The sequence below is a fragment of the Pelodiscus sinensis genome, chromosome 5 (genome assembly GCF_052426305.1).
Source record: "Pelodiscus sinensis isolate ZL-2025 chromosome 5, ASM5242630v1, whole genome shotgun sequence".
NCBI lineage: Eukaryota > Metazoa > Chordata > Testudines > Trionychidae > Pelodiscus > Pelodiscus sinensis.
The window spans coordinates 130,637,237-130,891,573 of NC_143056.1; the positions used below are offsets into that span (position 1 = coordinate 130,637,237).

The 254,337-nt window shown below is 50.4% G+C and overlaps 9 protein-coding genes, 2 long non-coding RNA genes and 1 pseudogene across 27 annotated transcripts; 7 read left to right on the top strand and 5 right to left on the bottom strand.

Moving 5' to 3' along the window:
- Window positions 1-2,660: 2,660 nt before the first annotated feature.
- LOC142829359 (uncharacterized) lies at window positions 2,661-16,894 on the bottom strand. 3 transcript variants are annotated; one of them, XM_089778921.1, is made up of 4 exons: window positions 16,583-16,894; window positions 11,049-11,131; window positions 7,145-7,242; window positions 2,661-6,352 (listed from the first exon to the last, which is right to left on the bottom strand). In XM_089778921.1, the coding sequence occupies exons 1-4, from the start codon at window positions 16,892-16,894 to the stop codon at window positions 4,647-4,649; spliced, it is 2,199 nt and encodes a 732-aa protein (XP_089635047.1). In that variant the 3' UTR covers window positions 2,661-4,646. The 3 variants fall into 3 exon arrangements, with proteins under 3 accessions (XP_089635047.1, XP_075785085.1, XP_089635048.1); XM_075928970.2 differs by lacking the exon at window positions 16,583-16,894 and adding an exon at window positions 12,907-13,043; XM_089778922.1 differs by lacking the exon at window positions 16,583-16,894 and adding an exon at window positions 11,868-11,984.
- A 1,106-nt stretch (window positions 16,895-18,000) lies between these two features.
- LOC102449119 (uncharacterized) lies at window positions 18,001-29,075 on the bottom strand. Of its 4 annotated transcripts, none has more exons than XM_075928983.2 (5): window positions 28,738-29,075; window positions 26,513-28,220; window positions 25,335-25,557; window positions 22,502-22,549; window positions 18,001-18,659 (listed from the first exon to the last, which is right to left on the bottom strand). In XM_075928983.2, exons 2-5 carry the CDS (start codon window positions 27,335-27,337, stop codon window positions 18,001-18,003), a joined length of 1,755 nt encoding a protein of 584 aa, XP_075785098.2. In that variant the 5' UTR covers window positions 27,338-28,220; window positions 28,738-29,075. The 4 variants fall into 4 exon arrangements, with proteins under 4 accessions (XP_075785098.2, XP_075785097.2, XP_075785096.2 ...); XM_075928982.2 differs by having other exon boundaries at window positions 18,001-18,662; window positions 26,513-27,445; window positions 28,738-29,072; XM_075928981.2 differs by having other exon boundaries at window positions 18,001-18,662; window positions 26,513-27,598; window positions 28,738-29,072.
- On the top strand, window positions 18,281-22,936 carry LOC142829381 (uncharacterized). The gene is made up of 3 exons (XR_016349760.1): window positions 18,281-18,408; window positions 18,592-18,690; window positions 20,801-22,936. It is a non-coding gene; the product is annotated as an uncharacterized LOC142829381 (long non-coding RNA).
- A 4,856-nt stretch (window positions 29,076-33,931) lies between the features above and the next one.
- On the top strand, window positions 33,932-42,258 carry LOC106731849 (uncharacterized). Its single transcript, XM_075928940.2, has 2 exons — window positions 33,932-34,036; window positions 34,775-42,258. The coding sequence occupies exon 2, from the start codon at window positions 34,778-34,780 to the stop codon at window positions 37,160-37,162; it is 2,385 nt and encodes a 794-aa protein (XP_075785055.2). The 5' UTR covers window positions 33,932-34,036; window positions 34,775-34,777; the 3' UTR covers window positions 37,163-42,258.
- Window positions 42,259-49,959: 7,701 nt separating this feature from the next.
- LOC149524389 (platelet glycoprotein Ib alpha chain-like) lies at window positions 49,960-64,244 on the top strand. Of its 2 annotated transcripts, XM_089778963.1 has the most exons (3): window positions 49,963-50,292; window positions 50,386-50,574; window positions 58,405-64,243. In XM_089778963.1, the coding sequence occupies exon 3, from the start codon at window positions 58,408-58,410 to the stop codon at window positions 59,425-59,427; it is 1,020 nt and encodes a 339-aa protein (XP_089635089.1). In that variant the 5' UTR covers window positions 49,963-50,292; window positions 50,386-50,574; window positions 58,405-58,407; the 3' UTR covers window positions 59,428-64,243. The 2 variants fall into 2 exon arrangements, with proteins under 2 accessions (XP_089635090.1, XP_089635089.1); XM_089778964.1 differs by lacking the exon at window positions 50,386-50,574 and having other exon boundaries at window positions 49,960-50,292; window positions 58,405-64,244.
- Window positions 64,245-76,548: 12,304 nt separating this feature from the next.
- Window positions 76,549-77,645, top strand: LOC149524390 (uncharacterized; annotated as a pseudogene).
- Window positions 77,646-78,168: 523 nt separating this feature from the next.
- LOC142829368 (uncharacterized) lies at window positions 78,169-138,043 on the top strand. Of its 6 annotated transcripts, XR_016349744.1 has the most exons (15): window positions 95,973-97,210; window positions 100,450-100,531; window positions 101,180-101,206; window positions 103,321-103,356; window positions 104,955-105,005; window positions 106,745-106,834; window positions 108,597-108,680; window positions 110,535-110,597; window positions 126,147-126,233; window positions 126,550-127,417; window positions 127,551-127,622; window positions 128,095-128,327; window positions 128,705-128,811; window positions 129,714-129,882; window positions 129,972-131,969. XR_016349744.1 is itself a non-coding variant. In XM_089778972.1 (10 exons), the coding sequence occupies exons 1-10, from the start codon at window positions 97,050-97,052 to the stop codon at window positions 115,555-115,557; spliced, it is 825 nt and encodes a 274-aa protein (XP_089635098.1). In that variant the 5' UTR covers window positions 95,973-97,049; the 3' UTR covers window positions 115,558-124,111. The 6 variants fall into 6 exon arrangements, 5 of the variants coding, with proteins under 5 accessions (XP_075785204.2, XP_089635097.1, XP_089635098.1 ...); XM_089778972.1 differs by lacking the exons at window positions 126,147-126,233; window positions 126,550-127,417; window positions 127,551-127,622; ... (2 more) ...; window positions 129,714-129,882; window positions 129,972-131,969 and adding exons at window positions 113,914-114,141; window positions 115,555-124,111; XM_075929089.2 differs by lacking the exons at window positions 95,973-97,210; window positions 126,147-126,233; window positions 126,550-127,417; ... (3 more) ...; window positions 129,714-129,882; window positions 129,972-131,969 and adding exons at window positions 78,169-78,307; window positions 113,914-124,100.
- An 18,710-nt stretch (window positions 138,044-156,753) lies between these two features.
- Window positions 156,754-166,522, top strand: LOC102448600 (uncharacterized). Of its 4 annotated transcripts, none has more exons than XM_075929078.2 (2): window positions 156,754-156,949; window positions 164,159-166,522. In XM_075929078.2, the coding sequence occupies exon 2, from the start codon at window positions 164,250-164,252 to the stop codon at window positions 165,282-165,284; it is 1,035 nt and encodes a 344-aa protein (XP_075785193.1). In that variant the 5' UTR covers window positions 156,754-156,949; window positions 164,159-164,249; the 3' UTR covers window positions 165,285-166,522. The 4 variants fall into 4 exon arrangements, with proteins under 4 accessions (XP_075785193.1, XP_075785192.1, XP_075785194.1 ...); XM_075929077.2 differs by lacking the exon at window positions 156,754-156,949 and adding an exon at window positions 159,863-160,349; XM_075929079.2 differs by lacking the exon at window positions 156,754-156,949 and adding an exon at window positions 160,412-160,846.
- A 355-nt stretch (window positions 166,523-166,877) lies between these two features.
- On the top strand, window positions 166,878-198,675 carry LOC102448841 (integrin alpha-L). Of its 3 annotated transcripts, none has more exons than XM_075928896.2 (30): window positions 166,881-167,599; window positions 180,712-180,820; window positions 181,399-181,493; window positions 181,579-181,643; window positions 181,775-181,889; window positions 182,009-182,139; window positions 183,399-183,544; window positions 183,732-183,870; window positions 183,995-184,142; window positions 185,012-185,079; window positions 185,409-185,541; window positions 185,852-186,000; window positions 186,515-186,652; window positions 186,855-187,058; window positions 188,112-188,242; window positions 188,412-188,572; window positions 188,728-188,879; window positions 189,306-189,425; window positions 189,554-189,627; window positions 190,845-190,986; window positions 191,872-191,979; window positions 192,926-193,005; window positions 193,402-193,488; window positions 193,729-193,804; window positions 194,043-194,153; window positions 194,945-195,007; window positions 195,614-195,721; window positions 196,155-196,247; window positions 196,529-196,639; window positions 197,194-198,675. In XM_075928896.2, the coding sequence occupies exons 1-30, from the start codon at window positions 167,542-167,544 to the stop codon at window positions 197,332-197,334; spliced, it is 3,456 nt and encodes a 1,151-aa protein (XP_075785011.2). In that variant the 5' UTR covers window positions 166,881-167,541; the 3' UTR covers window positions 197,335-198,675. The 3 variants fall into 3 exon arrangements, with proteins under 3 accessions (XP_075785012.2, XP_075785011.2, XP_089635033.1); XM_089778907.1 differs by lacking the exon at window positions 166,881-167,599 and adding an exon at window positions 169,156-172,018; XM_075928897.2 differs by lacking the exon at window positions 195,614-195,721 and having other exon boundaries at window positions 166,878-167,599.
- Window positions 198,676-198,949: 274 nt separating this feature from the next.
- LOC102443689 (uncharacterized) lies at window positions 198,950-220,936 on the bottom strand. Its single transcript, XM_089778981.1, has 8 exons — window positions 220,336-220,936; window positions 219,632-219,771; window positions 219,359-219,450; window positions 218,706-218,832; window positions 218,289-218,402; window positions 217,782-218,017; window positions 216,485-217,130; window positions 198,950-200,473 (listed from the first exon to the last, which is right to left on the bottom strand). Exons 1-8 carry the CDS (start codon window positions 220,392-220,394, stop codon window positions 199,410-199,412), a joined length of 2,478 nt encoding a protein of 825 aa, XP_089635107.1. The 5' UTR covers window positions 220,395-220,936; the 3' UTR covers window positions 198,950-199,409.
- A 242-nt stretch (window positions 220,937-221,178) lies between these two features.
- Window positions 221,179-224,213, bottom strand: LOC149524391 (uncharacterized). The gene is made up of 3 exons (XR_016349761.1): window positions 224,083-224,213; window positions 222,189-222,336; window positions 221,179-221,367 (listed from the first exon to the last, which is right to left on the bottom strand). It is a non-coding gene; the product is annotated as an uncharacterized LOC149524391 (long non-coding RNA).
- A 5,109-nt stretch (window positions 224,214-229,322) lies between these two features.
- On the bottom strand, window positions 229,323-251,801 carry LOC102447774 (uncharacterized). Its single transcript, XM_075928906.2, has 7 exons — window positions 251,743-251,801; window positions 239,641-239,733; window positions 236,532-236,672; window positions 236,223-236,314; window positions 235,539-235,665; window positions 234,500-234,613; window positions 229,323-234,126 (listed from the first exon to the last, which is right to left on the bottom strand). Exons 3-7 carry the CDS (start codon window positions 236,632-236,634, stop codon window positions 231,530-231,532), a joined length of 3,033 nt encoding a protein of 1,010 aa, XP_075785021.2. The 5' UTR covers window positions 236,635-236,672; window positions 239,641-239,733; window positions 251,743-251,801; the 3' UTR covers window positions 229,323-231,529.
- Window positions 251,802-254,337: the final 2,536 nt, after the last annotated feature.

Consider the following 254,337-nt stretch of genomic DNA (forward strand, 5'->3'; position numbering starts at 1 on the left):
AATGCTTTTAACGGAAAACTTTTCAGTTAAAAGCATTTTCGGAAAATCATGCCAGTCTAGACGTAGCCAGTGTGTCTGTGTTACCCTACTGAGGGCAGTGATTCCAACTCTGTGCCATACCTGGTGGAGTCCAGAGGTTCTGCCTCAGCAGGTCAGGGTGGCGGGGTGCCCCAGACAGCAGGCAGGTGGCCTCCATGGTATCTGTAGCACATCAAGTGACACACTCAAGAGGATCTTTGACTGAACCCATTACAATATGAGTGGTTGACAAAAGCCATGACCGAGGGGTATTAGTCACCCTTCACACAGCAGAAGCACCGCGGGGACTAGTCCTACATCACTTAATGATACTGTGTTATCGTCAGCCGGCTTGCTGCTGAAACTTAACCAACAAAATTTAGTTCAGCGAGCGAAAGCAACCTCCCCAGTTGTGCCCCCTGCTGGTGACATTGCAGGATTACAAGTCAGGGGCTATAGAAGACACAGGCAAATTGGGCTGGTTGAAAAGGACCCACTGCAATGTTTATTCTGAAGGCAAACGGGTTTCAGCGTAAAGAAAAAGATCTACTCTCCTTACAAAATCTGCCTGTCCTTTCACCTGAAAAGTTACTATTTTGGTGGCCAGAAAGATTCTTGGCTTCTGGCAAAATTTTCAGTTTCTGTCTGGAAAAAAAAATTGTTTATATCAAACCATCATGGGCTGTGCACCCTGGGTGAGAGATGGGACCGTCTCCTCGTCACCTTCCAGAACGGACAGACCCTAACAGGAGGGGCTTCTGCTGACCCCAGTGTGAGCTGGCTACGGAGCACAAGCACTACTTGGAGCAGAACTGCAACGTGGTTCCCCTACTGCCATGGGGCCCTTTTGGGGAGGGGGGGGTTCCTCTGGGTGCTCCCTTTCTCTGCACTGGGAGGGGTCTCCCCCACCACACCAAAAAGACTGAATCCTGCTACTCCCCAGGGCTACGGCTGAACTCCACTTCCCCTACTGAGAGCATTAAGGGTTAAACCCACAGATGTTAGAGTCCTGGGGGATCTAGACCAGCAATTACTAAGAGATGGGGTTAAGACAACAAAAGGTCTAGCCTGTGCCAGGGTCCTTAGCTCACCTGGGTCCTTAGCTCAGCCCTGCGCACTACAAAGGGGATAACGCTGGCTCAGTCATTGGGCTCAACGCTGGTGATCAAGGAAGGTCTCAATGTCTAGTTGGCAGCAGGTATACAGAGGTCAGCGCTGGGGCCGAGTTTGTTGAACATCCTCACTGACCATCTGGCAGAGGGACTGGACTGTGGCCTCAGCAGGTTTGCAGCCAACACTAAGCTGAGGGGACGAGGAAGATCCCTCCAATGTGTGTAGGTCACTCTGGACCCTCTCCCTACCCTGCAGCGTATCTACCTCGCCTCCCAGCTTAGGCGCATCCTGAGGCAGGTGCTGGCAGAAGAGAGAACTGAGGCCTGCCAGCCTGAGCTGGGTCCTTCTGGGGTTTCAATGATGCTGGGAATGAACTTTTAGGACTCCAAAGACCAGTTCACCAGGGAGTGCCTGGGCCCAGCAACTTTGCCTCAGTGTCTCCTTCCCAAGTTGGAGACCACAGGACCCAGCATTCCAGAGACGCGCTATGGCAGCTGGGGGTTGCTACCAGTGTCCTCCAAAGAGCGCCAACCAGATTTACCAGTGAGCCCTGCTCTCCTCAGCAGAGAGGAGCCGAGTGAGGGGTAAGAGGAGGTAACATTTTCAAATGCAGCAGAAACCCAAGCCTGGGGCGCAGGAACGCTGGGGTCCTTGGTCTTGTTATCTTTTCCTGGCCCGTCAGGCAGGAAGCCCTCGGATTTGGATACAGCATAAAACTTTCCTCCTCAAACCCTTTTCTTTTGTAAACGACCACTGTCACTGTGGGCATGAGCCTCTGCATCTTAGAGCACAAGCCTCTTTGCCCTGAGTTAACACTTCCGTTAACCCAGGCTGCTGCAGGTTTTAGCAGCCACCATGTGGGCCAATTGCCACTCGAAGGGGACAGTGCACTGCCCTCAGCAGCTGTGTGCGCGCGCGCAGGGTCACACTGATTCAAAAATCTGAACATCAGTGCAGATGGGGAGTGTCTCCCTCAAAGCTCCACTCCAGTCCCGCCAGGTTTTGAGCTGGAAGCAGGAATTACTGGGGGTAGAGTGTCTGGCCTTGAGATGGTTTTTTTTTTAATGTTTGGGTTTGGCTCTGATCTTCAAGGCAATTAATGCCCCAGCTACATGGGAGACCGAATTTCAAACTGGCACAGCAGGGTAATGCAGACCCCACAACCAGGACACAGGCGGCGAGAAGGAAGGCGTGGCCAGAGGGGACTGACTGAATGCACTTTGACATACTGTCAGACTTTCCTTTGTGAACAGTCCTTTACAGCACAACTGATACTTGCAATCCTGACCCAGCTCAATAAACCCTATGTCTGATCTCCCCATCTTGTCCCCAACCCTTTTCTACCCACTAATTCCAGAACCATGTGACATCTGCCTCTGGCCTTTTTCGCAGCATTAAAAAAAGACCATTTCCCCCTCTTGTTTGTTGCTGTTCCACGACTGCTCCTCCCATGCTCTGTGAGAGCCCCTCACGCAATACCTGAGCCAAAGCCTGTGGGCTGTTCAAAGAAACAACATGCACACTGCTGCGCCTTTAGTCACTATTGTATTTATTTTACACTCAAAGAATTCTAACAGGTTAGTGAGGCGCGGCGTCCCGGTTAGACACTAGCAAATATCACTATCTCCTAGCTGTTTGGTAATTCTATTTGTGTTTAGCATTTCCACCAGATATATCCGATACGGAGAGGTAGGGCTCACTGGTCTGTCATTCCCGAGAGCACCCCGAACGGCTTTGGTAAAATCACTTGCAAGACACACACGAGAGAGTCTGTCGCCATCACGCTCTGCATTAATGCAGGGATTGCTCGCCGAGCTCAAAAACTCTTTATCCATAGAGGAGTCCCTGCTAGCCCAGATGGACATGGAGAGGGGATGGGCTAGGGAGGGAACCCACGAGTCCTGGGTGCCAAGTTTCTGGTCTGATCGCAAAGATGATCATGTTAGAAAAGAGCTTTTCCTGGAAAGTGGGTCACGTTTACAGTGAAGTTTTCTGCGTGCCTGGCTGAGAGCAGAAGGAGCAAATACCATCCCCACACGTAGCTGTTCTGTTGTTCTGTCGAGCCAGGATGCTCTCATTGTAACTGCGCATTAGTGATGGGAGTGCTTTCCAAATGGGGACTGTCTCAAACCTGGGATTCATTTAGCTCAGGGTCCTGCCTCAGGCACTGGCTAGCACCAGATGCTGCAGAAGGTGGTGTGAAACCCCCCTAGGTGAGGTAATTATGCTTATGAATGTCTCATTCTAATAGCTAGAGATGATCTTAAACCCTGGAACGTGAGGTTTAATATCCCGTCTAAACCCGCTTCTTTATCATTCACTAGCATACTGGTCTTGTTAGCCACATAGACACTGGCTAAGTTCTCAGCGTGAGCAGCAGCTTGCGACAGGTTGTTCCACGATTTGACGACATGTTGCATGGGAGAGTCCTGAGGAATCGGTGGAGGCTACAAGCCAGTTTTGCAAAAAGAAAAAGATGGACAGTCAGGTGGCCAAAAACAGCAAGGGGCCAGGAGGGCACATAGATCAGGAATGTGATGGGTTTCCAAAAAGAAATAAATCTCCCTCCTCTGAGCTTAAAGGGCTCATGTCCTTCTACAACCTTCTGAATACAGGGAGACGCTCTCAGTCTTTGCTGCTTTCCCGAGCCCATCGTGGGTTGGAATTTGTGGAAAGTGTCCATTTCTCCCCACCCCTACTTTCCTGTCTCTCTGCTCCTTTCTGACCAACAGCCCCACCTCACCTTCCACCCTGTGGTTAACAAAATTATTGAAGAGTTGCCTCTCATCTTAGTCACATCAGACCGCAGAGTAGTTTCTCCTCTCCCCCTCCCCCTCAATAACAAAACTGCAGCAGAGTCAGCAAAACAAGTTTAGTTTCAGTGTCATCAGAGATCTGCTAAATATAAGGGTTGCACAATGATCACCCAACAGAGACAGTGAAATCTCAGCTCGCTGGGGTGTGCAAACAGGACTGGGCCAATACCCCACGAGCGGCCGTCCTGCATTGGATGGACAGGCAGTGGACAGCAGTACATGTAAATCAGGGAGGGTCACTGACTGTTCAGTAACAGGCATGAAAGGGGCCTGAACTCACTGTCTGCCTGTGCAACACCCGGCCCAACGGGCCTTGATCTCGGTCACGGTCTGTCTATGCAGCACCCAGTACAATGGGGCCTAGATCTCAATCTGCCTCCATGTGCCATGGCTGGATCCTGCATCCCCCATGAGTGGGACCAGCCAGGGCCACCCTGATGCAAGACAGGGTGGGCTCTCCAACATGCCCATGGGATGTCCTGATGGTCCCCATACTGGGCCCCCTAGCTTGGGAGTAGGAGGGGGAAGCAGGGAGGGGTCCCAGTGTTGCCCTGGCTCCTGGGAGTCCCCATAGGGGGTCCATATCTGGAGATGGGGCTTACTGTTCCCATATGTGGGGGGTCTTCCAGCTCAGGCAGGCCCAGAGCGTCCCAACACAGGGTCCCCCCCACAGCTCAGGTAGGTCCCAGCACAGCTCCCCTAGCTGAGATGCGTCCTCTGGTGCTTGCTGAAGGCCGAGCTCCAGCAGAAGCTCTTGCCGCACTGGCCGCACTGGTAGGGGCGCTCGCCGGTGTGGGTGTTCTGGTGCTCCAGCAGGTTGGCGCTCTGGCGGAAGCTCTTGCCGCACTGGGGGCAGCGGTAGGGGCGCTCCCCGGTGTGGGTGCGCCGGTGTTTGATGAGGTGGGAGTTCTGGCAGAAGCTCTTGCCGCACTGCGGGCAGGTGTAGGGGCGCTCGCCCGTGTGGGTGCGCTGGTGCTGGATCAGGTTGGAGCTCTGGCGGAAGCCCTTGCCGCACTCGGTGCAGCGGTAGGGCCGCTCCCCGGTGTGGGTGATCTGGTGCTTGGCCAGGTAGGAGCCCAGGGCGAAGCTCTTGCCGCAGATGCTGCAGCGGTGCAGCTTCTGGCCGGCATGGGTGCGCCGGTGCTCTGCCAGGTTGGAGCTCTGGCTGAAGATCTTGCCGCACTCGGGGCACTTGTAGGGCTTCTCGCCGGTGTGGGTCACCTGGTGCCGCAGCAGCTTGGAGCTCTGGCCGAAACTCTTGCCGCACTCAGGGCACTTGTAGGGCTTCTCCGCCAAGCGGCAGCTGCGGCGGTGCTCGGCCAGCCGGCAGCTCCACAGGAAGCTCTGGCCGCACTGCGGGCAGCGGAAGGGCTGCTCCCGCTGGTGGTGCCGCAGGCCGGCACTCTGGGCATAGCCCTTGCCGCACGCCGAGCACTTGAAAGGCTTCTCCTCCCCGTCGGCACAGTGCCGGGTGCGCCGGTGCCGGGCCAGCTTGGCGCTCTCCAGGAAGCACTCCCCGCAGTCGGAGCAGGTGAAGGCCTCGTCGCCGGCGTGGGTGCGCTGGTGCACCAGCAGCGTGGCGTTCTGGTGGAAAGCCTCCCCGCACTCGGCACACCGGTAGGGCTTCTCGGCGCCGTGTTGGCTGGCTCGGTGGGCAGCCAGGGCCGCGCTCCAGCCAAACCCCTCCCCGCATTCCCCGCAGCGGTAGGGGCCCTGGCCGCCGGTGTGGGTGCGCTGGTGCTTGGCCAGGTCGGAGCTGACCACGAAGCTGCGCCCGCACTCCAGGCAGTGGTAGGGCTTCTCCCCGGTGTGGGTCCGCCGGTGGGTCACCAGGGTGGACTTGCGGCCGAAGCTGCGCCCGCACTCATCGCAGCGGTAGGGCCGCTCCCCGGTGTGGGTGCGCTGGTGGTGCACCAGGGTGGAGCTCTGGCTGAAGCGGGCGCCGCACTGGTGGCAGCGGAAGGGCTTCTCGCCGGTGTGGATGCGCTGGTGCTCCAGCAGGGTGGAGCCGCGACTGAACTTCTTCCCGCACTCGGGGCAGCTGTGGGGCTTTTCGCCCGCATGGGATTTCTGGTGCTCCAGCAGCGACGAGCTCCAGGTGAAGGCCTTGCCGCACTGGTGGCAGCGGTAGGGCCGCTCCCCAGTGTGCACCCGCTGGTGTTTGATCAGGTTGGAGCTCTGGGCGAACCCCTTGCCGCACTCGGAGCACCGGAACGGCTTGTCCTCCGCACCGCAGGCCTGCTCGCCCGCCCCCGCACCACCCCACCGCCCCTGGGGCCTCTCGGAGCTCCCGCAGGAGTCGTCCCCTTCGGAGCGGGCTGAGAACGGCCCTTCTGCATCCCCATCTTCGTCCTCCTGCTCTGGCACATCGTCAGCCTCCTCGTCCTCACTCAGGACCCCGTCATCTGGCGGAAGGCAAAGGGAGAGAGGCAACCAGACACACGTCAGTCACACCCAGGGGAGGAGGGGTCCCATGGGGAGGGAGGGCTCTGTACTGGGAGTCACAGCGGTCAAGGCCAGAACAGCCCCCTGCCTAGCCCCCTAGCGATTCCCGCCTCTGGCCTAGTAACCCCTGGCTGAGCTGGCGCGGAGCTGGAGGAAGAGACGTCTAGGACGGGTCAGGAGTAGTCTGCCACAATGATTTTTCTGACGGAAAATAACCGTTTCTGCAAACTTGCCATCTGCCCCAGGCAAACTTCCATTTTCTGTTATGAAAATTGAAATGAAAGCCCCAGCTCAGCAGATTTTTGATGCTCAGGAGATGCAGACCCCGGGCTCGCTGGCTCCCTGGGGGCTGGCAGCTACTGCCAAACACTCAGTGAAGAACAAGGGGCTGTGCAGTGGAAGTGGAAATCACAAAGGCTGAACGTTCTCCACGTGGTGTATCGATAGCTCGTGGAACTCTGCTACCAGACGTAGCCCAGGCCGAGAGCTTAGCAGGATGGGCTGTCTGGGAGCTGCACAGGAACAACCACAGCTACTTAATGCTGATGCCATGAGCCGATCTTTGTCAGAAACCAAGATGGGATCTAACGTGGCAGCAGATTAGCCCCAATCTGCAACTGCAGGTTCTCCCAGCTTCCCTGCAAGATCCGCTGGAGACGGAAGACTGGGCTAGACAGATCCGGGCACTGATCCAGTCTGGCAACTCCCTACTGTCCTACTCCCCCTGAAAGTTCCCTTCCAGGATTCCTCACCTGTCAGGACAACTCTCAGCTCCTCCCGCTCATCGGAGTCACACAGATCCTCCTCTCGCTCCATCCACGAGAACTCCGCCGAGTGCGCCAACGGGAAGCTTGTGGGTGGGGAGAGACGACAGGAGACGGCCATTAGCACGGGCAAGGTACCAGATCCCAGGTCCACGCTGCTCCCCACTGGGACCCCAGGAGTCAGCTGACAAAGCTGAGACATTTTTATTGCGAGCCATAAACGGAGCCAGCTCAGGCCTGGAAACCCCCGTCACAGGGCTAGGGATGTTAAATATCGGTTAACTGAATAGTCAATTAACCTCATGAATTCCTATTGGTTAGTCGACTATTCTATAGCCCCGGAGGGTGGGTCTGGAAGCTGGTCCCACCCTTCAGAACCCCCATCCCACTACACAGGGATGAGGGTCAGATCACATGACCAGGGCCTACACATGTAGATTAGAACCTTTCCACCGCGTCTCGGACTTTAGCTACATTGGGAATGAAGCAGCAATTCCAGCCCGGTGCAAATCTCCCATGTAAACTACCAAGATTCCGTCAACTACCAAGATTTGCATCAGTTGAATGCTGATGCTGAGGGGCTCCATCAGCACAAATAGAAGGCTTCGGTCTACACAGGATGGGGGGGCAGAGAGCAGACTATCACACAAAGCACTTAGCAGCGAGTGCCTTACGACGAGCATTTGACCCCTCAGGTGGGAGGCCGCTTTGGCCTGGCCCTGAAGTTAAAAATGATTGAAGAGAATATGGCTCTTCCAATGCACACTCCAAACCAGGCGACATTAACTCGCCTCTCTGCATGGTACCCACACAGCCTGCGGCGCTGGAACAAGGAACAAATTGCAGAGAGCGGGACAGGGAAAATGGGGAGGAACAAGCTGTTGGCGCCAAATAATTTTGCCAACCCAAAGAGTTAAAAAATGCTAAGCCAGGCCCCTCTCGTGTCAGAGCATCTTAAAAATTAAATTATTTTCAAGCACTTATGGGATTTACTCCTCCTTCCCCAACCACAAGGGCTGGAAATATCCTCTCGCCAACATAAAAGTATGAGTCTCCCACCGACACAGTTGCAGGGGTTTTTAGGGAGAATAAAACAGTTAAAAATCACAAAGCTTGTGGTTAAAAAAAAAAAAATCACCAGTCCTGGCAACAATGGTGAGTGAATGCAAATAAACTGGCCCCGCTACAGCCCATGGGGATTACCGGATTGGCTCAGCACCATGGTCTGGCTAGCCCAGTCTCTCCTGGCAGAAGGTGATGCAAGAAGCGCCACTGTTTAGAGATTCGTAAATTTAGCAGGGCCCATTGTGCCCATCCAACCTGGCCACCTGCCTAAAGCAGGCCAGAGAATCTCCCCCCAAGATTCCTACCTCTGGCCCAGTAACTCCTGGCTGAGCTAGAGTGGAGCTTTGGGAAAGAGACACCCCATCTCCACTGACAAGGCTCCTGGTGAGGGAGAATTCAGCCCATCCCTAGCAGAGCTCTTCCAACAGTTAATTCTCCTCACTGGTAAATATGGGCTCTTTATTTCCAGCCTGGATTGGTCTCCTTTCAGCCCCCAGCCAGTGGATCTGGCTCAGCCTTTTCCTGGAGATTAAAGACCCCTCTGCTCTCAGCAATCCCCTACTCATGTTGGTGCTCACAGACTGGGATCATGTCACCTCTTAACCTTCTCTGAGTAAACTGAAAACATCAAGCGCCGTCAGTCTCTTCATCGGCAACAGATATTCTGGTGAATCACTCTTGTGGCTCTTTTCTGAGCCACAGTTTCTCAGCTTCGGAAGTGTGGGTCCCATATCCAATAGGTGTCTCACCAATAATGTTCCCTCTAATTTTTTTCCATCCACTTGTGGAATAAATTTTATGATGTGCACTGAGAAACACAAGCTGGCGGCTGTGGGCACTCTACTGATCAGCTGAGTGGCACTGGAATCTCACCCAAGCGCTCATCTTACAGGGAATACTGCTCACCAATGCCATAGGCAGGAAGTCTTCATACCCCCCTGCCTACATAGCCAAAGATCAAGTTTGCCTTCCCAGTATCGCACCGGGATCGCCGAGTCCAGATGTTTTGACCTATCCTTTCTAGAGCCACTGCTCTCCAGGATAATGGCTCCCAGCCTGGATGTAAGACCCACATCCTTCCTGCCCAGCTGTGGGACCCTGCACTTGGCTGGTGTAGTAAGTTAAGGGTCAGTAACATGGAGGCAGCAGGCCTGAATAGAGGCCTGTAACATGAAAACAGAAATAGGCCTGCAATCCAGTGAGCAAGATTTTGGTTCAGTAACACACAGGAGCCAAGAAAGAGACCCTATTGATAATTGTGTACGTTAGATTGAGCATGGAAGGACACAGGGAGGCACTGGGTACAAACTGTAAGCCAAAGGGGAGTAACGGAACATCTTAATAAGAAATGTCTTGGTACAAGACTCCCCAAAAACTAATGCACATACCGACCTAGGTTCAGGACCGGGTCAAGACTGACAGCATGAAGGATAGTAAACAAGCCCCCCTTCCGTAAGGTGAGGGGTAGTATCTAGGCAAGAGGGTGGCAACCTGGTATGTAAAGAAATGATGTAAGTTGTTTGTACCTGTCTATAAAAGGACACCGCAGAGGGTGCTCTCCGGCCGACCTTGGGGAGGGGGGCACACTAGGCGCCTGAACGGCAGGTGTCATTGCCTAAACTTACAGAATGCAGAGTAGCTTAACTTTGACTAACTGCTGCTAATATCTGATATATGGCAATAGGCCTGCCCGGTGTTGGTACCTTGTCAACGCAGGCCATAGCGCCCAGTGGTGTAACATTGTACTGATCTCTGTTACCAACTGGTAGAGATTCGCATTTGACAATAAACCTGCTCGACTGATTTCAAACCTTGCCTGCATCTGTCGTTTCCGGGGCCTCTCAGAGATCTCCTGTGTTGACCCAAGTGCACGGGGTCTAACACTCTAGATAAAGGGAGTACCGATTGTTACGCACGCAGCCGAAAGTTTATCATCACCGACAGAGTAGAGGTCCTGCCAGGAGCGTGCCAGGACGACCCTGACCGGACGACGCTGACACTGACAGTCCAGACCACCGAAGGTACAGAAGTAGGAAGGCATCGAGGTACGACAGCTGGGTTCCAACATACACTATTCAAATGAGCCCAGATTACCAAGCAACTCAGGTGGCTCTGTGTCCCCACTGTGTCTCTACCACTCCCACCCATCCTTGTGCCGGCTACCGCAGCGATTTTTGTGTTTAGTTTATGATTCATGTTGCAATTGTATTTTCCGTCAGAGGATCATCTCCTGCAGGGACAGACGCCTCTGTTCCCTGCTAATAATGGAGCACAAGCAGGTTGTGTGAAGAGGCCTGTATTACATTGTGGGTGCATAAGTCAGTGGTTAAATTTCCAAGCAGCTCCCATTGAGAACAATTAACAGAGTCCCCCTGGCCCTAGCATTTTGCTTGCATGTCACTGTACGTCACTATGTGCCTGGTGTCTCCATTTAGACTGTAAGTGCTTGAGCGTAGGGACTTTCACTGCCTGTCGGTGTAGCACCCAGGTATTACTGCTGATACCACCATGATACCAAGAGACCCTAAGCGAGATCAGGGTTCTGTTGCTGCTAGCACGGCACAGACTTTGAATCACTGCTCCAATATGGACTTACCATGCCCCTGCTGAATCCATTCCCCCGTTTCACTGCTAGAGACACTGTCCAGCCCAGACAGAGTCCATGAGGTCACCCAGAAAGCATGCGGCAGCAGGAACTGAATCCAAATCGCTACAGCCCCAGGCCTATATCTCAGCTCTCCCCCCCCCCCACGCCAGCTTGGCAGCACCGTAAGTACATCACGTGCTTAATCCTGTAAGGGCACATGACCTGGGCTTGGGCCATTACCTCTCCTCGCTGGGGTCCTCCAGTGGAAAGGGGCCATTGCTTTCAGCATCAACCAGAAACTCAGGGTACGTCACAGACTCCACCTAGGACAGGAGAGAGGCAGGAGTGTAGAGGTATTCACAACAGCCTACTGGAAGGGGACAGCCGGGCAGAGCCATCCCACTGAGCCAGCTCCTCAGAGCAAGAAAGGAGTTGTTCCCAGCTCCCAAGAGCCTCTGTGCTGGAAAAGGCCACACACTGCAGGTGCCTGTCCCACAGCGAACACGCACACACAGGGACCACGGTAAATATCACAATCTTTTTCTTTCGAATGTCATGTTCAATGCTATATTTCTTCATCAAAATTAATATTACAATCACACACATACACACAGACCCTTCCTCCAATATGGAAGGAACACACACACATTCTGGGATAACCTACACGCACGCTGGGGTTCAGAGTACATCACAGGTGCATGGATATAGACACACACAGAGGTCCCAGGGTAAATCACACACACACTGAAGTCCTGGGGATAAGTGACACAGGCCTGCGTACAAACACACAATATTTCACACACGTGCGTGCACACCCACATCCCTTTAGTAAATTCCACATATACACAAGGATCCCGAGGTAAATCACACTGACATCCCAAACACTCTCACGCACACACTGAATCCAGTGTGGGGTGTGTGCGTGAAGCACGCATGCACGGACACATGCTCACACAGGCATATGTGCACACGCATCCCAGGGGTCTGTCACAGAAACATGCTGGGTCCAGGGCATAAATCACAAACACGTCTTGGGGCACAGCATAGACAGATACTCACTGGGATCCAGGAGGTACATCACCCTCTCTTACACACACGGGCCTTGAGGGCACAGCGCACACACCCCCCCACGGGTCCTTAGGGCACAGCACGCGTGCGCACACACACACGGGTAACACATATGGGCCTTTAGGGCACCACACACACACACAAACGGGGAGAGGGGGCACAGCACACACACACAGGGAGGGGGGCACAGCACACACACACAGGGAGGGGGGCACAGCACACACACACACACACACACGGGGGGGCACAGCTCACACACACACACACACACACACACGGGTGTAACACACACACACACACGGGGGGGCACAGCACACACACACGGGGGGGCACAGCTCACACACACACACACACGGGGGGGCACAGCTCACACACACACACACGGGGGGCACAGCTCACACACACACACACACACGGGGGGGCACAGCACACACACACACGGGGGGGGGCACAGCTCACACACACCCGGGGGGGGGGGGGGCACACACACACACACACACACACACACGGGGGGCACAGCTCACACACACACACACACGGGGAGGGGGGGCACAGCTCTCACACACACACACACGGGGAGGGGGGGCACAGCTCACACACAGGGGGAGGGGGACACACACACACACACACACACACAGGGGGAGGGGGACACACACACACACCCCCACGGGTGTAACACCGCAGCAGGCCCGGGGGGGGGGCTCCAGGGCCCATCTCGCCGGCTGCGCGCAGACGCCGCTGCGGGGCGGGGAGAAGGGCCCCGGGACGCCCCCGCAGGCCGCACGGCCCGGCCCGGCCCCTTTGTCCGCCTGCGCCCGGCCCCGCGCGCCCGCCCCGGCCCCGCGGCCCCCCGAGCGCCCCGCCCGCCCGCCGAGCCGCGGGGCAGCCCCAGAGACGGGGGCGGCCTGGAGCAGCCCCCCCCCCGGGCCGCCCCTTGCTGCGGGGGGGGGTCCCCGCTGCGCCGGGCGCTGCCGTCCGGGTGCGAGTCCCCGGCCCGTCCCCCCCCCGGCCCGGAGCGCGCGGGACCCACCTTCTCCATGGCCCCCCCGGGCTCGCGGCGCTGCAGCCCGCGAGGGGTTAAACGCCCCGGACAATGCGGGGAGGCAGGAAGGGGCCGCGGGGGGAGGCTCCTCCCCCCGGCTCACGCCATTGGCCCGCCCGCCGGCCCCCGGGGAGCAGGCAGCGCGGGGCTGCCCCGGCCCGGGCCCGCACGCGACGGGCTCCCAGCACCCCTGTGCGAGGCGGGCCCCTCCCGCTCAGCCCCTGGGCTGCAGCCCCGCCGTGTGACTCTGGACGTGTCACTTCCCCTCTTTGTGCCTCCGCTTCCCTCCCGCTCCTTTGTGTCTGCCCTACGCGCCGTGTAAACGCCGCCGGGCAGGGATTGTCCCGCACAACAGGAGCGAGAGCCGCTCGGCATTTCTGCCCTACAAGCAGCCAGTGCCTTCTGCACGCAGTCCCCAGGCTGAATCGCTGCAGTGGCTTCTCTGTGAGCCCTTGCAGGCAGCTTGTTAGTCTTGCTGTCTGGCTGAATTTAATGAACACCTGCCAAAACAAAGCAAGCCTAATTAGACTGAGCTCAGTCATTCCCTGTGTCATTGCACCTTCAAAAGCAAAGTCTCAAAACCTCTACATCTCGCCTCTGGGACACAGTTTCTCTATTCCAAAATATTATCTTGGCTGGTCATTAACCGAGGTAGGGACCTGCCTGTTTTTAGTTTCTAGATGCACATGCTATGTAGTTAACCACTAGCCTAAGACCTAGAGAGATCTTGGTTCAAATCTCTACTGTGTTATAGAAAAAAACCAACAAAGAGTCTGGGTAGCACTTTATAGACAAAACATGTAGATGGGATCATGAGCTTTTGTGGGCACAGCCCATTTCTTCAGATGGACTCCCTACCAGACCTTGTACAAGTAACTTAGACCTAGTCTATGATAAAAAAAAGTGTTCACTGATATAACTGTTGCATTGGTTTTATGAGTGAAATGAGCTTAATTGACACACATTTTTATGTCAGTATAATTGTGCCTAGACAAGGCCTTTTGCGAGTATAGATTTTTTTTTAAGTGCACTATAACTGGTGTTACTATACCAGCAAAAGTTTATGCTGTATATTTGACCTCCATCTGGAAAAATGAGAATAGCTCCCTACTTCAAAAGAGTGTTGTGTAGATAAATACATTAAAGATTTACTTTGGTGAAATGGGACCATATCAAATGTCTCGGATAACACACATTAAAACTATGGTCTTAAGACTGCAAAGTCATATACAGAAAAATTAGGAAATGCCAGAGTTAAGGTTCCCGGAATGTTAACTCTGCCCTTTTCTGCGTATGCATTAAAATGCAATCTCTCCAAGGCGCTCTCGTCTCATTTATATTTCCTGGACATGGAACGTCATTTATCATCTGCCTTTACAGCACCTAGTGCAAATGCAACTAATAAATAATCATTATAACGGAGTCCAATGTGATCGAGAGTTTTAGGAATTACCACAATATAAACGTTAAATAAAACCAATAATAATAGTTCAGATGTTTTTAAGTAAAAGCCTTTTTTTGTTAGAAATTGCCTTGGGAAATACTAAATATTTTATGAAAAACTGATGCTACCAAAATAATTATTTTTGGTGAAAAACACAATTTTATGTGTTTTTCAATTCCATGTATTTAATTTTTAAATTATTTCAATATTTTTATCAAAACCACTTTATTAAAAAAAACCAGGCATTTAATAAACAAATGAATTCAGTAATAATAATGAGTCCTAAGGCACCTTAAAGACTAACAGGTTTATTTGGGCATAAGCTTTCATGGGCTTTTAAAAACCCACTAACCCTTATACCCAAATAAATCTGTTAAAGTTGTTGTTCTTGTGGGTACACGCTAACACAGTTACTCCTCTGATACTAATTTCAGTAATTTTTTTAAAAGGTAAAGAATTTGTAATAAATTGCAAAAAAAATCCAATTAAATTAGAGCAGTTTCAAATATGAAACCAAAAAATTGACATCATTCCTTAAAACATATTTTTATCAGACCTACTTGTTAATCAACATTCATTTTTATATTAATAACATACTAATTGCATCACATACTTTTTCCCTTATTGGAGCAGAGTTAAGGTTGCATGGACAACCTTAATTCTCATATTTCTCAATTTCTGAATGCTTGACTTTGCAACTTTAAGAAAATACATTTAATACAGTTTTGAAGAGTAGCTGGAGGATACAAAGTTTCCTAGATTTTTTTAGAAAGTTGAAATAAAAAACCCAGAAATTCTAACATGTGGAGTAGTGACAACTCCAACATATCTCAAGTGGAATTTGAACCCATGCTTTGAAATAAATATCTAGGTATCAGTTGAATGTTTTGCTTTTGTGTGTCCCTAATACTGATCTGCTGGTTTCTTTTTCCTTGTCTAAGGGTGTGTCCACAAAGCAGGGCTTAACTTGAAATAAGCTATGCAAATTGAGCTACGTCAATTGCATAGCTTATTTTGAAATAGCTTATTTTGAAATTGGGAGCATCTACACAGCACTTATTTTGAAATAGAGCATTCTTCCTCTGACTTTCCCTACTCCTCATACAATGGGGCTATGTCTACACTGGCACCCTTTTCCGGAAATGCTTAAAACGGAACAGTTTTCGGTTACAAGTATTTCCGGAAATAGCGCGTCTACATTGGCAGGATGCTTTTCCAGAAAAGCACTTTTTCTGGAAAAGCGTCCGTGCCAATGTAGACGCACTTTTCCACAAAAAAGCCCCGATCGTCATTTTTGCGATCAGGGCTTTTTTTGCAGAAAACACTACTGTGCTGTCTACACTGGCCCTTTTCCGGAACAGTTTTCCGGAAAAGGACTTTTGCACGAACGGGAGCAGCATAGTTTTTCCGGAAAAGCACTGATGATTTTACAGTAGATCATCAGTGCTTTTCCGGAAATTCAAGGGGCCAGTGTAGACAGCTGACAAGTTATTCCGGAAAAGCGGCTGATTTTCTGGAATAAGTGGCCAGTGTAGACACAGCCTGAGGGTTACAGGAGTTGGAGTAAGAAGGCCTCTAGCTTGGCAGCATTTCGACATTATTTTGAAATAACTGCCTGCTGTGTAGATGCGGACTAAGTTATTTCAAAATAACACTAGTTATTTCAAAATAATGTTGCTGTGTAGACATACCCCAAGTGAGTTAGGACTCCTAGTTTCTACTTAAGCGGCGAGGAGTCCTGTGGCACCTTATAGACCACAAGTAGTTTCTACTTGTGGCTCAAGGCAGGCAGCAGAATCTAGTGGGTGAGAACAGAGGAAGAAGGGGCAAGCTAGGATAGCTGGGTTCCATCCCTGCTCTAAGAAGAGGTAAGTCCCAGAGCACTGGACTAGGACTCAGGATTATTGGCATCGATCACTGACTTGAGATAGGCAGTGTGTTCTAGTAGGATCAGGGAGTCCTAGCTTTTGACCATGAGCTTGTGCAAGTCATTTCCCTTTCAGAAGAACAAGGACAACAAAACTCCTTGTAAAGTGCTATGAGGCTCACAGATGGTAACTGCAGTTATTACATTTGAGTTTGCCACAGATATCAGTAACTGCTGGATATTTTGAGTAAGAAAAACAAGACAGCTTGGAGGCCATCACTTCGTGACTCCTATGCAGCAGGTATTCCAACATGGTCTGTCTGGGGAAGGATACCTCTAGGGTTTGTACTAACCTTGCTTTCCTTGCACAGGAAGTGAAAATACAGCTGTGTAAAGCTCAGCCCTCCTCCTCGGAGTCTGCATTCAGGTTTGTTTATGTCCTTGTTATAGATTGTCACAGTTTTTATGCAGCCAATCAGGAGTGTTGGGGGCATTGACCAAACCATCAGACAAGTGGGATTTCCCAGGAGGGGTGTCTGTGAGTATTCCGAACTATTACATTTATTTTCCCAATGTATGAACGTTGTTTTCCTTGTCTCTTCCTGACAGCTAGACTCTACCCACCCCGCCAGCTTTTTCCACACCAACCTGCTGATAAATATCATCCAAAGTGAAAGGCCTAGTGGCCTAGAAGATCAGGCACTAGGTGGGATACTGGAGACCTGAGTTCTGTTCTTGGCTCAGCCAAGGAACTGCTAAATAACCTTGGGCGAATGCTCTCTATGGCCCACTCTGTTTATTGAGGCAGTGAGCTCTGTTGAGCAGGAACTGCGTCTCACTGTGGGTCTATGCAGCAAGGGGGCTCAACTCAGTTGCTGTGTGTCATTACAGCATCAGGAACAATGAGGCCTTCGTCTTGGCCACAGTATGTCTCAGGAGCAACAGAACCAAGAGCTCATTCACTGTGTACTTTGCAGCCCTTGGTTGTTATGTGCTTGTGCACTGCTCAGCATGGCCAAGCCCTGATATCTTGCACCACACAAAGCACTCAGTGGGGGCAGTGGGGGCGGAAGGGGCCATATGTCCCTTAGATAGATATGCCTTCGCAGGACCTCACATGACAGGTTCCCAGTCTCCATGGGGCCTTTCAAGCACGACTGTACTATAAATAACTGCAGTCATAAAGTAAGTCTGCCACCAGTCAACCTCCAGAAACCTACTCAGTTGTAGAAGCCCTTAGCAAACCAAAGCTCTTACAAATCCCACCACAGTCCCTTTGGTGCACTGGGCTAGACTCTTATCCAGCTGGGATCTTATCCAAGTTTGTAGTCTGCTTCATCTACACATGTGGCAGAATGACCAGAAGGAGACTCAGGGCAGGAGAATGCCTGCAGTTTGTTAGGGGTTGGATAGTCAGACAAGTAAAGAGGAGAGATGTATGGGGAGAGATGGTTAGATTGATAGAGGGATGGTTTGTATAAGGAGCAGTGGGTGGGGGGAGAGAGGGAGTGGGCAGTGCATATGATTAGAAAGACGGGTCTGGAGTTGGATAGAAGAAAAATGCTCTGGTGAAACAGACAGAGTAGTTTTTGGAGATGGGTAATGTTTCTCCTTCCCTATCAGGGAGAACAATGCCATAGTGCCATCATCTCTGCATTGCAATACTGATGTTAAGTTGTGGAGCTGGGGCCATCCCCATCTGACATGTACTGGGAACCCCCAGCTGTATCACAACCCATAGTTATAGCAAACCCTGCCCTTTTGTCTCCAACTAAGCCGGCACTGTGCGCTTTCTGCAAGCTTCTGGTCTCTCCTTCTTGCTGCATCGCTGGTGAGAAATGAGCAGCCCCCTGCTGTGGAAGGCTTCCCCGCATCCCGCACACCGGTAAACCCTCTCGGCCTCATGGAGTCTCTGGTGCCTTGTCAGGTTGGAATTGCGCCCGAAGCTTTTGCCACACTGGTGGCAGCGGTGGGGTTTTTCGCCTGTGTGGATCTGCTGGTGTCTTGTTAGGGTGGAGCTCTGACTGAAGCTCTTTCCGCACTCGCTGCATGTGAAGGGCCGTTCACCACGGTGGATCACCTGATGGATCAGGAGGTGGGAGTTCCGGACAAAGCTTTTCCCGCATTCAGTACAGTGGTGGGGACGGTCCCCCCGGTGGATTCGCTTGTGTCTCAGCAGGTCAGAGCTGCGGCAAAAAGTTTTCCCACACTCAGCACATTTGAAAGGCCTGGGCTGAGCTTCTGGCTTTCCCAAGTCTGGCAGAAGAGGGGCTGGCTCCACCTGCCTCTTCCCCATGGAGCTCCCATTCTGCCTCCCCACCCTGCGCTGAGTCCGGAATGCCTTTCCTTTGTATCTTCCCAGGGGCACCCTGCGTAGCTCTGCCATCTCTGTCTCTTCCAGCCGGGGACTTGTGCTCAGCACCATGTCATCTGCTGGAATGAGAGAAGAGAGAATCCAGAGGTGAGTTGGGGAGGACAGGTGTTGCCAACTTTCATGATATTTGCTCTCAAAACAGTTTCTGTAATTATGTGATTATTGGGAAATCTTCATTTTTAAGTGAGCCAATTTCTAGCCCTACTGTTTGAGGAGAAAAGCTGGAAAATATGAACCCCCTAATAGCTCTAAATCCAGAAGGTGAACAAACAGAACCCAGAAGGTATTAGTAATTTCTAAAAAACATGTTCTTAAGCAGCTCGCTTGATTTGGGGAAGGGGCGGAGGTTAACCCATGATTTTTAAACACTTGAGGTTAGCGATTTTGTGAAGGGGACTGCAACTGCTAACAAGATCTGACAATTAGAGCCAAACTCTCAGTCTCATTCATTCCCTTCTTTGTACTGCACACATATGGACCCTTTTCCAAAGAGAAGGGGGTGATTCAGCTATTCAAAAACTCAGTGGGTGATTGACTTCCTCTGAGGACTAACTTGGAAATAGAGGGGAAAGTATGCTTATAAAATTGGCAGATGGCACCAAGTTGGGAGGGGTTACAAGCACTTTGGTGAACAGACTTAAAATTGAAACAACCTTAATAAATTGGAGAATTGGTCTGAATTCAACAAGATGAAATTCAATAAAGATAAGTACAAAATACTTTGTTAGGGAAGCAATAATCAGATGCATAACTACAAAACAGGGAATAACTGGCTAGGTAGTAGCACTGCTGAAAGGAATGTGGGGGTTATAAAGGATGACAAATTGAACACAAATGAACAATGCAGTGAAATTGCAAAAAAGCTAGTGTTATTCTGGACTGCATCAACAGGAGTTTTGTATGTAAGACACTGAAAGTAACTGTCCTGCTCTACTCAGCACTGGGAGGCCTTAGCGGGATACTGTGTCCATTTCTAGGCACCACACATTAGAAATGATGTGGACAAATTGAAAAGAGTCCAGAAAAGTGCAAAGAACATGATAAAGAGGTTAGAAAACCAGACCTTTGAGGAAAGGTTAAAGAACTGGTCATGTTTACTTTTGAGAAAAGAAGAAAGAGCGGAATTAGATGACATATAAAGAGAACTGTGATCAATTCTTGTGCTACCTTCAGTGGACATGGAAAACAAGTAACGGGCTTAATCTGCATGAAGGAGAATTTAGGTTAGCTATTCAGAAACTCTTTAACTATAAAGGTGGTTAAGTTCTAGAATATATTTCCAAGGGACTTTGGCTGGCACCCCATGAGCCTAAATATTTCCCTCACTTCCAAGATAATTGGATTCCACTCCCTTCGTCCATTATTCTTTAATATAGCTGGAGTCGAAGTACCTTACGTCGAGTTGCTGAAGGGTTTACACCATGGTGGAGTTAAGAGGAGAAACTCTCCCATTGACTTTCTTTACTCTTCTTAAAAAACAACAAAAAGTCTAGTAGCACCTGAAAGACTTACAAACATGTAGATGATATCATGCGCTTTCGTGGCTACAACTCACTTCTTCAGATGACAGGAGTGTAAACAGGAGAGTGATCTGCAGTCAATTTGGCAGGTCTTCACGAGATCCATTGGATTGACTGCTGGTGGATCAATCTCAGAGTGTATAGGGCTATAGTATAGATGTAACCCAAGAGGCAGAATCAGCTGCTTCAGAACAAACCCTGTGAGAAGAAACCCTACTCATCTGGCCCCATTACTATAATATCAGAGCACCTCAGTTTTTTTATTGTATAATATTAATGTAGGTGTCCAAAAAGCCCATTCTGATTATGACTTTGCCTTATTTGCTAGAGTAGAATCTCTGTCAGAAATTTCCTCCCCATGTAGGCACACATGGACTATGTTTACTTATTATGCTTCTCATGGATTAAGAAAGGCCCAGTATTGCCTAATGTTAAGATTGCCCGACTATTCCCATTATAATACCCTGTTTTAGTTTCTCAGAACTTTTGCCAAATAACTGTTTCTGAAAATTTCCATCTCAGGCTGATTGATTGATTGATTTTATGTTTTGCCAGATGAGTTCAACCATTTCTGAGCATGAATTTAGGGGAAAATACAGTGTTCTATTCACGATTTAAAATGTTCTTCCCTCCATATTGTTGAGAAGGTCTAGATTAGCTTTTCTTAATCTTTTCAGGGTTGTGACCCCTTACGTGAAGTCAAAAAATTCTGCAGACTGACTGAATACTTGACCTTGAAGATAAAGGGTATGCAGGGAGTGGGGAAGCAAGATTTACCTCCTTACATTGACAAGATGGTTCACCCCTGGAATCAAGAATGTATCTTTTATTATTGCTATGAAATCCACACAGAACTGGTGAAGTCACAGACCTTTGAAAAATCTCAGCATGCTTGGTAGAGAGCTGTTAAAGAGTTTGGCAGATAAATTCTCCCAAGGTTCTGTCTGCTCTTACCCCAGCTCCTCCAAGTGACCCTACTGCTCATGTGCCACCCCCACAGAGTAACTCAACACACTTTGTTCTGTGACTCAAAGGACCATACAAGATTTTCCTGCAATTGCGTCACCTGGCTGTCAAAGTCTGGATTAGGGAAGGCTCCAGAATTTAGATCAGGGACCTGTTCTCTCCTGTTCACTCAGTGACTCCCTGCTGCACTCAGCCAACACAAATGAAAAGGAGGAAACATCCTGACTCAAATTCAGAGGGGCGAAGAAGGGAAAAGTACAAGGGTAGGGGTAGGAAAAGGCCCTAGGGACGAGACAAAATGAGGTTGGTGATGTACATAAGCAGAAGATTTTGTAACCACTAGAACACACTCCCCTTCAGAATCTAGAATTGAGCCTGTTTTTCTAGAGTCTCAACATTCTTGTACAGTCAGGACACAGTTGTAAAATCCATTGGAAAAGTGTATGTCTCCTTCCACCTCTAATGGTGTGTCCACATAAAAGAAAACATTGTTCTAATATACCAGTTACTCCATTAGCTTATGTGATAAAGAACAGCACTGTGGATCTAAGGATCACAATACTTCTGACAACCTGGGGGGGGGGGGGGGAGTTTTAATATAGTTCCATATGAAAGCATTTCAATTTTTAAGTTTCTAAAAAAGCATAAGAAATTGCATCCCAAAAACTATCTTTAAAGAACATTAAGATTGTAGAATCCAACACTCTGATGTTTGGAAATGCCAGAATAAAGATTGGTTGTACAAGTTTAAACGGGTTACCCTGTGTGTTTGCATTATGATTAAGCTTGCAACTATTACATTTTTATTGGTAAATGTCGGTAAAGGTTGATTTCATCATACATACATTAACCACCTAAAATATATATTCATCAATGAATAACCAAAATGTACAGGTAGACAGAAAAATGCTGCTTGAGAACTTACTAGAGATTGGTTTAAGAATATTTACTTTGTATATTATGATACATGTTGATGATTAGTGTTCTAACTGTTTTAAAGCTTTAATTTTTAGAATCTTTGTGTTTATTGTCAGTTAGTAATTATTGCCTGCTGTCACTGTCATCTGCAACTGAGGTCAACAGCTACTCTTGCATCACAGCAAGTGCGATAAAAATGCTAAATACTCTGGGCCTGGGAATCTCAGATTGGAAATCCAAAATTGGTAGAGACTTTTTGACAACTTTGGCCTTCATTCCATAGATGTAAAGTAAGGGTAATGCCATGTCACCTCAGAAGGGTGTAGAGAAGAGAACTTAATTCATGTTTGTAAAGAACCAAGATGTATGATAAAAGCAGCATAGAAACGACCATGCTGAAATTAATAATTCTCTATTCAGTACAGGGCTTTGATGACAGGCAGTGATGCCACATTCTGAAGGAAGAGTTTAAAAAGAAATATTAAATAGCCTACCTATCCTGTGAGCTCCATCCATCAAGTGCTCTGAATGGAGCAGGGAACCTGTGGGAAAAAACAGTATGTAATAATATAATTAAAGAATGTATCATAATGTCCATGCATGAGGACAAATTATAGCTTAATTGATTTTAAGGCTGGGAGGGACTGTTATGATTATCTAGTAGTCTGTCATCTTGCATAACCCAGGCCAGAGGCTTTCACCCAATGATTCCTGCATTGAGTCTTTTTGCTTGTAAATCTCTGGTCAGCATGTTGGAGGCTTAGCTTCCAATGTCAGAAGCTGTGGTCACCTCTGGGAGTTTGGTTTGAGCAATTGCTTCTCCCTCAGGATTTAACCTTTTCCTCTCTCAATTTTGAATAGTGATATAAAGCTCCCAGGCTTTTGATGTTTTTTCCTTAATCAAATATTGAGCCTAAAATCTCCTCAACTTTCCCTCATTGTCTAATTATTAAGTCTTGATAGAAAAGGGGGACGGGGGCTTAGTTCTGTGGGGTGGGGCTTGTGTTGTAAGGGGCAGGGCTTGGGGCTAGCTTCCCCCGCCAGTCTTTCAGCTCCACCTGGAGTACACTGCTGAGGGCTCTGGCAGTGATTTAATGGGCCTGGGTGCTCCGGCTGCTTAATCCATTTTAGCTGCTACCCCCACCCCAACAACCCAACTCATCCTAACTCTCCACCCTAACCCCTAACTTGCCCATCCCTCCCTGCTTGCCCCTGCCAACTGCCACAGAACTTTCCAGAATTTTTAAGGCCCTTTCCAGCCCTACATTTCTATGATTCTTCAATGCATCCCTCACCTCCCCCCAAATAAACATCTCTCAAAGCACAGGGCTCCTTGTTGCCCATATCAATGTCACTGCCAAAGCATGGTAGGCACTTCCTAGCTATTGACTAATCTTCATGGGGAGATGGGAGATTAGGGGACTGGTTTCCAGCCTTTTCCCTCTAATCATCAGTTATTGATGGAAAATCTTAAATTTTCCCTTCAGATTTTGCCATTTCTCTCTATTTTTTAATATCTATAGAAAACCCCTCAGAGACTTTAAGGTCAGAAGGGACCATCATGATCATCTAGTCTGCCCTCCTATGCACTGAAGACCACTTCCCCCCTTCCCTGCCTTCCCTCTCCTGTCATAGACCCATAATCCCTGGCTGAGTTACTGAAGTCCTCAAATCATGGCTTAAAGACTTCAAGCTACAGAGAAATTTACCATTTACACTACTTTACACTACTTATAACCTGCAAGTGACCGGATACAAAAACAAGGCAAAAAAACTCACAGAATCTCTGCCAATCTGATCAGGAGGAAAAATCCTTCATAGTCTCATATATGACGATCAGTTAGAGCCTGAGCATGTGGGTCAGATCCACCAGCCTTTAATCTAGTTCTGTGAAGTGGAAGTCTCCCACAATCACACAATGTATTTATCTGTTTGTTTATTTATTTATTTGTGTATTTAAAACCATTAAAGAGGTTTCTGTCCATAACCAAATCAGATCATGGGGTCTGTAGCACACCCCAAGCACTATCCTAGGGGAATCTTTAGAAGCCTTCTTTCCCAAATCAGTTTTGGCCCAAACTGACTTTTCTATCCATTCTATCGCTTCTAATTTCTTTACAGTGTACCTCATCACTAGCACACAATGCTATTCCATCACTTTTGCCTTTATTTCTGTCTTTCCTGAATAGCACATACCCTTCAATCCCTATACTCCAGTCATGACTACTAGTCCATCATGTTTCTGTTATCCCTAAAATATCTCATTTCACCTCTGTCACCAGCAGTTTTAGTTCCTTCATTTTGTTACTCAGGTTCCATTTTGATTGTTGTTGCTGTTGTTTCCCCATGGATGCCCTCTCCTGTTATCAGGGTTGCCAATTTTCTTGGCTGGATAGATCATACACCATTTGCGGCAATGGTGTCTGGTCCATCTAGTTGGGAAAGTTGGCAACCCTCTCTGACACAGAACCTTCTAATCTAGCCTCATCACCCAACTGGCAAGCAGTGTCCCTTCTCCCGCTGCTGCCCTCTCCCAACTGTCACGGAACCTTCCAGCCTCATCGCCCAACTGCCAAACAAGTGCCCTTCCCCTCTCCCAACTGCCACGGAACCTTCCACCCTCATCATCCCACTGTTAAGCAATGTCCCTTCCCCCGCTGCTGCCCTCTCCCAACTGCCACGGAACCTTCCACCCTCATCATCCCACTGTTAAGCAATGTCCCTTCCCCCGCTGCTGCCCTCTCCCAACTGTCACGGAACCTTCCAGCCTCATCGCCCAACTGCCAAACAACTGCCCTTCCCCTCTCCCAACTACCACAGAACCTTTTGGTACAGAGGCAGGATTCAATATCCTAACTGATCCCTGACAGGAACTTGTTCTTATAAACTTCCATCTATCTTTGTCCCAACTGCATAATGTTAAGGATGCTGCTGGCCAAACATGTTTTGGGGAGGGGTATATGTGAAAAATGTTAAAAGAAAATTAACAGTTTCGCTTTATTCAAAACTTTCTGCTTTCCCCTTTATTTTTAATGAAAAAAATATCAGTGACATTTTTCAGTTAGAAATCTTTTGTTTATATTTTTCCATTAATATTTGGACAGAAAAAGGAAAAACACACTGTTTTGAAAATTGTATTTCTATAAACTTCACTGTGTATTCTGAGAACCCCCTCTATTTCTCTCCCACACTGGAAGTGGCAGCGGGATTTCATATTCCATCGCTCGCACCCCCAGGCAAATCAGTCCTCCCCAAATCTTCTCAAATGTCCAGCCCTGGGGCTCACCCCTCTGCTGCCCCTTCAGTGCCCCAGAGCCTGCCTCATACCTGGCTTAGTACCCATTTCTTGGAGGATCTGGGGCTCCTCTTTAGGAACACGGAGTGGTTCATACTGGTTTCCTGGGATCTCAGCTCGTCCCGCCTCATCCTGGGATATACATTCGGAACGAGGCTGTGGCTGCTCTAGCTGGGAGCCGGGAGCATCCCATAATATCTCAGGGGAAGCCATCTTCTCCGAAGTCACTTCCTCAACCTTTACACGCACCGTGACCTGCGGATGAGCCAAACATCACAGTGTAGCTAGTCTCTGGAACCCGCTGGGGACAGAGGGATCTGAGGGGGGAGACTGCAGGGAACATCCTCCAGAGACACAGAGATGGGGGAAGGAACCACAGACCCATTTCTGGGCTCAGTGGAGGGCACCTAACAAAACAGACATCCTCACACCAACATAAGCCCATAAGAAAAAGGATGCCCCTTGAACACACCCTGTGCAGTGCCTGAGGAACCACATCAAATAGCAAATTAATTATAATAATAATAAGCTGTACAAAGTGACAGCCACACAGGCAGGTTCTGCTAGGCCAGACAAACAGATTGTCAGAGGCTTGTGCAATTAGGAGCCCAAGAGCTGCCAGACTGAATGAGACCAGTGGTCCATCTAGCCCAGTATTTCATCTCTGACGGCAGCTAGCACCAGATACTTGAGAAAAAGATGTAAGGACCCCATTATTACAGGAACATCTTGTCCCCAGGAAAGAGCCTTCCTGATTCCCAGTATCTAGAGGTCAGATGAGGGAAGTGAAGTTGAATATATGGTAGTATAATCCTGAAAAGTCTTCCTATCCATAACTATATCCAATCCATTTGTTGTATGCTGCTCCCTTCTAGGCCTCACATGGCTTATAGCATTGGGTGGAAATGGACCTGAAGTGACTTCCTGTTCAAGTTTTACATTTTGCTTTATGCCTAGCAGCTTTCTATCCCCATATTCATGTAATAGAAGAAGGGCCAAATAAAAGATCCCAGTTCAATTTCTCTGTGATACTGAGAAGTCTCTTAATCTTCTCCTTCCAAAGGTATGACTGATCCCTTTTCCCCTCTAGCTCATAAACCCTTACAGCCCTGAGTCCCTACAGTGCCAGCTGCTAACTCCAGCTAGCACTCCCCCTGCCCCTGCAGATACAACAGTCTCCACTGAGATTATCACATTAAAACATTCTTACCTGCTGCTCCCATAATCCAGCCTCTTGCTGCCCCACCTGGAACCCCTCTGCCAGAGCCACTGCCTGGGCACAGGTCTCAGGGCCACGCTCCCAGACCCATCTCTGCATTTCCTCTGGCAGGATGGTCAGGAATTGCTCCAGGATCAGCAGTTCCAGGATCTGTTCCTTGGTGCGGCTGTGTGGCTCCAGCCAGCAATGGCAGAGCTCCTGGAGGCGGCTGTAAGCCGCTCGGGGACCGTCAGCCTCCTGGTAGTGAAATTGCCTGAAGCGCCGGCGCCGTGTCTCCAGACGGATATCCTCCCCTTGTAGAATAGCAGCTTTCACCTTCCCATAGTCTCTGCTGTCTCTAGCCTCCAGGCTGCTATAGGCCTGTCGAGCTTTTCCATTGAGTGCCGGCACGAGTCGCGTTACCCACTCTCCTCTTGGCCACTGGCAGGCATTAGCCACATGCTCAAAGTTGGCCAGATAGGTCTCAATATCATCCCCGGGAGCCAGCTCAGGCAACTGTAGTGTTACCGGGGTCGGCACAACTTCAGGAGGGGTCCATAGGGCCTGCAGCACCTCCTGCCACTGGACTTCCCAGCGCTGGGGCGGCTCATCCTGCCTCTCAGGCCTGGACTGTTGTGGAGCCGCCCATCTCAGTAACTCTCCGATAGTCCCAGAACAGACAACAAAGGGAAGGTTCTCTCCACGCTCCCCTCCCTGCCCTGGCTCGGGGCCTGCTGGGTCCTGTTCCTCCCTTTTTACTGGGGGCTGCACAACTTGCTCTAAAGGCACCTGTAATTGGAGACCCAAATCCACACTTGTACCCAGTTCTGTGGCCATGGTCTGTCTCAGGAGTGGCTGCACTTCCAGCTAGGACCTGCACTCTCAGATGCCAGTCTCAATAATCATGCATGGGACCTGTTGGGAGCATCCAGCCTCCTGCACACCCTGCAGCAAAAGATCCATATGAAACATGTTGCAAGTATGCTATTGAGCTGGCAAAGCCAGGCCCTTCCATGTTAGCAGATTCCAAGATTTATGGTGGCCCCTTCAACAATAACTCTGCCTGCTTGGGCATCCATCTGGTGCCCTAAATGTGTCCTGTGGAAAAAAATAGTATATGACCATCAAATTAAATTAATGCCTATGGGCAAAGCAGGCAACTGTGAAACTGTTATTTACTAACTTGTGTGTGCTTAACTTTGCTATGTAAATAATGTCCTTTTAGCGAGTCTTTGGTATGTAATTCCTAAGTATTTTTCCTTTAAAAAGTGTAAAAATAACCCCACCACAACAACAAAAAAACAAGTGTAATAAGTAGAGTTCAAACCCTCAATGGGGGAGGAGGGAGGGAAACAACAGATTATTACTGCCTGAGCTACAGACCATTCTGTGTTTAACCAGCAGCTGGAGAATGCTGCTATCCCAGAGTTGGGAGTGAACCCCCAGGTTTGAAAGTGCTTGATAGAGTGGGAGCCCTGCTGGTCCTGGTGTTCTTCACCCACTCCAAGAAGTGAGATGCTTGTGCCACTCTCTGGGAGCACCACAAGGGCTATGAGCCACGTGTCAGACCATGGGGATGAAGGCAGCCCAGCCCACCCCAGCTTTATGCTACAGCTGCTCTAGCAGCTCCCAGATATTCCCAGTCCAGTGTCCGCTGCTACTGGGTCATTGACAGCCCAGTCTTATAAAGCGATTCTTTTGCCAAGCTGCTGCTGTTTTCCTGAGAAACAAAAGAGACAGGAATTGGTGATTGGTAGCATCTTACAACTCAGCCAAACCTGAACCACATTTCCTGGGGAAAGGAAGAGGCATTTCTCCAGCTGCTGCAGAGAGCTGAGGAATGGGAATTCCTTAAAGAAAAAGTTGCAAGAATTTTTTTTTTGTCGTTAAAAATGTCTGGTGACCTAAATAGAAGGGTCACCACCAGAGTCTCCTGCAGTAACTGTAGTGAGAGCTAATGTCACAACCTGTACTCCCAACTCACTGCTCTCACTCAGCACAGGCAAGTCTCTCCAGGACCCCCCCCCCCCCCCCCCGCTATTCCCTCACTTCCCTGCCCCAAGGTACAGACAGCTCCCCCCCGCCCCCCTCTTGAGGTGGGAGCTTTGTGTTCCTCAGGTCTCAGCAGGAGCTGCAAAGAGAATGCCCCTCCCCCCACACATCCTGGGTGGGGATGGATAAGGGCAGGGGGAATTAGGGATCCCTTTTCCCTTGCGGTTTCTGCAGTGGGGACATACCTGGGGTCGGAGGCTCTTGCTCTTCTGGTCCAGCAACTCCGACTCCCTGTTCCCTCTGCGTGTCCAGCAAATGCTGAGTCCCCCTCTCCCCGTGTCTGGGGGTCCCCTGGAGCCGACAGATGCCCATGTGCTGCAGAGCTGGGGCAGTGGGGGGGGGATCCCTGAGTGGGGGAGCCCTAGACGATGCTGAGAGGCTGGTCCTACCTAGGAAGTGACAAGGATCCTGGAGAAGGGTTAATCCCACCTCTGCAAAACCAGGACTGGCTGGGTTTGCTGTCAGTCCCGGCGAATCCCTCCCCTGCCTTGCCGGCCAGCCCCTAATTGGGATTGGATCATGGGGGGGACTATTGAATTGCCAGCGCTCCCCGCTCAGCTTTCAAGCCCTCCCTCGTCCCCCGCCCCGCGGCGACAGCGGCAGCCTCCTGTTCGCACAGCCACTGTGATACAGAGAGGTGAGAGCTGCACGAACCTCCCTGGACCAGACTCCCCCGCAACAGTCTGGCCCGGAGACATTTAACCCACCGACTGCACTTTCTGCGGTGCAGACACACAGAGAGGCAATTCCTCCTGTGCTGGACTGGGTGTAGTCTGCACAGGCAAAGGGTTGGAGGGAGAACATCTACAGAAGTGTGGATTCGAAAGCCAGGAGTGATCTCTTATCTAATCTGGCCTGCATCATCTAAAACACGCAATGGAGAACTGAGGCTGACAGAGACTGAGAGGTGCAGAAGAGGCAATTGGACAGAGGAGGGGTATGGGAGCTAGACAAAAATCCAGGAAACCTGGCATCTGTTCCTACTGACTTTCTCATTTCCTCTCTGTGCCTCTGTTTCCCCCCCCCCATTCAATATCTATCAAATCTATTGAATGTGTAAACTCTTCCAGAAAGGGAGGTTCTCTGACACCTGACAAAACGAGGTGCAGTTCTCAGTGACTGTGTGTCTGTGCAGTGCCCAGCACAGTGGGGCGTTGATCTTGGAGTTCTAGGCATTTCTACATTACATCCAAATAAATTATGTTAAAGGAATGTTAGAAGTGCAACGTCAAACCCTAAAAGATTTGGAAATACTAGAACTAAGGTTGCTGCTGCAGTCTTATTTCAGTTCCCTAGTGTGTATGCATTATGATTACAGTCTTTAATTACATAATCACATAATGTCTTTTCCACTGGACCTCTGCCTTATTTAGAGCACAGGGTGGGCTGTGTTCACTGAGGCTATGTCTAGACTGCAGGCTTCTTTCGAAAGAGGCTCTTTCGAAAGCATCTTTCGAAAGAGCCTCTTTCGAAAGATCGCGTCTAGACTGCAGGCGGATCTTTCGAAAGAGCAATCCGCTTTTTCAAAAGAGAGCACCCAGCGAGTCTGGATGCTCTCTTTTGAAGAAGCCCTATTTACATTGAAGAACGCCTTCTTTCGAAAGAGGAACTTTCGAAAGGTGTTCTTCCTTGTGAAACGAGGTTTACCGCCATCGAAAGAAAAGCCGCGTTCTTTCGAAATAATTTCGAAAGAACGCGGCTTGAGTCTGGACGCAGGGGAAGTTTTTTCGGGAAAAGGCTACTTTTTCCGAAAAAACTCCTGAGTCTGGACACAGCCTGAGTGGATAGCTGCTCAATAATATCCTTGCCTTATTTACTACCCAGCATCCACCCCCTGCTCTGCTAACACAGTTACCAGTTTCTCCTGGGCTTTTGTGTGATCTGTTTCAATTCAATCTACCCTCATAGGTCATGTTTTCTAGACCTGATTCATGTTGCTCTTCTCTGGATTCTATTCAGTTTGTCCACATCCTTCCTGAAATATCGGGCTCAAAATTGAACACAATACTCCGGAGCAGAAGAATTCCTTCTCGTGTTTTATTTACAGCACTCCTGCTAATACATTTCAGAATCCTTTTTTTGTTATTTTTTATTTTTATTTTTTTGCAATAGAGTTACACTGTTGACTCCTATTTAGCTCATGATCCACTATGATTGCCAGATGCTCTTCCACAGTACTCCTTGGCAGTCATTTCCCATTTTGTCCTTCTTAAATGGAGTAGCTTATTGTATTTCATCCTATTTACTTTTGACCATTTCTCCAGGTTGTCCAGACCATTATGAACGTAGTAACATAAGAACAGTGATACTGAGTCAGACCAAAGGCCCATTTAGCTCAGTATTCTGTCTTCCAACAATGGCCAGTGCCAGGTACAGAACTGAACAAGTAATCCACCCCCTGTTGCCCATTCCCAGTTTCTGGCAAACAGAAGATAGGATCACTGTCCCTACCCATCCTGGCTAATAGCCATTGATGGACCTATACTCCATAAATTTATCTAGCTTTTCTGAACCCTGTTATTGCCTTGGTCATCACAACATCCTCTGGAAGGAGTTCCACAGGCTGACTATGAAATGTATGTAGTACTACTTTATTTTATTTGTTTTAAACATGCTGCCTATTAATTTCATTTGGTAACCCCCTAGTTCTTGTGTTATGAGAAGGATTAATCAACACTTCCTTATTTACTTTCTCCACACCATGCATGATTTTATTGACTCCTGTCACATCCCCTTTTAGTCATCTCCTTTCCAAGCTGAATAGTCTCCATTTTATTAATCTTTCTCAGCCAAGGAGTTTGGTTCTTGCAGGAGGTGTGTCACTATGTCTTGGCTAACACATCAAATACAGTACACTGAGAATATACAGACAGCGTTTATAGCCTATACATTTAATTGCAGCAGGATAATCCAAGTGACATAAGCTTTTAAACTGGACCCAACCATCCCCTGGCCTTTTAAGTTCTACCTATGGCAGAAATCTGGAAAAAGTTGGAGAAAAAAATCTATCACTGCCCAGGATTTGTATTATTTTATTGAGAGGTACTCTATTTTATTGAGTAATCAAAGTATTTTGGTAAATAAAAAAATAGATGTGAATGCTTGCTGTGGAAGAGCATTTTAGGAATGAGGGGGAGAGAGGAGAGAGCCTTTTGGGGCTACACTGAGGGGAGAGGGTACTGTGGGAATGGGGATACATGAGGATTAGGTGGGGAGAACGTTTGGGGGACTCTGGTGAGGGGGAATAACACAGGGAAAGGAGAATAAGGGGTGAGCAGCAGGGAAACTGTGGTAGAATAGCAGCTGGAGTTCAAGTCAAGTCAGCCCCATAATCTCCCCTTCTGAGTGTTTGCTAAGACCTGGGGAGTCTGAGCCTCTCACCTTTCAATGTGGGCCAGGATCCTCACCCATTTATAAAAGCCTGACCCACATCCATGCACTCCTTCACATAGCCCCTCACCCTATCCCTCCATGTGGAATTTGGAGTCAGGGAGTCCCAGCTGACCACTGATTCCCTAACCCCTGCTCCCAAAACCTCACAGCACTGACAGGCCATAGAGCAGTCTAAGGGGGAGGAGATAGTTAATCCCAGTGGAATCACACACAAGACTCCAGGACTGTAGCCACCAGACTGTGTGGGCTTCTAACAGCCCTATGGGACATGGGACATATGGCTTTGCTAGAGGAACTGAGTGGCAAGGATGACAAAGGACAATCCCTTCCTGCCCCCATTTATCTCCTTGCCCAGACCCCAGTCACTCCTTCCGTAGTTAATAATAACAACCCCCATAAGCTCCTGATGCAGTTAATCTATGCCATACTGAGAAGCTATAGAGCTGGGATCCCCCACCCAGAGCTGAGACGAGGCTGCTTCTCCACTGGGTGGTGGAAGCTGTTTATATTGGGCTCCCACTCCTGGCGATGACAGGGGCTGGAAGCTGGATCTATAGGGAAAAAGAGCTATTTTATAAGGGAATGCCTCTATACTGAAAGACAGCTGCCTTTGCTGTGGGTGGCCAACAATATTTAGAGAGAGATCCCTTCCTTTACACCCAGAGACAAACAGAGACAGTCATGGGGTAACTTGATTATCTCTAGAACTACGTCTACACTGCAGGCTTCCTGCGCAAGAATGGCCATTCTTGTGCAAAAACTTGTGGGGTGTCTACACTGCATGCGTATTCTTGCACAAGTAAATTTACAGTAAAGCATCGGAACAGAAGGCTTCTTAGGCAGGAGTTATTCCTCTCCCCTCTAGGACTAAGCCCTCTTACACAAGAGCTCTTGTGCAAGAAGGCAGTGTGGATGGGCAACAGGCTGAAATGACCAAGAGAGCGTCCACATTGCCATGGATGCTCTTGTGCAAACGCACATCTCTTGTGCAAAAGCACATGGCAGTGTGGACACGCTCTTGTGCAATAATTTTTGCTGAGAAAAACAGTTCTTGCGCAAGAAGCCTGCAGTGTAGATGTAGCATAGAAGTATCTATATGAGGAGCAACTATTTGATAACAGGCTCTTCAATTTAGCACAGAAACGTACAACATGAGCCACTGGTTAGAAGTGGAAGCTAGACACATTCAGACTGGAAATAAGGCCTGGAATTTTAATGGCGAGAGCGATTAACAACTGGAACAGTTTTTCAAGGACTATGCTGGATTCTCCATCACTGACAATTTATAGTTTTGGGGCAATTCTCTGGCCAGTGTAATAGAGGAGGTCAGACTAAATGATCACAATGGTTCCTTCTGGCCTTGGAATCTAGGCATCTAGATGCAGCCACTTCTGGGGAAGGGCACAAAGGATCTTTATAAAACTAGCTCTTGCCCAGTGGTGCAGTGAAGATACTTGTGCAATCATCATTTGCCAGCATTAGCCACCCCCTTCTGGAGTGGACCAGCTATTTGTACTGGGATCCCTCACCCAAGTCTCAGATACAGCTTCTAGGGTGTACTAGTAGCTTATGGTCTGTCTACACTACAGGACAGTGTTGAATTAAGATACTCAACTTCAGCTACATTAATTGCGTAGCTGAAGTTGAAGTAGCTTAACTTGTACTGTCTACATTGCAGGAAGACAAAGGAAGAAAATGATTCCTTAGACATTCCTTATTCATCATGAAATGAGGGTTACTGGCATCACCAGGAGCACCCCCTCACCTTGAATTAGCTGTCTTAATTCAACCACTAATTTGAACCCTGGAAGATCAACAGTGGCAGCTTTGATCTTCCTCTGTAGTGTAGATGTACCCTTAGAGAGTGTATCAGAGGGGGCTTTTAATGCCTTGAGTGTAAGAACAGGGGAAGGAGGGCAGTGTCTCTGATTGATGTCACCGGAAACCACCCCTGCAGCTGTGCAGGCTGATATGGGAATTGGACTAATGCAGTCAGCACAGTAGGAAAAGCTGCCCTCAGCGCAAACGCTCAGTCCACAGCTGGGAGTGTGGGTGACACTGGAGGGAGAGAAAGTCCAGCAGAGACCTCAGGTGAGTCTAGCTTAGTATCAGTGAGATGCAGCCACATCTTAGGTGGGGCAGCAATTTGTAAAGGGAACTTTGGAGGCAAGACAGTTGCTTATACAGGGATGTGCCACCTCTGGAATGGGGCACACAGGGGCTGGATATACCGAGGGATCTGATGGAAGCAAGGCCAGGGGACACAGGGGGGTTGTGTCTGGAAGTTTTAACTACAAGGGGGGAGGAGGGAAACAGTGACTCATGGATGGCACAACTGCCCCAGATATCAGGAGAGCAGAAGATACAGGATTGGGTGGAAGGGAAATTATAGGGATTGATCCAAACCTTTTGAGATTAGTCCAGCCTGGAGGTGTGGGGGAAACAACTCCTTGGAAGTGGTGCCGATGGCAGGTCCCTGACATTGTTGCAGCATCAGCTGGGTTAGTGTGGATGGTCCCCACTATGACCAGGGTGCAGGTATTGGTTCAGAGTGCCCCAGGGAACTAGAGAACTCATGTTATTAGAGCTAGGACCAGCTCAGGGGACCCAACCCTGGATCCAGCACTAGCTGGGTTACTGTGGATGGGACCATTGTGGGCCCCAGGCAGGTACATCCCCCTGGGAGTTGCCTCTCAGCACTCCAGCCTGAGGGGTCATAAGCCACAGTCCGTGTTCACATGGTCGCTGTAGTGTTGCAGTCTGAACTGGTGAGTGTAGAAATGCCCTGTGATGTCTATGCCCTGAGCCTGCTCTTGACCTCCCCTGCAGACCATGCCGTACCCCACCCCAACCCTCCTTGCCCTCCTGAGCCTGCTCTCCGTGGCTGGCGCTGTGGGTCTGGGGGAGCTGTGCCCGTCTGAGATTAATAAGATCAAGGACCGACTGGAGGTCAACTGCTCCGGGCAGGGGCTCAGAGGAGTGCCTCTTTCCCTGCCCAAGAACACCAGCATCCTGCTGCTCAGCACCAACCACCTGGCATCCGTCTCCACTGCCTCCTTCCAGCACCTCCCTGAGCTGATTGACCTGGATCTGTCATACAACGGGCTGAGCGCACTGCAAACTGGGACCCCCATGCCTTTGCTGCAGGAGCTAATTCTGTCCCACAATGCACTGGAGCTGCTGCCCTCACTACAGGGCCTGCCTGCTCTCACCCACCTGGCCCTGGCTCACAACAATATTACACAGCTGGCGCCAGGGCACTTCCGGGATGTGAAGCTGCTGAAGGAACTGAATCTACGGGGGAACCGGCTGCGGACACTGCCAGAAGAGATCTTTGAGGGCCTGGCTAAATTGCGGGACCTGGATCTGTCCGATAACACCCTGGAGGAGCTGCCACAGGGGCTGTTGGCTGGGCTGGAACTGGAGACGCTGCGACTGTCAGGAAACCAGCTTCGCACTCTGCCCAGTGGCTTCTTCCCAGAGGAGCACATGTTCCCCTATGTCTTCCTGGCAGGGAATCCCTGGCGCTGTGACTGTGACCTGGCCTATCTGCAGGGCTGGATCTCTGATAATGAATTCAGTGTCTACAGGCAGGAGCAGCGGGCAGATAGGCTGCTGACTGAGATCGATCCCCGCAGCCCTGTGTGCGATACGCCCGATAAATACAGAGGGAGCCCCGTCCTCGACTTCCAGCAGACCTGCAGACAAGCAGGGGACGTGGACACCAATGGGGAATTGGAAGAGTTTGAAGATTTGAATACGGCTGAGACAACGATAGAGGAGGGAGACCCTGTGTCCTCCACTATAGCCCCCTCCACCACTCTGCTCCCAACCACTTTTGAGCCCCCCACTATGGCCCCCTCCACCACCCTGCTCCCAACTACACCTGTGCCTGCCACTGCTGCCCCCTCCTCCACTCTGCTCCCAACTACACCTGTGCCTGCCACTACTGCCCCCTCCACCACTCTGCCCCCAACTACACCTGTGCCTGCCACTACTGCCCCCTCCACCACTCTGCCCCCAACTACACCTGTGCCTGCCACTACGGCCCCCCCTACCACCCTACTCCCAACTACACCTGTGCCTGCCACTACGGCCCCCTCTACCACCCTACTCCCAACTACACCTGTGCCTGCCACTACGGCCCCCTCCACCACCCTACTCCCAACTACACCTGTGCCTGCCACTACGGCCCCCTCTACCACCCTACTCCCAACTACACCTGTGCCTGCCACTGCTGCCCCCTCCTCCACTCTGCTCCCAACTACACCTGTGCCTGCCACTGCTGCCCCCTCCTCCACTCTGCTCCCAACTACACCTGTGCCTGCCACTACTGCCCCCTCCACCACTCTGCCCCCAACTACACCTGTGCCTGCCACTACGGCCCCCTCTACCACCCTACTCCCAACTACACCTGTGCCTGCCACTACGGCCCCCTCTACTACCCTGCTTCCAACTACACCTGTGCCTGCCACTACTGCCCCCTCCACCACTCTGCCCCCAACCACCTCTGAGCTCCTCACTACAGCCCCCACCACCAACCTGCCCCCCACTGCCCCAGAATCTGCATCCCCAGCACCCCCTTGGCCCTCAAGCACCCCCATGACTCCCACCACCACTCCTATGCCCTCATCCCCTGTTCATACCAGCCCTCTGCAAATCACCCCCTGCCACCAGCCACCCCGTCTCATGGGGGATCCCCCCCTCTGCACATGCCCCACCCCACCCCTAGTGTTGCCCATGGCTGGGCGTCAGCAGGGGAGGCAGGGCCCACAGTGGGGCCAGTGGGTGCTAGCCCATTGCTGTCTGCTGCACCTGTTGCTCTACCTTGCCTCCTTGCTACTGCTGCTGCTGCCCTCGCTGGCTCTTGTGGGCTGGATGGGCTGGGTATGTCTGAGCTGGTATCGCCCAGCTGCGAGGACCCCGCCAGGGGCAAAGCTAGTGCGGTACCAGCTGCTGAGAAAGGAGGAGCAGGCAATTCCCCCCATGATGCATTTCAGCAACTTCAAGAGCCCCACTGAGCCCCAGACCTTCTGCACCACCAAGGAGCTGCAGATCCACCATGACCCCCCTGTACCCTCCTTCCGACGTGTTACCAAGAGGCTGCTGAGTGTGGTGGGGCTGGGCCCCTGGCGGGCCCCTTCTGCCTACAGCCTAGACAGGGGGGAAGCAGCTATTGGGGCTGTCAGGGTCAGATATGCAACCAGCACCCTCTAAGGGCAAGGGGGCAGGATACCTGAGTTCTAATGCCAGTCCTGGGGAGGAAGGTCCTTTTGGGATAGGACAGGGGGTGCCTCTTGCCAGGACGCCTGGGTTCTAGTTCCAGTTCCATTGCTGTGACCTCACCTGCACCAGGGACAAGACTCCGCCCACTGCTGCAGTAGCTGGGATGCTCCCTTAACCCATGTAGAACCCAGGAGTCCTGACTCCCAGGTATCCCTCCCCCTTCAGACCAATGAGCCCTTCTATCTCCCCAATGCATACATCTGTTTGGGAGGCTAGGTCTGGAAAAATTGTCCAGAAAAGCAGTTTCTTCCCTCCCCCACCAAAATAGGGCAATTTGGGCTTGGCTTCTGGCCTGGCAGAGCCCTGTAGATATTTCCTCTGTTCTATATGGGGTCTCTCGTTGTTCTTATGCTTCACATATCTAGCCTGTCTTGAATCCTGTGGCAGGCAGTTCCATTGGCTGATCACAGAATAAAGATTTTCCCTGGGTGCATTTAAAATAGGTCACGGTTCAAAAACACTGGAGCCGCTTGCAGTTCTTGCCAGAGGTAACTAACAGTGCTTAGTTTATCAATTGGAACTGGCACCTCCTAAATGGCAAAGGCCCCATATCCTATTTCTAGGCGGATCAGAAACAGCAAGCTCTAGAGCAGGGCTACTCAATTTTGAAAGCCCCAGAGGCCACAATAATACTTGCAGCACATGCTGAGGGCTGTAACTTAAGTGAGGTTGCATATAATGCAAATATACATGCAAATATGTGCAAATAGCTTCTTTCACACTGACGGGCATGAACACCAAGTTTAAGCCTTAAGCCATGGTACTGGATCCAAATATGACCAATGTGAGCCAGTCAGCACCTCTCAGGCTCTGTCCACAAGGCTAAGCAGCCAGCACTTCCCACAATGCACCGGCATTCTCGGCACTTCCTTTCAATGCTCACCCCACTTGGGAGATGCCGCGCCATTTTAGAGCATGTTCCCAGAGAAGGCCATGTTCAAAGGATCCCACCTGTGAGCCGCATGTTGAGCCCCGCATGAACCCAAACCAGACCTCAGGCAGCAAACAAATGGGCCGTAGGCCGAATGTTGAGTAGCCCTGCTCTAGAGTGAAAAAATACCCATATCCCAATCCCCACCACCCTGATCTGGCTAGATCCCCACTCTGGGATCATATGAGTGCCAGAGCTGCCTAAAGGGGAAATGTCCCATCTTGCAGCCCTCTGAGACAGCCAATCTGTAGCTGGATTGGAACTGGTGTCCTCCAGAAAAAAAGGACCCTGTGTCCTACTCCCAACCCCTCTCAGCTTGCAAATCACTTGCTCTAAGGCTAGATCAAAGCTGGCATCCCCTAGAAAGGAAAGTCTCTGTGATACACTCGCCAGTGCCCTGAGCCAGACAGTCTGATGGGAGCTAAGATTAGTGCCCTGTAGAGAGGAAATCTTCCAGATGCACTAAACTGGGACTGGAGCAGTTTCTAATTTCTATTTCTTCTGTAACTAACACACACAAATGAATTCAAACCCCATTTCATATAGGGAGAGCTCAGCCCAGGGTGGATTTTCAAAGAGTCTTAAAGAGAAATTATAGATGGTTTTGTGAAGATGTGAGGAGTGTAATGTTTTCCTTTGTTTTTCCTGCCTTACAGTTTCAGAGCCAGAATAAATTACAGTCCAGGCTTTTAAGGGGTATTGCTGGGGGATGAGGGTGCTGGATAGGACAAAGATGTCCCTGTCATGGAGACATCAGCCACCTCCCAACAACATCCCTTGCAGCAGCCCTGTGGGCAGCCATCTGAAATAGGCTGTGCATTGATCTGTACATGGAAAATGGTATTTTTCTGTAAAATCCAAGAGGGACATGAAATGACCAGGTGGTGGCACCATAACCTAAGGAATGAGGGTGAAGGACTCAGACCAGCACTCAGTGTGAGAAGTGATTACACTCCAGTCTCCTGGGATGAACCATCGGTAACAGTGACTCTCCCCAGGGAGCCAGTGGCTAAGAAAATTAACAACAGTGGCCCAGTAAAGCATCTGTGAATGACCTGGAGGGTGAACACAATTTGGCATGATTTGAAATATAAATTAATTTATAAAACCCCAAGAGTGTTCTTGGCTAACGTGAGAGGGGGAAAACTGGCCATGTTGAAGAGAACTGATTCCCTTTGTCCGCAATGAACCTTAGGCCTTTAGCATTAGAAAGGGATAGGTGCTGTGGAGCCTGGTTAATGCAGCTGGTAGCTCATGCAACTTTTACTATCAAGCCTGTGGGTTTAAACTCACCCCCAATAGGATGTTCCTTTTCTTTGTTTTGTTAAAGCAGATACAAGCGCCCGCTAAGGAATGGAATTGGATATTTTTTTATTCCACATAATGCAGAGCTATTTCCTATCTATTTTCCTAGGGATTATTCTGGGGGGAAATGGAGAAATCCTCTAAAATATCTTTGTCTATGTTTAAACTACCCCAACCCCAAACTATCTCCTTTTGCCTGGGAGAAAAAGAAAAGCACTGTTCTCTCTCAAAGTGACGTACCACCCTGGGCTCTGTCTGTAGTTTGGAAGTTGTACCATTCTGTGTGTATGTGTTTCAGCCTCTCTTCTAACCTGTGGCATCAGAAGAAAGATTTTTTTTTTACTTTTGTAAATTAAATAAAGGGCTTCTGTGTTTCTAAAGGGAAATGATCATTTCTGTAAAAACCCCCACCATTTTTTAATAAAAGGGAGTGCCATGAAATAACTACATGATGGCATCAAAACATCAGGAAAAGGAAGCAACAGGCTGCCAGTCTGCACATTGATAGTGAAAAGGGATGCACTCAGTTTCTCTTCTCTGTTCTCAGACAGAATCATTTATTTCTCAAAGAGTGAAATGCAATTTTAAACATCTTTCCAGGGCAGAGGAAAGGTTATTCAAGGGTATTTCTCTCAGGGGGCCTCCTGCCTTGAACAGCACTGCTAGTGAAAGGACTGATGCGATGAATAGGTAGCCCATGCTAGGGCAGACTGCTCATGCAGCACCTGCTGATGGAGAAGTGGCTTCAAACCCAGCACAGACACAGGGAGAACAGGTGGCTGCTTCACTCTTGTTTTAAGGATCTACACACCTCAAGCAATGTGGGAAATACAGGCCAGTGGCAAGGCATGTGCTTTCAATCTCTACCATCTTCTGAAAATGTTTGTTTTGATTAGCCCAGTGTGGGGGTAATCTGGACACAAATTTCCTACCCCTCAGACCTCTGCTGCACAAGAGCGGGCTTCCCATTCATGTGGGAATGTTCCCTTCTTCTCCAAGACAGTACTTTGTGCTCATGCCTACTGGTGACTGAGCACTTTATGAATTAGACCTAAAATGTCCCTCTATGTAAACCTTACTCTGTTGAGCTCTGGTCCAGAGCTAGAGCCACCTTCCCCTGCTCTCAGTCTAGTGCCTTTCAGGGAAATTCAGACACATTCAAAAGCTGGATTCTTCCACACACCTCACTCTGCTGACACACCTGTATCCTGAGCTGCAGCTGCCAGCTACTCCAGTCCACTGGGCTAGTTGGGAGAACAGGCCAGTCTGGATTTTTTACTTACTGAAGCAAAATAAGGTGGCAGCAAATGTTTTTGGCTGATCAAAGACAATTTCATGACTTCTTAATCTTGGGTTTTTTTTTTTGTTTGTTTTAAAAATACCGGTTTCTCTAAATAACAACATCAAGAGAAATAAACATCCCCGTTTCAGTCCCTGCTGTGAAACGATGCCCTTAATCTCTAACCTCTCTGACACTATCCCTGGCATTGGAGAAACTTGCCAGAGTTTTGCCCTCTTGAGTACAGTTTGAACCACACGCATTGCCCTCAGGACAAACCTCACAGCACAAATCAGCAAAGACTCCATCGCAGCAAAGTCTGGGAGTAACCCAGCCCTGGGCTTGTGTTTGTTGAACAGGTCTGATGTGTACAAATCTGAGCGATCTTGGGAGCTGTGACATGGGGAAGTGGCGAGGTGAGGAGAATAATTATTCCCTCTGAGCAGCTGCAGCAGCTCTGGGGTCACTCCCTGAGACTGACAAAAGTGGGCGTGCTCACAGACCATTGTCAGATATCATCTTTTGGCTGATCAAGAAATAGCATGGCTGGCTAGCTAGGAGCCTCTTAGGGTTTGTGATTTTGACCACCACAATCCCCAGGAGATCTTCTGCCCACTACCTGGTATCAGCAAGAACTCTTCAAATTGGACGATCAGCCCTCAGGGCATGTCTAGATGTAACCCTGAGATTTTCCCTTCCCGCAGGCACATCCTGGAACCGTTAAATTGTTTCTTCCTGCCTCCTCCGCTTTCACTCTCACTTCCCCTTGCTATTGCTGACTGCTGGAGGGAGGGGCACACTCAGAGGCCGATCGGAATCTGGCAGGACTGATGATCCCTGCCACGGGAACAGAACAAGGTGCAGAAGCGCCTCGTGGATCGAGTCTGATTCTCGGGAGGTCCTAGGGAGTCTGTCACCGTGGAGTCGAGCCTGGGTGGAGGAGCTGGGAGGCAGAGTGTGGCATTGTGGGAGCGGGGCCCTGCCCTCAGACGCTAGCTCCTGCTCTGCCCTTGCTCGGAGAGTCGAAGTAACTCTCCTCCCACTGGCAGTGTGGGGCGCTGAGGATTGGGGCAGCAGCTCTGCTAGAGGGAATCCGCCAATTGGAATCGCGCAGCACCCCCGACTTGAAGTGGTTTCCATGATATACAGCACTTACAGTTTGGTTTAGCGGCACCCCCACCATTAAAATTGTTACGGAGCCCCTGAATCTGTGCCCCATGGCAGCGCTTTTCAGTAGCATCAAACATTCAGAGGGGCTGAATCTGCAAGCTTGCGGAGTGTCTGGGCTGGGAGTGTTACTGCTAGTGTCATGATTATGAGGGTTAGCCAGCAGCCTGGGGTTTAAGGGGTTAACTACACCTAGCCAGGTGGAGTGACCAGTAGGAATGTAGGTGGGACTTTCAAACTGGGACAAAGGAATTTGGGTTTTTTCCTTTCCCCTTTTGTCTCTCTGGGTGTGTTCTCTGCAGCTACAGAGAGGGACAAGCATCTCTCTCTCTCTCTCTCTCTCTCTCTCTCTCTCTCTCTCTCTCTCTCTCCAAGACACCATTCTTCATTTTCTGTAAGTAGGGTAAAGTTTAGGTAGTTTCTTTAGGCTTTATTGTTTTAAGGGTTGGGTATGGGATCTGAGGTCTGGCACTGTTTAAAAGATGTTTTGGCTTTTCTTTGTAACTAAGTTCTAGGCCCATGGAGTTTCTCCATGGCTGTGTCTACACTGCACCCCCTTTCCGGAAAAGGGATGCAGATTAGACACTTTGGAATAGGCAAATCCGCGGGGGATTTAAACATCCCCCGCGGCATTTGCATTAACATGGCTGCCGCTTTTTTCCGGCTTGGGGATAAGCCGGAGAAAAGCGCCAGTCTAGACGTGATTCTCCGGAAAATAAGCCCTTTTCTAATCTGTCTAATCTGCATCCCTTTTCCGGAAAGGGGGTGCAGTGTAGACACAGCCCATGAGTATATTTTGTTACCTTCCTATCTAGTCATTATGCTTGCAACAGGAATATTGTTGTAATAATAAAAGTTCTTTCTTTTCTTTTTATTAACCTGGCAGTGGTTAATTGTGTGCCCTGATTTTTATTTTAGGGGTGAGATTTCCCAAATGATCTTTCCCCTGATTTCTTTATCAACATTTGGGTGGTGGCAGCGGAAGTTTTATTCCCAAGATCTAGGTTTTAAGATTTTGGGGGAAGTTTTATACCAAAGCCTGGTAGATAAGGCTTTGGGGTACACTTGCTGGCCCCCACTTCTGCATTTATCATGCCAGAGTGGGGAAGGAGCCATGACAGCTAGTGAAACCGGTAGCTCTGTGGGTGGAACAGGACTCATTTGGCTTGAGCATATTACAAGTTTTATCATGGTTGAATCCAACTGGAGTAGGCTTTCAGAGGGAGCCCAGGCAGAGGCAGCCCAGGTAGTCATGACGGTGCACTCTTCAGTGTGGTACCTGATCACATGCTGTTTATTCCATAGGACTCCTTGCCTCATCCCACACCCAAAGAGAACCAAGTTAAGGCTGTGCGTACAAGCCAGCATTTTGGAGCCTATGTAACAGGCTTGTACAGTGTTTTTTTGTAAGTATTATTATTTGTATTTGAGTAGCGCTCTGAGGAGCCCCAGGAATGGTACAGCTAGGGGCTGTGACACTGATAAGGACACCGCCTCCACAGAACTCACAGGCTAAGTATCCACGTTTTCAGAAGTGGAGAATTTGATTTCAAGACAGTTGGTGGAGTAAAATGAAGTGACCATCCAGACACAGGAAGAAAGAGGGAGCAAACCAGAAAGATAAATAAAAATACAGTGAAAATGGTCAGGACCACAAGGCCCTTTGCTTGACCTCTCTGGCTAAATTTAAGGTTCAGTGCATGGTTTTCATAAAGGGGCTACATGTGCACCTCTTGCAGGAATACCCACCAGGAAATGCAGATGGTTCAGGTGTGCCCTCCTGGTGAACCCTATAAAATTTAAAAATAAATTCAGTGGGGGTGGCAGGGGGCTCCCCGAAAGTGGGGCCAGGAGCACCATTGAGATTTGTTGTGATTACATGATTACTTAAACAATTTCTAACATCTAACAATGGGTAAGGACCCAAATGCACCCCACTCTCTGCAACAGAGTGAGGGAAGGGCTTGTCTATCCTGAGTGGAGCCAAAGAGCTTGGTTATGTGGGAGGGTGGGCAGGGGGCAGTCAGAGAGGGGTCTGTCTGTGCTGAGCAGGGATCTGAGGCTGGTGGCATTTTAGGGTAGAGGAGTGAGGGGAATAGAAGAGAGACTTTTGGGGTTACACCGAGGGGAGTGGGTATTGTGGGAACGGGGATAAATGAGGATGAGGTGGGGAGAAAGTTTGGGGGGGGCTCAGGTGGGGAGGAAGGACACAGGGAAGGCAGGAAAAGGGAATAAGGGAATTTGTGTGCAGCCATCTTGGTCTTGTTAACAAGAGAGCAAGAGTCAGGCTAAGTCTGTGGCCTGACAACACAAGATCTGTAATTAGACGCTGCCTTTGCCTCTTGCCTCCATAGGAAGATAGGGATAGAATGCTGATTCTGGCAGGGACCTTGAGATAAGGAGCATCTGGGTGGAACTAAATAACTGTTAGCCATTGGTGTTTGTAATGGGAAGGAGACTAATTGTTATTGTTATTATATCTAATAGACAGTATATAAACTGCTTCATAATTGCTTGTATTCGAAGATCTGCCTCGGAAGGGGGGGGGATCCCCCCTGTCCGAACCAGTTTTTCCCTTGCTGCAGCTCATAATAAAACTGCCTCTGGCTACTTGTTGCTTAAACACAACACAGAGGGAAGGCTTGTTTTCTTCCACAATTTGGTACCGTGACTCAGATGGCAACGCCCGATTGAAGACAGTGACAGTGGCTGCAGACCGTCCCCCTTCACCCTCATGGCACCAAACAAGAGGTAAGAGACCTTTTGAAATCTCTACTGGGGTGTGGAGGAGGACTGCCTGTAGGGTCGTCTGCTTCTTGTGGGCTCACGCCATCTGAACTTCTTGAATCTGCAACAAGGTCAGACGCAAAGCGGTTCCGGGGAGATTGTTTTGTTACCCCCGAGTAGACCTAAGTTTATGCAGTGCTGGGAACTGCTGTGGTTTTGGTGGTGCCGCCCCGGGAACGGGAAGAAAATTGTATTGCGTCAGGACATAAAGCAGCTAGGTTCATGCAGGGCTAGGAACTGCTGTGGTTCTGGGGGGAAACGTGTTGTTTGCCGCCTCTGGAGGGAACAGTGTTGTTTGCTGCCCCAAATATGGACAAGGTCCATAAAGAGAGATGTATCTAAAAGTAGGAAAATTTCTGTGTGAAAAGCATGCTGAGTGTGAATGTAAGGAGTGGAGTGTGAATGCTGCTGCCTAGGTCTCTGAGAAGTAAACTGATTCCAGCCGCACCAGGGCTCTCCCACGAGGGAGTTCTGAACGCAAAGGGGGTCAGCCGAACCTCGATACCGAGCGGATATGTGACAGAGTGACGACTCCCCTTATTTCATGAGCTGCTGATAAGGTCTGACACTCTAGACCCATCAGACCCCTTCTTTAGAGTGTGTAGATTTAGTTTACCAACTGTCCCTCATAAATAAGCCTGTAACATTGTACATATGATTCTTTTCAGGAAAATAAAAGCTTTTTGCTTGCTAGAACAGTAACTGACCAACCAACACCTTGTGCTAAGGAAAAGCATTATAGCTTCACACATTAAGCCTAATCTGTAGTACAAGAGGGAATCTGAGGCATGCTACTGTTAGGGAGGGCTAGCAGCTCAGAGGTAATTCAAGGGAGTGGAAGGTCACAAGTACCGATGAAGCGCCCTTGTTCTCGGAAAGTTGCAGCTCACTCGCCTATGGAAGTGGTAAGGAACTAGCTGTAACCGGTTCCCCTAGCAGATCTTAGGCAATATTTTAAGTTATAATGGGCCACCCCGACGGGGGTAGAAATGTTTTCTTGTCTTTCAGATCATCAGAAAGTGCCGGTGCCAGCTGAAGAAAAACAACAAACAACAACAAAAAACCATGGTTCTGTGTCATGACAAAAAAGTTTGTGTTCTGTCCAAGTTTGTCTTGTGTGTCTTAATTGTAATACGTATTGCAAATATTGTTGTGTGCAGGATATTGTTTTAATGAAATGATCATTTGAGTAAAGCAGAAGCATTAATTTAAACCAACAAAATTAATAATTAGGCCCAATCAATTGGCAACTCTAAACTTAGTCAATTAGCAACTTTAAAATTCAGTGAAAGGATAATAGTTTAGCAATTGTTTAGGCTAGGAGAATGTTAACAATGTCTCCACAGGTAAAGAAAAAAAGAACTGGAAAGAAGCAAGGAGTGCATCACGTGAACAGAAGGACTGGGAGTGGGGTACCAGCCCTCTCCCCCACCAGATTGGTTTTGCTTTAATGGCTACACAAATTAAATATTTAGCTTCTTCAGATTTGCACACCAACCATAAAAGTGGTTTAGCCAGAGATAATAAGAAACAACATGGGCAAGTAGGACATCAGCATATTTAAGTAAAGATGCCCACAACAATGAGGAAACTAGTAACCTCACCATTGCAATAACAGCTACTTGCCCTGCTACTCATTGGTGCCTGATGCCTCAAAAGGCCTCAAGAATTATGGAATTGCATGGGTTAACAATTAAACATCTGTGAACCATGCTTGGTCCTATAAGAGAAACAGTGACTCTAGTCAACGTAACCTCCTTCAAGTCACATACATAGAACAAATACACGCTAATAGCAATAGAGAATACAAGGCCTTGGGCCACCCCTCATTCACACATAGTTATTTTGTTGTAACAACATGAACACTACGAGGACAAAGAATACACAGTCCTCTGAGTTAAAGTTTGTATGGAATATTGTGAGAAAGAAGCTAAACACTAACATCAGGCCACTGAAGTTAGACCTACTGACTCCCACTGGGGCTTACCACTTAAAGCCCAAACAAAGGTAACCCCTGAGGCATGGCTATCATTTGTTAAACAATGGCCATTGTTAAGGGTATGTCTACACTACCCCCCTAGTTCGAACTAGGGAGGGTAATGTAGTCATTCGGAGTTGCAAATGAAGCCCGGGATTTGAATTTCCCGGGCTTCATTTGCATGATGCCGGCCGGCACCATTTTTAAATGCCGTCTAGTTCGGACCCCGTGCCGCGCGGCTACATGGACTAGCTAGTTTGGATTAGGCTTCCTATTCCGAACTAGCTGTACGCCTCATTCCCGGGCTTCATTTGCAACTCTGAATGACTGCATTACCCCCCTAGTTCGAACTAGGGGGGTAGTGTAGACATACCCTAACTTGCCCTCACTTAGATATTACTAACCAGGTCCTTAAGGACAAAATAGAGCCTCCTGATTGTGCATCATGCCCTGAACAGACCCCTGTCCCAAAAACAGGACAACTGTCACTGGTCCTTACCTTGGTGATTTTCCACACTGGTATAGACCAGCTGTGTGCTAGACTGGCTAATCAAATTGGCAAGTGCCTGATTAGGCAACGACAAGGCTTAGCAGATACAATCGCAGATTAGTTTAGGCCTAGAAACCCTGTCAGCAACACTTATGTAACAGCCCAGAAATTGTATGAGAATCCAGGCTGGTAGATGCAGTAATATCCAGTTCCCGTAAAGGCCTAGACACCAGCCAAGCTAATCAAGTGATCCTAAATAGTTTGAAGGATCTGTCCAGCTCTGTGTCCACTTCACTAGACTTAACCAGATATTTGGACCAGAGACTAATTGGATTGTTAATTAATAGAACTAAATTAAAGAAATTAGAAGGCCAGTATTGAAGAGTAAGATAGCTTTGACCACCCAGCCCTTATGGTGGTGAGTCCCCATCTCTCCCATGCCTACCCATGGGAGTGAAGAAGTAGAGAATCCATGAGGACCCAAAGGCCCACCTAGACAGGCCATAGTATAACCATTTGTTTTTGGCCCCTCTGGGGATTCCTCACTCGGATCAGATCAGAATGGTAACCTCCCTGCCTGTACCAAAGCAAGAGCATATAGATAGAGTCGAAGGCATTGCTTATTCTGAAGGTGTGGGAGCCTCCCTGTACCGAAGGATTGTTGCACCCACTTTGATAAGGAAATTTTATGTACCTGCCCATTTAACATCATGACGAATCTGTCTAGGTTTGATGTGGTTGTCTCAGAGAAACAAAAACATCGAGCTGGTTTTTGTACCTACTGGTGTTTGACTACCCGGACAGATCACTCCATCCTGCCCCTCTACATATCCGTCTGTGTGCATAACAGCCCCTCGCTGGATGATCCTGACCGTTAATGGAATGCGGCTCTATCGTACTTCGGCAGTGATGGGTAACCTAACATGAGATCCTGAGTGGCACGGCGGAAGTAAGTACCTAGAGGAGGGTTTTTATTGGCCCTGCAGGCAAAGATCGAATAGTTGGTGACCAATGCCCAAAGATATATCGGAGCTGGCCGTCTGAGGTACACACAGATAAGGAAACACCGTGGACCATGCCAAACACCTACCTCTGCAGCACTCAACCAGGCAGTAGAAGTCAAACCTATAATCATGGGCAGCGCCAGTAAGGCAACGAAATATCTTAGGGATAGATTTGAATAGTGTTTGCCAAATTATGTGGGAAGTTTCGATTATAACATTTATAATAGTGCTGGTGCTGTACTGGTACTTCCAGAGTAAATTAAAACCCCTTAAATTGTTGTATTTAACCTGGTGGGTTAAGGAGAACCCTAAAGTCAAGAGAAAGGAACTATAGGAGTAAACTGAGGCAGTCCATGGTATCTTGCTGAGAACTGACAAACTCAAATAATTAGGTCAGCCTGAGAAACATACAGTACAGCAGTTACTGTGACCCTGGTTCCCCTGGCAACCACATTCCAGAGGGCCTCACTTTGATAAGGCCAGTACCAAACAACCGCGCGGGATTGTTTTTACGGTTTGCTTTATTCCTAGGAAATAACCTTAGTTCCAAAGGATCTAGCTAGCTTTTAGCTCAGAGAATAGAGACTCTTATGTCCATCAGCAAAAGACTGCTCTAGAAAGACCTTTACCAAGTTTTGCTAACCACCAACACCGCTGTGATGTGCCAAGAACTGACTGTTGGCCAATGCTTCTCATTGCAAAAAGATCCCTCCATCTCGAAATGATCCTACCCCGATTGCTGATAAGCCTCTCTCTTCTGGTCCTGCTTTCCCACCTGCTGGACACCAGAAGAACCAAAATATTACAGGGTGATGTGCTGGTAACCTCTCCCCTGCATGATGCTGAACCACGACTGTTTCAAGAAAAAAAAAGAGGAAAAGTCCTCTCCTCTGACACCGTCAAAGCCCAAAGATTTCTGACTACAAAAAGACATTAAGAACTGACCTTGGTGAAAGAAGCGAAGTATTGTATATTGCCAAGGAAAAACTTGTAGGAGTAGTTTGGGTTTCTCCTTTTGATCTGGACTCTGTGCTTATGGACAGGTACCATCAGCACATACCTGCCCTCCCTAATTTGGGTACTAATTATGATATGTTGTGTTATGTTACTACAATTATAGAACAGCCCCATCATAGAATTATATTAGGGATACTAATGATTATATTGCTTTTGCTTGTTAAAAGTTTCATATTTGATTGTTGTTGTAAAAGATGTAGTAATAGAAATAGCTTTTATGTTTGTACTAATTATGTAATGTTTAATGAAAATAAAGGTTTAGAAAGGTAATTGTGCTGTATGCACAAAAGGGGGGATTGTGGAGGCAGGAAAAGGGAATAAGGGAATTTGTGTGCAGCCATCTTGGTCTTGTTAACAAAAGAGCAAGAGTCAGGCTAAGTCTGTGGCCTGACAACACAAGATCTGTAATTAGACGCTGCCTTTGCCTCTTGCCTCCATAGGAAGATAAGGATAGAATGCTGATTCTGGCAGGACCTTGAGATAAGGAGCATCTGGGTGGAACTAAATAACTGTTAGCCATTGGTGTTTGTAATGGGAAGGAGACTAATTGTTATTGTTATTATATCTGAGAGACAGAATATAAACTGCTTCATAATTGCTTGTATTCGAAGCTCTGCCTCGGAAGGGGGGGGCCTCTCCTCCGTCCGAATCAGTTTTTCCCTTGCTGCAGCTCGTAATAAAACTGCCTCTGGCTACTTGTTGCTTAAAAACAACGCAGAGTGAAGGCTTGTTTTCTTCCACAGGAAATATAGAGGGGGAGTGGCAGAGGAAGTGGGAGAGAATAGCAGCAGGGGTATGTCTAGACCAGGGGTTCCCAAACTTTTTGACACGGGGACCAGTAAATCCATTCACAAACTTTTGGAGGACCAGTAATGTTCATTTGCATATTTGCATATTCATTAATCAAATTATGAATATTCAAATAAGTTGTTTCTGGTCCTCCCAAAAGCTCCAGTGCCAGCTTTAGCAAAGCTTTTGATATGGTCACCCACAATATTCTTGCCAGCAAGTTAAGGAGTATGGATTGGATAATGGACAGCTAACAGGAGAGTTTGGAGAGGGAGTTCTCCAGGTAAAAGAGGAGTAAAAACAGGACCCTTGTGGTAAGTGGCTGTCTGGAATGTGTGTTTGTGTGTGGGGGAGTTATTTGCTGTGTGCTGAGCTTCTGTTTGGTTTGTTTGTTTGTTTGTTTGAAGGAGCTTCTAAAAGGCTTGAAATCTTGAAGCCTCTGTTAATTGGCTGAGCCTCAGTCGAGGGGAGGGGCTACCAGAGCTATATAAGCCTGTGACTCAGCGACCAGGGAACTTGTGACCAGGCACAGCTAACAGGAGAGTTTGGAGAGGGAGTTCTCCAGGTAAAAGAGGAGTAAAAACAGGACACTTGTGGTAAGTGGCTGTCTGAAGTGTGTGTTTGTGTGGGGGGGGAGTTATTTGCTGTGTGCTGAGTTTTTGTTTGGTTTGTTTGTTTGTTTGTTTGAGCTTCTAAAAGGTTTGAAATCTAGAAGCCTCTGTCAATTGGCTGTGCCTCAGTCAGGGGGAGGGGCTACCAGAGCTATATAAGCCTGTGACTCAGTGACCAGGAACAACTAACAGGAGAGTTTGGAGGGGGAGGTTAGAGGGCATTAGTGACTTCTGACCTTCTTTAAACATAACTCTTAGAATAATCTATATTTCAGAGGTTTAAAAAGAATCCCAGTTTACACTTAAACTTATTCATTAGAAAAATGGAGACAGAAGCCCAGCAGCAGAGCGGGGGCTATCCTGTTTATTGCGTCGAGTGTAACATGTATGTTTACCTGCCCTGTGGGCAGGTGGCGTATGTGTGCACCCGTTGCAAAGAGCTCCTGACCCTCAGAGACCGAGTTCGGGCTTTGGAGGCCAGGGTGGCTGAACTGGAGGAGCTAAGGGAGGTAGAGAGCTATGTTGATGAGACTTTCCGGGACACTGTCGTACTGTCCCACCTCCAGTCTGAGAGCCCCAGTGCTCTTAAGGAGGATGAAAGTCTCAAGGGAACAGAGCATTCAATGGGAGCAGAGGGAAACCATCCCGTAGTTGGGACCCTCCTCCCAGAGGATGTTGCGGTATCCTCTCGCACTGAGGATACCTCTGAGGGGGAGGGAATGCCAGTTAGGAAGAGGCAGGTGTTAGTAGTGGGTGATTTGATCGTTAGAAACATAGATAGTTGGGTTTGTGATGACCAGGAGAACCGTATGGTCACTTGCCTGCCTGGTGCGAAGGTTGTGGATCTCTCAAGGCATCTAGATAGACTTATGTGTAGAGCTGGGAAGGAGCCGGTGGTCGTGGTACATGTTGGTACCAATGACGTAGGGAAGGGTAGGAGAGATGTCCTGGAGGCCAAATTTAGGCTGCTAGGAAAGAGACTGAAATCCAGGACTTCTATGGTGGCATTCTTGGAAATGCTTCCAGTTCCATGCGCAGGGTCAGGTAGGCAGGCAGAGCTTCAGAGTCTCAATGCGTGGATGAGACGATGGTGTAGGGAAGAGGTGTTTAGATTTATTAGGAACTGGGGACACTTTTGGGAGAGGGGGAGCCTATACAGGAAGGATGGGCTTCACCTAAACCAGGGTGGAACCAGACTGCTGGCACTAAACTTTAAAAAGGCCGTAGATCAGTTTTTAAACTAAGAGATGGGGGAAGACTGATTGATGTGGAGATGCACGTAAATCGGAGGGAGACTCCTCTTAGAGGAGAATCCATTGATAGAGATTCTCTAAGCTGTAGTCAGAAAGAGAGGAGGGGAGAGGGCAAACCATGGGCCAGAGCAGACAAACAACCGCATACAAAGGAATCCAATGCATCCGGGAAGGACAGACAAATAAGCAGTGGCAAATTTTTAAAGTGCTTGTACACAAATGCTAGGAGTCTGACTAATAAGATGGGTGAACTAGAGTACCTTGTATTAAATGAGGAGATTGATATAATAGGCATCACTGAAACCTGGTGGAATGAGGAAAATCTGTGGGACACAATCATACCAGGATATAAAATATATGGAAAGGATCGAGCAGGCCGGGTGGGTGGCAGAGTGGCACTGTATGTGAAAGATCATGTAGAGTCAAATAAAATAAAAATATTAAGTGAATCAACATGTTCCATAGAATTGCTATGGATAGTAATTCCATGCTCCAATAATAAGAAATTAGCAGTAGGGATATATTACCGACCACCTGACCAGGACAGCGATACTGACATTGAAATGCTGAGGGAGATTAGAGAGGCTATCAAAATAGAGAACTCTATAATAATGGGGGATTTTAATTACCCCCATACTGACTGGATAAATGTCACCTCAGGAAAAGAAGCAGAGAGAAAATTTCTCAATGGCTTAAATGACTGCTTCTTGGAGCAACTGGTGCAGGAACCCACAAGGGGAGAGGCAATTCTCGATTTAGTTCTGAGTGGACTACAGGATCAGGTCCAGGAAATAACCATTACAGGACTGCTTGGGAATAGTGACCATAATATAATATTCAACATTCCTGTGGTGGGAAGAACACCTCAGCAGTCCAGCACACTGGCATTTAATTTCAAAAAGGGGAATTACACAAAAATGAGGAGGTTAGTTAAACAGAAATTAAAAGGCACAGTGACTACAGCCAAATCCCTGAAAGCTGCATGGAAACTTTTTAAAGACACCATAATAGAGGCCCAACTTAAATGTATACCCCCCAAATTAAAAAACATAGCAAGAGACCTAAAAAAGTGTCACCATGGCTTAACCACCATGTAAATGAAGCAGTGAGGGACAAAAAGGGATCTTTCAAGAAGTGGAAGTCCAATCCTAGTGAGAGAAATAGAAAGGAACATAAACACTGTCAAATCAAGTGTAAAAATGTAATAAGAAAAGCAAAAAAAGATTTTTGAGGAACAGCTAGCCAAAAACTCAAAGAAATAACAATGTTTTTAAGTACATTAGAAGCAGGAAGCCTGCTAAAAAACCTGTGGGTCCCCTAGATGATCGAGCTATAAAAGGCGCAATCAAGGATGATAAAGCCATTGCGGAGAAACTAAATGATTCCTTTGCTTCAGTCTTCACGGCTGAGGACGTTGGGGAGATTCCCAAATCTGCACCGTCCTTTGTGGGTGATGAATCTGAGGGAACTGTCCTGGATTGAAGTGTCATTAGAGGAGGTTTTGGAACAAATAGAAAAACATAATGTTAACAAATCTCCGGGACTGGATGGCATTCATCCAAGGGTTCTAAATGGGAAATTGCTGAGCTATTATCTGTGGTTTGTAGCCTATCCTTTAAATCGGCTTCCGTACCCAATGACTGGAAGGTAGCCAACGTGACACCAATATTTAAAAAGGGCTCTAGAGGCAATCCTGGCAATTACAGACCGGTAAGTCTAACTTCAGTACCGGGCAAATTAGTCGAAACAATAGTAAAGAATAAAATTGTGAAGCATGTAGAGGAACATAATTTGTTAGACAAAAGTCAACATGGTTTCTGTAAAGGGAAATCCTGTCTTACTAATCTATTAGAGTTCTTTGAAGGGGTTAACAAACATGCGGATAAGGGGGATCCAGTAGATATAGTATACTTGGATTTTCAGAAAGCCTTTGACAAGGTCCCTCACCAAAGGCTCTTGTGTAATTTACACAGTCATGGGATAAGAGGGAAGGTCCTTTCTTGGATTGAGAACTGGTTAAAAGACAGGAAGCAAAGGGTAGGAATAAATGGTAAATTTTCAGATTGGAGAGGGGTAACTAGTGGTGTCCCCCAAGGGTCAGTCCTGGGACCAACCCTGTTCAACTTATTCATAAATTATCTGGAGAAAGGGGTAAGTAGTGAGGTAGTAAAGTTTGCAGATGATACAAAACTGTTTAGGATAGTCAAGACAGAAGCAGACTGAGGGACTCCAAGAAGATCTCACCAAACTGGGTGATTGGGCAACAAAATGGCAAATGAAATTTAATGTGGATAAATGTAAAGTAATTCACATTGGGGGGAAATAACCCCAACTATACGTACAGTATGATGGGGGCTAATTTGGCTACGACAAATCAGGAAAGAGATCTTGGAATTATCGTGGACAGTTCTCTGAAATTCCACGCAGTGTGAAGTGGTGGTCAAAAAGGAAAATAAGATGTTAGGAATTATTAGGAAAGGGATAGAAAATAAGACCCAGAACATCTTACTGCCCCTGTATAAAACTATGGTACGCCCACATCTTGAATACTGTGTACAGATGTGGTCTCCTCACCTCAAAAAAGATATTTTGGCCTTGGAAAGGGTTCAGAAAAGGGCAACTAAAATGATTAGGGGTTTGGAACGGGTCCCATATGAAGAGAGGTTAAAGCGACTGGGACTTTTCAGTTTAGAAAAGAGGAGACTTGGGGGGGGATATGATAGAGGTCAATAAAATCATGAGTGGGGTGGAGAGGGCGGATAAAGAAAAGTTATTTATTAGTTCCCTAAATAGAAGAACTAGAGGACACCAAATTAAATTAATGGGTAGCAGGTTTAAAACTAATAAAAGGAAGTTCTTCTTCACACAGCGTGTAGTCAACCTGTGGAACTCCTTGCCAGAGGAGGCTGTGAAGGCTAGGACTATAACAGAGTTTAAAGAGAAGCTAGATAATTTCATGGAGGTTAGGTCCATAAAAGGCTATTAGCCAGGGGATAAAATGGTGTCCTTGGCCTCTGTTTGTCAGAGGCTGGAGAGAGATGGCAGGAGACAAATTGCTTGATCATTGTCTTCGGTCCACCCTCTCTGGGGCACCTGGTGCTGGCCACTGTCGGCAGACAGGATACTGGGCTAGAAGGACCTTTGGTCTGACCCAGTACGGCCATTCTTATGACTGTAAGACAGACAGAAATCTGGTTAGACCAGGGTTTCCCAAACTTTTTACTTTAGTTGGAACCCTTTTTTTTCAATATTGCTTTTTGCAGCCCAAAAATATAAACACATAAAAAACAAACAGAAAATACCAGACATAGAACATATCTTGTATTTTCTCATTAGGTAAGTTGTATTATTACTAGATGTATCAGTTTGTAGTTTCGAACTGCCTGGCTGGTAAATGTGCTCAGGCTGCATGAGTGTGTCTACCAGCCAGACAGTTCGCAACTATGCAAGGGGTGTGTGTGTGGGGGGCACAATAGAATCCCCAGGCCGGACTAATTCATGCTTTGCGCTTTGCGGGAGGGAGGGGGAAACAGGGGGAACAGTGTCCCAAGATCTACATATGGCCAGGTCAGCCCCACTCCCCGCAGGCCGATTCATTCCTCCCCTGCTCCCCCCGCTGTGCCTCTGGCCAGCCCCACTTCCCCCAACCCCCTCCCGGGCAGCCAGGTCCCCCCCCTTGGTCAGCCCCGGTGCCCGCATCCAGCCCTCCTTCCGGTGGCCACTTCTTCTCTCTTCCTCCCCCCCCCCCCCCCATCTTCCCCGGCCAGCTCCCTGCCCCCAACCTTGCACCCCCCGGCAGCCCTGCTTCCACCGGCCCCCCAATCTCCCCAGCCTGCCCCGATTCCCCCGTCCAGTGCTGCTTCCGCTGGCTAGCTCTCCCCTCCTCCTCACCCCAGAATCCCCTGGCACCTGCACCTTCCCTTAGCCCTGCACCCTCCTGGTGTCTCCTCATTCCGTTACTGCCCCTGCCCCCTTTGCCCTCTCTTTCCCTGATACCCTCCCCCTCAGCACTCTCTGCCCCATCCCCTCCTGCCCCTCTGTGCCTTCACACATGACTTGCTCCAGCCTCACCTTTCTCACGTCCACCCCTTCTTTCAAGCCTTCTCCCAGCACCACCTCCTCCAGCCCCCAATGCCCTTCTCCTCTCCTCTCCCAGCATCACCTTGTCCCCCCTCCCACTGACACCGCCCCTTCTACCCTTTTCCTCGTTGTCTGCACTTGGCCCCCTGGCATTTGTGTCTCTCTCCTGCACCCTGTCCCTTGGTGCCTTCCCCTCCCAAGCCCCTTCTCCTTCCACTCCTCCCCCTCCGCGCAAGCCCGCCGCTGCCACTGCCGCTTCCACCCAAGCCCGTTCCCTACCTTCTGCCTTCCGCCTTCCACATTGCGGGGCCGGAGGCCACCGGAGCCAGCGTGGCCCCGCCACGTGCCTCCGAAGACTTTTAAAATCCCGGGCTGTGACGTCACGTCACAGCTGGGTGTCCTCCGCGCCCACGTGCAATGCCGCACATGGGCAGCAGCAGGCGGTGAGGAGGAGCCGCGTATGGTGGGTACGCTCTGGGGGCGGGGTGGAAGGATGCGCAGGGGGGCTGGCACAGGGGCCTGGGCCCGCTCCAGGCAGAGCTGGGGGAGAGACGCAGCTCCATGTATCGGTGGAGCAGGGCCCCCGGCTCTGTAACTCACCGGCACTTCCAGGTTCAGGGGCGCGGGGCCCAAACTGGCCTAAGGCTGGCCCTGCTGGCAGCCACCAGCCATGCTGAGGCCCGGTATTTTTTTCCTGCGGCCTGGTACTAGGCCGCGGCCCATAGTTTGGGAAATGCTGGTCTAGACTATATGGCTCCATCGATGGAGCCATGTAAACTAGTTGGCCTGACATAGTCAGTGAAGCGGGGATTTAAATAATCCCCACTTCATTAAAATAAAAATGGCCACCATGCTGTGCTGACAGTCAGCTGATCCGGCACAGCGCGGCAGTCTAGACGCGGATCGGTCAACAAGGGAAGCCTTTGTCGACCGCTCCTGTAAACCTCATTTCACAAGGCGTAAGGGAGTGGTCGACAAAGGCTTCCATTATCGACCGATCCGTGTCTAGACTGCCACTCTATGCTGGATCAGCTGACTGTCAGCACAGCGCGACGGCTATTTTTATTTTAATGAAGTGGGGATTATTTAAATCCCTGCTTCACTGACTATGTCGGGCCAACTAGTTTACATGGCTCTGTCGATGGAGCCATGTATCTAGACATACCCCAGGAGATCAGGTCCAGTCAGCCCCATATTCTCCCCTTCTTTGTGTGTTCTAAGACCTGGGGAGCCTGAGCCTCTTGCCTTTCAATATGTGCCAGGCTCATCACCCATTTATGAGAGCCAGACCCACGTCTAAGGATTAGCTATCTCCTCCAAGTGGAATCACACACAGGGCTGCAGCTACCAGACTGTGTGGGCTACTAACAGCCCTATGGGACATATGGCTTTACTAGAGGAACTGAGTGGCAAGGATGACAAAGGACAATCCCTTCCTGCCCCCATTTATCTCCTTGCCCAGACCCCAGTCACTCCTTCCATAGTTAATAATAATAACCCCCATAAGCTGCTGAGATGCTAAACTGAGAAGCTGTAGAGCTGGGATCCCCCACCCAGAGCCGGGACAAGGCTGCTTCTCCACTGGGTGATGGAGGCTGTTTATACTAATGAATCAGCACATTAGGAAAAGCTGCCCCCCAGAGCTAACTCTCAGTCCACAGCTAGGAGTGTGGGTGACACTGGTAAGTCCAGTAGAGAGCTCAAGTGAGTCCTGCTAAGCATCAGTGAGATGCAGCCATATCCTGGGTGGGGCAGCAATTTGAACAGGGAGCTTTGGGGGTGGGGTGGTTGTTGATACAGGGATGTGCTACCTCTGGAGTGGGCCACACGGGGCTGGATATACAGTGAGCACTCAGCCATTGCTGAAGGCACTCAATGCAAAATGCTTTAATCATTCTCCCCTCATGTAGCTGGCACTGGAGGAGCTGGTGGAAACAAGGCCAGGGGACACAGGCAGGTTGTGTCTGGAAGTTTTAACTACATGGGGGGGGGGGGGGCAAATGGTGACTCCTGGATGGCCCAGCTGCCCCTGATATAAGGAGAGTGGAAGATGATGAATTCGGTAGAAGGGTAATTACAGGGATTGATCCAAACCTTTTGAGGTTTGTCCAGCCTGGAGGTGTGAGGGAATCAATTCCTTGGAAGTAGTGCCAATGGCAGCTCTCTGACATTGTTGCAATATCATCTGGGTTAGTGTAGATGGTCCCCAGTATAGCCAGGCTGCAGGTGCTGGGACAGACTGCTCTGAGGAATTCATGTTATTAGAGCTAGGACCTGCTCAGGGAACACAGCTCTGGGTCCAGTACTAGCTGGGTTACTGTGGATGGGACCATTGTGGGCCCCAGGCAGGTACATCCTCCAGGAGTTGTCTCAGCACTCCAGCCTGAGGGGTCATAAGCCACAGTCAGTGTTCACATGGTTGCTGTAGTGTAGAAATGTCCTGTGATGTCTGTCCTGAGCCTGCTCTTGACCTCCCCTGCAGACCATGCCGTGCCCCACCCCAACCCTCCTTGCCCTCCTGAGCCTGCTCTCCGTGGCTGGCGCTGTGGGTCTCGGGGAGCTGTGCCCGTCTGGGATTAATAAGATCAAGGACCGACTGGAGGTCAACTGCTCCGGGCAAGGGCACAGGGAAGTGCCTCTTCCCCTGCCCAAGAACACCAGCATCCTCCTGCTCAGCAAAAACCTCCTTTCATCCGTCTCCACTGCCTCCTTCCAGCACCTCCCTGAGCTGATTGACCTGGACCTGTCATACAACGGGCTGAGCGCACTGCAAACTGGGACCCCCATGCCTTTGCTGCAGGAGCTAGTCCTGTCCCACAATGCGCTGGAGCTGCTGCCCTCACTACGGGGCCTGCCTGCTCTCACCCACCTGGCCCTGGCTCACAACAATATTACACAGCTGGCGCCAGGGCACTTCCGGGATGTGAAGCAGCTGAAGGAACTGAATCTACGGGGGAACCGGCTGCAGACACTGCCAGAAGAGATCTTTGAGGGCCTGGCTAAATTGCAGGACCTGGATCTGTCCGATAACACCCTGGAGGAGCTGCCACAGGGGCTGTTGGCTGGGCTGGAACTGGAGACGCTGCGACTGTCAGGAAACCAGCTTCGCACTCTGCCCAGTGGCTTCTTCCCAGAGGAGCACATGTTCCCCTATGTCTTCCTGGCAGGGAATCCCTGGCGCTGTGACTGTGACCTGGCCTATCTGCAGGGCTGGATCTCTGACAATGACTTCAGTGTCTACAGGCAGGAGCAGCGGGCAGATGGGCTGCTGACTGAGAACGATCCCCGCAGCCCTGTGTGCGATACGCCCGATAAATACAGAGGGAGCCCCGTCCTCGACTTCCAGCAGACCTGCAGACAAGCAGGGGACGTGGACACCAATGGGGAATTGGAAGAGCTTGAAGATTTGAATAAGGCTGTGTCCTCCAGTACTGTCCCCTCCACCACCTTGCTCCTGTGCCTGCCACTACTGCTCCCTCCGTCACTCTGCCCCAACCACTTCTGAGCACCCCACTATAGTCCCCTCCACCATCCTGCACCCAACTACACCGAAGGAGCCCCGTCCTTGATTTCTAGAGTATCTGCAGCCTAGAGATGCAAGTGCCTAGTCGATTACCCGATAAGCAAATGCTTATTGAATTGTTGAATAGTGACTCGACAACTCCCTCCCTCCCCGCCTCCCGGAAAAGAAAGCTTCTCTGTCTACTCCCCACTCTGCTCAGCCTGCAAATCACTTGCCCTAAGGATAGATTAAAGCTGGCATCCCCTAGAGAGGAATGCCTCCATGTCACACTCCCTGGTGCCCTGAGCCAGCCAGTCTCCCACCTGGGGCCAAATGGAAGCTGAGGGCAATGCCCCCTATGGGGGAAAAATCATTCAAATGCACCACTAAACTGTGGAGCACTTTTGGTTTTGTATTTCTGGTGTAACTAAAGGTGTGTCTACACTGCCGGGGTTATCTTGAAATAAGCTATGCAAATTGAGCTACATCAATTGCATAGCTTATTTCAAAATACTTTATTTCGAAATAGAGTGTCTACACAGCACTTACTTTGAAACAGAACACTTTCTCTGACTTCCCTTATTCCTCATACAATGAGGGTTACAGAAGTTGGAGTAAGAAGTCCTCCAGCTTGATAATATTTTGACACTATTTCGAAATAACTGTCCGCTGTATAGATGCGGACTAAGTTATTTCAGAATAGTGCTAGTTATTCTGAAATAGTGTTGCAGAGTAGACTTACTCTAACACACACACAAAATAATCCAAACCCCATTTCATATCGGGAGAGCTCAGCCCAGGGTGAATTTTCAAAGAGTCTTAAAGAGAAGTCACAGATGGTTTTGTGAGGAGTGTAATGTTTCAGAGACAGAGCAAACTACAATCCAAGGCTGTCTACTTTGACAAGATTTTGCACAAAAGCACTTGCTTTTGCGCAAAATCTTGCTTACCTGTCCGAGTATTTGCACAAGAACACTGACGTTCTAATTTGTGAAATCAGCGCTTCTTGAGCAACTACTCTGACGCTCCCACTCAGGGATGAGTCCTCTTGCGCAAGAGGCCAGTATAGACAGGTAACATCAATTTCTTGTGCAAGAAAGCCCGATGGCTAAAATGACCATCGGAGTTTTCTTGCGCAAGAGAGCATCTACACTGGCACAGATGCTTTTGTGCAAAAGCAAATATTTTGCGCAAAGGCACATGCCAGTATAGATGCTCTCTTGCGCAAATACTCTAACGCAAGAGTTTTTGCGTTAAAAAGTATTTGCACAAAATCATGCCAGTGTAGACATTGCCCCTATGTTTAAGGGGTTTTGCTGTATGGTAGGGTAATCAGTGATACAGTTTAGCAGCCAACCACACATCCTTCTTTGAAAGAAAAGAAACCATGTAATATGAGAAGGGGAGATCAAATCAAAAAATTTGCAACAAAAGTCTTTTCTGACATTAAATAAAAATGGAGACCCAAGACCGGGGGGGTCAGCCCCAGGGCAGGCATGCCCTGGTTTCCCTGGGGGGGGGGGGGGGAGAGATATGCAGGGGACTCTCTGCCTCCACTGGCACCCCACTCCCCAGCCCCCACTCCATAGCCACAGAATGCTGTCCCCACTCCCCTGTCCCTAGCTACAGAACTCTGTCCCCATTCCCGTCCCCACTCCCTGAACTCTGTCCCCACTGGCACCCTGTCCCCTGCTGCAGAACCCTGTCCTCTGCCCTCCCAGCACCCTGTTCCCTCTCCCCTACCCCCAGCCGCAGAACTCTGTCCCCACAAAATGTATAATTATAAATGTTTCATTTTAGATTTAAATAGCATGAATAAAAGACCATTTATTTCATAACTATAAACACGATTTTAATTGTATGTATTGCATAATTTAAAAATAAACTGTTTATCAGAGTGTGTAAGTAACAGCTGGGGATAGCAAGTGATGGACAGGAGGAGAATAGAGAGGGCGGGGCTTCAAGGAAGGGGTGGGGCAGTAGATCTTCGCCTGTTCTGAGATTTAAAAAGTGATCTTGGGTGTAAAAAGGTTGGACCACTGGTCTAACATATGACAGGTCTCTGGTTTGAAATAAAGCAGAGATTATACATTTTCTTTTATCTCTTTTCCAGTGGGTCTTGTTTAAAATGTAGTCTAGTATTTAATGTTTCCCCAGCTAATTAAATACAAATCACATTTACATATGGGAAGTATCATGACTATCCTAAATGGATGGACAACATGTTAGTCCCTCTTGCTCAGTTCATGGTTTTTATGGTGGTGTGGATAAATCCCTGTAATATTATATTTTGTATTAAGATCTTGTCCTTTTAGATACATCTTTGTTATGTGTTCTTATAGAATCTCTAACATTTCTCCTATAACTTTGTATTAAGATATATAGATCTTGTAAGGAAAAAAAATGTCTTTTGAGCTCTCCCCTTTCCTTGATTGCCCTGTTTGAAATGACTGAGGTGTGAATGGAGAATGAAAGGTGAGCACCTCCAGCAGCAGTTGCAAGGGTGGAGAAGGTCTGGGAGCCGGAGCCAGATCCAAGACAATACCTGCAAAGTGAGCTCATTAAGAAGACTGGACATACAGATGCCTTGGAAGTCAAGCAGCAAGTGCCTGCCCTTGGAAGAACTCTCTTTGAAGCAGCATTAAGAAAGGCCAGTTGATGACTAATTGGCTGCATGAGAGGGATAAATAGGAGGCATCTTGCAGAGGGACCCCAGGTTTTCGTCTTGTCAACATGGGAGCATCCATCCGGATCTGCAGAAGCCCGGCTCCACCCCCTCCCCCATCTAACTCACCTGGCCAGTGCAGTTAGGGGGAGCAACTTTTGGTAACAACAAGATGGAGTGTGTTTGTGTGTGTGTGAGTGCATGAGTGTGATGTATCATATGCATATGATACAAGTATTGATTATTCTATGTGTGATAAATAAATGTGGTGTGTTGCCTTATCCCTCTGAAAAAGATCCCGAATACTTCTTTTAAGTACAACAGTAGTTGGTAGCAAGATGAATTATTCTGATGGGCGACTGTAGATAATATGTCCTGGTTGTGTTCCCACAGTAACATTCACAGATGATCATCATCTCTCATCTTCGGTAGGAATAAACTTCTACCATTTAGACCTGGACTTGGAAACCAAGCCTTTAATATCAGGAAGCACAAGTTTACAATTTATATAAGATTCAGTAATCCTTCAATTTAGTGTCACAATAACAGAAATTGCTTTATCCTTGTAGTTCACCTAGCACAGAAATGAATCTTTACATATAAAGAAGTTGTTAGATCTCTATTCAGAGTCAGTATTTACTGCTTTAGTATTTGTATATTTGCTGAGCCAAGCAGCTCCATTTGGCCACTAAGAATGTTATTATCAGGGACTACCACTGAATTTGATCAGTAGGGAAAGTATTATCATTGTTTGATCTGTGCCACAGCTGCAGCTTGGATTATCTCAAAGACTCCAACAGTGGTGGTTGTCTGCAGATAGGCCTTGCCCAGTCCAGAATCAGATAAGAAGAATCCAGTGGTGATGTGGCAGGTCATAGGCAAGCAGTAGAGTCTGTGATGAGGAACTGATTGGTTCCAAACAATACTCCACAGAGACTCCACTGTCATGTTCATGGCAGTGAAGTGGCCAGTTTTGGTTGGATATATTCCTGGAGTTTTCATTTTATGATAATTTTTAAAGATTAATCTTTAATTCCTGAAAACTCCAGGGCAACCCAGAGGAAGGGGGGGTTGGCATCCCTCCACGGCAGCCTCGATCACAGTGTCATGACGAAAGTTAAGCAAGGCCAAGCTTGGGTTAGCAGGTACCTTCCTAAGCTGCTTGCCAATATTAATCTGATGTAAGGATGAGCGATGTGGCTTAGATCTATAAATCATGGAAGATGAGTTGGTTGGAGAGTTTCAGAAATGATACACATGGCTGAATTGAGTTGTATGTCAACAAGTTTGATGTATTAAAGATATATGAGATTTGTTTGGTTTTTTTATTTCTTTGGTTCTGATACAATATGAATCTCAGTAGAAACAATATGTTGTCAGATCCCTTCCCATCAAGTAGAATGGAGAAGTCAATCCTGCGGTGTTAATGTTCTATAGCATGTAGGGAATATGTTGTAAAAGTAATGAGTAGAAGCCATCTTTTGGGCATGTTATAAAGGTACCTGATGTTGGATGGGTTTTTACAGCTCTGCCCCGTCATGACCAATGCAGGCTAATCAATGGAGGGAAGTGAGCAACTGTCCCAGGGCTCAGCAATTCAAAGGGGCCTATGGCTTCCAGCTACCACCATTATTGTGATATCAGGAATGGCCAGGTCCCCGGCCCCTTTAAATCACTTCCAGAACCCCACTTGTCACACTGCTGACCGTTGGGCAGTGCGTTCCAGATGGCACTGGTGCGGGGAGGAATGACACAATCTGGGTGGCACTGAGGGCTGGATGCCCCAGTCCTGCCCTGTCCGATTCCCTGACACTTCCGGAACCAAGGAGCTGGGCTCCCCATCCCTTGGCCAGGGGCCCAGTGAGACAGTTGACTCTCCTGTGGCCAGGAAAAGGTGTGTGACTTGCTAAGATCATTGTCATTTGCAGGTGAGGAGCAGCCAAGATCTGGCTGGTTCCTGGGGGATGAGGGTGCTGGATAGCACAAAGATGTCCCTGTCATGGAGTCACAAGCCATATCCCACCAACTTTCCTTGTGCCAACCCTGTATGCAGCTGTAACCCCCAGGGAGATTACTTAGATTTCCGGGGCCTTGTCTGCTGGCAGCTCAGGGAGAGGCACTCTGAGTTTGCCTTGGCTCCCCCTCCCTACCAGGGCCAGAGTCTGCCCAGCAACCCATAGGAAATGAGATGCTCCTCCCAGGAGGGGGAAGGAGAGGCCATTGTTGAGGGGAGTCTGGAGCCAGCCAGGGCAAGGGGAGGGCTGGCTGTGTGAGAGCTAGTAAGCCCCAGGCCTGCATGCAGGGTTCCCCCTGAAAACTAGCCTCTAGGGACCTGAAGGCAGGATCCCTCAGCTGGGTTTTATGTCTCCACTGTTGATTCCCAGTTTGTGGAGTTTGCTGGGAGGCTTCCCCAGCCAGGCTGAGTTGGCTCTCAGGCTCCCTGGGTGAGACCAGTCACATGGTCAGCTGGGCTTGATCTGCCAGTTCAGGGCTGCTGCCTGCTGTGTGGGTCTGAATGCTGGGATAGGAGGTTATAGTTTGAATTTTGGTGCAGCTGTGTGGCCTGTACCTTGAGCCTTACACCCCTTCGCAGTGAGGGGAAATTCTGGGACTGAAGCAGCCTGACTCCTGCCTGAAGAAGATCCCTGCCAGAAGAGAGCAGCCCCTCTGCAGAGACTGAGTCATCTCTCAACCTGAGGCTCATTCATGGAGTGTGTGAGTGCACCAATTTTTAGCTAGTAAGTCAGGGAATTTGTTTGGGGATTTTATTACCTGAAGCATATTTAAACCTGTGGAGGGATGTGCTGCCTTCTCCCATTTGAGAGTCCTTTGGGCTGTACTGGACCTAATCAGCCCCACATAGCAGGCAGCAGCCCTGAACTCACCGCTAGAGCAGAGCTGACCATGCGGTGACTGGTCTCACCCAGGGAGCCGGAGAGCCAACTCAGCCTGGCTGGAGAAACCTCCCAGCAAACTCCACAAACTGGGAATCAACAGTGGAGACATAAAACCCAGCTGCCTTCAGGTCCCTAGAGGCTAGTTCTCAGGGGGAACCCTGCATGCAGGCCTGGGGCTTACTAGCTCACACACAGCCAGCCCTCCCCTTGCCCTGGCTGGGTCCAGACTCCTCAAACAATGGCTCCTCTTTCCCCTCCTCAACTCCCTGGGAGGGGCATCTCATTTCCTATGGGTTGCCGAGCAGACTCTGGCCCTGGGAGGGAGGGGGAGCCAAGGCAAACTCAGAGTGCCTCTCCCTGAGCTGCCAGCAGACAAGGCCCCGGGAATCTAAGTAATCTCCTTGGGGGTTACACAGCCATCTGAAATAGGCTGTCCATTGATCTGTGCAAAGAAATGGGCCTCAAGACCAGCACCCAGCCTGAGAACTGATTGCACAGATGAATATTTTGCTATTGGGATGTGTGCTGCAGAGCCTGGATAGTGCAGCGGGTAGTACATCTGACTTTTACTGTCAGGCCTGTGCGTTTGAGCACCCACCTCACTCTCAGTGAGATGTACCTTTTATTTATTTTGTGTAAGCAAATACAAGCTCATTCTCAGAAATGGAATTGGCATTTTTTTTATTCCACATACTGCAGAGCTGTTTCCTATCTTTTTCGCTAGGGATTATTCTTTGACTAGCCCTCCAAATTCTTTTTTTGGCCTCCCTAATTTTTACATTCTATTTGCCAGAGTTTTTGCTCTTTTCTATTTCCCTTAACGGGCTTTAACTTCCACTTTTTAAAGGATGCTTTTTTGCCTCTCCCTGTCCAAGAGAAGGAACATCCTGCAATCCTGCCAATGAGTCAGACAGTGGTGGCCCATGGCTGGACCAGTTTTAATTTCTGACCAGTGACACTCCTTGGTTTTTAACTGTGGGGCCATTAATCATGGGACCAACAATCGGATGGAATTATTTGCTACTCATGTTATTAGGCCCTAGAAAATTAGGCTTAGTGCAGTTATGCTAAAGCAGATGTAACAAAGGTTTCTGGGTAGTCCCTGGACAGAACTGGAGATAAGTTCAAGCAGAGATGAACCCTACAAGCTTGCTCAAGTTGCAAAATGAGATAAGTAAGAAGCTGCATTTTTGTACCTGCTGTGATGAGGAACAGTTTGTTTTGAGAACTGATAAGGAGACTCCCTGTTTCTGCTCTCCCCCTGTTTGTTCCAAACTCCCTGTTTATGTTCTCCTTTGGCCATAACAAACTGTCTCCTTGTTGCCCAGTACCTGTCTTTTGGGCTGATAAGAAATTGCTGATGCATTATGAATTGCTTAAGGCCATGATGTATAGTTGGCCAGGTATGCATGGATACTAAAAGTTTCTAACCGATAAAGGAGGGTGGGTTGCTTGGGCAAATAGTCTATGACGTGACAGAACTGTCTATATAAACCTATCCATTAATGAAATCGTGGCTGGTTCTCTTTGGAGACGGGCAGCTCTCTATTGTTGTGTGCACCATTCAATAAAGAGCTTGTGATTGGATCTTGCTGGTGTTGCCTGTCTCTTTGCGGTCAGACAACGAACAGAGGCCGGCCGGGTTCGAGTTCCCGACAATGTCGTAGCGTGTCTGACATGTTGGTGGGGGGGGGCAGGTGTTGCAGTCTGTGACTTTCCAAGACAGAATAAAGGGGCATTTCAGCAGTAGCTCGGGGAGGCAGCTGCCCCTGAATAGCCCCAGACTAAGGGGAGTAAAGTAGCCCTTAGAAATAACTGCTACGCTTCCCCCCCCCCCAACTGCCATAACTGCCTCAATGGAAGGACCCATTCTCACTGATTCGGTGGGGGAAGGGGGCATTAGACACAATTCCCAAATCTGGTGTTTTAGTAAAATGTCCCCCTTCATTAAGAGAGGGGGGGAAAAAAAGGCTTTACAGTGACCAGGAAACAAAAATGAAACTTCAAAGCTGAGCACTTATAACACCCTCTTCCCCCCTCTATTACCAAGTGGTTTATCCCATCAGCTGGCTGCTCCCAATCTCTCCCCCCCCCCCCCCCCCCCGAAGTAACCATTTCTCTGGATAGGGAAATTGTTAAAATATGCGGGAGGGGGGTGTTTAATTTGGGTAATTCTTTTTCCTGTAATTTTAGAATTAAAAAACCCTCCCATCACATTATCTGGGGGATAAAAATCCTGAGCCTCAGGATAATCCCCCCCACCACCCCATGAATGGTTTTTCCAAGCCCAGAGTGGCAGTTGGTTGTTCCCCCTTCCCCTCAGACAGGGAGGGGGAGGGGCAGCAACGCCCTCAGCAGTGGCTGCCTCTGGGGCACAAATCCCACCCCACACACACTAGGGGAAGGGGGGGCCATGGGGCTGAGGTTCCACATCAAAGCGCAGGCCCTGTGGCTGGGGGCCATGCTGGGGAGGGGGCTACGCTGGAGACTGGCAGCGCAAGGGTGGGCTGACATGTCCTACTTTAGCCCTTCCCTGTGCCTGGAGCAGCTGGGAGGTGTCTGGCCTGTATAGGGGCAGGGCTGGTTATCTGTCCTAAGGCAACTTTGGCAAGGTTTTTAGCCAATCTTGCGTTATCTATAGTAGATACTGTGCCTTGGCCGGTACCAAGACCGCCCAGCACTTTACCTGCTAGATCACGTCTGCCTCGAATACGAGATGTTTTGGAGGAGGCAATCTGTAACAACCACATTTCCCACCCATCCATCAGAGGTTTTACAAACTTTTGACAGGATGGTTTTATACTAACGGTTGTAACTTGCAAGGGTACATGTATCCATTTTATTTGATATTTTGGCTCAATCAACACTTGTCTGGCAATGTTAGTTTTTATTACGTATGGACCCATCTCATACTCCTGGGGAGGTTCTGCTACCAGCATTTTGACACAATATTTTATGCCAAAAATACTCGATACCGCCCAGGTGCCAGATTCTGTGATGTTTGCAACGAAATAGCCCACACAGACAAATGTCGCAGGTTGTGGATTCTCCTCACAACTAGGGCACCTTTCATAATGGTGCAATACCTCAGACCTTGAATTTTTGTCACAGCCTAGGAAGATGTTTGTAACCACTCCACTGGGGGATGTCACTACTGCTGGAAAGTTGTTTGTGACATTATGGCCATGATATAATTTTATAACCCATGTCACTTGATTTTGCCCCTTTCTGATTATTGGAGTGTACAGCATGTCCATGTAAATACAAGCAGGTCCTGACCAACCAGACAGTATTTTTGTACAAGCGGTCAGACACCTAGTTGTCCTGTTGTCGGCACATAAATTTTCGCCTGTAAAAGCCCATCAGCACCTTCCCCTCTTAGTATAAACCGTGGCATTTAACCAACCTGAGACATTAATTTCAAGCCACTTGGTCGTATCATAGTGCTTGACAAAATAGGCTATAACGTTACCCTCACTCTCATCTCAGATTTCTAGGTGACAACGCCTATGGTCCTGAATAACCCTGAGAGTGATACGTTGGGGAGCGTACACCAGTATCACTGGTACTCTATCTTGCCATCTTTCATCATTTGGTTGAAAGTTAAAGGTCTCGATGCGTTTTATGTTAAAGAAGGGATTTGCAGATGACATTTCTGTCCAAACATAACGATCTAAAGGAGACTCATCTTGGGCAGTTGTCTTGATATTCCAATATTTTAAAGGAATATCCCCAGTACGACATCTCCACACCTCATCTTACCCTAATACCAATGCCTCAGTGTAAGGTTTATCACTGCCTAATATAACGGTCCATGAACTGGCTAATGCTAATATTTCATAATACATGATACAATACTGCTGCCTAACTTCCATTGTTGTTTCGCCCTGCAAAACATAACAAGATACTGAGTTAGTAGTTTTCTTTGATAGTTTGATGTTTTACCCCTCCTAGCTATCTATGGGCTCTCCTATTTACTTCCCCTTCCACTCTTTTAATTGACTGGAGTGGAACCATTTTACAATCTTCTGGTTCTTTTTAGTTGGAATTTCTATTTGGTACACAGTTGGGCCTGCCTTGTTGATGATGTAACAAGGTCCCATCCATCTTGGACTTAACGGGTGGCTCTTTTCACTGAAGTGTCGGTACAGGACTTTATCTCTGACACTCCATTCATGAAATTTAAGTTCTTCCGCCAGTCTTCTATCCATCTTCTGCATGTTGCTGTTTAATGTGACAGCCACTGACTGTTGGATGTTATACAGCATTTCTAATAACTGCCTCAGATATTCTGCTATTTTTCTTCGAGGATGAAAACCTTCGGGTGGCATCCCTCCTTCGACCCACCAAATCTCAGGTGTTTTCATTGGCCTGCAGAAGAGAACTTCGTAGGGCGTATAACTGTGTGACCCTACCGTTGATCTTATAGCCATCAGAATAAGTGGGAGATGTATATCCCACTGCTTTCTGGAGGCTTCTACAGCCTTTCTTAAAGCAGTTTTCAGGACACGGTTGGAACGCTTCACCAGTCCCGACGACTGTGGATGTCCTGCAATATGAAAACGCTGCTTAACTCCTAGCGCGACACATAGTTGTTTTATGATTTCAGCTGTGAAATATGACCCTTGGTCACTATCTACGACTGATGGTAAATCGTATCTTGAGAATATTTCGTTCAACAACACACGAGCCGTTGTTTTGGCCGTGCAGTTTCTTGTGGAGATGGCCTCAGTCCACGTGGTGAAAGGATCAATGATCACCAAGCAATATTCGTTTCCCTTTCCTGTGCTTGGTAAAGGTCCGATGAAATCAATTTGTAATCTTCTCCAAGGTCCATCAATAGACTGATGTTTCATTGGAATCTGATTATTAACAGGTTTGGGATTGTTTTGAGCACACCTTAAACAACTGTTAATATAATGTTCAGTATCTGCTGTCATCTGAGGCCACCAAGCCACTGATTTAATACGGGAGATGGTCTTCTCCAGGCCAAAATGACCCTGTGCATGCACTAGTTGGATTAAGTCAGGTCTTAAAACAGTTGGCATCACTAGAAGGGGTATTCCTATGTTTTGGCCATCAATGACTTCTTGAGCCATTATGGGTCCTTGTAGATTTCTCTCGATTACAAAGTTCTTACGTTGCTTTTTATCCAACAATTTCATAAGCTCTCTGTCCGAGTTCTGTACATTAACAATATCTAGAGTATCTTTTAGCGGTGGAATGACTTTAACAGCATGGATTTCATCATACTGCGGTGGTAATTTCCATGATAACCTCTTATCCAAGGTGGCAGCTTGCTTAGCTAACTGGTCCACTTGATTGTTGAGCAAGGAAATCTCTTGATGGTCCTTTCTATGTGCTCAAACTTTAAAGAGATAGGTTTTCCCTTTCCTTGTCTCAGCAAGACTCCAAGCATAATTAAGTAACTGAGCATACTTTACGGGTCGGCTGTCATTGGTGCATATATCTTGTTGTTTTCAGATGACCATCCAGTCGATAAACGACCGTAGCACCCAGTCGGAGTCAGTACAGATAGCTAGATCTTTATCTGTATAAGCGTTCTCCAGCGCCAGGATGACTGCAATAATCTCTGCGGCTTGTGCCGATGGCAAAGACACAGGCTTCTGAATCTTTCGTTCAATATACGCATGGAGTGCTGCAGCACCTGTAACTACACTGCCTTCACGGCGGTAACAACTGCCGTCAACTACCCAGATGTTATGAGTAGCTCTATTCTTCACATCTTCATATTTGGATAATAGTTCAAATGGGGACTTAATTGTCGTTTCCACTTGATCTGGTATTGGACATTAGTGTCATTGGTCAGGACCAATTGGTACTGAGAGACTTGTAGGAACCAATGACTGTGACTTAGTGGGCTCAATCTTGATGTTGTGGTTCATCAAGGCTAGAGTCCATCTCGCCAGCCTTGGGTGACTAACTCTACCATTGTTAGCCTGGCCTGATATGATGTAACTTACTGGGCTATGACTGGTTCTTAAGACAATGGGGTTTTTTCGAATGAGATATTCCCAATGGATTAGCACCCATGTCAACGCCAACACTTCCTTTTCACAAGATGAGTATTGTTTCTCTACACCGGATAGTGTTCAGGAGCCATAGGCTACTGACTTGAGAGATGTACCTTGATGTTGAAGAAGAACCGCACCTATTGCTTCTTTGCCTGTTGTAAGGGTAAAATAATACTCCTTATCTGGATTGGGATAGGCCAATGCTGGTGCTCTCATCAAAGCTGTGCGCAGGTATTGAAAAGCTTGTTGCTGTTCCAGGCCCCAGTCCTACTCTTGTCTTTTATTCAGTCATTTATAGAGTGGTCTGGCATTCTTACCGAATTCTTCAATGAAGTCTCTACAGAATCCAATAAGGCCTAGAAACGAACGAAGGCTGTGTACATCTGTAGGGGCAGGTAATTTTGATATCAGTTCTACCCTCGCTTGGTCAGGTCTCCTTCCTTCTTGACTGAGATGTACGCCAAGATAATCAACCTCTTGTTTCACAAGCTGCGCTTTCTGCGGATTAATCAAAAATCCAGCTTGCTTTAAAGCTTTCAATACTTCTTCTAGCACCTTGAGATGTGTTTGCCTATCTTTGGTCACAATTAAAATATCATCGACATAGGATATCACGTGGTTAGAATATGAGATATCTTTGAGAACCTTTCTGATGATGCGGTGACACACTGTAGGCGAGTTGTGGAATCCCTGAGGAAGCCTAGTAAAGGTGTACTGCTGGTCTCTGAATGCGAATGCGAACTTATGCCAAGCAGAGGAGGCAATTGGTATTGAAAAGAACGCGTTGGAAATATCTAAGACTGAGAATCATCTGGCACCTTCGGCAATCTGGGCCATTATTTCTGGGAACTTGGCCACTACAGGAGCCATTCTCGGGGTTACCTTGTTCACGCCCCGGTAGTCCACTGTTAGTCTCCAGGTCTTTCCATCGGCTTTGATGACTGGCCAAATTGGGGAGTTACATGGACTTTGTGTCTTAATGAGGACTCCTTGCGAAACTAGATTGTTAATAGTTTCTTCTATGCCATTCTCTTCTTCCACTGGGTACCTATACTGTTTCATAGGCTTCAGGTCAGGACCAGGAACATCTACGACTTCCAAAGTTTTTCCACAGCTCTGCTTGTGTTTAGCAAACACTGCTAGATGATCGCTAATTGCTTCTCAGATGTCATCCTCCCAGGAAGGCATTTGCAGTTCTTCACTTGCCTTTATTGCACCTAGGCGATGCACATTCGAAACAACTGTCATAGTATCTGCATCATGTCTTTTTGCCCGAAGAACTTGTCGATTTGGCAAATCGATGATTCCGAGTTCTTTCATCATGTCAAGTCCCATAATGCCGATGCCATCTAAATCTTGCAACCCGATAGGTATATTGGCTACCATCATTCCAATCCGGCACTTGATGTCAGAAGCAAAAGGAATTGTTGATTTCTTCCCGTTATAAGATTGTAAAGTTTTGGATTTGGACTTAGATTTCTTGGTCATAGGAAAGGTTTTTGTGCATATAATGCCTGTGGACGCCCCTGTATCCACTAGCATCCTTTGCCTAGTTGCCCCGAACTGGCCTTTTAATTCTACTAGAACAGTAGGTCTTCCAAATGCATCATAGTCTATTCTAGTCTATTCTAGCAATTTCATGCAGGGGCTGAGGCCAGCCTTGGCTCCATCAGTATAGAGGGTTCAGATTACTTGTAGGTGGCACCTGAACATTCTGAAGGCTGCCCATCTCCATAGCAACTTGTCCTTGGAATCTCTCAGAAAATCTGATCAATATCCATCATTTTAACCTTCTCCCATGGGAGATAACAAGCTAATCTATTGGCTAAGACTTGTCTAGTAGCAGCCAATTCTTCTCGCTTCCCTCTAAAGATCTTAGTAGGTTGGAATGGTATCTGTGAAGGTTGTTGGTGTACACTTTGTCTTGGGACAAACCGACCTGAAGTTGAAGCTCGAGGTGGTGGAGGAGGAATTCTTCTTCTTGCAGGTATTGGAGGCTTGATATCTTTTACTTCAGAAATTTTCCTTGGTGGTACTGACACTTTAATTAGTCCCGCCTGGAGCTGCCAGTCAAACACTTCTCTGATTCTGTCTTTCATTACATCCAGCGGTGTGCTTTCATAGCTCAACCCACTTAAAGCCGCTTTAATTGATGGAAGGAGTTCTTGGAAGAATGACTTCCTAAACTCTGGAGTGTCATGTACAACATTCCCATCAATTCCTGCTCCAAGACCAGCTAAACATTGGAGCAATTCTTTCCGGATAAAATACAATTCCAGACGCTCCCCTTCTCTTTGTTTATCTGAATAGTAATGGCCTCTAATGTCATCATTAGGATAAAAATCATTGTACAAAGCTTTGTACATAGCATTAAAGTCAGGGTTGATTGAATTAGCCAGATCTGCAGGAAATGCTATAAAATCCTCAGGAAGTAAGCACTCCCTGAGGACGACTAGCATGTCATCACTGGTTAAATTTGTGCGGGCTAATTTAGCCATCCAATTTAATGCATTATTTTTTCTGCAAGGGCCCAAATTATGGCCTGCACACCAGGCCGTACAGGGCCCCGCAGCCATGGGGGGAGGGCGCTGCTGGCTGATGCTGTGGGGCCGGTGCTGCGGGAGCTGGGCGTGCGGCTCCTGATGGCAGCTGTAAGGGATGCCCCTTACAGCTGGCATCAGGCGCCCCTCATCGGTTGGCGTCCTGGGCAGCTGCCCGACTCGCCCATGCCGCCGTCTGGTCCTGAGGACAGAGGCAAGAAAAGAAGAGTAATGAGGGAAGGAGGAAGGAAAAAAGAAAGCAAATAGAGAAACCCCCATTTTCCAGGTGATTCTAAGGCAGGAAGTCCTAAGTAGGAAATCAAATTCTGCCACCTCAATCTAGAGTTCTAGTGTTCTCCTTGCCTAGAATTCAACTGGCACCAAGTGGATCAGACTGAACAGATTCCAGACCTTCAGAGGCTCTTACCTTCTCCACAGGGATGTCTGTTTTCGAGTCAAACCAGGCAAAGAGAAGGAGAAAACTTGACAGAGGTTCCTCCAAGCACTCATGTTCATGAACCAGAATGTTCTCTCTGTCCTCAAAGAGAGACCTCAAGAAGGAGACTCCCTGAAGCAAAGCCACAGGGGTCTCTGAGGTTGTTCTGACCATGCACCTCTGTCCTGCCTGGCTGATGTCATGGACTCTCTGTGAGGTCACCACCATCATTGCCCAATACGCTGAAGTCTTGCTAAAGGCCTTTGTGATGTCACTGCAACACCTACCTCTCTCCTGCAGGGCTAATGTCTTGCTTATGGCCAGCCCCTTTGGATATTTGAGCTGCTCCTTGTGGATCACCCCACCCAATTACTATTGATTCTGGAAATCCATCAAAATACAGGGTAAAACACCAGAGGCTTGTTCCCCATGCTGCTTTCACAGTCAGCCTCTGGAACTCCTTGCCAGAGGATGTGGTGAAGGCTAGGATTTTATCAGGATTCAAAAAAGAACTAGATAAATTCATGGAGAATAGATCCATCAATGGCTATTAGCCAGGATGGGTTGGAACAGTGTCCCTAGCGCCTCTTTCTCTGGAGGTGGGTGACAGGGGAGGGATCACATGAGGATTACCTTATGAATTCCCTCCCTCTGGGGCATCTGGTATTGGCCACTGTCAACAGACAGGCTACTGGGCTGCATGGACCTTTGGCTGTTCTTATGTTCTTATACTACATTCAGCTACACATCAATTAGGAGACTTTGGATCCAGAAGGGACCATTAGACCAGCTCATCTGACCGTCTGCATATCACAGTCCTCCTGCATGGCACAGGAGCTAGTTGCTGACCAATCACATTCCAGAGAAACATCTAGTTTTCATTACAAGATATCAAGAGATGCAGAATCCACCCCTGCTCTTGGGCATTTCTTCTAGTGGGGAATCCCCCGGATGGTGGTGACTATTTGTGCCTTATTTCAAAGAATTTCTAGGAATAGATCTCTTTGCAGTTTCCAGCCTGCGGGTGCTTTCTCTGCTGGATTAATAGTGTCTCTCCATGAAAGGACTCCAACTTTATCAACTAATCAAGTTGAGCTTTTGCCAAGACTCACTGGAAGGCATTTTTCTCCAGCTCTTAAAACATGTGGTGACTTTTACTGTCCTATCTCCAGTTTTTCAACATCTTTTTCAAAGGTAAACACCTAAACTAGATGCACTATTCCAGTCTCAGTTTCACTGATGCTGTGTGTCACCTCCCCATCCTACTCACAGCTTGATTCATATATCTAAGGCTGGCCTAACCTTCTTTACCACAGCATCCCACTGGGAGCTCATGGTGAACGGCTTGTCCAGTATGGCCCCTAAATACTCATCCCCGTCAGAGTCCTCAAAGAGAGATTTCAAGGAGACTCCCTGAAGCAAAGCCACAGAGGTCTCTGAGGTTGTCCTGACCATGCATTCCTGTCCTGCCTGGCTGATGTCATGTATAAAAAGGCAAGACAACACCACAAGACAGTGCTGTAGCTACTGTCAAATGAGAAACAAAGTTGAAAGGGGTCTAATATTTGGAGTTTCTCCTCTAGCAATGGCATACAGGCCATCCCCGCTATGTCACCCCGGTATACATCCATTCCACACTAAAGTCATTTATGCTTGTAGGAACCAATTCATTATAAGTCCCTCCATTCCCCTCACTTAAGTCATGTGGAAAAAAATTGCTCAAATGGAAGTCAGTCATGGGAGGGGGGGAACCCCCCACTTTAAGCTGTTTCTCTATAAGTCCAAGTTTTTTTTAAACATATCTTGGACTTATAGTGAGGACAGCTTGTATTCCTGCATCACCGGACTAGGGGTGCTTGGAGAAGTATTTTGTCACTTCCAGGCACTCCCATCCCAGCTCCAAGTTTGACTATTGCACTAGTCAATCATATCTGATTACTGAGGGTATGTCTACACTACCCCGCTAGTGCGAACTAGCGGGGTAATGTATGCATACCGAACGTGCAAATGAAGCCCGGGATTTGAATTTCCCGAGCTTTATTTGCATAAGCCGGCCGGCACCATTTTTAAATGCCGGCTTGTTCGAACCCCGTGCCGCGCGACTACACGCGGCACGGGCTAGATAGTTCGGACTAGCAAGCCATCCCGAACTATCTGTACACCTCGTTCCAGACCTTGATAGGGCCTGACTTAGGCAGAGTCCTCCAGTCCCTTCCTCCCTGCCCCTGTGCCATTGGCCCCTATCCCAGTGGGGGTGCTCTATGCAGGTCTCTCTGGAGAGAGTCTGTGGCGATGCTGTTCTCCCAGCGGAGATGGTCCTCAGAGTAGGGAGCGAATCATGGGAGCTGACTCTCACATTCTTTAACTTGGGGGAGTAGTAACAAGGCCTGCGGGACATTGACCTGCTGCCCAGCACTGGGGCTTTGAGGAGTTTGGTGTCAAAATACCGAGGGCCTGCCCTGCTCTGATGGGAGAGATGTGGGGATGCCTCAGGCACAACCCCTTGCTGGGACTATTCATGGTTTCCTTTTGTCAGCGGCACAGACAATAACATCTGGATTCTCTTCTCTGCCAAGCAGGGGCAAGGACCCTGAGGAGAGCTAAGGGGCAAACTGCTGAGGAGGGGCCTGGTAATCTGGAGTCACCCAGACCTTTCCCAGGGACATCAGGAGAGAGCCATGCCCAGAAATCTGAGCAGAGAAGACACCACAAGAGGCAGTGTGGGTCACAAAGGCAGGGGAAGAACCTGACCAGGAAGGAGCCAGCAACCCAAGGCAGCTATCAGAGGCAATCCAGGTCACATCTAAAGCCTCCTACAGCGGGACAAGGTGAGCCCAGAAAGAGCTTGTATACCTGCCGTACCTGCCAGGAAGAATTCAAGGTGCAGGGGGACCTGATAAGCCACCACTGGACAGTTCATAGGAGACAGAATCTGTATCACTGTAGCGAGTGTGGGGAGAGCTTTAGGAAAAAGGAAGCACTCAAAGCACACGGGAAAGCCCACAGAAAGGAGAAGGCCCATCCCTGTTCTGTGTGTGGGAAGATATTCACCCAGTTTTCACTCCTCACTGCCCATGAGAGAATGCATACAGGAGAGAGACCCTATTGCTGTGCTGAGTGTGGAAAGAGATTCTTCTACATCTCAGCTCTTACCATCCACAAGAGAGTCCACTCAGGAGAGTGACCCTCTGCCTGCACCGAGTGCGGAAAGAGATTCATGGATTCGTCAGCCTTTCGTAATCACCAGACAATCCACTCAGAGAAGAGACCCCATCGCTGTGACCAGTGTGGGAAAGGCTTCAAGCTCACATCAAATCTTACTAGACACCAGAAGATCCACAGCGGAGAGAAACTCTTCCTGTGCCATGAGCATGGGGAAACAATTTGGCCTATGAGATCATCTCATCAGACATCAAAGGATTCACACTGGGGAGCAGCCCCATTGCTGTGCTGAGTGTGGGAAAAAATTTAGTCTCCTTCAAAGCCTCAGGAGACACCAAGGAATCCATTGTGCTGGGAGACCCCTTCAATGCACTGTGTGTGGGAAAATGTTCAGTAATCCAAAAGGTCTCACTCTGCACCAGAGAATCCACACAGGGGAGACTCCATCACTGTGGTGAATGTGGAAAAAAGATCAATAGTTACTAGGAGTACAACTTAATTTGCAATACTAACAGGAAGCAAGGCCTTGCAGTAACATTATCTAATCATGAGAGACAGAGAAAGAGAACTTATAAGCAAGTCATTACATCAAATCATTATGCATCATACTTACAATCTTATAACCAATATTAAAATATACATTTTTGCTTCACCCTCTGCTCAAAAGAGAAAAGGCCACTTCCTACCTGTTGCCATGTTGCACTGAGAATGTTATAATAAGTGCCAAGAAGAATGATGATTCATCCCCAGCTTCTGGGATCTAATCATCTGGTAAGTTAGAGCCTGACCCCGCTCCCTCAGGTGAGTAAAAACTTAACCCAGAATAAGGTGCAAAACAAGCCATGATTTACTGAAGGAAGTATACAGCAAGCAGGGTAACCCAGGAGAAAAGATAATCAAATAATAAACTCTTCAGTGGTTCAACCAGGCAGGCATGAAGCCTGGCTCCCATCCTTAGTGACATTCTGGGTATCTAAACCGTTTCATACTTGCAGGTCCTGATAGCAAAGGCAAGCTGAAGATGGACAGCTGCTGCTGCTAACTGGAACATGACCGTGGATGAGCTCCAGACCTACTGCACCAATGTAGCTTGGACAGGAGGAACATGGAATCAGCACAGGTGTTGTGGCTCAGGATCAGTCCTTCAGGTAAGTGATGCTAGTATTGATGATCCTCGATGCCCACACCAAGTGATTATTCACTGGCTGCCTTACCTGGGGGTTACAGTGGATGAGAAGCTGGATATGAGTCAACAGTGGGCCCTTGTAGCCAAGAAGGCTAATGGCATATTAGGTTGCATTAAGAGGAGCATTGCCAGCAGATCCAGAGATGTCATTATTCCCCTTTATTTGGCTTTGGTGAGGCCACATCTGGAGTACTGTGTCCATTTCTGGGCCCCCACTACAAAAATGATATGGACGCATTGGAGAGGGTCCAGCGGAGGGCAACCAAAATGATTAGGGGGCTGAAGCATATGACCTACGAGGAGAGGCTGAGGGACTTGGGTCTGTTTAGTCTGCAGAAGCGAAGAGTGAGGGGGAATTTGATAGCAGCCTTCAACTTCCTGAAGGGGGGTTCCAAAGAGGATGGAGAGAGGCTGTTCTCAGTAGTGACAGATGGCAGAACAAGGAGCAATGGTCTCAAGTTGTGGTGGGAGAAGTCCAAGCTGGATATTAGGAAAAATTATTTCACTAGGAGGGTGGTGAAGCACTGGAATGGGTTACCTAGGAAAGTAGTGGAGTCTCCATCCCTAGAGGTGTTTAAGTCTCAGCTTGACAAAGCCCTGGTCGGGTTGATTTAGTTGGGATTGGTCCTGCCTAGAGCAGGGGGCTGGACTTGATGACCTTCTGAGGTCTCTTCCAGTTCTATGGTTCTATGATTCTGTGATTCAGTCATGGTTGCTGTAATGCAGTGCCCTTCGATAGACTCAGTGGTGTAAAAGTTCTGAAGCTCTGGATTCTTCCAGAGCCTTCTTCCCTTTTCCAGCCTTTCAGGACTTGCCAAAGTCAATAGTGAAGGGCTACCACAATGGAGTCCTTATTATCCTCTGACCCATTCAGGATGGTATCTATCCACAAAATGGAGTCCAAGCCAAGCTGCCGTGGCTTAACCACGAGATCTTGAATGATCTAAAAATAAAAAAGGAGTCATATAAAAAATGGAAAGTAGGACAAATTACAAAGGATGAATATAGGCAAACAGCACAAGAATGCCGGGGCAAGATTAGAAAGGCAAAGGCACAGAATGAGCTCAAACTAGCTATGGGAATAAAGGGAAACAAGAAGACGTTTTATAAATACATTAGAAGCAAGAGGAAGACCAAGGAGAGGGTAGGCCCACTGGTCAGTGAAGAGGGAGAAACAGTAACAGGAAACTTGGCAGAGATGCTAAATGACTTCTTTGTTTCGGTCTTTACCTAGAAGTCTGTAGGAATGCCTAACATAGTGAATGCTTGTGGAAAGAGGGTAATTTTAGAAGGTAAAATAAAAAAAGAACAAGTTAAAAATCACCTAGAAAAGTTAGATGCCTGCAAGTCACCAGGGCCTGATGAAATGCATCCTAGAATACTCAAGGAGCTGATAGCTAGAGGCCCAGATACCTCCTCTATCATCTTTGGAAAATCATGGGAGACAGGAGAGATTCCAGAGGACTGGAAAAGGGCAAAAATAGTGCCCATCTATAAAAAGGGAAATAAGAACAACCCAGGAAACTACAGACCAGTTAGTTTAACTTCTGTGCCAGGGAAGATAATGGAGCAAGTAATTAAGGAAATCATCTGTAAACACTTGGAAAGTGGCAAGGTGATAGGGAACAGCCAGCATGGATCTGTAAAGAACAAATCATGTCAAACCAATCTGATAGCTTTCTTTAATAGGATAATGAGTCTTGTGGATAAGGGAGAAGCAGTGGATGTGGTATACCTAAGACTTTAGTAAGGCATTTGACACGGTCTCGCATGATATTTTTATCAATAAACTAGGTAAATACAACTTAGATGGGGCTACTATAAGGTGGGTGCATAACTGGCTGGATAACCTTACTCAAAGAGTAGTTATTAATGGTTCACAATCCTGCTGGAAAGCCATAACAAGTGGGATTCTGCAGGGGTCTGTTTTGGGACTGGCTCTGTTCAATATCTTCATCAACAATTTAGATATTGGCATAGAAAGTACACTTATTAAGTTTGCAGATGATACCAAGCTGGGAGGGATTGCAACTAATCTGGAGGATAGGGTCATAATTCAAAATGACCTAGACAAATTGGAGAAATGGTCTGAGATAAATAGGATGAAGTTTAATAAAGATAAATGCAAAGTGCTCCACTTAGGAAGGAACAATCAGTTTCGCACATACAGAATGGGAAGCGACAGTCTGGAAAGGAGTACAGCAGAAAGGGATCTAAGGGTTATAGTGGACCACAAGCTAAATATGAGTCAGCAGTGTGATGCTGTTGCAAAGAAAGCAAACATGATTCTGGGATGTATTAACAGGTGTGTTGTGAGCAAGACACGAGAAGTCATTCTTCCGCTCTACTCTGCACTGGTTAGGCTTCAATTGGAGTATTGTGTCCAGTTCTGGGCACCGCATTTCAAGAAAGATGTGGAAAAATTGGAGAGGGTCCAGAGAAGAGCAACGAGAATGATTAAAGATCTAGAGAACATGACCTATGAGGGAAGGCTGAAGGAATTGGGTTTGTTTGAGAAGATTGAGGGGGGACATGATAGCAGTTTTCAGGTATCTAAGGGTATGTCTACACTACAAAGTTAGTTCGAACTAACGTCTGTTAGTTCGAACTAACTTTCCTAGGCGCTACACTAGCGCTCCGTTAGTTCGAACTTAATTGGAACTAACGGAGCCCTTAGTTCGAACTAGGTAAACCTCATTTTACGAGGATTAAGCCTAGTTCGAACTAGCTAGTTCGAATTAAGGGGTGTGTAGCCCCTTAATTCGAACTAGTGGGAGGCTAGCCCTCCCCAGGTTTCCCTGGTGGCCACTCTGGCCAACACCAGGGAAACTCTATGCCCCCCACCCGGCCCCGGACCTCTTAAAGGGGCACGGGCTAGCTACGGTGCCCGTGCCAGGTGCAAGCCTGCCAGCACCCAGCCAGCACACCCTGCACCTGGCACGGCACAGAGCCACCCACCTGATGTCCCCCAGCCCACCCCCTCTTCCCGGGACCAGGCTGGCGGATCCCGGGAGCTTGCCCTGGACCGCAAGAGGCGGGCACCTTCCTGGGCTAGTGCGGACATCGTGGACCTCGTCCACGATCTCCGCACTAGGCACAGGAAAGTGGCCGTCTAGGGCAGGAGAGCTGCCAGCCTGGCCACCCAGGAGCAGGTGTGCATGAAAATCAAGGGGGTCCACTGAGACCCCCGACCCTGAGCCCTGAGCTTACAATGGCCGTCCTGGGTCAGACCAAAGGTCCATCTAGCCCAGTAGCCTGTCTGCCGACAGCGGCCAACCCTAGGAACCCTGGAGGGGATGGACCGAAGACAGTGACCAAGCCATTTGTCTTGTGCCATCCCTCTCCAGCCTTCCACAAACTTTGGGCAGGGACACCACTCCTACCCCCTGGCTAAGACTACTCCATGGACCCAACCTCCATGACTTGATCTCACTTCCCTTTCAACTCTGTTCTAGTTGTAGCCTTCACAGCCTCCTGCAGCAAGGAGTTCCGCAGGTTAACTATTTGCTTTCTGAAGAACAACTTTCTCTTACTAGTTTCAAGCCTGCTACCCATTCCTTTCCTTTGGTGTCCTCTAGTCCTTCTTTATGGGAACTCATGAAGAACTTTTCTGAATGCACCCTCTCCACCCAACCCCTGCTTTTAGAGACCTCTATCCTGTCCCACCTCCGTCTCCTCTTGTCTAAGCTGAACAGTCCCAGTCTCTGTAGCCTCTCTTCATCTGGGACCTGTTCCCAACCCCTGATCATGTTAGTTGCCCTCCCCTCTCCCAGCCTTTCTCTTCCCCTCTCCCACCTCCTTTTCCCAGTCTCCCCCAGTTTTGTTCAATAAAGACAGAGTCAATGTTGGAAGAAACATTATCTTTATTTTGTACATCAATAAGAAGGGGGGCTAGGGAAGGGTAAGTGGAAGGAGGTGAGGGAGGAATGGGGTATGAGCCCCCGATGGGGAGGACTGGGCTGGCTCTGCGGGCTTCTGGGGTGGAAGCTCTCCTGCAGCCCCCCGATTGCCCCCTCTCCCCAGATGGCAGCCTGCGGCAAGTGCAGCCGGTCTGATGGCCGAGTGGTGTGATGTGCCCAGTGTGGGTACTCCGGGCAATCCAAGCCAGGACTGCTTTGCAAGCGGGGCACCCCTTAGAACTGTCTGTCCGGGGTGGGGGTCGGGACCCTTTAAGCGCAGCCCTCGGCTAGCCTGAGACAGCATCTCCACGCTCTTAAGTCCTCCTCTGATGCCCTGCCGGCACTGCTTCCAGCCATCCTTAAGCCCTGTTCAGAGTCCACTCAATGTGGACTTGCTAGTTCGAATTAGCAAAACGCTAATTCGAACTAGTTTTTAGTTCTAGACGCGTTAGTTCGAATTAGCTTAGTTCGAATTAACTAATTCGAACTAAGTTAGTTCGAACTAGCGCTGTAGTGTAGACATACCCTAAAAGGGTGTCATAAGGAGGAGGGAGAAAACTTGTTCATCTTGGCCTCTGAGGATAGGACAAGAAGCAATGGGCTTAAACTGCAGCACGGGGGGTTTAGGTTGGACATTAGGAAAAAGTTTCTAACTGTCAGGGTGGTCAAACACTGGAATAAATTGCCCAGGATGGTTGTGGAATCTCCATCTCTGGAGATATTTAAGAGTAGGTTAGATAAATGTCTATCAGGGATGGTATAGACAGTATTTGGTCCTGCCGTGAGGGCAGGGGACTGGACTCGATGACCTCTCGAGGTCCCTTCCAGTCCTAGTATTCTATGATTCTACGACATGGATGGATATGTTTGCAAAGCTAAGGGTGAGACTGAGGGTTGTGGGGGGTGAGGAGGGTCTCAGGAAAGGGCTTCCTCTCCCCGTACTGGCTGGCAGAGGTCTACTCTACTCCCCACTCCTCCCCCCAAGTGTTGTGGTCAAACGCTCGGATAGGGGAGGGTGTTGGGGCAAGAGTCTGGTGGCAGGCAAGATGGCAGAGCCCCAGCCCTGTCAGGAACTGTCTTGGTCATGCAGCTCCCCCAGTGGCCGCTCTCAGTATCACGTCCCTCCTCTGTGCCCCTCGCATTATACCCCTCTTCTCTGTGTCCTTTCCTCTCCGTGTTATGGAAAACAGTCCCCTTCCCAGCACTTTCCATTTCCTCGACACAGCCAAACCCCAACCTTGCTTTAATGTAGGAGAAGTGGAAACTGCCTTCCAAATGTGGTGGTTCTAGCTCTTACCGTTTAGGAGGAGTTCTTGCACAAAAAGACTCACAGATGGACAGGGTGCAGGTGCTTGGGCTGTGTAGAGACCCAAAAATCATATGTTGGCCTTGAGAGTTACTTAGGGAAATGCTAATCTATTTTAGTATCCTATGAAATGTGATTCTCCAAGAGGCCTCTTAATTAACAAAAACTTCGGATTGGTTTAGCCAAGGAGGTCTGGTTTGTGGCAAGCGCCCAGGGCAGAGTTTCTCCCTTTTAGCCAGTAACAGTTTTCATACAGAGAGATGTTTTTCTCTTCTCTGTACCTTTTTTTCTTTTTGGCTGTTTAAAAACATTCTTAGTTCTCTTTGCACAATGGCTGTCCCCTGCCATATGTAGCAGCTGGACAGTTAAACAAGCAGAGCTGGCAGAAACAACAGGTTTGGTATCCAGAGGGTTCTTTTTCAACCATACAACACAAAACTGGGTTGAGTCCCCACCCAGCAGCCTGGGACAATTACACACCACACCCTGGGCAAGGTTTCTCCTCTTGCAAACACAGCAACGCAGAGTAGTAAAAGCCTTTTAATAAAAGGAGGAAATAATTCAGCATTATTTAGGGAAACTCCTCTGTTAATGTTCAGAAACATAAACCATGACTAACAGACCCACTCCCAGGTAAGTTGGGCAGAGTCTTTTTCCCCTCAGGTGGTTAAGTTCAGTGACCCCAAAAGTCCTTCCCTTCCCTGCACCCCATGTGTAATTGTTGTTCTTGGTCAGTGCAGCCATAGAGTTCCAAGGTTTATCTGCAGAGCTCACCTCCCATACTGGGTGGAAAGGGGAGATAAGGAGGCACCTTATATACTCCACTGCTCAGACACTGGCTGATAGCAGTGCCTCTCTGTGGAGCTCTGTACCAGCCCTCTCTGCCAGCCACCCTGCTGGCTACTCCTCAGCACCAGCCATCCATGCACCAACATGTCTTCAGGGCCCACTACTTAACACAACACCCACTGATTTCAGCTGGTAATGGGGGATCCTCATTGCTGGTAAACAATGGGCAGTCTTCTTGCATGTCCCCTGCCTAGTAAGTGTCATCTAGTGGAAGCTGAGACCCTCCATTAGGGTATGCCAAGTATAGCTTTGCTACCTTGGATTCACACAGCAAGGATAACATCCCTTTATTATTGCTGTCCCAATAAGAAGGAAACTGGAGATCCAACACCAGCCAAAAGTGATCATTTGGGCAAGCAATCCCATCATGCTGAGCACCTAGGCAGGGTGGGTGTGCCCATGCAAATGAGATCAGCTCCTGAAAACCTCTCTCTCATAGAACTGAAGGGACCTCGAGAGGTCATCGAGTCCAGTCCCCTGCCCTCACAGCAGGACCAAGTACCATCCCTGACAGATTTGCTCCAGATCCCTAAGGGTATTAACTGCAAAGTTAATTCGAAATAACAGCAGTTATTTGGAATTAACTTCAATAGCGTCTGCACATGCAAACCGCTATTCTGAATTTAATTCAAAATAGCAGAGTGCTTATTTCGATTTTGGTAAACCTCATTCTAAGAGGAATAATGCCAAATTTGAAATAGCTATTTCGAATTAAGTGCTGTGTAGACACTTAATTCGAAATAGGGGGCTTCCAGCCCTTCCCAGTTTCCCCTGGTGGCCACTCTGGGCACAACCAGGAAAACTCTTCTCCTCTCCCCCAGCCCCGGGGCCCTTAAAGGGGTAGAGTCTGGCCACTGGGCACGTGCCAGAGCCAGGCCTGCCAGCAGCTGCAGACCCTCATCCAGTGGCCGCACAATGGCAGACAGTGGCAGCCAGTCGTCCCGCACCCAGTCCTCCAGCACCCAGGGCCAGTCAGGGGCGGTAGACAGCATGCGCCCTCGTGGACTAGTGCGGAGATCATGGACCTCATTGAGGTTTGGGGGGAGGCCCCTAATGTCCATGATCTCCACACTAGGCAGAGGAATGCGGCCGTCTACTGCTGCATAGCAGCCACCATGGCCTGCAAGGGACACAAGTGCACCCAGAAGCAGGTGCACCTCAAAGTCAAGGAGCTGCGGCAGGCTACACTAGAGCCACCAGGGGCGGCACCACAGCAGGGACTGATACCTGCCCCTACTTCCCCACCCTCGACTGAATCCTGGGGGGCGGGGTGGTCCACGCCAGCCCAGAGGGCAGCGAGCTGGGAGCTAAGGGCCCTAACCCGGGCACATCAGAGGGGCCACCACCAGCTGTCTCAGCACTGGAGTCGGGGCTAAAATTAGGGTAAAACTACTTTGCTAAAACTAGGGTAGAGGAGGGAGCACTGCTTGGACGTGTAGAGATTCGAGCTCTGTACAATACGTACCCTAAGAATTAACCCTTAACTTACCTAAGCAATGTCTGCTATTTGTACCCGTGCTAGGAATGTGTACAGAATGTAGTGTACATACCTCGCCATAAGGAGTGTGCAGTGTAAATGTTATAAAAATGCTACTTTTGCTCTTTGTTCATTCTGGGTTCAGGAGAGGGCTGGGCAGTACAGGACATAAATAAAGTTGGGAGAATCCAGACTGGGAGAGTGTTGGGGTTCACTCTGAAGTATAACCAAGGCTGGTGGGAGCCAAAGTTCTGTGGGCTATGTCTAGTAAACTCATCTACATGGCTTTGTTGACAGAGCCATGTAGTCTAGACATACCCAGGGAGTAAACAGAACAAGTAATCATCACAAACAAAGCCCAGGGACACCATTCCTACCCATCCTGGCTAACAGCCATTGAGGGACCTAACCTCCATGAATTTATCTAGCTCTTTTTTGAACCATGTTAAAGCCCTAGTCTTCACAACATCCTTTGGCAAGGAGTTCCACAGGTTGGCTGTGTGATGCATGAAGAAAAACTTCCTTTTGTTTGTTTTAAACCTGTTGCCTATCAGTTTCATTTGGTGACCTCTAGTTTTCCTTATTCGCTTTTCCCACACTAGTCATGATTTTATAGACCTCTATCATATCCTTAGTCTCCTCTTTTCTAAGCTGAAAAATCTTAGAAATCTCTCTTCATATGGGACCCATTCCAAACCCTTAATCATTTTTGTTGCCCTTTTCTCAATGCCAATTTATCTTTTTTGAGGTGATGCGACCACATCTGGATGCAGTGTTCAGGATGTCGGCATACCATGGTTTTATACAAAGGCAATAAGATATTCTCTGCTTATTCTCTATCCCTTTTTAAATGATTCCTAACGTTCTGTTTGCTTTTTTGACTGCCGCTTCACATTGAGTGGATGTTTTCAGAGAACGATCCTAAGTGACCACAATCTCTCTCTTGAGTAGTTATAGCTAAATTAGTTCCCATCATATTGTTTGTATACTTGAGATTATTTTTTCCAATATGTATTACTTTACACTTGTCAACACTGAATTTCATTTGCTCTTTTGTTGCTCAGTCACTTAGTTTGGTGAGATCTTTTTGAAGCTCTTCACAGTCTGCTTTGGTCTTAACTATCTTGAGCAGTTTATATCATCTGCAAATTTTGCCACCTCACTGTTTACCCCTTTCTCCAGATCATTTATAAATAGGGTGAATAGGATTGATCCCAGTAGGGACCCTTGGGGACACCACTAGTTACCTCTGTCCATTCTGAAAACTGACCACTTATTTCTACCCTTTGTTTCCTGTCTTTTAACTGGTTATCAATCCATGAGAGGACCTTCCCTCTTATCCCATGACAACTTACTTTACTTAAGAGCCTTTGGTGAGGGACCTTGTCAAAGGCTTTCTGGAAATCTAAGAACACTTTATCTACTGGATCCGCCTTATCCACATTCTTGTTGACTCCCCCTCAACAAACTCTAGTAGATTAGTAGGGCATGATTTCCCTTTACAGAAACCATGTTGACTTTGCCCCAACAAATTATGTTCATCTACTAGAATACTCTGCTGCATGGGAGCAACAGCTGAGAGAGGAGCAGAGCTTTCCCAGAGAGATACAGGCATCTCACACAGGTAACAGTGTGGAAGTACTGGGAGAAATTTCATGGGTGTTAATGTTAAGATGGAGGTACGATAAAGGCCACACATTGACCACGAAAGCCCTGTGCAAAGTTGATCACCAGACAGCAGTTTACAGAGCCTTTTGAAATCCTGCCATGGCTGGGTCCTGTCAGTTCAATGGCTAGAGCCCACACAAGGCCAAAGAGATGGGATGAGCTACAAAGAGTGGAGTATCTCCCAAATATGGACACCTATACGGCCCTCTTTGCCCCTGTAAGGCCTTTGTGTTTTATTGCCATTTGCTATTCCCACACAGAGGCAGCCAAGCTCACATCCCACTTTGGGCACACATGGGTTTGGGCACCAACATCCCGAGTAGCCTACAAGGGCTGTGGCTGGAACATTCTCACCCTAAATGCATGACAATCTCCCTAGCAAAAGACAGGATGAAGAACAGGTAACCCCTCCTGTTGGCTAGCCCAGTGTGAGGTTATTCAGCACAGGGGAAGCCTTGCGACTTCTTACACCACTGTGGGAGGCTAGGCCTGAGGCTGCTTGGTGTGCTCAGCGTTGTGTATTGTGTGTGCGCACCTCAGACAAGACCCACTCAGACAAACCACCAGGAACAGGCTGTATTCTATAAAAAAAACATAGAAGAGGAAAACAGTTCAGCAGCCCCTTCTCTCAGCACACAACCTGTGTGCTGCTTCTAGCACCATCCCTGCTGAGACCCTGCTGGGGGCAGAGGGCACATCCTGGCAGAAACCAGGAAGTTCTCCCAACTTGTAGTTCCCAGGGCTGCTGCTAAAGCACACTGGACCTTGGGCTACAAACAGAAACCGACAGCTGTGAATGACATTGAGTGTCTGCAAAGCGATTGGTGCTGTTGGGGTCATACATGGTCCTAACCCCCCCCCCCCTCCCCTCTTGCCAGTCCACTTATTGCTTTTCTGGCCTCTTGTTAAGCCTCTTGCTTGTCTCTGGCTAGAATTTCTTCTTTGCTTTTCTCTAAACAGGAGTGAGTTTTCTGTACAGTATTAACACGTGTCCACTTTCCAGTCGGTTAGTCTACAAGGGTGGAGAAAGGACACAGACTCAGAATTTGTATAATAGTCATAAGAACATAAGAACGGCCATACTGGGTCAGACCAAAGTCCATCTAGCCCAGTAACCTGTCTGCCGACAGTAGCCAGTACCCAGGTGCCCCAGAGAGGGTGGACCGAAGACAATGATCAAGCGATTTGTCTCCTGCTACCCTTCTCCAGCCTCTGACAAACAGAGGCCAGGGACACCATTTTATCCCCTGGCTAATAGCCTTTTATGGACCTAACCTCCATGAAATTATCTAGCTTCTCTTTAAACTCTGTTATAGTCCTAGCTTTCACAGCCTCCTCTGGCAAGGAGTTCCACAGGTTGACTACATGCTGTGTGAAGAAGAACTTTCTTTTATTAGTTTTAAACCTGCTACCCATTAATTTCACATCCATAGTCCCAAATGCAGAAGAGAAGGATATGTTTCAGTGCCTTGAGCGCTTCTCCCACAATCTCTAAGCCTGCCCTCTGACAAGGGGTGGTGTTGCTTTCTTCTGGGGCTCTTGCGTTTCATTTATTTACATATCTATCTTGTAAAATTTATGAGCATTAGAAACCTAAAACCAGTTTTCCCAACAAGGCAACTTCCTGCAACTGATTCATAATTCATTCTCCCCTCCCCCTGCTACCTTGGTCTACAGCTGGTTTCCTGCTTGGTGAGGTAGATAAGGAACTAGTTTAGCTCAGAGCAGATCTGGAGACCTGCAGGGTTTGGACATTGCTTATGGAGAGGCTGAGCTGTGCTGATTAGAAATCTGCTCTGGGGGTTCGTGAAACTTCGGGCCATGGGGAGCTGGCACGTGGCCTGGCAGAACTGCTGTTGGCCTCTCAGGCTGTGTCTACATTGGCACCCCTTTCCGGAAAAGGGATGCTAATGTAGACTTCGGAATAGCAAAATCCGCGGGGGATTTAAATATTGATTTAAATCCTTGAAAGTAGGAACAAAAGATCCTCCGGAAAAGGGCTTATTTTCTGGAGAATCATGTCTAGACTGCCGCTTTTCTCCGGCTTATCCCCAAACCGGAAAAAAGCGGCAGCCATGTTAATGCAAATGCCGTGGGGGATATTTAAATCCCCTGCGTATTTTGCTATTCCGAAGTCTACATTAGCATCCCTTTTCTGGAAAGGGGTGCCAATGTAGACACAGCCTCACTGTGTAGTGACCCTTTCCCCCACGCAGGTGAGCAGCCAGAGTGAACTCTCCACCTACAGCAAAAGCTGGAGGCTGGACTGTCATGGGCTGCTTTCTCACCATGTTGTGGCCCTTGACATGGGGACGGTCTGGGTGGCTGGATGCTTGCTGTTTCTCAGGAAGCCATGGTGTGGGCTGGCTCAAGCTGCATGTTTCTATTTCCAGCCCACATGGAGCAAGATACTACAGGTCTGAGTGCACAGAGGTTAGGTCATCTGCCCCCGTCATCCAGTCCCAGCTGGGTTAGGGATGCCCAGAGCATGGGGCTGTGTCCCTGCCAAACTTGGCTAATAACCATTGATAAACCTGCCCTAAATAGACTTATCTAGTTCTTTTTTTAACCCAGTTATATTTTTGGACTTCACAACATCCCCTGGCAAGGAGTTCCACAGTGCATCCCCTGGCAATGAGTTCCACAGTACACTGTGTGATGAAGTACTTAGTGAAGACATTACTACACCAAGAGGAGACCTCCTTGCATTGGCATAATTACTCCACCTTCTTGAGAGGTGGTAGCTGTATGGGTGGGAGAAGCCCTTTGTTCAACATAGAGCTGCCTATACCTGGAGAGAGATGGTATAACTAGGTCTCTTGGTATGTGGAGAACCCACAGACCTGAGTGATACAGTTATACAGACGTGTATGCAGTGTGGACCAGGGAAGGAGAGCTAATCATGAACAGGACTGGGAGGTGTTTAATGCCTAGTTTGCTTCAGTCTTCATTAAGAAGGTTAATTCTTCTTCAAGTGATTGCTCATGTCCATTCCATGTAGATGTGTGTGTGCAGCGTGAACGCATTGTCGGAGATTTTTTCCTCAGCGGTACCCGTCAAGCCAGCAGGGAGCCCCCTGGAGTGGTGCCTGTATACTAGCCGATATATACCCCTGCTGGCCTATCACCCTCTCAGTTCCTTCTTACCTCCATGACAGTCGTTGGAGCGTTCCTCAGCTCTTTCTTAGCAAGCGCCTTTCTAGTACTTGAGTTGTTCCTTTGTTGTCCTTGTTATCAGTTAATTAGCTGTTAAGAGTTGTTAGAGTAATTATTTGTGTTTCATTTGCTGCTGCGGCATGCCCAGACTGCAAGGATTTAAGCCTTTAAGCAAGGATTTAAGCCTTGCAAGAAGTGCTTCCGGCCTATGCCCTGCGGAAAGCCACACTCATCCTGGCTGAAGTGCCTGGGAGAGGCTCACCTTTCACAGGCTTGCAAGATTTGCAAGGCATTCAAGCCACGCACCAAGCGGGAGAGAGAATCGTGCCTCACAATTATCCTCGTGGAGGCAGCCCTAAGACAGGCACTGGTGTTGGATCCGGTACTGGCATCCCAGAGCTCACTGGCCTCGGTGCAGGAGGTGTCGGCACAATCTCTCGCCTCCCCAGCACTGCGCAGGCCTTGGCACCATTCACAGTCCCCGGTACCGCTGAAGAAGAAGAGGCCTAACGGGTAGATCGCCTCCACTGCGCATGCCCTCCATGAGCCCTTCAGTGGGGCACGGGGCACCATTGAGCGCCGAGCCCGGACCATCATAGTTGGGCAGATGTTTATCCCTGCACTGGGAGCCTCGCCCACTGGGGGACTTCCCAGAACCCTCCACTCTGGAGGCCTTCGAGGTGGCCAGAGACTTGATTGAGTCATCCCCTTCACCTCCCCCAGCACCGACCCCCGTTGGGGTCAGGGGAGCAGCCAGCACTGGACAACATTGAGGGCACCCAACAGTGTAGTCCAAGAGGCCAGAAAACACCACTCGGTGCAGTCTGCAGCTCCGGCAGCAAACTCTGCACTGGTGGCTGCCTCAACCCCGGCACGGGACACAACCTGGGATACGGCACCAGAGTCGGCATCGACACGATGCCCCTCGTCAGCACCGACCACAGCACCCAGCTCCGTGGCTCCCACTCCCAGCCACAGCTTACTGACTCCGGGCACAGCCATGCCACCCCCGTCTCTCTCCTGGCACCGCGGGAAACGCGAGTCAATGGCTCAACATGCTCCGGAGACAGCAACATTGGCAGAGACCTCGACATCCCCACCCTGGTTGACCTCAGAATACTCAACTGACTCGGAGGCAGAGTCAACTTGGTCGTCTCAGACACTTCGCCAAAGGATCAATGCCCACAAAACAGATAATATTAGACAGGATCACAAAGAAAAAACAGTTTCTTGCCATTTCAACCAGAAAGGACATTGTCTCAACAACTTGATTACCTGCATCCTGCTTCAAAGGCCTTTTAAGACTACACTTGAAAGAGAATCCTCTGAACTGTCATTCATGCTCAAATTGACACTTTACACTTAAGTTTGAATAAAGACTCTAATTATCTTACCCATTACAAAGATAGCTTCCCCAATTATCACTTTAATATCATTAGCTCACAGACATTTACCTCTCCCCTCCCATCCCTCTTCTGTTCTGAAATTTGAGTTGTCCTTTTCATATGTGTTCATTTTTTTTTAATTGTATCCTTTGGTATATATGGTTGTGTCAAAGTCAGACAGGACTCACAGATTTGTCAGACCGCTCTGTTTATTAGCAAAGCCGCTCTGCTAAATGCACCCAGAAAATGTGAGTACCCCACAAGCTTCAAACTCCTTGATTTATACAGTCAAAGGAAAGCCAAGTTAACAGGATTAAAACAAGGGCAAAACTTCACATGATTAGTGTGAGGCTAGTCGAGTATCTTCATTTCCACATCAAGCACACAGCAATCTCCTGTCCATATCTCCCTGGTTTTCTCAATTACTTTCTGCCTAACACCTAATGTTCCTTTTCCTATTATCTCAGGCCCACCTGGCTAGCACTCTGATCTGCATACCTACAAACAACATTAACATACATTTTCTTCTTCCTGTTCAGAGACAAACAGTGTTCCTTCAACTTATTCAATTATTACAGCATAATTCATCTTTCTCTAACAGTATAATTCTTTCTACTTTCACAGTTGTGACAATTTTCTTCCACTATTTGATCTGAGGAAGTGGGTCTGGCCCACGGAAGCTCATCACCTAATAAACCATCTTGTTAGTCTTTAAAGTGCTACATAGTCCTGCTTTTTATACCAAGAATGACATTCTAACCATTCACTCTAAAACATGGGGGACAGACACGAAAGTGAAGGCTGAACAATTTGCAAGAAATAGACCACAAAAATTCCTAGAAGCTTTTGAGCTTTATCCTGAGTAGATTAGGATGTCTATCGTGTGGTATAAAAGCTCAGGAAGGAGACGGGACATTCACCTTAAATAACAGAGAAGTAAATGTATAATCAGTGGAAGCTGTTTCCCCGTGTGCGATGTCAGAAGAGAGGCAGGTGTTCAGTCACGTCTGCATATGGGAACCCTTGCATAAGGTGTCCACCCAGCTGCGTGGGAAGAGAGGAAGCAGACAACAGTGCAAACATGCAAACTATGTTTATTGCCACCAGAGCAGTTTCGCCAGTTGAGTCACTAGCTGCAGTTGTCCCCTGTCCCTCTGGTGTCCTCTCGCTTCCTCTGGTACAATATGAACACAAGGGTGGCAGCTGAACTGGGATAGGGGAATGCCCAGGGTCCATTTGACTGTAGCAGGTAGTAATCCCTGCTTGTGGTATAGACCTCCCTGACCCAGCATTGTCCCAAGCCTGCGTGGGCTGCAGACACAGCAGTGTGAGGGGGGAATTATGGAGGTGCCGGCACTGGCTGGGGCAGTCTTGTGGCCACAAGCAGCCTCTCAAACTGTGCTGTGCTCTGTCTGCCTCCCTCAGCCTGCACTCATGTGCTAAAGCCTGCAGCACTAGGGTGCCCAGATGTTCTGTTTTTAAAGGGACAGTCCTGTATGTAAGTCCTCCTGCAGGTGTCCTTACTTTAAAACGGGCAAATTGTCCCATACTTTCTGTCTATACCTTCCCTTTCTTGTAAGTCAGGATTTACCTGAAGGGTTTTCTGTTCTGTGGATGGTGATAACCAGAAGGCTGCCTGCATACGCAGTGTGGAGCTGGCGAGCGGATTTCACCGCCGTTTGTCAAGCCCTGCTGATGAGGTTCAACAAGGACAAGTGCAGAGTCCTGCACTTGGGACAGAAGAATCCCAAGCATTGTTACAGGCTGGGGACTGACTGATTAAGTAACAGTTCAGCAGAAAAGGACCTGGAGATTACAGAGGATGAGAAGCTGGATATGAGTTAACCGTATGCTCTTGTAGCCAAGAAGGCTAATGGCGTATTAGGGTGCATTAGGAGGAGCATTGCCAGCAGTTCTAGAGAAGTGATTATTCCCCTTTATTTGGCTCTGGTTAGGCCACATCTGGAGTATTGTGTCCAGTTCTGGGTCCCCCGCTATGGAAAGGATGTGGATGCATTGGAGAGGGTCCAGCGGAGGGTGATCAAAATGATTAGGGAGCTGGAGCACATGACCTACAGGGAGAGGCTGAGGGATTTGGGCTTATTTAGTCTGCAGAAGAGAAGAACGAGGGGAGATTTGATGGTAGCCTTCACCTTCCTGAAAGGAGGTTCCAAAGAGGATGGAGAGAGGCTGTTCTCAGTAGTGATGGATGGCAGAACAAGGAGCAGTGGTTTCAAATTACAGTGGGGGAGGTCTAGATTGGATATGAGGAAAAACTATTTCCCTAGAAGGGTGGTGAAGCACTGGGATGGGGGTGGAATCTCCATCCGTAGAGGTTTTTAAGTCCCTGCTTGACAAAGCCCTGGCTGGGATGATTGAGTTGGGGTTGGTCCTGCATTGGGTAGGGGGTTGGACTCAATGGCCTCCTGACGTCTCTTCCAGTCCTAGAATTCTATAATTCTATGCTTCAGACCCTTTCCTGAACTGGGTCGGTATCTGTGGATACCAAGGTCTTTTTTTTAACGAGCCGGTGCTGCCACCCTTTGGAATGTGCTTTTAACTTATGCCCAGTACATAATCTTACCTAACAGTACACACAGTTTTACAGTTGGTTCCTAGTACCAATTACAGGTTTACACCTGGGCCTATTACCAATTAGTGTTTTACACTCTACAGGCCTGCCTCTTGTTCACAGCTTGTATTAGCCAAGTGTTGTCCATTGTTAGCTAGGCCTCAGGCCTCAGACCAGGCCTGTGCTACCTAAGCTTTGGTTTTAGGCCCTCATCTTACTAAACCCAACGGTCCTGCTGCTGGCCAGACCCTTGCTTGCCAGCCGCCCACCCACCTACCAACAGCAAATGGTGGGGGTTAGATGGCTAATGATGGGGGTGGAGGTGCAAGGCTGGTGGTCAGGCAAAGCAGCAATGTGTGAGGCTGGCCACTTCCCCTGCTGGTCCATCAGAGAAGACCCTGCTGTGTGCCTCCTCTTGGCCAGTAGGCTCCCTCCTGCCCCGTTTCCAGCCAGCGCTGGTACTTGCTGTTGTGGCTGGTGAGTATGGGCAGGTGGTGGCTGGTTATGTGTTGGCTGTGAATATACTTCAGAATGACTTAAACACTTCGCTATTTAAGAAAGAGTTGAGAGGCCAATTGGGAACAGATGGTGCAGGCGTGCTCCCTCCCCCCCCCTGCATTGCCCCCTATTAATGCCCCCTATTTCTGATTTAATAGCTAGATAAGTGGGAGCTCCTGAAACCTCAATCTGTGGTAACCTGGGTGAGACTCTCTGGCCTCAGAAGACTAGAACAACTTTGAATTTCTCCTGTGGGGCTATGTCTAGACTGCAGGCTTCTTTCGAAAGAGGCTCTTTCGAAAGCATCTTTCGAAAGAGCCTCTTTCGAAAGATCGCGTCTAGACTGCAGGCGGATCTTTCGAAAGAGCAATCCGCTTTTTCGAAAGAGAGCACCCAGCGAGTCTGGATGCTCTCTTTTGAAGAAGCCCTATTTACATTGAAGAACGCCTTCTTTCGAAAGTTCTTCTTTCGAAAGAAGGCGTTCTTCCTCGTGAAACGAGGTTTACCGCCATCGAAAGAAAAGCCGCGTTCTTTTGAAATAATTTCGAAAGAACGCGGCTTGAGTCTGGACGCAGGGGAAGTTTTTTCGGGAAAAGGCTACTTTTCCCGAAAAAACCCCTGAGTCTGGACACGGCCTAAGAGACTAGACGGCAAAGGGAGGCCCCATCTGAAATCCCCAGGCAGCTGCATTTCTGAATTGTCCCCATGGCTCCAACTGATGATGAAGTGTAAAGAGGTTGGTGCGTCTCTAGTAAGGCTGCGTGTTCCTACCTGGAAACGGCAGATGTGTTTTCCTCTCAATCGCCCTTCCTCTCAATCGCCATCCACTCTGCTACTGATTAACAGAGCAGTCAGGCTTTCCCTGAAAAATAAGACTTGTTCACACTTACAGAAACTGTGACTATTTGGAAGCAGAATCACCCGAAGCTAGGAGTGGCCCATCTATGATAGCTGGGAGAAATGGGCACGCCCAGAGCAGAGTCCTCTGTAGGAGCATTCTGGGTGTTCGACTCCTCCCTTTTCTAGTAGCACCCAGCAATCAGATCACTGTTCCTTTGAAAGCAACACTTGATAGGCCAGTTGATTATAATTTGTGCATTGCCATTGGCCGAATGAACACACCCTGTTTTATAAAGCTCTGCACAGGCAGGGAATCTCACCAGCCCACAAGATTTGGTTTCTGACCAGCCTGCCCATGCCCCTTGCTCTTGGACCTGCCGCCCTTTGAACTGTTGGAAGGAAAAGGTAAAGATTATGGGGTTTACTTTTAATAGTGAATTTCCTTGTGTAAGGCTTTTGAAAGTATGACTTGATTTAAGATAGTAATAGAAACCAGAGGTAGCGATGTGTTAACTAAGGTGTGTAGTCAATCAGATCTGACCGAGAAGAGTAGTTACGCATTAGCACTATTATTTACTCTAAACGAGGTAAGTTTGATGAGGTTGTGGAATGATCTTTTTAGGGGAACAGTCAGGAACTTCACTGCCTGGGACTCAGAGTTTGATTGGACAAAACATGGGCACCTAGAGGATTAAAGGACTATACGGCAGAGTTGGCAAGAACAAATCATACACACCCAGCCTCTTTTCCTTTGTTGATAGGATTACTGGCCGAATGGACGCAGTAAAGCAGTAATTGTGACTTATCTTGATTTTAATAAACTTTTTGACAGTGCCACATACTGTTGTAAACAAGCTAGGGAAGCATGGTCTAGGATAATTACTGTTAAGTAGGAGCCCAACTGGTTTAAAGATCATACTCAGACTAGTTATGTCTAGAAAGATTAGAAAGTCAAACTGGAAGAATGTACCTAGTAGGGTGCCACCAAGGTTTTTCCTGTGTCCAGTGCTATTCAATGTTTCCTTTAATTACTGAGTGGAGAGTATGATTATAAAATGTGCAGAAGACGCCAAGCTGAGAGGAGTTGCACGCCCTTTGGTGGAGTTAGGAGTGACTGGAGAGGAGCGGCATTGGCAGCTGGCGAGGAGTGGTTGGAGAAGAGCGGTGTGGGCAGCAGGGTGTCTGGCGAGGAGGCGCACAAGTGGCAGGCTGGCAGGTGAGGAGCAGCACAGCTAGCAGGGCAGCTGGTAGGAGTGGCACAGGGGCAGAGTGGCTGACCTTGTTGATTCATGTGAGCTAATTCCCAGAATGCTCAGCAGGAGGCATTGCAGACGTGAAACCGACCCTGTTACATATGGTGGAGAAGGCAGGTACTCAGTCATCCCAATACTAGGGGAATCTAAAATACTGGGTGAACTTTTGGCTACTAGAGAGACTGAGAAACGGTGAGGGTGAAGACCATGGGCTCAGACAACTGGAAAACCTGCGTGTCCCGTCTCACCAAGCAGCATTGGCGGCCGTTTGAGCTGCTGCAAGAGAGAGGCTGTAGACAGCACATGCCAAGCATCGGGGACTGGAGGCCAGTGTCTGGCCAGAGACAGCGTTTTGCATGTGGGCAACAGGAACACTTCAGGCGGAAATGTCCCATCCAGGATGGGGAATGGATGCCCCACCTGGAAAATAGGAAAACAGAGGAGTCCAAGAAAGTCCCGTCCCCCAGGAAAGGAACAGGAAGGCAATGGGTGTGCTGGGCCTATGGGAAGCCAGGGCATCTCAGAAGCGAGTGCTCATACAGGACTTTCAGGGCCCATGCTAGCCCCAAAGGAAGGGGCTAAGCCAGAGACAGGTGTTGGGAAGGCCATGGCCAGGGGAAGGCACAAGAGGAGCTTCCAATGCCATTAGAAGCAGAGCGGAAGTAATGGCGCCACTGGAGGAGCGCGCCCTGCTGATTGACGTGAGCTAATTCCCAGGATGGCCAACAGGTGGCGCAGCAGTGATGAGAGCTACCCCTCTACCACAAACAGCAATGGGCTTAAATTGCAGCTAGGGAGGCTGAAGTTGGACATTAGGAAAAACTTCCCCAGTCAGGTGGTTAAGCCCTGGGATAAATTGCCTAGGGAGGCTGTGGAATCTCTGTCACTTGAGGCTTTTAAGAGCCAGTTAGACAAATGCCTATGAGGAATGGGCTAGATAATACTTAATTCTGCCATGAGTGCAGGGGACTGGATGAGAAGACCCTTCCAGTCTTGTGTTTCTATGATTTACTCAGCTAGCAGTAGTGTGAGCTGCAGAATCTTCCGAAGACGTTAAAAAAGCCATACATTGTGTGACTTTGTCATACACTTTTCCCCCACAAAGAGTCCAAAAACTGAACATTTTAGAAAAAACAGACAATGCTCTGGAACTGAAGTTCAAATGAGTCCAAACTGGGATTACCCTTTAGCTTTTTCATGAGCAATCCTTGTCTCTTGTCAAAGCATTGCTGCAACCATTCTTACTGGCTTTGGAAAGTATCTACCAAGTTGGGAAAGAACTAAGTAGTAAGCCCGGTAAACTACTTTTATTACTATGTTCTGAGCATACAATCGCCATTTTCTTTCTTGCAAATCTACTGTTGAAAACACTTGAGTCATTAAACAATGGCATCCAGGTCTCTGCTACAACAGTAGTAGATCTTTGTCTAGCACTAGAAGCTACACTTGGATCAATCAGCGAGATATCTGTTGGGAACATACTGGAGGAAGTAAAGATCTCAGTGCAGGAGTTGACTAATGAAAGCACTTATCTTGGATACTTAAGTGGTGAGGACACTAAGTGTTGGTTAAGCCATTTGGGAAAGTACCCAGGCTTGATTCTTATAAATCTACAGTAGAGATTTCTGGATTGTACTGAATTTCTGGGTAGTTTTTACAAATGCCAGTCTTACAAAACACCAACAGTTATGGGGAAGGAGGCCCTACCAGCTGTGAGTCTGCCATGCAATCAGGACAGAATAGAGAATTTGAATATGGGTAGAATGTCATGCACCGAATGAATGAAGATTTGATTTCAACTTCTTTGCTAGCATCACTAGTGGCTTGCCCCAGTCTTTGTGCTAGATCTCCTGGGATGAAAGAAAGTAGGAATTCATCCCGCGTGTCTACAGTCAGTGTTCTTTATGATCACTGAATAGAATTTTGAGTTCTGAAAGACGTTACCCTCTGCGTATCACGTGAATGAATGAATGAGCATGTCAGCTGAAGGCAGAGCTATCCCGCCCATAGGACAGTTTGGGCCAGACCCTGAGGCAGCTGTCTCAGCCATCCTATAGATGGGAGGGACCCACAGAATTACGAATGCCTGGCACAGAGCAGCTGCCATGCACTCACTGTGATGGAGGGATCCGGAGCAGCCAGACAGCCTATGCCTCTGTCCTCTCCCAGCTGGCTGCACTCCACGGCAGCAGAAAGCAGAGCACTCTAGTGCTAGCAGAGGGCAGAGTAAGTTGCTTGGCTGCTCTGGATCCCATGACTTGCATTCCTCAGGGAAGGGGGCAAGAGAGCGGAACAAGGAAAGGGCAGGTCCTGGGGAAGCAGTGGAGCAGGGGCAGGATGGGGTGGGAGAGAGCAAAGATGGGGTGCGATGGGGCCTACGCAGGGGAGTGGCCTGGGATACTTGGGAGGGGGTGCTGCAGGGACAGGCCTGACTGAAGGACTGGAAGCACCCGACACACAAGAAGCCACAAGACGAACACACTGTCTTTGAGAAGTTCATGAGCTGAGTTGCGCAAAATTACAAGAGGAACCCAAGAAGGATGGAGATGTCGTGCTTCAAAGTAGGCTTGCGTAGCCGACTTCCTTTTGTGCGATGATTTTAAAACACAAGTTAAAGCCAATAAAATGGTCATGAAATGCGACCCACAGCCTGTTCCCCTGCAGCTTTTGGGAAAGGCACCGATGCAGCTGGAAGCTCCATGGAGGCTAAGAACCAGTCAGGGTCACTGAGAGGGGTCAAAGAGCTAGTCTCCTGCCTTCCCTCCTACCACATGAGTGCCCATTGGTCCAGCCAGGGGGATGAGTCTCTGGATATCCCTGCTGCCTGGCTGTACCCCTGTGGGAAGTGCAAGATGGCCGCAGGGCTGCTATGGGAGATGGGGAAACACGGGGCCTGCATCCAACATGCCAGGCCTGCTGGGTGTGGGAGAGTCCGAAAGCTTGTGGGGTGAGGCAGGGTAGGAACAGTGATGAGGAGATGCACGTGGGGGCTGAGTCCCATGGCTGACACATCAGCTCTGCTGGGCATGTGCGATTCCAGTAGGACATGGGATGGGGGCTGTACGTCTCTCCAGTGCCCAAGGCTCTGCCTGCCTGGGTGGGCAGTGACTGCACCAGTAGGTACTGACTGAGGTTCATAGGTCAATGAGCAGATTAACAGACGGAGAGTTACACCCTCCCCCTCATCTCCGTTCTCTCCTAGGATGGGCAGCGCACAGCAGGACTCTGCCGCTGCAGGTTTGGTGGGAGAAGAAAGAGTTTCAGAGGCCAGTCACACTCTGCCGGTATTTCCCTAGTTTGGTTTGATCTCAAATAGTGCGGGGAGGGGACTAAAGGGGGAAGAGAAGGAGATGGAGGAGGGGCAAAGGGAATTGGAAGCAAGACCAGGAGAAAAAGACAGCACAGGAAGGGAGAAAAGGGAACACGGGGAAAGGCGGGAGGGTAGGAGAGGAGAACTAAGGGAGAGAGGAGGGAACAGACTGTGCTGCAGGAAGCCAGGTGGGAGCTCACAGCCCTGCTACCAAACTCAGCGTCCATGTCTCAGAAGGAACCTGCTCTGCTGGTCTTCACCTGTGAAGTGAATTGGATGATGGCGGGGGGGGGGGGGAGAGGAAACAGATAGTATAGACACGGAGAGGATCTGGGGTTAAGAAAGAACTAGAGGGTGGGGAGGCATCAGGGAGGGGGCAGAAGGAACGGGAGGGTGCGCAGGGAGAGGGCAGAGGGAATGGAGGAGGAGAAGGGGGCACAGAGAGGGACAGGGAGAAGCAGAGAGCGGGACAATACTTTGGGGAAGAGCAAATAGAGGGAGGGTTTGTGTTGGAGGATAGAGAGAAGGGGGAATGAATAGAGGAGGGGGGTGTCCAGGGGCCGCTATAGTTACAGTTACTGTGTGTATAACTGTGTCCTTTGTCCTTTCTTTTGCCTTGCAGGAAGACTTATCTCAGGCTGTATCACAGGTACGTACCGGAGCCTGGGCTGGGATTGTGTTATTGGGGGGGGAGAGGGGAAGATGTGCAGGCAGAACTAGGAGAGGCTGTTGGGTACATGCTGGGGCTCTCCTATTCGCCTTCAGCCCCAGGCTCCTGCCTCTGCCTTCCTGGGTCTCTCATCACCCCACTACAGGGGTCTCCCTATAGCCCTCAACCCAACCTTTCCCCAGAGCAGCCAGCTGGGACCTGCTCCCACTGACACCCCTGGCAGGCCTGGGAGTCAGCTCCCCCACCAGGAGAAGCCCTGGGCTGCAGGGAGCCGGGTGGGAGCTCACATCCCTACCAAACACCGTGGGAGTGTCTCTGAAGGAACCTTTCTCCGCTCTTCTTCACCTGCCTACCACTGAAGCCAAGCCAGGAGATTTTAAGCACTAACAGTCCAACAGCACCGTAGAGCTAAGTCGGGCTCCCGGTACCTGCCTGCCTGGTCCTGCAGTGCTCTGGGAAGTGGCCAACACCCCCCTCCCTTCGGACCCCCAGGCTGGTGTCTCTGGTGCAGCCCAAGTGCCAATTTCTCAGCTCCTATTGGCCATGGACTGCAGCCAGTGGGTATTGTGGGGGCAGAGCCCGAATGCCCTTCCTTCCACTCAGGGACGACAGGTACTTGCCAGCCACTCCCAGGAGTCTCCACAATAGCCGGACCATGCCCCTGCTTACAGTTAGGCCTCTGCCAACCCATTCCCAGTAGTGTGTGCTCTGCTCTTAAGCACAGGACATACACTCAGAGGGTATGTCTACACTACCCCCCTAGTTCGAACTAGTGGGGGTAATGTAGTCATCCGGAGTTGCAAATGAAGCCCAGGATTTGAATTTCCCGGGCTTCATTTGCATGAAGCCGGCTGGCGCCATTTTTAAATGCCGGCTAGTTCGGACTAGCCTTGCTATTACGAACTAGCTGTACACCTCGTGCCACGTTGCTTCATTTGCAACTCCGGATGACTACATTATCCCCCTAGTTCGAACTAGGGGGGTAGTGTAGACATAACCATAAGGATCTTTCTGCCATTGTGAAAGAAAAAGGCTAAAGACTGTATGTAAAGGGAAGTCATTCAATTCCTGATACAAAACTAAAACCGAATACGTTTGTCTGCTAAATTGACATGAATTTTGTAAATAAAGAAAGCTACAGCAAGCTCCTTTTGGTTAGTGAGTCACTAGTTTGCTTGTTAACAATGGACTTGGTTTAATGGCATTAGATTTAAAAAAAAAAAGTTAGGCAAGAGCCAGAGCATTGAAATTGCCTTCTCCTCCTCTCTAGTAAAAATGTTATCAGCTGGTTTACATAATCTGTTTTTTTCTTTTGCGTTGGCTTGGGTGTATTTTGTATAAACTGTATAATTCTAAGGTTTTGTTTCCGGTTTATGAGTAATATGTTTTAGAACAATTTTTTCAGGTCAAACTTTAAAAATCAAGCTAACGCAATTTTTAAAAGGCTTGTGCGTTTCTATAAAAACCTTACGTACAATGTTTGTCTTTTCAATCACTTGTTTAAAGAGAAGCATTTTGCACCTACACCCATGCTCAAAAGCCACTTTTCTTTATTGGTCACAACTTCAAATCTTCAAATGATTAGAAACATCATATGGTCACATGCCCGTTTTATTTCTGAGCTAGTGAGCATGAATGAGATTTTAGTTAAGAAACTAAGGCACTTCTCAGACCAAACATTTTCCTATTATGGAATTATGGCTGTGGGGACACAGCAGTGATTTTGAGTGATTTACGTTACCCCAAAGCCAAATTATATAAACCCATTAAATTCGCCAGTTGAGGTACATGTGGCAAAACCAGACATGGGAAGCTCTGGAAAGCAGCAGGGTCTAAATGGGATAAAGAAGGCGAGAGGCACATGAAATGAAGTGGCCTTTGGCATTGTTCCTTTCCTCTTGCTGCTTTCTATTAAGTCCTTTTTGAAAATCACTGGTCCTCTCAATGTGAAGGTACAGGTCCAAAGGACAAAGGAAACTAACCCCAACTATGACTTGATGGTCTACAGCACAGAGTTAGGAGGTAGTCACTCCCTTTGCTTTTAACCCTGTTTCATTACCATATACCCATCTCCATTAATTTTTCCTCTACAGACAAAACTAGTAAGTGTTTCGACACAACATGGAAAGGTACGTAAAACATCAAAGTTATAAATTCTACTTTACTAATGCCCCAATTATCAGGCCCCAGCCCAAAGAGATGCCCCAAAATAGTGTTTCTTGTGTGCACCCCTGAACACAGGAAAAAACTAGGCCTTAAGTAAGGTGTGTTCAAATACAATATTCTGAAAGATTTTGAATTGAGGCTGGAGGGCCTGACTCAACAAGGCCGAGTTGAGGGGTGCCCGGGAGGGCAGGTAGGTGGACTCAGTGGTATTTCAGCACATCAAGTTGATTTAGTTGGGATTGGTCCTGCCTCGAGCAGGGGGCTGGACTTGATGATCTTCTGAGGTCTCTTCTAGCTCTATGGTTCTATGATTCTATGACAGTCCCCACAGGGTCCCAATGACCGAACCCGTCACATATACTTCTCGCAGAAAACAAGCTGACAGGGTCACCACCCACTTGGGCTCTTTAAGTGACAGATAGGGAGAGGCCTGTGTTTAGAGTCTGTCATTGCTAATCCTCACAAACATGATGACAAAAATTTTGAAGAAAAAACTTTTCCATCAAAGTTATTCATTTTCATAACACAAGGCTTCTTCTCGTATGCTAGGCCATTTTATTTCTGGGAAATACGCAATGTCAATATTTGCTATTACATTGCGACAAGCTCTGTAAAACCAGTGCTTGGACTAAGCCGTGGGTATCATAAAGTTTAAACACCAAATACATTCCGATCCATTTAACAATCCCTTTGTACACAGGCGAATGGGCACGGGGCTTTCACATGAGCTGGCACCTAGTTTGCCCACGTCACAGGAACAGAACTCAGCTCAGAGTAAACTACAGGCGCAGGATGTAGAAATGATCCTAAAGTCAAAGAGTGACACTTAAATACTGAGCGGATCCTGTTAAGTCATTCAGGGGTGTTAAAAATCTCTCTCCTTGAGTGATGTAGTTGAGCTGACTTCACCCCCAGTGAAGATACTGCCAGGTTGCCAGAAGAATTCTAGCATAGACCTAGATACTGCCTACTGGAATTTACCACAGCGATCCTCCCCACGCTTCCCATTGTGGAGTGTGACCACACAGAAGCGACACAACGACAGCACTGCAGAGGTGTCACTGCAGAAGTTTAAGTATAAGCGTAGCTAAACGCAGTAAATTCACCAGGGCTGGCCTTACCATGAGGCTAACTGAGGTGGCTGCCTCAAGTGCCAGACTGGGGCGTGGCCCCACTAGGCCCCAAAGTGTAGAAAATTGTGTCTGCTGCTGGTGCATATGCGCATATGGGGGCGTCATTTGAGCTCCCCGCCTCAGGTGCCAAAATGCTGTCGCCTGGCCCTGAAATTCACACACCAGCTGACACTTAATACAGTCCCATATAGCAATGTCTGGAAATGCACAGCCAGGACATGTGGCATAGATGGAAGCAGCAGTGCCTAAGGGTGAAAGAAGTGGGGGGGTTTTGCATGAAAGGGCAAGGAGGAGGAGGTATTATTCTGAAGATCAATATTTTTTTTCCTACATTGCTATTCTGTCTTAGTACAGACCTCACTAATGCCTGGATTTTCCATAGAGTCGTGTATCACCTCTCCTCAGTTCTTCCTTCCCATTTCCTTTAGGCAGGAGGAACCCTGAAGAAGAAAGAGAAGAGAAGAAAAATTCTCCTACTGGTGAGTGCTGAGCAGGAGCGTGTGCGGAGCTACAGAAGGGGGAAAGGGATGCATCAGGAAGAGGCAGTTTCCAGCCTAAGGGAGAGAACGGAAGCCTTTGTCGACTGCTCCAGTAAACCTCATTCCATGAGGCATAACGGAGCGGTCAACAAAGGCTTCTGTTGTCGACCGCAGAGCATCCAGACTACTGTGCTGTGCCACCAAACAGCTGATTGGCACAGCACGGTGGCCATTTTGATATAAATGAAGTGGTGATTTAAATCGCGCTTCATTTTCCTATGTCTAGTAAACTCATCTACATGGCTCCATCGACGGAGCCATGTAGTCTAGACATGCCCTTAGAGACTAATAAACATAAAGTATTATGAGCTTTTGTGGGCAAATCCCATTTCTTCAGTTGGGATGAGCTTGAGACATCTGGTATTGATGTAAGCATGTCCCATTCCTGGCAGTTTATGACCAATACCAATCTAAATGTATTATCAGTATTGTAGATATTTTTCTAAATTTTCAAATATATTGGTTTCCATTACAGCACAGAATACAAATATTATTTTCGTTACAAATATTTGCTCTGTAAAAACATTAACAAATATTATTTTTCAATTTACTTCATTCACGTCCTGTAGTGCAATCTTTTTATCATGAAAGTGCCAGTTACAAAAGTAGAATTAATGCTTTTACATGACTGCATTCCAAAATAAAACAGAGTAAAACTTTAGTGCCTACAAGTCCACTCAGTTCTATCACTTGTTCAGCCAATCGCTGAAAGAAACACTTTTCTTTACATTTACCAGAGATAATGCTGCCTGTTTATTATTTACAGTGTCACCAGAAAGTGAGACTAGGCATTCTCATGGCACTATTGTAGCCAGTGTAGCGACGTATTTATGTCAGATTGCTAAATATTCATATGCTTTCATATTTCAACTTGTGGAATGTGCAGTATTTTTTACAGTGAAAATAATTGTAATAAAAGTTATAAAAGGGAGCTCTACACTTTGCATTCTGCATTGTAATTGAAATTATTATATTTGAAAATGTAGAAAAACTTCCCAAAATATTAACAATAAATGTAAATTAGTTTTCTAATATTGTTTAACAGTAAGATTAGAACTGTGATAAATGTGACTATTTTATTAATCTCATTAATAACTATGATTGATTTATTTAATTGTCTGAAAGCCCCAGTGATAAGGGAACTATTAGGATTGTAGTTTTGGTCACCAGGTACAATATAACAAAAAATGATGCTGTACCCAATAAAACAACATTGCAAATGTTTCACCCTAATACTTCATCCTGTCAGGTGTAGTGTCATTATTTCCTGTGTCATCAGAGCCTTTGACATCACATCCAGTGGTATCATTGTCTTTATCTCATGATGAGACTCACTTCCATCAATCTTATTTTGGCTGGATTCCACATGTAACTAAAGGGGAGTTGAGCTGTTTTGAAAAACTGGCCCCACCTTTCTTGTTGGCATTCTCAGTAGATAGGCTAATGATGAATGGCTGTGGAGTTCTGCACCCTCATTATTCTCTCTCCTGAGCAGGTGTGAGGCAGGTTAGTCAGGTGTGTGTGTGTGTAGGGGGGGAAGCTGGAGGTGCTGCCACTTTTGCTTTTCATGGTCTGGGGCTGTAAAGAGGACAGTACGTCAGTGTTCATGCTGATGATAGCTCAGGACACTGTTCATGTGGTTTTCTGATTCACTCTAATATTTTTTTCTTTCATCTCAGACTGTGGTATCACTGGGGACAGCGCTGTTAGTCCCACAACAGAATTTCAATACAAAAGGGAGTGTGTGTGATGAGGATCAAGAGGACGAGGTAAGAGCTTTCTCACCCTGGCACGTATGTTCCACTAGGAGTACGCAGAGATCTTCCAGGGGAGCAGCAACTCATTGAGATATTTGCCTGGTTTTACACCAGCTGCATAAAATCACTAGTGAGGCCAGTACAAACGATGACTTTTTTGTATGGCTCTAGGTACTGTATCAGTGTTTCTCAACCTGGGGGGTTGTGATTTATTTCAGAATGACAGGGCAAAAGTAAAAGTCATCAACTTCTCCACAATAGTGCGCTATAACACTTATGTATTTTTGTGTCTGATTTTGTGAGCAAGTTGTTTTTACACAAGGTGATGCTTGGGGTACACAAGAGAAATCAGACTCCGGAAAGGGTACAGTTGTCTGGAATGGCTAAGAGCCACTGTACTAGTGGGTTTCAGCTCACAACAAGTTGTGACAGCCTGCTTTCCTGTAGCAGCTGTATGAAGATCAAGGGTGCCATTTTAAGAAGCGGAGAGAGGGGGAAGCAGCCACACGTCCTGGGATACTTACTTTTCTTCCTGTTCCCCTATCAGGGAGCTTCTGTGCAGGCCTCTTACTCCTGGCTGGTGAAGAGAGGGGACAGAGGAGTAATTCATGAAACCTCTGTACTTTCTCCTTGCTCTGCAATAGTCAGGGGAATGGGAAGAAAAGCAAGTGGCGTCCTGGTACGCATGGCTGCTGCAACACCCCCACCCCTGGCCTCCTCAAACGGCTCCCTTGATAAGGCGAGCGTGTGGCGGCAGCGGTAGAGAGCTCAATCTGTGTATGGGGGGGACTCTGCAGTCTAGGTGGGCAGCTGGGGGTTGCTCAGAGAAGCTGCTGGAAAGAGCGCAGACTGCTGAGAAGAGCCCTATGGGGGCAAACTCCTGAACGCTGCAGAGACGCTGCCTCAGCTGCAGTAACAGCAGCAGCAGCCGCAGCATTGACACAAAGACGCTGCCAGGAATGAGTGGCAGCTGAAACAGCTGCGACCTGAGGAATAAGGCCTGGGAGTGAGCTGCTAAAAGTCTCCCCAGCAGCAGCAGCAGCAGCAGCAGTGACATTAGTGACAAATGCCGCCAAATCAGGTCCTGCAATTTGCATACTCAGACAGCCCACCCCACTACCAGGGCAACATCAGTCCTGCTTAGGCACATCACCCCTCCCCCTGCTCCCCCACATCCCTGACCTGTTCACTATATTTCCCCTTCCCAGCCTGGCTTCAGCTACCATACCCAGGCCCCCACTGCAAGCAGGGATTGAATCTCCCTAAGTATTCACTGCCTAGTTCGCAAACTTTCTATTGCTGTTACTTTCCCCCTGTCCTATATCCTGGCACTAAAGTCAGCTATGACACAGTGGAACGGTGTCCCCTGTTTCTGGTCACCTTTTGGAATGGTAGGAGGGTAGAGATTGTGGCTAGTGAGTGAAATCATAGACAGGGCTTCTCTTCCCAAATACAGACGGGTTTCTGTTTGAGAGAAAAATCCTCCTAAAAGTGGACTTAGATTTCCAGAAAGTCATTGACAAGGTTCCTCACCAAAGGCTCTTAAGCAAAATACGCTGTCATAGGATAAGAGGGAAGGTCCTCTCATGGACAAATACATGATTAAAAGACAGGAAATAAAAGTTAGGAACAAATGGTCAATTTTCAGAATGGAGAATGGTAACCAATGGTGTTCCCCCTGGGTCTGTATGGGACCAGTCCTATTCAACATATTAATAATTGAAATTGATGACAATAAACAATGGAATTGCACATCTTTGTCTTTGTCTTTCAGTCACAGGTTAATGAAACTGTCAGCAAACAAGAAGCAAAAGTAGTGAAGGAGCTTAGAATATTGTATCTGCTCTGCCAGAGTCAGGTTAGTGTGTGTCTATTATATCTCACATTACGCTGAGGTTGCACTGTCCCAGCTTCTCTCACTGCAAGAGTGTGGTTGGGGATTTGCATAATCACTATGTGTTAATTTTTATTATAATTGGCTAATGCACAAGGAATTTCCACTATCATAATTCTGAGAGAAAACAACCACCAATGACCTCATAGGATTCTATATAGTTGGCTATAAAGATTTAAAATATTCATCCGCAATATTTGATTCTGGTCATTCTTAGAGACTAGATATTACATTATTATAATTGCCATAATTATTGCTATTTAAGTGTAATTTAGTAACACCTAAGAGCCCCAGGCATGGACTAAGATTCCGTTGTGCTAGGTTCTGTGCAAACACAAAACAAAGACAATCCCTGCCCCAAAGAGGTTCCAATTTAAGTGTGAGACAAGAGAGAACAGATGCAGAAAGCCAGACGGAGAGCAGAAGGAAACAGTGAGATAATATTGGTCTCTTCACTCCCGCCTCCAAGCCAGGAGGTAGCTGTTGGCTGGTCACTAGAAGTGGGATCCTTGTAGACAGTGACTTGAAAGAGAAAGAATGGGGACTTATCATACAGTAATTGTGGATCCTAGAGATGTATTGTGCACACTGATCTGACAACCCTCACTCCTTCCAGCACTGCAAGGGAATCCTGTAGCTCTGGGATCCTGGATTGGGCTAGTAACTGAAGGCCTAGCCCACCCTGCCCTTACTGCCCACAGGTGGGGGGAGGGCATTCTGGGTGCAGGTGCAACCAAAACAGACATTACTAGCCGAAAAAACTCCCCAATATTTAGCACATGGCACATATACAGGGGTAACATGCCCGCCCCCCCACCTCCCAACAAAAAGGTGGCGGGAAGCCGGCTCCCAGCAGTGTTGTGCCACTTCCCACTGTGGATAATGCACAGAGCAATTCCACCCTTTATCCCGAACCCTTTCCCCTGCATGACATGACCCAGGGGATTAGCAGAGGGCCTGGTGCCAGCAGCAGGGATCTCATTCCCTTGTGGTGGAAAGTGGAGCAATACAGCTGGGGGCCTGGGTCCTGGAGCTGGCTGGCCAGATCACTCGGCTTCCCACCCACCAGTAAGTGGAGGGGGGGAGTCTGATCTCTGCTGCCAGCACCAGGCCTACGCTAGTCCCCTGGGCCACATCACTTGGGCATGGCAACGTGGGTAAAGAGTTGGGGTGGGAGTGGAGGAGAGGCGGGAAGAGGTGTGGAGGGGGCCAAACTGCGGGGGTGGGAGCTTGGGAAAAGGGGTGGAGTGGGAAGAGGCAGGGTTTGGGGTGTGGTGGGAGCAAGAAGAGGTGGGGCCCTCCCCCAGGCTAGTGGTGGTATGGGAGGAGTCACATGGGGGGCGCCCCCCCTTGTGTCCCTCCCCAGCAGTCGCCACTGAAGCCAGAAGTGGGATCCATATGTTCAGTACACCTCGAAGAAGCAGCGCTGTTACGGTCAGGGAAGTGACCGTTCTTTTCAACATTTTTAAATCAATGTCCTTTCAAAAATTTTGTTCTGCAAATTTATTTTTGATTTTTCAGTCTGATTTGGCCACCACAGGTCACCCCCTCTCTGGCTGCCCAGTCCCTGGCTCCTCGGGGCCAGTGTGTTGTCTCTGCCGGCTGAGTTATTACCCCTCGCCGAAGGGTCACCATTTCTGCTGTAAGTCCAGGCACCATGGGCCAGAATGTCAGGGGAGCTCACACAGATTAAGACCCGAGCTGTCTAGGGAGCCTGGCTCTTCCTGTGGATCTGGAGCACTTGAAACCCCAGCCCTTAGGAAATCTGGCCTGTGTGCATAATGTTGTAACATTGTCTTACGTTTTGTTTCCACTCAGAAAATAGCGGATGAGACCTTGAAGAAGACTGAAGAGGTGACGCTGCCAACACCAGGCACCTGGGTTAGTACGAGTATCTGTCTATCTGAGATGTGAATGGACAGTGAAAGACTGGGGGGAAGAAGCAACTGAGAGGGGAGAAGTAAACAGCTCAGGGAATGGAGCTCTCTGTGTCACCCTCCTCTGTGACAGCCACCTAGGTAGGATCAGTGAGTGTCGCCAGTGGGGAAATCCGCCATTTCCCTTTTGCTAGGCAGGGGCAATCTGAACAAAAAATAATAAAAAAAATTGGTTGGGGGACAGACCCAGGTCCACAAAGCTACTTAGGTGCCTGAACCCCTGATGTAGGTGCCTAAATCCCAGTTTTGGGTTTGCCACCTCGCAGGCGAGTGTGCTAAACTTCTCCGGGTTCAGGCCAGGCTGTAGCTAGTGGCTGTGTCCCAGGAGGGTGTAGCTCAGGGTGCAGGCAGGGCCTGTGTCCGAGGGGACATGACTGCTGTTGAGGTCATTTTCAAACTTTGAAGTTGAGGGTTCAGCCAGGGGTTAAGGCTCATTCATCTCAGTGAGATGGTCTCAGCCGAAAGAGAGTTGCCCATGGAGATGAACAGCCTGAAGAAATAGCTCTGAGTTGTGTGAGCCCCCCATTCATGTCAGTGGGTGTCCCCGTCTCCCCTCCCCCCAGGAAGTGTTTCTTACATGTGCCAAGCCTGGTCGTTCTCAGCTTCTCACCCCATCTCAGCCGTGTGTTCCCACGGCCTGCACCCAGCCTGCCTGCTCCAAGCTCACCGTCCAGTGAGCAGGGCTTCCCCAGATCCTGGCTCAATCATGGTCTGGGGATGAGGAAGCCCAAATAATCCTGGCTCCGCCTCCTTCCTTTTGAGGCCCTGCCCCTTCCAATGCAGCCTGGGGTCACTTCAAAATTTTTTGAAGTGGCCTCTGCAAAAAATTATTGCCCACATCTGGACTGCACTTATTCATAGCTCTGCCACTGGCCTGTCGGGTGACCCCTGGACAAGTCATTTCATCTCTCTGTGCCTCAGTTTTCCATCTGTAAAATGGGGGGGGGTGTCAAGTTCTTTGAGACCTACTGATGAAAAGCACAACAAAAAGCTACAGCTTTTGTTTATTACCTAGGCACAGTAGCATATCACCTGCAAACCTAAGTGAGGACTACAGCTGTTTAAGTGACCATGAACTTCGGTCCCCAAAATTTCTTTCTATATGAAAATCTAGGAAATTAAATGGGGGAAAAACCATCATTAATGCAGAGTTAAAATTGCTCAGCGGTTGTATGTGGCTTTCTAGACTGTCCCATTCTGCAAAACTCAAATGTCTGAAAACCGGGAAAAAGAATTAAGATAAGGTCCACATAACCTTGAGTCTGCCCTCTTTGAGTGATGCCTCAGTACACCCATAGCATCCACACTCAGTCTGCCTATACAGTGTAATGGAATGGTGCTGCCTGCATCTGCCTTGTACTCAAACATTGATCCTACAGGCAGTCCCCGGGTTACGTACAAGATAGGGACTGTAGGTTTGTTCTTAAGTTGAATTTGTATGTAAGTCGGAACTGGTACATATTGTAGGGGAAACTCAGCCAAACATTTCTCCAGAGCTCAGTTTTATTCTCCCACACCTCACTTCCCTCAATCCTTTATTCTCAAGCTGAGGTATCTGCTGAGAAAAGCCGCTCCGCGTCTCCCTGGTCTGCTGGTGGGGGGGCGCTAGCTTTGTGTCTCCCTGGTCTGCTGGGGGGAAGCAGCTAGTGCGAGGTTGCCTCATCCCGTTTGTAAGTAGGGATCCGATGTAAGTCGGATCCATGTAACCCGGGGACTGCCTGTACTTACGCAACGCATTATCACACATTTAAAATTTACCAACCACTTTGTGTCCTTTTATATCCCCTTCCCTACAGGGTATCACCCAAACATGTACTTTACTATACCCATCATTAAAGCCACAGACTGCTCTGATATCTCCCACCTCACGACTGACCACACCCATGGCAATAAGACCCCAGGGCCCTGCCACTGCCACAACCCACACATGTATGCACAGACATTTGGTATTGCAGACGGGGGGTCACAGTTGTATCTTGCAGCTCTTTGATTATTATAAAAGCCAATTCTAGACAAACAGATTTTTATCACACCAAGTGCAACAAAAGGGCTACGTCTACACTGGCCCCTTTTCCGGAAGGGGCATGTAAATTTCAGCAGTCGTCGTAGGGAAATCCGCGGGGGATTTAAATATCCCCCGCGGCATTTAAATAAAAATGTCCGCCGCTTTTTTCCGGCTTTTAAAAAAGCCGGAAAAGAGCGTCTAGACTGGCCCCGATCCTCCGGAAAAGGGCACTTTTTCCGGAGGATCGGGGCCAGTCTAGACGCTCTTTTCCGGCTTTTTTAAAAGCCGGAAAAAAGCGGCGGACATTTTTATTTAAATGCCGCGGGGGATATTTAAATCCCCCGCGGATTTCCCTACGACGACTGCTGAAATTTACATGCCCCTTCCGAAAAAGGGGCCAGTGTAGACGTAGCCAAGATGTTTTCCTGGTACTGATGGCTGATCATCCATTTTTTACGTTGTCTTTTTGTTTTGTTTTGTGTCTGGCTCCAGACTGGATCGCCAACTTGAACAATCTTTCACTTGGGCTTCCCAAGTCTGTGGCTCAATAGCAAAGCATTTTAAATGTCTACTGTAGGGGTCTTTCCTTTGATAGCGTACATCAGTGTTTCCCAAATAGTGCTCCGTGGAACCCCAGGGTTCCGCGAAGCGAAAGTAAGGGTTCCGTGAGAACTTGGAACTCCTCCGCATTAAAGAGACAGTTATCACTTTGAAATTCTAAAGGGGTTCCTTGGCCAAAAAAAGTTGGGAAACACTGGCGTACGTGATGGGACTCAAACCCAGCTGCCCTTTTATCACAGTCGCAGCTTTATGATGCACCTCAAACTATTCCCAGATCACTTCATTTTACAATCAAACCTCCACCATTAATATAGCTATAGCTAATACAGTGAGTGCAGCTGACGCTCATGTACATAATTCCCAGAGACTGTATTTCTGGGCTTTCAGACATTAGAGTTTTGCTGAACTCAGCATTTTACAAGGGTGTGAGATACCAACAGGAAACCTTTGCTCTGTGTGAATAAAGGGTTGGGTTGGGTTTTGTTTTGGGGTTGTTTTTTTTTCATTTGTTTGTTTTGTTTTTTGGAGGGGGAGGGTGGGTTAGCCATTTCCTTTTGTCACATCCTCGAGTGCTTGACTTAGGAACCTTAATATTCTCTTACTATAGAAAAACTAAAGGGTAGGTGTATAATGAAACTTGGTTCTGGCTGGCCTGCTGTAAAGTAGAATTTGTTATTGATTTCATTGCACACAGCTCTATGTCATTGAACAACTGACTAGAGAAAAGGCTAAGCTCCAGAAGGACCTGAAAGAAATAAACAAGAAGTTGAAGATGCAGAAGGATCTAATAAAGACTGGATCTAAAGAAGAGCTCATAAATATGAGGAATGAGACTGAAAAGAAGAGGAATCGACTTGAGAAAAAGAGGAATGTTCTTGAAATGAAGAAGAAAAAAGTCAAATTATTCATACGCACTGCTTTGGTATACCTCCTTGATGCAGGAAATTCCTATGAGTCAGGTTACAGGAGAAGGGGAAACATTTGTATACCAGAGAACAGTGGTCCTCCTATTTTTTTCTATCCATGTGCAGAATAAATTTTCTGTGCACTGAGGCATTTGCAGATGTGCACCACCAGTAGAAACATGCTGTGAGTTGCTATGGATGCTCTGTTAATCAGCTGGGTGGTACCTGAAATTCTCCTGTGGAATTTCACAGACACTCAGCTTACAGGGCACACAGCCGGGGAGTGAAGGCTTTACAGACATTTATTCCCTCCTTGTTTTGGTGGTGGAGGAGGGGAGGCCAGGCTGAAAGTGGGAAATGTGGTGAATGAGTCAGGGGCATGCTAATCACCAGGGATTTCCCAACACACCCCCAAGGGGGGCAGGCCTGCCCTGAGGATAAGATGAGCAAGGCATTGCCTCAGGCCCATGCCTTCAGGGCCCTCCACTGTGGGCAGCCTGGCCATCTGTTTGCTGCCCTGGCTGGGCATGTGGTGCTACCAACTATGTTGGGCCCCGCAGTCTCTTTGGCTGGGCCTGAGGGAGAAAGTACACTCCCTTGATTTTCCCCAACACCGCTCCCTCCCTTCCCCATTACAGGCAGTGTTGCCAAGTTAGTCATTGGTTGGAAACTGGAATGGAATTTGAACCATTCACATGCACTTTAAAAGCATGCACAGTAAGTGAGAAAATACTTGAACCTGAGAACACAGGAAGGTTTTAGAAAGTCTGAACCTGGCTGAGTTTACTCTTACAGCTGTTATTTATAGCGATGTTGGCACATTTGTTTCAGCTATATTGGTCTACCTCATAATTTCAAATGATGATTTATAAGCAAGATCTGAATGCGTTCCCTGACAGCTTGTGATGAGCCGGGGGTGGCTGAAAAGCATTTGGGAGCAGACAGTATTTGCAAGAACATACCTACTCTGCCTAGGTACCCAGCAGACAGCTGTGCTGTCCAACAGATCGATTTTGGCTGGGGTTGGGCTACAAGTCACTTTAGTTACATTTTTCACATGAGCTCTAATAAAAATGTTAACTATGAGGATCTTGAAAAGTTGTTCTTATTGCATGAGTAAAGGGCAGCAGAAATGGACTTAGCCTTCCTCAGGCAGGCTATCTCCATCCATGATGGGTGCTAGGATTTGCCAGCCCCTTAGATCCCTGAGGCCTCCACATCAGATATGAAAGTAACAAATTTGCCTGAGCCCCAGCACTTTTTCCATTATGAATGAGCACTGGTCACCCTCAACTGAACTGCACAGCCTAAGCAGGAGATTTGGGTGCCAGTGCTAGGTGAGAAGAGGGGGGGAGCTCAGGTGTTTTGCTTGGTGGTTTGGACTCTACCTGTGTCCAGCACTATTTGACCTGCTTCTCTCCCCTTTTTAGTGAAGAATTGACTAGGCTCCATTGAGAGTTTTTGAAGTGACCCTTAGAGCTGAGATCACTGATAATCAGGTCTACGTGCTTAGACCGGTTGTGGGACAGCGTTCCTGTAGAAGAGACAGCCCAGCCTGCCCTCACTGTGAGGTTCCCCCTCTGAGAGTCGAAATCACTGAGAGCTGTTCGAAACCTCAAGAGACCGACTTGCAGAGGTCACAGTGGCAGGTGGCGGCAGAAGGTGACAGTGCAGGCCCGTTGGGGACAGAGCGGTAGAGTGAGCAGTAGCGCAACAAACAACAGCAGCCAAAACATTTGTTTGTTGGATTATGTTTTAGTGACTTTGCTCCAGAATGCTAGACTTGAGCCTGGGAAACTTTTATAAATACTCATTTCCTAGTGGGCAATATTTTCAAAATGCATCATTTGCCAGGTCATTATCTCACATCACCACTATCTCGAGACTTAGCAAAACTTTTTAATTGTTATAATTAATTTTGATGTAAGAACGGCCATGTTGGGTCACACCAAAGTTCCATCTAGCCCAGTGACCTGTTTTCTGACAGTGGCCAATGCCAGATGTCCCAGAGGTAATGAAGAGAACAGGGAATTGTTGATTCATCCCGTCGCTCATTCCCAGTCTCTGGCAAACAGAGGCTAGGAACAGTCAGAGCATGGTGTTCCATCCATCCCCAACCTGGCTCATAGCCATTAAAGGACCTATGCTCTACGAACTTGACTAGTTCTTTTTTGTTATAATTTTTGCTTCTCTATATCCCTGGCAAAAAGTTCCATGAGTAACACGGCTACCCCTCTGATACTATGGAAATTACCACAGATGCATCCCTAGTGGGATGGGGTGCTCACCTCCAAGACTTGCATCCAGTGGAGATGGTCCACACAAGAGACCCTACTGCATATCAACTTCCTCGAGTTGAGAACTGTATTCAATGCTTGCAAGCCCTCCATTACTCTTATTTGTGGGTGTGTCATCCAAATACTCACTGACAATATGACAACGGTGTTCTATATAAACAGACAGGGAGGGGTCCAATCCCATTCCCTCTGTGCAGAAGCATTTTGACTGTGGAACTGGTGTATCCACCATGACATCCTGATCATGGTGACATACCTCTTTGGCAAGGACAACATCATGGCTGATGCCCTCAGCAGGCATTTCTTAACACAACACAAATGGGAACTATCTCACAATGTGTTGTGAGCACTCTTCACGCGATGGGGACTCCCCAATATAGACCTCGTCGCCACGCATCGCAACGCGAAGTGCTGTTACTACTGTTCCAGAGCAGGCATAGGACCAGGGTCTCTGGGGGACAACTTTCTATTCAATTGGAGTCATCGTCTCCTGTTCGCCTTTCCTCCGACTCCTCTACTTCCGAGAGTCTTGGAGAAAATAGTCAGGGACAGTGGTACTCATAGCCCCCTTCTGGCCACATCAAACATGGCTCCCTTACCTGTTCCACATGTCACCGTACCCTACATATCACTTCCCCAAGCACCACGATCTGTTGACACAGGCCCAAGGAACCTTGGTGCATCCTCAGCCCGACCACCTCAGTATCATGGCATGGCTCATAGTTGGCTCCACCAAACAGAGATAACCTGCTCCTAGGAAGTTAAGCGCATTCTGATACATAGCAAACGACCCACGACTCGATCCACCTACATTCACAAATGGTGCCGATTCCACTCCTGCTGTACAGACAATGAGTTTGATCCATTATCCATCCCCATCCATCACATCCTGGACTCTATCCTTCATCTCAAACACACTGGCCTCACACTTTCTTCAATTAAAGTACATCTAGCCACAATCACAGCCTTCCAACCTCCCATAGATAGCTATTTGATTTTTATCCGCCCAATCATTAGGAGGCTTATGAAAGGCCTAGCGAACCTTTTTCCACAGTACAGAAAACCTCCCAAATCGTGGAACCTCGACCTAGTTTTGGAAGCTTTAACAAAGCCTTCCTTCGATCCTCTTGCCACCTGTGATTACTCACAATAACTTTTAGCATAGGCCACTGCTAACAAATCTCCGCTCTGCGGCACCAGGACCAGCCCAACACCTACAGTGGAGCACTCAAAGGGACACACATCTTGAAGAACCATCATTATTGCACCAAGGTGAGTAACATCCTCTTCCTCCCGCAAAGAGCTTGCAACCTCACCTTAGAAATGATGCAATGAGAGACAGTGCCAAATAAAAGGAGTTATCAGGCGTGGAAGGTGAAGAGTGGGCCAGTGTACAGCTTACCAGTTCAAAAGGCTCCACACAGATGCATATGCTTTTTTAAGACCATATCAGACAGTCTTACCTCACATATGTGTTCAGGACCCAGAATTTCACCCAGTGATTCCAGCAGCAATTTCAGTAACTTGAAGTGGAGCTAAGTCTTGTTGCTTACGATGACATCAGGACATGATTAAAAAAAAATCTGGGCTGTATTAGTAGCAATGAAGACACGAGAAGTCATTCTTCTGCTCTATTCTGCACTGATTAAGCCTCAATTGGAGTATTGTATTCAGTTCTGGGCTCCGCATTTCAAGAAAGAGGTGGAGAAATTGGAGAAGGTCCAGAGAAGAGCAACAAAAATGATTAAAGATGTGGAGAACATGAGCTATGAGGGAAGACTGAAAGAACTGGGCTTGTTTAGTTTGCAAAGGAGAAGACTTGAGAGGGGACATGATAGCAGCTTTCAAGTACCTAAGACAGTGTTGCAAGAAGGAAGGAGAAAAATCGTTCTCCTTGGCCTCCGAGGCTAGGACAAGCACCAATGGGCTTAAATTGCAGCAAGGGAGGTTTAGGTTGGAGATTAGCAAAACTTCCTGTCGGGGTGGTTAAACACTGGAATAAATTGCCTAGGGGGGTTGTGGAATCTCCATTACTGGAGACATTGAAAAGCATGTTAGACAAACTCCCAACCGAGACGGTCTAGGTCAGGGTTGAGCAGTAATTTCTGATGGGGGGGCACTCCATGTTTTTGGTAAGTGGTCAAGGACTGCGCTTTTCTATGGAGGAAGTGCAGGGTCTGGGATGGAGGTTGGGTGCTGAAGAGGAGGTAGGGTCTGAGAAGGAGTTTAGGTGAAGGAGGGGTTATGACCTGGGGCAGGGGATTGGGGCTGCAAGGTCCAGGAGGGAGTAGGGGTGCAGAAGAGGATTCTGGTCTGGGAAGGAGTATAGGAGAGGGCACACGGTCTGGGAGGGAGCTGTGATCTAGGGCAAAGGGGGAGATACAGGAGGTTTGGGTGGTGACCTGGGGCAGGCAGTTGGAGTGTGGGAAGCGGTGGGGTGCCAGATATGAGCTCTAGCCCAGAGACACTGCTTCTAGCCAGCAGCCCAGTGGGGTCCTCAGGCAGGTTCCCTTGCCTGCCACAGCCCCAGACCACTCAAAAGCATCTGGCTGCTCCAGGTGAGCACATAGGCCCAAAGGGAGTAATCTCTCCTGCAGCCACTAGGTGGCGATGCAGCCTCACACATTCCATTCTCAACCAGGCTGGGTCTCTGTCTGGCCCTGGGCCCACCTAGAAGGGATCCTAACCGGGTTCGGAGCCATCGCTGGGCACAGCTGCTCCCAGTGGAAAGTGCAATGCACAAAACCCCTGGGAGGGGCCTGCTGCACCTCTGAGCTGGCACTGAAACCCTTTGGAATCGTGTCACACGGGTGAAGCCTTGCACGGATGAGTCGCCGTGCGAAGGACTGTCACAGCCCTTGGTGCTGCTTGGAGGCCCGACCGCCGTGGTGTGTCCCGCTGCAGAGCATGGAGGGGTGTGAACAGCCCCCCTGCCTGAACAGACGGAGGCTGTGGCTGTGCTGCTCAGTCGTGCGCAGGTGACTTCACACGGGGATCCCAGTCTGCACCCAGCAGAGGACAGGAGGCACCGGCGTTCACTGTAAGCTGAGTGCTTGGGCAGGTGTCAAGGAGAGAGTCGAATGCTGCCCAGCTGATTGGCAGAGCTCCTGCAGCGCCCAGGGCCAACAACTTGTGTTTCTATTGGCGGGGCACAGCTGCACAGGCCTTGGTGCACAGAACAAAATTTATCCTGCTCACAAATAGCTCTGAGTGCGGTGAAAGTCCCCGTTATAGTGGCAGCTGGCAGGCAGAGGAGCCTCTGACTCCATTTCAGCCCCAGCTGGGCTGCTTGGGGGGTGAAGGACACTGAAAGTCCCAGCTCCAGCAGCGCTGGGAGGACAGGCAGAGGGGAGAGGGGTTCCCTGGGAGCCCTAGGGGAGGTGTGGGGGCCTGGGAGGAGAGAGACAGGTCCTGGCTGGAGAATAACTTTTGTTTTTTAAAAGGAATTCAAACTCTGGTATTTCAGCCTGTCCTGTCTGAGCCCAGGGCAGGGCCTGCAGTGGCCTGGCCAGGGAGATGCCTCTTCCCAATCAATGTCTAAAACTTAGTGGAAATCACTTGGAATCCAGCCAGACAAGTGGTTTCCATGAGGGGTTAGAATTTGTTTGGGGACAGGAATGAAACCCATTAAGGCCAGACGCCGGCTCTTTGTGATCTATGTAGTTCTGGCTCCGCAGGGCACTTCAGTCACTGCTAAGAACACTAGGTTTAGTGTCATGCTTTGTAGGAGGAAGACTTTATATGCAAGCTCTTTGAAGCAGGAATGTAACCCCCAAAGTGTGTCTGTGTGTGTGTGTGTGAAAATTTAATGAGCTTCCTCTGATTCTTTAAGTTGGTGAAGGAAGCACTGTGTTAAACCAGGAAAACTTTGCCTTTTCCTACAGGGCTCTGTTGCATTTGCACAGATTGTGGGTCCTAAATACTCATGTAAAATACACATAACCCACCACGGCTGTGTCTACACTGCACCCCTTTTCTGGAAAAGGGATGCAGATTAGACACGTCGCAATTGCAAATAAAGCGGGGATTTAAATTTTCCCCGCTTCATTTGTATAAACACGGCTGCCACAATTGCAACTTGCCCACTTGTTTTATTTCCCCTTTGTATTCTGTAGCGGTAAACTGAGGCAGTCGATGGTATCTTGCTGAGATCTGTCATTCAAATCCTAAAATTGAGGCCTGAGAATATACAGCATAAACAGCTACCGTGACCCTGGTCACCCTGGCAACCATATTCCAAGAGGGTCTCTCTCTGATAAGGCCCTGGATGGCACCAAAACAAACCACTTGGGAGTTGTTTTCGCTGTCTGCTTTATTCCTAGATAATAAGTTTGGATCCCAAGGACCGTGCTACTCAAGGCATTATCACCCCAGTAGTAGATCCAGCATATTTCCAGCAGACAAAGTTGCTATTAACATGTCTTTGTTTATGTTGGCTCATTCAGCTTGTTAGCAATGACTACCTGCATTAGTGATAAGATGCTTAACTGGCAATGGGCAGAGATATTGTGAACCTTCATAATTTATTATGTGCGCATTCGTCTTGCTGCTAGACCCTATGAAATTGCTTCCACTCCACCCATCTGCTGCCTATATAATTCAATGTAGTCCTCACCAGGTTACAAAAAATCCTCTGCTTGTTTTCACCTGCACCCAGAGTGTCCAGAATTATTCCCTACATAGTTTCACTGGTGTCATTTGTTTGTAGTTTTATTCGCTCTCTGGGTTGCTTTATTATTTATTTTTACTGATCTCTTTGTGTGAAACATTAATTTAGTTGAGAATTAGATAAATTCATGGGGTGTGTCTAGACTGGCAAGATTTTGCGCAAAAGCAGGTGCTTTTGCGCAAAAACTTGCCGGCTGTCTACACTGGCCGCTTGAATTTGTGCAAGAGCACTGACGTTCTAATGTAAGAATTCAGTGCTTCTTGTGAAAATACTTTGACGCTCCCGCTCATGGATAAGCCCTCTTGCGCAAGAATACTTGCGCAAGAGGGCCAGAGTAGACCGGCACCTTAATTTTTTGCGCAAGAAAACCCGATGGCTAAAATGGTCATCAGAGCTTTCTTGTGCAAAAGCGTGTCTATACTGGGCACGGATGCTTTTGCGGAAAAGCACTTTTTGCACAAAAGCATCTGTGCGAATCTAGACGTTCTTTTGCAGAAATACTTTTAACAGAAAAACTTTTCCATTAAAAGTATTTCCGCAAAATCACGCCAGTCTAGACCATGGCGTGTTAGGTCTGTCAAAACTTATTAGCCAGGCTGGGAAGGAATGGAGCGCCTATCCTCTGTTTGTCAGAGGCTGGCAATGGGTGACGGGAGGGATCACTTGATGATTGCTTGTGCTGTTCACTCCCTCTGGGGCACCTGGCAGTGGCCACCGTAGGCACACAGGATACTGGGCTGGATGGACCTTTGGTCTGACCCAGTACGGCCGCTCTTATGTGCTTATATCCCTTAGAAACTGGAGGAGCCCGAGTGATGCCTTTTAACTCCTTCCAGGATCAGGAAAATTTTAAGATAAGCTTTGGGGGGGAGTGACTTTCTAATTGAGAGTATCTGTCCCCAGGGTGATCTAGGACCCCTTGCTCCTGCGTATGTGACTTGTGAAAGGAGAAGAACCCAGTAGCCTCATGTGGCTGGGGAGGTGGGAGGCTACATGACTATGCAAGGCTCAGGGGGAGCTCCCAGGGGCGCCAGAGGATCTGGGGTGGCCTGCACAGAGCGGATGAGGAGGTCTGGCCCAGGCTGGGTACAGCCAGCTGCTGGTCTCTATGCCTGCCCTGAATTCAGCTCAGTGAGGCCCTGCTCCATCTAGGACGGGTGAGGAAGCTATAGCCCAGGGGCCGCATCCAGCCCCGGCTTGCCTGGATCCAGCCCCCAAGGCTCAGACTCACCCCCAGCATTGGAGAGCCAGTGCTGCTGTGCTCATCCTGCAGCCCCCTCACCTCCAGCCTTCTGCTGCACCCCCTCCCTACTCCCGCACCTTAGCTCCCCCTCAGCCCATTCCTGCACCCTCCCAAATCCACCAGCCCCCACAGTCCCAGCCTGCTTCTCAGCAGCTGCCTCCCACACGCTGAACTCCTCATTTTTGGCCCTATCCCAAAGTCTGGGGGGGCCACAAAAATCTACTAGCCCAGCTCCCCCAGGCCCCGCTGTGTGCAGGGAATGTGGCGAGTGTCTCTGCTTCTCAGTCGGGGGCCGCCTCAGTGAGGGGTGTTTGGTTTGTGGGTTTTTTGCTTCTCAGTTGTGTGCAGCCCCTGACTGATTTTTCTGTGGGTCAGCAGCCCCTGACCCCTGTCCTAGGGCCTGTTGTCTCTGATTGTTGGCCATCTCCTTTCTCCACCCTTCTGGCGACAACAGGTCTCCCTGCACTGGTCATGGGGTTTGGTCCGTCACCTCTCAGTCCCTGAGCTGACGTTATGGGCACCCCTGGGATCGGGTCCTGCACCCCTGGGATCGGGTCGGAAGCAGAAGGCACAGCCCTGTCTCAGGGACTGTTATCTGTTTTCACAGCTGACCACTTGCCCCAGCAGAGCCCATCCCAGACTGAGCAGGGGCGCGCCCAAAGAGTGAAAGAGCTTCTTGTCTGGAGTGGAGACAGAGCAATCCGAGGGTGCTCCAGCTCCTTTCGGATGCAAATTCCTTGAATCCTCCTCCAGCACAGTGAGGGCCCGGTGGTGGAAGACAGTGTCTGGAAGACCATATAGCTCCCCAGTGCACCTTAGTGCCCCACCTCCGTCCCCACTGGCTTGTTTCTTGTATCCAGCCGGGCATCCACCTCCAAGAAGTGTGACTCTTCATCTCAGCTTTGTGAGCAGCTCCCCACTAACAGCTGGTCTGCCCCCCGGCTTCTTGCTCCCAGCTCCCCACTTCCCACAGAGACGTCAGGTGCTGCTCGGGCTGCCTGCTGCAAGCCGGGCTGTTGCCTGGGTTCCCAGCTCCTCCCTGGGCTGCACCCCAGCTCCCCAGTTTCTGCTCCCCATCAGGAGACGGACAGCTCCTCCCTGGGCTCTTGGCTTCCCATTGGGCAGTTCCCAATTCTTGGGGAGCCTTGGTGCAGCCCAGCTCCCAGCCAGCACAGGGAGACGGGAGCCCATAGAACTGGCCAATGTCAGCCCCTGTCCAGTGTCCACTAGGGCCGGTCTTATGGAAACAGTGTCACAGGAATTAAATGGACATCTCCAAATTATGCCATTTACACAAATTATGCCTTCTTGGTTCTCCAACCAATTAGGAGTCAGCAGCCTGTACCACCACTTGTTTAACTGTGTCACAAAAAAAGAGTTACAATGAGGGTTGTGTCTTTTGCTCAATATGCACCAAAAATTCAATCAAGAAAACACACAGGCACAGCTGGTCCCAAAATAAGCATGTTTATCCGCCTGACACAAATGCACCAGGCTCTAGGCAAGGGGTGGGGAACCTCAGGCCTGGGGGGCTATATGCAACCTTCTGCTTGGCTGGATGAGATTCAGGGCCCCCTCCCCAAGCATTGGGGAGTCCATAGTGGTGCTTCACACCCCCCCCCCCCACACACACACATTGCCCCGCTATGGGGCTGGAGCTCACAAAATCTACTAGCCTGGGTCCCCCCAGGCTCAGGGTGGGAGGGGAATGTAGAGAGTGTCTGGTCAGTCAGGAGCTACAAAGATGGGGGGCGCGGCATCTCACTGGTGCGCAGCTTGACTGATTTTTCAGCCTCCAGCCCCCCAGGGCCCAGGCTGACACCCAACTGTGTGTGATGGGAGCATCAGTAAAGGCTCCCAAATCGCTGCCAGGGCCGGGGCCCTGCTCCTGGGCGTTACAGCAGGTAAAACTGGCCGGGAACTGGCCGGGGGCTGTCAGACCCACCTAGGGTGTCACTTTGCAAGTAACTGGGGACCTTCCTCCCCCGCCCCGCCTGCCTCTGTTCCCTTTTCCTCCCCCCAGGCCAGCAGCAAGGGCAGCGCCTATTGGCCAAGGCACCCCCAAGAGTGACCCCCCCATCCGACCAGAGAGGCGCCCTGAGGGGACCCCCCTATAGCTGCGGGGGGGAGGGGACCCGCGCCTGATCTGCAGCCCTAGAAGTTTCTCATCCTCCCCCTAAAAAGTTGATGGGTGTTCAGCCCCTCCCCCCATCTCACAGCAACACTGGTGGGGGGAGCCCCACCCCTGAGGCCCCTGGGCTGGGGGCGGGGCAGCTCCCGACCCCACCCAGCTACGGGATAAGGAGCCAGGTGCTGGGCGCGTCCCCCCCAGCCACGTGCAGCAGCCCGGGCAGGCGAGAGACGCGGGGCAGGTGGGAGCGTGGGGCAGGTGAGGGGGGGACAGATGACGGGCAGGTGAGGGGGGCAAGTGAGGGGGCGCGGGCAAGTGGGACGCCCTCGGGCCGGGCACCGTGCTCCGGGACCCGCGGCTCCTTCCCCCGAGCGCGCTGCGGGCCGGGTACCGTGACGGGGGGGTCGCTCCCTCCAGGCTCCCCCCCCCCCCAGCTCTGCGCTCAGGCGTCGGGAGCCGAGCGCAAGACCGAGTCGAGGGGCAGCAGCACCGCGCCCAGCCCTGGGCAGACTGGGAGCGGGAGGGGGTCCGTGATGGGGGGAGTCGAGGGGGAGGGATCCGTGATGGGGGGGCGGGCAGCCGGGGCTGCTCACGCAGCTGGAGGCAAGGGGGGCGGGTGCAGCAGGCGGGGTCACGTCCATGGGGCAGGCGCTGGTGCTGGCGGGGGTTCGATGACCCCGATGGGCTGAGCCACCTGCTGTGGGTGCTGCGCGGGGGAGGGCAGCGGGGGCTCTTCTATGTCCCCTCTCTCAGGACCACCTGCTCCCATTGGAATCCCGGGCTGGGCTCTTCCAGGCACAGGCCCGGCCAGCGCCCGACACCGGCTCCTCCAGCTGCCAGGACTTTAAGGTTCTTCCCACCCCAGGAAGGTCTCTGCTGTAGGGGGCTGTTCTGCTCACACGCAGACACGGGCCGTTTCCTCGCTGCTCACAGAAAGTTGAGGGTTTTTCCCCATCTGGCAGTCACAGGGCTGTTGGAGCTGTTCTGCAATAACAGCCCCTGAGCACAAGGTGCTTGTACTGTAGCAATGAGGGGGAAAGCGTCCAGAGACTGTCTCCAAAACAAGACAGGAATGCACATGGGCTAAGATGTGGTGCAGAAGGGTCATTAGGATGCTGAAACTTTGCTCTAGCCAGGGGCGTGTGTGAAACACAGGGACACACTTGCCCCCTAGCTTGTATTCAAAGGAATTCAGTGGTTCTTTACCTAATCGCTGTACTGAGTCCTTTTGCAGTGCAAAGTAGGACCTAGCATAGAAATTCTCAGCCTTTCACGCAGGGTTTTACATACAATAGCCCTGAGAGTTGTGTAGAATGCTTTCTAAAAGGCTTGGAAACATTGGGCCCTCTCTTCCCACAGAATGTTTTTTATTAGTGTTTTCCAGCAGGCATTGTGGTGATGCAGCAGCTGGTTATAACACTTAAGTGTCATTTGTGATGATTGCGGAATCAGCCTCCTGAATGAGCATAACGTTTTTGTATGTGATAAGTTTGGTGCACTCATAAAAAATTAGCCGTGCTGACTGCTTACTTACCTCCTGGTAATCACCTCAGAAGTCTCTCCTTCCCATTCTCCAGTGAGATGGTCATTAGCCTCTTATCAGCACTCAGCATCCTTCCCTAGAAGTCTTACCACCTAGGTTCCCATGATAGTATATTTTTATAGGGATTTGTTTGTTTCAGATTCTTCAGAATTACAGAAGACCATTTTTCTCCCTCAAAAAAAGCTGTAGTGGGGGAAAATTACTGCAATACATCTCAGTATGGCAGGTAAGAAATGGGGTTCTAAATACATATTTTTTGAACATATTGGTCAGAATTTTCAAATATCCCTGTCCATGCTTTTTTTATTCAATTGGTTTTTTCTTGTGTTTTCTTTGCACTATCAGAATTAAATTATTTCAAATCACATTTGATCTGCTTGATCAAGTACAGACAGTTTTTTGTAAGCCCCATATCCTTCAACCTTGTGCACATAGCTCCAAATTACTTTGGTCACTTATGAATGGAGTCTGATTGTTCAGGGGTAAATACTTCACTTTTGCAATTATGTAAATGCTATGTTTTTCTTCTGTGAACAATACAGAGACATCTTTCAAAGAAAACATGGCTCATGTTTTGGCCTATAAGAGGAATAACACCTATCCTAAAGGAATGAATAAAACACAGAGACGTAACCTGCGCCAGTTTTCTGCCAACTTTTCTTTAGAAGGCAAGCAATATTTGTTTTTCTGTGAACTAAGACAGGGATTATAATGGACTTTTCTTAATAAGGAATAGTTTTGATTTTTTTTCTCTCCCTCTCCTTACCCCACCCAAAAAAAGTGATTATTCTGAGCGTGAGCCAAACCTTCAGTGGGCCTTGGGTTAGGTTCTCTATTGTTCCCTACATTTCCCAGAAAATCTCCTTGCTACATATAGAGGCTCCATGACATGATGAGGAGTATAAATATTACCCAAAATTCTATGATTTAACTTGAGAAATCAAGTACGTTATGCAGGGTAGTTTACAAACATGGGTCATTGTCTATTTATTGCTCAATGATTTCTGATATTTTTTTTTTAAATAAAAGACGTTAATATGTAATGATAACCCCGTAAAGAAATTGGTCCCTTGTGTTGGTCCCCATGCTGAGATGACCCATTCCCCATACAGATCTCTTTGATACGCAAATTCCTTATAACCAGTCTGACTTTGAAAATACCTGATAACTGCTTTAGCGTAACATTTGATGTCCTCATCTCTTCATCTTCTCTGGTCAGCAGCAGGGACTCTTTACTTTTATGCAAAAGGAAGGAAGGTTACGGTTGTGCACACTGTGAATCAAGCCCTAGATCTCTTTGAGAAGTATCATGTCAGTCCAGCGGGTGGACACCAAGAAGCAGCAACCATGAGGGTTGCACTGATCTCCAAATACTATTGGCCAACCATGACTACGGACATCTCCACTTGGGTATGTGATGTCATGAAACTAAAATGAAAATAACAGGAACAATATTGATGCATCTAGTGTGGAAATGTGAACTCCCTTCCCTTGCAGTGATATTTTTTAATAGACAAATGTTAATATTGTTCCGCCAAACCAGGTGAAGCAGTGTCCACAGTGCCAGGAAGTGGGAGAGGAATTAAATCTGCTAGCCTTCTTGAAAAGCATACAGGTAAACTTTGGACTCCAAGACATCTGTTCCGTATCCTCTGAAATTTCTTTTACTTCCTTTCTTTCCACTGTCAGTACATTCAGAAAGTTCTTAGGGTACTCAGCATCCACACGATCTCAAGGCTGCCTTGAGTACATCGCAATAAAAAAATCTTTGAAAGAGTCAGAATTGTTTATCATGATTCATTTGTATGATTGCTGCACACTGAGGCTTTGCAGCAAGTGCAGTGTGAGTGGCACACTGGAGTGCAGTGTGGCAGAGTCTTGCAGAATTAATTCTTGCATCACTTTTCCTGCCCCCATTCTTGTATTTCTTGTTTTGTCTTTTTTCTGTGTTTTTTGTTTCGTTGTATTTAAAGGAAATGAGATTACAGCTGTAAACACATTACAGCTGTTTCCTCTGCTTACCACACATGGGCATTAAGACCATTCAATATGAGAGCACTAAAGTATGCCTGTAACCCTTCATATAGGTGAATCGGCACTTGGCTCTGGTGGGAATGCACTTAATAGGGCCACTGCCAGTGACGAAGAAGGGACACCGCTACATACTGACCGCCACGGATTATGTCTCAAGATGGGTGGAGACAATTCCACTGAAACTAAGTCCCCCTTGGTAGTGGGAAAGAAAATACGTGATTTTCTTCTTTTATATGCATGTACAGCACAGATACTGACAGATCGCAGCCCTGAATTCAATATCAAGGTAAAGAATTGTTTCTGCAGTTATTTGTCCTATTTCTTCAACCCTACCACCAGGTCCCGCATAGCTGATCATGAACATGGGCTTCCTTGTTCTTGTGAGGTTTTTTAATGTAAGTTATGGGTGACACGTTTTTTCGGAAACCGCCCTGTTCTTGCAAACACTGGAGTTGCTCATCGCATCTGGATTGCTACGATGTAGATGAGTAGGGTGTCATTTCCTGCCAAAATATCCCCAACGTATTCCTCCAGGTAGTAATGCTTAAAGATTGGATAGTGAACTACAATAATTGTATGTAAAATCAATGGCAAATAGAGGCAGGAACATACATACAGACCTGTCCAAAGGAACTGATAGTGTAACTTTTTTTTTTTTTTCAGCTTAAGGTGGGTCTATTCAAAGCATGGAACGTAGAACAGATCTTTACCCGCCCACTTCACCCACTAAACAATGACTTTGCTCGGAGCACTTGCACATTCATCCAAAGGTAATGTTACAGCTATGTCTACATTATGATGGTTTTTTGGAAACAGGTGTGCATATTGTGCTCTGTAATTTGTTTACTACTTTTTTTTGTCAGAAGATGCTTTCTAAAATTTGGCCCATCTAGGCTGTGTCAAATTTCAGAAAAACCTCCTCTTTTGGAAGATCCCTTCTTCCTTGTGGAGCAAGGAAGACAGGGCTTCCAGAAGAGCACATCTGCTCTTCCTCAAAAAAAATCAGAAGAGCAGACATGGAGTATTTTGGGGATAGCAGAAGTATCTATCCTGAAAAACTCCCAGTCTAGATCCGTGGTCACCAACCAGTAGATCGCGATCTACCGGTAGATCTCGGAGGCTCTAAAAGTAGCACTTGAGCCCTCTCTGAACTGTGCACCTGCGCAGTATATTTACATTAGATTTCCTCATTTGAGGAGCAGCTACTCACCAAGCAACAGCACAGGTGAGTAGCTGTGAGGAATGGTGGGAATTTTTTTTTAAAGTAGCAGTATAAGGATTGGGGATAGCAAGTGATGGAGAGGAGGAGAATAGAGAGGGCGGGGCTTCAAGGAAGGGGCGGGGCAGTAGCTCTTGGCTTGGTCTGTCATTTAAAAGTGATCTTGGGTATAAAAAGGTTGGAGACCACGGGTCTAGATGTACCATAGGGGTGGGGGACGGACAGGGCTGAAGGCAAGGCAAATGCACAGTGCCAGAATCTGCAAGTGGCTTCTAAATCTTGAAAGGCAACTGACTTTACCTTGCAAGTCTTTCTACTGTACCCTGGGAGCCATGCAAAATAATCCCTGCCACATCCAGTCTGTGGTAGCTTTCTCCTGAATTCCATTGAGCCCGTCTTGGGCGTTGACTTTTTTTTTTTTTCTTGACCATTCCTTCCCGCCGTTTGTTGCAGGGCCTTGCAGAGGATCACTGCTGAGACTGGGCACGAGTGGGATCAATGTCTCAATCCCATTTTGTATTATTTGCGATTTCACGCACACCCGGCCACACAAATGACTCCCTTTCGACTCCTGTATGGCACTGACCCATGGTTCCCACATCAAGAGGAAGAGGACGGTACGGTAAGTGCACTAAGTAACAGGAGCTCTCAGGTGGGCTTGTCTGGTGCAACTTCCCTTCGTCAATCCAGCCTTTTCTGTTAACTTCCAAGTCCGAAGAGCCACCCAAGTCTGAGGAACCCCCCAAGTCCAAGGCGCCCCGTAAGTCTGAGGAGCGAGTAATTTACACGCTGCCAGATGAACACTTCTACCAGGACTACATGCGGCGGATGACCTTGAGCAGGACGGCGGACGTTGCCCTGGCTCTCAAGAACATGGCTGAAGCACAAAAGCAGCAGCAACTGCGGCGAGCTAGGAGGAGAGCTGAACGTGGGGCCTCCTCGCCACCGCCTCCTGCCGGCAGGGAGCCTGAGGCAGGGGCCGCAGACCTGTCAGAAGACGAATGGGAGGCAGGAGAGGAAATGGCCTGTCTCACTTTCTGTCCGTTCAATTAGTGATGAATAAACGTTAATGGTCATGCCCGTAACTCCGCCCCCCCCCCCCCCCCCCCCCACTTGGGAACCTCCAGCCTTCTGCCTGGTGGTGCCAACCTGGATTTTACTAGGAGAGGGTGGAGCAGAAATTGACTCAACACAGCCAGGCCCCTAATCCGCCCCCTCCTGCCCCATAACCCAGCTCCCTCGCGCCAGGATCCTTTGGGCTGCAGTTCCACCACCCCTCCCCCTGCCCTGGGCACTGTCCCCGGTGGCAGGACCCTCCCCACCCTGAAGGTCTGGGGAGCTATTCTGGCTGCGGGAGGAGGGGCTAGGTGGGAAATGGCTGTTTCCTCTCTGGGCTTTTCCCCTCTTAGGCACATCCTGGCCCTACCCTAGCTTTTGAAGGCTCTTCCTGGTCTCTCCCACACAGGTGCTGAGTCTGGCCCTTCCCATGACACTCCTGTCTGCAGAAGAATCCGGGGGGGGGGGGGGGGGGGCGTTTTTTTCATTTTCAGTTACCCCAGGAACCTCCCCACCTCTGGGAGTTGGTGGCAACTTTATAGTTCAACCAGCCGTGTCCTCCTGTCAGACCCTTCTGCCACAAAGACCTGCCCTGCTGGGATCCCCTCTGCCCCTTCCTAGCACAGTCCACTCCGGGCTGCACCTGAGCCCGGCTCTCCCTGGAACAGCAGTGTTTTGACGGTGGGGGGGAGAACCTCTCCTGATTGTTAACTCAAAGTTTCTAGTTTCTCTCAAAAATATTTTCAGTGCAGGCCCCGAGTCCCTTAGGGTCAGGGGGCTGCTGGTAGTGGACAAGAAGCAGCAGCTGTGGACAGAGGCACCTGGCAACCCTATGCCCTGCATAGCCATAGGCAGCTGGGGGTGCTGCTGTCTGCTGCCCCGGTGCTGATGGCTATGCAGGGCATAGGGTTGCCAGGTGTCCGGTATTCTACTGGACAGTCCGGTAAAAAAAATCAGAAAATACCAGACACGTGCAATGTCCAGTATTTTGTGATTTTTCCAGCTGGGCACCATTTGGAAGCCGGGTGGGAGAGAGGCCGGGACTCCCAGTCACTCCCCTCACCCAGCGTCTGTTTGCAACCACAGGCTCCCAGCACCACTCTGGCCCTGCCTCCCAGCTGGGAGCCTGTGGTTGTGTGCAGAAGCCAGGCAGGGGAGCCCCAGTCGTTGTGAAAGAGGATGTAGACTGCTGATTGTTTGTCATTGCAGACTGGTGATTGTTAAGTATTAAATAAAGGATGTGTGTTCTTCAGTGCGGGTTTCTTTTTCTTTTGTTCGACACATTTTTCGCCTGTGTCTTCAGTATTTTTTTGGGAACCCGTCTGGCAACCTTAGCAGGCCAGGACAATTCTCCCCTGCCCCATCCACTGTGTGTGGCCTCTCAGCCAGAGCAGCCACACAAGTGCTGAGCCTACCCCAGTCCTGCCCTGATGCTTGTGACAGAGTGGGGAGGGTGAGACCAGCTCTTGCTAAGCCCTAAGCTCAGCGGCTCCTTCGCCCCGAGGTCCTGCAGGGCTGGGCTAGGGCTGCCTTTGGGTCACCGCTACCAGGCTCCTGACCCCACAGGCTGCCTGCCCCACCTGTGTCCCCCTCCCTCCAATGGGGCTGAGCAACAGACAGCTGAGCAGCCACACCCGTAGGGGAGTATGTGGGGGAGAGGCACCTGGGGGACAGGAAGGGAACCCTGATGAGTGGGGGCAGGGAGGGTTCTGTGCTAGGGGGCTGGGGACGCAGGCCTATGCTGAGGGTCTTAGGGCGATGCCGAGCTGGGAAGAGGGAGGGGTCTGTGCGGGGGGGGGGGGACAGGGAGCTGGGCTTCCATTGGGTCTCTCCCATCACACTGATCCATGGCTGGACCCTTTGCTGCTGTTGCTACAGGCCCCAGGGGGCAGAAGCTGCTCCCAGTGCCAGGCTCAGTGACCGACACCTGCACCAGCTGCTGGATCAGGTTCTGTGGCTTCCTGCCAGGGCCAAAGGGGGCGAATCGGAAACTGGTCAAGCTGCTGGAGGCAGGGGGAGCTGTGGGGCCAAATGAGGGGTGGGGGTTAAGTCCATGGGGGGAGGTGCTGATGGTGGCACAGGAGGGGGGGCACTGATGACCCCCATGGGATCAGCCCCCTGCTGAGGGTGCAGAGCGGCTCCTGTCCAGCGGCCAGGCCCTGCTAAGGTGCAGGGACTGGAGACCAGATGCAGGGAAATTCCTCCCTGCCAAGTCAGGACGCTTTTAGGAAGGACTGAGGGACTCCGGGCTCTCTAGGGACCTCTCTGCTCCCAGCCTTTCGGGGGCAGCAGGTGTCCCTGGCTAGGCTGCAGCCTTCTGTTACCCCCAAGCGTTCCCTGCCCCTCACCTGCAGCCTCTCCCCCGGCCACAGTGCTGGGCAGATGCTGGAGGGATCCTACAGGGGATGGTTTCTCCTCCCTGACGACTGTCCCTGCCCCCATAGCCCGGGGGAGGGTGGCTCCTTGGGAGGAGAGGGGAGGTGAGTCGTGTCTGGGTCAGTGTTGCCAGGCGGGTTTAGCTGTCCACACCCAGAGCCTTCTGGAACTGGGTGGGGTAGTTGAGAAGCTGCTCCAGGGCTCCCTGCACCCTGCGGCTGGGATCAGACTCCAGGGCGAGCAGATCCGAAGGCTCGTGTGTCCTGGGAGCCACTGAACAGAGCAGGCGGGGGTCCCTCTCCCGCAGCCGGTGAGTGATGCTGCCCCTCAAACAGGGCAGGTGGGCAATGCTGACTGGAGCCAAACGGGGAGGGGAAATCACGTCTTTGCCTTGCAGGCTCTGAGCTGAGCCGCCTTCCGCAGCCAGTAAAGACTTGAAACCACAAAGAGTCTTGCAGCACCGTAGAGACTAACAGAGCGCGTAGATGGGAGCCTGAGCGAATGGGCTGTGCCCACAAAAGCCCGTGATCCCATTGGCGTGTTTTGTTGGTCTCTCAGGTGCTGCAGGACTCAGTCTGAAATTGGAAAAATGAAAAAAGAAACAGAGCTACCCCTCTGAACCTCCCCACCTGGTGTGATCCTCCAGCTTTTCTTTCCTGAGCCATGGGGAGAGCGTCATTTCTGTCCTGTTCTCAGCGTTTGTGTTTTCTTGGAGCAGGGTTTTCTTTACATCCACATGCTCAGGCCTTTACTGAGTGACTGGCCAATCAGTCAGCTGACTGGTGAGTGACCCACAGGGGAGGAAGAGTCTGGCTGGATTCCCATTGTGGGTTACTGGAGGAGGTACAGAGAAGATGATTCAATTCACTACACGGTGCTAATTTGGTGACCAAAGAGACTAAAGCTTTTGGGATCCCTGAGTTTCTTTCTGCTTTGTTTTATGTGGGCTGAACTGTTCCGAGTTTACTTTTGGCTGTTTGCTTCTGTTTGTAACTGTGAGGATGAAGTCCCTAGTGGAGAGATCGCTCCTTGGGAGAAGGGGGGAGGTGAAGGTTATGAAGTAGCTGTTGTAGAAATGAGATAACGTATGTCTTCATAAGACTGTAGACCACTAATGAATAAAATACAATGATTTCGTTTATTTGGGGACTTGAATATGGAAAGTTGAAAAGTAGCTGGAGACTCAGAGCTCAGTCTTGAGATTTTCAGCCAGGAAATCCTGCAGACTAAACTCTGGGTCTCCAGCTACTTTTCTATGGGAGCTGGGTTGTTGGAAGGTGCGGGAAAAGGGGTGGCTGGACTTCACTGCCAACCTTACCTCTGCACATGGGCTGAAAGCAGGGCTGGCCATACTGTACAAACTTCTAGAAGTAGGGGTTAGCAGGTTGCTTTTTCTTCTTTTTTCTGGGGTCTCTGTGTGGTTTGCATACATAGCTATTGTTACGGAAGCTCCCTTGTTTATTCACTTAGGCTGCGTCTACACTGGCAAGATTCGCTTTTGTGCAAAATCTTGTCACCTGTCTACACTGGCCGCCAGTATTTGCACAAGAACACTGATGTTGTAATGTACAAAATCAGTGCTTCTTGTGCAAATACTCTGATGCTCCCGCTCAGGGATAAGCCCTCTTGCGCGAGAGGCCAGTGTAGACAGCAACATTAATTTCTTGCGCAAGAAAGCGTCTACACTGGCACAGATGTTTTGTGCAAAAGCACATCTCTTGTGCAAAAGCACATGGGAGTGTAGATGCTCTCTTGCGCAAATACGTTTAACGGAAAAACTTTTCCATTAAAAGTATTTGCGCAAAATCATGCCAGTGTAGACGCAGCCTTAGTCATGGAGGCAATTGAGTCTCTAGGTAGGAAATGTTTAGGTGTCTTACCACACCTATCAACATATGGTTCTTCCCCCTCAGGAGCAGGAAGGTCTCTACTGTGGGGCAGCCTGAGGTGGCAGCAATGGGGACATTGTGAAGGGAAGGAGGAGGAGGAGGAGGTGGTGCTGTTCCCAAGAGGGAAGGAGCCAGGTGTGTGGGGAATGTTCTGCTCGCATCATACAGTCCTGGGTATTTTCCTCACTGCAAGAAAAAGAATTTTTTCCTGCCCTGCATTCAGGTGGGCGTTTCTGCAGTAACAAGGCCCTGAGCACAAGGCACTTGCATTGCGGCAGTGAGGGAAAGGAGTCCAGACACTGTCTCTAAGACAAGCCCAGAGAGCAACGTGCTGACCTGTGCACCGACATCGAGAAGGGTCATTTTTGTGTTACCTCAGAACCTCGCTCAGAATGTGCAGGAATAACAAGGGGGGGGCACATGTGTGTGAAGCAGAGGGGCAGACTCGCCCCACTAGCTTGTGTTGAAATGAATTCCTAAGGATTGCAAGTGCTGTTCCCAGGGCAGTGCGCTCTGGTCTGTGTTTGGGGGTCAGTCGGTGTTTCTATACCAGCAAACGGCAGGGCCTACTCAGCAGTGCAGGAACTTTAATATAAACCCTCAGATGTTCACTCTGGAACTGAACGGTGGCGACAGCTTTCTGAAAAGTCCTGAGAACACCGAAAGGTGGGCCAGGTCCTATCTGCTGCTTTTGCCTAGTGTTCTCCAACGGGTGGCGTGGTGATGCTGCAGCTTGTTGTAAAGCTAAAGTGTCGCTTGTGATGTTTGAGCTCTAAGCATCCTGGACACTAGGTTCATTTTTCAGTGTCTGGGGTGGGAACCCACAAACATGGGGCCATGCAACAGTGAGAAACAAGAAACCTCATTGCCATGGCTCCTGACTGAGAAGCAGAAAGACACATTCCCCCCATTCGCCTCGCACCCCAGAGCCTGAGGAGGACTAGGCAGATAGATTTTTGTCCCCCCCCCCACTGTACTTTGGGGTGAGGCCAGAAATGAGGGGTTTGATGTATGGAAGGGCGGGTGTGTGATCTGGACAGGAGGGGAGGGTGCAGGAGTGCAGAGCCAGCCCGCAACATTTTGGCACCTGAGACGGGGAGCTCAAAAGACACCCCCAAGACCCCTTTTCTTCTGCCTGTTATGTCTCTTGTGGCCTCCTTCGTCCAGCACAGCACCCCACCATCTCTGTGCATCTGGAGCAGAGAGAACACACATGCACCAGCAGCAGACCCAATTTTCTACTCTCTGGGTCCTAGTGGGCCCTCCTCTCTCCCCCCTTTCCAATCTGGCACCTGAGGTGACTGCCTCAGTTTACCTCATGGTTGGGCTGGCCCCGCAGGAAGGGGGCGGTGAGTCTGAGTCCAAAAGCTGGCTGGGTGGGAGGCAGGATGCAGGAGCAGAGTGGTGGAGGGTCTGGACAGGAGGGAAGGGGCAGAAGTAGTTTCCTCCCCCATCCATGCCTTGAATCGGAGCCTGGCTTGTCTGACTCTGGCCTGCAGGGCGAAGCTCTGCCCTCTCCTGCAGTGGGGAGTTGGTGCCCCTTGGGAGGGAGGGGGCTGGGCTGGAGAACCAGCACCAGATCCCAGAGGGTGCAGTGGGGAGGGGAGTCCTGAGCCTTGGGGTCTGGATCCAGGCAGGCTGGGGGGCCACATGGTGCCCTGCTGACCATGCTTCTTACCTCAGTAATACCTCTCGGGGCTCCTCTTCCCATGATCCAGGGAGAGGATTATCCTGCCACAACCGCTTCTCCTTCAAGACTTTGCACCCTTCACTAGAAATCTTGACCGCCTCCCCCCGAGATTTCAGGGAGTCCTGCCTGAGTGTGTGATAGTCGAGGGCCCTCACAAAATGTATGAATTATTTTAGAAGTTTAAATGTTTGCTTGTGTCTGTGAAAGGTACCATTAGTATGGATTTGTTTATTTCAGATTCTTCAGAATTACAGAAGTCTCCCCGGCCGCAAACTGTCCCCGGTGCAAACACAGAATCACTGTAACAAACATCAGTATGGCGGGTAAGGAGAGGGTTTCTATACGGCTTGTATTGTTTTAAAATTTATCTCACATTCTCTTCAAATGCCCCCTCTTGTGCTTTTTTCAAATTCAGTTTTTTGGTCTGTTACATTTCCTGTGCTGAGTTACTAGGACTTTACATGGTTAAAATCTTATAGATGGGCCATGTGTCTTTCAAATGAAATTTGATTTCATTACAGATTTTGTAAGCCACAGATCCTTCAACCTTGTCCAAGTAGCTCCAGTGTACTTCAGTCACGGATGATGACTCACTTACAAAGCCTGCATTGCTGAGTTTAGCTTTCCGTGATTGTATGTCTGCACTTAGGGTTGCCAGATGGTTTCAACAAAAATACTGGACACACTTGACATTAAATCACAATCGACATTACATCTGATTGAGAAAATACTGGACAGTTCTATTTACTCAATTAGGGTATGTCTACACTACCATCCTAGTTCAAACTAGTTTGCAAATAAAGCCCGGGATTTGAATTTCCAGGCGCCGCCATTTTTAAATGTCCACTAGTGCGGACTCCGTGCCCCGCGGCTACACGCGGCACGGACTAGGTAGTTCGGAATAAAAAGCCTATTCTGAACTACCTAGTCCGTGCTGCGGGGCACGGAGTTTGCACTAGCGGACATTTAAAAATGGCGGCGCCTGGCAATATGCAAATGAAGCCTGGGAAATTCAAATCCCGGGCTTTATTTGCAACTCCGGTTGCCTACATTACCACCCTAGTTCGAACTAGGGTGGTAGTGTAGACATACCCACATAGTTTCTCAGTTTTTTCCCCAAACAGAAAGCTCAAATACTGGACTGTTCAGTTAAAAACTGGATACCTGGCAATTCTATCTGCACGTCACAAGTCACAAATCAGAATGGAGTCTGATGGCTACAGGGGTAGATACTTATGTTGGCAATTATGTAAATGTTAACAGTTTGAAATGTTTTCTTCTGTGAACTATACTCAGAAAAATCTTTTGAGGAAAAAATTGCCCACGTTTTGGCCTATAAGAAGAACAACAGCTATCCTGAGGGAAAGAATAAAACGCAGAGACGTAAGCTGCACCAGTTTTCTGCCAACTTCTCTTTGGAAGGCAAGCAGTACTTCTTATTCTCTTGTAATAACACAGGGACTACAGTGAAATCTCCACCGTATAAGAAAGGGTCCTCATCTCCCCCTAAGGCTGGGATTTTTTTTGAGTGTAAACCAAACCTTCAAAGGGCCCAAGTTTGGCAAAATCTTGCCATAACAATAACATCTCCTTGCTACATAATAGAGGTACTATGTTACCAAACCTCCTATGATTTAACTTAAGTCAAGTGTGTTAGCCAGTTTATCCTACAGACAGCCACAACCATTCATGTCTGTTCATTGCGCAGTGATTTCTTGTTTTTGGAAAAAAAAAATCATTTCAGACTAAAACCCTGTAGTGAAATTCACCCTTCCTCCCCTCAAGCGGAGATGACCCCTCCAAATATCTTTATATGCAAATGCTTTCTAAGAACTCTGTGATAACTGATAACAGCATAAGGATAATATTTGATGTCCTCGTCTCCTCTCCATCTCTGCTCAGCAGAGGGGACACTTTTCTATTGTGCCAAAGGAAGGAAGGTGAGAGTTGTGCAAACCGTGACTCGAGCCCGACAGCTCTTTGAGCAGCACCATATCACCAAGGAGGTTGGACACCAAGGAGCAGCAAACACGATGTTTGGGCTGACCTCCAGATACTATTGGCCGGGCATGACTCAGGACATCTCCACGTGGGTATGTGACGTCATGAACTTGAAATAGTAATAGAGATGTCGCCGTGGTAGTCTGGTCTTGCTGAAACAAAAGACAGGACTATGCAGCACTTTAAAGACTAACAAGATGGTTTATTAGGGGATGAGCCTTCGTGGGCCAGACCCACTTCCTCAAATCAGATCTTTAAAGGAAGTGGGTCTGGCCCTCGAAGGCTCATCCCCTAATAAACCATCTTGTTAGTCTTTAAAGCGCTGCATAGTCCTGAATTTTGTTTCAGCATGAACTTGAAAGGCACACATGAAAATAACAGTGACAAGAACGATATTGATACATCTAGTGCGGAAATGTGAACTCCCTTCCCTTGAAATAATATTTTTTTATAGACGAATGTTCATGTTGTTTCATCCAAACCAGATGAAGCAGTGTCCAGAGTGCCAGGAAGTGGGAAAGGAATCAAATCTGCTAGCCTTCTTGAAAAGCATACAGGTAAAATTTGGATGCTTAGACATCTGCTCTGTCTTCTAAAATTGCTTTCACTAATTTTCTTTCCACTTTAAAAACAAAACATGCAGATGGATTCATGAACTTCCCTCATTTATTCCTGGATCAGGACTGTTAATACTCCAGGCTTCTGATGAAGAGAGTTGTTCCCAAGAAAATTCATGAGCCCATCTACATGTTTTGTTATTCTTTAAGGAGCTGCTAGACTATTCGTTGTTTTTTAAGATGTTTGCAGTTACAGACTAATCCAGCTACCCCTCTGAAGCTTTCTTTCCACTGTCAGTGCCTTGGGAATGTTTTTAGGGCAGACTGCAAATATGTGTGATCAGCGTTGCTCACTTCCTTACAAAGCAAATCTTGAAAAGAGAGAGTCGAAGATAATTGTTTCTCTCTCTTGTTTAAAAAAAAAATTACCCGGCAAGGCCTTGAATTTGCTCTAGTGAGTGCAGTACGTGTAAGCGGCACGCTGGTCCATGCCCTGGCATGGCATATTTCTGCAGGTTTATTCTAGTGTCACTTTTCCTACCTCCATTCCCGGATTTCATTTTCGCTTGTTTGCTTCTTTGTATCTTTTCATTCTCTTTTTAAAAATTAGAAATGAGACTCTGATGGATTGTGGAAAGCACCTTTGTGGGTTCTCTGCTCACTACACATGAGACCTTTAATAAGTGAGAGCCAAGATATTGTTCTACCTATAGAACTAGCAGAATCTTGTTAGGAGGATACGGCAACATGCCATAGTTATTGTGAAGGCAGAACTCAGTTACTATCCCTAACTACTAACGTTACCTGCTACACACACACTCACATATCCACTTCTACAGATGGGGTCTTTACCAGCCTCAGTTGCTCCTGCTAGTCCACCGACCAGGCGGCCTAGACATGAGGAGGGAAGTTGGGCAGTATCCCTGCACTCTGATGCTCCTGGAGAATGACTGCAGAACTGAAAGACCCAATTCTATAGTTTTGCACCCAGCTTTTTATATGTTTTAGTTCAGTGTTTCTCAACATTTTTTTTATAAAGTACCCTTTTTTCAAAAAAACATTATAAGTACCCCCAGTATCTACAGTTTTCAGACCCACACAATTTTTTTCTACCATTGCAACACATTTGTTTAAACAGCTTAATCGCAGCCAGGTGGGTGATGAAATGTTGGGGTGTAAAAAGTAGAAAAATAATAAAGCATTGTAAAACTTAAAACAAAAATTCAGTTTGCTCCAAATTTCAGTTGTATTTTATTGACTTACGTACCAACCCACACCACCCCCAGACTTCCCCCGAATACCCCTAAGGGTACTTGTGCCACTGGTTAAGAAACACTGTTTCAGTTAGTCCATAGGTCTTGTGCTGTTCAGCTGCCCCAAGGCCTGGTTTGACCATGAGTCACCAGTTAACAGCACAAAGGGACTTTCTTGATGGAGCTTTTGTCTCTTTCCTGGGTGGGTTCTTTTGCTGGGCTCAATTGCATTGTTCTTCAGCCATCAAGGAGGTGCTGGCAGCTGGTCTCCAGACAGGCTGGCTTCAGGGGCTGTTTATTTACATGCAAATCCACATTCACGCTTGTACAGAGACACACACACATTTACTTTAAACAGAGTTAAGGCAGTGCAAAGTATAAAATGAGGTTTCAGTTACAGGTTTTTGTTTTTAAAAAGTTCCAAAAAAAGTTACAAGAACAGATTCTCCTAAGACAATTCTTACAGGCTAACTAACAAATTAATCCAAATCCCATTCATAAAAAAATGGGCCGTGATTCCTGAGGTTACATAGATATTGTCACGTTGGTGGGTATTGCTTATTAGTGATTTCTTGCTGTAGCCCTACCATATGTCTGTCACCTGTACCTCTTCTTAAAGGTCAGTGAGCCCTGGGATCTGGTGGGAATGCATTTCATAGGGCCGCTGCCAGTAACGAAGGACGGACACCGCTACATACTGACCGCCACGGATTATCTTTCAAGATGGGTGGAAGCGTTTCCACTGCAAACTAAGTCACCGGTTGAGGTGGTAGAGAAAATCTATAGTATTCTTAGGAAGAATGGAGATGTCAAGCAGATACTGACGGATCGCAGTCCTGAATTCAACAATGCGGTACGGAGTTACTTCTGGGGAGGTGTTTGCTATTTCTTCAGTCCCACTATCAGGTCTCAGCTGACCACGAAAATAGTCACTTAGCCCTGCCATGAAGGCAGGGGCTGGACTAGCTGATCACTCATAGTCCATTCCAGTCCTATGATTCTATGGGCTTTGTTACTTTTTTTAAAAAAATTAGGTGAACTTGTTGACTGTGAATGCCCCGTTTCTGCAAATGCTGTAGTTAAACACACCATTAGGAGTTTATTTTTGGTGTTTTCTTACCCACCAAAATAACCCTGGGCATAGTATTCCAGGTAGCAGTGCTAGAGTAGTAAACCAAAGTAATTGCAGTATAAAATCAATTGCAATTAGGGGCGGGAACATAGAGACCTGGCCAAAAGAGTTAATAGTATATTTTAGTTTAGTTTTACTTTCTTCCAGTTTAACCTATTGCCATGCAAAAAATTGGGAATAAAACGTCTCTTCACCAGCCCCTGTCCTCCACTAAACAATGGATTCGCTCACAGCGCCAGCAAATCCATCATAAGGTAACGTTGAGGGTTGGGAAATGACAGTCCTAAAGGCAAGGTGAATGTACCATGCTGGAGGTTGCACGTGGCTTCTAAATCTTGAAAGTCAACTGATTACGTTGCAAGCCTTTTTAACAAATCACATGGGAAATGTAAGAACGGCCATACAGGGTCAGACCAAAGGTCCGTCTAGCCCCATATCTTGTCTTCTGACAGTGGCCAATGCCAGGTGCCCTAGAGGGAGTGATCAGAACTGGTAACCAAGTGATCCATCCTGTCTCACCCATTCCCATTTTCTAACAAAGGCTCAGGACAGCACCACTGCCAATCCTGGCTAATAGTCATTGATGGACCTATCCTCCATGAATCTAAGTAGTTCTCTTTTTTAACCCTTTCATAGCCTTGGCCTTTGCAACATCCTCCAGCAAGGAGTTCCACAGGTGAACTGTGTTGCGTGCAGAAATAACTTCTTTTTTGTTTGTTTTTAATCATGCTCCCTGATCATTTCATTTGGTGACTTCTTAGCTCTTGTTTGGGAAGGAGTTAATAATCTAATCCGTCACTGTTGCAGAGGGTTGCGGAAGGTGGTTGATGACACTTTGAGCAATTGGGATCAAGTGCTTTATGGCATTGTATTTTCTATGCGAACAAAGATGCACCTGACCATCAAAATGGCCCCCTTTCGACTAGTGAAAGGCTGTGACCCAACACTCCCTCTGGAAGTCTCAGAGCATTATAGAGTAAGTGTATTTAAGTGCCATCAGCCCTTAGGAAAATGTTATTCTGTGAATCTTTGTTTCCCAAATCTAACCCCTTTTCTGTTTGTTTCAAAGGCCCTAGATATCAAGGAATTAGGTGAGGACTACTGCAAAGCTTATTACCGCATGCCTGCTCAACCGAGAAAGCAGGCTGACATTGCCCTTGCGCTGCACAACATGGCGGCAGCCCAAGAAAAAGGCCATATTCAATCTGCTCGAAGACGAGATGCAAAAAGGGGGAAGCCCGAGGAAGACAGCGCGAGCAGAGTCTGCTGGCAGAAGAGATGTAAAAAGGGGGAAACCTCTCCCGTGCCTCCTGCTAGGAAAGTGAGAAGGGCAGAGGGCTCTGGCTGGGTGGAAGAGGAGGGTGGGGTGGGAGAAGAAATGGCATTTCTCAGTTGAGCAAATTTGCAGAAACACACACACAGGCTGGTTCCCCTGTTTTGTTCTCACCGCTGCTGCATACCTGTAACCACAGCCCCTCTGGGTAATAAATGTTAATGTTCATGCTAGTACCTCCAGGCCCTGGGACTCACTGTGGGGGGGCACTTGGGGCTGTGTGGTCTTCTGGGCAGCCTGAGGCATAGGAGCCAACCTGGATCTTACGTATGAGATCGGCGAGCAAACACTGACCTGCAACCCCAGCTCCCTGCCCCCGCTCAGCACAGATGGGCCCGACACCCCCAAGTCCCTAATCCAGCTCCCTGAGGCCTGGATCATCAGAGAGGTAGATCCCCTCTCCCTCAGGGCTGGAAGGTTCCCGCTCTGCTGGACCAGCGAGGTATGCTCTGGCACCAGCCCCTGTATCAGGGCTCTGCCCTCAGGCCTGGCGCTGTTCCAGCTGCTGAGGTAGGGAAAAGAGGAGAGTCCTTCAGTGGGGAGTGGCTGGGAATCCGGTTTCCTCTCCACACGCCTTTTGCCCTCGGGCTCTTTGGGAAAGCCCTTCCCAGGCCCTGGCCATCCCCAACACAGATACCAAGTCCGGCCCTTCCCCTCACAAACCCTCATTCTTGCAGAAGGCTCCAGGGGGGTGGGGGGGGGGGTGGTTATAGGTGATGGAAGAGGCTGCAGGGGGAGCAGCTGTTTCCCGATTTTCAAATTTCTCCCAGGAGCCCTTGTCTTTGTGTTCTCAGGTTTGTAATTCAACCAGCTCTACACAAGCTTGCCTCCCGCCCATCCAACCTTCCTGCCCCAGCCGCCCTGCGGGGATCCTCCTCCCCTGACCTCCCTAGCACAGTGCGCTCCGGCGTGCATGGCAATACGTGCTCTTCATACGTTCCGTCCATGTGGGGAATGATGTTTATGTGCACTGAGGCGTGTGCGGCTGTGCACCACCAGTCGACACAACCTGGCATTGGGCAGTGGGAACCAGCAGCATTGGTATCTCTCCTGGGCGGCCGCACAAGGGCCCAGCTGACGGGAGCACTGGGGGTGGGCAGCAGCTCAGCCTGACTCTCCCTGCAGCAGCACAGTCCTGTCCAGTTCCCAAGCCAGCCCACTCCCCCCACCCGGCACCTCCGCTCAGACATGAGGCAGCTGCCACTGAGTTTGCCTCAGTCCTGACTGGCTCGGGTGGCTCCCCCAGAAACCCATGGCGAGGTGGAGCTGCAGGACCAGCACGTGCCCTGGGATCAGCTCAGGCCAGATCGGGGATGTCTCTGGGTAACCTCACTGGGAGAGGGACCCTCCTCCATCCTCAGCCTCCCTAGCGCCGGCCCCCACGTCCCCCCTCCCCCCTGCTGTGTGATCTGGGGTTGGGGGCAGAGCAGTGTCAGCCCAGGCCCATGGCAGCAGGGCAGGGTCTGCTGGCTGGGGGCAGGGAGGGGTCTGTGAGGAGGAGAGGGGTTGCTGCAGGGTGGGGGTGGAGCAAAGAACAATACTAATACATTTGGTGCAAAAACGTGGCTTTTATTCTCTTGTAATAACATGATCTGTCCACACTAGGTTAAGTGGTGCCCACCTTCCAGAAAGGGGGAGGGGAATTAAAGCTGGATCCTCCCCCCCACCACCACTTAAAAAACTTAAAATTAAACCTTGCACTTTGAGCCATCTACCCCGTATCAGCCGAAATTTCTTTTACATCCTTTCCAGTCTCTGTGCCTCAGGACTGTGCTTAGGGCAGGCTGCATATTGTGGAATCACAGGGTGGAAGAGGCCTCCAGAGTCATCAAGTCCAGCCCCCTGCCCAAAGCAGGACCAATCCCAACTAACCATCCTGTCCAGGGCTTTGTCAAGCCAGGACTTAAAACCTCTGGGGATGGAGATTCCACCCCCTCCCTAGGAAACCCATACCAGCGCTTCCCCACCCGCCTAGGGAAAGAGTTTTCCCTAATATCCCACCTATACCTCCACCACTGTAACTTAAGGCCATTGCTCCTCGTTCTGCCACCACTGAGAACAGCCTCTCTCCATCTTCTTGTCAAGCCCTGTTCGCTGCCTTGAGCAGTAGCAAGAAATCTCTGAAGGAGAGAGTCACAGATCCTTGTTTACCACGATTCGTTGTTATTGCTACAGAGAGAGGCCTGGAATTTCCTCCAGCAAGTGCGGTAGGTTTGAGTGGCAGACTGGGGGACAGCGATTGCTCCTTGCGCCAGAATGGCGTATTTCTGCAGGTTTAGTCTATCATTCCACCTCCCTTGACAGTGCCCTGGCTCTTAGTCATACAGACTGAACCTCGGCACCTGACCGGTGCTGAAGAAGAGAATTTGCCGAACCACAGGAGGTCAGTATTGTCTAGCAGCATCACCAACACTCCCAACGCTTGCTGGGCTGTTAGAAGACATTTGGGGTAAATTAGAGCTAAGTAACAGCACAAAACACTGAGACCCAGCACTGGTGGCTGTAAACAAACTTTATGGGACCGCGGGAAATTTGGTCACACCCATGATAAGTGGGCATGTGGCTAACTAAAATCCTGCTGGGCCACAGATACTGCTGAAGAGATTCGGGGGTGGAGGGGCCATGAGGCAACCCAGCCCATCGGTCAATTCCCCTCCCCCCACCTCAAGAAAGAGCCTAGTCCATCTGGTAAAAAAATTCAGAAAATACCATGTGAAATGTTCGGTATTTTCTGTTTTACCTGGCTACCTGGTTTGGGTGTCTACCGGAACACACTCCTGGAGTGCATGGCTGGTGGTTGTTGGGGTTTTTGTTTTTTTCTTTTTTTTCTTGACAAGTTTTTTTTTGGGGGGTGGGGTGAGGGTTTCTCAAAAATCATAAAGGGGGGGCATGATGCTGAAACATTTGTGAACCACTGCATAGACTAACCAATTTATTGGAGCATAAGCTTTTGTGGGCAAAGGCCTATTTTGTCAGATGCATGCGTCTGACAGAGTGGGTCTTTGCCCATGAAAGCCTATGCAACAATAAATGTTAGTCTATACGGTGCCACAGAACTTCTCGTTTTTTTAATAAAGGGAGGCCTACTGCCCCCTAGCTGTCATGGATCATACAAAGTTACGGCTGTTCAGGGTAAAAGTATTAAATTGGAAAACAGTTCAGGGAACTGTTAGGATCTCTGTACAGTAGCTCCCACTTAAATCTATTCAAACAGCAACCCACATGAGGGGTTTGGAAACAGATGAGAGGAAAACATGGCAATTGCTATGAACGAGACTGAAAAACCAGCTCCCTCAGAAGTGATTGGGAAAACAGGTGGCAGTGCCTTTCGCACACCTGAGCACAGCGTGCGTGGTGTAGGGGTCAGAGGCACAGAAGACGAGGAGTGTGAGGCAGAAGAAGTTGCAAGGACGGATCCAAATGATGATGATTTGCTTCTGGAGGATGGGGCGCCAACGAATGCTTACACCAAGGTAATTGCTTAGCACACTTTTTTGTTTTAAACAAATGGTTAAAAGTTTGTGTGTACAGATGGCAGCATTCCCAGTGTAAGACCAAGCAAAGGAAACTGTTATCAGGCATGTAATAGGTGTTACTTTTTTTGGTCTAGTAAAATTTACACGAGAACATAAAATGGTCACACTGAGTCCAATCAAAGGTCTATGTAGTCCAATGCCCTATCTGCTGACAGTGGCCAATGCCAGGTGCCCCAAAGGGAGAGAACAGAACAGGGATACATCAAGTGATCTCTCCCATCACCCAGTCCCGACTCCCAGCCTCTCACAAACAGAGGCTGGGGACACCATTCCTGCCCACCCTGGCTAATAAGTATAGATGGACCCTATCCTCCGTGAATTTATCTAGTTCCTTTTTTAACTTTGTTAAAGTCCTGATCTTCACTCTATCCTCTGGCAAGGAGTTCCAGAGGTTGACTTGCACTGCATGAAAAAAGACACCCTTTCATTTTTGCACATATGATGTGGAAACTGAAGGCCCAAGAGAAAAAAATCAGTTTATAGGATACTTTTATGACCTGAAGCCAAGAAACTATCTGGGTGTTGAGGTGCATTTAAATAACAGTAAAAATGGATGGTAATTGGATTTATTCATCAGCTGTTTTTAAAGTTTTTGAACTATTATTTTATCCTCTGCTGTAGGTAATTGCGTATTCTTGTTGTGTGGTCGAGAAAGCAAGTGGAAAAGTAAGCCACTTTTTGGAGCACAACATAGAGATATCTATTTCAATAATTATCAGATAAATATGTGCAAAGACATGTTTCACGCCATGTAGCCAGGAAGTGTGAATATAAAGCTCTAATTGTAGCATTTCACTGTGCCAACCGTGTATTCAAAAGTATTTTGAGATACATACCTGAGATACAATCCTTCACATGTTGAGGGCCACGTTAGTTTTGCTAGAGAGTTCTGTGGGACCATGATTTCAACACCTGCATGTGCATGGTTTAGTCATTTTTTAAAGTAACTCAGAGCAGATGGTGCCTTTAAAAGAAAAGGCTTGTAATACATCTTACATAACTTATTTGTAGCAGTAAGGATCCCTTCCAAGTACATATGTAAGGGTATATCTACACTACCACCCTAGTTCGAACTAGAGTGGTAATGTAGTCAACCGGAATTGCAAATGAAGCCCGGGATTTGAATTTCCCGGGCTTCATTTGCATATTACCGGGCACCGCCATTTTTAGATGTCCGCTAGTTTGGACTCTGTGCCCCACGGCTACCCGCGGCACGAACTAGGTAGTTTGGACTAGGCTTCCTATTCCGAACTACCTAGTTCGTGCCGTGTGTAGCCGCGGGGCACGGAGTCCGAACTAGCGGACATTTAAAAACGGCTGCGCCCGGCAATATGCAAATGAAGCCCGGGAAATTCAAATCCCGGGCTTCTTTTGCAACTCCGGTTGACTACATTACCACCCTAGTTCTAACTAGGGTGGTAGTGTAGACATACCCTTAGAGATACATTATGGTCCATGTGTGCCACAAGAATTAATCCATTCAAAACTCACATGTCAACAGCTACATTGGTAGTTTCCACTAGCATGTTGTGAGGTAGAGAGAGGCAGATGAAACTGGAGAAGGTAAATCAATGTTCACACACTTTCATGCCCCACCTGGGCATTGGTGAGACCCCATTTGGAATACTGTGTGCAGTTCTGGTCTCCCATGTTTAAGAAGGATGAATTCAAACTGGAACAGATACAAAGAAGGGCCACTAGGATGATCCAAGGAATGGAAAACCTGTCTTATGAAAGGAGACTCAAGGAGCTTGGCTTATTTACCTTAACCAAAGGAAGGCTGAGGGGGGACATGATTGCTCTCTTTAAATATATTAGAGGGATAAATACCAGGGAGGGAGAGGAATTATTTAAGCTTAATACCAATGTGGACACAAGAACAAATGGATATAAACTGGCTAGTAGGAAGTTTAGACTTGAGATTAGACGAAGGTTTCTAAGCATTAGAGGAGTGAGGTTCTGGGACGGCCTTCCAAGGGAAGTAGTGGGGGCAAAAGATCTAGCTGGTTTCAAGATTAAACTAGATGGGTTTATGAAGGGGATGGTTTGATGAGATAACATGATCTTGGTAACTAATTGACCATTCATTATCAGTGGTAAATAGGTCAATGGAGGGATGATAGGAGTTACTATAGAGAACTTTCTGGGTGTCTGGCTGGTGAGTCTTGCCCACATGCTCAGGGTTTAGCTGATCGCCATATTTGGGGTTGGGAAGGAATTTTCCTCCAGGGTAGATTGGCAGAGGCCCTGGAGTTTTTTCGCCTTCCTCTGTAGCATGGGGTACATGTCACAGCTGGAGGGTTCTCTGCATCTTGGGGTCTTCAAACTATTTGAAGGCTTCGATATCTGAGATATAGGTGAGAGGATTATTCTAGGAGTGGGTGGGTGAGATTCTGTGGCCTGCACTGTGCAGGGGGTCAGACTAGATGATCATAATGGTCCCTTCTGACCTTAAAGTCTATGAGTCTATGAGTAAAGCACATGTTCGTTAACATGGTTAAACGCAGTTGTAAGACACAGCAAACACAATCGTGTGCCCTAAAATAGGGATCTCTATCATTAAAATAGGGAAATATAGTATACTCTACATTGCATGGTTTGCTTTGCTGGCAAGTAAAACTGCATTTTTCATTCTTGTGTCATTGAACGCAGAATGGAATCATGCAAAGTGATATCTTATTGCTTCCTTTCAATGCACCGACACATTGGGTTACCATGTGTGAGATGTTTTCCACTGTTGCGCTTGATGGCCTGCACTCAGTGTTGTAATACACAAGATGTTTCAAACAGGGCTGTGTAGCTGTGATATAATTTCCTGTGCTGTGGGTTTTCAAAACGTTTAACACCTACAAATAAAAACGGAACTTTAATGTGCATCTTGAAACGCAGCAAACCGCAGTGTAAAAAAACACAGTGCTAGTGTGAAGAATGCATTGCTGTGTAGGTAACGCGTAGGTAAAGAATATCGTCTGTACTGTGGGAATCAAAGAAGTCACACTCTGCTTTTTCTCTTGTGTGTCAGTGAGGATTTGTCTGTTGTGCTTAAAAGAAGCACCCAAGATCTTTTTCAGGGGGATAAGGCGACACGCCACATTTACTGAGCGTACATAGATCTATTTATACTTTATTATATGCATGTGATACATTATACTCCTGCACTCACACATGCACAAGCACACTCTGTCTTGTTGTTACCAATAGTAGTTCTCCCTAACCACACTGGCCAGGTGAGTTAGATGGGGGAGGGGTGGAGCCGGGCTTCTGCCGATCCGGATCGATGCTCAGATGTTGACAAGATGAAAACCCGGGGTCCCTCTGCAAGATGCCTCCTATTTATCCCGCTCATGCAGCCAGCTAGTCATCATTTACATGTGCAGTGAGATACTTGTGACGCCTTTTTTAATGCTGCTTCAAAGAGGATCCTTCCGAGGGCAGGCACTTGCTACTTGGCTCCCAAGGCCTCTGTTTGTCCAATGTTCTTTTCAATATGAGCTCACTTCACAAGTCTTATTGACTTTGGATCCGGCTCCCAGCCCCTCTCCACCCTTGCAACTGCTGCTGGAAGTGCTCACCTTTCAAGCCTTCTCCCTTCACACCTTCATTTCAACAGGGCAGTCAATGAAAGGGGAGAGAACTACTCTACTAGCAAAAGACATTTTTCTTTACCTTACCTATTCCTAAAGTCTAACCTAAAGGGCCTGATACAAAGTTTATATGGAGAAGACTAGAGGTACAAGGTTTCTATTAATACAAGGGAGTCTATAAGAAAGTTTAAAATAAAGATATAGCTAATAGGACAAGATATGTGTGTGTGTGTGTATATATATATATATATACACACACACAGTGCTTTTTTTGTGATGGTACTGCCCAGTATTGATACCTCCAGACACAATACCAGCACCTTCAGTCAGAGTTCAACAACTTTTCCTCTGGAGTACATGCACCTTTTTTTTTTTTTTTTTTTTTTTTTTACAAAAAAGCACTCTCTCTCTCTCTCTCTCTCTCTATATATATATATATATATATATATATGGACTTACAAAGTTTCTCTTAATACAAGTTATATAAGAATGATACATGGTTATATGGAAATGTTACAGAGATTTATCCACATGTCTACACTACAGAGAAGATTGAAGCTACTGCAATTGATCTTCTGGAGTTTGAATTAGCGGGTCTAGTGAAGACAGGCTAATTCAAACTGAGAAGGACACTCCAATTGGCACCGGTAGTCCGGCTCCTACATTGGAGTAAGGGAAGAAGACGGGAGCACATACTCCCGTCAACCTCCCATGGTGCGGATGGCGCCCAAACTTGATTTAAGATACTTCAACTCCAGCTACATAAGTAACATAGCTGGAGTTGCATATCCTAAGTTGACTTTCCCCTTTTGTGTAGACCTGGCCTGAGACGTCACAAATGAGAATATCCGCACCCCGTGTTTTGAAAAATCATCTAATAATTTCAACCATTTTATAAATAATACCGGTGTGTATTTATACTTGCAGACCATACGAGTGAAAAACCAAAGAAGTATTAATAGTTGACTTCTTGTGTGATGAGACCAGCAATGACAGAGTCTTCCTGAGGAACTGGGGTTGATTTTTTTAGATATTTATTTTCATAGTTCACCTGGAGAGCGTGAAACTATTTTCAGTCACTGTAACAGTGAGGAGAATAGTATCAGAGGAGTGGCTGTGTTAGTCTGAATCTGCAAAAGCGACAAGGAGTCCTGTGGCACCTTATAGACTAACAGATTGATTGGAGCATGAGTTTTCGTGGGCAAAGGTCCACTTCATCAGATGCATGTGAGGAGAATATCTTCCTGAGAGCTATAAAGAACATGGAACTAGCATGTTTCTGGGTGCACTGGTGCAGTCTGAGCATGACTCACTGCTTCATTGCATGTGGGCACAAAACACTAGTCTTTAGTCTGAGTGAGGAGTTATGAACAACACGGGCCACAGCAAATCGAATGAGATGTCATGTAAGACATCTGAGCATTCAGTCCCTGCAACTCCCTGTAAGCTGAGCATGTGGGTGGCCATCCAGCAGAGATGCAAGTGCTGCCCAACTGATTAGCAAAGTGCTCACAGCAGACAGCATGTGTTTCTGCTGGTGGTGCACATCTGCTCATGCCTTGGTGCAGGTAACAATTTTTTTTCTGCACAAGTGGAAAAAATTAGAAGTTACATGGATTGCAACCCTTCATTAAATAGAACAAAGGATTATGGACATGCGCAGAAATTGTAAGAAAAAGCAAAACCTTCTGATGTGCTGGGCTTCCTGTACTCTTTTGTGCATGTCGTTCAAATGTCAGATCCTTCCTCTGCCAAGAAACTGAAAAATCCACCCTTGGTTGGCAAACAAAAATATTGGCACACAAGAGACAAATTGATGGGCACAACTGTGGGCCACTACTCCAAAACGAATTCAGTATCAAATTCTCAGTGTTACTTACTGGTGGTGTGTAATTACAATGAATTTCTAAGTAGAAGTTAAAAAACAACGAATGGTCTACCAGTACCTTACAGACTAACAAAACATGTAGATGTTGGTATGAGCTTTCGGGGGCACAACCCACTTCTCCAGATATGAAACCTCATGATCCCACCTCCATGTTTTGTTAGTCTTTAAGATGCTGCTGGACTATTCGTTGTTTTTTACATTTTTCCAGTCACACACTAACTCAGCTACCCCTCCGAAGCTAATTGAAAGTGTTACTGGTTTGCAGAAACTTATCTTTAGCATAAAGACATTAATACTGTAGGAAGCGCACAAGAGGCCATAGCTGTGTTTAGAAGAGAAATAGCAATCCTTTTAATCTTTCAGAGGGGTAGCTGGGTTGGTCTGTAACTTTCAAAAGAATGAAAAGTCCTACGGCACCTTTGAGACTAACCAAAATATATAGACTCATGAGCTTTTGTGGGAAAAACCCACTTCAGCGAATGAATTGGAGCAGAAAATACAGAAACCAAAAGTTATACGCACAGCAGCAGAAGTACCTGGCAATTGTATGACCTGTTGTGTCCTATACGTAGCTTTTGAAGTGGAAATGCAGATGTTAAAGGCAGGAAAAATTGGCTTTGTAATGCACCAACCAGTTAATGTCTAAAGCGTTAGGTAATAACTTTGTTACATATATCCAGAGAGCCCATAGGTTATGGGAAGATAACAGGAAGAGTGGAACAATGTCCTGTCACAAACACTGCCTGCTCACGCCCTTTCCTCGCGCTTCTGCCTCCCCTGTCCCCCTCAGACACAGTGCTGGGGCGAACCGGCTTCCAGCACTGGCTCCTGCTTCCCCCTACCTTACTGTCGCCACATGTTGAAGCAGCTAAGAAAGCAGAATATGCTTGCTTAAACCACAAGAACAAGAGTTGAATCATAGCATCTAGCCAGTTGCATATAGACCCAACATCATAACCTGCCTACGGAGCAAAACTCTTTGAATCATTCCACAGTAGTAAAGAATTATCTAGTTATTTTTTGAGTTAATTGAAATTATCCTTGGCCTTATTAATTCTGTGATTTTGTTTTGTTGTCTATTACTTTTCAACAGTCCAGTGCACCTTGTGTAAGAGATGGGCACATGAACCCTGCCTTCCAGAGGAACCCTATGAAGAAAATCGCTAAGAGAAATTTTGATTTTCTTGGAAAAGCAAGCCGAAATATAAATGAACAATAGAGAAGTTTAATGTTAATGGACAATTCTGTAAAGAACAAAGCTATTGATACATTTTGTATGAAATGTGTTTTGCTGCTTGCTCTTGGGCAAAACTAGAAACGAAAATCTATTCTGGTTTGTTTATCTTGTTAAACTTTTTCAATCTTGAAAATACCCGTCTTTAGTTCTGTCCATGTTTATAATGGAGATTTCAGATTGGTTACAAATTCCCATTGTGGTTTTCCACCTTTCATCTTTGTCATCCTCTGCTCCAGAGGCAGCAAATTGTGAGGGACGGCTGAGGCCCCGTCAGAATTTGCTTTGATTGCAGCGGGAGAAGACCAAGGCCTGAGGGGGTTGCCCTACACACTGATTTGCATCGTGCAGGCTCAGACATCGGTGGTGAACTACTGGATGGGCTCTGACTCCGAAGGTGAAATAGGCCGGAGGGCCCCGTGCGATGCCCCAGTGGGCGTGTGGCTGGCTGGGGGCGGGGCGCTGGATGCTGCCGGCCACCCCACACTGGTAAGGTTCCCGTGTGCATGCTGGACCCACACCTCCCTTCTGCATCCACAGGAGCTGGAACCACCCCCACCATGGTCCCCAGCCCCAGCTCCAGTGGGCCTCAGCCAGCTTGGGCAGCCAGGCGGTGTTGTCACCATCCCAGCCAGCCCAGGGAACAGGTGACCTGGCCAGCCCAGTGCTCACACTCCCAGCCCTGAGGTCGCCCAGTCCCAAGCTTTCCCCCACACCTAGTCTCCTGCCTGAGCCCTCCCACACACCCCGACCTCCTGCCTGAATCCTGCACCTGCCTTGAGCCCCACAGCCCTGGCCTGGCTTCTACTCTCCCACATACAACCCAACCCCCTGCCCTACCTCCTACACACCCCACAGCCCAACCCCCTGCCCTACCTCCTACTCACCCCACACCCCAACCCCCTGCCCTATCTCCTACTCACCCCACACCCCAACCCCCTGCCCTATCTCCTACTCACCCCACACCCCAACCCCCTGCCCTATCTCCTACTCACCCCACACCCCAACCCCCTGCCCTATCTCCTACACACCCCACACCCCAACCCCCTGCCCTACCTCCTACTCACCCCACACCCCAACCCCCTGCCCTACCTCCTACTCACCCCACACCCCAACCCCCTGCCCTACCTCCTACACACCCCACACCCCAACCCCCTGCCCTACCTCCTACACACCCCACACCCCAACCCCCTGCCCTACCTCCTACACACCCCACACCCCAACCCCCTGCCCTACCTCCTACACACCCCACACCCCAACCCCCTGCCCTACCTCCTACACACCCCACACCCCAACCCCCTGCCCTACCTCCTACTCACCCCACACCCCAACCCCCTGCCCTATCTCCTACTCACCCCACACCCCAACCCCCTGCCCTATCTCCTACTCACCCCACACCCCAACCCCCTGCCCTATCTCCTACACACCCCACAACCCAACCCCCTGCCCTACCTCCTACACACCCCACAACCCAACCCCCTGCCCTACCTCCTACACACCCCAACCCCCTGCCCTACCTCCTACACACCCCACACCCCAACCCCCTGCCCTACCTCCTACACACCCCACAGCCCAACCCCCTGCCCTACCTCCTACACACCCCACACCCCAACCCTCTGCCCTACCTCCTACACACCCCACACCCCAACCCCCTGCCCTACCTCCTACACACCCCACACCCCAACCCCCTGCCCTACCTCCTACACACCCCACAACCCAACCCCCTGCCCTATCTCCTGCACACCCCACAACCCAACCCCCTGCCCTACCTCCTACACACCCCACACCCCAGCCCCCTGCCCTACCTCCTACACACCCCACAACCCAACCCCCTGCCCTACCTCCTACACACCCCACACCCCAACCCCCTGCCCTACCTCCTACACACCCCACAGCCCAACCCCCTTCCCTACCTCCTACGCACCCCACAACCCAACCCCCTGCCCTATCTCCTACTCACCCCACAACCCAACCCCCTGCCCTATCTCCTACGCACCCCACACCCCAACCCCCTGCCCTACCTCCTACACACCCCACAACCCAACCCCCTGCCCTACCTCCTACACACCCCACACCCCAACCCCCTGCCCTACCTCCTACACACCCCACACCCCAACCCCCTGCCCTACCTCCTACGCACCCCACACCCCAACCCCCTGCCCTACCTCCTACACACTCCACAACCCAACCCCCTGCCCTACCTCCTGCACACCCCACACCCCAACCCCCTGCCCTACCTCCTACACACCCCACAACCCAACCCCCTGCCCTACCTACCTACCAAGAGGGGGGTGCAATAGGACAGTACCTGTAAGAAATGTCCTTTACCACGGCCACCAACACCGCCGTGTGCACCTGGCCCGGCTGTGCAGACACTATTACCTGGGGTTAATGCCGGGTTCATTTCCCAGACTGAAATGCCCCTTCTGCACCTGAACTCTCCTCCCACAGCCTGACCCCTCTGCACCTCCAGCCCCTGTCCCAGCCAGAGCCTGCACCCGAACTCCCCTCCCAGAGCCTTAACTGGGAGGGGGTCTCACTGGCGAAACAGCCACTGGCTGTGGTTGGTGGGAGAGCGGTGCTGGCAGGGGTGGCAGGTTTGGGGGTGCCCAGAACCCGCCTCCCTCCCTGGCCCCCTCCCCAGCTTCGGGATTTGGAATCCAAATGCTCCCGGCTCTTTGCGGGCTCACGCAATGGCGCCACTGCCAGGACGCCCGCGTGGGTTGAACCGGGGGGCTCTGGATCTCTGCGCTCCAGGCGCTGCTGCCTGAGTTGCAGAACCAGGGCCCTGAGCCTGCAGGCTGGAGGAAGCTGAAAAACTTCCATAGTTTGGCCACTAGATGGGGAAACAAAACGGTTCTTTGAGCTTGGACACAAGTCCCGAAGCCCCCTAGAAACCAGGGCTTGGGCAGCGGGTGAACCTCCAGCTGAGGAGGGCTTTCTCCCAGCCCCGCCCCTGCCCCCCAAAGCTCTGCTGAGCCCCCCGCCCCAGCCCAGCTACCAGCCCTGAGCCCCACCCCAGACTGGCCTCCCTCCCCCAGCCCCTCAGGGGTGTGGAGCTGCAGCCTCTCCTGCCCCAGATCATGGGGGAGGTGTCAGCACACGGCCCCCGCCACCCCCAGCCCTCGGTGTGCACAGGGGACGGCTAAGGGGCCGCAGGAGGAGTGGGGTCCTTGGCAGGGCAGAGCGTGGGTGGGGCCAGCGGCCAGGCCTGGCTGTTGGGGGGGGGGGCACCGCCTCCCCCAGCCTAGGTGAGCAAGCGCCCATGGCCCAGGGGTCCTAAGGGGTAAATCTGGCCCTGACTGGAGCCCACCCTGCAGGGGCAGCAGGTCCAAGCCAGGGTGTGTCAGGGCCTGGCCTGGGGGTGCAGGGTTCCCGTGGGGTCTCTGAGGGAGGTTCCCTCGTTGAAACCCGGGGGCAGAACATCCCGCCCCACCTGCAGCTGGGGCCTAGCCTGGGCCTCCCCATGGGGGTTAGACTCTGGCTTCCCCTGGAGGGTTGTGTCTCTTGGGAGGCTGGAGGTGCCCAGGCTAGGAGAGCTCAGCAGCCGGGGGGCTCCCAGGGCCTGCAGACCAGAGAGCGGCGAGGTAAAACCAGCGAGCTGCGGACGCTGGGGCCGGAAGGGAGCATGTCACTTCAGCTCCAACAGCTGCTGCTACCCCAGCCCATGCGCTGCGGGAGCAGAGAGAGGCCAAGCCACAGAGGCAGGAAATCGCTGCCTGGAGGAAGCAGCCACAGAGCCGGGGAGGGGGAGATCGGAGCCAAACTGGCACCCAAGACACCCCCCCCCCCAGCCAGTTCTCCACAAGCACAGAGGACCCAACCGACTTTCGCTTTTCAAAGGGTGCTGGACGGGGAGGGGGGAAGGGTGCAGCGACCTGGGGTTGGCTTAGCCGGGCTGCACGTCATGGGCCCGAGCAATGTACCGTCAGGTCCACGTGGAGCCAGGGCAGATTCACACCAGTGGGGACCTGGCCCGATTACACCAGCTTGGCATGGAGCTCCATCTGCCCCTTACATGCCAGCGCGTGCTCCCCGACGGTCTGGGACACAAAGTGGTGGTGAAGAAAAGATAACAGCAAGTGTGATGCCCCCCAGAAGGGGGCGCTGCAGCGCTGAGCAGCTGATTCCTAGAATGACCAGCAGGAGGTGCCACACAGGTAAGTCACTTCGGCCAGGTCTACTCTGAGCTGGTTTTGTGCAAGAAATAAGTGAATGAGGCTCAGCATGTGTGACGACGCAGTCGGGGCTCCCCCGTTCCTGCACCCCTGTAGCAGGAAGAGCAGACTCCGCCAGTCGTAGAATAGAGAGGGGTTTATTGTTCCTTCAGGATACTGCACAGCACAGATGTGATGTGGCTACAGGGGCCGGGGCCAGGATGCCTCCGACCCTAGGGGTAGGGCCCATTGCCCCTGGGCTCCCCACTTAGCCACTTCTCTCCATGCTTCCCAGACAGCCACTGCCTCCCTCCCTGCCCCCCAGCCAGGTGCTGGTCCCGCCCTTCCTCCCTTTGTCTCTCTCCCTGGCAGGCTGAGCTTTGGTGTCTGGGTTAATACACATTTGAGCGAGACAGTGAGAATCTCCCATCACAGCGCAGGGGGACCCTGGGTCACAGAGCTGACAGCCCCCCCACTACGCTACAGCGTGGAATATCGCCACGCCTCATTTGCATACCTAATGAGCCACCATTTTTGCGGCACGGGCTTTTGCGCAAGCTGTCTACACCGCCCCTTCTTGCACAAAAAACCACTCTTGTGCAATGCCGTTCCGCTGCTTATTTTCAGGAAGAAAGGCTCCGCACAAGAGGGGTTTTTTTGTGCAAGGAGGGGCAGTGTAGACAACTCCTTGGTGGCTCATTAGGTATGCAAATGAGGTGTGGCGATATTCATGCTTAGCCTCATTTTGCATATTTCCTGTGCAAAACCAGCACAGTGTAGACATAGCCACACAGAGCTCCGTTTGGGGTCAGCCGCCCTACAATTATGAAATGGTGACATTTCAGATCTAAATAGCTGAAATCATGAAAGTACCATTTTTAAAACCTTATGACTGTGAAACTGACCAAAATGGACTGTGAATTTGGCAGGGCCCCAGCTACGAGGCAGGTTTCCATCATTCTTGTGGCTTTTCTCTGACCTCTCGCCAATGTACCAACCAGCACCTTTCTTCTGTGAACACCAGAACTGCACACGGGGTCCCAGCCGTGGTTGCTCCAGTGCCTAACAGAAGGGTAACATAACCTCTCTGCTCCTCCTCAAGATTTCCCATTCATGCATCCAAGATCACCTTTTGACCATGGCATCACCCTGGGATTTCCTGGTCAGCTGATTATCTGTCCCAACCCCCAAATCTGTTTTGGAGTCACTGCTTACCCCGACAGAACCTCCCGTCCTGTGATTACGGCCTACAGCTCCTAGGTGTAGGCATTCAATTGTATTCAATCACGTATGGTTTGCTTGCTTGTATTAAATCACGTAGGCTGTGTCTAGACTGGCAAGTTTTTCCGCAAAAGCAGCTGCTTTTGCGGAAAAACTTGCCAGCTGTCTACACTGGCCGCTTGAATTTCCGCAAGAACACTGACGATCTCATGTAAGAAATCAGTGCTTCTTGCGGCAATACTATGCTGCTCCCGTTCGGACAAAAGTCCTTTTGCACAAAGCTTTTGCGCAAAAGGGCCAGTGTAGACAGCTCAGATTTGTTTTGTGCAAAAGAGTGTCTAGACTGGCACGGACGCTTTTCTGCAAAAAGTGCTTTTGCGGAAAAGCGTCCGAGCCAATCTAGACGCTCTTTTCCGCAAATGCTTTTAACGGAAAAACTTTTCCGTTAAAAGCATTTGCGGAAAATCATGCCAGTCTAGATGTAGCCGTAGTATGGCCTACTGAGCGATCCAACTCTCTCTGTGTCTGTGACCTCTCCTTTTCCTTATATGCAACTCCTCTGATTTTTGTATTCTCTGTGAACTTTCAGTGATGGCTTTAGCTTGTCTTCCAGGCCATTGATAAAAATGGTAAATAGCATCAGACCAAGAATTTGGAACCCCATTAAACTCCTGCCCCCAACTGTGAATGATTTACAGTTACATTTTGGGACCTGCCAGTCAGCCAGCTCTTAATCCACTTGATGTGTGCCAGGTTAATTGTATATCTAGTTTGTTACCACAATGCCATGCTGTACCAAGTCACACGCCTTACAGAAATCTAAGAATCATCCATCAATACTTACAACCAAGCTTGCAAACTCATTCAAAAAGGAAGATACCAAGTGAGTTTGCCGGAATCTGTTTTGATTAATCTCATTCGGATTGGCATTGATTCTATCGCTCTTTATTATCTGAGTTCAATATCAGCCCCTCTGATGCCTTATCTGGGATTAATATCAGACTGAGCTGCCTGTGTTACCTGGATCAGACCATTCACCCTGCTGATGTGAGACACCATCAGTGAACAGGGCTGATGGGGAAAGGGGCTTGATTTGTGGCCTCTCACCCCAGAATTGTCCGATTTCTTTTCACTGGCCTCAGCAGGGCGGCGTCTCACTGTGCGATTTAAATAGCTCAGATTATTTTTATTTTTTTCAAAAAGGAAGCTAGATAAAAAAATTCCATCCCTTGTAGCTGTGAGAAGCTGACCACAGGGGTGATCCGATCTGTTGTTCTGTGGACTAGATGCTAGGGAAGGATGTGCCACGCCTTGAGCCCACAAGCCACACAAACAACTGGGCCCCACATCTGAGCAGCGGGTCAGCTGTCCTGAGCGCTGGCCCCAGCTCTGGGAGGGGTGTGGGGGCTGGTGGGGTGGGCGGCCAGGACTCCTGGGTTCAGTGGGCAGAGATGGGAGGGGTGCAGCGACTCTTCCCCCCTCCCCCCCCCCCCCCGTAGCTACAGACCAGGCAGGGGAGGGCCCTGCTTTGGGTGTCCCCCACAAAAGGCAGATCCCTCTGGAGCGGTTCCCAGCTGGCCCCTCGCACCCACCCCCAGGGCTCTGGCTCCCGGCTCCGGCCCTGCAGCCCCAGTTAGAAAAGCCCCTGGACTCTTTGGGAGGGAGCAAAGTTCCCACACTAGGCACATCCGGGGAGGGGTGAATTCCCGGCGGAGGGGGGGGAAAACCAGCCAGGCCCATACCGGGTCCTCCGGATCTGCTCCTGCAGTGAGCGCTGGGGGCTCTTAGCCCGCGCGGGGCCAGGTCCCCTGCCCCAAAGGTGTCTGTGCTAGCGCGGGCCCCTGCGCCCGTCAGCTGCGCTCCTGACCCGCCTCCCCCCACGGTCCCAGCTGAGCCCCCGATCCCGGGCCTGGGGGCTGGGCTGAGCTATCAGAGGAGCCCGGGGCGGGGCAACCCCTAGGGGTCCCCCCTCCCCCAAGCGTGGGGGGCCGGGCGATGTCTCTCTCCCCAGCCCGGAGCGGGCAGGGTTAACCCCACGCGCCTCTGCCCGGGCCGGGAATCGCGCCGGGACCTTCCTGTCCAGCCCCGGCAGCCTGGGCCTGAGACCTGCCGCCCAAGGAGCCCGATCCAGGCTGCCCCGTGCGGGGCCCGAACCCGCCACCCCGCGCGCCGTGGCCGGGCGGTGAGTGGGGCGCCGCGGAGGAAGCGAAGCAGCCGCTCCGGCAGGAAATCGCGGTCTGGAAAAAGCGGCCGCAAGGGCGGGGGAGGGGAGAATCCGGAGCCGAAGGGGGTGGGGATCGGAGAGGGCCCCCCCTCCCCAGCCAGCACAGCGGGAGGTGGGTCTGGGCCCTGCAGCGCCCACCCCAGTTTGCGGTTTGTAGCACTTCCTTAGAGCAAAATGCCCGACCGCCTGGGAGTGCAGGGGAGACCTGGCTGAGATCTGCCCCCCTAGGACGCTGGGGCGATGTATAGTGGGGGGAGCCGAGAGCCACTGAGCAAGCTGCACACCCAGGCCGCGCTGGGAAGCACTGGGAGCCAGCAGGGTGCAGTGGCTGCCCGCCCCCACCCCAGCCAGGCCCTCTCCACTCGGCGTGTTTGAGCTGCGTTTTGCAGCGCTGGCCTGGCACCAAAGGGGCTACACGCATTGAGGTGTCTTTGCAAAATGGATTCAGCTGCCAGGTATCGCTCACCCCCCGCCACAGGTCAGAGGGGGCACCTTAGCCACAGCCAGGCGCTGGGGATCCCTCACTGCGAGAGAGCTTGGGAGCGGCACTTGTGCAAGAGCTTGGGTGGGGAGTTTTTTTGGAGGAGGTTCTAAATGGAGTTGACAGAGGCGGTAGTGCTGATGTAAGATACTTAGATTTCTTTAAAAAACAAGAAATGGTCTGGTAGCACTTTATAGACTAACAAAACATGGAGATGGTATCAGGAGCTTTCGTGGGCACAGCCCTGCTACATGTTTTGTTAGTCTATACAGTGCCACCAGACCAGTTTGTTGTTTTTTAAGTTTATCCTGTACAGATTAACACGGCTACCCCCTGAAGCTCTCAGATTTCTGTAAGGAAAAGATTGAACCTCTCTAGTCCGGCCACATCTGTGGTCCGGCATGATTTTACTTAGCCGGATGTCCATTTATTATGAGTGTAACCAAGTTTCCCGCAGTCCCATAAAGTTTGTTTACAGCCATCAGTCCCGGCTCTCAGTGTTCTGTGCTGTTATTTAGCTGTCACTTACCCCAAAATGTTCGCTAACAGCCCAGTAAGCCGTGGAAATGTTGGTAATGCTGCTAGACAATATCGTCCGTCTATGGTCTGGCAGTTCTCTGGTTCAGAACCAGTCAGGACCTGAGGGTGCAGGACTAGGTTCAAGCTGTATTTGCTTGGATACCGCATGATGTTCAGAGCAAAAACCAGAACGTAGCAAATTAACCTGGCACTCATGGGATGGACCAAAAGCTGGCTAAGTGGAAGGCTTAAAAGCAGAGCTGTCAATGTGAATCACCATCAAGGGGGTGTGTTTGTAATGGGGTCCCACAGGGCTGAGTCCATGGCCCCTCAAGTTAACTCCTTGATTGATGATGTAGAAGAAAATATAAACTCCTCACTGATAAAGTTTGGGCACACCATTCAAATGGAGAGAGCCATCGATAACGAGGCCAAGTCCCTGACAGAAGTTGCCCTTCATTGCTTTGTGCGCACGTTGCAGGCAAACAGTGAGGCTACGTCTACACTGGCATGATTTTCCGAAAATGCTTTTAACAGAAAAGTTTTCCGTTAAAAGCATTTTTGGAAAAATCGCGTCTAGATTGGCAAGATGCTTTTCCGCAAAAGCACTTTTTGCAGAAAAGCGTCCATGGCCAATCTAGACGCGGTTTTCCACAAAAAAGCCCCGATCGCCATTTTCGCAATCGAGGCTTTTTTGCGGAAAATAGTACTGTGCTGTCTACACTGGCCCTTTTGCGCAAAAGTCTTTCGGAAAAAGACTTTTGCCCGAACGGGAGCAGCATAGTATTTCCGGAAAAGCACTGATGATTTTACATGAGATTGTCGGTGCTTTTCCGGAAATTCAAACGGCCAGTGTAGACAGCTGGCAAGTTTTTCCGCAAAAATCATCTGATTTTGCAGAAAAACTTGCCAGTCTAGACACAGCCTGTGTGTTGTAATATGTACAGAAACACAGACTACAAATGACGCTTACGACTTTATCCTAGCAAGCAATGCTGCTGATGGTTTAGAGGCCACGAGCTGGATAATCAGTTGGCCACGATCCCCTCCCCCCCAGTGTGATGCTGTGGGCACAAGGGATAAGAGGCGCATTAAAGGATGCATAAACATTGGTATTTTAAGTAAGAGCAGAGAGGTTAGTTTATCTCTGTATTTGGCCCTGGTCTGACGACTTACTGGAGTTGTGTGTTCCTTTCTCCTGTCCACAAGTCAAAAACAGGGCGTTGACGCATTGGAGAAGGGGTTGAGAAAAGAGCCACTAAGACGATTGCATGATTAGAAACCGTGCTTTATAGATAGTGAGAGATTGAAAGAGCTCCGTTAATTTAGTTTAACAAAGAGAAGGCTAAGAGGCGACCTAATGACAATCTTTAAGTCCCTGTGGGGGGGACAAATATTTGATCACGGGCTTTTCAGCACAGCCCATGTGGAAAACAACCCTATGATTGGAAGTTGAAGCTAGATCAGTTTGGAGGATAGGTCAGAGGTAAGTTGTTACGGGGTGGTAATTAACGATGGGAAGCCTTTAGCAAGGGTTGCGGTGGGTTCTTCATTACTGGCCCATTTTAAAATCAAGATTGGGTGGCTTTTCCCCTAACAGATCTGCTCTGGGAATTATTTTAGGAACGTTTGTTGGCTGCATTAAGCAGGAGTGTGCAATAGGGGGTCACCGGGGTCTCTTTTGGCCTTGGAATCTATGCGTTGTGCTGGGTGAGGCACAGATCCTGAGTAAGATCCAGGCACAAACTTCTGCCCAGATCAGGGTCCCCCACTATGGCGGGGGCTGCATAAACCCCGACTGAGGTCAAGACCCCATCTCACTCGGCGTTGCACACACAGCGAGGCACCATCCCTTCCCTGAAGAGCTCACAGTCTAGGCAAAGGTTGGCTTCTTATCCCTATTCTACAGATGGGAAAACCGAGCCCTGACGAAATGCAGTGACTCACCCAAGGTCACCCCAATGATCTGTAGCAGAGCTAGGAATTGAACCCACCTGCGCAAGTGTGACAGCAGCAAGGAAATCTAGGGCCTTGCCTGTACTTACCCAGAGATCGGTCTTCCAGGTCTGCTAAATCGAATGCTGCTGGTGCTCCGATCAGTCCCGGTACTCCACAGGGTTGTCAGGAGTAAGGGAAGTCGATGGGAGAGTGTCTCGTGTCGACCACCCACAGTGGGGCCGCTGGAGGAATTTGATTGAAGGTTCATTGACTCCAGCGACGCGGTTCTCATAGTTCCGTATCTTAAATCAAATTTTTCCCCCCTCCCCACCACGTAGGCCTGGTAAGTGGTGTCCTGTTCTCAAACCCGCATCCTGGCTCCTGTTCCTCCTGGCTGGCGCCCTCTCCTCCCCCAGCCTTTCTCTGGGGGCTCAGCCGGGCCACTGCAGCAAAATCAGCTCACCTCTCCCTTGGGGAAGGATTTAGGATTCACTTCCTGGGTCTTCTGCTCAGTGTCAGACCCGGTTGCCCTCCCGCTCCAGGGAAGGATTCCCAGCTAGATTGTCTCTCCCTGCAGGTGCCAGGGCAGAGGGGGAGAATCCCCAGCAGGAAAAGTCGCAGGGTTGGTCCCAGAGCCCCATGTGGGGAGATGCCGGCAAGTGTCGGGGGGCAGGATGGCAGTGGGGAGCAGAGAGGACGGGGCAGTGGGGAGCAATGGCCATGCCTGTGCTGCTGAGCCCAGCAAGGGTCCCCCAGCCAGCCAGCTCCAGGCCGGGTCAGCCCTGGAGTCTGAGTTTTACTGTTTGTGGTTCGGTCTCTCTGCCCGCAGGTGCCCGTGAGATCAGGGAGGAGCCTAGCGGCCGGAGGGGTCAGCGGGAGCTGGGACAGTCTCTGTACGAGGTGTGACGGGAGCCCCCCAAATGTCTCTGTTGCCACCCGCGGCAGAGGAGCCGCGGACCCTCTGCAGCCAGTGCGGGAAGAGCTACCGCCGGAGCGCCCCATTCCTGCGGCACCAGCGGGCCCACGCGCGCGGCAAGCCCTTCCGGTGCGGCGAGTGCGGGAAGAGCTTCGCGGACAGCTCGGCCCTGCTCACGCACCGGCGGGTGCACACCGGGGAGCGGCCCTACCCCTGCGCCGACTGCGGCCGGAGCTTCAGCCGCGGCTCCAACCTGATCCGGCACCAGCGCACCCACCGGGGACGGCAGCCCCACCAGTGCCCCAGCTGCGGGAAGAACTTCGCCGAGGCCGCCCGCTTCCTGCAGCACCGGTGCGCGCCCGCCGGCGCACGCCCCTACCTCTGCCCCGACTGCGGGAAGAGCTTCCGCCACCGTTCCGTGCTGGAGGCACACCGCCGCGCCCACCGGGGGGAGCGGCCCTACGTGTGCGCCGACTGCGGGAAGAGCTTCCCCCAGCGCTCCCAGCTTTCCACCCACCGCCAGGCTCACTGGGGCATCCGGCCCTTCCCGTGCCCTGACTGCGGGAAGAGCTTCTTGGACAGCTCCTCTCTGATCATCCACCAGCGCATCCACACCGGGGAGAAACCCTACCGGTGCCCCGACTGCGGGCGCGGCTTTGGCCGCAGCTCCAACCTCCTCCGGCATCAGCGTGCCCATGGCAGGGAGCAGCCATTTAAGTGCCCCCAATGTGGGAGGAGCTTCCGGGATGGCTCGGGTCTGGCTCAGCACCAGAGGTCCCACCTGAAAGCCGAGACATTCCAATGCACCCAGTGTGGGAAGGGTTTCACCCAGAGCGCCACCCTCACGAGGCATCTGAGGGTTCACACCGGGGAGCGGCCCTACACCTGCCCAGAGTGCGGGAAGAGCTTCACCCAGAGCTCCACCCTCTTCCGACACCGGAGGATCCACACAGGCGAAAGGCCCTACAAGTGTCCCCAGTGTGGGGAAAGCTTCATCGAGAGCTCAGCCCTGATCCAGCATCAGAGAAGCCACACGTGATAGAGGCCATTAGGGGGGAGTATCCATTGGAAGTAACCACTAACCTGTATCTGTGAACTGGAATATCCTGGATTCCTTGGCAGAACATCAACCACTAGCCAGCATCAACGTGGCCTTGGCATGACAGCATGGCTGGACCAACGCACATTAGGTGGCTGGAGGAGAGCATCAACAGTTGGCCAATATCATCACAGTAGTGTTGTGTGTTTGTGTCTGGGATATCATAGCATCATCAGTCAGATGAGAGAGTCCACAACTGACCTATGTCATCATGGTTTTGGTTTGAGAACATGGCAGGATTATCATAATCAACTGGAGGAGATCAACCATTGGCCAACATCAACATGGTTTTGGTGTGAGAACGTGGCAGGATTATCATAATCAACTGGAGGAGATCAACCGTTGGCCAACGTCAACATGGTTTTGGTGTGAGAACATGGCAGGATTATCATAATCAACTGGAGGAGAAGCTCAACCGTTGGCCAATGGCAACATGGTTTTGCTGTGAGAACGTATCTGGATTTTCAGAGGTTAATCAACCTGAGGAGAAGTTCAGCCAATGGTCAAATGTCTACATGGTCTTATTGTGAGAACATGGCTGGATTATGATAGATTATTCAGACCCAGAAGAAGCTCAACCGTTGGCCAATGTTAACATGATTTTGTTGTGAGAACATGGCTGTATTGTTGTAAATTAATCAGAGGAGAAGCTCAACCATTGGCCAATGTCAGTGTGGTGTTGCTGTGAGAACATGGCTAGACTATCATAGATCAATCCAATAGTATTTTCAAATGAGTCTAATGGGTATCAAGTGACCAAGTCTGATTGAATTCTGGAACCTAAATCCTGAGGCCCCCCTGGAAATCTGAACCGTAGGCAGAAGGGACCGTTACAATCGCCAAACCTGCCCTTGTGCATAGCACGATGATAGACAGTCCCACTTGCCCAGGTGCGGAGGAGGTGCAGAGCCTTCCAAGTGGTGATCATGCTTTTCTGTCTCTGTACACACTGTTTTTTCCGAGGTCTGATTGATGTGGCATTTAACAAGGCAAAACAAGAACCCATCCTTTCCACGATGTCAGTGGAGCAAATGTCCATATGTAATGTGACCTGCAGAGGGAGAAACAGTGGAGGTTGGTTTTGAGCCTCTTTTCTTTATGAATTAAGTCTAAACGTCTTACTTAAAAAAAAATCTGCTGGGGGTTTGGGTGTGTCCCATAGTAAAGCCGAGTCTCCACACGTGTGTAGTTCTTTCTCGACATCAATCTAGTTAAAGGGGCTTTTGTTTTTCTTGCTGTGTATTTCCATTCCCGTCGTGCCGAGGAGTCCTCCTGGACCAGCACCCCCTGTGCAAACACGGAACAAGAAGACCGTCCCTGCCCCAGAAACCTCACAGTCTAAGTTGAAAACAAGACAAGAGATGGACACAGAGGGAGCAGTGGTGGAGCACAAGGAAACACGGGGCAGAGTCATGTTGGCACAAAAAGGCCTGTTTCCGGAATAGCTTATTCTGTCTGGGGAACTGATCTACACCCGGGGTCTTCTGCCTGGAGTGGGGGGGTTTAACAGGAATGTGACCCAGGGTTTTTGGGGGGAAGTGAAAGTCGAAGCTGCAGCAAGCAGGCATGGGACAGAGGGAAGTGAGATGGAATTACCCAAGCTGTTTTGTTCCAGGAGCTACCAGAGGCCAGACCCCCTTTGTGCCGGGTGGCGGGGAAAGGGCCGGACGTGGCTTATTCTGCTCAGCCTGTTGCAGAGTGGGACTCCTGGGGTCCAAGGGCACAGTCTGTGTGTAGCCTCCCTTTTTGCTTCCTGCCCTGGAATATCCTGGATTCCTTGGCAGAACATCAACCACTAGCCACTAACCCTTCTGACGCCTGCCCCGCTGAGGTCACCTGACCCAAAAGGCGCAGTTTTTTCCGACCTCCCCACCCCACACCTGATGTTTTGATCGTTCTCACCAGACATGAGCGCGAACAGCTCCGGCTCTGCAAATGCTTCTGCGCTCCTCCCCCTTCCCCACCCCCGTGGCCGGTCCCACACCTCCTCCCTCCCCCACCCCCCATGGGAAAAAGCGGGTGATAGAATCTGCCTACTCATTTCCCTCTAACTTTGTTTCCGGCACCTAGCGGTGGTGCCTTCCTCTACGCCTGTGCCCCAGCTGCTGTCTGCCCCCGCCAGCTCTGCCCCTTCGCCATCATGGGGGAGATCTTTGCTGTGTAAACCCTCAGCCTCCATCAGGCTCCGGACGTAGACATGGCCAGGACCCCACGCGCCCTCCCTCTGCTGCTGCTGCTCGGGCTGCCTCTCCCAGGTGCGTTGAACTCGGGCGGACCGGTGGGCCCCCTGCCAGGGGCACACGGAAGGAAACAGGATGGAGGGTGGGGACGGAGAGCGCCTGAGGGGGCAGGGAGGCCACCGGGCAGGGGAGCGGGTTTGGCGCCAGGCCCAGGGGGCAGCATAGGTTCGCGGAGGATGCTGATGGGTGGGAAGAACCAATCCTGGCACTGCAATGGATTTGCGGGTTCCTCTCCTTCCAGCCGCTGCCCTGGGGGATGGGGAGACCTACTGGAAAGGGAGAGGGAAGCAGGCCCACTAGAAACATCCTTGCAGTGTGAGGAAAGGCAGTGGGGTTTGCACCCCGGGCCAGATGCCTTCAGCTGTGAGCAATGCCCGGAGCCAGCTCCTTCCGTTGTGCCACCCCCTTTAGAGACCCCCGGGCTTCATGGCCTGGGTCATCTCAGCCAACCGGAGCAACGCCACCGCCCGACGCCCTCTGTCCTGTGATCCGCCCCGGGTACCATCTAGATTCTGGAGACGCAGGCTCGCCCCGGCTCTCCGACTCCCAGCGCCATGGATGCCGCTTTGCTGCGGTACCCTGCACCCAGGAGGGCTCCTCGCCAGCCCTCCCCCATGCAAATCATTCAAATCGCCCCTAGCAACGCCTGTGGGTGGTGGCTCTTGCCAGCTCTGGGCCTATTGCAGGGGGGTGCCCTGTCTCCGATTTCCCCCCAGAAATCACGTCCCAGCCCTCTCCCGGACGCCGCACATTTCGATAAAGTCTGTCGTGTCATTCACAGAATAACAGGCCCTCCTCTCCTTGCCCCAGCTAGAGTCTTCCAGGCACTTCAGATTAAAGACGCTGGGTTAGACGAAGCAACCAAACACCTTTATTAACCGAGTACAAGCAATGAGCAGGGCCCCACCAAATCCACCATTTGGGTCCATTTCACACTCCTGGGATTTTCAAACTAGTCAGTGGCGTGATTTCCGTTCCTCACAGCGTCACGGTGCTGTCATTGTTAGGTCCTGACCCAGAAAGGAGTGGGGGGCGGGGAGCACAATAGTACTGTAGGGTGGGGTTGCGGTTCTGGTACCCTTGTGTTGGCCGCAGAGCTGGGAGGTTGGAGAGCAGCGGCTGCTGTCTGGGAGCCCAGCTCTGAGGACAGAACGGCTGCCGGCAGCGGCACCGAAAGAAACGTGGCAGAGTTGTTGTTGCCACCTTTACTCTGTGCTGCTGCCTGCAGAGCGAGCCCTCGGGCAGCGGCCCCCTGCCACCGCTCTCCGGCTGCCCAGTCCTGAGGGCAGCGCAGAAGGGGGGTGATATCACCCACCCTCTGTGATAACCTTGTCATCTCCTTGCCACCTCCCCGCATCTCCCTTTTGGGTCAGGACCCCCACTTTGAAAAACACTGGTCTCCAGGAGCAGTTGATGAAGGTAGGATAGGGGAGGCCAGCCCCCAGCCCCGCCCCCAACCCTGCCCCTTTTGTGAGGCCCTGCCCCCGTGGGAGCCACGCTGCCCCCCCGCCCCCCCCCCCACTACAGAGCGTGTGTGTGCCCCTCACTTCCATGGGGACGGGAGTAGGGAAGACAGCACAGCCCCAGCCCCGGAGCATGGAGATGGCAGGGAGCACATGGCTCCCGTCTCCCCGGCCCGGAGCACGGAGATGGCAGGGGGCACATGGCTCCCGTCTCCCCGGCCCGGAGCACGGAGATGGCAGGGGGCACATGGCTCCAGTCTCCCCAGCCCGGAGCACGGTGTGGGCGGGGCCACGCTGGCGGTGTGGGAAGGCAATGCCGTCTCCCGCCACCCATGCCGGCCTCCCCAGTGAAATCTGCATAGTGCAGAGTAAACGCACGGAGGGGGAGACCAGATTTCACATCTTGTCATGGCTGTGAACTGGGGAGGGCCCTAGCCATGAGGCGCAAACTTCAGAAACAGTTACAAGAAACAAGACCAAAATGGAACTGGCACCTCACTTCACACCCTCTGTTAAGTGCAAGGCGAAGGCTTCCTGCCACGCGTTCGCCGCCACCTGCCCTGCCACACGTCTTAGGTCATGGCTCTTCCCAGGGTCGTACTAGCTCTGTCTGTCCCCCCTGGGGCGAGAGGGCCTTGGGCTGTTTGGTGAGAGAGCGGACAGGGAAGGATGCTACTTTCCCTGCTGCTTTCCCTGACCTGTGGGAGCTGCTTTTGTTTCCCTCCCTGCTGGGTCGTCTCTCTTTCCTGCACCCGTGCAAAGGGAGCAGCGCTCCCCGTCCCTGGTGTGACAGGCCTGGGTGCCAACCGCGGCTTGCACGTCCAGGTGGCATCGTGCGAGGTCCCGCACGGGGCTGCCATGTCAGGGCGATGCTGACCGGCCAATTGTGCCTGGTCAAATGCTCCCTCGCAAGCAGGTCTGCTGACATTGGCAGGGGGCAGCAATTACCCCGGGGCCGGACAATTCAAAAGGGCCCAGGGCTCTGGCCACTGCCACAGTAGCTCCAGGCCCTTTAAATCATCATTGGAGTCCCATGCGGAACGCTCCCGGTGGCTCTCAGGCTGCCTGGGGGAAGCTAGCCCCACCCCTTTTTGCATGAGGCTCCGCCTCTTCCCCCTGAAATCCAGCCCCTTCCATCCTAGCCCCTCCCCTTCCCACCAAAGGCCCCGCCCCTTCTGGGACAGAGCCGCCCCCAACTCCTTGCCCAGAGGCCTGGTGAATCTCTCAGCCCCATTGCTCACAAGGTGTCCTTTGTACAAAGATGATCACACTAGGGGTAGGGTATGGGTATAGGGTACAGTCTGTCAGCCCCCAGCCTGATGCCCTGGCTCATAAGCATTTCCTGAAGCTGGATGCCCTTGGCTGAGAAACATACTCTGGCCTGGACACCCTTGATTGCTAGAGACACCCTGGACCGGATGTGAACTGGGGAGGGCCCTAGCCATGAGGCGCAAACTTCAGAAACAGTTACAAGAAATAAGGCCAAAATGGAACTGGCACCTCACTTCACACCCTCAGTTAAGTGCAAGGCGAAGGTTTCCTGCCACGCGTTCGCCGCCACCTGCCCTGCCACGCGTCTTATGTCATGGCTCTTCCCTGGGTCAGTACTAGCTCTGTCTGACGGATCAGAGTCAGATGTCCTTGCTAATTTCAGCCAGGCTGGTCTGGACAGCTTCAGTCAGTAATGATGCCCCAGGCTGGACGCCTCCAATCCGTTTCCCCTTAACACTGCCCAACTTTAAAATTCTTGTGTGTGCATGTCTCCTCTTCTGCCACTGCAGCTGTTCAGAGGGGAACAGCTGCACCTGAGGACAGCTCAGAACTCAAGCGAGGTGTCTATCTCAGGCCTCTGTTGCCACAGCCCCCACTTGCCTACCTGCCACTTGGCATGCCCCCCCCTCCCCACACCCAGTCCTGCTCACACGAGCACCCCCACTAGTGTGGGAACCCCTCCAACAACGCCTCCACAGGCATCCCCTATCAGTGTTCCCTCCTGATACAGGAGCTCCTTCCCCGGCCCCCACCTGACTAGCACCCCCTATCTGTGATCCCTTGCCATTGCAGGAACCTCTCCTCCAGCCCCCTCTAAGGATCTTACTTCTCCAGCCTTCAGGACACCAGGGTTCCTCGTACCTTCAGGCCATGAGCTCTGCAGTGTTGTCAGCTCCCGACATTTGGCATTTTGCATAAAGCCCCAGCTGCTGGAGTCATGAGATTAGATACGAACCATGTCATTTGTATTTTAAAAGCAGTGCAGGTCTCCAGCCCTTGTCTTGGGGGAGAACACAAGCAACAGTGACCCTTGGGGGCTCAGACGTCAAATAAGGAAAGCCACAAATGTATTATTGTAACAAACAAACAAACAAACAAAAGTCAGGATATTTAAAGCCAGTCTTATAATACCGGGGGACCTGAGTGCCATGAGACCCTAGGAATACAAAACACACCCTAGCTTTCTGTCCAATTGTATAAGAAATTGAAACAGCTATTTCCGCTTGTGGTTACTGTGTGTGAAGCAAGTGCACGCGCACTTTGCTTTCACCAGACTTCCTGCTGATAACTCTGGAGCAAATGGGGTGGGGGGCTAGCGCTAGGAGGCCTAGGGGCCCGGACTCCTGGGTTCTGTCCCCACTTGGGAAGGGGGAGGGATCTAGTGGGTTGGAGCCAGGACTTCTACCCATGCTTTGTCTCCCCTTGGCCTGCAATGGCATGAAAATGCCTCTCACGGCAGGTAAGCCCACCTCTCGACGTGCAACAGCACGGCCGTTCCCTTCCAGTCCCTGTCAGGAGTCGGATTCAATCTTGTGCTCCCCAAGTTTCACTTCCTCATCCTGCCAGCTGGCTCACAAAACTCAGACTCGAAAACACAGAAGTGTCCCAGCAGCCGCCTGAGTGAACAGTTGCTGGCTGGCTCCTTGGGGCCCTCTCATAATGAAATAAAGCACTTGGAATGTAACGCTCGTGCTGACAGGTCAGTGAATGGCGCGGCCTAACACGGGAGAGTGTACTGATGTTGCTCCGTCGCTTGGTGTAAAACGAGGCATCTCTCTAGGGAAGGGGTGGCCAACCCATTTAACAAAGAGAAACGAAACAGCGGCAGAAAAAATGCAAAGAAGAGTGTAACAGGGCAGCTGCCCTGTACTGGCCCCTTTAAGAGCCAAACCCCAGCCTGGAGCAGGCCCGGGGAGTTCAGCCCAGCTGGGCGGCGTTGACCAATTAAGGCCCAGCTGGGAGCTATAAAAGGGAAGGGCTGCTTCAGCAAAGGGAGTGTGAGCCTGGCTGTCCAGGGAGCAGGACGCTCTCTGGAGCTAGGGCAGGGCTAGAGAGCCAGGCTGGGCCAGGGCGCTCGGACAGCCAACCGGCCAGCTTGCTAGGCCTGCGGCAAGGCCGTGAGCCTGGCTGCTGAGGGAGCAAGATGCTCTCTGGAGCTAGAGCAGGGCTAGAGAGTCAGGCTGGGCCAGGGCGCTTGGACGGCCAGCCTGCTAGGCCTACGGCACGGCCTGCCGCAGGCCTAGCAGGCTGGCCGGTTGGCTGTCCGAGCGCCCTGGCCCAGCCTGGCTCTCTAGCCCTGCCCTAGCTCCAGAGAGCGTCCTGCTCCCTGGGCAGCCAGGCTCACACTCCCTTTGCTGAAGCAGCCCTTCCCTTTTATAGCTCCCAGCTGGGCCTTAATTGGTCAACGCCGCCCAGCTGGGCTGAACTCCCCAGGCCTGCTCCAGGCTGGGGTTTGGCTCTTAAAGGGGCCAGTACAGGGCAGCTGCCCTGTTACAAAGAGCCTCACCAGAATTGTCGAGTAAAAAAAAAAAAAAAAAAAAAAGGAGGCTGCCCCTTTAAGGAGCAAGCAAGCTTGGGCTTTTTGGCCAAGGCTCCCGTCGATGACTGACGTCTTGGGCGCCATTTTTAATCACTGACCAGAGGAGCCAGGGGCCATTTGGGGGGGCACCGGGGCGGCTTCGTGAGCCACGCTTTTGGGGAGGAAGAGCCGCAGGTTGGCCATGGCTGCTCTAGGGCCACATCTACACTATGAAACAATTTCAAAATAGCTACATTTGACTTACAAACTCCTGACTTTACAAAATCGAAATAGCGGGTCCACACTACGGGGGAGACTCGAAATGAATCAGAGGACGTGGATGCGTAAATGTGGACGCTCTACCTCAACGTAGAGCCCCAGGAGGCCAATTAGTTTGAACGACTCTAGGGAGTCATTATTTTGAAATGGCAGCACCGCTATTTCGAAACAACTATTTCGAAATTCGCGTTATTCCCCGAGGAAAGCAGAAGGACAGATTTCGAATTAAGCAGCCTGTTATTTTGATACAAGGGGCTTGGTAGTGTGGACGCTCTACTTATTCATTTGACTTACGGAGGCTTAGTTTGAACTAAAGGCCTAGTGTAGACACGCGCGAGAGGCGTGGAAGAGCTCTCGGTGCCCACAAGGGTAGGCCTGGGAATCGCGTTCCTGTCGCCACAAAAAGCCCAGCTCACGGGCAGCTGTGGGAGAAGCCCTTCTGCCAGCGGCACTGGGCGCACCTGTGGATTGGATGACATAACATGTCTCTAGGGGGGGTTATTCACACCCCTGAGAGACAGAAGTGAAGAGCAGCAGAGGTAGCGCAGCCATTGCTCATTTCACACGCGGGCTTTTGCCTTCATGGGGCCTCTTCCTCTTTCAGTTCTTATCACCTGCAGTTTGGAAATGGGCTGCGGGTGAGAGCAGGTGGCTCTTGCACTGAGAAATGCTGGGGTGAAAAGCGGGTTAGACAGATGGATTCTACCGAGGTGGCAAAAGTCTTGACAGATGATTTCCCTCAGTGCTCTAAAACCCTAAAACCCACACACCCGCTAGTATTGGCTTGAAAACTGCTGTGCCCCAAGGGATAGTGGTTTGGATGTGGGGGAAGGGATTCTAATGTGGGGGGGGGGGTTCACATGCTCCCCAAACTGGCCACATGTGGAGCTGTGATCTCCACCAACATCCTGCCCCCACTGCCCCCTTGGGAAGGAATCGAGGGTGAAATCCGGCTCTTGAGACATAACGCTTGCTGGTTTATGGCTTTTGACACAAAGCACCGCCCACGTAAGGCGAGTTTGAGGCTCTGTGTGTAGGCCACAGTGCGTATGACTTGCCTCACTCGTGGGGGCTGGAACAGGTAAGCTGAAGGGAAAGCTTAGAGCAGCTATGTTAGAGAAATTACAGGGTGGCATCCTAGCCTGAGTCTGGCCTGGGGGAGCTGTGAGTCACGTGCACGAGCTGTTCTCAGTCTGCGGGGAGCTCCCTATAGAAATCTGGCTTCTGTTTAAGAGCTGGCATTCCAAAGATCTCCCGCAGCTTCATCCTGTGTTCCAATAGCGTTGTCCAGGCAGATAGCACCAAAGGAATTCCCTGACAACCACCTTTGTGAGCTCGGTTAAGGTGGCCCGGGACTGTCTTGTGCCTTTCCACAACGCTGAGTTTAGCAAAACTCAAACCACTGAAAACTAGGAAATAGAGAGCTGCCGTAACCTTAACTCTGCCCCCGTTGAGTACTAGGAAATAGAGAGCTGCTGTAACCTTAACTCTGCCCCCTTTGAGTACTAGGAAATAGAGAGCTGCTGTAACCTTAACTCTGCCCCCTTTGAGTACTAGGAAATAGAGAGCTGCCGTAACCTTAACTCTGCCCCCTTTGAGTACTAGGAAATAGAGAGCTGTCATAACCTTAACTCTGCCCCCGTTGAGTACTAGGAAATAGAGAGCTGCCATAACCTTAACTCTGCCCCCGTTGAGTACTAGGAAATAGAGAGCTGCCGTAACCTTAACTCTGCCCCCTTTGAGTGCTGCCCCAGTGTCCTCATAACACACATACAGACACTCTGCCTTTGTGCTATATTGAACAGGAGTGAGCTTTACCTGCCCTTTGCTCAGCCTAGTTCACAGAGCTAAAATGAAGCAGATTAAAGAACACATGCATCTCTTTGATCACATACATGGGGGTGAGGGAGTGGGGCTCACAACTTCTCCCCCGCTGACCAGCTCATGCTATCACTGCTCTGCCAACTGCTCCAACTAATCCCTCCATCATGCCGCACAGCTGCTCCTAAGCATGGGGAATGCAGCTGCAGGGCATGTAGATAATTCCTAGTGGCTCTTACCAGCCCTGGGGAGAGCAGAGTCAAGGCTAAGGGGTCCTAGAATTTCACTTTGTATTTCCTGGTTTGCAAGTGTTCGGGTTTTGCTGAACTCAGCATTCTGGGAGGACGGGAGAGAAATCTGGGCAACTTCCACTGGGTGTGCATGAATTGTTTTGCACAGAAAGAAGCTTTATTAATAGTTAGAGCGGAGGTCCGCAGTTGTAAGGAAGGGTTGCAGTTGACATGCTGCTGTGGGTGATGAATGTAGCCACACCACCGTTCAGGCATAGGGCTTTATCGTAGCAAACTGCAACGTGCTTTCGGAAGGAGGCAAATACATGGAACCCCATGTTACGGGTGGAGAATTAAGGGGAAAAGAGGTAAAGGGACTTGGTCAAGGCCTCTCAGCAGCCAAACCAGGACTGGCCCTGAGTCCTCCTTCTCCCTGGTCTCGCTGCTTGGCCACACCGCTGCTATGTGAGTCTCTCCCCCCATATGGTTTGTTGTGGGGGCAGTACCAGGATTATAATGGCGCTGGGGCACCCGGCCCACGCTCAGAAGGGGCCTCTACTCTGCCCACTTTGCACCTCAAGCCCCGCCCACACTCAGCCTCTTTCCCGTGAGGCCCCGCCCAACACTTGCCTCCCCTTTGTGAGCAGTAAGCAGTAAGAAGTCGAGCAGAGCTGGGTGCTTGGGCACAGTGTGGGCGGGGCCTTATGGAGAAGAGGCTGAGTGGGGGCAGGGCCTAGGGGGCACCGCATGGGCGGAGCAGTGGGGGTAAGAGGTCGTGCCGGGGCAGGGCCTGGGGCAGAACATAGATGGGGAAGAAGCAGAGCAGGACGGACAGAGGGAGGAAGGAGGTCGACTGCTGATTGGGGACACGGGGGTACTGGCCAGGTGGCTGCCTCCCCCCACATGACTCCTCCCCACACCTGGGGGGAAAAACCAGGACAACTCTCCTCTGCCACAGGCCCCGCCCCTGCCCTCCCCCATCATACTGCTGATCCGTTCCCCCCTGCCCCTTCCTGCCTCTTCCCCTAAGCCCCCTCCCCTGAGTGATACAGCTGGAAGTGGGGTGAGAAGAGCGGGCTGGGGCCACATCACTCCCCTTTCCCCTGCCACTGCTGTTTGGTTCACAGCTGGTACCCATGCGCCCAGTGAAAGAGCCAAACTTTTTTTCAGATTCCATTTGGGTTCCCCGTAGGGGCTGTGGGTGTCCCTATGCCTGCAGGGAATCGCTTGACACCAAATCAGTTGCCACTTAGCACTAGTTGGGTTGAGTGCCGCGCGATTAAGACGTTATGGAGCACAGGCGCATGGTGTGAGCCTCACGTCCGTGCAAAAATCTTCGTCAGAATCAATTGTAACGCATACCGCGTTTGGGGAACATTTCTCATTCAAATTATCCCAGGCTGGGTCGCTAACCCTACCCAGCACCACACGACAGATTTGAAAGGAATATGAATAAGTGTATGGATTCTAAAGCAGTGGTTTGCAGTTGGGGGTATACGTACCCCTAGGGATACACAGAGGTCTTGTGGGGGGTACAGCAACTCTTTCAGATATGTGCCTAGTTTTACAAGAGGCTCCACAGAAGTTAGCCATGTGAAAGTTTCACTCAGGTGACTTGTTTATGCTGCTCTCTACCCGCTATATATTTTAGAGAGTTTGTCTGTTTGTTCAAGCACCCATCCTAAACAGCAAGAGGTAGGACCACCACATTTGCTAGGCAGCTTCCTCTTATTGTAACTTAAAATAAGGGCAGGGTTTGGTTGTGCCAGGACAATGGGATGTGCCTGGATTGTGATTGTTTCTCATAAAACAGAAAGGGGGGGTCAGTTATACTATATAAGGACCATGGGGGGGGGGAAGCAAGGGGCAGGGGATGGGGATGTGGACCGCTATAAACCCACGAGGCCACCAAGGGGCAGAGGTGGGAAAAGGAACAGCTGTCTACTGTACAGTTAAGAGAGTTTGTCTTTGTGTCTGTATGTCTGTCTGTTCCTCAGCTGGGGGACATGCACCCTTCTCTTGGCTGCACCTGCTGCAGCTACCACAACCATGGAGAGGTGTTTCTCACCTGGCCTCAAGTTGCTACTGTGCGCCAGGGCTGAGGTTGTCTTCTCTCCTGGGGTCAGCCCTTATCCTGCACCCCTCAACGCCAGCCCCACCCCCAAGCAATGAGTTAAATGAAGCATAAACAACGAGGAGGCCTGTGGCACCTTACAGACTAACAGTTATTAGGGCATAAGCTTGCGTGGGTAAAACCCACTTCATCAGATGAATTGGAGTGCACGTCGCAGGAGCAGGACTATATAGAAGAAAGAAGTTGCTTGGGTTAATGAGGCCAATCAGGTCAGGGTGGAAGTGGGTTATTCACAGCATTGAGGTGAGAGGGGAATGTGTTAATGTGTTAACCAGCCGAGATCGTTAGTCCATCCTAAGCTGATCATGACGAATTTGGGGCAAGCACAACATTTATACCCAGTGACTTTGTTTTATAATTCGGGGGGTGGGGAGCGGGAAGGAGCAAGTCAGCAACTGCGTGGCGGTGACAAGGTTGTCGTTTTCTGGCTCGTTGTTCTGGAGCGAGGTGCAGTGTGGGAGTAGGTGAGAGAAAGAGGGTGAGGGAGGCTGGAAAGGTTGAGTGACGCTGAGCTAGAGCCCTTGGAAGAAATCGGCCTCCAAACTGAAAGGCTTTCTCGACCTTTGCTGCGCCCCTGCGTCAGCACCAGGGCACCTGCTGCCGGTCCCTCCTCCGTTTGCTGAGCAGTGGTGCTGGGAGCAATGAAACGTGGGTCGATAAAGGCGCCGCTGACGGCAGGAGTGGACCCGCAGCAAAGAGCTCAGTTCTTAGATCTGCCACAAAGTCCAAGTCACCAACCCCCTGCCAGGCCCTTGGGTCAAACCAGTCACTTTAGACACAGACTGTCAGTCAGCGTCCTGCAGGGACTGAGCCACCCATGGGCTCACACTGAGCAGTTTCACCTTGTAGTTCCAGGGGAAAGCAGATCTCAGTGTAACCTTAGCTCTGCCCCCCGGGAACAATGCCCTAAACTGACCCTGGCAGATGCGGGGCCGCTCTTCTTCCAGCTGGGACAGAAAGCCATGGAGATGCAGGAAGAAGGGTCAGAGCTAGGGTGACCAGCTGTCCCAATTTTATCGGGACAGTCCCAATTTTGGGGTATTTTTTACATAGGCGCCTTTTCCACCCCCTCCCCCTGAAATATCCCTTGCTAGATATACTTGCTGTCTAGACAACGGGTGAGGAGACTTTTTTAGGTAGGGGGGTGCTGGCCCACAAAAAAACCACTCACGGGCACACAAAAGTGAGAAGCAACCTCCCCCCCCAAAATCACAGTGAGGTGGCCCCCGACTGAGAAACAGAAAAACACTCCCCACATTTCCCTTGCCTAGAGGGACTGGGCTAGTAGATTTTGTGGGCCTCACGAGGCTCTGGGATGGGGCCAGAAATGAGGGGTTCAGAGTGTGGAAGGGAGCTGCCATGAAGCAGGCTTGAGGTGTGGGGGGAAGGGCTGGTGGATTTGGGAGGGTCTAGTGGGGGGTACAGTAACTCATTCAGATATGTGCCTAGTTTTACAAGAGGCTCCACAGAAGTTAGCCATGTGAAAGTTTCACTCAGGTGACTTGTTTATGCTGCTCTCTACCCGCTATATATTTTAGAGAGTTTGTCTGTTTGTTCAAGCACCCATCCTAAACAGCAAGAGGTAGGACCACCACATTTGCTAGGCAGCTTCCTCTTATTGTAACTTAAAATAAGGGCAGGGTTTGGTTGTGCCAGGACAATGGGATGTGCCTGGATTGTGATTATTTCTCATAAAACAGAAAGGGGGGGTCAGTTATACTATATAATGACCATGGGGGGGGGAAGCAAGGGGCCAGAGATGGGGATGTGGACCACTATAAACCCACGAGGCCACCAAGGGGCAGAGGTGGGAAAAGGAACAGCTGTCTACTGTACAGTTAAGAGAGTTTGTCTTTGTGTCTGTATGTCTGTCTGTTCCTCAGCTGGGGGACATGCACCCTTCTCCTGGCTGCACCTGCTGCAGCTACCACAACCATGGAGAGGTGTTTCTCACCTGGCCTCAAGTTGCTACTGTGCGCCAGGGCTGAGGCTGTCTTCTCTCCTGGGGTCAGCCCTTATCCTGCTCCCCTCAACGCCAGCCCCACCCCTGAGCAATGAGTTAAATGAAGCATAAACAACGAGGAGGCCCGTGGCACCTTACAGACTAACAGTTATTAGGGCATAAGCTTGCGTGGGTAAAACCCACTTCATCAGATGAATTGGAGTGCACGTCGCAGGAGCAGGACTATATAGAAGAAAGAAGTTGCTTGGGTTAATGAGGCCAATCAGGTCAGGGTGGAAGTGGGTTATTCACAGCATGTGGGGCTCCCCTCCCTTCAGCCCAGGAGCCAGGGCACTCCCCTGTTTGCTGCCATGGGGCCTCCCTGGCTGTAGTTGGAGGGGGATGGGCTTTTCCCCTGGCCCTCTGGCCCCAGGCTGGAGACACAGGGCCTTCCGCCTCTAGAGGGGGCCAGCCTCAAAGGGGTGACTGGCTGGCGGGGGGGGGGGGGGCGAAGGCAGGGACATGGGGCGCTGGCTGCAGCCCCGTGGCTGAAAGCCATTCCCTCCTGAGCCCTGTGCAGTGGTTCCCGCTGTGAGGTGAGTTTGTTGGGTCTCAGCACTGATTTGCCTCTGTCCTGCAAGGTGCATTAAGCACTCCCCTGGCTTACAGCGTGGCTGGGGGCTGGATGGAATAAACAAACCCATCTCCCATCCCATGACCCTCCAGGGCGGGGGCTGCCTATGTGTGGAGCTCTCTCTGTCCCCGCTCCCCCAACCTATGCAGGCAGCGAGCCAGGCGCCCCGCTGTCAGCTAGTGGCGCACTGACAGCCACATGGGGCAAGCAGGGCGGGGAGGTGTGAACTGACATTGCAGAACTGGGCCGGGCCCGGGGCTGGGGTCAGACCACGTGTCACAAACCACACGGCACAGAAGACCGAACCAAGGCAGGGTTCCCAGGAGGGAGAGATGGAGTGGGGAGAAGGCAGAGCAGACGGATACAGCACCAGGTCAGGGTGCTGGGGAGACTGGCGTGGATTCTCTGGGGCAGAGGGCTGGGGTAGAGTTTGAGGGGGAGCAGAGATATCCCCACCCATGTGCCCTCTAACTCAGGGGTTCTCAAACTTTGTGATACCGCGACCCCCTCTAAGTTGCTCGCAGCCCCCTAGGGGGTCGGGACCCACAGTTTGAGAAATGCGGCCTTAACTAGTTCCACCCATGTGTGGAATAAATGTTGTTCTGTGCATGTGCAGATGTGCACCACCACGAGAAGTACATGCTGCCGGCAGTGGGAGCTCTGCAATCAGCTGGGTGCATTTGAATCTCTTCTGGACAGCCGCCCAAGCGCTAGGCTGCCAGGGAACGCTGGCCCCCACCCTGCATGCGGAGGGAGCTGCATGGGAGGATGCTCCTGTGCCCACACTAAGAGCTGCTCTGATCCAATTTCCATCAACCTCCCTCTCCCCTGCAGAGCCAACCCCCACCCTGGGGTACAACATCGACACCACCCACCCACGGGTGCTGGCCTCCGATGCAGGTGGGAATTTCGGGTATCAGGTGCTGCAGTCCAAAGATGCAAGGTAAGAGACACTCACAGGGGAGTGGGTTCTGGTGGCTCAGAGGTGGCAGGGAGCCAGGACTTCTGGGTTCTCCCCTGGGCACTAGGAGGGGCGGGAGCCAGGGGGCAGGGACTCCTGGGTGCAGGCAGGGGAGTGGCTTAGAGCAGGTGGGGCAGGCTGGCCCACCTCCTGGGCTCTGTTCTCAGCTCGAGAGGACCTGGGGGACTAAAGGGGGCGGCTCCATTCTGTAACCCGGCCCGGACCGCGATGCCGGTATGGCCACGCCCTGGCCAGCTCTTTCCCAGCGGGATCCCCCAGCCAGGTCACGGCCACTCCTGGGTCATGCACAAACCACAAAGCTTGTTCCCCTTTCACTACCCGAAACCAGGCTGCATCCCCCAGGGTGCACTGGGAAGTGAATTCTGCCCGGGGCCCGGTCTGGCATCTCGGGCCCCCGAGGAGGGGCAAAGTGAAGCCCAGAAATCACAACCTCATTGGGGCTGGGAGTCACCTCGCCTGGGTCCAGCTCCCGCCCTGAGTGGTGTCCCCGGCAGGCGGGAATTTCTCGCCCCCTGGGTCTCATCTGCCTTGTTTTCCAGCCTGCTCGTGGGCGCGCCGGGCGACCAGAACTCCACCGGCCAGCTGTACCAGTGCGCAGTGAAGAACGGCTCCTGCCAGCCCATCCCTCTGCCGAGTGGGTCTGGGGAGACATGGGGGAGGCAGGGGAGGCGGAGTCCTGGAAGGGGCATGGCACTGACCCCGGTTCCCTCTCCTTGCAGACAGCGCTCAGATGCCGTATCTCGGCATGGTCCTGGAGAGTGACAGTGAAGACGACCGGGTGATTGTGAGTCCACGGGGAGGGGCGGCCTGATGGGTTATAGACACGCTCCTGCCCCATGGGAGGGGCTGGTCAAAGGAGGGCTGGTTTCCTGCCACCGCCCCTGGCTGATAACTGCCCCACTTGGTACCCCCCAGACCTGTGGCCCAGGCTTGCAACGAACATGTGATGGGAACCTGTACGTGAGTGGGGCCTGCTACCTCTTCAGGGGACGCCTGGAGAGGCCCCAGGAGGTGACACCAGGATATGTAGGTAAGGGACAGACAAGCCCCAAGCGCTGTTCCCCCACTGCTTCCCCACAGCACCCAGGAGTCCTGCTCTAGCCTCCCCCCCACCGACTGCGCTCCAGCCCTGTCATTGGTCCCCCGCAGACTGCCTGAAGGGGAACGTGGATCTGGTGTTTCTGTTTGATGGGTCTGGAAGCATGACCGACGAGCAGTTCCAAGCCATCTTGGACTTCATGATCAGCGTCATGGAGAAACTGGGAAACAGCACGATACGCGTATGGGATTGACTCCTGCCCCGCCTAGTCCTAAGGGGCGCTGTGTTGCAGGGGGTCCTGGCTCTGCCCCATCTCCCAGCTTGGCACGTGGGGACACTGCGTTGCAGGGGGTCCTAGCAGTGCCCCATTTCCCAGCTTGGCACTAGGGGGCACTGCATTGCAGGGACTCCTGGCTCTGCCCCATTTCCCAGCTTGGCACTAGGGGGCACTGCATTGCAGGGACTCCTGGCTCTGCCCCATTTCCCAGCTTGGCACGTGGGGACACTGCGTTGCAGGGGGTCCTAGCAGTGCCCCATTTCCCAGCTTGGCACTAGGGGGCACTGCATTGCAGGGACTCCTGGCTCTGCCCCATTTCCCAGCTTGGCACGTGGGGACACTGCGTTGCAGGGAATCCGGGCTCTGCCCCATCTCCCAGCTTGGCACCAAGGGACGCTGCATTGCAGGGGGTCCAAGCAGTGCCCCATTTCCCAGCTTGGCACGAAGGGGCGCTGTGTTGCAGGGGGTCCTGGCTCTGCCCCATTTCCCAGCTTGACACGAGGGGGCGCTGTGTTGCAGGGGGTCCAAGCAGTGCCCCATTTCCCAGCTTGGCACTAGGGGGCGCTGTGTTGCAGCGGGTCCTGGCTCTGCCCCATTTCCCAGCTTGGCACGAGGGGGCACTGTGTTGCAGGGATGCCTGGCTCTGCCCCATTTCCCAGCTTGGCACGAGGGGGCGCTGTGTTGCAGGGGGTCCTGGCTCTGCCCCATTTCCCAGCTTGGCACTAGGGGGCACTGTGTTGCAGGGGGTCCTGGCTCTGCCCCATTTCCCAGCTTGGCACTAGGGGGCGCTGTGTTGCAGGGATGCCTGGCTCTGCCCCATTTCCCAGCTTGGCACCAGGGGGCGCTGTGTTGCAGGGGGTCCTGGCTCTGCCCCATTTCCCAGCTTGACACGAGGGGGCGCTGTGTTGCAGGGGGTCCAAGCAGTGCCCCATTTCCCAGCTTGGCACTAGGGGGCGCTGTGTTGCAGGGGGTCCTGGCTCTGCCCCATTTCCCAGCTTGGCACGAGGGGGCGCTGTGTTGCAGGGACGCCTGGCTCTGCCCCATTTCCCAGCTTGGCACCAGGGGGCGATGTGTTGCAGGGGGTCCTGGCTCTGCCCCATTTCCCAGCTTGGCACGAGGGGGCGCTGTGTTGCAGGGGGTCCTGGCTCTGCCCCATCTCCCAGCTTGGCACTAGGGTGCTGGGTTTCAGCAATGAAGTTCTGACAGCCCTTCTCCCCCGCCAGTTTGCTGCAGTGCAGTTTTCCCTTGATGTGAGGATAGAATTTGACTTTAATGCTTACAAAGAAAACCCAAATCCCCGGATGCTCCTGGGGAAAGTGAGGCACATGAAGAGCCTGACCTTCACTTTCAAAGCCATCCACACAGTTGCGTGAGTAACCTGGGGAGGGAGGGAGAGATGGACTCATGGTAACCAACCCCCCCCTCCATGCTCCACCCCAGAGTGAGGAGGGGCACACCTCGGTGCTGGTGGGGATCCCTGTATAAACAGCACCTGTGGCCAGGTCTGGAAGTGGCTACTTCTGAGTTTGGCTGCCCTGTTGCCTTGTGTCCTGCAGGGAACAGGTGTTCACCCCGAAACGTGGCGCCCGGGAAGATGCGAAGCGAGTGATGATCATGATCACAGACGGGGATCCCTCTGACTCGGGGGATGTGAAGGCTGCCGAAAAGAAGAATATTGTTCGCTACATCATTGGGGTAAGGAACCCCAGATGTGCTGGCTCCTCCCAGCCCCTCTGCGGTCACCACTGGGGAGAGAACCCAGGATTCCTGGCCCAGTGGGACTGATGCAGGCTGCACCCTCCCCCCTTGCTCTACCCAGATTGGCAATAACTTTGCAAAGGACAAGTTCGGGATCTTGAAGCAATTCGCCTCCGAGCCCGTCAGCCAGTTTGTCAAAGTGCTGGACAGTTTCGACAAGCTCAAAAATCTCTTCAGCGAATTGCAGGCCAAAATCTACGACATCGAAGGTACCCGCCCCCAGGCCCGACCGAGGAGGGAGCACTAGGTGGTGGATGCACTAGGTGCCCCCAGCGCCCTCGAGTGGCTGCAATAAGTACACACAGCACCCAATGCCCTGCATGCACTAGATCCACACAGTCCCCAGCGCCCCCTGGTGGATGCACGAGGTGCACACAGCACCCAGCGCCCCCTGGTGGATGTCCTAGATACACACAGTCCCCAGTGCCCCAGATGGATGCAAGAGGTGCACACAGCCCCCAGCGCCTCCTGGTGGATGCACGAGGTGCACACAGCACCCAGCGCCCCCTGGTGGATGTCCTAGATACACACAGTCCCCAGTGCCCCAGATGGATGCAAGAGGTGCACACAGCCCCCAGCGCCTCCTGGTGGATGCACGAGATGCACACAGCCCCCAGCGCCCCCTGGTGGATGCCCTAGATACACACAGTCCCCAGAGCCCCAGATGGATGCAAGAGGTGCACACAGCCCCCAGCGCCCCCTGGTGGATGCCCTAGATACACACAGTCCCCAGAGCCCCCTGGTGGATGCGCGAGATGCACACAGCCCCCAGCGCCCCTGGTGGATGCATTGGATATGGGCAGCAGCCCAGAGCATGCAGTGGACACAGAACTCAGCAGTACTGAGGTACATAATCAGAACCCTGACTCCCCCTTCTCCCATCACTTCTCTAACCCCCAAGCTCCCGCTCCCTTCCCAGAGCCCATGGTAGGACCCAGGAGTCCTGCTGTGGAGCCCCCTTACTCTAACCCTCCTTTCTGTCAGCCGCCCCTGAGATGCATCTGTCTCTGGGGTGAGGCACGGGTGCTGTTCATACAGGAGTCACTGCTCTGAGCTCCCAGCCCCGTCTGTCTTGTAGGTACCAGCAGCCGCAGCTCCTTCCACCTGGAGCTCTCCTCCAGCGGGTTCAGCGTGGACATGTCCAAAGTGAGTTAGAAGAAAGGGTCAAGGCTGTGGGGCATTAGGTGGGGAAAGGATCTGGGCTATTGAGGTGGAAGAGGGTCAGGAAGGGCCTGCCTGTGGAGGTTTGGGGAGGGGGCTGGTGGAGAGACTGGACCATGGGGCCAGGAGTATAGGGGCTCAGGAGGGGAGGGACTTGGAGTATGGGGGGCTGGGCTATGGGAGTGCAGGGGATTGGGAGGCACGGAGCTGTGGGCATTAAGAGAGTCAGGGGGGACCCAAGCATGGGAGTTGAGGGGTTCCCCAGTGCCTCTGCCCTCTCCTTTGCCCCATGGTGACTTTCTCTCCCTGTGCAGGGCCGGCTGGTGCTGGGGGCCGTGGGGGCAGATGATTGGGCAGGGGGTCTGATTGAGCTGCAGGGGGACCCAGCACAAGAGATCTTCATCAAGAGCCCCTCCAGCAATGAGGAGATAAAAGATGCCTACCTGGGTATGTTACCTCCAGCCCCAGAGCCTCCCCACCCGCCCCTGGAGCCCCCCCTCCTTCGGCACTGAGATGCAGCTGCCTCTGGGGTGGGATGCGGCAGCCATTTATACAGGGATTCCTCACCTGATGCTCACAGAGGGGACTCTCTGGGTTGGGCCCATACCTCTTGGGGGAGACAGCAGGGCCTCTGTGCAGTTCTCTGTCTACCAAAGCTTGGGCAGGCTGATCAGGACATCCCCCCCCCCCCCGCCACCCCGCTCAGCTAGCGAGGCCTGCGCCTCCCCCCTCATCCCGAGGTGTTTCCTGCCCCCAGGCTACGCGGTGAAGTCCATGCAGCACCAGAACAGAACGCTCTATGCTGTGGGCGCCCCCCGCTACCAGCACATTGGGATGGTCGTCGTGTTTCAAACACACCCCGACAGCACCAACTGGACAGATATTCAGCACATCAAGGGCAAGCAAGTGAGAATGGGACCATGGGGGGCGTGCTGTGCTGCAGGGAGCAAGCGGGGGGCTCAGCAGGGGGTGCTGTGCTGCAGGGAGCAAGCGGGGGGCTCAGCAGGGGGCGCTGTGCTGCAGGGAGCAAGCGGGGGGCTCAGCAGGGGGTGCTGTGCTGCAGGGAGCAGGTGGGGGCTCAGTAGGGGGCGCTGTGCTGCAGGGGGGGGCTCAGCAGGGGGGCTGCAGGGAGCAGGCTCAGCAGGGGGGCTGCAGGGAGCAGGCAGGGGGCTCAGCAGGGGGCGCTGTGCTGCAGGGAGCAGGTGGGGGCTCAGTAGAGGGCGCTGTGCTGCAGGGAGCAGGTGGGTGGCTCAGCAGGGGGCGCTGTGCTGCAGGGAGCAGGGCGGGGCTCAGCAGGGGGTCTGCAGGGAGCAGGCAGGGGGCTCAGCAGGGGGGCTGCAGGGAGCAGGCAGGGGGCTCAGCAGGGGGCGCTGCGGTTGTTCCCAACCTCTCTGACCCCCCATCTCCCTTTGTTTTGTAGATTGGCTCCTATTTTGGGGCAGTTCTGTGCTCTGTGGACATGGACGGGGATGGGGACACGGACATGCTCCTAGTGGGGTCCCCACTGTACTATGAGGAGAGGAGTGGGGGCAGGGTCCACATCTATCACTGGGACCAGGTGAGTAGGGGGCATAGACAGTGCTGTGGTCAGCCTGGGGCTACAGGTGTGGTGATGGGGCTCTCCCCAGCAGGGTCACTCTCCTGGGAGGGAATAGGGGGTTCCCACTGTTATGCTGGGCTCCCAGCAGGGGGTGCACTAGGGCGTTCCCAGGGCTGGAGGCGCTGGCCCTGTACCTAACCTCTCTGTGCTCACTCCTCAGGCCAGGCTCACCAACACCACAGTGCTACAGGGTGCCATGGGGAACCCACTGGGCCGGTTCGGAGCAGCCATCACACAACTGGCTGACTTGAACGGGGACGGCTGGGCTGACGTAGCCGTGGGGGCGCCGCTGGAGAACGAGGAGCGGGGCGCTGTCTATATCTACAACGGCCACCCAACGGGGCTCAACACAGAGTACAGCCAGGTCAGGAGAGGCTGAAGGGGGCGCGGTGATTTGGGGCATCCTGGCTGTGCCCCACTACTAACCTGGTGCTGAGGGATCAGTGCCATGTCCCATTTCCCACCCTGGCACTAGGGGGCGCTGTGCTGTAAGGGTCTGGGCTGTGACCTGTCTCCAGCCTGGCACTAGGGGGCGCTGTGCTGTAAGGGTCTGGGCTGTGACCTGTCTCCAGCCTGGCACTAGGGGGCGCTGTGCTGTAAGGGTCTGGGCTGTGACCTGTCTCCAGCCTGGCACTAGGGGGCGCTGTGCTGTAAGGGTCTGGGCCGTGACCTGTCTCCAGCCTGGCACTAGGGGGCGCTGTGCTGTAAGGGTCTGGGCTGTGACCTGTCTCCAGCCTGGCACTAGGGGGGTGCTGTGCTGTAAGGGTCTGGGCTGTGACCTGTCTCCAGCCTGGCACTAGGGGGCGCTGTGCTGTAAGGGTCTGGGCCGTGACCTGTCTCCAGCCTGGCACTAGGGGGCGCTGTGCTGTAAGGGTCTGGGCCGTGACCTGTCTCCAGCCTGGCACTAGGGGGCGCTGTGCTGTAAGGGTCTGGGCTGTGACCTGTCTCCAGCCTGGCACTAGGGGGCGCTGTGCTGTAAGGGTCTGGGCCGTGACCTGTCTCCAGCCTGGCACTAGGGGGCGCTGTGCTGTAAGGGTCTGGGCCGTGACCTGTCTCCAGCCTGGCACTAGGGGGCGCTGTGCTGTAAGGGTCTGGGCCGTGACCTGTCTCCAGCCTGGCACTAGGGGGCGCTGTGCTGTAAGGGTCTGGGCCGTGACCTGTCTCCAGTCTGGCACTAGGGGGCGCTGTGCTGTAAGGGTCTGGGCCGTGACCTGTCTCCAGCCTGGCACTAGGGGGTGCTGTGCTGTAAGGGTCTGGGCTGTGACCTGTCTCCAGCCTGGCACTAGGGGGCGCTGGTCCATGAGGCATCCTGGCCATGTACCATCCCCTGGGAGCTACAGGCCGGGGGGGCGTGCTGCAGGAATCTGCCAGTCACATTCCCAGACTGATGTGATTTTTCCGGCTCTGTGTCCCACAGAGAATTGAAGGTGCAACAGTCTCTCCAGGTGTGAAATACTTCGGCCAGTCCATTCACGGACAGATGGACCTGGGAGGGGACGGACTCACAGACATCGCCGTCGGGGCTCTCGGAGAGGTGTTCGTGCTGAGGTGCAGCTGTTTTCCAGGCGCCCGGGAGTGGGACCTGGGGCTTTTCCCCTCGGTTGGGTCCCGCCTGGGCTGAGGGCTGGGGGAACTGGCTGGATGGGGGGGTGCGGGCTGGGGCATGAAGCTGTCTCCTCCAGGCGGTGCTGGTTGACACAGTCGATTGTTTCCCCAGCTCCCGCCCCATCCTGACAGTGACGCCCACGATGCATTTCTTGCCAAAGGAAATCCCAGTAAAGCAGGTGGAGTGTTCAGGGGCTGCTGCCTCCCAGCAGGGTGTTCAGGTTACACTCACCGTCTGCTTCGACACCGTCCGAGCCACTGTGCGCTACCGAGGTCAGAAACAACCCCCCACACACGCTAACCTGGTAGCTCCCACTCCTCTCCCAGAGCTCCAGTAGAGCCCGGAGTGACCTGTCCCCCAGTTCCCCCTGCTTGACCCCACATGCCCAGAGTCCAGCCTTCCCACATATCCCCCTTTTGCCCACCAGAGCCGCTCTCTGCCAACCTCACCTACTGGCTGGAGGTGGATGCCAACTGCATGAGGAGCCGCGGGGAGTTTGGGAACGGGCAGAGGAACATGTCCAGGAGCTGGAGCATCTTGGATGGGGAGCACTGCATAAACGAGCGGCTCCAAATTGGGGTAAGGCTCCACTGTGGTCCCCAGGGGGAACCATTGGGCTAATTGTGCAGCTGCCTTGGGAGCAGGGCATGGTGGCTGTTGATACAAAGGGTCCATTATCCAGTGCCACAGTGTGCCCACTTCTGGGGTGGAGTATGGGGACTGGTTATAGGGGATCCCTCACTGGGCACTGAGATGCAGCCATCTCTGGGGTGAAGCATGGGGACTGGTTATAGGGGATCCCTCGCTGGGCACTGAGATGCAGCCATCTCTGGGGTGAAGCACGGGGACTGGTTATAGGGGATCCCTCGCTGGGCACTGAGATGCAGCCACCTCTGGGGTGAAGCATGAGGACTGGTTATAGGGGATCCCTCGCTGGGCAGTATGATGCAGCCACCTCTGGGGTGGGGCTTGATGCTGTTTCTATTCCACTCACTCTCTGTTCAGAACTGCATTGAGGATTACGTGACTCCAATCAATATCTTGCTGCGCTTTGCCCTCGAAGAGGACAACATCACTAGCTGGCTCCCAGTGCTGAACCCCTTGTACAACTCGGCTGTAACAGAGGTGAGGGGGCTCAGACTGGCCTCACTCGGCTCTGCGGGGGCTGGCTGGTCTCCGGGACTGATCCAGCAGGAGGCCCGCCCAGTCCACCTGATCTGACATTAACTTTCCGGCTCTGATCTCTCTTGCAGATCCCCTTCGAGAAGAACTGTGGGAAGGATGAGAAGTGCGAAGCCGACCTGAAAATCCATTTCCACGAAAACACGTATAGCACACAGACTGGGCTGCAGGGAGCAGGCGGCACTCAGCAGGGGGCACTGTGCTGCAGGGAGCAGGCGGGGGTGCAGCAGGGGGCGCTGTGCTGCAGGGGGCAGGCGGGACCCAGCAAGGGACACTGTGCTGCAGGGAGCAGGTGGGGGGCTCTGTGCTGCAGGGAGCAGGTGGGACCCAGCAGGGGGCACTGTGCTGCAGGGAGCAGGTGGGACCCAGCAGGGGGGCGCTGTGCTGCAGGGGGCAGGTGGGACCCAGCAGGGGGCGCTGTGCTGCAGGGGGCAGGTGGGACCCAGCAAGGGACGCTGTGCTGCAGGGGGCAGGTGGGACCCAGCAGGGGGCGCTGTGCTGCAGGGGGCAGGTGGGACCCAGCAAGGGACGCTGTGCTGCAGGGAGCAGGCGGGGGGCACTGTGCTGCAGGGAGCAGGTGGGACCCAGCAGGGGGCGCTGTGCTGCAGGGAGCAGGTGGGACCCAGCAGGGGGCACTGTGCTGCAGGGAGCAGGTGGAGGGGCACTGTGCTGCAGGCAGCAGGTGGGACCCAGCAGGGGGCGCTGTGCTGCAGGGAGCAGGTGGGACCCAGCAGGGGGCGCTGTGCTGCAGGGGGCAGGTGGGACCCAGCAAGGGACGCTGTGCTGCAGGGAGCAGGCGGGGGGCACTGTGCTGCAGGGAGCAGGTGGGACCCAGCAGGGGGCGCTGTGCTGCAGGGAGCAGGTGGGACCCAGCAGGGGGCGCTGTGCTGCAGGGGGCAGGTGGGACCCAGCAAGGGACGCTGTGCTGCAGGGAGCAGGCGGGGGGCACTGTGCTGCAGGGAGCAGGTGGGACCCAGCAGGGGGCACTGTGCTGCAGGGAGCAGGTGGGGGGCACTGTGCTGCAGGCAGCAGGTGGGACCCAGCAGGGGGGTGCTGTGCTGCAGGGAGCAGGTGGGACCCAGCAGGGGGCGCTGTGCTGCAGGCAGCAGGCAGGGGCCCAGCAGGGGGCGCTGTGCTGCCAGGAGGGGGCCTCCCAATTGTTCTCCTCTCTTATCTCATCCATGGATTGGCGGGAGAAGGAGGCAAACCAGATCATGGGAAGCAGAGATGGGATCTGCTGCCATGTGCCACCTGTTTCCCAGACACCTGGGTTCTTTTCAGTCCCCTTCCCCGCTCTTTACCTGCTGCTCCGTGTGGGGAGCTGCTGTTCAACTGGGTCCCTTGCTCCTGCCCTTCCCGCAGGTCGAAGGCGCTGTTGGTGTCGCCCTCTGACGCACTGCAGGTGGTTCTGAAGCTGATCAATGAAGGGGAAGATGCCTACCGCGCCACTGTCCACATGCCCCTGCCGCCGGGGCTGTCCTTCCGCAAGGCCTCGGTGCTGGAGGTAGGGAGGCACCCAGCAGACCTCTCCTGTGCTGAGACACTCAGGGCAGCTTTCTTCTGGACTGGTCTCTGGTTGCCTCATGCAGAAAGGGACTAGGACATGGGGCCCGTCCTCTCCAGGGGTGCCTGCTCTGATTGGGACCTAGGCTCAGGGGGTGGGGGAAGTGCCGTGGGGCAGGACCAAATTGGAGCACGAGGGGAAGGGTGGTTTGTCTGGCTGGAGTTGGGTGTCTTGGCATGTTTCCAGGCATGTTGAGGTCCTGACCCTGCTCCCCCGCCCCATAGGATCCTAAGGCTGCACGAGATGTCAGGAAGTCATCAAGTCCAGCCCCCTGTCCAAAGCAGGACCAAACCCCAACTCCATCATCTCAGCCAGGGCTTTGTCAAGCCAGGCCTTCAAAACCTCTAGGGATGGAGAGTCCAGCCCCTCCCGAGGGAACCCATCCCAGTGCTTCACCAACCAGGGAAATAGTTTTCCTCATATCCCACCTGGACCTCTCCCACTGCAACTTGAGACCATTGCTCCTCGGTCTGCCATCCGTCACCACTGAGAACAGCCTCTCTCCATCCTCTTTGGAACCCCCCTTCAGGGAGTTACAGGCTGATAAATAAGCCCAAAGCCTTCAGCCTCTCCTCATAGGTCCTGTGCTCCAGCCCCCTAGTCGTTGTAGCTGCCCTCCACTGGACCCTCTCCAACGTATCCACATCCTTCCTAGAGCAGGAGGGCCCAGAACTGGACACAACACTCCAGATGTGGCCTCTCCAGAGCCGAATAAAGGGGAATAATCACGTCTCTGGAACTGCTGACTCCTCTTAATGCACCCTAAGATGCCATTAGCCTTCTTGGCTCCAACGGCTTATTTCTTATGGGTGTTTCCTCTCACAGCGCAATGTCCAGGCCAGAATTAGCTGCAATGGCCTGGTGGCCCCCGACACCAACTTCAGGAACCTTTCCTGTAATATCAGCCATCCGATCTACTGGGGGAACAGTTCGGTGAGTCGGCAGGATGCTGGGTCATGGGGCTGCACTAGGGGGTGCTGTACTCCAAGGAGTGGGGCTCAGTAGTGCTGTGCCAATGCCTCAGGGTATGTCTACACTTGCATGCTCTTGCGATGACCCTTTAAGGATTATTTCAGAAGAAGGGTTTTCTTTTGAAATAACCTCATTGACAGAGCATTTTTATTTCGAAATAGCACCATAACGTGATTATGCAAATGAAGCATGGGATATTTAAATCCCCACTTCATTTGCAATTTCGAATGTCTGCATTTACATCCCTCCCTCGAAAGAGGGTGTAAGTGTAGACATACCCCCAGTGAGGTACTAGAAGACTTCATCTAGACTGGCATGATTTTCCACAAATGCTTTTAACGGAAAAGTTTTTCCGTTAAAAGCAGTTGCGGAAAAGAGCGTCTAGATTGGCACAGGCGCTTTTCCGCAAAAGCACTTTTTACGGAAAAGCGTCCGTGCCAATCTAGACCCGGTTTTGTGCAAGAAAGCCCCAATCGCCATTTTCGCCATCGGGGCTTTTTTGCGCAAAACAATACTGCATTGTCTACACTGGCCCTCTTGCGCAAAATCATTTGTGCAAGAGGGCTTTTGCCCGAACGGGAGCAGCATAGTATTTCCACAAGAAGCACTGATTTCTTACATGAGATCGTCAGTGTTCTTGCGGAAATTCAAGCGGCCAGTGTAGACAGCTGGCAAGTTTTTCCATAAAAGCAGCTGCTTTTGCGGAAAAACTTGCCAGTCTAGACGCAGCTGGGGCTGAGCTGCAGGGAGTAGGTGGAGTGTTCCCTAGGGGGCGCTGTGCTGCAGGGACCAGGATTATTCACTGGGGACACTCACTAGGGGGCACTGTGCTGCGGGGGGGCACGCGGGAGGGGGCACAGTCCTCTTGGCAGCCTGTGCTGACTCTGGTCTTTCTTGCCCTGTGCAGATTCTGTTCCAGCTGCTGTTTGACGTTCTCAGCGACAGCTCCTGGGAGGACTTTCTGGAGCTGCAGGTCATGGCCAGCAGGTGGGAGCAGAGCTCTGGAGTAGCCTTGTCACCTGGCCCAGGCTGCCTCTGGGGCTGCCCCCTGGTCCTGCCCCATGGCAAGCAGGGCTTGAGCACTGCCAAGTGGAGGCTTGTGTCCTGAGCCACGGAGAGCAGCACTGGGGACAGCACCCGAAGCACGCTGGGTTGTGTCCTGCACCCTACCCCAGAGGCGGCTGCAGCTCAGTGCTGGGGAACGGGGTGGCCGTATCAGAGCTGAGCCAGTAATGCACTTTGGACTGTCTGGGGTTTAAGGTGCTGCAAGCATCAGGCCTGCCGTGGGGCTCTGGCTCTGTGGGGCGGAGAGCCTCGCTCACATTCAGGCCTGGGGGGATCTATAATGGGTTCCCAGCTTGTCCATCTCACCCTCCCCTGCAGTGACAATGAGAGGAACGGGAGCCTTGAAAATAACAGAGCCCTCCTGCAGATCCCAGTCCTGTACCCTGTAAACATCATCACCAAAAGGTAAGAGCCCCTCCCCCAGCCAGGCCTCCCCCCCCCCCCCCAAGAGCTGGGACAGAATCCAGGGGTCCTGAATCTCCCACTGCTTCTCCCCCTCCCCCACCTCACTCGACCCCGCTCCCCAGAGCCGGGAGTAGAACCCAGGAGTTCTGGCTCCTTCATGCCGTAAGCTCCCCTCCCCCCAACCTGGGGGGTCAGAGCCCATGTTGGCCTCTCGTCTCACTGCTGCCCCTCCCCCCGCAGGCTGGACAGCTCCACCCAGTACGTTAACTTCAGCTCCCTGCTCCCAGAGAACAAGACCATTCAGCATCTGTACCAGGTGAGGGGCTGGGCGGGAGGGGGGGGACCAGGGGCGCCCTCCAACTCCCCCAGCCTTCCCTCTACCAGCTCCCCCCGTCGCCTGCCTCCCATGCCCCCGCCTCCTGCATAACCCTCCCCCCGCTGCCTTGCTCGACTTGAAACCCCCTCGCGCCTGTCCCCTACTGCCCCACATCCCCTGTGGCCCCGCGCCTGGCCCGGCCACAGTCGCCTGGTCTGCAGCCTCATCCCTTTGGCAGGTGGAGAACCTGCTGCCCGGGAGTTTCCCACAGCTGGATGTGACGGTGTTTGTGGTGGTGCCAGATGTGTTCCTGAAGGAACTATTTTGGTTGCCTCAGGGCGTGCAGACGGTGAGTACGGTGGGGAGAAGTGGAGACCAGGCACTTTGCACAGCCCCCTAGTGCCCGGGTGGGAGACGGGCACAGCTGGGTCCTGTGTGGCATAACCTCCCTAGTGCCCGGGTGGGAGACGGGCACAGCTGGGCCCTGCATCACACAACCTCCCTAGTGCCCGGGTGGGAGACAGGCACAGCCAGGCCCTGCATCACACAACCTCCCTAGTGCCTGAGTGGGAGACGGGCACAGCCGGGCCCTGCATCACACAACCTCCCTAGTGCCTGAGTGGGAGACGGGCACAGCCGGGCCCTGCATCACACAACCTCCCTAGTGCCCGGGTGGGAGATGAACACAGCCGGGCCCTGCATCACACAACCTCCCTAGTGCCCGGGTGGGAGATGAACACAGCCGGGCCCTGCATCACACAACCTCCCTAGTGCCCGGGTGGGAGACAGGCACAGCCGGGCCCTGCATCACACAACCTCCCTAGTGCCCGGGTGGGAGACAGGCACAGCCGGGCCCTGCATCACACAACCTCCGTAGTGCCCGGGTGGGAGACAGGCACAGCCGGGCCCTGCATCACACAACCTCCCTAGTGCCTGGGCGGGAGAAGGGCACAGCCGGGCCCTGTGTGGCACAACCTCCCTAGTGCCCGGGTGGGAGACGGGCACAGCCAGGAGCCCTGCAGTGCAACCCCTGTAGCAAGGGGCTGGGATACAGGACCCAGGCAGGGTGTGACAATCTGATGTGCCACGCACACACACTTCATGTGACGGACTTTCCTGGGATCCCCTTGCTCCCCCCAGGATTCCAACGTGACCTGCCATGTTCGCAAGGACGCCCACAGCCCCTGCTTCAACCATGCCCAGGTAGGAGCCTCGCTAGCCTGAAGGCCTTTACAGGGCTCCCTCGCCAGGGGCCGAGATGCAGCCACCTCTGGGGCAGGGCATGGGGATTGTTGCTACAAGGATTCCTGGCCTGCCACTGAGAGGCCGCCTCCTCTGGGGGGAAGATGCTGGGCTATTTGTGCTGCATGCAGTATGTCATGGGGCCAGGACACCAATGTTAACAGCCCCACCCTTGGGAGACAAGCGTCAGGGAATTTTTAACACCCAGGATCTGGAGGCGAGAGCGCCCCCTAGTGAGGGCCCAGCCCGGCTGGCTGCAGCACAGCACCCCCTAGTGCCACACTGGGACATTGCAGCGAGCTCTGACTGTGAGGGGCCAATGCCTCCTGATGACCCTCCAACTTTCATTCAAAGCCACCCATCCTGGCACTAACCCAGCCTGCTCCAGGTAGCTTGTGAAACCTGCCTGGGTTCCCCGCTGCCGGGCTGTGGCCCGTTGGCACTCGCCCATTTCTGACTTCAGGAACTTCCCTGGTCCCTTGGAGAAAGTGGTTGTTGTGACCCCATGTCTGTGCCCCCACGTCAGCTCTCCAGAGAACTCCCTCCCCCCTGTGTGCTTCTTCCTAGCGCTGCTTGTCCGCACAGCAGCAAATCTACGAGTGCCGCCTGGGAGAACTAGACACCCCCTCCGTCATCACTGTCACCGGGCTGCTGCACGATGCCAGCGAAATTCAGGTCAGGGCTCTGTGTGAGGGGCCTATGGGGCCTTTCTCCTCTAAGGGGCGCCGGGGTTTCTCCAGCCCCGGGTGGGGCTGCTGGCTGGCTCAGGACAGGACCCCCCCTCAGGAAAGAAACGGGGCTACGGTCTCTCTTGCAGCAGGGTGGAGTTTCCTGCTCTTCCACCTTGGGGAAGGGGATTCTCTGTCGCAAGTCACCCCACAGGCCAAACTCCCCATCCCTGGGGTGGCCCTTGGCAGGGGACAGAGCACCCGCAGGGTGAGGTGTGATGCTCCCCGAGGTGCCAAGCAAGGCAGAGAGCCCCACTGAGGCTGCCCCCCGGAGGTGGCATGGACCCAGCTCTCATCTCTGCCCCGGGAGCCCCTCCCCCCACGGATACCAGCTATGGGGCAGGGTGTCTGAGGCCTGGTGTCTCTCTCTCTCTCCCCAGGAGTCCTCCCAGTCCCCGTTCTGCACTGCCCTGTGTTTTACATTCAACACCCACAAATACAGCCTGTTGAGCAACGACTTCATGCAATCCCAGGTACCAAGCCCCCCCCCCCCATGCCTTGCTCCCCGTGAGCAGCTGCCCTGCTGCCCACCCCCTCTGTGTCCCAGAAGCGGTGCCCACCACCCTGTCCCAACCATCTGCTCCTCCACGAGGGCCGCTCAGCCCAGAGGCTGAGTCCTCCTGCCTCAGGGGCACAATCACCAGTCAGCACAGCTCCCTTTGCCCTCTCCCAGCCTGGGGAGTGAGCGGATCCAGGCAACCTCAGGCCAGTGTGGTTTCCCTTGCCCTGCATTTCCCTGTGTCTGCCCTTGCAGGTCACCACGGAGGTGGAGCTGGTCTACGTGATGAATTACCTCCCCATATACGTAGGCAGCGGCGTAGGGGGGCTGCTCCTATTTATCCTGATCATCGTCGGCCTGTACAAGGTGAGACGGGCAGGGGCTGGCTGGGTCACTCAGGAATGGTGTAGTGCAGCCAGCTGGTTTGCCCGCTGCAGCAGCCAATAAAATCGCCCCGTCTTTTCTCCAGCAACATCTCCCTCCACGGGACCCCCAAAGCCCCGTGGAGACGTGGCAGGAATCACATCACAACCTGAGCACACGGGCGGAAATGCAGCCACCTCTGGGGTGGAGTATGAGCATAAGGGGGCTGTTTCTACACTGACCCCCGGCCCAGCTGTGAGATGCTTCCACCACTAGGGTGCCAACAGCAAATGGGAAAAGAATCCCACGTCCAGCTGAAACCACAGGCAGGACCTGGCTGGCTCAGAGAGGAGCGAGTGGGACATGGGGCCTTTCCCCTCTCAAGGCCACTGGCTCCAGTCCCTGGGCGGGGGGGGGGGGGGGGGGGCAGGGAATGGAGCACAGGGCTTTTCCCCTGAGGGGGACACCGGCCCCGATTCAGCCTCAGCATGGGTCAGAGTCAAGCTCCTCTCGTCCCCCTGCCAATCAGGGCTGGTTTTTTTTCCTTTTCCTGGCAGTGCGGCTTCTTCAAGCGGAATTACAAGGAGAGGTTAGACTATGGCAATGGGGTGGGGCCTGCAGGGGCCAGCCCGGAGGCAGAGCCGAAGGCGGATGGAGAGCAAAAGGAGGCTCTCACCACAGACGCTCCTAGCGAATGACCAGATCCTTCCTGCCCCCCGACTGTGGATCCAAGGCCTCCTCCTCGTCACCCCACCCCCACCTGTTCAGAGGAGCCACGTACCCCACACTCAGCGGGGACCCTGCCCTCGCCGGCATCCCCCAGCGGCCCAAAGGAGCATCGCAGCAGCTGGGCCTTTGCAGACCCGTGTCTCCCTCCGGCCTCCTGAGGGGAGCGGTCCTACCTTGCTGGGGTAGAACAGGCACCCCCAAAGTCTGAACCCTCCCACCTTGACGGCCTCCACAGCACAGAGAGAGGGGCTGGGCAGGCCACCGGTGCCAATCTCCACTCTCCCCAGAGCAACGCGAGGACCAGGGCAGGGCGTGCCGGGGAGCTCCCACAGCACTGAGCCAGCTTGGCAAAGGACGTCATTTCGCCCGGCCTGCCCAGCCCCGTGCTCCTCCTCGGCAGCCAGTCCGTCCACCTCAGCAACCAAGAGGGAAAACAATCCGGAGAGGTGACAGATACCGAGGCAGGCGGCACTTCCTGGGATGCCCGACGTGGAATGTAATAAACTGACTGCGGAGCCAGATCAGCAGAAACCGATGACGGAGCCGACGGCTTTAATAGCGGCTGGTTACTATGCAGCGAGGCCCTGACCCTCCCATAGTGCCCTCGCCCTCTCTGGAGCCGACGACAATGCATGTCTGGCTATCGGTCGCGGCCCGCCCCGCGCTCTGGCCATTTTGCATCACAGCCCGAAAGGGGATTTTACCTCTGCACTTGGCAATGCGGCGACCGCAGCCAGGATCCCGCGTCCCGCGCTGGTGCCCACAAGGATGTCGAGAGGGTTCGAAGAAGAGCCGCGAGAATGACTGATCACACGTCTGAGAGCGAGAAACTCCAGGGACTCGAGCTCCTTAGCGTCACAAAGGGAGGGATACGGGGAGGCTAGCTCACAGGCTAGGAGCGAGGGATGAACATCTGTCAGTGGGCAGAGCTAGCAGAAGGAATAGGGACACATTCCCACGGGAGCGTTGGAACCGGGAGGGTAATTAACCACTGGAACAATTTACCTGGGGCTGTGATGGATTCTCTACTCCACCAACTTTTTAAATCAAGGTCGGAGGGTCTTTTTAAAAAGGATCTGCTCTAATGGGACCGGGAGTGATTTGGGGAAAGCGCTCCAGCTTGGCTTTTGTGCTGCCCATGGCCTTCCCCACCCTGGGGATGAGACAGAGCAGCCTCAGCCCCCTACGAACGCTTACTCCTCACGGGCCTGGGGGGCAGCGTTCACCCGGGGCCGTGCACGCCTCTGCCGCCCACTCCCCCAGACACATGCCGCCCTGCCCGTCCCCCCCGACACATACCACCCTCCCCCAACACACAGTGCCCTCCCCCACTCCCCCTAGATATGTATCGTCCTTCCCCTGCCTGCCTGCCCATTTCCCCCCCAGACACATACTGCCCTCGCCCTCCCCACTGCCCGCCCCCCCAGACACATACCACCTCCACCCCCAGTGCCCTCCCCCACTCCCCCTAGATATGTACTGTCCTTCCCCCCCTGCCTGCCTGCCCATTTCCCCCCCAGACACATACTGCCCTCGCCCTCCCCACTGCCCGTTCCCCCCAGACACATACCACCTCCTCCCTCAGACACATACCGCCCTTCCCCGCCCCACTGCCTGTTCCTCCAGACCCTGAGCAGAGCAGAGCCTATGCCAGCCCACCAGGCTGTCAGCCAGGCAGCTTCTTCCAGTGCTACCCTTCCCATCCCCCACTGCTCGATCCCCCCCAAACATGTACCCCCCACCCCTTCGCCCACTGCCCACTTCCCCCAGACACGTATGGCCCTTCCTCATCCCCATTCCCACCAGACACATCCTGCCCTTCCTGTCCCTCACTCCTATTCCCTCCTGACAGGTCCCACCCTTCCCCTCCCCCATTGCCCCCAGACATGTCCTGCTCTCCCCTTCCACCCTGGGGCTCGAGCCAGGCCGCCTGGCGTGGTCACAGTGATCCTCTTCCCACCAATTCCCCCAGCACCCACTGCAGCCGTCGCTCTTCCCGTGCTTGTCCTGCCAGGCACATATCCCCTTCCCACGCCCGCCCCAGTCACCCCTGCCCGGCCGCCTCCTGGCTGCTGGCCTCCTCTTCCTGGGTCCCTCCGAGCTGGGCCTCCCCCCCGGCTCCCAGCGGCATCAACCCGGTGGGCTCCTGGCCCAGGTGAGTCCTCTGGTGCTGGGTCATCGCTGCCCTGCGGCCGAAGGCCCTGCCGCAGTGAGGGCAGCGGTAGGGCCGCTCGCCGGAGTGGGTGCTCTGGTGCTGGAGCAGGGTGTAGCTGCGGCTGAAGGCCTTGCCGCAGTCGGAGCAGGTGTAGGGCTTGAGGCCGGTGTGGACGCGCCGGTGGAGGTTGTAGGAGGAGGAGACGCGGAAGGCCTTGCCGCACTGAGGGCAGCGGTAGGGCCGCTCGCCGGTGTGGGTGTGCTGGTGCTGCAGCAGGGCCGCGCTGGCGCCGAAGCCCTTGCCGCAGTCGCCGCAGACGAAGGGGCGCTCGCCGCGGTGGCCGCGCTGGTGCTGCCGCAGATTGGAGCGCTGGGCGAAGGCCTTGCCGCACTGGGGGCAGCCGTAGGGCCGCTCGCCCGCGTGGATGCGCTGGTGCCGCAGCAGGTGGGAGCTCTCCAGGAAGCGCTTGCCGCACTCGGCACAGCCGTAGGGCTTCTCGCCACTGTGGGTGCGCCGGTGCCGCCGGAGGTCGGCGCGCTGCCCGAAGGCCTGGCCGCAGTCCGGGCAGGCGAAGGGGCGCTCGCCCGTGTGGAAGCGCTGGTGCTGGATCACCGTGGAGCGCTGGGCGAAGCATTTGCCGCACTGCGGGCAGGGGAAGGGCTTCTCCCCTGTGTGCACCCGCCGGTGCTGGACCAGGTCCGAGCTGTGCCCGAAGCTGCGCCCGCACTCGCCGCAGGTGTAGGGGCGCTCGCCCGTGTGGGTGCGCTGGTGGATGAGGAGCTTGGAGCTCTGCGAGAAGGCCTTGCCGCAGGTGGTGCACCGGTAGGGCCGCTCGCCGGTGTGGGCACGCCGGTGCTGGGCCAGGTGCGAGTCCTGCCGGTAGCTCTTCCCACACTCGGGGCAGGTGTAGGGGCGCTCGCCCGTGTGCGTGCGGCGGTGGCGGGCCAGGTGCGTGCGGTTCCCGAAGCTCTTCCCGCACTCGGGGCAGAGGTTGGATTTCTGCCCCGCGAGGGTGCTGGGAAGCAGCTCCGGGCCCCCTGCCCCTCGGCGTGTCTCCCCCGCTGGGTCGCCCTGCTGCTGGGCCACCCCATTAGCGTCTCCCCACGCAGGGCTCCGGGACGTCCCGTGAGGCTCTGTTCCTGCAGGCCCCTCCTGCCGGGGATTCGCCGCCTCGGGTCTGGCACCTGCTGGGAGAGGAAGGCCAGACAGGGCTGTGCCGGGGAGGGGGAATGGCAGAGGGCTTTGCTCCCAGTCCCACAGGACCCTCGGCTCATTCCCAGCCAATGTGGCTCTTCCCTCACCTGCGCGGGCGCCTCCGGGGATCTCGCCTCCCCGAGGATCCGGGACCTGCGGCTCTTCACCTGGCTCCATGCGGGAGGCCTGGGCAGCTACGGGGGAAGGAAACGGCAGCTGTTCGCTATGGACGATGCACCCAGCTTTTACTCCCGCCCCAGGGGCACAGACCCACCCACATCTCCTGCCGCCCCACGGCTGCCTGGGGGGGTGTCTCTCCAGCCCCCATTTGGTTCTGATCCCCTCACGGCCCAGGCTGCCCCACAGCTCTTGGGGCTGGGGAGGGGGCTTCTGTCATTTAGCTCCTCCCCCAGCTCCTGATGCCCCACAGCTGGCTCGGAGGGTCTCCCCAGCCCCCAGCTCCTGATGCCCCACAGCTGGCTCGGAGGGTCTCCCCAGCACCCAGTCCCTGATGCCCCACAGCTGGTTCGGAGGGTCTCCCCAGTCCCCAGCCCCTGATGCCCCACAGCTGGCTCAGAGGGTCTCCCCAGCCCCCAGCCCCTGATGCCCCACAGCTGGCTCGGAGGGTCTCCCCAGTCCCCAGCCCCTGATGCCCCACAGCTGGCTCGGAGAGTCTCCCCAGTCCCCAGCCCCTGATGCCCCACAGCTGGCTCGGAGGGTCTCCCCAGTCCCCAGCCCCTGATGCCCCACAGCTGGCTCGGAGGGTCTCCCCAGTCCCCAGCCCCTGATGCCCAACAGCTGGCTCGGAGGGTCTCCCCAGTCCCCAGCCCCTGATGCCCCACAGCTGGCTCGGAGGGTCTCCCCAGCCCCCAGTCCCTGATGCCCCACAGCTGGCTAGGAGGGTCTCCCCAGTCCCCAGTCCCTGATGCCCCACAGCTGGCTCGGAGGGTCTCCCCAGTCCCCAGCCCCTGATGCCCCACAGCTGGCTCGGAGGGGCTCCCCAGTCCCCAGCCCCTGATGCCCCACAGCTGGCTCGGAGGGTCTCCCCAGTCCCCAGCTCCTGATGCCCCACAGCTGGCTCGGAGGGTCTCCCCAGTCCCCAGCCCCTGATGCCCCACAGCTGGCTCGGAGGGTCTCCCCAGCCCCCAGTCCCTGATGCCCCACAGCTGGCTCGGAGGGTCTCCCCAGTCCCCAGCTCCTGATGCCCCACAGCTGGCTCGGAGGGTCTCCCCAGCCCCCAGTCCCTGATGCCCCACAGCTGGCTCGGAGGGTCTCCCCAGTCCCCAGCCTCTGATGCCCCACAGCTGGCTCGGAGGGTCTCCCCAGCCCCCAGCCCCTGATGCCCCACAGCTGGCTCGGAGGGTCTCTCCAGCCTCCATTTAGCTCCGACCTCCCCTGTCCCAGGATGCCTCAGAGCAAGCTGCGGGGGGAGGGGTCTCCAGCCACATTTAGCCATGCCCCCCCCCCAGAGCCATGCCCCGAGCTGTCGGGGGGGGGGGTCTCCAGCCACATTTAGCCATGCCCCCCCCCCAGAGCCATGCCCCGAGCTGTCGGGGGGGGGGGTCTCCAGCCACATTTAGCCATGCCCCCCCCCCAGAGCCATGCCCCGAGCTGTCGGGGGGGGGGTCTCCAGCCACATTTAGCCATTCCCCCCCCCCAGAGCCATGCCCCGAGCTGTCGGGGGGGGGGCTCTCGCCCCTACTGAGCTCCGATCCCCCCCGCCCCGACTCTGCGGCCGCCTCCTCCCGGCAGCGAGGTCCTGCCCCGTGCCCCGCTCACCGCCCCGCGGCCGGGCGCGTTGTCCCCGGGCGGGCGCGCAGCGGCCCCAGCGGCGCTTCCGAGGCCTGCAGCGGCCGACACAGGTAACTTCTCAGGATTTGCTACTTTGGGTGCACTGAGCATGCGCACCGGAACTGAGCAAACTCAGTGTCCCTCGCTGTAGCCGCTGCCCTCTCTCTGCCCTCACTGCCTCTTGTTAGTCTTTAAAGTGCTACATTGTCCTGCATTTTGCTTCAACTACCCCAGACTAACACGGCTACATTTCTATCCCTGCCTCCTCAGATTTGCTTCCTCCTCTTCGGAGGGGTTTAAAATGATGAAGGGGGGCAAATTGCAGGGGGGGGGGAGTGTCAGGTTCTGAGCATGGGGCAGAAATTTACCGGCTGGAGGCATCAATCTTTTATTTTTAGCTGCAGAAGAGGGGCAAAATTTGAAAAATCAGGGGGGTGGGGGGTGGTAGCCTTGGTTAAGCCCGGGCTGGGGGACACTGCCAGACCCTGTGCACGGAGAAAACCCCCGTTTAGGGAGGGGGAGAGGTGGGAACAGTCACCCAGCAGGACAAGCCACCTGATGTCCTTGTAAATATCAGTTTTCCAGGGGCAAAGTCTTTTTTTTTCTTTATTTTCCCTGGACGCTGCCTGTCAGCCCCCGAGCAGGGGGCAGGCTCCTGGGCTTGAGTTCTTAAAGGCACAGGCCTCCCAATTCCTAGACGGTCAATGCTTAGACACCACCGTTCCTCTGTAGGTGTACAAGTGTGAAATATTCTACATACAGTTCCTGTCTCAAACTCTGCCTCTCACTTTTTTAGTATTTAATAGTTTTCTCTTTGTTTCTCTGTCTATCAGAAGTCACTGCATCTCCTTTCTGTCATGTATGTATGACAGAAACTGTGACGGTCACAAAAACGGAGAGGTTTCACTTTTTGCCTATACACCTGCACCTGGAGTAACGGTAGTTCGGACTAGGAAGCCTAGCCCGAACTATCTAGTCCGTGCCGCGTGTAGCCGCGCGGAAAGGGTTCGAACGAGCAGGGATTTAAAAATGGCGGCGCCCAGTTTATGCAAATGAAGCCCGGGAAATTCAAATCCCGGGCTTCATTTGCAAGTGCGGTATGCCTACGTTACCCTCCTAGTTCGAACTAGGAGGGTAGTGTAGACATACCCTGAGAGACTGGCAAGAAAGTAACACTGAGAATATTGCGGTTTTTCAGCCCGGACTGACATACCGATCCTGGAATAAGTTTTAAGAGATCAGGTGGCAGTTCCTCTTTTTACTCTTAAACAACTTTTAGCTGCCTTCCCAGCAATTTAGCTCAGGCTCTGGCTTTCTCTGAAACGGTTTTACATTAAGCTAAATTTGACAGAAGCAACACTAAGAGGGATACTTCCAATAAATAACCAAGACATTGAAATCCAAAATTACTTGCTGAATCTAATTAATACTCCAGCTGTAGGGAGGTTAGACTGATTTTGTATTCACAACTGGAATCACAAAGTGATACATGCTAAAGTTAAAATTACTTAAATATAACATAGGAGTTGTTCATTTCTTTCTTGTGCTTCACAGAATTGTAGAAATGTAATCATGGTAAGAAGCTTCCAAAGGTCAACCAGTCCAGTCGCCGGGGCTGAGGCAGGACCAAGTCAGCCTCAAAAAAGTCTCTTTGTCTCTTCCTCCTCATTTAAAGCTGCACCTTTACTTAAACCCTGAAAATATCAGACATGAGTGGTCAAATTTGGTAATTTGCCGAATTTTAGCCTTTGCAAGTTTTTAGCCCTATACGTTTCCTCCTTTTAAAAAGGAGTCAGATCACATTCTTTAGAAATGTTGCATCCATGAGCCATTTGCTCCTCTCATAAGCTGTAAAAGACACAGGCATTTCAGTCTATGAGGATATGTCTAGACTACAGGGTTTTGTCGACAGATACTGTCGACAAAGCTTCTGTCGACAAAGAGCGTCTAGACTACATCCAGTTCTGTCGACAAAGTGAGCCGCTTTGTCGACATAACAGTGTGGACGCAAAGGACAGTGTAGATGCAATAATGCCTTCTATCAACAGAACTCTGTCGATAAAAGGCGTTATTCCTCGTAGAATGAGGTTTACATACGTCGACAAAACTGCTGAGTTTTGTCGACGTTATGTCGACATAACTCAAAGGCAGTGTGGACGCAGGTATAGTTTTGTCGACAAAAGTCCACTTTTGTTGACACACCCTGACAGACTTTGTCCGCCAACATCTCACAACCACTGAAGCAATTCAGCCCATCACAGAGATAGCTAATCCGAACCACTACATACACAAAAACAACCACCCACACTTTGTGTTATTTTTCTAATCTCAACAACTAGGGGGCTGCCATCACCCTTTCCACTGGCTGGAAACACAATTTACAGTCAGTGCTATAGGAGCTGTGAATTAAGCCAGCATTCAGTTAAAAGAGTTGTTCCTGATATTGAGTGAGCAGAAGGGGTTTTTTTATTTATTTATTGTTAAAGTTTAGGCTGCTAAAGAACAGTTTATTTTACCACTTTTCCATTTTATTTAAAGATGCCTTTATAGTAAGTTATTCCCAGTTACAAAAACTACAAACCTTAACTTACACAAAAAGAGAAACGCACCATTTGTAAAAGAACTTAAGATAGTAACAGAACATTGAGATAGTGATAACAATCCAACAGATTTATAAAACTCTCTGATTTTCAAATAGGAATGTTAGCAAATTACTTTGCATGCTTAGCCTAAACAAAGAAGCTAAAAGTCATTTGGACAACAATTGTTAGTTTGCCAGAATTTCCAGCTACTGAATGCATACTTTAACCTTAACCAGTTTCAGATCCATTGATTTCTGATCCCACAACTACTCTAGTTTACTGAACATCTTAATTTAAATTCTAGCGTTACTGAATCTTAGTTACAATGCTAGAGTTATAGGATTTACCATTCTTATTTGACTAGGTGCTACCAAAATCACAGGTAAACCTTTCAGAAGTTAACAAAGCTAAGAACTTTCAACTCACTACTTCTGTAGCTAAAACAAACTTGTAGCTGGATGGAAAAATTTCCCTCATTATAGGTGACTAGAAGATTTTATACAATTTAAGCAGTTTTCCCAATAAGTCCAATAAGTGGACTTGTCATACATTTATTACCACAGTCCCTCAGAGGTTTCCTCGTGGACCACTGCCCCATTCTACTAGGCACAGCAGTGTGAAATTCAAGTTTGGATGGAACTATCACCACGTGGAATGGAGACTAAAAGGAAATTAGCACTTACAGTTTTCTTTCTCCAGCCATGGACTCTGTCAGTTCCTCTTGCAATTGCTGAGTTTCTTAGTTGATGGAGTTTGTTCCTGGGATTTTCTAGAGACTGGAGAACAGAGAGATTCTAGTAGGGTAAAATACTTCCGCCACTCCAAAACTCTTTCTATATGAAGAATAGAAAGGGGCTTTTCAAATATAAATGCGCCTCAACAAATTGTTCCAAAGAAATTATTTCTTCAAAGCCTTTCACAGAGAACTCGGAGCTTAAAGCAAACTCCCCTGCTCTGTGCCTGCAACTGCAGGAAAGAACTTCCTACTTCACTCACATCAGAGCCCTCAGCTACTCCCCGCTTTTCAGCAGAAAATGATCATCGCATGAGGAGAGTTCTTCAGAGCTCTTCTCCGTTCTCATTCAAAGTATACAGTTGGCTAGTGTGGAAAAGGGATAATCCTTTTTTTGTTCATGTTGATTAAAGATTTGCCTTATTAGCTACTGTTCTGTAACTGTGTAATTTCTACTGCATTATATTTTGCACTGTTTCACTTATTATAACTTCCATAAAGTCTCCAGTTTAAGACAAACTGAAGAGAAACACAACAACAACAAAAATCCTCATGAGAGATTTCCTGAAAGGACTAAAAAAAAAAAATTCTGTACTATCTGGTCTCGAGAAAAAGGAATGGGAGTGAGGGAAGCTGATAACAATTTTCAAATACATTAAAGACTCTTTTAACAGGGAAGCTGAATGTTTGTTCTCCATGTCGACTGAAAGCAGGATAAGAAACACTCAGACTGATCTGCAACAAGGGAGATAATGGCTGAAATCATAGTTATACTAACCTGTAGGAAGAGGAGATCTTAGCACTGGTGTAGTCCCCTTACTAAGGGCCTGCGTCTAGACTGGCAAGTTTTTCCGCAAAAGCAGCTTTTGCGGAAAAACTTGCCAACTGTCTACACTGGCCGCTTGAATTTCCGCAAGAACACTGACAATCTCACGTAAGAATTCCACTTGAAAGTGGAAGACAGTATAGGGGACAGTGATCACGAAATAATAGAGTTCATGATCTTAAGGAAAGGTAGAAGGGAGACCAGCACAATTGAGGTAATGGATTTCAGGAAGGCAGATTTTGATAAGCTCAGAGAACTTGTAGGTAAGGTCCCATGGGAAGCAAGACTGAAGGGAAAAACAACTGAGGAGAGGTGGAAGTATTTCAAAGGGACGTTGTTAAGGGCCCAAAAGCAAACAATTCCGCTGTGTAGGAAAGATAGAAAATATGGCAAAAGACCAGCTTGGCTTAACAAGGAGATCTTGCATGATCTCAAAATAAAAAAGGAGTCATATAAAAAATGGAAACTAGGACAACTAACAAAGGATGAATATAGGCAAGCAACACGGGAATGCAGGGGCAAGATTAGAAAGGCAAAGGCACAAAATGAGATCAAACTAGCTACAGGCATAAAGGGAAACAAGAAGACCTTTTATAAATACATTAAAAGCAAGAGGAAGACCAAGGACAGGGTAGGCCCACTGCTTAGTGAGGAGGGAGAAGCAGTAACAGGAAACTTGGAAATGGCGGAGATGCTCAATGACTTCTTTGTTTCGGTCTTCACCGAGAAGTCTGGAGGTGTGCCTAACGCAGTGAATACAAGCAGAGAGAGGGTAAGTTTAGAAGATAGGATACACAAAGAACAAGTTAAAAGTCACTTAGGAAAGTTAGATGTCAGCAAGTCACCAGGTCCTGATGAAATGCATCCCAGGATACTCAAGGAGCTGATAGAGGAGGTATCTGAGCCTTTAGCTATGATCTTTGAAAAATCATGGCAGACAGGGGAGATTCCAGAAGACTGGAAAAGGGCAAATATTGTGCCCATCTATAAAAAGGGGAATAAGAACAACCCAGGAAACTATAGACCGGTCAGTTTAACGTCTGTCCCAGGGAAGATAATGGAGCAGGTAATTAAGGAAATCCTATGCAAACACTTGGAAGGTAATAAAGTGATAAGGAATAGCCAGCATGGGTTTGTGAAGAACAAGTCATGCCAAACTAATCTGATAGCTTTCTTTGATAAGATAACGAGCCTTGTGGATAAGGGAGAAGCGGTGGATGTCATATACCTAGACTTTAGTAAGGCATTTGATACGGTCTCGCATGATATTCTTATTGATAAACTAGGCAAATATAACTTAGATAGGGCCACGATAAGGTGGGTGCATAATTGGCTGGATAACCGTAGTCAGAGAGTTGTTGTTAACGGTTCTAAATCCTGCTGGAAAGGGATAACAAGTGGAGTTCCTCAAGGGTCTGTTTTGGGACCCGTACTGTTCAATATCTTCATCAATGATGTAGATATTGGGATAGAGAGTACGCTTATTAAGTTTGCAGATGATATCAAACTGGGTGGGGTTGCAACTTCTTTGGAGGATAGGGTCATAATTCAAAATGACCTTAGCAAGTTAGAGAAATGGTCAGAGGTAAACAGGATGAGGTTTAATAAAGAGAAATGCAAAGTGCTCCACTTAGGAAGGAACAATCAGTTCCATACATACAAGATGGGAAGCGACTGTCTAGGAAGGAGCATGGCGGAAAGGGATCTAGGGGTCATAGTGGACCACAAGTTGAATATGAGCCAACAGTGTGATGCTGTTGCAAAAAAAGCAAATATGATTCTAGGTTGTATCAACAGGTGTGTTGTAAGCAAAACTCGTGAAGTCATTCTGCCACTCTACTCTGCACTAGTTAGGCCTCAGCTGGAGTACTGTGTCCAGTTCTGGGCGCCACATTTCAAGAAAGATGTGGAGAAATTGGAAAGGGTACAGAGAAGAGCGACAAGAATGATTAAAGGTCTAGAGAACATGACCTATGAAGCCAGGCTTCATGAACTGGGCTTTAGTTTGGAAAAAAGAAGATTAAGGGGGGACATGATAGCGGTTTTCAAATATCTAAAAGGGTGTCACAAGGAGGAAGGAGAAAATTTGTTCCTCTTGGTTTCTGAGGACAGGACAAGGAGTAATGGGCTTAAAGTGCAGCAGGGGAGGTTTAGATTGGACATTAGGAAAAAATTCCTAACTGTCAGGGTGGTCAAATATTGGAATAAATTGCCAAGGGAGGTGGTGGAATCTCCCTCTCTGGAGATATTTAAGAACAGGTTAGATAGACATCTGTCAGGGATGGTGTAGGTGGAGCTTGGTCCTGCCTTGAGGGCGGGGGGCTGGACTCGATGACCTCTTGAGGTCCCTTCCAGTCCTATTATTCTATGATTCTATGATTCTATGATTAAGATTGTCCGTGTTCTTGTGGAAATACTATGCTGCTCCCGTTCGGGCAAAAGCCCTCTTGCACAAATGCTTTTGCGCAAGAGGGCCAGTGTAGACAATGCAGTATTGTTTTGCGCAAAAAAGCCCTGACTGCGAAAATGGCGATCGTGGCTTTCTTGCGCAAAACCACGTCTAAATTGGCACGGACGCTTTTCCGCAAAAAGTTCTTTTGCGGAAAAGCGTCCGTGCCAATCTAGACGCTCTTTTCTGCAAATGCTTTTAACGGAAAAACTTTTCCGTTAAAAGCATTTGCGGAAAATCATGCCAGTCTAGATGTAGCCAAGGTGTGTCTGCTTATTCTCTGGGAAAAGCCTATGTGCTGTAGTCTAGCCCCAGAGACTACAATTCCCATAAGCCCTTGAGGAAACCAGGAGGGGACTTACCCTTTGTTTGGGGTCTGATTCTCCAATGTGTGGAGAGTGACTCTCAGCAGTCTGTGGACTCTTCCCTTTGTTTTTGGAAAAAAGGAGCCAGGCTGCTGTGGAGGAGTTTTATCCAGTCCAGGAGCTGTTAGGTTGCAGCTACAGACTTGGATTCAGAGCCTTTGGGACTGGAATCTAGCAGGCTGCTTCTGATTGGCCTTCGGCTGTACCTGTGGCTAGAAGTACTACCCTGCACCCAGCACACAGAAGGAGACTAGAATCATCCACTTCAGCTGCAAAATCTTCAAGCGCACCCACGCAAGCAAATGTAATGGTACTGTGAGTCCAGAGCAGTGCACACTCCGGGCTGGGATAAATGGTGGCAGTGCAAATGCCAGATAGATACGTTCCTATTATTTCAGTGTACTTTGTTAATGTTATTCACTGTTAATCTGTTAACAACTTAAAGAAAGTGGCTATGTCTACACTGGTGTGATCTTGCGCAAAAGCAGCCACTCTTGCGCAAAAACTTGCTGCCTGTCTACACTGGCCGCGTGTTCTTGCGCAAGTAAACTGACATTCTAATGTATGAAATCAGGGCTTCTTGCTCCAGAACTCTGACGCTCCCGCTCAGGAATAAGCCCTTTTGCGCAACTGTTCTTGCGCAAGAGGCCAGTGTAGACAGGCAACATGAATTTCTTGTGCAAAAAAGCCCTGTGGTTAAAATGACCATCAGAGCTTTCTTGTGCAAGAGAGCATCTACACTGGCATGGATGCTCTTGCGCAAAAGCACATGCCAGTGTAGACACTCTCTTCTGGAAGAGTTTTTGCACAAGAACTCTTCTGCCAAAGAATTTTTGCATGAGAACCCGCCAATGTAGACGTAGCCACAGAGTTTAAGTAAAGGTTTTTCATTCTAATGTAATCTACTGGATGTATATTATTTATGATTTGTAATTGTTGGTCTGGAGTTAGATCCAGATTATTGCTGGAATAATTTTATTCCTGGAGGCTCCCAAGGCACACCAATAAGTGTGTACAGGGCCAGCCAGGTGGAGGCACCACCATTGTATGTTCTTTATGAGCAAGGGACAGCAGCAAGGGGGTGGATAGGGTTTCCCCAATTAAACATCACCACCACTGGGGTACTCAGGATCTCCTTTTATGTTAAAACCATCAGGCGCCCGGGCACATCTGTGTGTGTGATCTGCCCCCAAGTAACCTGGGGCGGAAAAAGGGGGTTACACTGGTAACAGGAAGACATACAAATAAGGGCAACCCCCTATTAAATATGCATTAGACATGGCAATGCCAGTGTAATGTATTAGAACAGCCGCATCCCAGGGCAGCGAAGGAAGAGATTTTGCCCTGGAGAGTGACCCAAATGAGGGCCATGGGTGAAGAGAAGGCAGGGGAGGGCGATGAGGCAGATCAGGGCAGACATGCTGGTGGTTCTGCAAGACTTGGGGCGTGTGGGGATGTTCCAGTGTGCCTCTGTGCTATTTCTGTCTACCTTGCCGAGTGTGTATTTCCTGTAGGTATAAAAGAGTTCCTACGGTGCAAATCGGGATCGTCACACCTGTGGGCCAGGACAGGATCCCACCCCCTTACAAATTCTTCGGGAATAAAGGGTTCACCCCCACAACCTTCTAGCGGAAAAGCACTGCAAGGAGCCATTGGGGTGCTTTTGTTGCCAGCTGCATTGTTACAACAGCCTCAGCTCAGCTCCAAAAATACACCAACCCACTATTTCATAATAGGGACAGCTGCCTTTCCTCTAGGGCATTCGTGTTTCATGAGCAGCACACAGAGTCAGGAAGTGCTTGTTTTGTTAAATCAGACTATCGGGAAAGGAAAAGGAAGATAACCTTCATCCCTGCCTCTTTAGTCTCCTCTAAAATGCTTCACATATCTGGGGGACAGTCCTCAGACCTTATGAAATCCACTCTCTGTGAGGCTCCATTCCTAGCACAGCTAGAAATGTGATCTTGTAACTGGTTTGAGGTGGTTGCTGGTTAAGTTCAGCATTAATTAGTGAGACCTCATCACTCAGCTCTTCCATGTGACTGATTAGCAATAAAATAAACCTGTATAATACAGAAAGGTCAGACATTACGGCTGTGTCTAGACTGGCCAGGTTTTTTGGAAAATCAGCCGCTTTTCCAGAAAAACTTGCCAGCTGTCTACACTGGCCGCTTGAATTTCCGCAAAAGCACTGACTTCCTACTGTAAGAAATCAGTGCTTCTTGCGGAAATACTATTCTGCTCCCGTTCAGGCAAAAGTCCCTTTTGCACAAAAGCTTTGCACAAAAGGGCCAGTGTAGACAGCTCAGATTTGTTTTCCGCAAAAAAGCCCCGATTGCGAAAATGGCGATCGGGGCTTTTTTGCGCAAAACCGCGTCTAGATTGGCACAGACGCTTTTCCGCAAAAAGTGCTTTTGCGGAAAAGCGTCCATGCCAATCTAGACGCTCTGTTCTGACAATGCTTTTAATGCAAAACTTTTCCGTTAAAAGCATTTCCAGAAAATCATGCCAATCTAGATGCAGCCTACCACTATAGAGAACACTATTCCAGGGACTGTCGCTTACATGAAGAATGGGAAGTGACTATCTAAGGAGTACTACAGAAAGGGATGTAGGGGCCATATGGCCCATAGTGGACCACAAGCTAAATACGAGTCAACAGTGTGATGCTGTTGCAAAAAAAAAGCAAACATGATTCTGGGATGCATTAACAGGTGTGTTGTGAGCAAGACACGAGAAGTCATTCTTCCACTCTACTCTGCGCTGGTTAGGCCTCAGTTGGAGTATTGTGTCCAGTTCTGGGCACCGCATTTCAAGAAAGAGGTGGACACGCCGGAGAAAGTCCAGAGAAGAGCAACAAAAAGGATTAAAGGTCTAGAAAACATGAGCTGTGAGGGAAGGCTGAAGGAATTGGGCTTGGTTAGTTTGGAAAAGACAAGACTGAGCAGGGGCATGATAGCGGTTTTCAGGTATTTAGAAGGGCGTCACAGGATGGGGGGGGGGGGGCAGGAATTGTTCTCCTTGGCCTCTGAGGATAGAACAAGAAGCAAGGGGCTTAAACTGCAGCAAGGGAGGTTTAGCTTGGACATGAGGAAAAAGTTCCTAACTGTCAAGGTGGGGAAACACTGGAATAAGTTGCCCAAGGAGGTTGTGGAATCTTCGTCACTGGAGATATTTAAGAGCAGGTTAGACAGACACCTGTCAGGAATGATCTAGATCAGTGGTTCCCATTTTAATTTTCACAGGGATGTGTGTCCTCAAAAAGGTTGGGAACCACTGATCTAGATGGTGCTTGGTCCTGCTGTGAGGGCAGGGGGCTGGATTTGATGATCTCTCGAGGTCCCTTCGAGTTCTAGTGTTCTATGATTCTAAGAAGCAATGGGCTCAAATTGCAGCAAGGGAGATTTAGGATGGACATTAGGAAAACTTCCTAGCTGTCTAGGTGATTGAGCACTGGGATAAATTGCCTAAGGAGCTTGTGGTATCTCCAACACTGGAGATATTTCAGAGCAGGCTAGACAGACATCTATCAGGGATAGTGTATATCATGGGTACCCAAACTGGGGGGACATGCCCCCTTAAGGGGGCATGAAGAAATTCCAGGGCTGGGGGGGGGGGAAGGTGATCCAGCTCCCCCCGCACCAAGTTTTGCTGCCCCAGTCAGTTCCTTTTTTTTTTGCTCAACAAGTTTTGCTATTTGGGGGGGGGGGGGGAGGGGCGGGAGGGTTTTTCAAAAATCAAAAAGGGGGCGTGATGCCAAAAAGTTTGGGAACCACTGATGTAGATGGTGCTTGGTCCTGCTGCATGAGGACAGGGGACTGGACTTGATGGCCTCTTGAGGTTCCTTCCAGTTCTAGCGTTCTGTGATCTTTCTTGGGTTGATAATCTATCAGTAATTGGCCAATCATTAATACACGAATAACCAAGAATGGATAGAAATGGTGATGGTACGTTTAATAAATAACCTCTTAAATGTAAATTTGGAGAGCATGTCAGCTTTGAATGAATGTACTAAAGGCAAGGCAGGACATACAGAGAGGAAGACAATCACCCACAACTGCAGAATGCCCTTTCTGAAGTTTCACACAGTCTGGATCTGGTTTGCCAATGGTCTTACTTCATGACATCTGAAGGAAGTGAGTGCCAGCCCATGAAAACTTATGCCCAAATAAATTCATTAGTGTTTTAAAGTGTCATAGGACTCCTCATTGTGTTTGATGAAATGACCCCTCAGATACTTATCACTTTAGTTCAGCATTTCAATCCTTATCAGTTTTCTCCCTCTGGTGTACATTTCCTCAATTCCCTCATCCTTGTAATTTTCCAGTTGTTTCCACACCTACATGTTAGTCATTGTTTTAAAACTTTGACATTTGTATTCATTACATATCCAGCAAATCCGTAGGAGTTAGTACACTGGCAAAATAGATCTTATACCATATTTAACATGTCATTGGATTATTGCATTGTAAACTTTCATTCCCTGATAGACGTGGTTCTCTTAACTGCAAAGCATCATGAGACTTTTGCACCCAGATGGACTGTAAAATCTTTTCTGACCTATCTTTAAATGCCAGCATCTGTGTCCGTTCCAATTTACTTATCCCGACACATATGCCATACTTGTGTACAACCTAGCTGCTCCCTTGTTCTATTAGTACCACTCGCATGTCCCTTACGTGGCAAAACATTTAGGACTTGCAACTAATGGTTAAAACATCTGCAAACAGCACCCTCTCAGTACCTCTCCAGTCCTTATTTCAGCAGCTAGCCTAGCAACCTGTCACACGTATACTTCATACACTTGCATAGCTGCCCAGCCTTTTGGGACTTCACAAGCTAACAAGTCACACTTGGGCGTAACCAATTGCCAGTTAAATGGGGTATTTAACCGGACCCCCTCAGTGAACTGTGGGATGCACAGCTCAAAGGAGAAGTTTGGATTAGGGATGTAAAGGACTAGTCAGCTATCCGATCAGCAACTAGTCAATAGGATAGTTGACTAATCACTCCCCTGCCTTGCTGTCTCTTTCAGATAGAGGCACCAGTGGGGGAGAGGGGGAAGAGGGGTACTGAAAAGTGGCAGTCTGCTGACCTCAGGCTCCTCACTGGGGCTCTTGTATATTTCAAAGGCAGAATGCGGAAGTGCTTATCGACTAGTGGATTGAAATTCCATCCACTACTCGACTAGCAAATTAATCGCTACTTAACATCCCTAGTTTGGATGAAGGCGGCAGTGTGACCTGGGGCAGGAGCCCGGGGTGCAGGAGGGGGACAGAGGGTTGCGGGGAAGGAGGGGCTGAGGCGCCAGAGGCAGGATCTAGCTGGGAGACTGACCTGGGAACTCCTGGTCAGCAGTCCAGCATGTTTCTGAGTCAGGCTCCTTTCGGCCCCACCCACACGAGCTGCAGAGCCCATGAGTGTCTGTGAATAGCTACGAGCCTGAGAGGAAGGGGAGGGGTACTTTGTGCACTGCCGGAAACTGGTCAGTGGCATTGTGCGGGGGGAGGGGGCAGTGCACAAAGCCTCTCCCCCCCCCTCCGGTCTCACAGCTGTTCAAAGACACACAGCCCCGCAGCTGCTGTTCTGAGCGGCGTGCAGGGGAGCAGGGCAGGCAGGGTGCCTGGCTGAGGTTTCCCCACTGAGGAAACCTCAATGGCTTGGGGGGCTGGATGCAGCCTGTATTTTGCCCAGCCCTGTCCTAGACACATACATTTATGTTTAGCCGTATTAACGTGCATACTGTTTCCCTGAGCTCAGTCTGCAGAATAACCCCGTTCACGGTGAATCAGCGAACTGTCCTTTCCATTATTTACTACTCCCCGAATTAGCATGGTATCTGCAAACTTTATCGGCCATCATTTTATGGGTTTTTCCATTGATCAACATGAGCAAAGGACAGGCCTGGGCGATAAGTGGCCTGCAGGTTGGATGCAATACACCAGGCTTAACCCCTGACGGGCCGCCAGATGCTTTGTTTACCTGAGTGTATGGCCACTGGCTGCTCCCGTTGGCTGTGGTTCACCATTCCCAGCCAATGGGAGTTGCGGGAAATGGCATGAGCCAGGCCACCACTTCCTGCATCTCCCATTGGCTGGGAATGGTGAACCACAGCCAATGGGAGCTGCGAGCAGCCATAACTGACACTCAGCACCTGGTGGCCCACCAGGATCTAATCCTGGCCAACCGCTTATTGTCCAACCCCGGCATCGGATTAATACTCGATCTCTGCAGGAGCTGACTAGAAATACAATTGCTCAGTGACGATCCCCTGATCACAGTTATGTTTGGAGACATCTCGGTTAGCCAGGTGTTAATCCATTTCCTGAGTGCCAGGTTCAGCTTTTATAAAATAGCTCGGTCTTCACAGAATGCGGAGGAAGCCATTTTGTTCTACAAAATGGCATCTCCCCGTGTGTTCAGGGGCCAGGTGCAGTTGTCCCACGGACACAGCCCATCAGGAAGTCATATTCAGGGTTCACATGCAATGTTCCTTCTAATTTTTTTCCCATCCATATGCAGAATAAATTTGGTTATGTGCACTGAGGCATGTGCTGATGTGCACCACCCATAGAAACACACGCTGCCGGCAGTGGGTGCGGTGCTAATCAGTAGGGCAGCATTGGAATCTCTCCGCCCAAGCGCTCAGCTTACAGGGAACACTGCTCCCCTGAATTTGCAATCCACATGTTGCATCCAGAGAGGGCATGCCATGGCTCAGCTCATAAAACCCAACTCCACTGCCTCGAAAATCCCACTAACTGCTCCTACCCAATGAAAGATCTGTTCTTCTCCATTAGTTTTGTCCTCCTGTCACCTTCGTAAATACTACCCACCCCTCCACCTTGAAGTCTTGTGTTTTAGAATAAGCGTGGGTTGAGAACTGTCTCACTGGAATTCAAAAAAATACCACTCCACTGGTTTCCATCATAGTGATTATCGAGCTATTTAATCGAAAGCTGCACTTGCTGTACTCGGTTCCTCGCTCACACGTGGTGGTTTGCTAAGTGTTGCACAAGGTAAAATTTTTGATTGAAGCCTTTCCCACATTCCATACATTTATGAGGCTTCTCTTCCTGGTGCGTGAAGTGATGCTGGGAGAGGGTGAACTTTTGACTAAAGCTTTTCCCACACAGGGTGCATGTATAGGGTTTCTCCCCGGTGTGGATTCTTTGGTGCTTCTGGAGGGATTCTTTCCGTCCAAAGCTTTGCCCGCATTCAGTGCATTTGAAGGGTTTGGCTCCGATGTGGGTTTTACGGTGAGTGCAAAGGACCCCCTTCAGCCTGAAGCTTTTGTTGCAGTCGGGACACTGATAGGCCTTCTCGCCCGTGTGGATTGTCTGATGCGAAGCAAGGTGCAAATACTCTCTGAATTTTCTCCCACACTCCGTGCAGCTGTAGTTCTTCTCCTCTCTGTGAATTCTCTCGTGCCGGCTGAGTAACGATTTGCAGGTAAAGCTCTTTCCGCAGTCGGCGCAGACATGGGGCCTGTCCCCCGTGTGCTTTTTCTGATGCCATCGGAGGTGGGAGTTGTGGTAATAGCTTTTCCCACACTCGGCACAGCTGTAACGTCTCTGTCTGGAGCCAGCTGTTTGACACGCTGCTGAGCTGCCACTGTAACTTTTCATGTTGCTGCGACTTGTATTCAGTTGTGCTCCCGTACTGGTGCCCTGCAGGGTGAAGGTGCAGTTCAATTTCTTGGAAATGTTTTTACATTGAATAGATTTGCAGCCTCTCCCCCCATAGGGCACCCATGCGGCTTGGGTGTGGCTCCCTCGCTTTCAAGGCCTTCACCCCACTCAAGACCCTGGGGACTCCCCGAGAACGCCCTGTCCCGCTCCGCTAGCCCTTCCTTTGGGGGTTTCCTGTCCCTGTTCTCCCTCCCGATCCCATCACTAAACCCTCTAGATGGGTCTCCGGTGCTCAATAAGTGTGTGTGTGTGTGTGTGTGTGTCTCTCTCTCTCTCTCTCTCTCTCTCTCTCTCTCCTCTCCTCTCCTCTCCTCTCCCCTTCCCTTCCCTCTCCCCCCCCCCCCCCCCGCTAAAAGCACTGGACACTTATGGGGTGTCTCCGACTTGTGCACTGTGTGACCATGCAGAATGAGGCTTGTCTCGCGTCGGAAACTTTGCATCGATAGGGTCTCTCCCCCATGTGAGTGCTCAGGTGTGTCCGAAGGGATTCTCGGCAAGAAAACCTTCTGCCACACTCAGCACACTTGCAGGGATGTGCTGCCTCACTAATAAGCTGCCAGCGCTGCAGGAGGCGCGAGCGGTTACCGAAACCTTCCCCCGTTCACTGAGTGTATTTAGCGTTTCCCTCACATGGGATACTTGGTGCGAGCCGGTGTCCTTGGATTTCCTCAAGCCTCTTTTACTGTGGGCGGATTTACTCCTGCCTGGAGGGTTTCCCCTCTGTCGTCCCACCTCGCCCTCACTCTCGCTGGCGCCTGCCCCGTCGGGGCACCGTGGTCTTCTTGAGAACATCTTGTGCAGAGTCACCTCCACAGCCCCTTCCTCCTGGGGACTCTCCTCCTCAATTTCATGGGCCGTCCCGGTACCTGTTGGGAGAGAAAGTCCAGATGGGACTGACTCCCTGTACAGAAGGGCCAAGCAAAGGGATCTATCGCTGATGACCGAACCTGATGGTCCGTAAGTGAATCCCCTCCCCCACCCAATCTTTCCACAGAGGGGAGAGGAGAGGCCAGTTCTACCTCAAACTCTCACCTCAACGGTAAGAAAAAGACTGAGGGAGGAGAAGGGTTTTTTCCAGGGCTCAGGCTCTACCCTCTGGGATGGAGGGATTCTCAGTGGGTGTCACCCGTTCCTCACCTGTGATACTGCCTCTTGGGATTTCCCTTTCCTCATAGCGCTGGAGATCTGGGATCCATGGCTCTTCCCCTCGCTCCATCCGGGACAGCGCATCTGGCATCGGGATGGGAAATCCTGCATGTTGGAAAAAGGTACCTGCATCACAGGGAGCTGAGTCTTCGTCAGACATCTAACTACAAAAAACATTATGAGAAGCAATTCCATTCTAGGCACAGCCTGTTTTCCTGGCACCACCAACCCCTGACTTTCCTTTCAGTCATGATAAGAGGAAGCTGCACACCAAGGTTGGGGGTCCTAGCTCTTACCATTTAGGAGGAGTTCTTGTGCAAACAGAGACATTTACAGACAGACAAATTCTAAAATACATAGTAGATTTGGGTCATAGTCTCCGTGATGAAGACTAGAACAGCTGCTCACCTAACGAGAGGAGAGTCTCATAGTTCTCCTGCATGACATCCCTGTAGAGTTGCCTCTGCTCTTCATCCAAAATAGCCCACTCCGCTTCAGAGAAGTACACGGCCACCTCCTCAAACGTCACCGGCATCTGAAATGACAGGTGTCTGCACTCAGCCCCTGCCTGCTCTGGCCACAAGCCCACCACTCGGGCACAAGGAGCAGCAAAGGGCAGTGCCATCACTGTGGGTGCAGCATTGGAGGAGGAGAAAGAATCCATTCCCCACTATCCCAACCTCCTCCACCCAGCAGGGGATGCCAGACTCAGCCTGCCCCCAAAGCTCCCATCCCTACAGAGCTCCTAACCCCAGCCCAGGCCACAGGCGCCGGCCCCTGCTGCCACAAGGGAGCCCCTCTGACATGTTGTTCCCACGGTAGTCCCAGCCGTCAGTCACGGGATGAATGGCCAGAGGCGTGGCCAACTGGAGTGGCATGCAGTGAGCTGTACTGGGCTGGTGGGAGCTCCACATGCACATGGCCCCTCCCAAATAAAGGGGTGTGATAAGGGGAAAGAAGCAAAGCTGGACAGACTATTGAGTGATGGAGGAGCGGGCATTCGGCAGGAGGAATGAGCGAGGCCAGACAAGGAGGCGCAGCAGAGACTGTTTCACACTCACCATAAAGCCGAACCTACGGAGCGAGGCCACCACTTCCTGGCCTCCTTCACTCCCTTTGTCATAAGGAACAAGCAAATAAGGCGCAGGGAGATCTAAAGGAAAATAAAGATACTGTTGGAGGCACCCACACAGATACATACGAGCCTCACAGTTCTCACAGGAACAGGAAACCACCCCCATTTCACTCGTCGCTCGGCAACCGAATGCTGTTCCGATGGTTTCAAACAGGCTGCCTCGGGGACACCCTTCCCAAGACCACATACAACTTATTACCCAGTTGCCGTGGACACAACCGATTCACTCTCAAGTCACAGCTCAGCTCTGGTCCTGGGTGGAGGAACCTCTGTGACATTTCACCAGAGGGAGGCTCCATCTTCTCAGAGACCCTTCTCTTCCGATCACCCAATGGAGACCTGGGAAATATACATGTTGTCAGCTGTGTATGAGGGACAATGGTATTTGTTACCCCAAAAATATTCTCACTGGAGACCACCCAGGGTTACACTAGTATGGGCGTATTTCCACTAGGTAAAACTAAAGAGGAGAAAGCAGCCACCAAAGATTTAAACTAAAGATAGAACACACTCTCTCTCTGTCATACACACACAAGCAAGCACACACCCCTCCATTCATTCACGCCCATTCATTCCTGCCCTCTGGCACTCTCACACTTTCACAGACATATGAGCTATGTCTAGACTGGCATGATTTTGCACAAATGCTTTTAACGGAAAAGTTTTTCCGTTAAAAGCATTTGTGCAAAAGAGCATCTAGATTTGCGCAAAAGCATCCGTGGCCAGTCTAGATGCGGTTTTGCACAAGAAAGCCCCGACCGCCATTTTCGCCATCGGGGCTTTTTTGCGCAAAAGGGCTTTTTCCCAAGCGGGAGCATCATAGTATTTGCAGAAGAACACTGACAATCTTACATGAGATCGTCAGTGTTCTTGCGCAAATTCAAGCGGCCAGCGTAAACGCACCCATGGGTTGCAGAAGGAGCCAAGGCATGTGGCTCCTGGAGGGTCTGTCTGCTCATCATGGCTGGGGAAGCTGGTCAGGAGGAGACACACTGGAGAGGAGCTTCTCAGGAGCAGGGGAAGGAAAAAGAAAGAGTCTAACATGTGCTCCTTCTCTTTATATAGTGTCTGAATAATGGCTCCTGTGACTCATTCACCTCGTCATCAGAGAGCATGCCCAGACTTCCCTTTATCCAGCAGAGAGCATGCCCAGACTGTGATAACTCATTGAAATGTGCTCCATCGTTCCCTGTCTTCTTCAAACACACTCTCACACTCTCTCTCCATTCACCATGGGGAGAATGCAGCTTAGGGAAAGTTACAAGCAAGGTGGCTGAGAGTTACACAGATGCAGCTTACAGTAAGTTTCTGAGAGTTACACACAGAGCTGGCCCAAACTACAGGCTGACCGGGCTACTGCCTGGGGTGCCCCATAGTAGGGGGTGGGGCCGCGCCTGCGCCGGGTACCTAGGAGGCAGGGCTGAGCTGGGGCCATGCATGCGTCGCACTCCAGGTGCACAAATGGCTTGGGCCAGCCCTGGTTACACAGATTACAAAGTTTGACAAAGATCACAATAAGCTGCAGCTTAAAACCTTAGACCTTACAGTTTGGTGTAGTTTTAGAAAATCCATGTATATAAATCAAGCAGGGGCGGCCCGTGAGCCTAGGCAGTCGCCTAGGGTGCCGCCCGCCTGAGCACGCGATGATGATGTCACAGCCATTGATGGCCGTGCAGGTGGGGGCGCCGATCGTGCCTTCTGCCTGGGGCGCCAGCTGCCACAGCCGGCCTCGGGCCACTCCTGAAATCAAGTAAGCTCAGGTGGAGGCTTTTTTATGCAGCAAGAGGGTGGCTCTAGTTTGATTTAACTTTCCAAGAAGGGGCTCCAGTTAACTCTATGTTACCTCGGCCTCCGTGTCAGTCACAGACTTGCCCCGGGAGGATACTGAATTCTGGAGGAGCATCAATAGACCCAGAAAGCCATCTGGTTCCATGTCTGTTACACAGGAAAGCCAGTCGACATAGGTTACTTATCACCAGCTACATGGCTCCAGGTGTACGTGTCCCATTCAAGGCTAAAAGATTTTGGCCCTCAACATCTGCTTTAAGTACTTTCACATCTGGGCTAAGGGCGTAGCAATTTCCAAATGGCACAAGTATAACCACTTACGGCGGCGCGTCGTGTATCCCCCAACCCTGCAGCCCGTTTCCAGCAAGGTGAGACTCCACCAGGCAGTAGAATAGAGGGGGTTTATTGCTTTTCCAGGATACAGCACAGCATAGACATGATGTGGACATAAGGAGTCAGGGGCAGGCAGCCCTAGACACCTTGGGGCAGCAGTGCACAGGCCCCTCAACTCCCAGCACTCTGCCTTGTCTCTTCTCTTCATGGTTTCCCCTCTCAAAAAGATTGCCTTGCTCCCAGGCTCTGCCCCCCAGCCAGCTGGCCATCTCCGCTCCCCTTCCTTTGTCTCTCCCCCTGGGAAGAGCAGTGTTATCTGCTCAGGCTGGGATTAGGTGTTGGGGCCAATACACATGTGGGCGAGTCAGTGGGAATCACACATCACAGGGGTGACAGAGCAGACAGCACCTCCCACTACATCACACTACCTGCCTCATTTAATCCGTTAACTGGTTACATTTAACGTTTAATCCGTTAAACAGGATTTTACAACCCTTCCTGTAATGTCATATTTATTACCACAGTCCCCCCTCGTGGACCACAGCCCCGTTCTGCTAGGCACAGCAGTGTGAAACCCAAGTTTGGATGGAACTATCACCATGCAGAATGGCGACTAAATGGAAATGAGCACTTACAGTTTTCTTTCTCCAGCCATGCACTCCGGCAGCCCCTCTTATTGGTGCCAAGGCCCTGAGCGGATGGACTTTCTTGTTGGTGGTTTGCAGAGTTGGGAGAACAGCAAGGTTCCCCCGGAGTAAAATACTTCTACACCCCGGAAAACACCTAGCAAACAACAGAGCTTGTCAACACAACAAAAAGAAATTGTTTCTTCAGCAATAGCTTTGAGCTTAAAGCTGTCACGTGTCTGAGTTAGTGACTCAAGATGGTTGAAATGTCAAGCTCAACTGGAATTGCTGAATCTAAGATCCAGAGGGGGAGCCGAGTTAGTCTGTAACTGGAAACACTTAAAAAAACAGTGAAAAGTCTAACAGCACCTTAGGGTATGTCTACACTTGCTCCCTAGTTCGAACTAGGGATGCAAATTTAGGCGACCGAAATTGCTAATGAAGCAAGGATTTAAATATCCCACGCTTCATTAGCATGCTCTCACCAGCACGTTCCAGTGCGCACTTCCTGTTCGAATCAGCTGTTGAGCGGAGTAATGTGCCAGTGAGATCATGCTAATGAAACACGGGATATTTAAATCTGCACTTCATTAGCAATTACATTTGCATCCCTAGCTCAAACTAGGGAGCAAGTGCAGCTGTACCCTTAGAGATTAAAAAAACATGGAGATGGGATCATGAGCTTTCACGGGCACAGCCCACTTCGTCAGATCAACCTAAGATTGTTAGTCAGAGATTAGCACAGCACCCCTAGCAGCCACACGGCTGAATCCCGGAGCTAGAGGCCATAGCAGAGGCCAAGGTGATGGGGAGGGGAGATAAGCGGAGGGTGAGGGCCCAAACCCTGGGATCCCACTGCCAGAGCCTGGGGATGCAGCCCACTTCCATGCAGCCAGAGTTTTGGGATGGAGGAGGCAGCCAGGACTCGGGTAATGAGTTATGAGCCTGGGAATGGAGCCCAAAGCCCCATGGTCGGATCCAAAGGTCCCATAGCAGGAGCTCAGGGGAGAGAGCCTGCAGCTAAAAAGCCAAAGGCTGGAGTGGGAGGGCAGGGATCGGGGGTGGTGAGACCAGGACCAGAGCCCGAAGCCCCCCGCCAAGATCTCTGAGCCCTGCAGCCTGAAGTCAGTGCCTAGGAATGAAGCCCACTGCCACGCAGCCAGAGCCCAGATCTAGGAGGCCAAGGGCCAACAGTGGGGGCTGGTGATCCCAGGTCTGGCTCTCGCTGCTGCACTGCTGGGGCCAGATCCCAGAGCCTTCCAGCTGGGTCCTGCTTCCCCACAGCCAGAGCCCAGGGGATGGAGCCACTAGGATAGGAGCTACCCAGGGCCAGCTGCCTGTCACTGCAGGGCTGTCGGAAGCTTGAACCCCTGCCTTCTAGCTTATTCCCTTTCCTCTGTCAGCACTGGTGTAAGAAAACAATTGTATCCACATGCAGGCCAGCATGGGCTGGGGCACGGGGAGATGCAGTAATTACACTGGAGGTGTTAACGCACCAGTGTGTGATATGCACGCGCACTAATACGTGTGCATGTGCACTACTGTTTCACGGGGCTTTTTAACATATGTTGTTCTGCGGGCCAGCGGCTGCCTGGCTTGCAGGCTGGGCGACCCGCTGTCCTTATAGTTGGGTATCTAGAGGGGCCTATTCCCCCCATTCATCCCCTCGCCCAGCTTGGCCTGATTTTTCACACTTGCTCTGGTCGCCCTAGCGGCACCGACCGCCCCAGAGGCTGCCCGGGGAGGACCCTGCGGGGCCCAGCTGCACGGACACTCTCCCCCTGCGCTCGGTGGGGAGAGAGGGAGGGGACCGGCCTGGGCTCAGCCGACCCTGGGGACGGGCTGCCCAGCCCCCCGCTGGGCGCAGCCTCTGCCCCCTTTGTCCCTGCCCCCCAGCACTCACCGCTCCGGCCAGCGCGCTGCGCCGCGCCGGCAGCCCCCGCCGGGAGCCGGAGACGCGGCCGCGGAGAACAGGCAGTCCCCGCCCCCCGGGCCCGGCCGGCAGCAGCTGCCACTCCCCGTGCGCCGAGCTGACCCCTCACCTGCGCCGCAGCCGCTCCCGCGGGGCCGCCCCCCGGGGCAGCTCCAGGTGCCGGGGAAATCTGCCCAAAACGGGGCGTGGCAGCGTCTGGCTCGGGCAAAGTCCGATGATGAGGGGCCCGGGGAAAGCGGTGGGTCATTAACCCGGGCCGGCCCCCTCCTACCGGGCAGAGTCGCGGAGGAAAGGAGCCAGGCTGGTGGAGACAATTCACTGCGAGGGGGATGGGTGAGCAATGGGACAGAGTCTTGGGAAGAAGAGGCAGAGAAGGGGGGAGGCGGGGCCTGCAGAGAGGGGCGGGGCGTGCGGAAAGGGGCGGGGCAGAGGTGGGGCTTTGGGGGTCCAGCTGGCAGCACTTGGAAAGCTGGCACCCCCTCCAGAAGGCGATGGGATACTTCCAGAGAGGGTGAGGACCACATGCGTGTGAGATCCCAGAAGGACATCATCTTTAAGGGGATGCCAGCCTGTCCCCGCTGGTGTGACCCCTTACTCCTGGGGAGGGCAAAGTCCAGCCCCATGGGGGCCACTGCTTGAAAAAATGCCCTGCCCCGCACTGTTGTTTCCTATGTGCAAGGTCATACCGCGAGCAGGGTGCCATTTTGAAGTCAGAGGGGGGCAGAACGCTGTCCCCCATCCCAGACAAGGCCAAACTCCATCTGTCTTCATCCCAGTACTGAATAGGGCACAGACTGCTCAAAAAGAGACCCATCCAGATTAATACTGGACAAGTGGGGCAGGACACCACGCGATATGAAAACAAGACAACGTCACACTGAGATAAAGCTCTACTGGGCAGTACAGACCCAGCCCAGGAGCACAGGGAAGGCAGGCAGCATAGCCCAAGCCCGGGCCACCCTGGGAGTCTGCAGGGAGCCAAGTGGAATTGGGGAGGAGGGAGCGGAAACTAGAAGGGGAGCACGACCGGCTGCTTGGGGAGGTATTGCCTCCCTCAGCCTCTGATACCCACCTCCCAGGCCCTGCATATTGCATTTGCTTAGCACTTGGCAGCCCAGAGCAGGGAGAGAGTGTGGGTAGGAAGCTAGAAACACTAAGGGTATGTCTACACTACCCCGCTAGTTCGAACTAGCGGGGTAATGTATGCATACCGCACTTGCTAATGAAGCCCGGGATTTGAATTTCCCGGGCTTCATTAGCATAAGCGGGGAGCCGCCATTTTTAAATCCCCGCTGCTTCGAACCCCGTGTAGCGCGGCTACACGGGGCTCGAACTAGGTAGTTCGGACTAGGGTCCTATTCCGAACTACCGGTACTCCTCGTGAAACGAGGTGTACCGGTAGTTCGGAATAGGCACCCTAGTCCGAACTACCTAGTTCGAGCCCCGTGTAGCCGCGCTACACGGGGTTCGAAGCAGCGGGGATTTAAAAATGGCGGCTCCCCGCTTATGCTAATGAAGCCCGGGAAATTCAAATCCCGGGCTTCATTAGCAAGTGCGGTATGCATACATTACCCTCCTAGTTCGAACTAGGAGGGTAGTGTAGACATACCCTAAGGAAGTGGCAGTGTTTTGCAATGAGTGCACAGTCCCCATATAGGGATGTTAAATTTCGATTAATTAACTAATCGAATAGTTGATGGAATTTCCATCCACTATTTGACTTATTTGTGGATAAGAATGTCCACCTTCTGCCTTTGAAATGTACAAGAGACCCATTTCACAGATTGAAATGCTGCATGGAGCCTGGGACCAGCAGGGAGTCCTGCAGACCCTGGGCTCCATGCCTGAACTTCAGCTTTGAAATGTACAAGAGCCCCAGCAGGGACTCTTGTACATTTCAAAGACTGAAGCTGTTCCAACTTTGAAATGTACAAGAATCCCTGCTGGGAGTCTTGTACATTTCAAAGTTGGCAGCTGTGATCCTGCTTCCTCCCACAGAGCTGGAGGGAACCGGCTTTTAAGCCGGCTCCTTCCAGGACCCCGTTTTACCCCCCCGTTTGTGATAGAGGCAGCAAGGTGGAGGGGAAGCGACTAGTAAATTAGTCGCTTACATCCCTATCCCCATATCCAGCCAGCTTATCCTGACACAATATTTGGACTTTCCTTAATGCCTTGCTCCAGCATGAGGTGATCCAGTGAGAATAGCTGCTTTAATTTACAAAGGTGGTCACAGATCTTCTGTAAAAGTTGTTCTGTGAGGCATGTTGCCCTGCCCCATCCCTTTCAGGTGTATGTCCACCTGCTTCTGGTCATTTTCCCCTCAGAGGCACCTGTTGCCATGAGGCACCTCACCATCCTCCTGCTGTGGATAAATCTCGGCAACATTTCCATATGACCATGTATCATTCTCATATGACTTTGTATTAAGAGAAACTTCGTAAGTCCTTTTATAGATACAGATCTTGTCCTTTTAGATATATCTTTGTTAAGCCTTCTTATAGAATCCCTTGTATCCAGTCTTTTCCCTAGAAACTTTGTATCAAGCTCTTTATGTTATAGGTCTTAGGCATAGTTAAGGTAAAGAAAAATGTTTTTTGCTAGGAGTAGAACAGATCTCTCCCCTTTCATTGATTGTCCTGTTGAAATGAATGAGGTGTGAATGGAGAATGAAAGGTGAGCACCTCAAGCAGCAGTTGCAAGGGTGGAGAGGGGCTGGGAGCCAGATCCAAGACAATACCTGTGAAGTGAGGTCATGGAAATGAAGACTGGACATACAGAGGCCTTGGGAGTCGAGCAGCAAGTGCCTGCCCTTGGAAGGACCCTCTTTGAAGCAACATTAAAAAAGGCAAGGAGATGACTAATTGGCTGCATGAGAGGGATAAATAGGAGGCATCTTGCAGAGGGACCCCAGGTTTTCGTCTTGTCAACATGGGAGCATCGATCTGGATTGGCAAAAGCCAAACTCCACCCCTCCCCCATCTAACTCACCTGGCCAGTGCAGTTAGGGGGAGCAACTTGGTAACAAGACGGAGTGTTCTTGTGCGTGTGTGAGAGAAAGTGCAAGAGTGTAATGTATCATATGCATATGATAAAGTATTGATTGATCTCTGTATGTTCAATAAATGTGGCGTGTTGCCTTATCCCTCTGAAAAAGATCCCGGGTGCTTCTTTTAAGCACAACACTGTCCCCTCAGTTCCTTCTTTCCAGGAGATGAGGATGCATAGGATTGGAGGGGGGATTGTGGAAGACACATTCAACACACCTGCAAGAACATCCAATGAAGAATATTCCGTATCTGTCCATAGGCTGGTTTGGGGCAACTGCCCCAAATCCTGTGTGGCTTTGGAAAGCCACCCAGCAGTCGCCTCAGTTTTCTCATGGTCACCCCCTTCCTGCCGCCACTCACTCATTGCAGTGGCAGAAGCCAGAGTGACCTGGCAGCCTGCTCCACTTTGCCCAACCCTGCCACCCTCTCCCAAGCCACTGTGGCCCATGGCAGCAGAAAGCAGCATGGCCTGGCCTCAGGACACTCTGCTTCCCACTACCATGGAGAAGTGGAGCACAGTGGCTGGGAGAGGCCAGCGGGGTGGAGCAGAGCAGGATGGGGGATTGGCACTAGGCTGATCAAAGGACCAGAAAAGGGCAACAAAAATGATGAGGGGTTTGGAATGGGTCCCATATGAAAAGACATTAAAAAGACTTGGACTTTACAGCTTAGAAAAGAGGAGACTAAGGGGGATATGATAGAGGTCTATAAAATCAAGACTGGTGTGGGAAACGTGAATAAGGAAAAGTTATTTAGTTGTTCCCATAACATATGGACTAGGGGGTCACCAAATGAAATTAATAGGTAACAGGTATAAAACAAACATAAGAACGTTTTTCTTCATGCAGCGCACAACCTGTGGAACTCCTTGCCAGATGATGTTGTGAAGACCAGGTCTGTAACAGGGTTCAAAAAGAACTAGATACATTCATGGAGGTTAGGTCCATTAATGACTATTAGCCAAGATGGGTAGGAATGGTGTCCGTAGCCTCTGTTTGTCAGAGGCTGGAAATGGTTGAGATCACTTAATAATTACCTGTTCACTCCCTATGGGGCACATGGCTGCTGTTGGAAAACAGGACAGTGGGCTAATTGGACCTTTGGTCTGACCTAGTATGGCCATTCTTATGTTCTCACATGCTAGGGGGGCTTGTGAGAACAATAGAAACCACCAAAACTGCTTGAGCCTCCTACAGACGCCTCATAGCACAGGAGTGGGCAAAATATTGCCCGCGGGCTGGATCCATCCCACTGTTGCCCAGTGGGACCCTCAGGCAGCTTCCAGGCAGCTGCAGTCCCAGACTGCTCAAAGCAGCCGGCTGCTGAGGCCAGAGTGTGTGTCTCTGTGTGATGAGTGTCCCTTGGAGGAAGGGAGTCTCCATGCCTTGCCCCCACCCCCATCATCATCCTTGCACTCTTCCATGCAAGCTGCAAGGGCGCTGCTTGTGGGAGTGTAGGGGTGAAGAATGAAATTGCCCTTTTAATGAACTATGGCTACCAATGTTATGTATCCCCATATTGTAAAGGAATCCCCGTTTGAAAGTGTTAATACATTGCAACTAAAGTGACCCCATTTTACACTTTGTACTGCCTCACTCTGTTTAAAGTTAGGTGTGTGTCTGTAATCTCATTTAAAAGTGTCTATGTGTGAGTGTGTGTAATGGAATCAGCCCCCTCAGCGACCAGCTGCCAGAACCACCTTGAAGGCCAAAGAACAATGGGAACAAGCCCTGCAAAAGCACCCATCCAAAATATGAAACAAGAGTTCTATCTGCCTTAAGTAATCACTCATGGTCATAGGCTATGTCTAAACTGCAGGCTTCTTTTTGGGACCGGCTCTGTTCAATATCTTCATCAACGATTTAGATATTGGCATAGAAAGTACGCTTATTAAGTTTGCAGATTATACCAAGCTGAGAGGCGTTGCGACTGCTCTGGAGGATAGGGTCATAATTCAAAATGATCTGGACAAATTGGAGAAATGGTCTGAGATAAACAGGATGAAGTTTAATAAAGACAAATGTAAAGTGCTCCACTTAGGAAGGAACAATCAGTTTCACACATACAGAATGGGAAGCGACTGTCTAGGAAGGAGTACGGCAGAAAGGGATCTAGGGGTTATAGTGGACCAAAAGCTGAATATGAGTCAGCAGTGTGATGCTGTTGCAAAAAAAAAAAAAAAAGCAAACATGATTCTGAGATGCATTAACAGGTGTGTTGTGAGCAAGACACGAGAAGTCATTCTTCCACTCTACTCTGCACTGGTTAGGCCTCAGTTGGGCTACATCTACATTGGCATGATTTTGCGCAAGAACTCTTTTGCGGAAGAGTTCTTCTGCAAAAACTCTTCCAGAAGAGAGCGTCTACACTGGCATGTGCTTTTGTGCAAGAGCATCCATGCCAGTGCAGGCGCTCTCTTGCGCAAGAAATCTCTGATGGCCATTTTAACCAGAGGGCTTTCTTGCGCAAGAAATTCATGTTGCCTGTCTACACTGGCCTCTTGCACAAGAACAGTTGCGCAAGAGGGCTTATTCCTGAGCGGGAGCATCAGAGTTCTTGTGCAAGAAGCACTGATTTCATACATCAGAACGTCAGTGTTCTTGTGCAAGAACTCATGCCAGTGTAGACAGGCAGTAAGTTTTGGCACAAAAGTGGCTGCTTTTGCGCAAGATCGCACCAATGTAGACACAGCCCAGTTGTTTACAGCTGAGTTACTTCCTTGTTGTGTTCCTACCACTTGCCTGTCCTTTACACAACAAAACATTTGGGACCTGCTATTAATGGCTAAAATATCTGCAAACAGCACACTCTCAGTACCTCTCCTTTCCTTATTTCACCAGCAAGCCTAGCAATCTGTCACACGTGTATTTCATACTTTGCATAGCTGCACAGCCTTCTGGGACTTCACAAGCTAACAAGTCACAATAGGGCTTCATCAGTTGCAAGTTAAACGGGGCATTTTCTCTTTTCATTTCTTACCCAACTCTCTACCCAGCTTTATTTTCAGGAGTAAACTGTGAAACATTTTAAGCAGCTATTCATATGGCTAAGTAGCAGGTCCCTGTAGAAAGAATTACGGGTATTTTTTTCTGGATACCTTCAGTGGACTGTGGGATGTACAACTCAAAGAGGAAGTAGGATCGGCATTACCAATTACAATAGCCAATTTTCAATACTTGCCTTCCACACATTGGCAACCCATTATTACCCATATGCCCTTGGAAGAGAGCTGCATCATTAGTCAATAGTGCTATATTCAGTTAGTGCCTAGCACACAGCTACTTTGTGTATGTGACAGGGCTGATTTAGTCTTGTTCTCCCATCATCTTTAAAACTTCTCTTGCTAACGGCTTAAAAATTATCACCATAACTTCCCATGATGACGCACTTATTCATAGGAAGTTCTGCTGGTATAACTGTACTAGCAAAATTTAAGGAGTAAGCCCTGAGATACGTATTACAAATACAGTTGCACAGTGCCAAAAACAGAGGAAAAATAACCTTTCTACTCCACTTCAAGATCTCCCTGGTTTTGCATCTCAGGACTGCACTGGGTGTTTTGGAGACAGCAATACATTGGGAGCTCATAGTCAACTGAATATTTACTATAACCCCAAATTTTTTCCAGGCTCACACCTTCCCAGGAAAGAATCCGAAAGGCATTCATACATGAAGGCATTTACGTTTAGCAGCATTAAAATGCATAATGTTTTCTTGTGCCCAGTTTGCAAAGTGACCCAGTTCACTGTGAATCAGCGACCTGTCCTCTTTGTTATTTCTGTGTCTCTTGCAAACTCTATCAGCCTTTTTTTCCAGGTCATTGATAAAAACGTTGTAATAACCAATCTCTACAGGATCTCAATAGGAACACACCTATTCAATGATGAGTCATTGTTTACAGTTACAGTTGACATATCTCAGTTAGGTTATAATCAATCTGTTAAGTGACATGATAATTTTATATATAATACCTGGGTCATCAGAATGTGTGGAGGATGCCATTTTAGTCTACAAACAGGTATCCTGCATGTGTGCTCAGGGGCCGGATGGGATTGTCTCACTGGCACAGCCAGCCAGGAAGGCATATTCCGGGCTCACAAGGGGATGCAGTTCAGGCTTGGCATCCACAGATGGCATGCCACTGCTCAACTCGCAAAATTCAACTCCACGCCCTCGAAATCCCCACTAATCATTCCCCGACCCCATTTCACAAATCTGTTCCTCTCTTCACTAGTTTTGTTCCTCTCCCACATCCTGCTCCCATAATAATAAATAAGGCAATAATACCCACCCATTCTAAAATACAAGATTTGATGAGGATAAGTGAGAGTGAAGAATTTAAAAAGTTCCACTCTTGTTATTTTCTATCATCACGATTGCAGATCTATTTGATATAAATTTACATTTGCTGTACTGAGTTTCCTGTGAAGTTTTGCCAAGTGTTTATTAAGATCTGATGGACCTTTGAAGCTTTTCCCACATTCAGAACATCTGTGAGGTCTCTCTGTCCGATGCACAGACTGATGCTCAGTAAGCTTGGACTTCACACGAAAGCTTTTCCCACAAACCATACATTCATGAGGTCTCTCTCCCCGATGCAGAGATTGATGCTGGGTAAGGCTGGACTTCTGACGAAAGTTTTTCCCACATTCCATACATCTGTGAGGTTTCTCCCCACGGTGCAGAGATTGATGCTGGGTAAGGCTGGACTTCTGACAAAAGCTTTTCCCACATTCCGTACATTTGTAAAGATTCTCTCCCCGGTGCAATAACTGATGCTGGGTAAGGCTATACTTATGACGAAAGCTTTTCCCACATTCCGTACATTTGTAAGGAGTCTCTCCCTGGTGCAACAACTGATGCTGGGAAAGAGCAAACTTCTGACGAAAGCTCTTCTCACACTGGGTGCATTTATATGGCCGCTCTCCGGTGTGTATTCTCATGTGTTTAGTCAGGGTTGATTTCCGCCCAAAACCTTGCCCACATTCTGTGCATTTATAAGGTTTATCCCCAGTGTGGGTTCTACGGTGACTGGTGAAGTGTCCACGCAGTCTAAAGCTTTTGTCGCAGTCAGGACACTGATAAGGTCTCTCTTCCCTGTGGATTCGCTGATGTGCTGTAAGGTATGAATATTCACTGAAGGTTTTCCCACAATCAGTGCAAATGTAGTTTTTCTCCTCTTTGTGGGTCCTTTCGTGTCTGCTGAGTATCGATCTGTACACAAAGCTCTTTCCACACTCAGCACATACATAAGGTCTCTCTCCGGTGTGGTTCTTCTGATGCCTTCGAAGGTGAGCATGCTGTTGGTAGCTTTTTCCACATTCAGAACAGCTGTAACGTTTCTCTTCCTGGTGAATTTTCTGATGCACAGCAAGGACTGAGCTGCTATTGGAGCCTGTCTCCTTGTCACCAGTTTTGCTTGTTTCTGCTCCGCTGTTGGTGCTCTGGGCGGTGATAGTGCTTTTCAGTTTCCTGGAATCTCTTTCATTGCGGTTAGCCACACTGCCTCTTTTGCCTGCAGGGCGTCTCTGCTGCCTTCGTGCTTTGCCCTGACTTCCATTGCCTTTTCCCTGATCAGGACCCCAGGGACTTCCTGAGAGTGTCCTATGCGATTCTGCTCTTGTAGGTCCTTCACATGGAAGATTCTTAGCCTCACCTTCACTCATGATCCCATCGTTAAATCCTCCATGTTCCACTCCTGCATGGATTCTCTGATGCTGAATAAGTCTCTCTCTCAGGACAAAGAGCTGACCACAGTCTGGACACTTATAAGGTCTCTCCACCCTATGGACGATGTAACGATGATATGCAAGGATCGTCTTCTCTCTAAATCTTTTCCCACACTCAACACATTTATAAGGTTGTTCCATTCTGTGACTCATGGCATGATCTTTGAGCACTGAACTCCGACTGAAGCTTTTCCCACACTCTTTACATTTATATGGTCTCTCTCCTTTGTGAGTTCTCAGATGTAAGTGCAGGTGTTTTTGTTGTGTGAAGCTTTCCCTACATTCATTACACTTGTAAGTTCTCTTTTCGGCACCAGTTTGATGATGCTTAATAAGGAGAGAGCTGTTACTGAAACTTTTCCCAAGTTCAGTGCCTGTATTCAGTCTCTCTCCCATGCAGTCTCTATGCTGTGTGCTGGTGTCTTTAGAGTTTGTGAAGCCTGTTTTGCTTGAAGTGGATTTACTTTGTCTCCAGTCTGGGGGATCAGTGTGCTCTTGTTTCACCTTGCCTGTATTTTCACTAGCATCTCCCCACTCAGGGTACTGGCGTCTCCCTGACACCACCATGTCTGGCTTTGCCCTTGCACATCCTTTATTCTGGGGTATCTCATCTCTGTTCCCATTAACGATCCCATCTCTGAACAATATGTGAGCCTCTTTTGAGTGGGTTCTTTGATGCTGAATAAGTCTCTCTCTCAGGATAAAGAGCTGGCCGCACACTTGACACTTACGGGGCATCCCCAACTTGTGCACTGTGTAACGGTGTAGAATGAGGCTTGTCTTGTGTCTGAAGCTTTTCCTGCATTCACTACATTTATAGAGTCTCTCCGCTCTATGAATTTTCAGATGTATCTGAAGGTATTCTTGTCGAGAGAAGCTTTTGCCACACTCACTACACCTGACAGCATGCTTTTTGGCACTGATTAGTTGACAGTTTTGAATAAGGAGCGAGCTGTTACTGAAACCTTCCCCCTGTTCATTGACAGTATTTGGTGTCTTCCCCACAATGGTTACTTGGGAGCTGATGTCTTTGGATTTCCTCAAACCTCTTTTCCTGTGAATGGATGAACTCCTGCCTGGAAGGTTTCCCCTCTGTTGTCCCTCCCTGCCGTGGCTCTTGCTGGCATCTGCCCTGTCAGGGCAGGGTGGTCTTCCTAAGAACATCCTGTGCAGATTCACTCCCACAGCCCCTTCCTGCTGGCAACTTTCCTCCTTGATTACACTTGCTGTCCAAGTACCTGTTGGGAGAGAAAGTCCAGATGGGATCAACTCCCCCTGTGCTGGGGATGGAGGGGCCAGAAAGGGATTTATCATTGATATCAGAACCTGCTAGGCAGGAAGTGAATTCCACCTAATGAAGGAGGAGGGGCCAGTTCTGCCTCAAAATTCCATCTCAGGCCTAAGAAAAGGGCTGAGAGAGGAAAAGGCTTTTGTCAGGGATCAAGAACAATGATTGAGAACCAGGAGTGACTCCTGCCCACCGTGAGGACTGGGCACAATAGTGGGTCAGATGAGATGAGACAGAATACAGAGAGGACTCAGTTGGTTTACTGGGAGCCCAGCTTATCCCAGTCGCTGATAGTTTCTCAGTTGGTGTCACTCATTCCTCACCAGTGCTTATGCCTCTCAGGATTTCCCTTTCCTTAGAACGCTGGAGATCTGGGATCCATGGCTCTTCTCCTTGTTCCATTCGGGATAGCACCTCTGGTTTCGGGATTGGAAATCCTGCCAGTTGGAAAGAGGTACATGCATCGCAACATGGTAAGTGATTGTCAAACACATAACTACAAAGAAAAGTCCATGATTTTTTTTGCTGAAGAGGAAAAACACAATCCATACAGGCTATAAAAGATTTGTGCATCACATTTTGGCAAGCAGGCTGTATGTTGGGAACTGAACTGTGTTCCTTATAGGAAGAATACAGATTTACCCAGCATTGCTGGTATCCTTAACACAGTTAATTTTAGGGTTTTTTTTAGAAAATAAATGGAAAATGTACATGCTTTATTCAATTATTGCATATTTCAAAAATATAGTGTTATTTTCATTATATTAATTTTTATATTGGATTTCTTCAAAAAGAGATTGTTAAAATGTGTTTATTTTTTTTAGTAAAAGTTCTTGAATGGGAATTCCATGAAGTGTATTTTTTCCCTTAATCTCAATCACCTCTTATCATTCGTTATATTTTAACCAAAAAGGACTATAGTCAATTTGTTTTCCAATAGCATTGTCTTCTAGTTTTCACACCACAAGCATTGATTTAACAGTGCCAAAACAGAGAACTACCCCAAATTTCTCCATTTTAACTCTTTTCTGTAAAGTTTATTGAGAAGCAGTCCTAATCCAGGATCATCCATCTTTTTGGCTCATCTCAGTTCAGCCTTTTTCAACAGTTATGTCAGTTATGTCAGTTTAACTGACTGTTATGTCAGTTTCATTCTTTGGTATTATGAGAAGCAATGGCATTCTAAGCACATCCCATTTTCCTGGCACCACCAACCCCCTGCTTTACTTTCAGTCATGATAAAAGGAAGCTGCATACCAAGTTCGGTGGTCCTACCTCTTACCATTTAGGAGGAGTTCTTCAGCAAACAGACAGACACACTCACAGACAGACAAATTGATAGAGACTTTAACAGCTGCTCACCTAATGAGAGGAGAGTGTCATAGTTCTCCTGCATGACATCCCTGTAGAGTTGCCTCTGCTTTTCATCCAAAATAGCCCACTCCGCTTCAGAGAAGTACACAGCCACCTCCTCAAACATCACCGGCATCTGAAATGACAGGTGTCTGCACTCAGCACCTGCCTGCTCTGGCCACAAGCCCACTACTCGGGCACAAGGAGCAGCAAAGGGCAGTGCCATCACTGTGGGTGCAGCATTGGAGGAGGAGAAAGAATCCATTTCCCACTATCCCAACCTCCTCCACCCAGCAGGGGATGCCACACTCAGCCTGCCCCCAAAGCTCCCATCCCTACAGAGCTACTAGCCCCAACCCAGGCCACTGACGCAGGCACCTGCTGCCGCAAGGGAGCCCCTCTGGGCACAGGATAACATGCTGTTCCCACAGTAGTCTCACCCGTCGGTCATGGGATGAATGGCCAGAGGCATAGCCAACTGGAGTGGCATGCAGTGAGCTATGCAGGGGTGGGAGGAGTTCCACATGCACAAGGCCCCTCCCAAAGAAAGGGGCGTGATAAGGGGAAAGAAGCAAAGCTGGAAAGACCATTGAGCAATGGAGGAGCTGGGAGGCAGCCGGAGGAATGAGCGAGGATAGATGAGGAAGCAGCACAGTGTGACAGGAGGAGCAGCACAGACTGTTTCACACTCACCATAAAGCCGAACCTACGGAGCGAGGCCACCATTTCCTGGTCTCCTTCATTCCCCTTATCATAAATAACACACAGGTGAGGTACAGGAAGATCTAAAGGATGATAAAGGTGCCATTAGAGGGACTCTCAAAAACACATGCATCCCTAGATCTCACATATCTACTAGGAAGAGGGAACATCCTTCAACACACCACTAGACAACCAAATGCTGTTCTGATGGTTTGATTCAGGCTGCCCCAGGGACACCCTTTCCTGCTGTGCTATCCACACTCCCTTGCACCTCATGCATCCCCAAACACAACTTCTTACCTAGTTTCCGTGGATACTGCCAATTCTCCCTGAAGTCACAGCTCTGCTCTTGTCCTAGGTAGAGGAATCTCTGTGACCTTGCACTGGAGGGGGGCTCCATCATCTTAGAGACTCTTCTCTTCTGATCACACAAACTGAGACCTGGAAAATATACATGTTGACAGCTCAGAATGGGGGACAATGGTATTAATGTAGGGGCCAGTGCCAAGTGGCTCTCAGATTCTCTATTTTACTGTTATTGAAAGCTGATGGGCCTTTCACATACATGAAATGGGCTCTGTGTCCCCCGATTTCCAACTTCCAGTTTTACCAATATCAGCTGAGTTCTTCCCACTAATGACTGAAAGAGATCCCTCCATTTTGTATTTCTGGGTTTTAACCTTCTGCCCACACCAAGCCTTCTTCCTTCCTGAGTTGATTTGTACTTTCTAGTGACTCCTTTCTGCACTTATGTGATATTGCGTCATTTGTGCCTTTGATTTGATTGGATATAGTAGCTAGGAATAGCAGAGCACATTTACACTCCTGGTCCTTAGCTCTTTTTAAGCTTTTTAAGTAACATTATAATGATTTATTTGCATTACCCTGGAGCTCAGAAGTTCCAGACGCAAGCCAAGATCCCAGTCTATTAGGTGCTTACAAAGACAGGAAAAAAATAACATTTGGTTCCCCAAACACCTTCCCATGTAATTCAATCCTTCTACGTTTGAGCACTATTTTATTTAATGAAAATCTTTTTGTTTGAACCTTGACCAAATCCAGATTTAACTGTCCCTCTCTCAAGACCCTTTTTAGACTCCAAAAAGCTCTATACCTGGCCTTTACATTTTCCAGGGCACTTGCCTTTTTTTTTTTTTTTTTTTTTTTGGTAGTGAGAGAGAAGTTCTAATTTAATGTTCTGATAAGGGCTCCAATCACCATCCTATCGGAATCCACTGGGCTCTGGGTCAGGAACAGCCTCGTCATAGGAAGATGCTGAATTCTGGAGTAACATTAAAATACCCAGAAAACCACCTGTTCCATGTTCCTTATTAAACAAGAAAGCCAGTCTAGTCTGCACAGGTTACTTATCTCTAGTTGCATGGCTCAAGGTATATTTGTCACATTCAGATCAAAAAATGTGTGGCTCTCAGAACTGAAGGCATGCTATATTTTACATTCCAGAATGACTGCACACAAAGGTGCCTGTTTGCTAAGCCATCTCTTACTTGGTGGGTAATAAGTTCCTGACCATGCGAACCAAGGTCTAGAGTAAATCTTTACAAATTCCCTGGTGCTTTTGTCTTAAAACACTGGTCATTGGGCAGCAAGCTTTAATTTCCTAGTTCAGCTAAGGAGAAATGTAGATGACAATTGACTCATTGAGCACCAATACTGTCTGTTCCTCTTGTTTCCACAGTCTCCCAGGGACTGTCAGGAAAGTAACACTGAGACTATGCAGTTTTTCAGCCCTGACTGACATACTGATGCTGGAATAAGTTTTAAAAGGAGATCAGGCAGTACTTCCTCTTTGTGCTCTTAACTCTTAGCTGCACACCTAGAAGTTCAGCTGGGGCTCTTGCTTCTTCTGTTTTTTGTCTGAAAAGTTTTTACATTAAACTAAATTTGACAGAAGCAATACTTAGAGGGATAGTTCCAATAAATAACCAAGACATTGAAATAAAAAAAAAACTTGCTGAATTTAATTAATACTCCAGTTGTAGGGAGGGTAGACTGATTTTATAGTCACAACTGGAATCACAGGTTTATACATACTGAAGTTAAAATTACCTAAATACAATATAGGAGGTGTTAATTTCTTTCTTGCGGCTCACAGAATCATAGTTATGTGTGTGCATGCTCCTCCTCTTGAGGTGTTTTAGCAAGTTTTATGCCCCTCTTTTGGGTCTTGTATTTTACATTATTATATTTTACAATAAATATGCCTCAAATATTTTAAATAGCGAGACCGAGTTAAAAAAATTAAAATAAAAAAGTAAAGGTGGGAAGGGACTTCAGAGGGTCTTCCAGTGCAGTCCCCTGGGCTGACGCAGGACCAAGTGAATCTCAAAAAAATCTCTTCCCCTTTTTTTCCTCCTCCTCATTTAAAGCTGCACCTTTACATAAACCCTGAAACTATCAAACATGAGTCATTAAATTTGCTAATTTGTAGAATTTTAGCCTTTGCAAGGTTTTAGCACTATCGATTTCCTCCTTTTAAAAAGTAGTCAGCTTACATTCTTCAGAAACGCTGTTGCATCCATGAGCCATTTGCAACACTCATAAGTAGTAAAATACACAGGCATTTTAGTCTATTATAGACTTTACCTGCCAACATTACATTTCACAGCCACTGAAGCAATTCAGCCCATCACAGAGATAGCTAATCCAAACCACTAGAACTGGGCTGTTTCACATACACGAAAACAGCCACCCACACACTTTGTGTTGTTTTTCCAGTCTCAATAACTTGGGGGCTGCCATCACCCTTTCCACTGATTGGAACCACAATTTACAGTTAGTGTCATAGTAGCGATGAATTAAGCCAGCATTCAGTTAAAAAAGAGTTGTTCATGATGCTCTGTGAGCAGAAGTTTTCTTTAAAAGCTTAATCTTTAACAATTTAAAAACACTTTATTTTACCACTTTTGCATTTTGTTTAAAAATGCCTTTACATTAAGTTATTCCCAGTTACAGAAACTACAAACCTTAATATACACAAAAGAAAAAGAGAAACAAACCATTAGTACAAAAAGTTTAAAATAGTGATAAACAAATAGGTTTATAAAACCCTCTGATTTTCAAACCGGAACATTAGCATATTACTTAACAGGCTTAGCCTAAACAAAGAAGCTTACTACTTTTGTAGCGAAAAACAAACTTTTGGCTGGATGGAAAAAATTCCCTCATTATAGGTGACTGGAAGATTTTATACAATTTTTCCCACAGTCCTGAACTGCCCTCTATTATTACAACAGGCGGACTTGTAATGTAATATTTATTACCACAGTCCCCCAGAGGCTTCCTCGTGGACCACAGCCCCATTCTGCTAGGCACAGCAGTGTGAAATTCCAGTTTGGATGGAAATATCACCACACTGAATGGTGACAACAAGGAAATTAGCACTTACAGTTTTCTTTCTCCAGCCATGGACTCTGTCAGTTCCTCTTGCAGTTGCTGAGTTTCTTAGCTGATGGAGTTTGTTCCTGGGGTTTTCTAGAGACTGGAGAACAGAGATTCTATCTGGGTAAAATACTTCTGTCACTCACAAAACACTTTCTGTACAAGGGATCCATGGCTTTTCAAATATAAATGCTCCTCAACAAATTGTTCCAAAGAAATTATTTCTTCAAAGCCTTTCACAGAGAACTCGGAGCTTAGAGCAAACTCCCCTGCTCTGTGCCTGCAACTGCAGGAAAGAACTTCCTACTTCACTCACATCAGAGCCCTCAGCTACTCCCCTCTTTTCAGCAGAAAATGATCATCGCATGAGGAGAGTTCTTCAGAGCTCTTCTCCGTTCTCAACCCTTCGGACTGAAGTAATTATTCTGCCCAACTCCTCAGCAGGAACTTTTAACCATACAGCAAACTTTGCCACTCTGGGTTTCTTTGTTACAACAGGAACAAATTGGAGTAAGGAACGTATCTTGTTTTCTCCCTCATTCAATGAAAAGCTCCGAGTGAGTTCTCCTTTTTAGAAATAATCAGTGATAAAGGGAGTGGGGGCGAGATTATGACTTTCCATCTTTCCGTATTCAAAATATGCAGTTGGCTGCTGTGGAAAAGGGATAATCTTTTTTTGTGCATGTCGATTAAAGATTTGCCTTATCATAGAATCATAGAATACTAGGACTGGAAGTGTAGTAAAAACTAAGTGTGCTTCTTCCCCTCAACGCTTAAGCTCGAAACAGCATGTCTCATTTAGCTGATTGTGCATTCCTCAGAAGCTGCTAATCTTTCTGCTAGCTCTTTCCATATAAGGGAACTAAGTAAACTCACAGTAACCAATCACATTGCAACACATTGGCCAGAAGGAATGTGGAATCCACAAAAGTTTCAGCTCAGGCGTTGCCCCGGGTCGACTTTGCTTTGAGCACAGAGCTCCTCTGTCAACCTTGTTTGCAAACAATAAAATGGAGTTAGACCCAGCCTGAAAGTGTGACTCTTCTTGAGGCAAATTGGACTAGCCTCCAGGGGACGAAACTAGCAATTTATGCAACAGAAGGGACCTCAAGAAGTCATTGAGTCCAGTCCCCTGCCCTCATGGCAGGACTCAGTACTGTCTAGAAGAGTGGTCTCCAACCTTTTTACACCCAAGATCACTCTTTAAATCTCAGAACAGGTGAAGATCTACAGCCCCGCCCTCTCTATTCTCCTCCTGTCCATCACTTGCTATCCCCAGCCCTTACTTACACACTCTGATAAACAGTTTATTTTTAAATTAGGCAATATGTAAAATTAAAATCACGTGTTTATAGTTATGAAATAAATGGCCTGTTTTTTATTCATGCTATTTAAATCTAAATGAAGCATTTATAATTATACATTTTGAGGGGACAGAGTCCTGTGGCTCGGGACAGGGGAGTGGGGACAGGGGGCGGGGTGCCAGTGGCAGCAGAGAGTCCCCTGCATCTGCCTCCTCCCAGGATTCTTCCCTCCCCCCGAGGGAAGCCAGCATGTGCCTCCTCCGGGCCCCGCGTGTGCTTGCCCCGGGGGCAAGCCCCCCCCTCCCGCGGCAGGGCCAAACCCCCACAGGCGCCTGCCCCGGGGCCAAACCCCCTCCCGCCGCACAGCGCGGCCAACCCCCTCCCCTGCCACAGCGTGGCCAAACCTCGTGGGTGCCTGCCCCGGAGTCAAATCCCCTTCCCGCGACATGGCCAACTCCCCCACCCCGTTCCCGCAGCGCAGCCAACCTCCTGTGGGCACCTGCCCTGGGGCCAAACCCCCCTCCCGCAGTGTGGTGCGGCCAAACCCCACTCCCGCGGCGCAGGGAAACCCCTGCGCTCCACTCACCCCTCCAGCACCAGTGGCGCAGGGAAGCCACCTCACTCCTCCTCCAGGGCCGACGCCCCCTCCCCCAGCACGCAACAGAGCTGTGGGAGAGGAGTAGCCCACGCACTTCCGGAACCCCCGGAAGTGACGTGGGCTTCAGACAGGACTTCCATCCTCCCCACGGGAAGCCAGCACCACACTAGAGGTAGGTAGTGGGGCTTCTCGGGGGTGGGAGTGCCCAAACGCCTCGCGATCAACTGGTCGAGGCCTCGCGATCGACGGGTTGGTGACCACAGGTCTAGACCATCCCTAACAGACATTTATCTAACCTACTCTTAAATATCTCCAGTGGTGTCGATTCCACAACCTCCCTAGGCAATTTATTCCAGTGTTTCACCACCCCGACAGTTATGTCGACAGAACTCAGCGGTAGTGTAGACACAGGTATAGTTTTGTCGACAAAAGTCCACTTTTGTCAACAAAACCCTGTAGTCTAGACACACTCTAATATTAGCTTAGTAAAATCTTTAAGCCTTCACCCAATTTGTGTGCTTATTGCCTCTGAATCCGTGAAGGGAAGAACCATTGCCTCTTGGCAATACAGGGCGAAGGACAGGAAATCAGAGAACTGATACCTCTCTTGATGCACAAACATGAGAGCTGAGCAATCCCACTGTAGTTCGAGAACCTCTGCAGTAAAAAAGGGAACTACTTTCGTCTCCATCTGACAAGAACGAAACTGCACATCCCACACGATCAAGCATACAGGCCCCGAGAATTGCTATAACTGTTTAGCAAGCATTATTGCATGTTGCACCAAGCCTTAAGTAATGAATAAAGTTGAAGCGTATTAGCCAATAATGTTGTAACACGAAGAAAAAATAACCAATCATGTTATGCCGAGTCAATTAGGGAAATCTAAGATGTCTGTAAAAGAAGCTGCTTAGCCAACGCCCGGGGTCGACTCTGCTTTGAGCAACAGCTCCTTAGTCGAACGTGTTTGCAAACAATAAAATGGAGTTGGACCCAGCCTGAATGTGTGACTCTCTTCTTGGGGCAAATTGACTTAGCCTCCAGGGGACGAAACTAGCGATTTATGCAACACCTCTGCCCTCCAGTGTTCCTGCATGCAGCCCAGCTCTGATTTCTTCCTCTCCACTGCATTGCACCACCCCAACCATTCCTTCCCTGGTGTTCAGTCAGTCTTCTCTGACCCCACTCTGCTTAGAAATTTCCTCCTCCTTATGCTGCAGACAGCTACACTCTTTTCCTTAAAATCCTGTCTCTCAAAACATACCGCATTCGCAAGCCTTTACATGAAAAAAAAAATCGAAGGAGCCATTTCAACTGTGAGGTCTGTCTTAACTTAGACAGCTAACTATGTGTCTGAGACACTGAATTCCTCTACCCCAGGGCTACTCAACAGGTGGCCCGAAGGCCGCATGCAGCCCGTAGCCCATTTGCTTGCCGCCCCCTGTGCAGTTTGGGTTTACTCGGGGCTCAACACACTTTGAACATGGCGAGGCATCTCCCAGGCAGGGTGAGCATTGAAAGACGCAAGCGGACGGGCTGGCTGGAACAGGGTGTCGGCATTTCTAGCCCCCAGGAAGCAGGTGCCTAGAGTGCCAGGGTCTTGAGGGAAGTGCTTTGTATTTATGCCCGTCAGTGTGAAAGAAGCTATTTGCATATATATTTGCATGTATATGCAACCACACTTAGGCTGCGGCCCTCGGCATGTGCTGTGAGTATCATTGTGGCCCCCAAGACTTCCAAAGTTAAGTAGCCCTGCTCTACACGTTGCGCTGAACTAAGCAGCTTCTCTCTATCCCCCTGCAAAAAATCAAAAAAAGAAAAAACCCCAAGCTTTACACGGAGCACACAATTCCATGATACTTTATTTTGAAGAAAAATAAATGGGATAATCTAGGGTCAGCAACCTTCCCAATGTGCCAAGCTTTAACCCTCCTGCACTGGCCCATGCCGCTCTCTTGGGAGGGGGGAAGGAGCTCTCTCCACTGGACCACCTGGCTCAATGCAAACCTTTCCACAGACCACCAGTTGCTAATGGAAACTCACCATTCATTACATAATTACACCTGAGCCAATTTGCTAGTGCTGCAGCTAAGGAGAATGGTTTAATTTAAATGATTAAACAGACTAAGCATTTTCACTTTCTCAAGCTAGTTCATCAAACTTCATTTTAAATAAAGTAAAATATTAATTTATGTCCAATACAATAGGTTTCAATGTTTTCTTTATTTATGGCAGGGGTGGGGAACCTTTTTGGGGTTGGAGGCCACTGACCCACAGAAAAGTCAGCTGGGGACCACACAAGCGAGAAGCAAAAAAAAGAAAAAAATCCTCCAAAACCCCTCAACAATGTAGCCCTGAAGTGACACACCTCACTTCTCTGGCACTCCAGCTGGGAAGGGACAGGGAGGATTGAGGTTCAGGGCTTCCCATAGGCCAAATTTACTTTTCTGGGCTTCCACGGTTAGTAGATTTTAGGGACCCCCTTAGGCTTCGGGGTGGGAACAAAAATGAGGGGTTCAGTGTGCAGATTAGGGCTGCCAGTGAATAGGACAGAGATGGGAGTGCAGGATCTGGGTGGGAGGTGGAGTGCAGGAAGGGGTGAAGGTGGGAGATGGGGTGCAGAAGCAGGCTGGAAGCAGAGTGTCTGGCCAGGAGGGAAAGTGCAGGAGCAATGGACGGCGTAGGAGCAAGCTAGGAGTGCGGGGTCTTCACAGGGGGATGAGGTGAAGGTGGATTGGAGTGCGGGGGTCTGGGCATGAAGAGGGGCGCTTACCTGGCCTTGCACCCCTGTTGCTGCCAAGCAGTGCCCCCACTGCGTCCATTGGCGAGCTAATGGGAGCAGCACAGAAAGCCTCCTGACAGCGCATCACTGCGCTGCCATTCCCCCAGCGGGGTGGGGAGGAGGGAAGTTCAGCACCCCCAACACAGCTGCTTGAGCCTTGTGATCACTGCACAGTCCGGCTCTCCTCCTTCAGCCACTTCTCCAGCAGGTTGCCCTGCTCCATGTTGATCCAGGGCTGGCAGGGGTGGGCGCGTCAGTGGCAGCGCGTCAGGGCCAATGGCAGTGGCCACAGTTGCTGGGCTCGGGGCAGCAGTAGCAGCAAGTATGGCCGCAGTGCAGGATCACTGGCTCACTAAGCAGCCACCGGCACAGGGGGGCAGCAGACCATGGGTTGCCCAGCACCTCACCTGCTTCCTCAGGGCTGCCGGCAGCCAGAGAGGCAGGCGCAGCACCTTCTCGTGCAGGCTGAGCACCTGGCTCTCGGCCAGCTCCTGCAGATCCTCGGGCTACAGGCAGACCAGCCAAGTGATGGCGCTGTAGTCCTCCAGGGCCTCAGCCATGTGGCTGATGCAGGCCAGCACCTCCTCCTTGCACAGGCAGAGGCCTTGCTTGGACTGCAGCAGTTCGGCCAGCTGCGAGCCATTCGGCCCCATGCCGCCATCTGGCAGCTCCAAGGCGTGGAGGTCCCCCTGGCTGCAGCAGCCACAGCCTGGAGGAGGAGGAGGGAGCACGGCCGGACTGGGGGCCCTTGAAACAGAGGCAGTCCCACTGTGGCCTGCTAAGATATATCTTTCCTATCCTATCCTGTCCTGTCCTAGCCCTTTCTTTATATATTTTAATAATAATGTCAGTAATGCAAGGCCTGCAGGACTTGATTTATCCTCCATGAATTAGCTTGAGCAATAGTGTAATGGTAAGTACAGGGTTACATTGTTTTTATAATTTCTGTAAGAATAATGAAAAACCCCTGTGGCTAAATCTTCAGTTGGGCCTTCGGTACACAGCTGGACTATGACTCAGTATTTTGTGAGACTTAAGTCCAAAAACTGCAAAGCTTAGCTAACTGAAGTGAACAGGTTTCCTGGAACCTAACCACAAGATTTCCCACTCTTTCTTGGCTGGGAACAAGTCCAAGGAGACATCAAGTGGTTTCACTAATGCATGTTCATAGACGCCCTGATATCGTCCTCCAATTAGGGATGTGTACCCACAAAATCTCAGGGTGCAAAGTCCAACTTTGGTTAGGGGTTGGACATTATGACATAACCGAGGTGTCTCCTTATTCTCCACAGCTGGCACCCAGACCCCCCGGCAGAGGGAGGCTGGTCCTTCCACACACGGCCTTAGGGAAGAGGATTATATGAGTATAGTATCATATTAGGTAATTAGATCTGTATGCTTAGACAAGTACAATTTATACCACAATTTAGTTAATGTTATCATCAGAGGAAATTCAGTTAATCTATATACTCAGTGTTATATGCTTTGTTCTGCTTGTTATTTTAACACCTGTTATAATAAAACTTATTAGAACTTTGGTATCTGGAAGCGTCCCGGCAGCAGCAGCTTCTCCTAGAAAGCAAGGGAACAGCTGATGCCACTCCTGCGGGGGACGTCCCCCTCAGGAGCAGCATCAGTTGTTCCCTTGCTCTCTAGGAGAAGCTGCTGCTGCTGCCGCTCCTGCCTGGAAACATCCCGGCAGCAGCGGCAGCAGCTTCTCCTAGAGAACTATGGGGCAGCAAGCAGGGCCATTCTCTCGGCCTGTGCTGTATCCGACCCTGCAGCTCCCACCGACTTTCTGCAGGGTTGGATAAAGCGGAGTGTCGGATTACTGGGTGTCGGTTAATCCGGACTCCACTGTTTTATCAACATGAAAGTATAAACCTTCCTCGGGTGACCTATATGTACTTTAATAGGGCTAGACAGTGTGGTAATGACCTGGTTGCTTGTAAAAGTCCAAGGCTGGCTCTGTTAAGTCCAAGGTAGCGCATCCACAGTAAGAGTCCCAGGAAGCCTTGGAGAGTAAATAGTTTGAAGTACTCTGGGAAGTAATTATTTCAAAATAGTGGCACCAGAGCATCCATACTAATGTTATTTCAAAATAACTATTTTGGAATTAGTGCTACATCTAATGAAAAGCAGGAGTACAGATTTCAAATTCCACAGCCTGTTATTTATAAATTTGACCTCAGGAGGATTATTTCAAAATAAAGTCCTAGTGTAGACTAGGGCTAACAAAAGAGAGGTTATCTCCTCCCTTTCCTCCACGCATCTCATTCTCCTTTAACTTATCTCCTCTGTACCAGTTCTCTCTCTCAAGGAGCTCTCAACACTGGGCACTGTGGTACTATTACAAGTTTTATCTCTATTTAACACAAAATCTTTCCAATATCTCTTAAACAGCCAACCACAGTCTGTTTTATAACCGTCTAGGAACTTAAGCTGGCAGCCTCTGGCTCCTGTCAACATGTTTCCTCTTCAGTTTCCTTTCTCTGATGTCTACACTTCCTTTTTATCTTTTTCTCTAACTCCTGTTGGGTTTTTTTGGTGGGGGGAACAGTAGGAGGACAAAGTACTGATTACTTCTCAAACACCACATGTAGTTGATTTGTTAACTCCTTTCTCCTCCAAAATTTGCTGGGATTTTCTGAGTACAGGCAGTCCCCGACTTACGCGGATCCGACTTACGTCGGATCCGCACTTACGAACAGGGCTTTCTCGCCCCGGAGGTCGGGGCGAGAAAGCCCCGTTCGTAAGCTGCTCCGGTGCCCCTGGTCTGCTGGAGACTGTCTCCAGCAGACCAGGGGCCCGGGCGGGTTCCCGCGCTTCTGAGGCTTTGCCAGAACCGCCGCTGCTGCCGCTTCAGTCTGGGTGCCTGAATCAGGACGCCTGGAGCAGAGCAGCTGGGGTGCTGCTGGGTTGGTCCAGTAGCACCGAGGAGCGGCGCTACTGGAGCAACCCAGCAGCACCCCAGCTGCTCTGCCCCAGGAGTCCCCAAGTCAGCTTCTGCTGAAACTGACCAGCGCTGACTACAGGAAGCCCCAGGCAGAGTTGCTCTGCCCCGGGCTTCCTGGAATCAGCTGCTGATCAGTTTCAGCAGCAGCTGACTTGGGGACGCCTGGGGTTCTTAAGTTGATTCTGTATGTAAGTCAGAACTGGCGGTCAGTTTCAGCAGTGTCTGAATCTGGACGCCAGTTCCGACTTACATACAGATTCAACTTAAGAACAAACCTACAGTCCCTATCTTGTACGTAACCCGGGGACTGCCTGTAATGTTTTATTCAATTTTCTCCCAGCGAAATACAAGCAAAGAGCAGACATTCAACAGCTTCTCCTTTTACCAGCTTAGTCTTTTCCCCCATTCTGCTCTGTTTTCACATCAAACACCTCACTCACAAAACCCATGGGTTAGAATTTTCAGATATCATCTTGCTGTATTTTAGTTGTACTAAACCTCTTCCATATTCCAAATGTATTTTCTAGCAGAGTTTTCCAAAGCCATACTACAAGCAACTCCCACAGACTCTACTCTTGCCCTTGTTCCACTTATCTGTACATGTAAAATAGAACTTATTTTATTCTAAAAAAAATCAAACTTCACTATTAGCTAGCCTATATAACAAACTGTACAGGTCGTACCTCCCTTAACCCGGACTCTCTGATCCAGTAACATCCATGGTCTGGCAGGATCACAGATGTTCCTGGATCACAGAGTCCAGGTATAGGGAGGTTTGGTCATGGGGCAGTAATGTGACGGGGGAACTCAGACTCACCTGGGAGCCGGGGGGTGGGGGAGGAGGTGCTTCAACGGAGAGATATGGCCCCAGCAACTGGGAAGTACTAAGAGGCTGGCAGTGGCCACACAGCTCCAGCTCCAGCCATGCAACTCCAGCCCCAACAGCAGCAGGGCCAGAGGGAGCTGGAGAGCTCCGGCCCAGGGAGCAACAGCTAGCCAGGCAGCAGATGGGGGGGGGGGGGGGGAGCAGCAGTTTAGCATGGGCCAGGAGGGGAGGAACCTCCCCAGGTCCAGCAAATCCCCTTGTCCAGGACCAGTCAGGTCCCAAGGGTGCCAGACCAGAGAGGTCCAACCTGCAGTATGAAAATTCTGCTGTTCTTATCTCTGAAACTGACGGTATCCCTTCACAGAAACAAACGGAAAATAACACCCCAAACTGTTTTTCACACTTATTTCAACAAGTCCCAAGAAAACAACAGAGGAAGTTCCCCTTCCTTCTCCCAATGACCAATGCGCTTATGGCTAATCTAGAAGTCTCCTTCTCTTGTTGGCACCTGTCAAACAGCTGGGGGAAACTGAGGCAAGTGTCTCAGAAGTGCAGCCTGAGAGACCTGAGGGAACTAAACAACTGCAGCCTTTTAGTAGCTTATTTAAAACATACATCAGTTTCTCCCACCACCATGGACATATGAGTCATCAGGTATGATCCGACTTCTATCATCTTATTGGTACCAAGCAGAGGTTACGTACACTATTTCAACCCATCCTGGCTAATAGCCAGGGTTCGCCGAACTGCGGTGAGCCCCGCTCACCAGCTGCGCTGTCCAGCGATCTGCGCATGCTCAGATCACCCAAACCCGGCTCTTCCGGGTTACAATCTACTCGCCCGTGGCGAGTAGATTGTATTATTTGTCGAGCCCTGCTAATAGCCACTGATGGACTTAACCTCCATGAATCTGTCTAGCTCTTTTTTGAAGCCTGTTAAAGTCCTGGTCTTCACAACATCCTCTGGCAAGGCATTCCACAGGTTGACTGTGCACTGAGTGAAGAAAAACTTTCATTTGTGTGTTTATTTTAAAGGCAATAAGATATTCTCTGTCTTATTAATGGCTCCTAACATTTTGATTGCTTTTTTGACTTCTGCTGCACACTGTGTGGATGTTTTCAAAGAACTAGCCATTATTTTGTACATGTAGTTGGGATTATGTTTCCCAATATGCATCACTTTGCATTTATCAACACTGAAATTCATTTGCCATTTTGTTGCCAAATCACCTAGTCTGGTAAGATTCTTTTGAAGTTCTTCACAGTCTGCTTTGGTCTCAACTATGCGGAGCAGTTTAACATCCTCTACAAAATGTTGCCACCTCACTGTTTACCCATCTCCAGTTCATTTGTGAATATGTGGATTGGTGCCTTGGGGAACACCATGAGTTACCGTTATTCCTACCTTTTGTTTCCTGTCTTTTAACCAGTTATCAATCTGGTTATCTTCCCTCTTATCCTATGACAACTTACTTTACCAAAGAGCCTTTGCTGAGTGACCTTGTCAGAGGCTTTGTGGAAATCTAAGTACGTTCTACATACTGGATCTAAGTGGAAATCTAAGTGCGTTCTACATACATAGAGGCTTGTGGTTGCTGGTCACGTAACTCATGATTTTTGGAGGTGAGGGGCTGCCAGTCTCTAGGGCAGTGGTCTCAAACCTTTTTAACCACAAGTTCACTTTTTCAATTTAAGTGCAATGTAAGATCTACCTCAAACCCAAATACCCTTGCTCTACTTCCTTTCTACCCCTTCTTTGAGGCTCTGCCCCTGCGCCACCCTTTCTCTGAGGCCTCACCGTGCTCACTCCATCCCTCTTCCTCACTCACTTTCATCAGGCTGGTAGAGGGTTGAGGTGCAGGCTCTGGTCTTGGGCCAAGGGGTTTGGAGTGTGAGAGGTGCTCTGGGCTTAGCCTAGGGTGGGGGAATTGGGGTCCGGGAAGGGTTTCAGGGTGCAAGCTCTGGGAAGGGGTATGGGTGCAGGGGGACTCACATCTGGGGCAGGGGGAGGTTCAGGGCTGGGACAGGAGGATTCAGGAAGCAGGCTCTGGCGGGGTACTGTTTAACTGAGATGGCTTCTGGGTGATGGAGCAATGGGGTTAAGGCAGGTTTACCTCTGCCCTGGCCCTGCACCACTCCTGAAAGCAGCTGACATGTTCAGCAATGACTCCATGGCACCATGTGCTACCCCCTCATCTACAGGCCCTGAGCCCACAGCTTCTATTGGCCAACATTCCCCATTACTGATCAATGGGAGCTGCAGGAGCGGTGTCTGCAGGCAAGGACCACATGTGCCTTTCTCAGGGGCTGCAGGGACATGCTAGCTACTTCCAGGAGCAGCGGTTACCACAGGGATAATTGCTCCAGCCATTAGGCATGTTAGAACTCACTGCTCAAAGAATTAAATGTAAGCATAAGAGAGACATGAAAATTATGAAACGCACAAACCAGTCAAAAACCAAACATAAGGCACTTTGCAAACAGCGGCAGTAGTAACAACCACCCAGGGCTACGTCTACACTGGCATGATTTTCTGGAAATGCTTTTAACGGAAAAGTTTTCCGTTAAAAGCATTTTCGGAAAAAAGCGTCTAGATTGGCAGGACGCTTTTCCGCAAAAGCACTTTTTGCGGAAAAGCGTCCGTGGCCAATCTAGACACGCTTTTCCACAAAAAAGCCCCGATCGCCATTTTCGCGATCGGAGCTTTTTTGCAGAAAACAAATCTCTGCTGTCTACACTGGCCCTTTTGCGCAAAAGTTTTTCGGAAAAAGATTTTTGCCCGAACGGGAGCAGCATAGTATTTCCGCAAGAGCACTGACAATCTTACATGAGATCATCAGTGCTTTTGTGGAAATTCAAGCGGCCAGTGTAGACAGCTGGCAAGCTTTTCCGCCAAAGCAGATGATTTTGCGGAAAAACTTGCCAGTCTAGACACAGCCCAGGTGCGTGTTGGGTCGGGAGAGGAGAGTGAAGGGCAAGATGCACGTGTGAGAGAGAGACAGCGATTTGCATTGCCAAGCTCCCTCCATCCCTTCTCTGAGTGGAGACGGGGTACAGAAGTGGGGGGAAGGGACACCCTGACATCAGTGCCCCCCCTTCTCCCTCCCACACCTGGCACAGAAGCAGGAGGCTGGGGGGGGGGGCAGCTCCAAGGCAGAGGGCAGGAGCAGCACGACAGCGGGGGAACTGACGCGCCAGCGCTTGAGAGCTTCCCTGCCAAACCAGTCAGGACCCTGTCAGAGGCGCCAAGAGCTACGGGTCGACCCCGCCCGGCGGGTGACCCCTGGGGCCGCAGCCCAGTTTGCAATAAACGTGCCGCGAGGCAGGAGCCACTCGCCAAGGGCCAGCGGTCTCGCTGCAGGGCCCGGGATTCAGGGGAGGAGCCGTTAAACCGGCTGAGGGGAGCAATCCCCGCGCGCGCCTCCGCCGTGTAACGGCCCCTAACGGCCACGCCCCCTCCGCCTTCTAACGGCCACGCGCCCACCTCCCTCTAACGGCCACGGCGCGAACTTTCCCCGCGCGCAACCGCCACAGCGCCCCCTGCCCCTGACAGGGCGCGGCGGGCGAGGGGGGGGGATGAGCTGCCGCCGCCCGCCCCAGTTGGGCCCCTGCTGGCTGCACACGGCCCGGCCCCCAGCTCCTACCTGCAGCGCCGCAGCCAGGTCCCGGCTCCTGCCTTTGCTCCCCGCCCCTCCCTTCACCCTCCTGCCCCGGCCCTCCGCCCACCAATCAGCAGCTGAGGGGATCCTGGAGCGACAGCCCGCCTAACCAATAGCCGTGCTCTGCCGCCCCAGCTGGGCTCCCACGTGTCTCTGGTAGGCGGGGGGGCTGCAGTCCCTGCCCCTGGCTGCGGGGATGGGGCGAGGGGGATGTGAAGGCGGCGGTCCTGGGGGGGCAGACAGGGGTAACTGCAATCAAACAGCAGCTCTAGGCAATACAGCCCCGTGCTGCCAAGTCCCCATGGGGTACCAGACGGGATTGGACAAAGGGGGGGGGGTGCTCCCCTAAATCCCTGGCGGGGGGGGGGGAGAGATGCTCCTCCATGCTGGAGTGAGGCCTGGCTAGAAGAGGGTGGTGTTCACTGGATGGGATATACCTTGACTTTAGCAAGGCTTGTGATACCGTCTCCTACAATATTCTTGCCAGCAAGTTACGGGAATGTGGATGGGATCAATGGACGGTAAGATGGATAGAAAGCTGGCTGGAAGGTCGGCCCCAGCAGGGAGCGATCAACAGCTCGATGTCAGGATGGTGGTCGGTTTCTAGCGGAGTGCCCCAAGGTTCGGTTCTGGGAGCGGTTTTGTTCAACATCTTTATTAATGACCTGGGTGAGGGGATGGATCGCACCCTCAGCAAGTATGTGGATGACACTAAGCTAGGAGGAGAGTTAGATACGCTGGCGGGCAGGGATAGAGTCCAGAGTGACTTAGGCAAATTGGAGGATTGGGCCACAAGAAATATGATGAGGTTCAACAAAGACAAGTGCAGAGTCCTGCACTTGGGATGGAAGAATCCCAAGCATTGTTACAGGCTGGGGGCCGACTGGCTAAGTAGCAGTTCTGCAGAAAAGGACCTGGGGATTACAGTGGATGAGAAGCTAGATATGAGTCAACAGGGTGCCCTTGTAGTCAAGAAGACTAATAGCATATTAGGTTGCATTAAGAGGAGCATTGTCAGCAGTTCCAGAGATGTGATTATTCCTCATTACTCGGCTCTGGTGAGGCCACATCTGGAGTATTGTGTCCAGTTCTGGGCCCCCAATTACTGGAAGGATGTGGATGCATTGGAGAGGGTCCAGTGGAGGGCAACCAAAATTATTAGGGGGCTGGAGCATATGACCTACAAGGAGAGGCTGAGGGATTTGGGTCTATTTAGTCTGCAGGAGAGAAGAGTGAGGGGGGATTTGATAGTCTTCAACTTCCTGAAGGGAGGTTCCAAAGCGGCTGTAGAAAGGTTGTTCACAGTAGTGAGGGATGGCAGAACAAGGAGCAATGGTCTCAAGTTGTGGTGGGAGAGGTCCAGGTTGGATATGAGGAAAAACTATTTCACTAGGAGGGTAGTGAAGCACTGGGATTGGTTACCTAGGAAAGTAGTGGAGTATCCATCCCTAGAGGTGTTTAAGTCTTGGCTTGACAAAGCCCTGGCTGGGTTAATTTAATTGGGATTGGCCCTGCTTTGGCAGGGGGCTGGACTTGATGGCCTTCTGAGGTCTCTTCCAGCTCTATGGTTAACACACTAGCCACATGTGGCTATTTGTTGGTTGAGTGTAGCTAGTTGCCTTGAACAATAAAAGCTCAAAAATTGTTGTATTCACAAATTTTTTTAAAAATCAAAAAACAAAAATTTTCAGAGAACAAAAAAAAGTTCAGAACTTTCTGAGTTCTAAAGCTACTTTCCGTTAATTTGACCCATCTGCTAGATGAAGACTTCTGCCCGTTCATGGACTAGCTTAAATATGCTGCTTAGGCCAGAAATCATCAAGCATCATCATAAGCTATGGCTGGTATTTCTGGGTTCTAGATTTCAGTCACAAAAATGAATCAGTTTTGACAATGCGGGATGCACTTTTGCGACAGAATCCCTTTCCTATATTGAAAACTGCAGTTGCCAAACTTTCTGCCATGTTTGATTCAACATGGCTTTGTGTAGTGTCATTTTCTGTCACGATGTACATCAAGTTGAAGTATTGGTCACAGTTATTGGATGAAAATATGGAGGCCGAGTTGAGATGTGCTCTCAGGGAAAACATTTTGCCTGATTTCAGAGGTTTAGCAGTGAAACAAAACTCAAGTGTCCCATTGATTGAATTTCTGTAACGTGTGATGATTTCTGTTGATTAAAACCCAGGCCCGTATGCAGGAACTTGGGGGGGGGGGGGCAGAAAGAGTGCTTTTTTTTGTAAATGTCATCCACAAGGGTGTGAATGCACCTCTCACTGTCCCCCACCTAAGCGGGGAAATCAGCTCCAGCCTAAACCTCAGCCAGTCACAACATGGTGGAGGGAGGCTCTGACAGCACGCCATTCCTGCCTTCCCCTGGCCGGCCAGAGCATGCTTACTTGGGGAATCATAGAGAGGGGATGCTTTCGCACCCTTTGCACACACCCCTTGCATACAGGACTGAAACCAATGTTGAAGCGTTCTGTTGACGTGAAAAGACAAGAATTGGTATGATCAGAGAGTCTCACAAAATGATTTACATTTTCAATAATGTGGCTAGTTCACTATAGTGGGTACTGC

What these genes read in the sequence shown, in the direction of transcription:
- LOC142829359 (XM_089778921.1), bottom strand. Translation starts at nt 16,894, where the DNA reads ATGATATTTATCAGCAGGTTGGTGTGGAAAAAGCTGGCGGGGTGGGTA. An exon ending in TCCTGTGCAAGGAAAGCAAG is followed by an intron (nt 11,132 to 16,582) that starts GTTAGTACAAAC and finishes CTCCTGTCCTAG; the next exon opens with GTGGAGTCTGTGACGTACCC. An exon ending in GAGGACCCCAGCGAGGAGAG is followed by an intron (nt 7,243 to 11,048) that starts GTAATGGCCCAA and finishes CCCACCCACAAG; the next exon opens with CTTCCCGTTGGCGCACTCGG.
- LOC102449119 (XM_075928982.2), bottom strand. Translation starts at nt 27,337, where the DNA reads ATGGCCACAGAACTGGGTACAAGTGTGGATTTGGGTCTCCAATTACAG. An exon ending in CTGGATTATGGGAGCAGCAG is followed by an intron (nt 25,558 to 26,512) that starts GTAAGAATGTTT and finishes GCTCATCCGCAG; the next exon opens with GTCACGGTGCGTGTAAAGGT. An exon ending in AGAAATGGGTACTAAGCCAG is followed by an intron (nt 22,550 to 25,334) that starts GTATGAGGCAGG and finishes TTTTTCCCACAG; the next exon opens with GTTCCCTGCTCCATTCAGAG.
- LOC106731849 (XM_075928940.2), top strand. Translation starts at nt 34,778, where the DNA reads ATGCCGTACCCCACCCCAACCCTCCTTGCCCTCCTGAGCCTGCTCTCC.
- LOC149524389 (XM_089778964.1), top strand. Translation starts at nt 58,408, where the DNA reads ATGCCGTGCCCCACCCCAACCCTCCTTGCCCTCCTGAGCCTGCTCTCC.
- LOC142829368 (XM_089778970.1), top strand. Translation starts at nt 97,050, where the DNA reads ATGTGCAGAAGACGCCAAGCTGAGAGGAGTTGCACGCCCTTTGGTGGA. An exon ending in AGGCCAGTCACACTCTGCCG is followed by an intron (nt 100,532 to 101,179) that starts GTATTTCCCTAG and finishes TTTGCCTTGCAG; the next exon opens with GAAGACTTATCTCAGGCTGT. An exon ending in TGCCAACACCAGGCACCTGG is followed by an intron (nt 110,598 to 113,913) that starts GTTAGTACGAGT and finishes CATTGCACACAG; the next exon opens with CTCTATGTCATTGAACAACT.
- LOC102448600 (XM_075929078.2), top strand. Translation starts at nt 164,250, where the DNA reads ATGTCTCTGTTGCCACCCGCGGCAGAGGAGCCGCGGACCCTCTGCAGC.
- LOC102448841 (XM_075928896.2), top strand. Translation starts at nt 167,542, where the DNA reads ATGGCCAGGACCCCACGCGCCCTCCCTCTGCTGCTGCTGCTCGGGCTG. An exon ending in GTGAAGACGACCGGGTGATT is followed by an intron (nt 181,644 to 181,774) that starts GTGAGTCCACGG and finishes GGTACCCCCCAG; the next exon opens with ACCTGTGGCCCAGGCTTGCA. An exon ending in AAAGCCATCCACACAGTTGC is followed by an intron (nt 183,545 to 183,731) that starts GTGAGTAACCTG and finishes TGTGTCCTGCAG; the next exon opens with GGAACAGGTGTTCACCCCGA.
- LOC102443689 (XM_089778981.1), bottom strand. Translation starts at nt 220,394, where the DNA reads ATGATGAGCAGACAGACCCTCCAGGAGCCACATGCCTTGGCTCCTTCT. An exon ending in GCTCCTTCTGCAACCCATGG is followed by an intron (nt 219,772 to 220,335) that starts GTGCGTTTACGC and finishes TATATTTCCCAG; the next exon opens with GTCTCCATTGGGTGATCGGA. An exon ending in TGAGACTCTCCTCTCGTTAG is followed by an intron (nt 218,403 to 218,705) that starts GTGAGCAGCTGT and finishes TCCAACATGCAG; the next exon opens with GATTTCCCATCCCGATGCCA.
- LOC102447774 (XM_075928906.2), bottom strand. Translation starts at nt 236,634, where the DNA reads ATGATGGAGCCCCCCTCCAGTGCAAGGTCACAGAGATTCCTCTACCTA. An exon ending in GCAGTATCCACGGAAACTAG is followed by an intron (nt 236,315 to 236,531) that starts GTAAGAAGTTGT and finishes ATCATCCTTTAG; the next exon opens with ATCTTCCTGTACCTCACCTG. An exon ending in TCCGTAGGTTCGGCTTTATG is followed by an intron (nt 235,666 to 236,222) that starts GTGAGTGTGAAA and finishes CTGTCATTTCAG; the next exon opens with ATGCCGGTGATGTTTGAGGA.